This window comes from Glycine soja, chromosome 7, assembly GCF_004193775.1.
Source record: "Glycine soja cultivar W05 chromosome 7, ASM419377v2, whole genome shotgun sequence".
NCBI lineage: Eukaryota > Viridiplantae > Streptophyta > Magnoliopsida > Fabales > Fabaceae > Glycine > Glycine soja.
Window position 1 is genome coordinate 6,436,799 of NC_041008.1, and position 286,354 is coordinate 6,723,152.

General features: G+C 32.2%; 28 protein-coding genes and 1 long non-coding RNA gene across 51 annotated transcripts in view; 14 read left to right on the forward strand and 15 right to left on the reverse strand.

Annotated features, from left to right (window-relative positions):
• Window positions 1–3,778: 3,778 nt before the first annotated feature.
• On the forward strand, window positions 3,779–6,680 carry LOC114418427 (cytochrome P450 86A8-like). Its single transcript, XM_028383755.1, has one exon. It carries the CDS (start codon window positions 4,672–4,674, stop codon window positions 6,268–6,270), a length of 1,599 nt encoding a protein of 532 aa, XP_028239556.1. The 5' UTR covers window positions 3,779–4,671; the 3' UTR covers window positions 6,271–6,680.
• A 153-nt stretch (window positions 6,681–6,833) lies between these two features.
• Window positions 6,834–13,100, reverse strand: LOC114418426 (ascorbate transporter, chloroplastic-like). The gene is made up of 11 exons (XM_028383753.1): window positions 12,873–13,100; window positions 11,789–12,333; window positions 11,072–11,179; window positions 10,669–10,824; window positions 10,009–10,224; window positions 9,406–9,615; window positions 8,615–8,752; window positions 8,244–8,345; window positions 8,075–8,140; window positions 7,456–7,540; window positions 6,834–7,372 (listed from the first exon to the last, which is right to left on the reverse strand). The coding sequence occupies exons 1-11, from the start codon at window positions 12,925–12,927 to the stop codon at window positions 7,275–7,277; spliced, it is 1,779 nt and encodes a 592-aa protein (XP_028239554.1). The 5' UTR covers window positions 12,928–13,100; the 3' UTR covers window positions 6,834–7,274.
• Window positions 13,101–16,291: 3,191 nt separating this feature from the next.
• On the reverse strand, window positions 16,292–20,888 carry LOC114418428 (probable glycerol-3-phosphate acyltransferase 8). The gene is made up of 4 exons (XM_028383756.1): window positions 20,498–20,888; window positions 20,125–20,437; window positions 17,197–17,550; window positions 16,292–17,066 (listed from the first exon to the last, which is right to left on the reverse strand). Exons 1-4 carry the CDS (start codon window positions 20,803–20,805, stop codon window positions 16,542–16,544), a joined length of 1,500 nt encoding a protein of 499 aa, XP_028239557.1. The 5' UTR covers window positions 20,806–20,888; the 3' UTR covers window positions 16,292–16,541.
• A 7,764-nt stretch (window positions 20,889–28,652) lies between these two features.
• On the forward strand, window positions 28,653–35,929 carry LOC114418429 (SKP1-like protein 21). Of its 5 annotated transcripts, XM_028383758.1 has the most exons (12): window positions 28,658–28,794; window positions 29,002–29,161; window positions 29,244–29,359; window positions 30,059–30,395; window positions 31,261–31,485; window positions 31,604–31,795; window positions 31,882–31,992; window positions 32,616–32,694; window positions 33,512–33,660; window positions 33,769–33,935; window positions 34,355–34,482; window positions 35,539–35,929. In XM_028383758.1, coding segments are annotated over exons 4-12 (1,089 nt in total). In that variant the 5' UTR covers window positions 28,658–28,794; window positions 29,002–29,161; window positions 29,244–29,359; window positions 30,059–30,359; the 3' UTR covers window positions 35,541–35,929. The 5 variants fall into 5 exon arrangements, 4 of the variants coding, with proteins under 4 accessions (XP_028239561.1, XP_028239558.1, XP_028239560.1 ...); XR_003668036.1 differs by lacking the exons at window positions 29,002–29,161; window positions 29,244–29,359; window positions 35,539–35,929 and adding an exon at window positions 34,045–34,234 and having other exon boundaries at window positions 28,653–28,794; window positions 34,355–34,483; XM_028383757.1 differs by lacking the exons at window positions 29,002–29,161; window positions 29,244–29,359 and having other exon boundaries at window positions 28,657–28,794.
• A 729-nt stretch (window positions 35,930–36,658) lies between these two features.
• Window positions 36,659–45,420, reverse strand: LOC114418430 (signal peptide peptidase-like 4). The gene is made up of 14 exons (XM_028383761.1): window positions 45,102–45,420; window positions 43,931–44,089; window positions 43,675–43,786; window positions 43,289–43,408; window positions 42,966–43,117; window positions 42,529–42,711; window positions 41,836–41,870; window positions 40,322–40,484; window positions 39,117–39,170; window positions 38,778–38,870; window positions 38,527–38,669; window positions 38,274–38,344; window positions 37,723–37,806; window positions 36,659–37,321 (listed from the first exon to the last, which is right to left on the reverse strand). Exons 1-14 carry the CDS (start codon window positions 45,234–45,236, stop codon window positions 37,200–37,202), a joined length of 1,626 nt encoding a protein of 541 aa, XP_028239562.1. The 5' UTR covers window positions 45,237–45,420; the 3' UTR covers window positions 36,659–37,199.
• A 3,407-nt stretch (window positions 45,421–48,827) lies between these two features.
• Window positions 48,828–49,349, reverse strand: LOC114419461 (putative septum site-determining protein minD homolog, chloroplastic). The gene has a single exon (XM_028385133.1). The coding sequence runs from the start codon at window positions 49,347–49,349 to the stop codon at window positions 48,828–48,830; it is 522 nt and encodes a 173-aa protein (XP_028240934.1).
• Window positions 49,350–62,027: 12,678 nt separating this feature from the next.
• Window positions 62,028–64,046, forward strand: LOC114418433 (cell division control protein 2 homolog D-like). Its single transcript, XM_028383765.1, has 8 exons — window positions 62,028–62,342; window positions 62,432–62,573; window positions 62,646–62,707; window positions 62,789–62,900; window positions 62,973–63,066; window positions 63,153–63,222; window positions 63,421–63,559; window positions 63,647–64,046. Exons 1-8 carry the CDS (start codon window positions 62,107–62,109, stop codon window positions 63,737–63,739), a joined length of 948 nt encoding a protein of 315 aa, XP_028239566.1. The 5' UTR covers window positions 62,028–62,106; the 3' UTR covers window positions 63,740–64,046.
• Window positions 64,047–64,481: 435 nt separating this feature from the next.
• Window positions 64,482–72,633, reverse strand: LOC114418432 (U-box domain-containing protein 33-like). Of its 3 annotated transcripts, none has more exons than XM_028383762.1 (9): window positions 71,532–72,633; window positions 70,870–70,991; window positions 70,680–70,801; window positions 67,866–67,970; window positions 67,274–67,676; window positions 67,038–67,184; window positions 66,276–66,806; window positions 65,297–66,064; window positions 64,482–64,927 (listed from the first exon to the last, which is right to left on the reverse strand). In XM_028383762.1, the coding sequence occupies exons 1-9, from the start codon at window positions 71,797–71,799 to the stop codon at window positions 64,745–64,747; spliced, it is 2,649 nt and encodes an 882-aa protein (XP_028239563.1). In that variant the 5' UTR covers window positions 71,800–72,633; the 3' UTR covers window positions 64,482–64,744. The 3 variants fall into 3 exon arrangements, with proteins under 3 accessions (XP_028239563.1, XP_028239564.1, XP_028239565.1); XM_028383763.1 differs by having other exon boundaries at window positions 67,038–67,181; window positions 71,532–72,628; XM_028383764.1 differs by lacking the exons at window positions 70,870–70,991; window positions 71,532–72,633 and having other exon boundaries at window positions 67,866–68,025; window positions 70,680–70,791.
• A 7,457-nt stretch (window positions 72,634–80,090) lies between these two features.
• On the forward strand, window positions 80,091–85,558 carry LOC114419349 (protein PAIR1). 3 transcript variants are annotated; one of them, XM_028385005.1, is made up of 12 exons: window positions 80,092–80,355; window positions 80,772–80,931; window positions 81,586–81,730; window positions 81,904–82,041; window positions 82,414–82,466; window positions 82,565–82,756; window positions 82,940–83,005; window positions 83,101–83,150; window positions 84,123–84,264; window positions 84,471–84,561; window positions 84,957–85,109; window positions 85,325–85,558. In XM_028385005.1, the coding sequence occupies exons 1-11, from the start codon at window positions 80,288–80,290 to the stop codon at window positions 85,052–85,054; spliced, it is 1,203 nt and encodes a 400-aa protein (XP_028240806.1). In that variant the 5' UTR covers window positions 80,092–80,287; the 3' UTR covers window positions 85,055–85,109; window positions 85,325–85,558. The 3 variants fall into 3 exon arrangements, with proteins under 3 accessions (XP_028240808.1, XP_028240806.1, XP_028240807.1); XM_028385006.1 differs by having other exon boundaries at window positions 81,907–82,041; XM_028385007.1 differs by lacking the exon at window positions 85,325–85,558 and having other exon boundaries at window positions 80,091–80,355; window positions 84,952–85,094.
• A 14,372-nt stretch (window positions 85,559–99,930) lies between these two features.
• Window positions 99,931–106,101, forward strand: LOC114418434. Of its 2 annotated transcripts, none has more exons than XM_028383768.1 (7): window positions 99,931–101,252; window positions 101,685–101,956; window positions 102,297–102,364; window positions 102,518–104,162; window positions 104,277–104,407; window positions 104,583–104,763; window positions 105,154–106,101. In XM_028383768.1, the coding sequence occupies exons 2-7, from the start codon at window positions 101,806–101,808 to the stop codon at window positions 105,792–105,794; spliced, it is 2,817 nt and encodes a 938-aa protein (XP_028239569.1). In that variant the 5' UTR covers window positions 99,931–101,252; window positions 101,685–101,805; the 3' UTR covers window positions 105,795–106,101. The 2 variants fall into 2 exon arrangements, with proteins under 2 accessions (XP_028239569.1, XP_028239568.1); XM_028383767.1 differs by having other exon boundaries at window positions 99,933–101,252; window positions 104,268–104,407.
• A 1,221-nt stretch (window positions 106,102–107,322) lies between these two features.
• On the reverse strand, window positions 107,323–111,019 carry LOC114418435 (post-GPI attachment to proteins factor 3-like). 2 transcript variants are annotated; one of them, XM_028383769.1, is made up of 6 exons: window positions 110,871–111,019; window positions 110,337–110,431; window positions 109,480–109,744; window positions 109,178–109,374; window positions 108,427–108,614; window positions 107,323–107,976 (listed from the first exon to the last, which is right to left on the reverse strand). In XM_028383769.1, exons 2-6 carry the CDS (start codon window positions 110,429–110,431, stop codon window positions 107,690–107,692), a joined length of 1,032 nt encoding a protein of 343 aa, XP_028239570.1. In that variant the 5' UTR covers window positions 110,871–111,019; the 3' UTR covers window positions 107,323–107,689. The 2 variants fall into 2 exon arrangements, with proteins under 2 accessions (XP_028239570.1, XP_028239571.1); XM_028383770.1 differs by lacking the exon at window positions 110,871–111,019 and adding an exon at window positions 110,532–110,550.
• A 3,899-nt stretch (window positions 111,020–114,918) lies between these two features.
• LOC114418436 (mediator of RNA polymerase II transcription subunit 12-like) lies at window positions 114,919–137,740 on the forward strand. Of its 2 annotated transcripts, none has more exons than XM_028383772.1 (13): window positions 114,919–115,389; window positions 116,367–116,555; window positions 125,125–125,184; window positions 125,548–125,653; window positions 126,203–126,271; window positions 126,429–126,482; window positions 126,644–126,751; window positions 128,994–129,143; window positions 129,234–129,581; window positions 129,711–132,025; window positions 132,630–135,188; window positions 135,622–135,952; window positions 136,751–137,740. In XM_028383772.1, exons 2-13 carry the CDS (start codon window positions 116,428–116,430, stop codon window positions 137,189–137,191), a joined length of 6,669 nt encoding a protein of 2,222 aa, XP_028239573.1. In that variant the 5' UTR covers window positions 114,919–115,389; window positions 116,367–116,427; the 3' UTR covers window positions 137,192–137,740. The 2 variants fall into 2 exon arrangements, with proteins under 2 accessions (XP_028239573.1, XP_028239572.1); XM_028383771.1 differs by having other exon boundaries at window positions 114,919–115,326.
• Window positions 137,741–139,460: 1,720 nt separating this feature from the next.
• Window positions 139,461–140,997, reverse strand: LOC114418437 (protein KTI12 homolog). 2 transcript variants are annotated; one of them, XM_028383773.1, is made up of 2 exons: window positions 140,696–140,997; window positions 139,461–140,542 (listed from the first exon to the last, which is right to left on the reverse strand). In XM_028383773.1, the coding sequence occupies exon 2, from the start codon at window positions 140,526–140,528 to the stop codon at window positions 139,620–139,622; it is 909 nt and encodes a 302-aa protein (XP_028239574.1). In that variant the 5' UTR covers window positions 140,529–140,542; window positions 140,696–140,997; the 3' UTR covers window positions 139,461–139,619. The 2 variants fall into 2 exon arrangements, with proteins under 2 accessions (XP_028239574.1, XP_028239575.1); XM_028383774.1 differs by having other exon boundaries at window positions 140,701–140,995.
• Window positions 140,998–142,589: 1,592 nt separating this feature from the next.
• Window positions 142,590–148,481, reverse strand: LOC114418439 (BUD13 homolog). The gene is made up of 9 exons (XM_028383775.1): window positions 148,292–148,481; window positions 147,657–147,881; window positions 146,611–147,550; window positions 145,107–145,174; window positions 144,944–145,005; window positions 144,136–144,239; window positions 143,457–143,529; window positions 143,180–143,360; window positions 142,590–143,079 (listed from the first exon to the last, which is right to left on the reverse strand). Exons 2-9 carry the CDS (start codon window positions 147,847–147,849, stop codon window positions 142,994–142,996), a joined length of 1,707 nt encoding a protein of 568 aa, XP_028239576.1. The 5' UTR covers window positions 147,850–147,881; window positions 148,292–148,481; the 3' UTR covers window positions 142,590–142,993.
• Window positions 148,482–167,294: 18,813 nt separating this feature from the next.
• On the forward strand, window positions 167,295–172,941 carry LOC114418440 (transcription factor EGL1-like). Its single transcript, XM_028383776.1, has 8 exons — window positions 167,295–167,614; window positions 168,080–168,340; window positions 168,478–168,574; window positions 170,015–170,029; window positions 170,575–170,631; window positions 170,759–171,637; window positions 171,725–172,168; window positions 172,624–172,941. Exons 1-8 carry the CDS (start codon window positions 167,487–167,489, stop codon window positions 172,693–172,695), a joined length of 1,953 nt encoding a protein of 650 aa, XP_028239577.1. The 5' UTR covers window positions 167,295–167,486; the 3' UTR covers window positions 172,696–172,941.
• A 4,848-nt stretch (window positions 172,942–177,789) lies between these two features.
• Window positions 177,790–182,983, reverse strand: LOC114418441. Of its 2 annotated transcripts, none has more exons than XM_028383777.1 (5): window positions 181,650–182,982; window positions 180,782–180,840; window positions 179,868–179,996; window positions 178,599–178,734; window positions 177,790–178,165 (listed from the first exon to the last, which is right to left on the reverse strand). In XM_028383777.1, the coding sequence occupies exons 1-5, from the start codon at window positions 182,349–182,351 to the stop codon at window positions 177,842–177,844; spliced, it is 1,350 nt and encodes a 449-aa protein (XP_028239578.1). In that variant the 5' UTR covers window positions 182,352–182,982; the 3' UTR covers window positions 177,790–177,841. The 2 variants fall into 2 exon arrangements, with proteins under 2 accessions (XP_028239578.1, XP_028239579.1); XM_028383778.1 differs by having other exon boundaries at window positions 177,978–178,165; window positions 178,422–178,734; window positions 181,650–182,983.
• Window positions 182,984–193,704: 10,721 nt separating this feature from the next.
• On the forward strand, window positions 193,705–201,346 carry LOC114418442 (acyl-CoA thioesterase 2-like). Of its 4 annotated transcripts, none has more exons than XM_028383781.1 (17): window positions 193,707–194,091; window positions 194,262–194,354; window positions 194,762–194,829; window positions 195,326–195,407; window positions 195,562–195,657; window positions 195,745–195,870; window positions 196,308–196,385; window positions 196,483–196,570; window positions 197,893–198,005; window positions 198,393–198,455; window positions 198,540–198,595; window positions 199,543–199,647; window positions 199,839–199,895; window positions 200,167–200,268; window positions 200,412–200,460; window positions 200,970–201,038; window positions 201,127–201,346. In XM_028383781.1, exons 4-17 carry the CDS (start codon window positions 195,390–195,392, stop codon window positions 201,202–201,204), a joined length of 1,098 nt encoding a protein of 365 aa, XP_028239582.1. In that variant the 5' UTR covers window positions 193,707–194,091; window positions 194,262–194,354; window positions 194,762–194,829; window positions 195,326–195,389; the 3' UTR covers window positions 201,205–201,346. The 4 variants fall into 4 exon arrangements, 3 of the variants coding, with proteins under 3 accessions (XP_028239582.1, XP_028239581.1, XP_028239583.1); XM_028383780.1 differs by having other exon boundaries at window positions 195,562–195,608; XR_003668037.1 differs by lacking the exon at window positions 201,127–201,346 and having other exon boundaries at window positions 193,705–194,091; window positions 195,562–195,608; window positions 200,167–200,289; window positions 200,970–200,988.
• A 1,794-nt stretch (window positions 201,347–203,140) lies between these two features.
• LOC114418443 (F-box/kelch-repeat protein SKIP4-like) lies at window positions 203,141–206,626 on the reverse strand. Its single transcript, XM_028383783.1, has 3 exons — window positions 206,558–206,626; window positions 204,836–205,343; window positions 203,141–203,900 (listed from the first exon to the last, which is right to left on the reverse strand). Exons 2-3 carry the CDS (start codon window positions 205,324–205,326, stop codon window positions 203,303–203,305), a joined length of 1,089 nt encoding a protein of 362 aa, XP_028239584.1. The 5' UTR covers window positions 205,327–205,343; window positions 206,558–206,626; the 3' UTR covers window positions 203,141–203,302.
• A 3,869-nt stretch (window positions 206,627–210,495) lies between these two features.
• On the reverse strand, window positions 210,496–213,898 carry LOC114418444 (F-box/kelch-repeat protein SKIP4-like). Its single transcript, XM_028383784.1, has 3 exons — window positions 213,746–213,898; window positions 211,992–212,501; window positions 210,496–211,264 (listed from the first exon to the last, which is right to left on the reverse strand). The coding sequence occupies exons 2-3, from the start codon at window positions 212,480–212,482 to the stop codon at window positions 210,670–210,672; spliced, it is 1,086 nt and encodes a 361-aa protein (XP_028239585.1). The 5' UTR covers window positions 212,483–212,501; window positions 213,746–213,898; the 3' UTR covers window positions 210,496–210,669.
• A 998-nt stretch (window positions 213,899–214,896) lies between these two features.
• On the reverse strand, window positions 214,897–218,402 carry LOC114420041 (F-box/kelch-repeat protein SKIP4-like). Its single transcript, XM_028385884.1, has 3 exons — window positions 218,192–218,402; window positions 216,322–216,831; window positions 214,897–215,827 (listed from the first exon to the last, which is right to left on the reverse strand). Exons 2-3 carry the CDS (start codon window positions 216,810–216,812, stop codon window positions 215,230–215,232), a joined length of 1,089 nt encoding a protein of 362 aa, XP_028241685.1. The 5' UTR covers window positions 216,813–216,831; window positions 218,192–218,402; the 3' UTR covers window positions 214,897–215,229.
• Window positions 218,403–223,516: 5,114 nt separating this feature from the next.
• On the forward strand, window positions 223,517–223,900 carry LOC114418734 (putative ripening-related protein 1). Its single transcript, XM_028384217.1, has one exon. It carries the CDS (start codon window positions 223,527–223,529, stop codon window positions 223,893–223,895), a length of 369 nt encoding a protein of 122 aa, XP_028240018.1. The 5' UTR covers window positions 223,517–223,526; the 3' UTR covers window positions 223,896–223,900.
• A 1,904-nt stretch (window positions 223,901–225,804) lies between these two features.
• LOC114418446 (riboflavin biosynthesis protein PYRD, chloroplastic-like) lies at window positions 225,805–229,280 on the forward strand. 2 transcript variants are annotated; one of them, XR_003668038.1, is made up of 4 exons: window positions 225,805–226,259; window positions 226,830–227,128; window positions 227,293–228,560; window positions 228,894–229,280. XR_003668038.1 is itself a non-coding variant. In XM_028383786.1 (3 exons), exons 1-3 carry the CDS (start codon window positions 225,900–225,902, stop codon window positions 227,906–227,908), a joined length of 1,275 nt encoding a protein of 424 aa, XP_028239587.1. In that variant the 5' UTR covers window positions 225,805–225,899; the 3' UTR covers window positions 227,909–229,280. The 2 variants fall into 2 exon arrangements, 1 of the variants encoding a protein (XP_028239587.1); XM_028383786.1 differs by having other exon boundaries at window positions 227,293–229,280.
• A 1,434-nt stretch (window positions 229,281–230,714) lies between these two features.
• On the reverse strand, window positions 230,715–233,851 carry LOC114418448 (UPF0187 protein At3g61320, chloroplastic-like). Its single transcript, XM_028383787.1, has 4 exons — window positions 233,026–233,851; window positions 232,087–232,254; window positions 231,646–231,852; window positions 230,715–231,293 (listed from the first exon to the last, which is right to left on the reverse strand). Exons 1-4 carry the CDS (start codon window positions 233,713–233,715, stop codon window positions 231,117–231,119), a joined length of 1,242 nt encoding a protein of 413 aa, XP_028239588.1. The 5' UTR covers window positions 233,716–233,851; the 3' UTR covers window positions 230,715–231,116.
• Window positions 233,852–235,029: 1,178 nt separating this feature from the next.
• On the forward strand, window positions 235,030–237,736 carry LOC114418450. Its single transcript, XR_003668039.1, has 2 exons — window positions 235,030–237,096; window positions 237,183–237,736. It is a non-coding gene; the product is annotated as an uncharacterized LOC114418450 (long non-coding RNA).
• A 723-nt stretch (window positions 237,737–238,459) lies between these two features.
• LOC114418449 (serine/threonine-protein kinase BSK3-like) lies at window positions 238,460–245,850 on the reverse strand. Of its 4 annotated transcripts, XM_028383789.1 has the most exons (12): window positions 245,724–245,848; window positions 245,385–245,444; window positions 244,444–244,712; window positions 244,136–244,356; window positions 243,538–243,673; window positions 242,374–242,507; window positions 242,193–242,298; window positions 241,944–242,029; window positions 241,156–241,344; window positions 240,030–240,182; window positions 239,733–239,846; window positions 238,460–239,195 (listed from the first exon to the last, which is right to left on the reverse strand). In XM_028383789.1, exons 3-12 carry the CDS (start codon window positions 244,523–244,525, stop codon window positions 238,941–238,943), a joined length of 1,476 nt encoding a protein of 491 aa, XP_028239590.1. In that variant the 5' UTR covers window positions 244,526–244,712; window positions 245,385–245,444; window positions 245,724–245,848; the 3' UTR covers window positions 238,460–238,940. The 4 variants fall into 4 exon arrangements, with proteins under 4 accessions (XP_028239590.1, XP_028239593.1, XP_028239592.1 ...); XM_028383792.1 differs by lacking the exon at window positions 245,385–245,444 and having other exon boundaries at window positions 245,724–245,850; XM_028383791.1 differs by having other exon boundaries at window positions 245,439–245,846.
• A 4,491-nt stretch (window positions 245,851–250,341) lies between these two features.
• On the forward strand, window positions 250,342–252,281 carry LOC114418451. The gene is made up of 4 exons (XM_028383793.1): window positions 250,342–250,496; window positions 250,593–250,654; window positions 251,268–251,394; window positions 251,665–252,281. Exons 1-3 carry the CDS (start codon window positions 250,439–250,441, stop codon window positions 251,391–251,393), a joined length of 246 nt encoding a protein of 81 aa, XP_028239594.1. The 5' UTR covers window positions 250,342–250,438; the 3' UTR covers window position 251,394; window positions 251,665–252,281.
• An 11,294-nt stretch (window positions 252,282–263,575) lies between these two features.
• On the forward strand, window positions 263,576–270,128 carry LOC114418452 (AT-hook motif nuclear-localized protein 9-like). The gene is made up of 6 exons (XM_028383794.1): window positions 263,576–263,960; window positions 264,778–265,261; window positions 267,272–267,339; window positions 268,463–268,594; window positions 269,342–269,503; window positions 269,605–270,128. The coding sequence occupies exons 2-6, from the start codon at window positions 264,841–264,843 to the stop codon at window positions 269,842–269,844; spliced, it is 1,023 nt and encodes a 340-aa protein (XP_028239595.1). The 5' UTR covers window positions 263,576–263,960; window positions 264,778–264,840; the 3' UTR covers window positions 269,845–270,128.
• A 6,960-nt stretch (window positions 270,129–277,088) lies between these two features.
• Window positions 277,089–278,439, forward strand: LOC114417670 (putative F-box/LRR-repeat protein At5g41630). Its single transcript, XM_028382771.1, has one exon. It carries the CDS (start codon window positions 277,126–277,128, stop codon window positions 278,257–278,259), a length of 1,134 nt encoding a protein of 377 aa, XP_028238572.1. The 5' UTR covers window positions 277,089–277,125; the 3' UTR covers window positions 278,260–278,439.
• A 2,555-nt stretch (window positions 278,440–280,994) lies between these two features.
• Window positions 280,995–286,354, reverse strand: part of LOC114418453 (FT-interacting protein 7-like) — a 5,444-nt gene continuing 84 nt past the window's right edge. The window contains exons 1-3 of one of the 3 annotated variants that reach the window (XM_028383797.1): window positions 286,078–286,354; window positions 285,651–285,714; window positions 280,995–284,346 (exon numbers count right to left, since the gene is read on the reverse strand). The exon at window positions 286,078–286,354 is cut by the window's right edge and continues 84 nt beyond it. In XM_028383797.1, the coding sequence (XP_028239598.1) occupies window positions 281,310–284,318 (3,009 nt within the window). In that variant the 5' untranslated portion in view covers window positions 284,319–284,346; window positions 285,651–285,714; window positions 286,078–286,354 and the 3' untranslated portion in view covers window positions 280,995–281,309. Of the gene's footprint in view, window positions 284,347–284,897; window positions 284,957–285,650; window positions 285,715–286,077 lie in introns of all 3 variants that reach the window. The other 2 variants (XM_028383796.1, XM_028383795.1) reach the window with 2 other exon arrangements.

Here is a 286,354-nt window from a genome sequence, read left to right on the forward strand (position 1 = left end):
AACATTGATAAGAAAATCAAATGGTGATATTTTAATATATATATGCATAATTTGTTATGCATGTACATGTAACATTTATCATCAATTTTTCTTGTTAATATATTTACCTTATAGGTAAATAAGGTAAATGTAAGATAAGTTGAAAAATTAAAGAAGAAAAAAATAAGTAGAAGATGGTAGGTTTAATTCCTCTTGTTAACAAAATTAACATTCTAATATTTATTGATAACAAAATATTATTTACCTTATATACTCTAAAGTAAATTGTTCACTTCAACCCTCTTAATAAAATAAAAAAGTTCAGAGGAGCTAGATCCTACTCACAACACATAGTTTTAAACGATACAATTTAATTTAAATATATTAATAGTGTTATAGCTTTTTTTTCCACTTGTTATAAAAATGCTAACTTTTATAATAACTATTTTAAAAATTATATTCAAAATTGTTTTTAATTGCTCGACTCATGTGATTTTTTTTACATTGATATTACATGAAAATTAAACTCTAACCAGTAACTATATTTTTGCTCTTTATTGTGACTCATACGAAGTGGAATGAGTTATTCCACATATATTTTTCAACCAAATTACAATGAAAAAAAATAAAATTTTTTTTTAGAGGAACTGAAATGGATGAAAATGTTTTTTATCTCCAAAAGTTTTAAGTCCAATTTCAGTACTTCCTCTAAAAAAAATTGTTTATTTTTTGTCATTCTAATTTTAAAAACATCACTTTTGGTCATGGAAGGCTATCTAAATCGCTTTTCATTTCTTTATTAAGTGTTATCTAAATCAGTTTGAGAAAAAAAATAATTCATCATCTTTCTATTCTCCCCCTCCCTCCTTTTTATTTTCCAAGTGACAAATAGATGATAGGGCAATTAGATGTTTCTTATTTTAGGTTTTGTCTATGCATTAAAATGATATCTCTTATAAATGTTCAAATAGGCTAACCTGTCCAATCTAACGCACCCTTAATCTACCAAAAAAAAAAACACTTAAGGTTCGGTTAAATCTATTTTGAGATTCAGTTAAAAATCCCAACCCAACCCTAGAGGGTTGAGTCATGCAAACATAAACATAGTGTCACAGTCAAATATTAAATTGTCTTAACACAAATACTTAATAAAAATGATCGTCATAAGGTTAAATGTAGTGCAAAACAACAATACATGAAATCCATTGTAGCTCATAAAACATCATCTCTAACAAAATAATATTTAACCATATTAACAATACACAAAAAAACAGTAAGCAATTTTTTTTTTATAAAAAATAGTGGATCAATTAAACCCAACTCATCCTTTGACCCATTTGTTGATTGGAAGGATACTAGTTAGATCATGTGAGTTGAAAAGTTAAATTATTAGAGATTTTGAATAAATTGTAAGAATCAGTTTTCTAAGTCATTGTGATACCAAGAAAAAAGTAGTAATAACTATTTATTACTTTACTTTCATCATAAAAAATATTTAATTATATTTCACACAAAACTAATCAAAAACATTATATACAATAAATTACATAGATATATTCTGAAGTTTATTCTTATTATATCTAATATTTCTCTATTTTTTAATCCTATAAAAATTTCTTAATTTTTAGGCTTTCGTTACACCAACTTCCTCTTCGGCATAAAAATGCTACACCAAGCTCGCTTAGGGGACTCAGAGTTGGGGAAAAAATGAAAAAATACATATAATAATAACAAACTTCAGAAGATGTATATATAATCTAATTCAATCTATTTTCATTCGTGAGCTACGATATATTTATTAGACACCTCTAATTATCAAATACTCTTTTTTTTTTATATTTTTTCCTATCATATTATATTATTTATCATATCTATATTTCTCAGTTTTCTCTTTGTATCTTTCTGTTATATAACATTAGTATTCATTTATCTTTTTTCTTTATCCTTTACTGGTCAAGTTGAACTCATTGTGACATCATTCTCAGTCAAATCTCTTTAGGAGGTATAGGACATCACCGATGTAAATATAATTTTTCTAACAAAGCATTTTACATAAAGGCAAATATTAACCACTCTCACGGACATTCGTTTTCGTTAAGAAATTAAAAGTAATTTTTTTATTAAAAATTATTGTTAATGCACTCGACGATGAAGCTCTGGTTGCAAGACAAATGTAATCGATTCCCTAATTTCTTGACTTGACTAGTTGACTTGTGAAGCATGTTCACCGTCAATGCTTTAAATGTATTAATTTCGTGGCAGAGATGTCTCTATCATTTTTCCCATTACTCTATTGACTTTTTTCATTCGTGAGCTAAGGTTATCTCTTCAAAGTTCAAAACTTACACTTTTACTCAGTCCATCAATTTTTCTTTGAAGTGATAGGAGGTATTCAGAAATTCTATATAATATTGAACTAATTTATTTTCATCGAATCAGTCTATTTGGAGATGATATTTCAAATTGTGACTCCTCAGTTCCTCTAACAAAGATTACTAATTGACATAACCAAACATTGCTAATAAAAAAAAATTGTTACTCATTTTCAAATCAAGAATTGAACCCCTATCTTGAACCTTGATCTTTGGTTAAGAAACATGAATGGGGATGCACTTATGTAAACTGCCTTTTATTCAATTCAATCCATCAATTTCTGTACCGTTCTTTCCGTGTTTGGCAAATTGCCATTTATTTGGTTAAACTGAAACATCAGGACAACAATACCCATGTAATAGCAAAATATGGAGATACTCTACAACATGGACTCAACATTTGCATTCCTGAAGCCAAAGTTTAGACAATAAGTGCTGTGGTTTTAGCGTTGTTTTAATTAGAATTAGAAGAGTTTCATTTCGGTGAGCTATATTGATTTTTAATGAAAACTTTTATTATGCTGGATAATTGTGCTGAAACTTTAATTCTGATTGGAAACCTGTACTAAAAGTACTTATAAAATTGCATTTAAATTTTTTCCTTAATTATATGAGAGTTTCAACTCTCCATAACTTGATCGCTCAAGTTGTTACTTATGGAGTGAAGTTTGTGATTAATTCTGCAGTTCGTACCCAAAACGCCTTTTGCTCGCTAAATCTACAGTTCGTACCCCAAGCACCTTTTCCATTTGGTTCTATCAATTTTTTTTTCAATTATTCTAAAGTTTATACTCAGATTAAGAAAGTTATAATAATTTACCTGACGTGAGTACACAATCAATAATATTTTGCATATATGCTCCAATAAGATTTCTCAAATTAATTAATAATAATAAATGAGACTAATAATTATAAACAAACATAGCTTACAAATCTTACTCTACACAAAACTAAAAATTATCTAAGTTGGGCTACCCACTTTTCTTTCTCGTGCCTTTTTCGATCACCTATCTTTCTTTACGTACTAGCAGACCTAAATTTGTTTAGGTTTGTTCCATTTCAGAGTTCGAAAATTAAATAAACCAAAAAGAAAACACCACTTTACAGTTTACACTTGATGAAGAACACGTTGGAGTGAGTTTCAAGTTTCAGCTAGCAGTACTGCTCAAAGCGGTTTTTGGGTTATTCAATATTCTGCCGAAGGTAGCTTAGCTTTGACTATTTTGCTTCAAAACCAGTACAGTCACATTAATATTATTATTCAAATTCCACCATAAATGAGGAGGGGTAGGTCAACTCTGCGACTGTGATGAATCCTAGAATTGTCGATGATGTTGTAGTTGTTGTTGTTGTTTTGCATGCTTTGCTAGCTTTCCATTCATTCACATTTTTTTTTTACTGAACTATATTTTGTAGGAATGGATGGATAGGCAGAGATAAGAAGACAGTTCACCCAACATAAATGTTTATAAATTGTTGGTAGGTTACTCACCAAAACCATAACCATTTGGCAACACTCATTTTTCCTCCTTAGTGTATATATAATTTTCTGATACTACTATATAGTAGATGAGCTAGCACCTTGTTTTGTAAAAAAAAAAAGAAGCCCTATTTACTGAAAAAGGTAGCGCGTTTGTGTGAGTTGTGACCCAAAAACACTTTTGCTCCAGTGTATGGTGTTTTTTTTTCTCTGGCTAGCTCTCTTCCCTTTTCCTCTCCAAGTTCCTCAACTACCCTCATTTATTTCCCTTCATTGATTGCCTGCCTCACTTGAACACCCTGTTGCAATCCCTCTAAGAGAGAGAAAGAGTATGTGTGAGAACATGGAGAAGAAGCTCTAGTGTTGTGTGTGTGTGGTTTCTTCTTCAAGAGTGAGAGAGAGAGGGACAGGTGGGTGTCTTCACCTTTAAAGGCCTCAACTAACTTCTCAGAGAGCATTTATATTGGTGCATCTGATGAGAGAGAAAAGGGTGGTGCATTGTCAAGAAACCAGTCTGGCCACAATAAATCTTCACTAAACAACTTCACCTATAAATCTCTCTTCACCATTACACACTTACCCTCATTGTACTACTACTACACTCACTCATTCACCTTTACATAAACAAACACAACCTTCTTCACTTTCCTTCACTTCTCCATTTTCCTCTCTTTCAATCACCCCATATTCAAAAATGCTCCTCATTGTTCACACCCATTCTTGAAAGGTACCTGTTTTTCCAACCACCCCATTTCTTAAAAAAACTATTTTTCCTTCAAGTTTCTTCATCATTTCTTGTAGTTTTGAGTCTTTGGTTATTGGGGTGGTTGCACTTGCACTATGGAAACTTGCACGGCTCTGTTGTTTTTAACGGCCATCACAGCATACTTGATATGGTTCACGTTCATCTCACGGTCGCTGAAGGGTCCACGTGTCTGGGCCTTATTGGGCAGTCTCCCGGGCCTCATTGACAACTGTGACCGCATGCATGACTGGATCTGCGACAACCTACGCGCGTGTGGCGGCACGTACCAGACATGCATCTGTGCAATCCCCTTCCTCGCCAAGAAGCAGGGTCTCGTGACTGTCACGTGCGACCCGAGGAACTTAGAGCACATACTCAAGACACGCTTCGACAATTACCCTAAAGGCCCCACGTGGCATGCTGTCTTTCATGATCTGTTGGGTGATGGGATCTTTAACACCGACGGTGACACGTGGCTGTTCCAGCGCAAGACAGCTGCGCTGGAATTCACTACCCGAACGCTGCGCCAAGCCATGGCTCGGTGGGTGAGCCGAGCTATCAACCGGCTCTGCTTGATTCTTAAGAAAGCTAAAGATCAAGCAGAGCCGGTTGATCTTCAAGATTTGATGCTTCGGCTCACTTTTGATAACATTTGTGGTCTCGCTTTTGGGCGAGACCCACAAACTTGTGTGTTGGGTCTGTCAGATAACCGATTTGCCACGGCTTTTGACCGAGCCACCGAAGCCACGTTACAACGGTTCATTTTGCCTGAGGTGTTGTGGAAGGTTAAGAAATGGCTTCGGCTTGGACTGGAAGTGAGCTTGAGCCGAAGCCTTGTCCATGTGGAGGACCATTTGTCAAATGTTATTGAGAAACGCAAGGTGGAGTTGTTGAGTCAACAAAAAGATGGTACTCTTCATGATGACTTGTTGACTAGGTTTATGAAGAAAAAGGAATCCTACACGGACAAGTTTCTCCAACATGTGGCGTTGAATTTTATCCTAGCTGGACGTGACACTTCATCGGTGGCATTGAGTTGGTTTTTTTGGTTGGTGATTCAGAATCCTAAGGTGGAAGAGAAAATTCTACGTGAAATTTGTACAATCCTAATGGAGACACGTGGTGATGATATGGCAAAGTGGTTGGATGAACCATTGGACTTTGAGGAAGTTGACCGTTTGGTTTATCTCAAGGCTGCATTGTCGGAGACACTAAGGTTGTACCCTTCAGTGCCGGAGGATTCAAAGCATGTGGTGGCCGACGACGTGCTGCCGGACGGAACATTCGTGCCGGCGGGTTCATCGGTGACATATTCGATATATTCGGCGGGGAGGTTGAAGTCCACGTGGGGTGAGGATTGCATGGAGTTTCGCCCTGAGAGGTGGTTGTCATTGGATGGAACAAAGTTCATCATGCATGATTCTTTCAAGTTTGTGGCATTCAATGCTGGTCCAAGGATATGTTTGGGGAAGGATTTGGCTTACCTGCAGATGAAGTCAATTGCTGCGGCGGTGCTGCTCCGGCACCGCCTTGTGCTGGTGCCCGGCCACCAGGTAGAGCAAAAGATGTCACTCACTCTGTTCATGAAAAATGGGCTCAAGGTCAATGTGCATGAGAGGGATTTGAGAGGGGTTATCACAAGTATTAAAAAGGAAAGGGAGGAAGATGTTGATTTGAGAAGTAACGAAAGTTAGTGTGGTGTTCAATAGATGAAGCAGAGGGTGTTGGAGGTTTTTGAATGTGGAGACAGGTTCAAATGAGAAAAATTCAGACCCTGGGGCTTTAGCTTATAGAACAAGAGAACATAATTTCCTTTTAAGAAAAGGGTATATTCAGAGTATTTATAATTCTTATGATAAATTGTGGATGGATTCTTTTTCCAGGGTCATGGGATGGATGATTGCTTTCTCAATCCATCGTTCCTTGTAGAATCCTTGCAAATATTCATTGTATTCTTTATTTCTTGTCGGTTTTGATGTTTCTATTTAATTTTACTGGTGGTGAGAGCTAAACTCACATTTCACAATGTTGAATGTTGATGTTCATAAAAGAATGCCTTACGTTTTATGAAAGTATAATGATCGGATTTGACTCTTTTGTCATATATAATGGATGATGCTTAAGTGGTAGTGGTATACTCAAAAACTGCAAAATTTAGCTTTACAGTTCATCTGCATTTTTTGGTGAATATTCATCTGTGATTTTAGATTCTGTTTCCAGGATCCTTGCCTATGACAATGAAATTGAAATGCACAAATTGAACCAGTAGTAAAAGTAAATATACTGATGTCTTTTGTTAGGGGACATTGAATCAGAAAACTGTGCGACCAATTTTCTCAGCCATGTATGATGAAGAAGCAGAGTTGGCCATATAACATGTATTTTAACTTTAAGCATAAGTATGCTTGAGTTATATAAGTGGACATTATCCACCATCTATACAGAAACCATTTAGATCATGGGACAAGACATTTGCAAAAGGTGCCTAGTTAATCCAAGATTTCTAGATAAAATGTAAAGGCTTTCAGCTATTTGATCAAAAACTTTGATGGTTGCTCTCTTCGATTTCTGCAGGCTGCTTTTACGCTTCCAAGCGCTTGACAAATTTGGTCATTGATTTTGTTCCATCTTTCTTTTTTTTCCTTTTAAACTTGTATGGCTTATATAGCATACACCTTCATTGACAGCATTACATTCTTCAGTCAAGAATTTTCTCTCCGGTTGAAAAGATATTCCAGACCAATGTGCCTATTATGTACAGTGCAACAGCAACCTTAAAAACATCATCCCAAGAACCTGCACAGTAAGTACATCGCTTATAAGTGAATTACCATTAAGAAAAAGGTATAGACATCTGAATGCAAGTGCAGCATTCTTACCTCGTTGGAGTATGTATCCAGTTGCAGCTGTACCAAAGACACCAGCAAGCACTCCTGCAGTATTTGATAGTCCCAGCAATACTCCCTGAAATTTAAAATAGTTAACATTCTTGTAGAAACATGTTAAATGAAAAAAAACAAAACGACCAGAAACTTGTAATGGAAAATATGTCTCAGGATTTCAATGCATGTAGAGACATCTTGAATGAATAAATAATTAAATCGTCATGGTACTTGCATAACATATTGACAATCAACAAGTTAACGGTACTTGTGAATGACTTCATTAATCATGAAACAAATTAGAAGTGCCATAGATTGTTGAAGTGGTTGACTCAATGACACTTTTTTCCGGGAAATTTTAAAGTAGAACAATTTTAGCTTCAATTCTGCTAATTAGGATCCAAAAACTTGAGGTTCACTTTGCAATAGGTGTCACCAAATACAACTCGAGCAAAGAAGACTGTTAACAGTCCTTGGTATTTACAATTATCAACCAGTTCATTGCTAGTTAAAAAAAATGTTATGAATTATGAAAAGAGAAAACACTCTTAAACTATATTTGACAGTTAATATCTTGGATTCTTGGTTCGTGAAAATTAAAATAGCAGTAACTCACAGCATAGCGTGGTCCAATGTCTTGGTGATTGGAATATAGACCAGATTGTGAGAATGCATCAGATCCCTGTAAAGGAAATAACAGATTATGGTTTATATTAGGTAACTTTATATACATTTAAAACTTGCCAAATCATGTTTTCGAAGATATATATTAATCTAGCTCTAACCTGACTGCAAGCCATACAAAGTACTGCCATGGCAGGTGTTTTCACATGGCTTAGCTGTGTAAGAAAAAATGCAGGACCCAGAAACCCGATCGATTGCATAATCTGTCAAAATAGGAAATTTTTAAAGCAAAATCATTTTAATGGGTGAAAAGGGAAAATGAATCAGTCCAGATCTCAATAGCCTTTACTTGATGGTTTAACCAGAATATTATTTATCTTGGACAATTACTTGAAAAAATTCACAACAAAATTGTTTCTACTAAGGACTGAAATAAATGTCCCTGTACTATTATTTGATTTAAAAAATTCATTAACAGCAATTTATTTTATTAATCAAGATTATCTTCATTAAGGGCCAGTAACTATCTTACCTTTCGAACAGAGGTTATGGAAAGGCCTTTGCTCACAAGTGTATCAGCAATCCAGCCTCCTATATTTGCAAAAATAGCCATGGTTAACCATGGCAGGACACAAAATAGCCCAGATTCAGTGAGATTGAACTTCAGAACCTGAGAAAATGACCTGTTAGTTAATTCATTAAATGGACAAAATATTTCATGCAAACTTTTCTCTGTCAGTTTCTCTATGATCACCTGATCATTCAAGCTATAGATCAAGACAATCACATTTTAGATGTAATATGATAATATCAGCAGTTAGAGTGAAGCAAAATTTAATTCACGTGTCTTTAGAGTAATTACCAAGAAATATAAATAGGTGTCTTCACAGGACTTGAGTTTAACTGAGTTGAAAGTAAGCAGTAAGACATACTTTAACATCAAGAAGTTCCAAATAACAAACATTTTTATCTTTAGACACAATTAAGCAGTCAATTAAAGAACAACTTGATATAAAACAATGGGGGCAATGTATCGTACAAATCCTACAAGTTTCACGCAAACCAGACCAGCATTATGTGGACAGTTTGATGGGTATCCCCCACCAACCTCCATAGGTGAAAAAATTATATGATGTAATTGATCTACAGATAAAAATAAACTACAATTTATAAATTATGGATATCAGCATTGTGGTTCCACTCTTGCTCACAAAGATTTGACATATTATAGATACATTGTCAAGGACATGTATATTCTAAAAGGTTAGAAATCATTTATGAATTCTGCAAAAAAAAAAAAGAAGACTTATAAACAGCAAGCACCTGATTGTAGTAGGTAGGCATCCAGGTTAATAGAATAAATGTCCCCCAATTATGGCAGAAGTGAGAGATTATTAAAGCCCAAACAGGTGCTTTTGATAAAATTAATTTCCAAGGAATAACTGATACAGGTTCTTTTGATACATTGCCTCCAAGTATGAGCTTCTTCTCTTCTGCCCCAAGATCCGGGTCTTCTTTTGGTGAGCTGTATGCCTGGAAGGACCCAACAGAAGGGAATATATATGAGAATCAAGTTGCTCAGAAGGAACTAGAAAGTTCCCTTCACATTTATAATTTATAAATATGGTGGTCAAAGCTAAGGTGTTGCTACAAAATAAAATTCCCAAGATATTGTGCACGAAAACTGATTTACTCATATATCCAGTCAATGCAACATTAATTCATTATTACTTACAGAAACATAACAATGAATTCATATGTTATGCAACACTTCATGAAGCAGTCCCTTAAAAAATCAGCACAAAACATGAAAATATACTCCATTGGTTGGAAAATAGAAAGGCCTAGTACCTCTCAAAACATTCTTACAACCAGAAACAGATATATAAAGTAGATTTCAACGAAATTATGCAAAAGATGACTTACTTTACTCAACCATAAAACAAACCAGATACTTCCAAGGGATCCAAATGAATAAAACACCGATGGCCACCCAAATTTCTGGATTAGGATAGGCGAGAATGCCAAGCCAGTGACAGAACCAAGGTACATGCCACTATACACTAGCGCTAGTGATCTGCTTCTCTCTGACACTGGAATCCATTTGGAAAGTATATTATTCATTGCAGGCATCGCAACACCCTGAAAACAAAGAATCAGCATAATTTGTTGGCAAATTGTAGAAGGAAAAATCATTTCTATTCTAGGCATAGACTTGACCACTCCAATAAGAAAATATATTTCATCTGATCAAAGCAAACATAATGAGGGGGAAATTATATGTTATATTGTTTATCTATGTTATCTCAACTATGTATCTTTCTATATCACTTTCGGAGTATGCTTGGGGTGGCGGGTGGGAGTCAGGAGTCATGGAACTATGCCCTCAGATTAGTTTTCCAAGTTTTTCTTCTTGCTTAATGGCTAGGAGAATAGAAGCATTTTTTAATACTTGATTACTTGAAATTCCTAGTAAAAACTGGCAATTTATTTTGTGCAACAAAAAAAAAATTATGTACAAGTGAGCATATGATAAAGACTCCAAATAGATGAAGAAATAATAGTATACTTATAGAATGGACCAACCTCCCCAATTCCCATGAAGGCACGCATAATAAGAAGACATGGCAACCCAAGTTTTGCAGCAATAGGTGTTAAAACTGTTGCAATTGACCACCAGACAACTCCAAAACCTAGTACTAGCTTCCCACCAAGTTTGTCTGCCCATATGCCACCAATGATCTAAACCAAAAAAAAAAAAGCATGCAGTCAATATGAAAGTAATGTCATTAGAACCTTTTATGCAAGCTGGAGAAATGAAGAGACAGTTTGAAGATCAGAACATGCTGAGATTGCTAGCATATACTATTTAAGAACATTATATGTTATGGCATGTTCAACCAGCAGTGGTTCTTAAATGCTTACTTGAAGACTAATAATGAAACCAATTTCTTGTTAAGCTAACATGTTTTGCATATATCAGAAACACCTGAGTAAGTAGATAACCCCAGAAAAAAGATGATTGAATTAGGCCAACTGTTGCACTGTTCCAGTTGAATTCTTGTGACATTGGAAGTATTGCTATGCTCATATTTACCTGAAAAATATAATGGAAACGTAAAGTATATCAGTCAGGAACATCAGTAACATTAGGACATTAGGTTAATATGGAAATTTAGAAACAATCAAATTTACAGTAAGCCTTTGATATCATTGGAGGATGAAGCTTAATAATAACTTCCACAAAATACTTTATCAAATTAAATAAATATATAACTCCTGCAAAACAAAGGTGGAGTTTTGAAAACAGAAACTCTATCTACAAACATTTGATCTTTTCTATTTTTAGTTTGTTGATAGTATAAAGAAACAAACTAAGGTACTAGGACTAGTGATGAATGGGAACACTTTATTTTCTATTTCAAGTGTTAGAGCACTAACCCTTACTTATATTAGTTATAATCCTAACTGATAAAGGAAACAAATCATGATAAGATAAGGAAATATGGTAACCAATCCTAAGAAATAAGGAGAAAATAGGAAAACTAATCCTAGAGGATAATTTAAGGTATTTTTATTTATTCTAACAAAACCCTGCAATGACAAATTGACAATCAATTGAATATAACGGAAGGAATATGAGACATGGAAAACATGAACATGTAAATCATAATTGATAGCATAAATACCACAAAAAGTGACTCACACGATCCATGTTACACAGAAGAAATGCTGTAAAACACAGCAGTACAATAACCCAGCGCTTAGGAAACTGCTGCCACCAAGGTGATGCTCTTCCTTCCAAAAGAATGGCTTCTCCAGTCCCTTCAGTTGATTGCAGTGGATCCATCTTTGTTTCTGAAATGTCATACTCCTCAGACTTGTAACAAACACGGAACTTATTTGTTTTACCAACTTCAGTTTGTGCATGCTTTCTTTTGCTCAAACCAAGTCGATATACTTCCCCATGTCCAACATTGTTGGTGCCATAAGGAGCTGAGCAAAGGAAGGAACAACGACTTCTTCCACTAGCCTTTAGTTTAAAGTTGCACTGACTGGACTGCTGGGATACAAGAGAACGATGCTCCCCTTTGTTGTTGGATGTTTGCATTTGTTTTGAAACTCTCTCTTCCAATGGCAAATACATCTTATGCTGCCATCTTGGAAAGGGATCCTTAGCAACAGATACACCAGAAATAGAAATTCCCCCTCTTTGAACGGATATATCCTTTCCCGATCTATATACATTTCCTGCAAATAACAAACAATTGGCTAAAATTTCTTCATGTTTTTTTGGTGAGGCCTCATACTTTGCAACAGTCATCATCAACATAATCCAAGCTCAGAGGCTTTCAAGAAAACCAAACAAACATCCAACTTAACTAAATAAAGAGTTTAATTGTCATACACGGTCAACCAACTAAAAATCATCCTACTCTGATATTACAATGATACGTGATTAAATGACAGTATAAAACCATTTCCAGTATCCGTGCATTTAAATTAAATTCATAAAAACATAAGTATATATTACCAAAATTTACATTTATTATTGTTCATAAGTAAATATATATACCAAAACTAGTATCTCAATCCATGAAAAATGAAAATTATTACCTAAGCCTCTGAGCTAAATCCCTTTATACTAAATGCATGTAATTTCCACCAAAATACATTCCTTCAGACTGAATTACGAACTAGCAACAAATCCAACCGTATCCGGAAACAAGCAATTCAGAAAATCCATGCAGCTAGCGAAAATGAAAAAGAAGGAATAAGTGAGCGTGAACCTGAGGCAAAGAAGGAAGCGAAGTTGCGGTTTGAAATTAAACCAGTCATAGTCATTGGTGAAGCTGTAGGTAGAGAGAAAGATAAGATAAGAAGGTGTTAGAACTTCAAAGTTCAAAGTGCAGAACGACGACGTTTCTTGTTCTCTTCTGCTCTCAGCTCAGAGGATAAGCAACGGCGCAGAACCTCTCTCCGTTCCTATTTGCAACTGTCACCTATTTTTTCAAGCTTTTTTTATTCCAATAATAATAAAATCCCAGTGATGACGTTGTGACCAAGACAAAGGTGGTTGAGAGAGTGACACGTGGCACGTCATCCGGTGTCCAGAAAATACTATTTAGTGGAAATTGCTTCCTTAGGACGTGGATATGTTGTACTGTTGGAGAAAGTGTTTTCACTTTCTTTTTTTTCTTTTTTTGTCTTCGTAACGAAGAAGTGCAGATATTCAAATACTAATGATTATTATCTTGAGAAAATAATGGTATTTTTCATAGTCATGCCTGGAATATTCTGGCTCCTGACACATGAGCTCTTGAACAATGTCAAAAGTCATTTGTCATTTCCCTTTTGGAGAGAAAGGGAGAGATTTTGTCTAACATTTTTGTTATTTTAATTTTAACTTTGTTATATCAATTTTGATTTTGGAGTTTTATATATTTGACAATAATTTAATTAAAATATATTATAGCGAGAAAATTTTATAAACTTTTATTTAATTAAAATTGTTAATTTTGTAATGTTGTTTAACATACATTTAGGATGATTTATATTTAATTGGTAGTGGAAAAATCTTTTTAGTGACAGTGTATTAGAATAGGTTGTCATTTACCACCAAAAAAAATACACCAAACTTTAAGATTTTATCATACATTTTTTTCATCTACAGGTTATTTCCTTTCATTTTATAGTTTGGAAGATTAACAAACAATTCATAAAATTATTAAGGATTATAATTAGTTTTACAAGTATGATGGTTTTAATATGTTATAATTATTTCAATTAACAACAATTCATATAATTGTTAAAGATTATAAATTAGTTTTTCAATCATTAAGTAAGTTTGATTCCTTAAAAATTATAATATTTAACGAAATAAGTATTTTTTTTTAAAAAACATTAAGGAACAATAATCAAACATACGAGGATAGAAGAAATTTCTAACTTTTTGTTACTCACAAAATTATATGGAACAATTTTTTGTCTCAAGTATAAAGTATTAAAAACACACATATTTATGTTTATATTTATTTAATAATAAAAATAATAATAATTAAACAACATAATTATTTTGAAAAGGAAACACGACAAATTCATTAAATTTAATATCAAAGATAATTAATATTAAGTATTTTAATAAATTTTATATTATTTTATTTGTGTTATTCATTACTCATCAAACAATGTATAAGATGAAAAATTATTTTATAACTTGTGTTTTTGTCTTATTTTATTCTTTTTTTCTATCAAATATCATAATTTTTAACAAATCAAACCAATTTTAAAGATGGTATTTCCTTTGTTCTAAAATAATTATCATACTCTTAGATTATTTTACATAAAACAAAAAATAATAATAAATAAAGAAAAAAGAATGATAATTTTATAAAATTAATCTTAATTACATCGTCATTAATTTATTTTTAGATTTTATAGTTAATCATTAATATATAAGGGATATAAATGAAAAAAGTAATTAATATTGCATTAAAAACTTAAAATAATAATTATTTTAGAATAATTTTTTTTAATTACATGAAAAATATAATAAGAAAGAGGAAGTAATTAATTTTACAAGTACGATACATTAATTATTTTCTTTCACTTTTTTTAACCCACCATTCTTTTCTTTTTTTTTTTCCAGAGGGAAAAAAATATTTCATATCATTCAACATAGCATAATGAATACAACTTAAAATATGATAAAAGACATGAATGCTAGCAAAGAACAATGATGCTTTAGCAAACTTGTGAACAACAATGTTATCTTACAAAACTCACCAATGAGTTTCTGATAGGTTGTAAAATAGCTATGCTCTTATTAATTAGAAAGGATAAACTGCAGGCCAGCTCGATAGTTCATCTACTATTGGCCTGCAATCTGTTTTCAATCGATCACCATATTATGATAGTGAAGCTGTTGGATCCAAAGTAGCCTTGAAGTAGACCCCATGAGATCAGGTACACCACCTGGTTGCCAAAGAGTCTTTGCCTTTATGAAACTCCCATGTTCATTTCTGATACATAGGCCTATGTATCCAAAACAGTGTTCATTGCCAAATACTGCTGCGTCAATGTTCAATTTCAGCGATCCTGCATTTGGTGGAATCTATACTAGAGCAGATTAATTGATTGAGAGGTGGGGGAAGGATGATTATGAAAATTCTCATTTCTGTTAAAATTCTCATTATGAAAACTCACCATTCTTTTAATACCAATAATATTTGAACATGTCAATCAATAATTTAAAATATTTTTTCAAATAAATGAACATTTAATATTTAATTGAGTTTAATGATTATTTATTATAAAATAATTTTACATATAATTATAAAAATTAACAAATTTATTATATATGATAATTGATAAATTGGATGACAATAGGTAAAATTATTTTATACTAATATATTATCGGTGCATAATTTTTTTCAATTTAATTTATATATTATTTCATTATAATTATTTCCATTTTAAATTGAGTTATGTAAAAAATGTTTTCCATATTAATTATTTTCTTAAATATATGAATTGTTGATTTATTTCAGCAAATGAATGACATTTTAAATTGTTTTCATAAACAATCATCAATTTTTAATTAACTATCCATTTTAAATGTTGGTTCAGCAAAATACTATTAAATTACTCAACCTATAACATCTAGGCATCAGGGAATTTCTTTGAAGAGTTTTGCCGACTAATTCACCAAACAACAGAAGTGATGTTTGAAAGATTCAAATTAACACTTAAATAAATTAACACCCATAAAAAAGTGAAAGTTTCTTAATTACTAACTCCAACCCACGTTAATTTAGTCATTGTTGCATATAAGGCACAATAGCTCATACAAGAGGTGATTGCTTAACCTAAACTTGAGTGATGATGTGTAGGCCTGTTTGGTGGGCTGCCTTGATAGAGAGAATATTTGCTAAGTTGCATACGGTTAAAAAATATGTCATGATAGGACGTATATAAAAATTTCAAACAGTGAATAACTTTTGCAATTTCAATTAATTGTTAGATTTAAAATTTTGTACTCGAGTTTATTCTAAATTTAATTTTATAACATAAACATTTAAATATAAATTATATCACTTTAAAATTAATTTAACCAAAAATAAAATAATCAAAGTTGTTTTAATTTAGAATTAATTTTAAATTTAAAATCAATTTCAATTTTTTTTTCAACTTGAAATTAAAAATAAATTATAGATCAAGAATTAATTTTTCTAATGTGAAACCAGCACTTAGTTATAGTCCATAACAAAACCCCATCTCAAAAAGGGTGCACAAAAAATAATACCAATTGCTATTTGCTTACTAGCTAACCTTTTGATTTATCTTAACCCATCAACCATACTTGAAAAAATGAAATTAGTTTTTACTTTTTTCTTCTTCTTATATCAATCAACTCCCAAAACATGCAATCAAACCAAAGCAACCCCTGATTCACCATCTCACTTCTTGGCACCATAAAGAGATTCCACCTTCCCATCATTCCCACCCAACAACATATACTTATCCTTCCTAGTCAACCCGGTGCACTCAAACCCTAACACATCCCCCAGCACCTTCTGCACGTGGTTGGCCACCTCAATGGACGACTTCCCCCCAGCCTTAACCGACATCTCCTCCGGCAAAGGATCAAGGAAGGTAACCTCGTACACAGGCCTAGGGTTCATGAAGAAGAAGTAAGGGTCCCAGAACTTGACGCCACGAACGGTGGTTCCAAAGAACATGTTCTGCTTGCAGTTCACAGCAACAGGCACGATCCTATCACTTAGCTCAGCGAAGAGTGCACTGAAGCGAAGTAAAAAGGGTTCACGGCACGTTGTGCCCTCCGGGCAGACGACGAGGTCGCCCCTCTGGAGGAGCTCCTTGATTCGGGCGGCGTCGGCGGCGCGGTCGCGGCTGAGGGCGACGGCAGGGATGGGGGAAAGGAAGCGGGAGAGCTTGCTGACGCTGTAGGTGACGCAGGAGACCTTTTTTTATAGACAAAAGAAATTTATCATTAAACACCAAACAGATAAAAGAGAACATAAAAATATATGTGTGTGTGAAAGAGCATCTTTCAAAACACATACATACTATTCTACAAGTACTAATTATAACCTTGCGGCCGAGGGCAATGGCGATGACGATGGGGTCGAGAGCGGTGCGGTGGTTGCAGACGTAGAGGTTGCCGGGGGTGCCGGGGGAAGGCGGAGGAGGGCGGTGGCCGCGGATGACGAGGTTGATGCCGAGCATCTCGTAGGTGTAGCGGACAATGCGTTCTGGGAGAGGGAGGTTGAAGTAGACCCTTATGATGGAGAGGATGAAGCCGAAGGGGAGCCACGTGAAGGTGATGAGAGCGTTCAGTGGGTCTGGCCTCTGCACGAAACGGCCGTCGTGGAAGATCAGTCTGCTCTTCAGACGCTCCTGTGGGACTGGCTTTGCTGATTTGCTCGGAGGCACCATGTAACCCTCCTGTGTTATTCATCATCATATCGTTTGATTCAAGTGTATATGGGTATGTTCTTTTAAGAGAAATTGCATCTATACTAGTAATAATGATGGTGTCTATACTTACTAATTTACACGTGATTAAAAAGTAAAATAACTACCCACTGTATATGAAACTAATTCCCCACATATTCTTTAACGGCGTGGCTATAACCTATGATCCCTATTCTCTTACATCTTTCTCATTTCTCAAATACAAGCATTTGTGTAATTTTTTTATATAAAGAGAGAAATAGAGAAATAAGAGAAAAAAAAAGAGAGATATGGGATAAGGAAATTTTTTTCTAACCACCATGAGAAGTAGTTATTAATCTTCACACATAATTTAAATATTTCTCTCTCTAACACAATTTATTTCCTAAAGGTAAATCAAGAATTAATACAAATCAATATCCCTTGTATCCATAATTGTTGGTATATTAATTATTATTAATATAACATAATAAGTAATGTCATAAAAGCAATATATGAATAATTACACAAGCTGTTCTAATACAGAATGTGATTAAGACGAGCACTCTAGTTTTATAATTAATTTGATTAGCACCTACACTAGTTGTGTTGAATATGAACCAAAAGTTACGATGCTATGATGCTGAAAGTCATGTGATGAACTGTACGAGTGTGGCTCAAGATTTGTATCAATAGCTAATAGGCGAATCAAGGTTTGATTGACAAAAGTGTAATAGTGGGTTGACTTTCACCTTATTCGGTTACTCAACCTCATCTACCATTACTTAATTTGTGGGAGAAATGGTAACTTTCTTGTTGGTAGGAAGGGAGAATTTTAACCTTCTAGGGTCAGTTTCATCATTCATGTACATGTACGGTAAGGAAGCATTTGCTCGTGGGCCGGTGGGCGGTGAGTGAGTGCATTAATTGAGAACAAAATTTAGGTAGCAGCTACGGTATACTTAAGAAGCGTGAATGGAGTGGGAACAGTAGTATGAATAGATCATGACTGCTTTAAACCATGCTTTGTAGTGTGAATGGAGTCAATGGAATGGACCACAAAAAGCATATGCTGGAAGTTGGTTGAGGATGGTTAATACGGTGGGTCCTTCTCAGGAAATAAATTAAAAATATATATAAAAAGTAAAAAAAAATATGTCATTCATGCATTTACACTCAACCACCGTAGAAATTTAATGCATGCCTTCACGCCCCATGAACACGCCATTGATTACCGGATTATGTCTTTGTCACCTCACATCACAAAGGACGGTGAAACCGCCTATACGGTTCACCAGCTCCATAGTTTATCTAGTATAATATTCCATAGATTATGCACATAAGTTCATAAAGGGATAAAGATGAAGGACTCTGATTAATCTTCTTAAACAATCTAATGGGCAAAAATTGGAAGAAAATGTCACAAGTAAATGCATGCATGATCACATGTCGTAATTAACTTGTGCAACTATGCCATCCATTACACAACAGTCACGTAATTAATGCACAATTCGCGTAACATATAAAATAAAACAAATAATTGCTTTCCAAGTAATGACCCTACAACACATCATTCTTCATTCATTGATCGATCAATCAATCTCCATCTACTTACTATTACTATTATCTTAAAAAGTTCTTTAATACTACAAATTTACTGGTTTTTTCTTCTATTCTTTTCTACCCATTCAACATATAAAGAGAAAAAAGAAACTCATTAAAGAACAAATTTGTTCTATTTTTAGTTTTTTTCCATTTCCTTTATCTCCTATTTTTAGTTCTTATATATTACTTAATTAACCAAGCAACAAATTTGTTCACTTTATCTTTCCTCTATTTTAATCTTCCCTATTTCTTTCTTCCATATATATTTCATCTCTTATCCAATCAGAGATTAATCTTTTATTCAATAAAAGTAAAAAAACAGTATATATAATGGACATTGCAGCTGTTCCGTAAAGCTACTCAATTCAACAAGGCTGGCCGCCTAAACATTAACAATTTTCATTAAAAAAAGTTTTAAAAGTAGAAGAATATCATATTTTCATATAATATCATACTCTTAGTTTTTAAAAATATTTTATAAAGAAATAATTATATATACTTAATATATATGTTAAAAGTATACAAAATATATTTTTTAATAAAATAATGTACCGCTGCAGATACTAAAATGAATGTTTTTATGCTTTATTATACTATTTTATTAATCTTTAAAATATTAAATAATTTGTATATTTTTAATAATTAAATACGTGATTCTATTTAACACTCTATAAAATATAAACAGAATTAATAAAAAAAATACTCAATATTATCAATTTGCATGACACTTCGACTTTTCTTTAATATTTTTCACGATTAATCATTGGTGTAACGTACGGTACAATTTAATTCTATAACTTCATCCAAACTATCCAAACCTTTTCCTACTAACACATATTTTTACCAGAAACAAATTCTTCACCTATTAATCATAATATCAGCACAGTAATTAACACACGATTAACAAGGAATCAAAATTTTTAAGGCGAAGAGAAATCTAATACTAGTAATGATAGTAATCATAATTAGTAGAAGGCAAACCTTGCAAATAGACATGAAGTCATGGTCTGTTTTGCGATCTCCGAGTCCAACATCCGGCGATTCATCGCCGAACTCTTTCAAAACCGCGAGACGCTTCCACTTTCCGACGAGCACGCCAGGCTTCTTCACGAAACCGGTGGCCTTCTTCGTCTTCGGATTCACCTCGATCTCCGTGCCTAGAACCTTGTCTCCGCCGAGAAAGTCCTTCACGAACGGCTCCACCATCAGCGTCGGATTCGCCGTCACCACGACCTTCCTCTTGCACCGGTCGAACACCTCGAAGCTCTCCTTCCTCACATCAGCAGCATAAAACCTGCACTCACGCGCGATCAGAACACAGAAACGAAGTAGAGAAAGAAAGCGAGTGAGTTACCTAGGGAGGACTGCGCGTGAGACGAGTTCGATGTCGCGGATCTTGAGGCCGGAGAAGGAGATGAAGATGAGGATCTGGATGCCGAGAGATTCGGAGATGAAGAGGTAGGCGATGATGACGAACGGAAGGGAGAGGAGGAGGATGAGGCCGCGGAGGAGGCTGCCGGCTTCGACGGCGACGAGCATGAAGTACGGGAACGAGCTACGGGAGATGAGGAGCGTACCGTCGAGGTCGGCGGCCACAGACTCGCACGGTGTCGTTCCGTTGCATTCGGTGATAGGCGGGAAACTGCGTCTCGCCGTTGCCATTTTCCGTTCACGGCGTGACAGCTGTGAATGAATGAATGTTGTTGTAGTTGCAGTTGCAGAGAGCGCGAGAAGAGAGAGTGGGGAAACGTTGGGTTTTAAATGTTGCTTCTGTACTGTAGAATTACGGATTTGACCTTGGGGTTTATGGTTATGGCGTTTAATTGCAGTTTTGACTTTTGTCATGCGTTGATTGTGACTTACATTGTGTAGATCAATAATCAAGGAAAACCGAAAAGACAGATGAAATTTATAACAAAAATTTATCTAATAAAAAAAACAATGTTAACCAATGTCAAAGATATTAAGGAAATACAATAAAAAGATTTTATTGGGATGTATAATTATTTTCTATGTTCTCATATAATTTTTATATTAAATATTTTTTTAAAAATTTCTTAATCAATATATTAAGAATACTGTAAATAAGATTCATAAAAAAAATACATATAAAATGTGTTGTCTAAACAGTAACCATCTTTATCCATGATTACATTATTGTTATGTGATTTATTTAACAAAAACATTACTATTAAATTTGAGAACGGGGAGTTGAATTGGGATATTTTGCTTATTGGTAAAAAAGAAAGAGTGCGGGGAACAAAATACGTTACATTATTGTTATGTGATTACATAGTTTTTTTTTTTTTTACCAAACTTTAAATACTTAGTTACGTATTGGGAATAATGAAAAGCCACAATAATCTGTCACTCTTTTTCATTTGTCTTGAGCTTTTTATTCCAAGTTCTGAATATTTACTGTTGTCTACTATCTACTACTCCATGTTTACATAATTACATGTACCCCATGCCTGGTTTGAATGGCTTAAAATCTATAACTATATGGAAAGAAAATAAGATGCTTTTGGTATACATATTTATATTAATTTTATATTTATAATTATATATATTCATAAATCATTAGGTGAATTTGTTTAAATTTTTTAAAAAAATTTAAAATAAATGTTTTTTATATAATTTTTTTAAGGAACTTATAGAATTTACAGCAGAAAAATATTTTTTAAAATAGAAATAATTTAGACAAACACACTAAAAAAACAAAAAAATATTTGTTTTATTAAAATAAGTATTTATTTCAATAAATAAATTTAAACAAATTAACCTAATATTTTATCCTTATAATTACTTTCATAAACCAACCACTAACTTCTACTATATTTCTTTTTATTTAAAAAAAAATGAAAAACAGTTAGAGACGGAATGCATGTTTTTCTCTAGTTTTAAATAAACCGATATAAATTAAAGCTTATAATCTATTTTTTTGTTTATGGCAAACTTACTGAATTTAAACCTTTTCAAATAAATAATTATTTCATTAAAATAAATATTTATAAATTGCTTTCTAAAAAAATAACAGTTTAAATTGTAATGATATATTAACACTAAATTATGAATATAACTTACTCCAAGAAGTCGTTTTCATTTTTCTTTAAAAGAATTGGACGTACACATGTGTGAAGCATAATTTAATCGACTAATTTAGTTGTTTTTTCAATTGTCTAAACTTTTTAAAAGTATTTATTTTTTAAAACAAACATTTCCAAACATATGCTAACACACATGTTTGCTTAACAATTTTTTTTTTACCAAAATTAATAATTTTATTTTAAAAATATTATTAAAATTATAAAAAGTGAAAGAAAAAAAAGTTGTAAAATGAGCTAAACCAATACTTATTAGGCCAGTTTATTTAAACTTAAAAAAATAATTTTATAAAAATGTTTTTTATATAAGTATTTTTTAGAGAAGTAGATAAAATTTGTTTTCTAAAAAATAAAATAAAATAAAAAATTTACTTTAAATAAAAATAGTTTAGACAAACACATAAAAAAATCATAAAATTACTTATTTTATTAAAAAAAATACTTAATTTTAAAAAATAAACTTAAACAAACTAATTTATTGTATCAACATAACATGTTAATTTGTAAAATGTGGTTGAGGTAGGCTGCTTTGTTTTGATGACTAGAGGAGCAAGGCCCGCAAGCATAATCAAGTATAAATTGGTTCATGTTCGATGACCAGCAAAATCTTTATTGCGTACCATTTTTAGTTGGTCGGTTTCAGCTGCAAATGGGGCTGGTCCTACCATTTTTGCTTCGGTAAAGTTTTAGTTTTAGTTGCTTTGATCGTTCCTAAGATGAAGGTTACCAAATTATGATACAAATATTTATTCTTAACTTCTTTTTTATGCATATTAACCCATTAGGTAAGTACGTAAGCAATACTGTGATGGCTAATGACTGATGATGAGTTGTGCCAACCGAAAAACAGGAGATCTTTGAAGCAAGATTTCACATTTCTAAAAGGAACTTTTGCCCCTAACTAGTGGCAAACCTTACTCTTAATTAACTTCATAACGCACACTAACCCTTTTAAAAATTTATAGAAAAAACAATTACTTGTTTTTAATATATATAATTATTTTTTAGAAATTAATCTGTTTCTAAACAAGTACATGGAGTGGGGACGACAATGGAGGAAAAATATAAAACAGCTCGACAAGTATAAGATATAAAGGTTATCTATATAATCAGGAGCAAGCCTCACATAGCTAGATAGACATTGATATTAAATATTAGACGGGTCATTAAAAATTGACTATGACTTGGTGGTTTTGGAGTGAATCGGAAGATGGATAACGTTGGCGGTCCATAGAATCGAATCAATTTGTTAGTTGGAGTAGTTGAAACCTTGAAGAACTTGTCAAGGTAATGTTTTAGGTGACCATACAACTTTCATACATTAATCAAATTAAATTTCACACCTTTCCTTAATTTATTTTTCATGCTGTCTCGATGAGGAGACAAAAGAAAAAATGTGTAGAAATGTTATAAAAATTGTATTTTATAAGTAATTTTAAGATTTTAGTGAATGTTTAGGAAAAGTATATAAAAGAAGTAGTATAAATTCAAAATACAAATTTAAAATACTTTATCCTAATCCAATTAATGTTCTAAACAGTTTTTGATAGTGTATGTGGATTCAAGAGAGATGATTTATGAATCAAATGTTTGTGCTAATTAACTTGTTACATGGCAAGAACATACAATGAAATGTCTGGAGTACATATGTAATTTTGCGTGTGTGCGTGTGCGTTGTTGTCAAACATTTATTAGTGTATGAAGATTCTAGTTAAGAATTCTTGAAATGACTAGAGCTGTCAAAATACGTTTTAGTTGAAGAATAATTAAGTTGAAAGAGTTGAGACTCAAACACAATTTAATTTGACTCGAGGTTTAATTTTGAGCAATTTCAAAAACCGCTCAACTATTTAGTTTAGAGAAAATTCTCATGTTCTTTGATGATGATGAGAACCAGGACGAGATGGTTATGTGGCTCATTAAAAAAAAATATCCATACAAAAATTATTCATACACAACAAATAATGTTTGGAGTCTCAATCCCTGTGTAACATATTGATAAAAGTTTTAAAATTTGAAGTCTCCAAAGTACTTTGTTTCCTCTTCCATTATTTCTTTCAGTGATCTACTATTTTGGACTGTGTTCACCATAAGTTTCAATAAATTATCTACTACTAAAGACTTAAACAATTACACCAAGTTGGGACAGTTAGATATGTTGTCAAATGAGGGCAATCGTTAACATATAATTTGTGGAGCTTTTTACAACTTATGTTTAGCCAAGATGAGTGGTACCCTAACTTAATGTTTCGGAGAGGTATTTCCCAAAGTTTTAATACTTTTACCTATCTAAACATGTCCTCAACAATTTAGAGGATTTCGGCAAGGAATATTCCAACATTCTTGCAATATCAATGAAGCTCCATATTTAATTATATGCTGGGATATAAGTTGGGAAATAAGAGAGGCAGAAAGGTAATGGTGAGGGGGAGGGGAAAGGGGAGAGGTAGAAGCTTAGACTCATTTTGCTCTAATGTTGAGAAAATAGTGTAACTGTGTAAGTATTATAAAAGAGGAAAAAAGTGAGGTGAGGCTTAACAAGAAGGTGATTCCGACTCCAAATGTTGACATTCACCATAAAGTAGTGAATGGAAGAAAAAAACTCTTTGCTGCTCCGAATGAACTACTATGAGAGCTCATGGAAACCAATGATGACCAAGTGTTGATTTTGTACTCATCCTAGCTTGTTCTCATGAGTTGCTCATGTCAAAAGATTATTCAAACAAAATATCTAGCCAAATTTTGTACAAGTAGTTATTTGTCATTGTTTCTCAATAATTAAGGGGTTCCACAAATTGTTCATACTCAACCTTGAGTTTAAAATCAAAATGTTTTTCTACTTGAGTTTCACTCTTTCAACTTGGAAATTACCTAATTGTATGAAACGATTGTGAAAAAGGAATGTACGAAAGCATATGTAACACAAGAGTCTATGTTCCATCATTTTGAGAAGATGTGTTTTTATGACATGTCACACTCACTTCTCCCCTCAAGCGTTCACTCTTGAGTTCCCTCCTTAAAAGTATAATTAGAAACTTAATTCAAAACACATTTGGATTTTAAACTCAAGGTTTAATAAATAATTTAACATTTTTAATTTTTTAAAATAAAGACTAAATGCGAATAATTACTTTAGATTGTCATCACTAAATGTATGTTAATTACACATACACATACACACATAAAGAGAAAGAAGAAATGTATTTAGTGAAAGATTTATTTTTATATGAGAATGTGATAAATAAATATTGACTATTGTCTCATTATAAATGGTAAAAACACCTTCTCATAAATAGTCAAAATTAAAATGAACAAATTATGTGAAACTTTTAAGAAGACACATAACTTTATTAATGGTAATGGTTTACAAAGTAGGTGGCTTACTAGTTTGGGTAATCCATCAATTGACCCCTTATTAAGTAAACTAGACTTGTATAAACTCTTACCACATAATAATAATGACTATCCCAAAAAAATAAAAAGATAATACCTTGAAGTATAAAGTCCACCAAATGAATAGAAGATGAAACATCTTACTTGCTTGAAGGACCGTGTATTGTAAAGTGACCTTAAGCTTGCTATACTGTTATTATAGAATAACTTTCATTCTCCCAAAACTTTGCTGCGGGGGGGAGGGGGGGTTGATGATGACCTAACCATGGGAGTTTATTCAACCATGTCCATCTCTTTCTTGGTTGCAGGATCTTCCATGGTAGATTAACCAATTATTGATGCAATCCATATGTCCTTACACAAATGTGTCACTGTTATGGGTCCCAAATTAGACTATTTTATATGAAAAATTAAATGAAAATGCACATTTTTAATAAAAAGCTTGCACACCGTGTGGTGTTGCCTTGGTTACTATATTTTGTTAACTAAGAATCCATTTTTTTTCCTTTGCCAAATCTTACTCGATTTACTTAGCCTCTTCATACTACTAGGATTAAATGCCCGATTTGTTATATTATTTATTAAATCCTTCCTCTTATTTTGGCCATTTAATGCTTGAAGTATATTTTCATTAACTTTTGATTGTCTTCCTACCTCCATTTGCTCCAAAGTTCATGCCTTTTGTCTTACTTTGGGTAGATTTTCCTTACATCTTTTTTTTGTCATTACGGAAAAAGTCATCAAAATGGGTCTAAACCCATAAGCTAACTCCATCCACCATGGGTTCTAAGTAAGGTTAGGCCTAGAAAAAGAAAAAAAATTGCATTTGCCTTTCAAAACTTGTCCCGAGTCGCATGAGCTGAACCTACGATCCATCTAACCTACCTAAAAATAATCTATTAGTATTTTATAATATTTTTTTAAGACTTTAAAATATTTTGTTCATTTTGATTGGAATAAAATGAAACTCACCTAAAATACACTTTTAATATTTTGTAATATTGTCCATCATTATTTTATTTAGTGTTTTGTTGAATACTATTTTAAAGATTTTTGGTATTATAGTTTTAGACTGTTAATATGTGATAATATATCTTATTTTATTGTGGTGTGTGACCAGTGAAAGATTTAATTTAACTAATATTTTTTAAATTTATTCAATTTTTTTCTAAAAAAATTGACTTTTTATTGAATTATATATATTTAAATATATATTAATTTTAGGTGCATTGGTGGACAAACTATCGAATTGGATCACTTTTTTCTAAAATCAACTTTAAGTGAGCTGATCCGTTTAAGAGATAAGTCAAGATAAATCGAACTTAACCGATTAGTCCATCTGGTTTTAACAACTTTAATCACTAATCTATTCTTGTAAGAGTCATTATTCTCTCAATTCACGTGATTGATTTGTATACATGCAAGGATTGCATACTAATTTTCTCCCATCGCATTTAGTGTTCCTTTGCCATCGTTAATGAAGTTTTCCAGTAGTGTTGCTTATTCGTTTTCCTTTTTTGGGAAATTTTTTATAATATGTCCATTGAATCCTCAACACTTGCAAATTAGATAAAGGCCTCCATACTCAACATTGAATCTATGATTGTGAAACCAAACCTGTCCCACCACCATTCGGCTAAAGTCAATTTTTATACACACCTTGACTAACTTTTTTTATGATGCATCCATGGTTGAAATATCAATTCTCACGGGTCGTTGTTCTGCTGAAGCTAAAGCTACAAGAACACTTTCATCATAATACTCTAACTCTAAAAACGAGATCTTTATCCAAACTAAGGTATTGTTAACCTTCATATTCAATGGTTTGAAATCCAACGACCGTAGTCTAACTATATGATAATGATCAACTATCATTTAAGGCTTTCCTTCAAATACTTTCTCTCTATTTCTTACCAAATAAAAAATTACTATAAAGGAGTCATTGCTAACATCAACCACATTTATTCCCTCTATATAGGTTTTCACATAGTATTCAATCGGTCTTTCATGGTAAGTAAACTAGTTTTTCTTTTACCAACAACCTGACCATATGTTTCCACGGTAACCACAACATTTAAAGTTTGACTTGACACTTTTCTCCACTTCAATTTTGAAAAGATTTTTTCCTATAATAATTTAAGAAGTATGTGCTCCCATCAACTTATCCCAAAAGGATATATTGAGTTGGCTAAAACTACCACTCATGTAAAATTTATAAACTACATTTCTAGATAAAAAGTAGTATTTAAATTTAAAAAATTAAAATATTAACAAATTCTCATGTATTATGCTAAAGAAAAATAATCCCCCCTTCCCTTCCCTCTCCTTTTTTTTTTCTTTTTTAATATTACCTCTACGTTTATATTATTATTATTAGATTAAATCACACTTACTTTTTCTAAAATTAAAGAAATTACACATGTTTTTTTTTTATAAAACCTACATATGTCTTTCATGATATTTAAGAAAATTATATATGTTTCCTATTTATTTTTAAACTTACATAAATTTTTTAAATGTTGTTTAAATATTTGACAATAACAAGTCATGTGTATTGATAATTTTAATTAAAAAAACTAAAATATATATTTTTTTTTGTTCCCATAAATATCATTCATATTTTTTAGAATGAAAAACATATTTTAATCTTTTTTAATTAAAATTGTCAATATACATGATTTGTTATTATCAAATTCTTAGAAGACATTTAAAAAGTTTGTGTAGGTTTTAAAAATAGAAAAAAATGTTTATAATTTTCTTAAATTTCAGAAAGATATATATAATTTCATTAAAGCTCAAACTCAAAGGAAACCGTTTTTCTAAAGGAAAAGAGACCTAAACAATTTTCTTAATTAAAAGACATGTGTAATTTAAGAGCCCCCCATCGAGCCCGAAGGCCCAAGGCTCCTTACTTATCATTAGGTATGGGCCTTAACCTAACAAACCTAATCGGGTTCAGTCGTGAACGGCGTCGTTTACTTCCCCATCGTGCTTATTCATCACATATTATTCACTTTGTCATTGACATCGACAACGATTCCAACTACAAACCACTAAAGTGAAAAATTTGTCAGTCACAAAAAATTTCTAAGTTCCATTTTTCTCCTTCTCTTTGTTTCCCTTCGTTTTGTAACTCTGCAAATCCATTTCTCAGGTATGTATGGATTCATTCTTACATTTGATTTGAACGGTTCATTCGTTTTTCATTCCCCTAAGTTCGTGTTGGAGAATTGTGGGTCATCTTCAAAATGTGATTTTCTCAATAAAAATCATGCTTGCACACTCTTATGTTGTTTTGTTGTTATTCCTTTAATTTATTTTGCTTACTTGTGAAATCTGTGTGATATTTTCGAGGTTGCAGAAGTGATAAAGTTAAACTCTTTTTCACTTCATAAATGAGCATGGGAATGCGTATGACAGATTGGTACTATGGTGTGATAGGATGTCCTTCAACCAGAAAAAAAAAGTATTTGTTTCCCGATTTCCGTGGAAAAATAATGATAAAAAAACTCAATTTTTAGGTTAGTAAATTATTTTAAAAAAAATTGTAATAAAAAAGACAGTTGATTTGTCTGCTGATTTTTGACTTTTTCTTTCTTTCAGTTTTGGGTGTGAATTTAAAATAATATTAGTTGGATAATGCCAGCCAAGTAAGAATTAGAGCTAGTTTGGTACTTGTGAGTATCATCAGTGAAGTGGGGTTATTGTGAACTGTGAAGGTAAAGAAAAGCTTGTAATTTGAAATCTTACATTTGTTGAATTCTTAACGCAAGTAATAGCCATTTAGTTTTAAGTAGTTTGCTAGAGCTGTTCTGAGAAGTTAAAGCCTTACTTGAGAGGCTGCTTCTTGGCTATTGGTGCAAGATGCTGCATTGAACCTCGCTAATGTGTGGTAACTGTATATTAGATAATGCTGTTTGGTGTCGAAGTTCAATGTATGAATGCTTTTAGCATAATACTATGAATTTTCCTGCAATAATTCAGTTACAGATAGGTGTAAATAGCTTTTAATTTAATTTAATATTTGTTTGGTTGTTTGAAACCACACCAATAAAAAGAGGGTTTTCATAGACCAGTTTTTGGCTGTAGGAGGTTGCTGCTGATGGTTCACTAATTAATGTCCGATTGTCCATAGAAATTAATACAGTAGGTTGATTTAAAGTAAAAAACAGACAACTTAGAAAATACTTCTTAGGAAGAATTACACAATTCTAGACTATTACAATTTACAAGTTTATGAATAAGGTATAGTGAACAAATATATTTTTGTATGCATTTGGTGTTGGCAAACTTTGATAAAATATGCTAATGCTTGTGTTTTGGTCATGCTTAATATTGGGGTAGTATATATTTGTCTGCTCTTCATTTCTATATTGTCATCTACTGCAGTTATTGACTTCTTATCCTTAACTTTGCAGCTTTCTTTTTGAATTTGAGAGGTTCCAGATCATTCTTCATTCTGCTATTTGGCAAGGTCTCGCCTGTTTTACTTACTGGTTGAAATATTGTGATAGAGGTTTGTGTAACACTGCAAATTCTCCCGTGGACCTTGTGCATTTGAGTAATGTTGCTCGAGTAACATCATCCTGAAGGCAGAAGTCCTTTGACAGGTGGACATATTAAGTGGTTGTTTGGATTTGAAGTTTAATTTTTTAAATCAGGAATTCCTTGCACCATAAAGAAACTTCCAGTATCCCTGTATTTTCGAATTGTTGTCAGATGTCAGAAACTGACTTGGCAGTTATTAAACCTGAGGTATGCTACCTTTTTGTATAAGAGAATATATACTTTTTTCTTCAAACCATCTAGGCTGTGGCCCAATATTTCATTTGAGTTGTACTGCTTCCTTTTTTGCTTTTGGTAGTAACTGTTAACTTATTCCTTTGACCTTTATTTATTAATTATGTATTCTCTTGTATACGGTTTGTTAATCTATTTCCAGTAATATTTAGTACATTATTGAAATTACTCTTTATTCAATAATTTCAATAGGTCTAGTGCCATTTTTTTCTCTACACAGTTGAATCCCAATACCCTCTCAAATATTGCATATGAAACTATGTGTTTATTTGGTGTGAATTGTGATTATGTGAATACAAACTGTTTTCGAGTGTTTGGTTTTAAATGAGTTGTTTTAGCATTGTAATGACTCTCTGGTTTAGTTTTCTCTTCAATCTCTTTGATGATGGAGATTGGAGGGATTGTGGATTCAAAATTGACAGCGTGCACATGCGTGACCCATCAATTTAATAACAGGGAGTTTCAGGGGTGAATCTCTCTTTCTAGATATTCTTTTAAAACATTCGATATTCTTTTAAAGCCTTAGACTTGCATGTGGCTCATACAACTCTGTGCATTATCTTCTCCTTGAATCAGTGAATTAACTTAGTGTAGATGGGTAGTCTCTTTAATAGCTTTTGTATTCCAATTTTTCTATGATTGTTTTATGTTGTGTACTTGTCTTGTCTGGAATATCATAATTGTTATTCATTAATTTAATGCAATGAAATTCACCAAAAAAAAAATTAATGCTAGGAAACTTCCCTACCAGAGAATCAAGACCTTGCATTGGTTACTTTCTTACGTTGAAACTGAAACTATTCTTTGTTTGTATTTTCAGATGATGAAGCCGTATGTATGGCTTCAGACTTCAGATGATTCAATCCAACAAGTGGAACAAGAAATTGCAATGTTTTCCCCACTGATATGTCAAGAAATAATACAAAAAGGCATGGGATCTTCCAAGAATTGTGCAATATGTCTTCCTCAACAAGTCAGTCCTGCCATGTTGAGCTTAATTCTCGACTATTGTCGTTTTCATCAAGTACCAGGCCGCTCAAACAAGGTTTGACTGCTTTTTTCCAATGCTCTTGTATTGTTATTATTTTCATACTTGACAAGATGATCCAAGCCTGAACAATAAATGTGAAAGGTATTTGACTTGTGGACTATTCGTTTTATAGGAACGTAAATCTTATGATGAGAAATTTGTTAGGATAGACACGGAGAGGCTTTGTGAGTTGACATCTGCTGCAGACAGCCTTCAGTTAAAACCTTTGGTTGATCTTACCAGTCGTGCACTTGCTCGAATAATTGAAGGGAAAACACCAGAGGAGATACGTGATATATTTCATTTGCCTGATGATCTTACAGAGGTGTCTGGTGCTTGTGAGAACTCTGTATGCCAATTATATCTTTTTGGATTTTCTATTTTCATTTCTCACGCATTCTTTTGATCCAGGAAGAAAAGTTGGAGCCCTTGAGAAATATAACTGCCGACCCAAGGATCAGACTTTTGAACCGTTTGTATGCCAAAAAGAGAAAAGAACTAAAAGAGCGCGGAAGGTTAAAGGTACCACCAAATTGTTTCTTACTTTCATCTTCAGCACATTTTATATGTCACACTGTCAGTGTCAATTGTAGTCCATATTCCTTAATTAGGTATTTCTGATTGAACTTTTATTGATAAAAACTGTACAGATCAGTGTTGTCAGTGGTCTATTGCATATTTGCATTAACTTCCATAGTTTTATGGAAGATTGCATAGTGTCACCATTTTGGAAGCAGCGTAACAATGTTGGAGAAAATGTAAATTTATTTTGGCAGAAGAGATTCATAAATATGAGGAGAAAATTTATGGTTTAAACTTTAAATAGATTTTTGGTTCTTATACTTCACCTTGATTTTGGTTTTGATCCCTATATTTTTAATAGTTTGGTTTTTGATCCTTAATTTTACAAGTTTAGGTTTTGATCCTTGTAGTTATATATCGTTTTGGGTTTGGCCGCACAAATTTTTTGCCTCTTCTACCAAAGCTGTCAAACACGAGTAACTTCTAATCTGTTGCTTCTGTTTCAAAGATGCACCACCTACCATTGACAACACTGGTGCTGATGTGTTCTTGCTTCATTTTATATTTCTAAGTTGTAGATAAATTTTGACTTAAATAAGAATCAATCTGTTTGCATGTTTCAGAATGTTGAAGTTGAAGAAGAGCATGTGGATGAACGTTCTGTTGATGACCTTTTGTCTTTTATTAATGGAAATGATGGAGGTAAATTGAAAATATTAATCTTCCCTTTCTATGTATTCACTTCATGTTTTTCTGTCTATAGATTGATCAAATGTGTACTTTTCTCATTCCTAATTGGTGAGGACTTTCTATTTAATGTTACTCGTTGGCCATAAGAAATCCCTTCTGAACCATTAGATGAGCTGATGAATTGGCTTGGGCCATTATCCAATTGGGCAATAAGTTCCTTCATATTCACAATGTAATTCTGAATGCTAGGATGCACAGATAACTGTCCACTATGCATGGTATGTAGGTAAAGATGATGACTTTCTAAATTTGAGAGATTAAGGGCAGCATTTTTAGATGATAAATTGTTGCTAGTCTCCAACAAAGTTTATAACAGCCAAGCTGAAGTAGTATAGGCAAGAAGAGTGCTAAAGTTTGTCTCCTTTTTTATACGACAAACATTTTGCCCCTCTTTAACAAAATTTCATGTAAATTGATATAAGAAATATTTAAACATGCCTGTAAAATTTGACTTCATAAGTTTATGAAACTGTTGTGAAATATTGTGAATTGTAATGTTTTGAAATAATTTTAATTAGAAAAACAAATAAATAAAGATATTTACGAGCAGAATTGACTTAACTCTTTATATGTATAATTTTTTATTTTCTCGGTGCCAAATTTCATTAATGTTGTGACAGTGCACTTATTTTGTCACATCATTTAGAACAAGAGTTTTGATATGACTTTTGGGATGTGTAGCATTACTAAATGCTTTTTGAAATATTTTTTTTGATGCTTTTAGAGAGGAATTGTCTGAGAGCTATAGTCCTTTTATATTTTTCTTCAGTTCCGCTTTTGAATTTCTTACTGGAGGCGAAGAATTTTGTCGCAGATCCAAAGGGAGTTAAAACATCAAAGAATAAAAAGAAGAACCGGAGGAAAAAAGAGCAACAGAAGAACTCTTCTCTGAAGGAGGCATCTGAAATGAACAAAAAGGTGGTTTTAAAAGTTAAATCATTTGGCACTGTTCATTTTGAATGAACATGGCTATGGTCTTATCACCAAAATGTTGAAGTGTTTATTGACTTTTTCTTCTTATAATAGGAGGTAAATGGCCATGATATCAGACATCAAAGTTCTGAAGCTGAGAGAATTAGCGAGACCTCATATTTACCCTATGCAGAAGATGACACATTTTCTCCTAAGGTTGAGTTTGATGATGGTGATATAGATGATGAGATTGATCCTGCTTTAAAGGAAAAAATTGACAGGTGGAATTATTTTCTAACTCAATGCTTACTGTATTGTAATGTTTTTCAAATCTATTTTGTATAGCATAGTTGCTCTTGAAAGTCACTAGCTTTTTTTCTGATTATTAAGCCACATTGCTGAAGAGATCTTATATGGACTATTGCATATACAGAGGACAAGGCCCTGGAATGATTTGAACTCTTATATCTTTTTGGTTTTCAAGGAGTGGAACCTATGATTTCTGCACACTTGAGTTAAGCCTAGTGGCAATGTTCATGACTCTATTTACCTTCCATGTTTTTTTACCTTTTCATTTTAGGTAATCAAAGTTATCTCTTTGATATAAAGAGATGGTTGCATGGTAGTTACACTAGAGTGCTTTTAAGATGATGGTATGATGCACCCTAATATTTTATTTGGGTGGTACCTTTTGATGCAGGGAAGTGGAAGATTTTGCCCGCAGATTAAATTCTGACTGGCCAGAAAGAATGCAAGAACTTTTATCTTCAGGGCAAGAACGGAAGACAATGCTTTTTACTACAGATGGTTTTCTAAGGCGACAAGCTTGTATGTTTTCGCCTTGTGTCACAGTATTTTTCCTTATCCATCATATGCTTTCTAACTGAACTTAAAAAATAATTTGTATTTTGTGATAAAAAATTTCTTTTCTTTTTCCTTTCTCCACTCTAGTTTCTTTTGGCATCTTCTGCATTTTTTTTGTTAGTGTTGGTGACATGAATTCAGTTTTATAGTTTCATTATTTTTTTCTTATTATATATATACTTGGTGATGAGGGTCAGCCCTGGTGCAGCGGTAAAGTTGTGCCTTGGGGACTTGTTGGTCATGGGTTCGAATCCGGAAACAGCCTCTTTGCATATGCAAGGGTAAGGCTGCGTACAACATCCCTCCCCCATACCTTCGCATAGCGAAGAGCCTCCGGGTAATTGGGTACGAAGTTTTTATATATATACTTGGTGATGCCTGTTAGTCTGTTAGCTAATCCTGCTGTGAAACGATGATGTGCTATTATTGCCCGAGATTTTTCTGCTCACCTTATTTTTGTGAGTGCCATAATTTCTGACTGTTTTGTATTTATATGAATTGTGCTTGAATTCATTCAGTGTTGGTGCATAGGGTCTTGCTTAGGGCTGGAAATGAGTCGAGTTGAGTCGAGCTCAGTTTAGCTCGACTTAGCTCGTTAATATTTAACAAGTTCATTTTTTAGCTCAAGCTTAGCTCATTTGTTTCATGAATCAAATTCCGCAAGCTGATTATCGAATGAGTTTCAAATTATTTTTGAGTTGATTCAATTCATTGCCATCCCTAGTCTTGCTAATGAGTATCTGATGTACACTGATTAAGAAATCAATAAATAAAAAGCTTTTACTACAAATGATGTTAAGGATGCATTGATTAGTGATGACATTAAATGTTGCCATTTCTTATGAAAACTTTTCACTTTTGATTCTTTAATTAGTGTTGTTAAGTGTCCTTAGGGAACTACTTATCATTCTCCTTAGTAATAAAGCACTTTTAAAGATAGAAAATATGCTCCAAAATCGTTCCCATTTCAACTCTTGTAGTGTTATTCACAACTCACTAAATCTCTTTTTCCATCTTCAGGACTGGACTTAGAATGGAATTATGGAAATGAATCCTTACCAGAGGCTTCAACAATTTTGAGAGATGCTGGCAAGAGCAAGAAAAGTTTTGCATGTCAGTTGTTTTTCTTTTTTTGCACTTCCGATGTTTTACTCTATTCTTTGCAGTTCATTTTTGGTGCGCAATTTTATTCTGGGGACTCTTGTACTCTTAGGTAAAAAAAAAAAAGCTCCTAGTTTGTATGCAATAGTATACCTTTATTTTTGTGCCTTTGTAATTTTGCATATTTATTTGTATTACATTGATTTTTTTTATAGGACATTTGGTGTGGGGTAAGGATAGGATTAATCTTCACTGCTTCGCTAGTAAAATTCACTTAACATAACGCATGAAATTCGGTTTATTGAGTTTACTATGTGATTTTCTTTTCTTTCTTTTTTTTTTCTTTTCAAAATGGTCATTGCAAGTGATGTCATATTCTCTTACCATTTCGTTTTTGATCTTTCTAATATTTATAAAGAAAGAATTAAATGAACAAACATGTTTAATGTCTTGAAAATATAAAAAAAAATCAATACTTTTTATCCAATTAATAAGATATTTAAAGAAGATTCACAATTATTGTTGTACCATGCAAATAATGGAATGTATAGGGACAAATATGAGTCCCTTCGAATTCCCTTTGGCCGAACATGCCCTTGGATATGTTTTTCTTGATTTAGTCAGAACTTCCCTGTACATGGCCCTCACTTTGAACTAGAAAAGTTAGTGGTGTTCATGATCCATTCCGTTTCACCTAATTTAATTTAGGTTGAAGTTGATTTTGACGGATTTGAATTTCAAAATTGGTTGATATAATTTTAGGGCAAATTAGAATTTTTTGTTTTCGGATAAAATTAGTATTATATATTTTTCTAAAACTTTTTAAAACTATTATCTCTTAACAATAATTTTAGGAATCTTAAATTTTTAAACTACATATTCATTGAATCTAGAAATGTTAGGAATCTTAAAATAAATTACTTAATGTAATACTTAAGCCTAATGGATTAGTTTTTTGAGTCAGACTTTCCTCATATGCCATACGACATTGACAAATCCATGTCTTTCCTCTCAATCTCGAAATATTTAAGGAAACTGATAACATGAAAAATCTTGTAGAAATTAAAATTTAGCTAACTTCATGTTCAAATTTCATACAAGTATACTACAATAATAACAGTAGTTAATAATAATAATACAAACACAAGTTATGGCTATATATAGTAAACAGCAGCTTCTCAGTGTTAGCAGCCTTTCAACAGTCCTTCCTTGTATGATTGGAGTTTCCTAAGCATGCCACTTTGCTTCTTGGCATTTACTTGGTAAAGACATGGTTTTTGATCAAACTCTCCTTGATGCAAAGCCATCATCAACCAGGAAATTGATTCTTCATCTTCTATCTCACAAAAAATAAGGTTACAATACACAGATTGGTGAATCCCGTGGAATATCAGAACAATTGGGTGATATATCTCTCATGTCTTAGCTGCTGATTTAACTTTTAAGTCTATGCTGTCATACCATTTGGCTGAAATTCTGTTACAACAAAGTTACAAATGTTACATAATGTCCTAAGAGACCCTATCACTCTTCTATAAACTAATACTTGGGAGGGTACAAATCTGCTGCTGAAGTGCCCATCAATGGTGGCTGTCAATTGATTGGTTATCCTCTTGGATATGAGGACAATGCCTTTCTGGTTCCCCTCTTGTCCATAAAATCTTGAGCTCCCCTCTCTTTTTTCCCAATGACAAAAAGGTGCCTGCATTTATGATTCCAGAATAAGGTTTGCAGCAAAAGGACCAGATTTTGTCATGCTGTACCTAAATGTCTACTATGTCAGTCCTTGGGCTGGTAGCCCAACATCAAAGTTTTACCCAAGCAATGTCAGCTGTACATGGACCGATCAATATTATTACAGTCTGTCAAAATGATTTTAAGCAAAATGATTTTAATGCTTTGCCCCACATATATGAAATTTTGTACTACATACAAAAAGTTTATATTTGCTGTAAACTGTCTAACATGTTTAAGCAGAGGCCCCAATAGGTGTATTTTTGTGAACGGAGGGAAGTATGAACTGTGAAGATTACATACCAGGCACCAGCATGCCATCTTGTGTTTGTAAATTAGATTTAACTGAGTCTGATAAATTATACTTACCTAGTGTAAATGGGACTATATAAAGCAAAGCTGGCTGACCATGCCCATCCATCAAGTTCAAAGCCACATATGTGATGAGGAGACCTACAGATCAAAATTCAAGGAATGATGTAAAGGACAAAGCCCAGTCACTTCGACATTTGAAGATAGGAATATAGGAAAGAAGCAAGCTAACAGATTTGCAGTGGGGTTCTTATTTCTTAATGAGTTAATGTTGTTAAAGTGATGTACCATTGGTTCCTTATTAATGCGAAACAGTAAATTGAAAACATATTAGATTGCAGTACTGCATACATTAAAATAGAGATAAACACCTTCTTTAAACCCTTGCTACCATCCAAAGACACCACTAACATGTTAAGTTGACACACTTAAAAGTTAAAGTGTGCAGCAATATTAAGCCACTTTCCTAGAGTTGCCCTACTTAAATTATTAGAATATTATTGGAGTAGCCAAGCATATAATATTTGTGGAATCTCACATAACAGTTAACAGGTCCAAAGATTTAAACATTTCATCATGAAAATTATCCTAGAACAAACATTTCATACCTAAACCATAGGCAGACATTGCCCACAAGAAGTATCCAGCCCGAAGGTTCTTCTTTGCCAACCAATCATACCTGTAAAGTTAGTTATGAATAGAGTAAGTTCATTAACTGTTAACATGATAAAAGAGCATTACTTATCCATCTATTTAAAACATTTTACAAGGAAATAATGTGGTCAAGTATTCTATCACCAAAAAAATCAGTAATGCAAGGAAGATGAGTAGGAGAGGATGTATTATGACTTCCAATTCTACCTTAGTGAAAATGCCACTATAAGTCCTGGTAAGATTATGTCCCCAAATCCGATGATACTGTAACCACCCCAAGGATCAAACAGACGTGGTATCTTGAGAAGCATGGGGATACCATCTTCTCCACTCTTATCACCTCGAGCTACCTGTATGGAGAATAATAATTTTAACAGGAAAACAGCATCATGTATGAGGCCAAAATCAAGCTTTGTGAAGAATGGTAGAGACGGGGGATTGTTCTTTAAAACACTCACCACTATCATCACACTCTCATGGAACCACCGTTTAGAGACAAACACCCAGAAGATGTCATATAGGAAGGCACAACTGAGAAGAACAGTTCCAACCTGATTCAGAGAAAATGTTATATGTCAGTCAGTAGGTGTTTTTGTTCATAATAAAAGTTCAGTAGTATCCAGCAAAGCTATCTCTTCAACGATCTGTCAGTTTAACTATTATATAAATGCCCCATGTGTGACTCCTATTCTTAAATTCAAGAGTATCACAAACAAGTAAATGAGGGCATAGTGCCTTTGACGAGTTTTTTCAAAAACCAAAGACTGAGAAAAAAACAACTATAAATCATTAATTACCTTGAGATTTGGTATGCGAACAATCTGAAGAACTGTAATTATCAATGTGATACCCTAAATGACAGGAGGCAGAAAAAGAAAAGTAAGCATGTTAAATAAATAGTAATCTGGCTCTTGATTTCTTGGAAGTTTTATACTATAAACGCTTACAATCTTAAATAAGGAGTATTAATAATAATAACTAGTAAGAAATCCTTAAAGGCAGAAGTTTAATTTATATTCAAAACTACATTAAAAGGGAACAAGTATTATTAAGAGAAATAGATTTTTTAAGTGACAAGAGAGGAAAAACATTGACATGAAGCAGAAAAATAATAATCATGGGAAAGGAAACTAATAGCAGGTATATTAACGGGCCGAGAACAATCTATGACCATGTTTCATTTTGATGATTAGTTACAGCCAAATTTCTTATATAAAGCAGATATTAGGAATTTGATTTTGTTCTTCAAAACGTTTCCATTGATCAATAGCAAAAGAATGCCCTCTTTGATACTTACTTCATGATTCTACACTAGCAGATAGTGTTAATGCAATAAATAATTGGTTATTGGATCTGTATGATATGTAAACCAAACCAAAACATTTGAAAACACAAATGTGGTATCTTACAGTCATTGTTTTAAGGGAAAAAAGTTTTTTTAGTCCCCATATTTTCAGCCAAACTTGGTTTTGATCCCTCTACTTTCAAATTGGTGAATTTAATCCTCCAACTTTTGAAAATATGTGAATTTAGTCCCTCCTTGTGTTTAAACTTAACATTTAGTGGCAGTTGTTGACCGCTACAAAGTTGAAAGAGGGACTAAATTCACATATTTTCTTAAGTTGAAGGACTAAATTCATCAATTTTAAAGTAAAGGGAACAAAACCAAGTTTGACTGAAAGTACAGGGACCAAAACTCATTTTTCCCTTATTTTAATTACAACCAGAGGAAGAGTATCAGATTCCACGCTAGTTTAAGAACATTTTCAGTTTTAAATCAGTTATGTTTGAATGTTGGAAAGCAAAATCTAAGTCATGCAACAAGTGGATTTTTTATGATTGTATCACAATTTTCTGTATTTTAATCAGAAATGCCAGCCAGTCCATTCCAAAGGGATAGAAAATAATAAAACATTAGAAAATGTAAAGAAATTTTTTTACAAGATATATAGTAAAATTAATAGATTTATTTTACAAGCAAAAGTAATAAAACTATTCTTACAAGGATATCTTGACCAATCCAAGCAAACGATGCACGGCGATAAACTGCCCAAACCACGGCAAACACTATGCAGAATGGAGTAACAGCAACTGTCAGATATGAGACAGCTCCAAAGAAGGGTATCTTCACAAATGTTTGAGCGGGTTGTTGAAACCATCTGAAACTATAAGTATTTTGCTGTCAATTTCAATATCATAACTAAAGAAACCAATAGAATGAACAATGAACCATGAACCCTACAGCAACAAACTACAAGCTGAACTAATTTATTTTTCAGATAATATTGATTTATTGCAATGTTGAGACTAAAGAAAGCAGGAAAAACACTTGTTGATGCAAGAATTAAATAAAACACATCTTCGAGCAATGTTCACAAAGAGCTATATGTGTGTCTTGCTACATTTTATTAGAGTATTATGTTAGACCCTTCTGAACAGCACTCGATAGCTGTTAAGAGAATTCTCAGGTACTTGAATGGCACTCTTAACCTTGGTCTCAAACTTCAGCCTTCCAGCTCCTCAAATTTCTCTGTCCAAGCATACTGTGATGCTTACTGGGCTTTGGATCCGGATGATAGGAGATCAACTTCAGGGGCAGCTATTTTTCTAGGACCTAATCTTGTCTCCTGGTGGTCTAAGAAGAAGAAAGTTGTGGCTCAATCTAGCACAGAAGCAGAGTATAGAAGCTTGGCTCTTGCTACTGCTGAAGTTACCTGGATTCAGACTTAGCTTTCTGAATTACAGGTCAGACACACTACACCAGTTGTCTTTTGTTTTTTGTCAGAGAAAAAGTTCTGGAGAAGAAAATTTAAGTGATTCATGTCCCTGCTTTTGACCAATATGCAGACATCCTCACCAAATCTCTTACCCCCTCTAATTTTACTCTGTTTAGGGACAAGCTCAGAGTGGTAAACAAAGATTTTGTCAACCCCTCATGAGCTTGCCGGGATACTAGAGTAGTAGAGTAGAATTACTCCTTTCTTTGACTTCAGTCTAGCATAGTTAGTTATTATAGTTAACTCAACTAACCTTGGGTTAGTTGACAGTTGTAATGACAGCTGTGTACACCTGTCCTAGCTCTAGTATAAATACTAGAGTTGTAACTGTTTTTCAGTTGGGTTGAAAATATCAACTTCTTCAATTTCAGTTGTGTTTCCTCTCTTTCGTTTATAGAAAGTTTTTACATTTGGTTATGAAGGTATACATAAAAAAATGATGGCTATGTCAATTAATTCACACCCTAATTTGCCACCACTTATATGAACAATAAACAAACCAATTAATCATAATTTAACAACATAAATAAAGTATGCTCCACAACATGATCTTTGGATCATAACAAATGTAGTTATATCCTCTTTCAGTTACAATGAAAATGTTGATTATCAAAAGAACAAGATATATGACTCAACAGGTAAGCTACAAATTCATAAGCCGTAACAAAAGAAAAGTTGGCAGATTAGTTATTGTATCCTTTGCTCATTCAACCACCTTCCTTGTGTGTAAAAAACTTACCATGATAACAGAGCCACCAAACAAGTTTGCAGACCCTGAAAGCACATGAAGAATATATAGATTTAGCTGTTGTATGACAACAAAATCATGCTATTTCTGCACTCATAGACTTTAACTCCAAGTAATAACTAATGCAAAGATTACTAAACAATCATGAGTGAAAAAAATATTTAAGTTCTGATCTATATATATAATACTGTACATCAATCAAAGGGAATTCATAATTAGATGTACATCATATTGTGCAATTGTAAATGCTGTATGACTTAATTAGGATTTAATATAACCATAACAAGGGACCCTTTTTGTCTCTGAAGATTTATGATTTGACTAAATCATAGTACCCTCAGGATTTCAAAGGCGGGCCATTATAAAATAAATAAATTCACAAGTATTTTCATCCCCCTTCCATCCTCCTCTTATTCTTCTTCTCTCTTCATTCTTTTTCAAGTCTCCATCCATTTGCATCCAATGAAGATAAGTTTAAAAGCTTGAATTCAAGCACACAAGATTAGCCTGAGCTAGAAGTGAATGTTGGGAAGTTAAATTCCTAAAGGACATTACCCCACAATTGGAAAATGATGATAAGTAAAGCATGGTAATCTGGTTGATCAGTAAATTGATTATAATCTAGATTAGATGAAGGAATACTCAAAATAAACAATAACTAAACATTGACCAAGAACAACTCACCTCTATCCCACCTATGCAAAAGAGAACCACCAGAACTTCAACAAACCAGAATGACATTAATTTATACAGCATAACCAAGAAGCAAGAAGCAATCACAACAAATAAAATTGCTGCTACAGTACTGATTTCCACATAACCACTGGAACCAACATTTTCTGTATTAGCATAGTCATCTGAAGCATCCTACAAGTATAAAAGTTAATTCATATATTAGTAACTAGATTAATGAGTTTTCTTTAAAGGGGGGGAAAACTTGCTGATAAAAAGAGAATAAAATCCTTTTTATAGCCTCCCTGACTGGTAGAAAACAAAGCAAAAGCTTTATTGTTTTAATGTGTTTGTCTTTTCAGCATTTTTGGTTTGGCTCCTCATTTTTATATTATTATTTTCACTATATTGAGAGAGAGTAAAGTTGGGAAAAAAAGGAACTAGGTAACCTTTAAAAGCTTCTCTTGTTCAATTGCTGCTTCTCTAGCACTCCAGGCAGACCAATAAGAAGCAATTAAAATGGTACCAACAGCCATAAGCCACAGAAACACTTCCGCAACATCAACCAATGGACGCAATGGAGAGTATAACTGGATGGACACTAAAGAGCAGGAATTGTACATGCAAAAGTGCAACCAATATCAAGTAAGACACATGTCCACATCAGGTATAAAATATAAGCCTTTATTTTAAAAATTAAACTGTCCTGTGCCAAAAGAAAAGCCGTAACTAATTACATAACAAGAGACAACTCGGAGAAAGTCAATCATACCATTGGAGTTATTTTTTATATGCCTTTCCAAGTTCAATCCAGCATCTTGTGGAAGCATGACAGCAGGTATTCCAATATCAACATCAGTTTCATTTTCTTCACAAACCATCTTGAAAAGTTCTGTATAGCAACGAAATACATTACTTTCTCAAAACAAATACAGTGTAATATTTTTATATTATATAAATATAAAAGAAATATTTACTTCAACTGCTTGTCGCAATTTTCTTTGTATACCCTAATAACTAATAATGAACAAATATATTTAGCATTATATGCAACTGACATCCCCAAAATCAACTCTAACTGTGAAATCACTAATGGACAAGTGATGAATGAAATAGACTACAAGATCTCAAGAAGCATTAAAAAGAAAATGCAAACACCTGTACGGTAGTTTATAATGAGGATGGCTGAAGCACCAGCTTCATCAGCTATATTTGCCTTGGTTGTGAAACTACATTTTCCTCGGTGCACCAAAATGATCTCGTTGGTGAGCTAACAAGAGTACAAAGTAATACAAAATACAAATTACTTTTTTTTTTAAAAAAAAAAATGAGCTTTCAATCTAGGCAATTATGCTTCACATGCAAGTAAAGTTGCATTTGGTAAGTTTTCTAGCTTAATAATTAATTTAAATACCTTATTCTTAGGCTTTGTACAGCAATCAGGCGGATCAGCCATGACAACTCTAGAAAGATTGGCCCGTTTTTCTTTTGATTCCAATGTAGGGCCAAATCTTGCACCAACACCAACGTACTCACTGTTTTCCACACCATCAATCCAAGTGGGGACTTTTACCTAACAGAAGAAAAGAAATTGATCAAAGCTGTTAAAGAAAAATGCATACATATGTGTATATATGACAATACACAATTTAAGAAAATAGAAATAGGCTGCATAACAGTTTGCTGGAAACTATGAAGAGATAAGCTAAAAGATTTTTCATAACCAGTTCATAAAATACAGTTCCCAATCAGCTGGCTACACTCAAATTTTGAGTACATTCACAAAATAAATTTTAAAAAATCCCTATTTTCACCACTTAGCTAACCACCAAAGTTTAATCATCAACAAAAAAAAGGGGCAAAGAACTGCAGAAATTTTACAGGGACAGGTTAAGGGTAAAAGCATTGGGAGAAGAATATAAACAAATTCAGGTCTTTCGGTGGTATCTAGAAAACAACTCCACCTGGATCAACCTCAAGTGCCAAAGATGCAAGTTTGCATGACAAAAATCAAATGCAAAAGAAATTTGAAGTGATAAAAAAAAATCAGATATCAAATAAAAGATATTAGTGTATTACACAAAATTAGTATACTCTTAAGCTTCTAACCACATATCAAACGTAGATCTCTCTGCTGCAAAAGCTATAAACACACCACCTATGAGATGATTATGAGGCAAAAAAATAATTAGCATAGTACACAAATAAGCACTGTGGCATGGAATCTAAAAAAAGACAGCTCAAAGCAATTTAACACGCAATCTGTAAAACTTAAGCAAGCATTGAACAAACACCACTGCATCAGTGAAGGTGTAGATCATATTTCCACAATACAAACTCAAATCAAAAACAAAACATACATATACTTTCATATTTCAAAATTAATCCCACCCAACTCTCCAATTTTCATTTCCTTAAAAACACAGTATTTTTTTCCCCATGTTTTCCAAATCCCTTCATTATTGCAGAACTTCCCCCACTAAGCAAGCTTCAAGGCCAAGATCAAAAGTTAAAAACCTCCAAGAATGACATTTTTAAATTGCAATTCGTGTGAAGAACACAGATAAAAAAGAGAAAATTGGTACCAAAACAAAGTTGTTCTCACAACCAGGTCTTCTGGGGGCAACATCATCATGGTGAACTATATCCCCACCCAAGACCAAAGTAGCAGCAAGCATGAACACATAGGCCACACTATATATAGCTCCAAGTGAAACCATGCTGAGAAGTGAGAACTGAGTTTCTTGATGCAAAATTCAAGGAGAGAAACAAAAGGGTTATCAGAGAAAGCAGAAAAAAATGTTTTTTTTTCGTTTATTTTAGTGAGAAAATGAAGAATGGACAGAGGAATTGGGTAGGAGGAAGTGGCGGTGGGCAGAAAGAAGAGAGAGAAGAAAAGGGTAGCAGATTTTATTTATTATCATTATTAGTAGTATATTATTATATTGTTTTATTAGTTTTTTGTTTTGTCGTTTGTAGGACTAAGAAAAAAATACTAAAAAAGTGCGTGTGGTAACTATTGAACTAGAACTAGAAGTCTAGAACTTGCGGTCCTATGTTGATGGTTTCACAGTTGAGTGTGACCGCCATGTGTTCTTTTCTGAACTCTGGATTTATTTCGATCTTTGCATTTACACATGTTGAAGTTATTTATTTATTACTACTATGGCACTTTGTCATGTACGGTATAATGGAGTTAATAATAATTTTTATTTTTATTTTTTAATAAGGAGATATTTGAGATATCTACATTTCTGTTTGATATTTAATTAATCTTTCTATACCCAATTAATATATTTTGAAATAGTATATTTAGTTGTGGTTCTACTCTGAAATAGGAAATTAAACCTCAAACTTTAATTAAAAAATTTAAACATCAAATTACTTGTGTTAATAATTTTTAATATTTTTATCTATAATATACAATAACAACAATAATTAACCTAAATAATAGTAATTTGTATTTTTTTAACGAAGTAATCTAAAGTTTCATTCATAATTAATCCTTAAATATTATGTTGGGAGGAAAACATCCACTAATAAAAAAAATTATTTCAGTAGTGTACGACAAAAATGACATTAAATTAAAGTTAAACACCATTAAATGAGTGTATTTTGATAAAAAAAAATTAGTTGATAAAAAATGAGTGTATCATTTGAAGTTATTATTAGTTAAATTAACAATTTTAAATTCAATTTTTAAATATATAATTATATTAAATATTTTTTTTAAAAATATATCTATAATAATTTCATCTTAATCTACTCAAACTAAACCATATCTTATATAGTATATTATAAGATATCTGTGTCATAAAATAAGAGAGATTTAATTTATTGTATAATTGTCTTATATTTTGTTTTTTAGGTGCATATATCAGCTTGTGTTTTTTCCCTTTTTTGGACAACAACATATTCAACATAAAAAGGTCTAATAATTTTTTTAAAATTACTCATTATGAATTATTAACTCATCATCTCATTTCATACTAATTTATAAGAATCCAAACTCTGTTGTATTGATCTAATTTCGTCGAAAAGCAATCACAGAGTAGTGTAGTTATTTTCCTGTAAAATATAGAGTGATTATTTTAGTCTAAATTATTTATACTTCGATTTGATTAGATTTGATTAGAAAAAGATGAATAGTGAACATATTCTTTTACTTCTAGCTTATTGCCAGTCTAAAAGTAGTTACAATGAATAGGAAGTTTCCACTAACCACTGTCACATCATACATTGGGAAAAAATAGTAAAGATTATAATATATAGAATAAGCTGAGATTAGATTAGAATATAATAATGTAGGTTCGACAGGAAAGAACAAGTGCATAAAGCTTAATTATTATGCTTTCGTACGGTGGTCCTTCCACTTGCCACATGCCACGTATTTCTGAAGGAAAGCGCGTAGGGCACTTTTTATCACAACACTCGGGTCACCGGCTACTGACTCAATCAGTCTTCACTGCCGTATGTACCGTACACTTTAGACTTCAGACTAATGATTAAATATTCTAATACGAGGTTGAAATTTTAATCAGTTCAATTAGTTATATTTATATTGAATTGGTTGAGTAGTTAAAAAATAACTGGTTTATAGATTAATTTTTGTATTTGTTGTGGTGAATGATTAATTTTTGCATATTACAGCTTCAATATCTGAAATTTGACTTCAATTATTCAAAATCTAATTTAAGTAAACTCCCAATTGAATAGAGTACGTCTTTTGTAGAGGATTTGTCTCTTAGTTATTATTCTACTTTTTCAATAAATTAGTCTGGTGAGTTTGTTATAAAAAAAAAAATTCTAGATCTAACTTTGGATTTTTTTTTTTGAGAGAGTATAGATATAACTTTGGATTAAAAAAAATTAGAAGAGTAATTTTAAAATACTGACAACAATTTTTTTATTAGCGACAACTTATTAAAATACTAGTATTTTGCGTAAAATCTCAATATTTATAAATATAAGTGATGTATAAATAAAAATAAAATTATTTATCATATTATAACTATAAAACTATTAACGTTTATTCTTTAAACTGATTAAATTTTTCATAATGCTTGTTATCAACATTCTAAAAATATAAATCAAGTGATTAATGTATTAAAATTAAGATTAAATTATTTAAATAATATTAATCATTAATAAAAATAATTTTTTTATCCGATTTCTCATTATAAACCAGAAGATTAAGGGAAAAAAACATCATAAAACATATTTAGAATATATTTGAATACTGGTTTGAAGACTTGAGACATATTTTGGAATCTCAAACTCAATTTAATATCATGTTTAAATTTTCTTTAAATTAATAATGTAATCTACGTTTGGTGCAAACTTGATTGTGGATTAGAAACAACATAAAAATTGCTTTTAAAGTAAATCTAGCATAATATTCGGACATTCGCATAGGTTATGTTGAACTTTATTCGTATTTTAAAATTATTTGTGTATATATAACTAAAATAATCTATTATTATACTATCATACGTATTTTAAAATAAAATGTTTTTAAGCTTAAAATAATTAGTCTAAATATAATTCGAAAACTAAATACTATTAATGTAAAACATTAGGTCATAATAATGTAAAAAGATTGAATTAAAAATAATAATATTAATGTAATATTAAGTAATACATCTTAAGTAATTTATTTGTGATTTGTGAAAAACAAAGTAATTTATGTGATGCGCTAACTTGTAACGATACTTAGTCTCAAATTCACGCTAATATAATTGGTTTGGTTTAGATTTAGGGTAAATATATTAATCAAATCCAAAACGATCATATTTAATTTATTTGATTTAGTTCGGATTTTGAATTTTTTATGTTCTATCCAAATCGATCCAATTCGATTAATATTGAGTTACCTTAGTTTAGATCATCGATCAGATTATAATAAAAAATATTATGTTTTTTGTAATTTTTATCTATAATTATTGCTTTTATTAAAAAAAATCTATTGCATATTTTATAACCAAGAGTGTACAGTAATTCTTTTGGTTAGAACTTTATGTTAGATGTGGAGACATGCTTTATTTGTGTTATTTTGATTAATGAGAATGATTGATGTAAACAACTGATATTAGTTGATATATATTCTTATAATTATGATATTGATGTTTGTAATTGCGGTCGTAATTTGTGAGTATTGTGGTTTTCATTAAGAGTGTGTTTGGATGAGGCTGAAAATTTCAAATGTTTTAATTTAAATTTCTTTATTTTTAAAATTTTGTATTTGGATACAACCTTTCTCTTCAACAATCACAAATTATCACCAAATGACAATCCTATATTTCAAACCAAAATCAACAAATGTTGTCTTGCTCCACGAGCCTCCACGCGACTTGTTCGAACAGTGAAATTACGTCACATTCGAGGAGGTCGGTGACGCGGTCGACGTCGCAGAGGCTAGTGATGTCGGGGGTGGTGATGAGGACAGCCTCGTTGGCTGGCGTGATGGCGGTGATGAAGCCGGTGTTAATGTCGGCGGGGCAGTCGATAAGGATGAAGTCGAGACAACCCTGTGAACGTGCTTTTAGTGCATCCACGAGCCAGGTAACGGCCTTGCCACCGAATTTGAGGGGGAGTTTGGAGCGGGGTTTGGAGATGCAGAGGAGTTCAAAGTTGGACCAACGCTTGTCGCAGACGAGGGCTTGGTCGAGGTGGCAGTCGCCATTCAGGACCTCGATCACGGTGTAGTTGATGTGGTTCTCGAGGCTGGGGAGGAGGTCGAGGTTGCAGAGGCCGACGTCGACGTCGATGGCGACCACGGAGAAGCCGAGATGGGCGAGGGAGAGGCCGATGTTGGCAGTGGTGGTCTTGCCCATGCCACCCTTGCCGGAGGTGATGAGGCGATGCGGGGGGTGGAGCCGGAGAGCTCAGGCTTGCAATTTCACTAGAGAACTCGTGGAGTCGTGGCTTCCGCAAGAGAGAAGAGAAACCAAAAGATAGAATTTGAAATTCACTCTCTTGAAGATAGAATTTGAAATTCTATTCTTTTAACTAACTAAAATCTTTTTTAAAATTCTAAAATTTTGAATTCATTTTACTAAAATATCCAAACAATTACTTTTAATAAAAAAAAATTAATTTCCTAGGCAAAATACATTACCTAGTTAAATTATCCTATCCAAACGCACTCTAATGGAATTGTGAAAATATATAAAAAAATCTATACAACTAAATTAGTGACTGCAATATCGGTCACAAAATAATCATTTAAATTAATATTCATATAACATTAGCAGTTATTAGCGATCGACATGTGAGTTCCTAAAAATAGTGATCGGATGATTTCGGTGGCAGACACAGCCTAAATAACCACAAAATTAGGTTACTAAAATTGCCTAAGAATTAGCCATTAATTATATTTATAATTTAGTGACGGAATGAATCGATCACTAATTCATGGCTAATCATTAAAATAGTGATTGAATGATTTATTTTTTCATATAAATAATCATTATTAAAAATAATTTTGCGATCGCCATTTGAGTTTGGTCGCTAAATAAAATAATTTAGCGACCAGCTCATAAATTCAGTAACAAACAGCTTTGTGACTGGGGTTTCTGCTACTGATATCGTGCGGTGGCTAAATCAATGGAAAAATTAATTAGCGACCGATACAGTCATTTTGGTGCCAGTTTCTTCGATCGTGAAATCAAGGTTTTTTTGTAGCGACGGTTGATTCTCCATTGGGAGGGCATTTTGGTATTGATGTGATAGCTGTACAAATCAAATCATTATTCTTTTGGAAAGATATGACTAAAGACATTCAGCAGAATGTAAAAAATTGTGACATTTGCCAAAGGTGTAAACCAGATTTGGCTGCTTCTTCGGGGTTATTACAACCTCTACCCATTCCTAATAAGGTGCAGGATGAAATTAGTATGGACTTCATTGAAGGACTCCCTTCCTTTCATGGCCAACAAGTTATTTTTGTGGTGGTGGATCGTCTTAGTACTACGCTCACTTTCTACCCTTATCCCACCCTTACATGCACCACCCTTGATCTTGCTTATTTGTTTCTGGATCATGTTATAAATTCCATGGGATGCCTATTTCCATCACTAGTGATAAAGATCCTATTTTCCTTAGCAAGGTTTGGAGTGAGTTGTTTCAACTTCAAGGGGTATCTTTGAATAAGTCCATATCGCATACCACCCTTCAAGGTGTATCTTTGAATAAGGTTTGGAGTGAGTTTCTAACTCTTAATGTAATCGGTCGAAATTAGTGATAATTATGAATTTTGGTGAATCGTACATTCAAATCAGAAAAAAATATTATTATATAATAAATAGGTTCTATTAAATGATTTTCAATAAATTTTAACCAATTACAAGAAATGTAAAAAAAAAAAATACTAGAAAAAGCACGATTAACATTTCGCGTATTGAGAAAATATACCATTTTTATTCTTCGATTTACCTTATAATTAATTTTCATCCTTAAACTCCAAATGAGTCCTAATTAATTTTCAATCAAAAGGATATTCCAATTCAAATACATAAAATACAAAAAATATCACATTCAAAATCTAATAAACATGGTTAGTAATCCTATTATTCTTAAGTCTCATATAACAAATAATTTTTCGAGTGGTACTAAACTCACTTCCCAAGAAACTAAGAACAAAAATTAATAAATGGCAAAGTGAAAAGATACTCATACCAATAACATAATAAAAAAACAATAATAACACATAATTGCATTATAATTATATAATTCTCAACGATCAACTAAGATACTTCAAATTTACTTCACGTCGCATCAACCATTATCAAGAGCTTTATCTGGATAGTTAGCGGAGATTTCAATTTCTTATCTATATAATTCTTAACAATCAACTAAGATACTTAAATTTCACTTTTAGTTTATATTTTTTACAAATGATAAAATATATAATTTAAACTAAATATACAAAATGATATTTCATTTAAGTAGCTACTTTTCTTAAAATTGCAAAAAAAAAAATTATATAAGATTTTAAAATTATAATTAACACTTAAAATATATTTGAATAATAATTATTTAATTATTTTACTTTAATTAATAATATAATTTAAAATTAGTCAAAACCATTATAAATATAAATATATAAGATAATATGATAAATAAAAAAGTACATAAATTAATATTGTATTACTATATATTAATTATGTTTATTATATATAAATCTTATACTATTTTTTGCATAATAATAATAATACTATTTAATATATTATACATTACATAATAATGACAATACTTTTTAATATATTAATATTATTGATGCAACAAATTATAGATTAAAATAGTTTTCTTATCATATTCTACAACCAAATGATAGTTATAAATATCACTGTGAACCTATGAAGCACGGACATTCTAGTCTCTGGTTGTGTCTGTCTGATATTCGTGTAAGTGTCCGACACTGACATGACACTCGTATTACGTTCTATATTTTAGACATTATAGATGTCTACGTATCCGTGTCGTGTTCGATATCTGTGTCGGTATCGATGTTTCATACCTATGAACAGACAACGCATTGTGACCACTTGAAAAAACACAAATGCTAGAACATGGCAGAATATTGTTACTGAAAATGACTATTATAAATTTATAATTATTATTAATCCACCAAGCATACAAGAGATTATGACAATTCAAGAAAATCATGTTCACAACACATTTAAATGACAATTGAAACCACGTGAAAATTATCGACAAAAAGAGAATTCTACCACATGTTAGTCACGTACGTATTCCAACAAACAAACAAAAAACTATACACGTTTAATGCTCTTCCACTTTCAGATTTTCAACTCGAGAAACCATGCTTTGATGTGCCTGGATTTCCTGCGGCTGCTGCAAAAACTTACCCCTTGACTCATAATTTGCATGAGAAAACCCTAAATCCGATGCACAAGCTGACTATAGTTTATTTTCTCACTCCCAGTGGTTATCAATCGTTTTGGTGCAGAACTCAGATGATATCATCGTGAGCTTTTCATAACAAGACATTTGATTTAACGAGGTTTTATGCATGTGGGGAAAGAAAAATTATAGACGCTCTCATTTACACACAAAGGACAAAAATAAAGGGAGAAAAAGCAATTACTTCTTTGAGAAGCCGATTCTGTGGAAGCATTTTACCGACTTCAAGAGGCAGAACCACATGCCTGAAGAACAAATTAACGTAAAAAATCAATAAAACTGAGCTAATCACAGAGAAAATTAATGAAGGGAATAGAATCGTGCTTATACTTGTATTCATACTTCTCGGAGTATAAAATCTTACCAGTCATCCTCGAAAATTAGGGTTTGTGACTTAGCTTGATTCAATCTGCGGGCTAATGGCTAACACAAATAAAAAAAAAAAAAAAAAACAAACTCAAGTAAGACAATCGAATTATCGGAAATTATTACCGTGAGAAAAGGAGCCCGGTGGAGTGGGATGCGGAGAAGGAAGGAACATAATATATAATATATTGGATATTGGATCGTGAAAATTTAAGTCCAAACTCAAATTATTATAGGTTCAAATCGGACCGGCTTGAAAAATATATAATTATGTATATTTTGATTAAATAATTTTTTCATAAAATATATAAAGAATATTATGATTAAATTTTTTTATTAGATTATTAAATTTTATGATTTTTGATTTCGTATAATATAATACTTAATTAATTTATTAAATACAATAATCATTTCTATCATGAGATCGAAATAATGAATGAAATAACTTATTTAATTGATTATGATATACTTAGATGTTAATTATAAGATTGAAACATTAAAAATGAGAAATTAATCGTGTCTATGTTTATTCTTTTCTTTTCATTTTTATATTCTTGATATCACTTGTTCACTAATACATATGTATTAGAATATATTTATTATTAATAAATATATTCTTTATTAATTAAACTACTTTATTAATTTATTAGTATAAAGAATATATTTTGTCGCATAAACAAATGTTACATGAGAATGCGACAATGTTTCTGTTGAAATGTCATTGATTTATTTATTTATTTTTTAGTTTATAAAAATGCATCATTATAATAACTATAGTAAATAAGGTAGTGGGTATATCTAATTAAATCCAACAATAAAATCATTAATTTATATGAATTTTGATTTCATATAATATGATATGATAATGATAATCAACTTGAAATGGATGATTTTTAAAATTGCGATGATTAGTTACCAATTATCATGCTATCAAAATAATCAAATAATCAATATAATATTTAAAAATTAAATACCTCTTAAGTTTATTGAAAGTAGGCGAGAAGTATATGAAGGGATACCTGCACACATATAACCAAAAATGGTGTAAGTATAAGAACAATATTTAATGTTTCTAATCCACAGATTTCAATCATCTGTCCCCATTTTCCCTTGCCACCACCAAAAACATGCCAACTAGACAATAAGAGTATCAATTAATAGTAACACAATCAAATTAAACCAAACTTTAATGTTTGAACTGGTGCAACAGGTAATGTGGAAATGGCATATGAAATGGAGACACTAGACAACAGTATACCAACCACAACATCTCATTCTATCTGCTAAAACATTATTCTAGTTTTGGTTACATACAAGATATTTAATTAATTAATTTATTTTATAAAATAAATTATAGTTCAACTACAGAAAATTGCACCTACTGTGTCTCACCAGTACGATAAAGAACATCCATGTTAAGATCCTGATTCTTGAAGACTGAATCAACAGTACTTTCTTTCAGTTATAGACAATCAACTTCAACTAAGGAATGAAAAAAAGAAAGAAAGTTTAGCTCAATTCGAAATAAATAAACTAGAGTAAAAGTGCAATTTTCCAGTGAAAAATTATTCTCACTTCCACATATGGTAGCTTAGTAAAAGACAAATCAATATTCACACGTTGATATTATCTCATTTCAACTTATCTGAAAGTTACAAACAATGAATTATGTGTAGCCAGCATTTCTAACTATTTGTTGATCTTAAAGAAGCCAGATAAATAGAAAGATGCATACTGGTTTGGAAGTGCTAGGAACACCCCATAAATAACCGTCACAAGTTTACATAAGGGGAGTGTTAGGAACACAGTATACTCTTTTTTAACAATTACCATTTCCATAATAGCCTCACAAGAAGAAGCTGAAGGTAAAGCAAAATCTAATTGGGCATCACATATCTCACACTCAAACTTAGGGACATCAACATTCTCCCAACCTCTCTTGACCATTCCATGCAATGGTTGTAATATCTAAAAAGTATATTTAAAAAAACCCATAGAAATTAGAATACTTCCAACCACATCATATCCAAAAAGAACTAAATCAGTAAATTGTCACCACAATAATCCTATCATATCTTTAAAGTAAATACATAAGTTCTCAAACAAAAAAAAAATTGCAAAAGTTTGATAAAATATAATAGTAATCGTCCGTGGCTATTGTTCTTTCTTTTTTTCTTGGGGCCTGGTCCTGTTATTGTTTCCTTGCTTACCAAAAAAATGAGTTTATTCTTTGCAAAGAAACACATAGTCCAATCTCTTTTAATAGCAACATTAACCCGTCAAGAAAGATACAACATGCAGTTTCATGGTATCAAGCTTTCAAGTTAAGTAAAAAAATAACAACAGCCATAAATCAACATGCACAACTTCAAATACCTGCAAGGATGGTGCACAAAGGAGAAAGACGCGGAGGAGCCTTTGCAGGACCACCTCCAGTGCAGGCACACCGACAGGCGGCAATGACGGTGCCGGCGCCGAGTGAAGCAGAATCTCATCTTAATCAAGCTGTCATTTCCCGCCAAATTCATTTTGAACTTTAACAGATTTGTAACAAACTTTGTAACTGCTTTTGTATTAGTTTCTGGATCTATTCTCAATCTGTATATAAGTTCCTTTTGCTCAATGAATAAGACAGAAGCTTGTTTTGATCATCTTGCTCAATTTCTTTGCTTTCTTGTTCATAAGCTTTTCCTCTTTTCTTCTCAAGCAATAGCCTCTGCTTTTTCTTTATCTCGATAGCTACTGCACCTAATGTGCAGATCTGTGCGTGGTGATTTTCTAGTTCAAGCTTGATTTGTGACATGGTATCAGAGATCATCAAAGAGCTCTGCTGCACAATCAAGAGAAGTTTCCGAAGCAATTTATCCTTTCTTCACCTCTGTTTTGAGTTTCATCTGGCTTTGATCTTCCATTGTGACAATGAGTGAAAGAGATACACACATCCCAACCATAGACAGCTTCCTTTACTTTCATCCAAGCGAGAATTCTGCGGTTTCGCTTGTATCTCCAGTTCTTGATTCCACAAATTATCACTCATGGAGCAAATCAATGATGACTGCTTTGAGTGCCAAAAATAAACTTGAGTTTGTTGATGGAGGAGCAGCTGAGCCATTGAAAACTGACCGGACCTATGGAGCTTGGAAGAGGAGCAACAACATGGTAGTCTCATGAATTGTACATTCTGTGTCTATGACAATTAGACAAAGCATTCTATGGATGGATAAGGCTGAAGAGATCTGGAAAGATCTAAAATCCAGATATGCACAAAGCAATTTACTCAGGATTTCAGACCTTCAACAGGAAGTAGCTTCGATTAGACAAGGTAACCTCTCAGTTACAGAATATTTTACAAAACTGCGCATAATATGGGATGAGTTAGAGAATTTTAGGCCTGATCCTACATGTGCATGTAGTTCACGATGCACTTGTATAGCACTTAAAACTGTAGCACAGAGAAAACGAGAGGATCGGGCAATTCAGTTTCATAGAGGTTTGAATGAGCAATTTGGAAATGTAAGATCACATGTACTTCTCATGGATCCACTTCCAGAGATTTCTAGAATTTTTTCCTATGTTGCATAGCAGGAGAGGCAGCTTGGAAATAGTTTGATAAATGTTAACAGCATAGAAATGAAACCCAGCCTGGTTAATGCAGCAAAACTGGTTTGCAATTATTGTGGAAGGACTGGAAATACAGAAAGTGTAGGTTATAAAAAACATGGCATGCCTTCAGGTAGTAATGAGAGGAACAAGATGAATAGCTTTAGAAATAATAAGATCTGCACTTACTGTGGGAAAACAGGCCATACAATTGAGGTTTGCTATAAGAAACATGGATTTCCACCAGGTTTTAAGTTTTCTAATTCAAGGAGCAGTGCAAATAGCTTGGTGACAGGAGATGAAGCAATCACCAATGATCAAACACAGCAAATTGAGCCCAAATAAATTCGATTTTCACCTGAGCAATACAAAGCTCTACTTGCCTTAATCCAGCAACCTAGTGAAGGGAATTCAGACAGTATGTCTAGCAGTTCAAAACAGATTGCCTCTTGTTCAGTTGATACAACACCAGTCCATGGTAAGCACCCATTCTTTGTGAATAACACATGCACACACTGCACTTGGGTCTTAGATTCAGGTGCAACAGACCATGTGTCGGCATCTCTTAGTTCTTTTAAATCATATACAAAATTGAATCCTCCAATCCTATTTAAGCTTCCCAATGGTCACCATGTGTCAGCTACACATTCGGGTGATGTATGCATTTCTGACTCAATAGTTTTGTTTTCAGTTCTATATGTTCAAGCTTTTTCTTTTAACTTGATCTCAATATCTAAGTTGGTTTCTACAAACCATTGCAAGCTCATTTTCTCCTCTGATTCATGTTTAATGCAGGATGCACTCACTCAAGCCAAGATTGGTATAGTTGAAATGAGAAATAGATTATACTATCTCACTCCAACCAGACCAGCCACTTGTAGTATTGAAACAAAAATTGTTCATCCAAATTGTACCATCATACCAATAGATCTATGTCATTCTAGATTAGGACACCTGTCTTTTGAAAGATTACAGAAAATGCAAGGCACTTATCCCTTTCTGAAATTCAATAAAGATTTAGTTTGCAATGCATGTCATTATGCTAAGCATAAAAGGCTTCCTTTTTTAAATAGCAGTACATATGCATCATGTAGTTTTGAAGTTTTACACATAGATATTTGGGGAACATGTGCAAAAACATCAATGCTAGGACATAGGTATTTTCTAACAGTGGTTGATGATCACACACGATTCACTTGGACATTTTTTATGCATACCAAAGCTGAGGCTAGAAAACATATTCAGGATTTCATTATTTTAGTTCATAATCAATTTGATAGTAAAGTTAAAGTTATAAGAACTGATAATGGGGTAGAATTTCTTATGAATGATTTTTATAGCTCAAAAGGTATTGTGCATCAAACCACATGTGTTGAAACACCTAATCAAAATGGAATTGTAGAAAGAAAGCACCAGCATTTATTGAATGTAACAAGGGCCCTTCTATTTCAAGTAGATTTGCATCATAGTTTCTGGTCATTTGCTTTGACTTATGCAACTCATTTAATTAATTGCATACCTACTCCCTTTTTGAAAGATGCATCTCCATATGAAATACTTTTTGGAAAACCATGTGATATATCAAATCTTAAAGTTTTTGGATGCCTATGTTACATTTCCACACTGACAGCTAATAGGAAGAAGCTGGACCCAAAAGGCCATCCATGTGTGTTTCTAGGCTTTCAACCAAATACAAAAGGATATTTAGTTTACAATCTCCACACAAATGATTTAACAACATCCAGAAATGTGGTTTTCTATGAAAATCATTTTCCTTTGCATCATACAATCCAAGAAATTGAAACACAGTCAATACCACCCATAGTTTCTCCTACACCATTCCAGTTTGAACAATATTCATTTGATACACCTGCTTTTAACCCCTTAAATACCTCTATGCCAGCTGAACCAGTCCTACGGAGGTCAACAAGAGATAGGAAAACCCCCACATTCCTTACTGATTACCACACATTTCTCAATTCAACAAATACACTCAATCCAATATCAGCTTCAGTGATGCATCCAGGCAAGAGTTCTGTAACTCATCCTCTTGATTCAGTTTTGTCCTATTCTAGATTGTCTCCATCCCACAAACATTTTGCCTTATCCATCTCCACAACTATTGAACCAAAGACATACACTAAAGCATCTCAGCATGATTGCTGGCTTAAGGCAATGAAAGCTGAGTTAGAAGCTCTCCAATCGAATAATACATGGACTCTGACAAAATTACCACATAACAAGAAAGCAATAGGCTGCGGGTGGGTTTACAAGGTTAAATATCATGCAGATGGATCCATTGAGAGGTACAAGACCCGATTAGTAGCTAAAGGATATACACAAATGGAGGGGCTAGATTTCTTGAACACATTTTCTCCAGTTGCCAAACTTACTACTGTCAAGTTGGTTTTGGCCTTAGCTGCCATAAATGGCTGGCATCTTAGGCAATTAGATGTAAATAATGCCTTTCTTCATGGGGAATTGAATGAGGAGGTTTATATGCAATTGCCACCAGGAATGGTAGTCCCTCATTCCAATCAAGTATGTCGATTAAACAGATCATTCTATGGCCTTAAGCAAGCTAGTAGACAGTGGTTTCATAGATTGTCTACCCTTCTTCTGAATAATGGGTTTACTCAAGCATCATCAGACCATTCCTTGTTCTTTTCCTTCAATAATGAGAGTTTTACAGAAATCCTAGTCTATGTAGATGACATAGTTCTAACTGGGAATGACATTAAAAGAATCAATCAGATCACTTCATTACTAGATGTTGTTTTCAAGATTAAAGATCTAGGTAATTTGAAGTTCTTCCTTGGAATTGAAGTGGCTCGATCTCCTCAAGGCATCCACTTATGCCAGAGAAAGTATACTCTAGATATTCTCTCTGATTCTGGTATGTTAGCTTGTCGTCCAGCTGCTACACCAATGGATTGTACTACTCATCTTCAAAGCCAAGGTGACCCCCTGCCAGCTACAGCTGCTTCTTCCTATCGAATATTAATTGACTGACTTATATACTTAACTAATACCAGGCCAGACATTTCCTATGTTGTCCAGCAACTTAGTCAATTCATGAATGTCCCAACCATAGATCACCAGAAGGTTGCCTCGCGGGTTTTGCGATATCTGAAAGGATCACCAGGACAGAGGACAGGGCCTATTCTACCCAGCTTCAGGATCCATTCATATTCAAGCCTTTAGCGACTCTGATTAGGCTGGATGTCGTGATACCAGGCGCTCCATTACTGGTTACTCAATTTTTCTTGGAAATTCTCTCATTTCATGGAAATCTAAGAAACAATCAACTGTTTCCCGTAGCTCATCTGAGGCAGAGTATAGAGCACTATCAGCAACTACTTGTGAGATCCAATGGCTCACTTATCTCCTCCTGGAGTTTTGCATTTCATTTAATCAACCAGCAAACCTCTTCTGTGATAATAATTTAGCAATCCAAATTGCTTCCAACCAAGTATTCCATGAGAGAACTAAGCACATTGAATTGGATTGTCACATTGTTAGGGAGAAATGTTTGAGTGGTCTTCTGAAATTGTTACCAGTCCGGTCCTCTATGCAGCTAGCTGATGCATTTACCAAAGCCTTGCAGCCAACTTCATTCAAATTCATGATTTCCAAGCTGGGAATGATGAACATCTATTCCCAGCTTGCGGGGGACTCTTAATCAAGCTGTCATTTCCCGCCAAATTCATTTTGAACTCTAACAGATATGTAACAAACATTGTAACTGCTTTTGTGTTAGTTTTTGGATCTATTCTCAATCTGTATATAAGTTCTTTTTGCTCAATGAATAAGACAGAAGCTTGTTTTGATCATCTTGCTCAATTTCTTTGCTATATTGTTCATAAACTTTTCCTCTTTTCTTCTTGAGCAATAGCCTCTGTTTTTTCTTTATCTCGATAGCTACTGCACCTAATGTGCAGATCTGTGCGTGGTGATTTTCTAGTTCAAGCTTGATTTGTGACATCTCAAGCTCTATGAGATTCACTACCTCCAAGGTCGCCATCGCCAATACAAGGAGAAGGTTTCTGAGTTGTTGAAGCTTCAGCGCAAGCCGAAATCAAACAACAACAAAGAAGAGGAACCAGAGCCTAACGACAACATCAAAGTTTATCGCCAACTCTTATTCCTTTATCATGTGCAGTCAACCCAGATGGTGATCAACCTTTTAAGATGGTAGAAAAAACATCTTTTTCATGTAGTTGGATTTCATGCACAAAGAGGGAATGAATAACATTTTAAGCATTAAGAAACAGTTTCGAAGTTATTCTCATTACTAATTTTTTTTTTAAAAAAACAATCCTTTAATTATACATGTATATAAATATGTTTTTTAAAAAATTGAAAATTATAATTTCTTTTTACAAATATCAATTATTTTCTCTTTGATCTCTTATAATTTTTACTTTTATTTTTTAAAAATAATTGTCTTGTAAGAACAACACCTATTTGTCACATTGTTTTAACTACAAATATTTAAATAAAAAAATTACTTGTTATCTGTACTGTTGCTTGTATTTCATGCACAAAGAGGGGATGAGTAACATTATAAGTATTATATATGAAACAGTTGGAAATTATTCTCATAAAGTTAGTCATCCCATCTTCTTCCATGAAATCCAACTGCATGGAAAGACGATTTAGTTGCCATCTTGAAAGGTTGATTTTCTGTCATTTGGGTTGTTGGACATGACAAAAGGAGTAAGATCGAGTTGAATCATCAATTAGAATAGGCAACAATGACGTATGCACTCACAGTAGTATGCGAACAATTGTTTCCACAATTTATTTTTTTACTTTAAGAATTTTTAATTAAAAAATTTGTAAGTAAATTCCTAGAATATATAATTATTTCATCTAAATATCTAAATTCAATCATTAATTATCATCTATTAAGCATAGATTTGGATTTGTAATTGGACACAAGACAAAGGAAGCACAAACACATCTAATGAATGTGTGCCCAAATTTTTTTTTTGACTTTACACGTCGTGAACACAACATTAACTCAAACAGCTGAACACACAACATTCACTTTTTTATTTTTATTTTTCAATTTTTTTTATTCACTATCCATTATAAAGTCAGATTTTAGTGTAGATTTTTTTAAGACTCCCTAGAGAAGAAAAAAAAAGTTTCTTGCTATCACTTATTAAGGAGTGCAAATGAAAGAGTGAGAATAATGGGTACATAAAGAAAAACAGGAAAAAAAAAAAGCACTCTTGATATATTTTATTATATTACTATATTTGCATTTATATTTTAATTTACAAGGTTCTATTTTTTAAAATCACTAAAAACTAAGTTATTTGTTATATATTAAATTAGAATATATTCTTATAGAGTTGCTTAATTTTTTAAAATATTAAATATTTATAAATAATATCTTTTTTAACTTCATAAGATTATACCTGAATTTATTACATATTTATACAACATTTTATGATTTCAATTATATTTAGTAAATATATTATTTTTTTAATTTTATTCTTATCTTCTTAACAATGTTAATTAAATTTAATCATTTGTACTTTCTAGTTATCCATAATCGGAGTGTATAAATATATTCCTAATTTACCGTTAGCGAGGGATAGTAGTAAGGGTGCGGGATTTGAAAATTGAAATTCAAAAAAAAAAAAAAAAACCTGTTACAGAGAGATACAGAGAGAGACGGAGACGGAGATGGAGAAAACGGGCGCAGGAGTAGTAGTGTTATCGGCGAAGGAGGCATTCGAGAAGCTTGAGAAGGTCGGAGAAGGGACATACGGGAAGGTGTACAGGGCACGAGAGAAGGCCACTGGGAAAATCGTTGCTCTCAAGAAGACTCGTCTTCACGAGGACCAAGACGGTGTTCCTCCCACCACACTTCGCGAGGTTTCCATCTTGCGAATGCTCTCTCGCGATCCCCATGTCGTTAGGTATTCGCCAAATGTTAGTTTCTTGGTTTTATTGTAATGTAACCTTTTCTTTCTTTGAAATCATCTTTAATGGTTTTTTCATTCCACAGGTTAATGGATGTGAAGCAAGGCCAGAACAAGGAAGGGAAGACAGTGTTGTACTTGGTGTTTGAGTACATGGACACTGATCTCAAGAAATTCATCCGCTCCTTCGATCAACCGGGACAAAACATTCCACCCGAAACTATCAAAGTAATATATTATATCTCTCTCAATTTTGTGAATTTGTTCAATGTTCATTCAATTTTGTGAATTTGGTTACAGAGCTTGATGTACCAGCTTTGCAAGGGGATTGCTTTCTGCCACGGTCATGGGATCTTGCACAGGTACTAGTACTTAACCCTTAACCCTTGTTCCCTTTCATTTCCCTCACACGTGTATAATTGAATTTTTACTTATTTATTAAGGGACTTGAAGCCTCACAATCTGTTGATGGACCGAAAAACAATGATGCTTAAAATTGCTGATCTTGGACTCGCTCGGGCATTTACTGTGCCAATTAAGAAATATACACATGAGGTAGATAAAAAGAAAAGTGAGATAGCACCTTTTGTTTTCCTCTTCCTTCGTTAATAATCTTTGTATTTTCAGATACTAACCCTGTGGTATAGAGCTCCTGAAGTCCTCTTGGGTGCTACCCATTACTCAATGGCAGTGGACATATGGTCCGTTGGCTGCATATTTGGTAAGGATAAACATCTTGGTTAACCGACTGCTATTTCGTGTTTGTTATGTGTTTGCTAATGAATGTTATTTGCATCTCAATTGCAGCCGAACTTGTCACCAGACGAGCTCTCTTTCCTGGTGATTCCGAGCTTCAACAACTCCTGCATATATTCAGGTATCTGTGTGTATGTTTATGTATATGTATTGCTTGTGTGAGTGTGTGTCACTTGCTTATGTATATGTATTGTGTGTGTATGTTTATGTATATGTTTATTGTTTGTGTATTATATATGTCTGTGTATATGTATATGTGTGTCACTGGTTTAGTTTGCTTTTGTTTACAATAATTGTACTACCCTGTTTGTTTGTGCAGGCTATTGGGTACTCCTAATGAAGAGGTGTGGCCAGGGGTGAGTAAACTAAAGGACTGGCATGAATACCCCCAATGGAACTCTCAAAGTCTGTCAACGGCTGTTCCAGGTTTGGAGGAGCTTGGACTCGATTTGCTATCTGTAAGTTGCTGCTCTTTAACTAACTCTTTCTAGTACTGGTTCCTGTTGATTTTTATTTCATTATATTTTTCCCTCTTTTCTTTTCAGCAAATGTTGGAGTATGAACCTTCCAAGAGGATTTCTGCAAAGAAAGCAATGGAACATGCTTACTTCGATGACCTGGACAAGAGGAATCTTTAGAAAGACACAGATTGATTCAAGATTTGGTTGTAGAAATTTATGACTACCAATTTATTTTTATGCTTCTCTCGAGCGTGTATCGTTTTAGGATGATGGACTTTTGCTGTTTAACTTTTCATATTTGAGGACTGATGGAGTGATTGATTGCGCTTGGGATTTATTTGCAGAAACTACATTTGAAATTAGGATTAGTAAAAAAAATGTTCTGTTTAGTTTTCAATATAAAGCAATAGAGATAGTTGCATCTACAGCTACATGTGGATCTTGCATGACTTCCTATAAATGAAGGGATAACTTTCATACATAACTTTTTTTTAATTGAGAATACCTATGATTCACATGTCCCCATGGGTTTGGAGAATCTTTGTATCTAATGGATTGAATCTCATAACGGTTTGGTGCTTTAAAAGATGCCATTTCCCCCCAGCTCCTTATATTGTATTGTACTTTTCTTTCTTTTTTAGGATCTATCTGATGATTTACAACACAGTTTGATTCAATTTTGGACATTCTTACAAGAAACTAGTATTGTTAAAGAGATGTTAAACAAACTCACCATCTAAATTTGTATCTACTGAGATTTTAATTATGATAGAATCACAATGTCTTATTAATGTTAAAAATATATGCTTAAACATTTGTAATTTGAATTTGAATGATTTTAGTTTAGTTTACGTCGATATAAACTTTGAATGGTTCTTACCTTGCATGCTGTTGGGATGGTTCATCTCCAAATGATTCATTTTAAGATTGACGATAGCATTGCCCACTGCCAAAGATAACTACGTAAAATAATGTTTAGCCATATATACATCATATGCTACCTTTTTACAATAACTGAAGGTAGAGAGATAAAGCACAAATGGAACCTAAACAACATGACGGCTATACAAAATGATTTGTAAAAGAAACCAAAAATGATATGATAACAATTTCTCCTATAAACTTAATATGAAGTAGAGATACAATTCAATAGGGAAGATAAAAAAAAAATGAAAAACTTGATCAGCGACTTTGAAGCCAGTTCTGAATTGCGCGGCGAAGAGCATGGTTGGGAACAAGATGGCGATGAGCAAGCTTGGAATTTGTCCTTGGTGAAGTGTCATGACCACTTTCTAGCCATTCACGTATAGCCTCAGCTTCATAAGTAAAACCATCAGCGGCTACATGTGGATCTTGCATGACTTCCTGCAAAGTAGGAAAACAATGAGGGGGAACTTTCTTAGGCTACTACTCTTTTTTCTAAAGGAAAGCTCTATCGTTCACAGATGCATGGATTTGGAAAACCTTTGTATAAATGAAGCTTTAAAATGTTAAGAAACAAAAATCACATTGGGAATTAGGCAAGTATGAACTAACACAAAAAGGGTATATATGTAGAGTAAACATTATTATGACATAACCAACAAAAATTATCTCACAAAACTTTGATTAATTTTCAATGCATATTATTTGAACGTTGAAGAGTTGACTGTTCCAAAAAAGATCCTAAAGCATCAGAGGATACATATTTTGATTGAGCTGAAACTAAAAATGAAGATAGAAAGAATGATTTACCAGAAAGATTGGACAAATAAAATATGGAGGAGGTTGGCATAGCCCTTGAGAACCCAGTTGAAAGGTGTTTGTGACTCCAGAAGAAGCCCTCATTGGTTCCAGTATCCTCCAAACATCTGGATAAAGGTCTGGCCGGCTCTTCCGATTCATCTCACAACACCTCAAAGCCAAGCGAACCAACTCTTCAGCCAGCATAAATGGCCAGTCTCCAGCAAAAGGATCCAAGATTGATTTCAACTTTCCAGCATCTAATGCATATTGCACTTCTTTTATTATTCCCAGGGCTGGTTTCCCAGTCATCAATCTCAACAGAATGATTCCAAATGAATAAACATCTGACTTTGGTGTAAGTTCACCAGAAGCAAGGAATTCAGGATCCAAATACACAAAAGTTCCCTTTGGATCAGTCCTCCAAAACTGTGTAGTACTGTTACTGGAACTGTCTTGACAGGATAATAATATACGGCAGATTCCAAAGTCACTGAGCTTGCTAACAAGGTTTGCATCAAGGAGAATATTGGCGGGTTTTAGGTCACCATGCGCTATGCTGTGAGGTTTATTGGAGTGAAGAAAAATGAGAGCAGAACAAAGTTCCGTAGCAATGCGAATTCGAGTTTGCCATGATAATGGAGGTGAGTTATCCTTGCAGTTGAGACGATCTTCAAGGCTTCCATTGGGTAAATACTCATAGACAAGAGTCCAAGATTCTGGGCAGGCTCCTATAAGTGTGATAATATTGGGATGCCTTAACTTGCTCAATACTTCAACCTGATACAAAACCAAAACTGGGGTAAAAAATATATTTGTTTCACTACAAAACTGGACTAGATAAGATCCATTCAAATGACTCGCACATTACAAGTTTACAGCAAACTTAAAGATATTTTATATTAGAACATCAAACAGCCAAAAATTATTATTGCTGACCAAAATAATAGGATGATGTCCAAAATATCAAGCAAAACTCAAACCATCCTACCTCCTGTTGAAACTCCTCAGGTCCTTGCGTGCTGTCACGATTCAACATTTTTATAGCCACCTCAGCGTGACGCAAGATACCTTTAAATATACTTCCATATCCGCCTTCTCCGATCTTCTGGGATGGATTGAAGTTACTTGTTGCTTCTTTAATCTCTTGAAAGGAAAATTCTGAGAAGCATTGAAGCTTGTGTGCGCTTGATGAGGCTTCCCATTGTTTTCTCCTAAACTCCTCAGCCTCTCCCACTGCAATATCACGCTGTATTTGCAAATCATCTAGTTCATCCTTGTAGTTTAGTAACAGGTTCTCGGCAGATATAATCTTTTGCTCCAACTCCTTTATCATAAGTTCAGTTGATGCAATTTGATTCTCTAGTGATGAGTTCTGAAATAAGGCAAGTCGGAGTTCCTCATTAACTTTGTCTGTCTGGCTCTTCATATTATTAAGTTTTTCATTTGCTTTCTCTACCGCTTCTTCTTGTTCTTTCCTTAGTTTCAGCTCTTCTTTATACAAGTTTTCAGTGGTTTTAGCCTGCCAATTGGATGGTTCAAAAAGATTCTAATTAGAGGTTATATCAATTTGCAATTTCAGCACATGATAAGACAATCTAAAGTAATGCTTATCCATACAAATGATCTTAGCATCAGTTAACATTCTAATTAGGTCTTGCAAATGCTTTACCACTTAGAATCATATTCACATTATAAACATGATCATCTACACATTGCAGAAGTAATAAGAACTCAACAAAAGAAAAGGTACCCTGCGAATAGCATCAATGGCATTTTTTTCAGCATTCCCACGCCTAACAGTTTCTTGATATGCATCCCGCTTAGAATTCACAGCCTCAGCCATTGCCTGTTCAAGTTGATCATAGAGAGCATCATCCATTCCTCCATCCATTTCCTGCTAGTGTTCCATCACAATTTTAAAATATTATCATAAAGCTCGGTTGTAAGACACCATACATATTCTGAAAGAGGAAAATGTATGCATACCAGTACACTAGGAGATGCTGAATGATGAAGATTCTTGTTAATCAGAAAAGGGCCATTCAAAGTCAAGTCTAATTCATTCTCACTGCCATCACTTATCAAATTTGGGGTCAATCCTGGTTCAACTGAAATACTGTGAGAGCACATTGAGAAAACTGAAGGACTCCTCCCTGACTGCCCATATGACTCATCAGAAACAGATGCAAGGCTCCTCCTATGTCCATCATTGACAGACCTTACTCTACGAAATAACTCTTGAGCTGGATTAGTTAGTTTTATCCCATGATTTTGCCCTTGCACAATTGATTGGGATCTCAATTTAGGAGAACCTCCAACTTCAGAGTTTGCCATTTGCTGCGCCATAGGAAATGCAACCTCTACATTCCCTATATCCAAACTGCAATCCCTGAGTTGACATGACACTTATATCATTACCAAAGATAATATGATCAAATACTATTGAGAGAGTACAACAAATCAAAGTTCAAAGAAAAATCAAGACATGACTATAAAGCTTTCTCCAAAATTACATCTATCTCCATGTGACACTATCCCTTGTACTTCAGAAATTATCTCTATTCATAACACAACATACCTTGTGTGTATGAGGTAGCCGTTGCAGATAAACTGTATATGACAAGAGGCTGGAGCTTGTTCACATACATATATAGCTTTCTTAGACCTGGGGGCCGTCATCCTCCTGCAACATCATGAAGTGGGAGCTCGTTGGAAACATTATAGTAGCTTTACCATAACTGATATAGAGATAACAAAAATACTCAGGTTACAAATAGTTTATGATCAGAATTTATGAAATGAAACATAGTCCGGCAAAGTTACGAATGAATATAAATTTCAAAGGGTTGTAAATTTTGTTAAGGGGCCAAAATTGTAACATCTCATTTTTCTTAGACTTATTTAAAAAGGATTGTTATATGTAAATAAATAGAGTTTAAAAAAAATGATGGATTTTTATAATTAAATAAATAAGAAGAAATAACTTTATTAATTAAAATAATGGTTTCAGAGAAAATAAAAGAGTATTTTATTTATTCATTTGATAAAGAATAAAATAGAATTTCTTTTATAAAATAATAAAAAATAAACAAAGTAAATAATAGGATGTGAGTACCCTAGTTATAAATAGGGTTAGTTCAGTTTTCACATACTCATTCACCATCGTCGTGAAATTTAAGCACAAGGTTCGCAACTCAATTTCTAGCATTTTCACCATTGGAAATTACGAAAAGATGTCGGAGCTGAGAGAAAAATCCTTTTTATCGTAACTTTTTCTTTTCCCGTAGAAATCCAAAACTGTCCTAGAAAAATTATGATACCGAACTCGTTAACCGTTGGATCGTTATGAAATTTTGATATATGGTTCCCGATTCAATTCCAAACATCTTCACCATTTGGATTTGCAAAATAATGTTTGTGGAAGGAGAAAAATGCATCGCACGTAGGACCATGGAATGAAGGCTTCAATCTCTTCTCATTCTCTCTGACGTTTGGAAACCCTATCAGAGCAGTCGGAAGAAAAATTGGAAAAATCTCAGGAAACTACTAGAGATGCCGCTATTGCTGTCACTATGCACACGTGAGCCCGCTTAGAGGTAAGAGATGAGTTTATCGCAATTGGGATTAGAATGAACATGTGTAGGAATCCTTAGAGAATTAAATTGGGGTTTATTTTGGAATGTTTATTGAATTATAATTTTTCCTTTACAATTATAAATACAATATTGTTGTGTTTTACGTACCAATTGATGTTCTGATGATAATTGATTGATAAACTTGAGTGTTCTTGATGTTTTTGTGTTTTGACCCATGATTTTGATTAATTGTATAATTGTACGAAATTATTTGAAGGGTTTTACTCTCCATGTTGTGATAAACCTTTTATATAAATTGTTATGTTGAGATTATGAAATAGTGATTCAAATTGTGAGTATGTGATAAATTGAACATGTGATGAATGGTGAAATACATGTGTATTGAGATGAGATGTGTGTATCGAGTTGTGAGCTATGAACTGTGCAATCACACAATTATAAGACCCTTTAAGGGTGACGAGTAGTGTGATGGGATCTGCTGTGGGAATCTGACGAGTTAAAATGATTTTGAAAACAATTGAGTAGTTGTGTGTATTGCATAGTTCATAGGTAAAGTGTATATGATTCATGAAGTGTGATAACGTGTTAAATTGATATTATACCATTGTGATTGAGATCGAGTGTATGTGATAAATTGAGTATGCACGTGATTGAGATGTTGTGTGCATTGAGTTGTGAACTATGAATTGTACAATAGCACGACTATAAGACCCTTTAAGGACGACGAGTTAAAACTATTTTGAGAATGATTGAGGAGTCGTGTGTTTTGTACAGTTCATAGATAGAGTCTGTGTGCTAAAATATTTTCTGGGTTGGACCTGAATCAGGAGAGAGAGACCTTGACGGACTCTTCGGAGTGTAGGCCTTGGGGGTAAATACACTCAGTTTGAGTGCTCCTTTAAGCCTATGTTGATCTCATATGGTTGGAGCATTCTAGCAAAACAACGTGACCCTGACTGGTCTCCCTATGATTTTATCTAGTAAGAGTGACCTGACTTGCCAGTGTGTGGTTTGTCTTGTCATGTACTCCTAGGCGCCCAATGAGGTTTTTCACTGACATGGTACCATATTACATATAGGATTGAGTCTTAGTGTATCTGTTGTATAACGCTTGTGTATTGATCGATATGAATTGATTTAGTGAGATGGTGTTTTGATCATTGAGTACGTGAATGTTGTGAAAACGAATGAGACGTGTGGTGTTGTCTTGTTTCTCTCCATTAGTTAAGAATGTGATAACTCACTTCCCGTGTGTTGTGTGTTATTTGTGTTTGGATCATGTGATGATCTTGAACTTTGTGTTCGGGGGAGCAGATGACAAGGTGAATTACTTTAAGGAATCTTGTGCTGAAGGACGTCGGGACACAATACTCTGATAGGATGTGACGTTGGGAAATAAGTTTCTATATTAATTGGATGATGTTAGTCTATTTTATTTTACCTCACTGATTTAACAAAATATTTTGTAAATTTTGACGGCCTTGTTTTGAGCCAAATATATTTTTAATAAGTTTTATTTGGTAATAGTGAAGTGAATGTGATAGGTGAACCTTTTACCCATGTGAATTTGTTTAATATTTTTATATATTTTATTTATTTATATATATGTCGGGTAGAAGATGTTACAAAAATTCTCAAGAGGGGAGAGATCAAGGTTAAGCTCCATAGCTAAGAATGTTAATGTTGAGAAATAGTAATTCAAAACTGTGAAAGTAAAACATGGTTAACAGAAAGCTACAAAGTCACACACAGATAATATGGCTACAATATGTTAGCTTGCTTCTAAGTTCTCTTACCTTGAATGGTACTTATCTGATGCTGCTCCCATCACAAGCTTCTGTATGCCATACTGGGAGATGAGTTCAACAATTCCTTTTTCTATGCAATCCATTTCAATTTGTAGTTTCCCTGCACGCACCTATATCAGAAAATTATTAGTAAAAAGCAAAGTTTACTTTTGAAAATAAGGTTTACTAGAAAAATTACCCCCATCCCTTGACAGATAGAAAGATAGGCATCCAGAGTCTTGTACATTTTTAGCCTTTCTGTTTCGTGGTAATCTTGAACTTCCTCCTCTCTCAGCGCACTAGCAGGAAATTTGGCACCCACTAATAATATCCAAATGAACAAGTTAAAGATCATCATAAGAAAATGAAAATTGACACAGGACAACAAAGTATTTTTACAGCTAAATTCAGTCCTTGAAATTAACTGCTAGAAACAATAAACCATACATGAAATGTAGGATTTGACAAAAGCAGACCCAGAAAACATCATAAATTCAGGCCACTTTGAGTTTTAGTTCAAGTCACCTAGTAATTTCTAAAATAATGGTCATCAAGGCAATATATCCGCACCAAACGAGCAATTCTCATATGAGAAGAATAATGTTCATTGGCAAAATCAATTATAATTTAAAAGCCTAAGATTTGTTAAAAATTAATAAAATTTCTACTGTTACTATAAAATTATCTTTAACTTTTGATTGATTATGTCTACAAGGAATCAGCCACTGACTTTAATTTAAGCAGGTTTAGCTTGTGTAAAATTTCAAAAAAGAAAGAGAAAATAGAAACAGTTTAAGTTACCAAACTATAATCTCAATCCACAAACAAAATTGCATATGCACACACATTTTGGAAACTTACTCAAGGGGATCATAGGTGCTGGCACGTGAACATGAAGAATGCAAATTCTCCTTCCTCCAGAGTTCTGTATTGCCCATATGAGATTTGATTTGCTACTTTTCACATTCTTTCCCACAGCAACATAGATTGTGTCATTAACCATACTTGGACTAGGCTTATTTACAATTTTTCTCCTGCTGGTCATGATTCCAGGAACCCCAATATCACGAAGTGAGTTCACAGGATTGACCTGTGGTGGAGTTGCAGGCATAGAACTCACCATAGCCATGCTAATAGATGAAGAATGGTTGAAAAGTTAAAAGACTATTTCTTCCACTTCTGAAGAGAATCACATTAAACCGAAACTAAAAAATGATCAATTCAATTTTCTAGACAAAGTAATATAAAAGAATTCAACTTGTAGAGATTTTCTCTCTACTTGTAGAAATCTCTCAAACTAACCAAAAACTCTCTCTATAACTAAAAAGGAATCCACTTCTTTAATCTCTCCAAAGCTCTTTCCACCTGTTTCAATTAAGAGAATTCATAACCAAAATTTTCTCCTAGCTGAAACGAAATTCCCACTCAACCAAAAAAAAAAAATCAGCTTTGCTGTATCTATAAGTAGCACAAACTCAACCTAGGACACTCAAATTTGCACAAATATGCAACATGTCCATTGTCTATCCTCATAAAATAAAAAATAAAAAATTCATAGGGTGATGGAAACTGATGACACAAAGTGATGAAATGAAAAAGATATGGTCTTATTTTTTTTATCTGCTGGTGTTTATCTGTGTTGTTGTCTCATAGGAATGGAAAAGGGTGCCGCTGTCTTGAGCTCATAGCATGGTAGTGTACAAACAGAAGAAACACCGAAGTAATCATAAATAGCAACACAGAGAAACCTAGGAAATTACAAGAATAACCCCGTGTCCCTATCACTTTTGGTTCATGCACCCTCTTTTTCTTCTTCTCCCTCTCCATGTTCCCTATGCCTGCATCATGCGAAGTTTCGAAGAAAAAGTTTAGCCACACTACTTGGACTTCCAATTTTCAATCTTCTGGAATAATAAATGTAATCTCGGTGTGTATTTGGTTTAACATTAAATTTTACTTACACTTCTTCACCAAAAAAAAAATGAAGAGATACATTCTCATATATGTTTTATAAGACGTAGAAATTTGTAACTTTTGATTCAATAATCATTTGAAAACATCCTAATAATAAACCAAACACACATCAGGACAGGTGCAACTTGTAATGATATCCAATAATGATAATGCTGCACACCCTTATGTTAGTTTGACATCGAGAAAGAAAAGGAGAGAAAAATATAGGGAAAGATTGTAGTAAGAGTTTTTTTTTTGTGTTGATTAATTTTTTTAACCAGTAAGTAGAGAATGATTCTCGTTCATTTGAGATTGTGACATGTAGGGATCAAATTCTCCAGTTGCGGATAAAGTCACTTGCATCATGGATTCGGATAAATCCGATAATTTAAGATATCTAAATCGATTCAAATTAAAAATTTAGATTGATTCAAATTGAATTAAAAAATTATAAATATGATGACTTCAGACCAAATCACGAGTATTACTTTTAAAGATGTAATCCAATCTAATTATTTAATATGTTTTATTGTTAGAGTTTTGGCTTTGTAGCACAGTTCAATTATTTTTTATTTATTTTAATACTATAATCAATTATTACTATAATTATAATGTAAGACATGTGATTTAATTGTTTACTTGGAATGAAACATGTTTGATATTAGACTAATAGTTTAAAAATTGTTTTTGAGTTAAATATATTAAATTGCATAATATGAGAATCACTTTCTTATTTTGTTTTAGAAAAAAAAATATTTTTTTATTATAGTAATAAATCCAATCATCCTATCTAATCCGATTAGAATTAGATTGTTTGGATCCCATTGTAAACTTAAACTAGGAAAAAATCAATCTGATCTAAATTAATTAAAATTGATCGGATCAGGTAAAAAAAAAAATACCCTGAATCTTATCTCAACCGACCCATGTTGATTCCTAGTTTTGAGGTAAAAAAAAAGTGATAAAAAAGATAGATTAATAATATAATAAATAATATGATGAAAATGAAACAATTATAAAAAAAAATTGAATGAAAGAGAAACTAAATATAAGAAAATAATAACCCGATTTCTCGTCACACGCGGTTTCCGTAATTTGTAGTCAACTTTTTTTTTTTTTTTGTATTTACAGGTCTTTGTTGTTTTTGATAAAAACATCGAAGTTCTGAACTCGTCGCACACTCTGATTTGGCATTTGCCCTACTGGTTGATTTAGAAATCAAACTTTTTTGTCTTCTTAATTATGAATATGATCTCCAAATTTTATTAAAAAATTTAATTTGATCATCAAATTTTTAAAAGTTTCAATTTAATCTAAAATTATTTTAAAATTGATCGGTTTAGTTCTTTTTGTCAAATTAAGTGGATGTCATTAGGACTCCCAAATTCCTGCTATTTTTATTTACGAATAATGATGTTTTTAACCACCTAATGTACTTATTATTAGTTTTAAAAATAAAACGATTTTCATTTCTTCTTCTTTTTCATGTTTAGTTCCGCGTTATTTCATCCCATAAGGTTTTCACACAGTGCGATGATGGCACAATAATGACATGACGACACGATGTTGTTTGGGTAGGCTAGATAAAAACATGTTTTGTGTGCTCTTTGGGTGGATTAAGGTGGTGGTGATGAACTAAATTAAATCTTTTAAAAGTTTAGCATCAAATTGTGAATATTTAATATAATTGGGAAATTAAATTGATAATTAAGCTTTTTTTTGCTATTTAGAAATCAAACTTAACTTTCAGAAGTAACTATCAAAACTGCAGCGTGGGAACAGATTTTTTATTTTTATTTTTTTTCACTCAACGTAGCAAGAGATATTGTCGCATGTCACACTTCTTGCCGTACGGAAAGAGATATGCCAAAAAAGAAATATGGAAAATTTGTCTTTCTACACTGCACTAAAGAAAAAGAAGCATTTTGTCTCTCTATATTTCATGAATAATAAAAATGAGATAAAATAAACGATAATGGAGATTAAATAAAAATGAGAATGTAAAATTATTTTGAAATGAAATTATATATGCAATTAGTGAAGTGATTTTTACATGTCGTTAAGATGTAATAGTATTAGTTAATTAAAACATAAATTATTTCAAAAAAATATAGAGATAAAAGGCAAGAAGTTCCCAACCTGCAGTCCCAGGGATAATGAAATCACTCGCATAAAATAATTTTACTTAGTTTTTGAATTAGAAAATTATAACTTTAATTTTATTAAAATATTCTAAAACATATAAGTTATTGATATACTTCTAAAAAAAAGTTAGATGGAATGATGTATTAGCACAATGTGTGTTAATATAGTCCATCTTTTTTAAAAAAATATTTAAATTAATAAATTGTGATTTCAATTTATTAGAATACTATTAAAGATATAACTTATTAATATTTTTTAAAATGAGTTAGGATATATATTAGCAAACTTCACATGTTTTTGTATAACAAGGAAAATATTTTTATATAAATGAAAAAATATAAATAATGGTTTTTGAAGTAGTTATATAATTTTAAAATAAAATTTCTTCATCCAAAGACAAGTCTAGAGAAGGGCAAACGGGTCTATTCTTTTTAAATTTTTATATGGACTCTTTTTTTCATAAAAATTAATATAATGTTATAATCTATCAATACAATTGAGTATATAAAAAATTAATATAATGTTATAACTTTCTAGTCCAAATTTGAGTGTATAAACAAGGCACCACAAGTATAAATGCTAACTCTTTATACACTTTTCTCCCTCTGATACTAACTTAAGCATCAGAATGTTTGCAGATACACCACCTGACGCCGTGCTTCGTCGTCTGAAGTCATCTCAGCCATGACAATTATGAATCTACAATTCTTCCACCGAATAACAATATATTACATTTAATTTGTTAAAGGTTTTGTTTAAGGAAGTAGTAGCTTAATTAAGTATTATTAAATAAGTGTTTGTCATATAAATATTTATTTGTAAGATATTTCTATAATTGAAGAAAATAGGTTAAATTGTTTAAATATAATTTGAAAACTATATATTTTGATTATCTATCTTAAAGAGCCTATTGAAATAATGAAGTTGAATTATGAATAGATACTAAAGTTATATATTTTCATAAGTTCTTCCAAATACCTATACAGATGTTTTATTTCATAAGATAAATATTAATAAATTGTATATAAACTCTTCCAATGCATTAAAAAAATAGCTTTAATTAAATTATTTTCTTAACTTGTTCTAATATATATATAACACAAATTGTTTGTTGAAAGACGATCAATATTACAGTTAAGTAAAACATTAATAATTATTATCTATAATGCTAAAAAAGAGTCATTTCATACACTTATATATAATATATAAACATATATTGGGGTAAGACTAGTTATGAGAGATTTAGGTCATTTGCAGGAGATCTTATATTCAAATTTCATTTATGTCATTGTACACCAGTAACGTGAGAAAAAAATGGAGGCAAGTTAAAATTATAATATATAAATTAAATATAACAATTTTGATAATATTATTTTTATACAAAATTTCAAACATTTAATGATAACATTTAAATATTACTTACTTTTTTAATTAATTGCATTTTATAATATCATAGTATTTTTCTACTTTATTAAAAAAATCCGTCTTATTTTTTTACGACTTTTATATTGAATAAAAAATTTAAAATTATCTATAAATTTGTGAAAAAAATTGTAAGAAGCATCAAACTTATCCATGTTCTTCCACGTGGAGCAAATCTCTTCCTCACTTGGTTAAGTTAAGAACTCGAGAAGAAACTTAAAACTGGATGGAACAAATATGTAAGAAAGAAATGACCCTTAATTAATTAGTGGAACCCACATACTTTCTTTTCTCCGGGCAAATTTAATTCAATTACCTAACAATCATAGTTTTTCCTAAATTTAATATTAAACAGTCTATGTGTCACATAAGAAAATAGAATTAATACATCATGGTGCAACGTTTGACAGGAGAAGTTGTTTTCCCGCAGCATGTATTGGGCCACTCTGATTGAATTTAATTTCGTGTTATATGCATGCTTTACCACAAGATGTTCATAAAAGTCTACGCAGAATGACAGAAAGGCAAAGGAAAAGGAAATGTACGTGAGAGACTAACAACTCGTGGAAGATTATTTTTTTTAAAAAAAAGACCATTATAGTACTTAAAAGCGTATAATAGTGGTGTAACGTTAGTTTTTAAAATTAAGAAAATTAAATATTAAATAAGTCTATGAAACTAGAATTCATCAATCATGTTATTCTGAATTTTAAAAAAAAAAATATGTATGACTTTAAGAAAACAAAATAACATTAAATGGTTAAGTTTGAAGATGCAGATGAAATAATTAAAAAAATTTAAAGATCTATTTAGAATTTCTTTAATATTGGGGACTTATCTAAAATTTGTTTGATTTTGAGAATTAATATTTGTTTGATTTTAACCTTTTCGTTCATCAGGAAAAAATAATTCTGACTCATTTAAAATTGGATTGGAAACTAAATAAAATATTATTAATAATCATTTTCGTGAAGCATCAAACTCGTGGAGTATCTAAATAATTTAATCTTAATTTTAAGATATTAAACTAAATGACAGTCCATTAAAATTTTTGAATGAGAGACTCGCAAAGGAAAAGAAATTAATCTAGAATCATTTATTGCAAACATGATCAGTACTAAACTAGTGGTTAGTGGTAGCTTGGAGGCTAAACGTAGCTTTCATGCCAGCCATAAACTGTGTTAATATGAAATCTTATCTTCCTCGTAAAGATCCACGAAAGTGCAGAGATGTCTCCTTAGATAAGTTCCCTATGAGAGAAAGAAAAACAAAACAAAAAAACTTAGATATTCGTTTTATAATTGGCATTAATTTAAATTTCCTGTGTTAATTTTTTAAGTTTATTAACACACCAAAATTTAGAGAATAAGAAAGGAAATAAGGGGTGTAAAAAAAAGAGAGAGAAAGGAAATATATATAGGTCATGCCATTCATAAGAAACGTAGGCTTAACTTGTATATCAGGTCAATTAATTCAGTAAATCATGTTCTAGGAAGAGGCCGAATTTATTCCATAGATTTTGTTCCTTTGGGGAGGAATGTGTGATGTGTCAATATAAAAAAAATAAATACTATTCGTAGTATTTTTTAATAGCTTTTCCACTGTCTCCCACTGGCAAACTCGAGAATGGAATCGAGATAATTAGAAAATGGATCACTGTGTTCGTTAAAATTTTATCAAAAAATAAATTTACATGTAGGTCTAAGATCGGAATTAAGTATTAACAACTGCAATATATATATATATGTATGTCAGACTCAGACCTTACACAAACTCATCGTACAATTAATCTATCTACATGAACTTAATTGTGGTCAACTATTTACAATCTATCTATAGATTTTATTTTATTTTGGAGCAATATATATAATATAACAAAGTAAATATTATATCTTATTGCATGAACTGTTGATTAAAGAAGTTGGCATCATAACGATTCCATATCTGCTGTAGCATTGGCGTCGCAATGAGTCCATGCATGATTCTTGGACATATGGTTGGTTAGCCCCTTAGTCTAACCGAACCTCGTTTATTTTATTAATTAACATTAACATCATACTATAAACTATGAGGATCGTTACGTGTTAATGAAGACAGAATAAAAAATAAATAGTTTTGTGTACATTAATGGTTTAATTAATAACTATATGCATGGAATTGCAATTGGACACCGGCAGAAGAATATGCCAGGGAATATGCATGATAACGAAGCAGGACTCGAGCATTTTCTTCTTCTTGGTCAACATATATATGGGGCCTAATTAACTTCTTAAATTAATTAGATTATGTCTACAAATTTATTTCAATTGTATATTTATATTAAAAAATCATTTTTCAATCAAGTTCAAATTAAAAAATATTTTCTAACTCTAAAAGCAAACTGGAACATAATTTGGGCACCTAACTAAGTAAACTGGGTTAGTGAGGTTTATCTCACCGATGTGGGTGTATTTTTTTGTAATAAGTTTCATTTTTGGCTTATTGTTCAATAATATAGAAAAAAATGTGATACGATAAATTATTTTTGGTAATATTTAACCCAACTTTTTTTGTTTTTGTTTTTTTTTTCCTTAAACACTCTTTATGTAAAAGTTCTTAATCAAATAACTTTTTTTAGAAAAATCATTAGAGTAAGGAATTTCGAGAAAATTGAATTAGAGGAGCTTAATTATGGGGACCTTGTGTGAACTTTTTATATTGGACCTCACTTTGAATTCTGTATACAAATATTGTATGTTATTTTTTCAATTACTTTACTATATACCTATATTTTTATTAATTTTTTAGGAAGCTTTCTTTTATATGACGTGGTCTGCTGGCCTTCATCTAATTGAATATTGTGCTTTCAAAGCTATTTTTAATCACTTATACTTTTTTTTATTAATGCTTGTTTGTAATGAAATTATTATTTTTAATTATTTAAAATACTATTAAATAAAAATATAGAATAAATTAAACACTTTATATTTTTAATCAATATTTAAATTTCTTTGATTAATATGATATATATATATATATATATATATATATATATATATATATATTTCAAAACATCACTAGAATAAAATATTTTTTAATTTTTAATTATATATATTTTTATTTTTATTAAAATAATTTTATGAAAATTAAATTAATTTTACTAATATATTTGATTTTTATAAATATATTTTTTTATTTGACAACATAACTACTATTTTAAAACAAAATCATAATATTTAAAAAATTACCAAATAAATTTTACTTTAAAAGGTACTTTTAAGCACACAAAAAATGTAAATTGATAAACAAGTTTTATTTTTTAAGCTCTTAGATTTAACTTAAAAGTAACTTTTAAGTAAAACAAAAGATATACTAAAAATAACCTAAACAATAACTTAAAATATAATCCAAAATTACATTAAAATACATCCACACTCCTAATTAAAAGCTCATACTTATCCGAATTAACAACACATCACAACGAGTTATTAATTGCAGTTTTAATAATGAATATTTTTATAAAAAAACATATATGTTTACAAGTTCAATAAAATGGTTTTAATGGAAAAGTCTTTTGAACATAAAATAATTTTTTCTAACACACCTTGACCTTTGCTTGTTTTAGAGGAGAGAGAGGAGAAAATTTAACTTTAAAAAACAAGTTTTTTTTTTATCTGTGAGAGTTTATATTTCTCTTTTTATATTTTTCCTTAACCAAATAAAAATTTATAATCATCTATAATTTTCTCTGTTTTCTTTTCTTTAATCCTAAATCAGGATAATTATTAAAGACATGGAAAATGAAATCTGAAATTCTTCCTAATTTGAACTTCGAGGGAAGAACTGTGTCTCTTGTGATCCAGCCCATTTTTGTTTAAGCTTTAAACCCACTACTATAAATACCAGCCCTAACCAAACCAACTCTCTCTCTCTCTCTCACACACCTTCAAATTCCCATTCCGTTCCCGCCTTTATTTGCAATCCTCGAGTTTCCATTTTCCTTCTCTTCTTCTCTCACACTGAGCCATTCCTTCCTCTCAAACTCGAAACGCATGCCGTTTCCGCAGATTCCGACGACGATGACCTAGACGCCGTTTCATCTCCGAGCGGAAGCAAAAATGAAGATCAACAAAGCCTGCGATCTTAACTCCATCTCTGTCTTTCCTCCTCCTCTCGTTTATCCTAGGTCACTCTCTCTCTCATCGTTTCACTTCATTCAATCCATTGATTCTTATAGAATAAGCTCATTTGATTAGTTTGTTCCGAGCGAAGAAGCTGTAGTTGTAGATTTTCATTTCACTTCGATTAGTTTGTTTCGAGGATGATTTTTTTGCTTCATTCATTTCACTTCGTGTTTTCGAATATCATGATTTTCTTCAGAGCACGTTTTGTTTGGATCCTGCGAAATAACGAGATCTGGAACTAAGTTAAAATGATTTGTAATTTGTGTTATCTAGTGCGAACTCCGATAAACCGTAGTTCAGGCGTATTATTATGACGCGTTTCGAATTCGTGCTTCTTTTTTTAGCTATCTGTATGCAACAAATAGTGATGTAGTGCTGATGTTGACACTTTTTTCTTTATCGTTTTTGCTGTTTGAAGGAAAGCGAACAATATATCGAGTGGATTGCAAGCGTCTCACTCTCAGCATCGCTCGCAGCCATCTCAGCAGTCGCTTTCTCAGGGACTTTCGTCTCAGCACGGAGTGCTGTCGCATTTCTCCCAAAACTCTCTCGACGAGGCCGTCACGACTAACGATCAGGTTAATTCTTGCTTCATGATGATGCACCGGTTTTCCTTGTAGCATTATTGTTCGAGTTGAAAATTAGCTTGATTATGCTTCTTTTTACTTCGGAAAAACCTAATGTCAAACAAGTAGAAATAAAGCATGATCTGCGAGAGAAATCGCTAATGATGCTGTTAATTAGTCTCTGCTGCTTAGGCTACAAGGACAGAGAGTGTAGCAATGACTTAAAACTACAGATTTAGGACAAAACTTAGATGTCATTCCTTAGGTAATATTGGTTTTGTTTTCCGATTACAATTGGAGTTTTAGCTCGGTAATTCATATAACGAAAAGGTTTGCATTCAAGATCAGCATAGGTTATCAAGCTGAAATTTCAATCTAGGTTAACAACACTAAAAAGCACTGCATGTAAGTTTGGTTGACAAATTTCATTGGAAAAACCTCCTATACCCTGCTTCCGATTATTCAAATGCATAATACTAGCAGGTTATTACCAGTAAGCTTTCCTGGTAAATAGAAAACATCTTCTTAGATGCTTCACTCAATTATGAAATGTTTTAAGTAATCCTAACACTTGTTTGTTTTTGAACATTATTTGGTATATAAGCATAACTACGAGAGCATTCAGGATTCTATTTGAATGTTATTATATTTTTACAATCCTTGTAGAGAGTTGGTTCTCAAGAACATGAGAACTCTTTGAGGAGGATTTCTAGCTTGTCCCGACCTACATATTCACGGGAAGAGAGTCAAGCACCTAACTCAAGATCTTCATCCAATCTAATGCTCAAATGGAATTCTGCAGATCATAAAAGTAAGAGTATTTAATGAAAATATGTTTTTATTTTTCTAGCTTATATTTTTGGCATCCCCATTAGACATATCTAAGAGTGACCATGAGACAAAGGCAGGAAGTCAACTGAGTTAGAGTCCTTTTACGTTTGCATGTTACTTTACTGATGATAATAAGTCTATTATTTGCTCCAGCAGGTCAGTTAAGTGAAGGACTTGAACACCGAATTGGCATAATGGAAACTTCATTGAGCAGGTTCACAATGATCTTGGATTCTGTTCAAAGTGACGTAATGCAAGTAAACAAAGGAACAAAGGAAATTATTTTGGAGGGTAAGGAACTCACATTATAACTATTGACATTGACTATATTCTGAAAAAGATTCTTGGAAGTTGTATTTATACCAACCAAGACATTCTACCGAATTTTGTATGCCTTTCCTTTGATTCTCTGCTTATGTTGCATTTTCCAACAACTTTATATTCTTTGAAACACAATTCAACTGAAGGCAGGCTCATTTTTTATACTAAGAACTCTGATATCTGGCTCGATTTACTGTTTGATGCCAACTTGCTCAATCTAGACTTTTTTCAGATGGATGCATTGCACTCATCTTCAAATTTATAATAATCTGATAGTATTCTGTGGCTCGGACTATTACGTGAATTACTTTTATACAATTTTAACTCCACGCTTCCATTCAGTGGAATGCATAAGGCAGAAGTTGATTGCTCAGGATAACTCACTTCAGTTAATGGTAATAGCCTGATTACTGTCTTGACTTGCATGATTTCACTAACATCAATGGATACCCTTATCTGAACAAATGAGACTGATAGTCTGGTTTTAAATCAGACTAAAGGACAAGAAGAAATTAAAGCAATCATTGAAAGGAGCTTGAAATCTTTAGCTGAACAAATGAGCCATGTTTCAAAGAAAGAGAAGTTACAGGATGTATATTTGGCAGTTTCTGCGTTACCTCAGCTAATTGAAGCCTCTCTGCAAAATGTACAAAATGATCTCCGTAACATCACCAAGGAAATGCAGGCACGTACCATATGACAATTAATAATGCTTAAAACATGAACATGTAGTAAACTTTTAATTTTTAAGGTTAGGTACGTATAATTTTTACAATGTAAAGATTTCTTAAAACCCTCTTATTTTTTCACCACTATAGTCACCCAGATGACTGTCAACCAATGATGCTTTGCCAATGAGTACTTGCAGGAAATTTCTTGCAATCTAAAAAGTGTCAACCAAAAGGATCTGGTGCCGACCAGTTTGTCTTCGAAGGTGCTTTATCTCTACTACTGAACTATTAACATAATTTGCTGAGTTTTTTTCTAATGGTAAATGGAAGATTAGCTTGTTCCATTGTTGGCTTGCAGAGTACTAGCAAACAGATTACCACACCGAAAATGCGTCAGCCTCTTGCTAAGTATGCTTACCTTTTAACTTCACCTACTCTACTATTACTCTATTAGTGTCTAATTAAGGAGGGAAGTTACATCCATTTGTCTACATTATTCGTCAACTTCAGTAAATTTTATTTATGAAACAATTTTGAAGCGTTGACATAACATATATTTATCACATACTTTTCAATTTGTATATTAATAATTTTATCATATACTTTCACTACACGATGTGATGACAAATCTACTGTAGATTGGATTTAATTATATATGACATGACATAGTTTTGATCTGAAATAGTAGATTAGTGACAATTATTTATTTCCTAGCTTTCATATGGATTCATGTGGATTAGAAGAAAAAAAAATCAACATTATTGTTATGAAAAAGAGTGAAAGAACACCAATTGTTAGGACTTTCGGATTGAGATTTTCTCATGTGATTAAGTCCTATCAATTTGGTGCTTTCATTGATAGGTGAGAGAACTTCATGACTTAGATATTAAGTCAGGTAGTTTATTCTATTCAATGTGGGACACTCTAGCAATGCATGTATGTTTTCTTTCTGCCGGAGGAAACCTGGGTCTATCTATATTCATTAATCCATCAATATCACAAATGTTTTTTCATAAATTAAGGTTCACTTTTCCGTAATTAATGTATTTCAAAATTCTCACCTTCTGAACGGGTGAGTCATTTCTTTTGGAGGCTATTCATCATTTTTCTGGAGAATTCTGCCTTTACTTCACGACAAACACGTGATAGCAATTATTCGATTTTCTACATAGTTTTATTTATAATTTCGGCCTTTGCTATTGGCTGACAAAATCTGGCTATATTGGAGTGATGATTTATTTTATATATTTGTTTCTCCCCGTTATATCGAATTATTAATTATTAATTCTTCTATTTACGACTGGTTATACCTGACGCTTGCAAAAGCATTTGTTATGATTATAATCATGACCAAGGTCAAGGTATTTTTCTTGACTTCAGTGAGGCGAAGGTGAGTATACAAGCCACTGTAGCTCCAGAGGTGGAAAGCGGAGGCTGGAAGCCAGTAAAAAAAGAAAGAGTCACTTTTTCAGATAGAACTTCTGAGAAGGTGCAGAAGAAAAAAGAACCACACACTCAGAAGGTATTTTAAAAATTTGTCTCTTCCCATTCGAAACTTGCATGTCTTTTTATAAGTTGACTATATGATACGAAGAGGTTATATAACATGCATTTGACAGTGACAATTGCAACTTCATTTTCAAGTAAAATGATTTATTTTTATTACTTTTAGTATTTTACAAATCTTATATGTGCTTTATCAATTGCCAAGTACTGTTTCAATGACAGTATATAAGGGGAGGTAGAGACTGTGCTATTGTCATTGAATCTGATGAGGAGATTGATGGAGGTTTTTCCTGCTTGGTCCAAGAAAACGCAGGTAGTAGACAAAGCTACAATAGAACTTCCTGATTTTTTTTTCTTTTATGGTGTACTGTAGTATGAAAAGTATACAAAACTTAGACGCAGTTCTTTTGATACTATTCAGTGGAAAAATCATAAAAGAGGTGATGGCAATAATTTTTCATGAGAATACCGGGAATTGGATACTACATAAGGCAATGAATATTACTACTATATGACTATACTTAAAAATGTATTTTATGGCCAGTTAAAAATCTGATTTTAATTCGGCAACAATGATATATCAAAGCTCAATGTGTATTCATTGATTTGCAATATATAGATTTAATTTAACTCATTATAAATTCCTTATTATTGGTAATTTGAATACAAATGATAACTGCTCTAAATGTATGTTTCCACAAAGAACAGGAGTAAACCTTCTTGGCAACTTGACCAAGGAAGCACTGGAAGAAACTGAGCGAATTTTGCGGAAAGCAAGGAGGCGCAAGAGGAAAAGTATTTTTTAATACTATAATAACAATAGAGTGAAGGCCCTTTAAAAAAAACAACAATATAGTGAAGGTAACCTCTTCCAATTCTGACTTCCATGTGTCTGTCATATTACTGTCTGCCACAACTGTAGATTAATTGAATGGTTTCAACTTTCAACCATCTATTTATGCAATTTTGTAAGAAATGGGTAATATTGAATGGTCCACAAGCTATCTTTACTATTCAATAACAGCTAAGAACAGTAATATGGATGTCATTTTAATGCCTCTTTCTTGGTTGTGCAGGAGGAATTTGATACTTTCAGATGCAGAAGGAAAAACCCCGGGCTAAAATTTGGATAAAAGTTATGGAACTTTTGGTATTTTCCCTAATAAAGTGAAATCTCACCTTAGTATAAATCTTTGTTATACAGATACTACTCATTTTTAACTTTAATTAGAAATAGTATCAAAACCACGTATTAAACTGTATCCAAGTTTATCTTTTAAGAAATTATTCGTTTTTATTTGGTTTGTTAACTAGTACTATTAATTTTGTTCAGTGCATTTCCCATAGAAAGTTATTTGTTCTTTCTATTTTGAATTTGATTGCAAGATATTCAACTTCACTGAAAGCTTACTAGGTTTTATCATTTCTTCTAGTTTTATTATACAAATCTTTATAATACTTTTTACAAGTTTTTTTTTTCTCATTTTATCCTATCTTGTCTCAGATTTTTTTCTTATTTTTCTCACATTGTAAGAATTGTAAAAAAAGAAAGGCGTACTTTACTCAGCGCAAAGAAATTAATCATTAATTCATTATAGTAATTACAAAAAAAAAGAATTTTTTTTTACAGAAATAAAGACGAGAAATTATTCCGTGGACAATTGAACTTTTTTCTGAAGAAAAATGTGTTCTTCCCTTTCTATCGCTGTACCAAATTGTTGGGCTTGCTTGAGCCTTGTGTTGGTGGAAATTTGGAAATAGTAGATGGAGTGGATTTTCTTTGGGTCATTGGATGTACGGACGTTATGTATCTAAACCCAGAAGGCAGAAGCTCTAGCTAAATGATTGTTCTTGTTAGTATGTTAGCAAAAATCAGAAATTAATGTTAATAATAATAATAATAAATATATCACAGTTCCACAAAATCTCGTCACAACACAATGTGTAGTCAATTGGGCCAATATAAAGTAGTATCTTCATCCCTGAAATTGTGCAACTTTCTCTCAAATTATATATTGGATTACAGCTTTTTCTCTTTTCATGTAATATCGTTTTTTTTAAGGAAAAAAAATATATTTCACTCTCTACCACTTCATTTCCTTCCAACCGTACAACTTATTTAACGTACGGTTTCTAAACAGTAAAACTCACATAAAGATGCCGTAAAATTTGTAATTAGAAATAATAAGACACGTGTTATAATATAAATTCAAGGAATAAAAGCAAAATGAATGGAAAAGCAAGAGTTATAATCCATTGACAAAATTATTTTTATCTCAAACATAATTTTACAATAGATTCTTGAGCTAATTTTTCACTAATTTGTTGCTAATCATAATTCTAACTTGTTAGTTGAACGCCCCTATCCAAGTAGGGCATTAGCTTCGTCCGGAGAGAAAATCTCTCTTCTAAGAGAGTACGTGAGTGGAGTCTATAATAGTGGGTGCCAATAGAGAGGAAACATGAGACGTGACTCAAACCAACTTTAGTGAAAGATGAACATCCCACACTCCCAGTGTATGTTGGTACACCAAAAGTACTTAACTTTGTAATGGCTTATTATATGAAATTTTTTGCAACACTTCCCTTTTATGTGTGGATTTTTTTTCCATCTAGCCAATATTAGAAGTATTGCTTGAAGCTCAAATGTAATCACGTAGAAAAACCTAGTTTTTTTTTTCAAATAAAAAAACTAATAAATTATCATTAAGACAAGATAAGATGTATCGGAGTTGAAGTACTAGAATCAGCAAATGCCACCCAAAGCACTTTGTTCCTTTCCTTTTGGATTGATCATTGTTATCCTAAACAAGTCGAGTGTATCTACACTAGAAGCCAATGTAATCTCTTTTTTGTTTTTGTAATAAAAATCAATCTTGGAGGTCAACATTACTGTAATGTTTTATTCAGAGTTTTCAATGGTTGTCTACCAAACCAACTCCAATCGGATAAACTAACCAACAAAGATTCTTCACATAATCTATTCTTTTTTAAATGATTAGCTGCTAGAACGTTGTTTAGTATACATTGGGGCATTATTTATTCCCCTATGATGACAGCTATTTTGTCTCACTATCGAACTATAATATCTACGTCATTGAATGCTTTTGTCAGAAGACAAATATTTGATAGTCCGAGGCATACAATTCTTCAGCTATATATGTAGGATTTCGATATATATATAAAAAGTTACAATATTTTTTCTTATTTAAAATTTGAATATTAGAATCAAATTTTTATTAAATATTACAAGAGGAATTATTTAATCGTGAATTCTACTCCAATTCCCCCCTTTCACGAAAAAGATCTTACTACTTCCTAAGTTGGCTGTCTAACCATTATTCTATGTAAAATGTGTATAACAGATCATCTTTCCTCAAGGTACAACTTTGCTTTTTCTTTATTTTTCTAGGTAGCATATGGCCTGGAAGTACTTTCTGAGACATAAGGTAGAAAAGTGGGGTTAGCCAATGCATAAAAGCCAGTAGTTGGAGTTAGCCAACCCACTATTATTAGTCAAAAAAAAAAATAAAGCAGAATAATAAGGTGGACAAAGGAGGATATATGAAGTTAACTCTATCACAAGTTTCACATAATAATAATGTTTTCCTAATTGATAAATCTAGTTTTATACATGGGCATAACTTGATCAATCTATTTGTTTAAACTTAAAATAAAAAAGTAATTAATAAGTAATAAATTATTTTTAAGATTTTCACAGAAAATTATTATTTTTAGCATTTTTTTTTATACATGGGCATAATTTTTTTAGATGCTCTTTTCAGAAAAAAATTATTTAAATTTTTAAATATATCTTTTAATTAAAAATTTTAATTATTATATACTGTTAGTGTAGAAAAAACCACATGTTCAACTAATAAAAAATTGTGATTTTGACTATTAATATAGTTATTATAAAAGACTTGAAACATATCATATATGTTTATTTGTGATTAAAATACATAAACTATTTTTTCCTAATTAAAAACATTATTTTCATAAAACAACCTTAATCGAACCGGTCCAAACTATACTATCTGAAGCTAAAACTTATCTTCGATTATTAGTCCAAATACGGATAAGAAAAAAGTACAATTATGGACCACCAAAGACATCACATAACAAGTTAGCAACTACCGGCTTAATATCCTTTGAACCGACACAACACGAACCCAAGTACATCTATAATTGACACTTGTTCAAGTTATGCTTTTTTCATGTAAAAATTTCAATTTCAATTTTACGGAATGGAACATCAAAGTGTGTATATATATATATATATATATATATATATATATATATATATATATATATATATATATATATATATATAAACAAAACAAAAGAGGAAGAAAAGGAGGGAGATTAAGTATCACTAGAAACATACAAATATCAATATCAAAAAGAAGAAAAGAATGACACAAATATTTGATATCCCTTGTCCTATGATCAACCTTGGTCATTTTCAACGAGCAAAGATCCTCTATATTTTTTGTATTATTGTGGTATTTAGGGAAATAAATGAAATGGAGATGCATGGTATACATATAATGGAAAGTGTCGATCGTCATTTATTTTCTCAAAACTATAATAATAAAAAGAAATTGAGAGAGGAAGAAATAGAGAGAAAAAATCATTTTCAATTCGGAGACAGTTAAGTTTTTGCTTCATATGCAAATACAAAATGAGGTGAAAGGCAAAATTAACGGCTCCACATCTTTATTACTATTAGCATGTTTGTGGGAAAGCTGGTATGAATGATTACATTAAGAGTAAGTGCTTCCTTTGTTCTTCGTGGTCCTTAATTTGTCATGCATCCACCCTACAACCCCCACTCCCCTTTAACTACATAGAATGCCTTGAGAGCAAAGGCAAATAAAATAGCTGTATCTTACCCACGCACACACATATATATACAGGGGGATGGGGAGGGAGGGAATTAAGTGTGAGAGGATAATAATAATAATAATAATAATAATAATAATAATAATAATAATAATAATAATAATAATAATAATAATAATAATAATAATAATAATAATAATAATAATAATAATAATAATAATAATATTATTATTATTATTATTATTATTATTATTATTATTATTATTATTATTATTATTATTATTTAGTAGGTAGTCGTTTTTTGTCTTCAAGCTTTTTCATTAATTTTAAATTAGGCATATGTTAAAGTTTTCCTTTGTAAGTCCTTAATTTGATAGTTTGAAAATGTAAGAAGTTTTTTTAATAAAAAACGTAAAGTGTTTTGAAAAATTAGCTCGCTAAAAGTTAATAAACTAGTTCAAAGATTGAAAGTTATGGCATAAAAATTAATAAACTAACGTATTTAATTAAAAGTATCTGATAAAATTAGTTATTAAACTGGCTGAAAATATAAAATAAATGGCATATTTATAATGTTATAAAAAGAAGATGATCACCATAGACACCATAAAATTATATTAGATGTTGGTGCAAAGTGAAAGACCCATAGAAGAAAAGAAATAGCACTTTACAATAATAGAAAATCAAATGTTTGAGAATTCTTCTAGTTTTCAAAGAGAACCACTTAACAATACTAATTTGAGACTATGGAGTAGTTTAAAGCCTGATGGAGTTTACCGTGCGAAACTGAATAGTATAAAAGTGAAAATTTAGACTGTTAGATCAATTTATTTTAAAATTAAGGGTTCATGTTTTTCTTTATATTTTATTTTATTCTTTATTTGTTTTTCTCTCTTTACCAATTTTGTCCCTCTTCTCCTTCATCTACCTCAAACCCCTTACCTTCTCCGTTATCCCACCATTTTGCTCAATCGGAAACACTAAAGAGAAAAAGAGAAAGACTTAACACTCGAAGATCAAGGACTAGTTCATCGTCATGGTTCCCGAGTCCTTCTCCTTCCTTGACACCGCCACCATCCCCATGTATTTCGTTGCCATCAGATTCACACTCTTCACAGGAGAGTGAGCGTGTCACTATGTGAGGGACCACAGTCAGGACTTGTCGGGGAGCAACCTTGGAGGTGGTGTTACGGCCACCAGGTATGAAGTGTTCATCGCCAACGATGGTGGAGATGGCAGAGCTTTGACGTGATGGGAGTAGAGAACGAAGGGAAGAAGAAGAGAGAGAAATTCAAGGCTATGCCATCGTAAATCGTTCTTCTTCCCTCTCTTGCTCTTCGTCTTGTATTCCCATTAACGACAAAGATAGAACGTGAATAATCGAACTGCAACATGAAACCATGAACCATCGCAACATAAGTGTAGCATCAACAACAAAGCTTCGCAGCTTTTTGGACGGTAATTGCACAATCTGAACAACATTCCAGATCCATGTGAAAGTGAACAACATTCTAGCACCATCGCCTTGTGGCGCGGGTTTGACAAAGGAAAGATAGCTTCAGAGAGGGAGAGGGTTAATTTTGGAAAGAAGATACAAAAATAAAAAAACAAAAATTAAAAAATATCTAAACCGTTGATTTTGAAAATAAAATAATCTAATGGTCTATTTCACATATCATATGAAGTTTTTCACTTTTGCACGGTAGACTTCCTCTGAAAACTTTTAAAATATGGAAAGAAAGGCATGTCTCTAAAACAATATTAATCAAAAGTAGAGAAATGACTAGACAGGTGAAAATGTGTGTTATAAATATAGAAGACTCTAACCTTGTGTTTGGATTAGAAATTTTAAAATTTTAGAAAATTTGAAATACCTAGAATTTGAATTGCTTTGATTTTAATTTCCTTCATTTTTCAAATGCTTTTTTTGGATAAATCAATTCAAATTTTTTCAATTTTAAATTCTTTGTTTGGATAGGACAATTCAATTTCCTCCATATGCAAAATTTCAATTTTATATTTTAAATAGATAAAATTTTAATACTAAACTTTATAGAAAACAAACACAATCTAATTTTGAAATATTAATTAAAAAATATTTTTTAATTTTTAATAATTTAAAAATACAAAATATTGATAATTTTAACTAAGGTTGTTTTGCCTGACTACAACCAATGATGTTTTTAAACTGACATCAACTAAGGCTATTTTTCAGTCGACATCAAATAGGGTTTTTTTTTGTCAAAGTATGCCGAGAATATTTGTCAGCTGACGTCAGCTAAGGCTATTTTTCGGCTAACGTTGGTTGAGTCTATTTTTCAACCGATGTTGGCTAGGTTTTTTTTACCAACGTCGGCTAGGGTTTGTTTAGCCGACACCGACTAGGATCTTTTTGAATGACATTGACCAAGGCTATTTTTAGCCAATGTCGGCCTAAAAAATCCTAACAGGCATTGACAAAAAAATATACCCAATATCGGCTAAAAAATAGATTGGTCAATGCCGACCAATAGAACCTATCCAATGTCGGCCGAAAAATATCATTGGTCAATGTTGACCGAAAAATCCCTAGTCGAAGTTAGCTAAAAAATAGCCTTGACTAATGTCGGACAAAAAACCCTACCCAACATCGACTATAAAATAGCCTTGGCTGATGTTGACTAAAAAATAGCTCTGATCGATGTCAACCGAAAAAACTCTAGTGGATGTCGACTGTAAGAACCTAGTCGATGTCGAGTAAAAATAGTCATACCCGATGTCGGTCAAAAATACGTAGCTGGTGTTAGCAGAAAAAACCCTAGCCAATATTAACCAAAAAAACCTAACTAATGTGGTTAAGAAATAGATCTGACTGATGTCAGTCAGAAAACCCTAGTCGATGTCAGCAAAAAAAAATCCTAACTGATGTTAGCTAAGAAAATCTAGTTGACATTAGCCAAATCACCCTAGCTAACATCAGCTAAAAAATAACCCTAGTCGATATTAGCTAAAAAATAGTTTTGGCTGATGTTGGCTGGAAAAACCTAGTTGACGTAGACTAAAAAATCCTAGCAGGTGTCTACTCAAAAGTTAGCCATAATCGATGTCAGTAAAAAAAATCTAGTCAACGTCGGCTAAAAAAATCATTGGTCAACATCAACTGAAAATAGCCGGATGACAACGACCAAAAAAATTCTTGGTCGACGTCAGTAAAAAATTCCCATGATTGACGTCAATGAGAAAATAACCCTAACCAACATCATCTATAAAAAAAATTTAGCCGATATAGGCAAAAAATAGCTTTGGTTGACATCATACAAAAATATTCTGACCAAAAAAATCTTGGCCAACGTTGGTGAAAAATAACTCGTGTTGATGTCGCCCATAAAAACTTTGGTTACCCGTAGTTGCAAGTGTTGAGCGAGAAAGAGTCATGAACAAGAATGTGAGTTAGAGTAAGCATCTTTGAAAAAAAGAATTTGAAATTCTATATTTTTTTAGAGAATTTGAAATCTCACTATTTTAGTCAATCAAAATTATTCATAAAAATACCAAAAATTAAATTTCCTTTCAAATATTTTATCCAAACCAACTATTTTATCATGAATCATTTTAAATTTCTTGAAAAAATAAATTCCTCTACTAAATTGTTCCATCCAAACACATTATTAGTAGACATTGACGACAAGCACAAGGCTCTAGGCACAAGAAGACAACACAGAAACTTTTGTATTGGGGGTGATTTTTTTAAAACCGTAAGAAAAAAAGAAGTGAAATTGTACTAAAATATTAAACATAAATATGATAAAATGTAATCATAAGTTATAAGCTATTTGAAAAAACTTAAAAAAAAAAAGATATAAACTACTGAAATAAACTCATTTAATTACCGAACATTTTGAAGTTAGTCATGTAAACTATAAATTAAGTTAAATATTATATCAAACACACTCACACATTGTCTTGATATTTAGTGATATAGTTTTTTTTATGTTACTCACATTTTTTTACCTCTTTACACTATGTGCAACAATAATATCTTCAAGAGGAAGATGATATCTCATCTTTCCATCTCTGTCATTGTTTATAAGTTGCAGCAATTATATATGTCTAATTAATAATTCAGAATTAGATTCCATGTTTGTGGTCCCAGAGGATGACACTGAAACCTTTTATTCTCTTCACACAAAATCAATATCATATCGATGGATCCAACAGATTTCCCAACTTTGATACAAGGGCCATGGCTAGGAAGAAGATATATGGCATTGAATTGATTGCCTCTATAGGTATTATATTATTCCATCCATTGTTTTCTACCAACGACCATGAATGTATGTATGACATAAACTATGATTACAAAGGGGGAAAAAAACCCTTATAATTTAATGGTATTTTTATTATGAAAACTATGGCTCTTTCCTAAATACACATTAGTTGAAGTGCCACTGCATGTGTGTGACATGGGGAATGAAGTGAGGGTACACACGTTTTGCCTCATACGGTCCCTGACAATGTGGGTGGGCCCAACTGCTTTCATTCAGTGGGGGCCCAACTCAACTGTTTTTAGGCCCAATTGCTCCTCACATGCTTCATTGAAAAAGCGTTGGTGTCCCAAATGTCCAAAATCAATTTGCGTGCCTAGCAGAAATAAGAAGATTAAAAAAATCAGTGTCCTACCAACTTTGTAGTTTTGCATCAATAATAGATCATGCTTCTGCAACTGAAGCAAGCAGTATTTTACTCCGAGGAAAGAAAGATTAAAGTGAAATGTTGTATAGTAGAAATAGGAACAGATGGTGTTAAATAGGGCTGGTAATGGATTGAATAAATTCGAAATTGTTTTGAAATTTAATTTGGTAATTAATTTGTTAAATTTTATTTGTGCACTATACCGGTTGAATTTGAATTGAAAATTTAGCTCATTAAATAAATTAATTAAATTTAAAATACGTATAATTTAACTTATTTAATTCATGAGCTATCTAATTCTCTATTTATATAGGTTTTACTAACATATATGACACATCCCTTTGTTTAGAGTTAGAATATGTTAACAGGCTACATTTTAGATATATTTTAAGAAAATTATAATTATAACTTGTTAACACATTCTTTTTTTTAAAAAGAAATGAACATACATTAACAAACTTTTGTTAATATATATGCACTTGTGTGTGAATGTGTGTGTTTTTAAATCTAGTTGATACAATCATATATGAATCAAAAATTAACTAATAGTCACATGACTACTTGAAAAAAATCATATTTTTTTTCTTTTAATCGCTATACAATTCCTTCGAAAAACAATTAGTTCTATTAAAAAAAAGCATATATATATATATATATATATATATATATATATATATATATATATATATATTATATTTCTTATTTATTTTATAATTGCTTTAGAAGATAGGAGACTATTTCTATATGTTTCCTTCTCTTAAGCCTCATTAGAGGAAAATTATAGCTAAAATAGGCTCTCAGCTTTAATTACAGGATTGCATATGAGAAACTTTCAAACGCAACTTAACAACTTCTCCCGAGAACTCACAATAACAGAGGAAAACCTCTACTTTAAATGGAGTTAATTAGATTGGCTTGTAGTTCATCTCAAAGTAGTTAGTTTGGAAATGTATGGTTTTGTAAAATATTAGTTAAGATTGTTATTATAAATATTATGTTTAGCTTAAATCAAACATATTTCATTATAGATTCTACTAAACTTTAGTTGATTTGGACATAATCATTTGAAAAATAAGAAAAGTACACCAATTAGGTTTGTTTTCGACCAAAAATGTATTATTCTGATTTGTTATTATGTTTAGTCAAACATAGGAAGGTAGACAAGAAACAGCCAAAATCAAATATATATTTGACGAGTTGAACTAAGTAGTGCTTATTTTAGACGAATTTCTTAATGCAACTAGTTGTTAAATAGACAAGTTTAAAATTATACTCAAACTTAATTTATTTATTAAACAGACTATTCAAAAGCTTGAATTGTAATGCTCACTTTATATCAACACATATTAATCATGATTCCATATATGCATGGAAGATAAAGGGAAGAAATGTGATTATGTGAAACAATCCAGTCTCACTTTTTTTTATATATTTTTATTTCGTTTCAAAATCACACAAATGCTTAGAAGATGCAACAAGGAAAAACTGAAGCCATTGTAGCTCATAAGTGAGGCCTGCAGGAACCGGTACACAGCATAATTATCATGAGGATTGAGAAATAGTGCATGTTTTTTTTAGTTCAACCAAAGAAACACATAAAATTCATATCGGTTGAAATGTTGGAGAACAAATTGCATATCGAATTTATAAGTGGTTAGATATAAAACCAGCCAACTAACCTTCTAGAAAAGGAAACATCAAAGTTATCCCCTCCATGGATCCATTGGAGTAGGTGGTAATTCAATTCATGTTTGATCAATGTTTTGAAGCTTAATTTTATAAAATTAATTTTAGTTAAAAGTGAGTTTAAAGAGAAGTGATTTATGTTTAAGTACTTTTATTAAAAATAGTTTTCGTAAAATAATAGTATTTTGATAACTGTGAGAGAATTTTTATTTCGCTTATGGAAACTTTAAACAAAAAGCACACTTAATAGTATGTGAACCGCGTGGAAGGAGTTTCAAAGAGTATTTACATTATTTAATAAGAATTCTAGCTTTATTTTGAGATTTTTCAAAGCCTAGAAAAAAACTACATATAATGAAGATCGACAATTTTAAAGGAGTCATTAAGAAAATTTGCCAAAATCTCGTACATAGAAGGATAAAATACTAAATTGGTTCATACGTTAATTTAATTAGTTTAATTTGATTTTTTTATTTTTAAAAAGTTTAATTTTAACCCTTAATTTTTAAAATTGATGCAATGTTTTTCGTTCTTAAAATATGGTTTCTTATTATTTTTTTCTTAATGCAAATTACTTTTTATTTTTTGTTATATAATATAATTTTATTTCTAAATATTTAAAATCCAAATAAAAAAAAAGAGACACCACCTCTCGTTTCATGGCTCATGCAGAGGGAGTTATTTTTCTAATATGGCCCGCAAACTGAATTTCCATTCCACATAATTTTCACTCATCCAAATCATAGAAATTTATTTTATCTTCTTTATTTCTTTCTTTCGTATTTTCTTCCTATATACCTAAATACATTCATTAAACCAAATAAGGGTTAATATCAATTGCCATGAGTCCAAAATTACGATGGCAATTTAGCTTGAACATGACGACGATTAAATATTATGAAGCCGAACAAAAGAAATCTTTTATTATTATGGTTTGCTTTTAAACTTATGATACACAAAATTCGAATTTCAAAACTCTGTAATCATATGATCATCGCAAATAACAGTGAACGAGCAGATAATTGCGGTAAAGAAAAAATAGTAAAGTGATACCATTAATTAAGCTTCGCTTACGTACTTTGATTTATTTTAATTTGCATTAATAAATTAATATCTTCTTTGATTCACAGAAGTAGATTTCTTTTCACCAAAAAAGCTTCACGAGAGAGACAGAGAGGTTGGTCTAATGCACTTTAGGATAATATAAACGAATTTTTTTTATATATAAAGATGTAATGTTTTTTTTTACTGGATATAATAATGTAATACATATTAAATTGTTAAATTACGTGTACGTACGGTGTTTTGTGAAAAGGCAAAACAATTAAACTAAATAATACTTGAAAATTAATTTCATTGAGGAAGAATTATTTTAAACAAAAATAAAAATAAACTAAATATAAATTATGTTTAAAAACTTTAATTTTGAAAATGCAAAAAAATTATATAATTATATTTTATTGATATTTTTTTATATATCATGTAATATTTAACTATTGATTAAAGAAAATAAGATAATAAATCATTTAATTGAATAATTAATTATCAAGAAAAAATTAATATCATTCGATTTGATTTAATATAAGAATTAAGAATATCTCATGAGTAGGAATTTTAACATTTAAATAGATCTAGCTAAAACTATTTTCTGAAAATTGATTTCAAAAACTAATCAATACAGATTTACTTCTAGATATCGTATTACTGTTATCTAAAATAACTAGGCCTTGAACTTAATCTCTTAATTAAATTATTAAGTAGTTAATTTTTTTAAAAAAAAATATGTGTAAATGTGTCGTATTATGTTTTGTAAGTTACTACTAAACAATTAATCAGATATAAGTCAGTTTAATAAATTTTACAACATTTCATAATATATTGTCTCTATATAAAAAATTATTTTATTTAATTGTTTTTAACAAAAGCAAAACTAAATTACTAAATTCATACATATATATATATATATATATATATATAAATCCAAGAATCCAAAACAAGATAGTTTATCAAGATTTAGATGTCACATATCATCATGCTTTGAAGTAAATTCGTTTGGTTACAAATCAAATTCAAATTCAAATTAGTACTTAATGAATTATTAATATAAATGAGATAAATTAATTATATAATTTATTCATAAATAATATAAATTGATTTCAAGATTAAAATATTTATTGGTCATTAAAATATTTATTTCATTAAACCATTTTTTATAATTTAAACTGTATTTAAAAATATGTTTATCAATTAATTTTTTTTATAAAACATTTATTAGTCATTAAAAATATGTTTATAAATACAAAAATAAAAAGTTTTAGTATATTTTTAGAGATTAAATTTGTCGTAATTAAATTTACAAAAATAAAAAATTTAATATATTTTTCATGTATAAATTAAAAATAATTATTTTTATAATAAAGATGTTTGTGTTCCGTTAATATGAAAATTACTGTGGAAATTTTTTAATTCAGAAAAAAATTAAAATATGTTGTTTTGTTATAATCCAGTAAAATTGAAAATTCATTAATTAGAAATATGCATTTTAATTAATTAGTGCAAAAATGAGTAGTTAAGTGATATTTGCATTGTGTTATAGGTCAATTATAAGTAATCCAAATCAGTATTTAATTTTAATTATTTTTAATCAATTCTAATTTTATTGAAGATAATCGTGTGAATATTCAAATTACACAATATCAAATCATATTTATAAAAATCATTAATATTTTTATATAAAAATTATATATAAGAATTATGATTTGAACTAACGATTTATATATACACATATACTAAAAATACAAATATCACTATAACAGTAATATAAAAATAAATATCATTATACTTAATTTCACTAATACTATTAAAATTTATAATCCTTTTTTATAATAAATGTTAAAGCAAATAATTTATAAATTTACATATTAATAAATTATACTTCATATTTACCTTAAACAATATAAAATTATATATCTTAAAATAAAAATAAAATATTAATTTCTTGTGCATTGCACAATTCTACATGCATACTAGTTTGTTATAATTTCAATATTTTTATCAATTGTAAATGACCATTAATATGTTGGTAAAGTGTAAGTCTTTCATTATTTTTTTTAAGATTGATTTACATACTCAACCACAAACAAGTAATTCCAATCTGGCACTACTATCATTAAACAATGAACCAAAATCTATAAAAGTTTAGCCTATTTATCAAGAAATTTTATAATTAGGGAGATTTGTTTTATTCCTGTTATTCTGCTGTCACAAAAGGGAAAATACAATTCCACCAACAGAAAGAGACAACTATAAAATATTAAAATAACATTTTTTGAGAGGCAAAATATAAATGGAACATTACTCAATTTGGTTTCCTTTTCTAAAAAAACTGAAAAATAAATTAATTCCTTTTCATAGTGTCCATTCCAAAAAGAGTGAATTGATCTATATATGCAGTGGATTACAATTGACAATTGAGAGTCAAAAGCAAAACAGTGGATGCCTATTTTACTACAGGATAATTTAGGTAACCATTACATGTAGTAGGACACTAGGACGTATATGAAAATTTAATTTTTGTATATAATAATAAATTAATAAAAAAATCATTATTTTTTTTACCGAAAAAGTTCGATTTTGATCAGAAGAATCCATGATGCACTTCACTTTCTACCTCACATTTATAATTTGTTATTTTTTATGAGGGGCTAAAATTAAAGAATAATTAAGAGTATTGTAATTACACAATAAAAATTGTATATATATGTGCCTTGATCGATCTGTCTACAACATTATTCTTTTAGTTATTGGTATATGTGTTTTTATAACATATTAATTATAAGGTTTTTTTAGAAATTATAAATAAATTTCATAAATACTTATATGTTATTCTAAAAAATAAAAATATTATATTTTATTAAACTAATAAAAAAATAATTGGTCAATCCAATTCTTACACTACTCAGTATATTTCTAATAGCTAAATCACATTATTAATATAAATTTGACCAAAATTTCAAACAAATTAGTTAATAAAAGTATAAGAATGGTCAATCTTTATTAAAAAAGAATGGTCAATCTATTTTTTAAATTATTTACCAAAAAAACGGACAATGTACCCGAAAAAATATATTTTTAATTAGTCGGTTTTATTATTCAAAGAGTGAATATTGAAAGAATTGACTGCAAAGGATTAGAAAGAGAGAAATGTAAATGTGTATTATTTTCTTTCTATTTATTTCCAACTAAATAAAAAAAATGCATATTATTTTCCATATGTTCTTTTCTCTCGTTGAAACATACCATTAGAGAAATGTACATGTTTGGCCGTTTCATTCTTATTTTATTTTCATACTATATGCAAATATACAAATAAAGTTATATCAACACATGATATGATATGATTACATGCATCCGTTATTAATCACTTCCCTTGTCACTTGCATAGCACAATTTCGTGACGCCTAAAAAGCTCACGTTCCTGTTCAAAGTGGCGTACACGTTAATCCTCTTACTTTCTCTTTGTGTGATTCTCTCTCTCTCTCTTCCATTTGCATTTGCATTCTGGTGGTGACTTCGATGATGGTGTTTCAACTTTGAAGCACTAGAACTACAGAAGAAAAAATAGACACACAACACAAACATAAAAAAATTTTCTTCCTTAACAACAAAAACTTGTGTGGACCCCTCTATCTAGCTATCCTCATCTGTCATGTACTATGACTATTCTTCGTGTCGCCCAACAACATTGTAAAAGTGTTACCCTCTCAATCAACTTTCACTTTTCTTCCCACAATCCTAACCTTCACCACCAATTCTCTCTCCTCCTTGCTTTCTTTCTTTCTTCCACTTTTTCCATGTATTCAATACCTCCCCATATCAGAATTATGCCTCAACAAATCTTGGGTCGGTGTTAGATTAGCATTTTCTTCTCTTTGACATCAAAAAAGAGATGCCCTTGAGCAAAAGTTGTGACTTTTTTGTGGGAAAATTTGCTGCTAAGTAGTGGCATTCCTCTGAAAGAGTGTGTGTGGTGTTTGATGGACAATTTTGTAATCTGGTTCTTTTGAGGGAATAATGACTTGGTGGTGAAATTGAGATTGAGAGAGTCATAAGTTTTGATTCTTTTTTTTGGTTCTGATGGTGTGACTTTGTGGAGAGAATTATGTGTAGATGTTTTATGTTACAGGTGGGTAAGGATTTAATGGAACTTGGATGCACCACATACTGTTATTTTCAGTAGCTGAATTGTTGGAGGGGATAAATGGCTATTTTATTGCAGGCATGGATTCAGTTGCGTAGAAGTAATGAATCTTGTTGCTTGAATTGGTGATTTTGAGAGTGCTAAGGATAAGCTTTTTTTGTATGTGCCTGAAGGTTTTGGTGTGGTGTGGTGTGATTAATTATCAAACTTTTTCATCACGTTTGATCATTGAGTATGTTTTTTTAATTGGAAGAAGGGAGAATCAATGAGCTGTTATTCTTTGACTCGTTGTTGTCAATTGTAAAAGCTGAGGCCTTATAGAGTTGTCTCAATTGTCCTTTTCTTTGTGAGGAAGAGCGATAACTGGGATTTTAATCTTTCTCTCTGGAACTTCAGAACACAGACAGACAGTTAAGGCCAGTGGGAAAAAGCATTGATACCTTCCTCTCCAAAGGAGGTTAAAACTTCGTGAGCTTCACTCAATTGGGAACCTTGGAGGACTGAAACAGGAATTCCTAAATGCTTCCTGAGTGGACTCATCAGGTTGCATCTTTGTCTTTTGGTCCTTCGCCATATTGAGTCAAAAAGGCTCAGAATATGAGGTACTTGTTTGAACCAATCTCATTTTTCATGTGATTATTCAGTTATTGCTACATGACATAGATTGATAATTTAGTTGCATAACCTATCAAATTGTTCGACTCTTATATTTCGTAATTATTTTCCTATGAATGTTCAGTTTTGTCTTTTATGCCCCCGTGGAATTGATAATTTTGATGATCACTTTGTGGTTAAGTTTAATTCCTCAAAGTATGTAACTAGGTTCTCTACATGAGTTGATTTAACAAAATGTGTTGGCATAAAGAGACTAGTAACTTTGATGTGCATATATCTAATGCATCATTTATCCCATTGTTAGTGTGTTGTATGCATGAACTAAGTGGTTTTGGGGGCATTAGAGTGAGTAAGTAATGATATATTTTAGGTGTTTTGTTGACTTTTAACTGCATCTATTTACTTTGTTCATCTGTCAGGTTTGGCAATCTTACCTATGAAATCATTTGAATGATTGTGGCATAGTAAGGCAAGACTATCTTAGTACCCTTTAAGGGAAAAGAAAAGAGGAAACAAGGAGGTCAATTGTGCCCAATCATCATGACAAAGAAGTCCCAAAGACGTCCGGTGCGGTATGAGAAAGATAAATCAGGCTGCATTTGGGGTTTTATTAGTATGTTTGATTTTCGCCACGGTCACTCCACTAGGAAGATGATTGCAGATAAGAGGCGAAGCAGCAAGCATGCTGTTGGTAAGAACTCTACTTAATATCCAGATTGGTACAGAATTGACAATCATGCTCATGTGTATAAATCTATAAGGTATATCCACCAAACACCAAAGACTTTCTATATGCTAAATAAATAACAAAATCAGTATATACTGAGTCATTGTGCAGGGGCTAATGTTTGCATGTCAAGCAATTTTCTGAAGTGGTTTGGATTTTAAATATTTCATAATCATAAAAAAAAATGTTTCTCCTGTCTAATGTATATATAATGATTGTAGAATAACTTGTGTTGTGGTACAACTGCACTGGTTTCATGGAAAAATTAATAAAAATTATTGAATCTCATTTTCTTTTCTCACAGGTGTTGTGCATTCTAAGAATAAGTTTGAGATGTTGGGCAATTTGGGTGAAGTTTGTCAAAGCAGTTCTGTAAGTCCATGCATCCATATGCTTATGCCACATTGCCAGTCTTGAATGTGAAACTTAAACGTTTACAAAATTCTAGGTCATTAGTAAAATTCGGTTATCTGCTAAGAGGATGCCTGTGCATTTATTGATATTACTGTATCATGAATGTTTCAGGACAACAGAGAGAATAGAAGACCAACAGTTGCAACTGCTGCTAATAAGCCTAGTGTGAAGAAACTCATAGAAGAAGAGATGTTCATTGACCAGAATGCAATGAAGGATACAGATGGTGCTCAAATAGAATCAAAGGAATCCAGATTAAGGCGTGAAGTCCTTTTGAAGTTAGATTCCAAAAGGAAAAAGAAATCTTACAAGAAAAACCGTGATACGGAGGACACCGATGATTCAAATTTGGATACTACCTTGAAATCTGAATTCACACATAATCAGCACTCAAGGAAGCAATCGAAAGATAATCTTGATCTGGATAAGATGATTGAAGACTTTTGTCATCTAAAAGATGCTTGTTCCATGATGCATGGCAATGATGGAGAAGTAGAACTTGATGCACAATCAAACCAGAAGCAAGCTATCTCTGAAAAAGCAACAGATGCAATTTGTGAATTTGTGAATCAGATGATATTAAACGGCAAAGATCCAGCTGAAGCGAGAAAATTCCTTTGCTCCCATCAACTTATGGAAGTTCTCCAGCTTATAAGTTCGGATAAGGAATTGTTTCTTTCACTTATACAAAACCCGAATTCACTTTTGTTGAAATGTGTTCAAGAGTTTAGGAATTCTCAGGAAACAAATGAAAAAGAATATGGTTGTGTCACTGATTCCAACTTCTCAGAACAAGATCATGGCAACATGGAACAGAATAGGGAGATAGTAAACCACAAAAAGCATAACTTTTTCAGAAAAAAGACAAAGTCTCAATCAAAAACTTCAACAAATGAAAATGAGAATACTAATTTGTCAAGTAGAATTGTTATTATGAAGCCTGGGCAGATAGGCTTTCAAAATTTTGAAACTGGAAACAACCTTGCCTCATCCCAAGATACTCATGATTCTGTCAAATACAATGGTTCTCCAGGGAGAGGTAGTTCACATTTTTCTCTTACAGAGATAAAAAAGAAATTAAAGCATGCTATGGGAAAGGAGAGACATCGAAACCCTGAAGGGATCTCAAAAAGACACCCTGCTGCTGAATGTCAAAATAAGTGGCCTACCAGCAAAGCCATTGGTAAAGACAATGTTGGAATGAGATCTCCTAATAAAGACCACTTCTTCATTGAAAAAATTGCAAGACCTACCACTGGTGCTATGCAAGGAGACAAGACTGGTACAGCTAAAGATTCTGAATTGATTGTGGAACATGAAAATGGTACTTATTCAAAACAAAGGGTTTCCAACTTATATATTGAGGCCAACAAACATCTGTGTGAGATTGTAGGTAATGGAGACGAGAAAATAGACTTGTCAAGTAGGAAGATTTCCAGAACCCTTGGAAAAATACTATCTCTTCCTGAGTACAACTTTTCTCCCCTTGGCAGTCCTGGAAGGGATTGGGAGCATCATTTTGTGACTGCAACGACAAGGTTTTCTACTTCAGATAAAGTGCCTTCCAAACAAGGAAATTCGGTTGGTCATTTGGATCAGGAAATGGACAATTCAGAGAAGCAGTCAAGCATTTGTCATGAAAGCTCTAAAGATACAGTGCAGGAAATTAAGTCAGACTCAAATTTCGCAGACAACCTTAGTCATGTTCATAGAGTAGAAAATTTTAGTCGTGTTAGAGATGAGATAATTACTGAAGGTATCATGTCTAAAATATATGATTTAAGTAATGGATTCTATGATAGACTTTGGTGTATGTTTATTTACATATTCTGTTGCTTATCCTTTCTTGATTTCTGTGCAGGTGATATAGAATCTGCAAAAGAGGTGAATGTTTTGGAATCTTCCTCAGAACCAGTTGACCTCAGTGCAGGAAAGGAGGACCAAAACTATGGTATCTCAGAAACTTCTGATTGTGCAAGATGTTCTCAATGTTCAAAGCAGGTAGTATTTCTGTGCATTATAATTTCATGTAAATCAATGATTTTGGATAAATTTGATTATTATACCAGACATATGTTAAGGACTAGTTATGATTTGTTTAGCAGTGTAGTTCTATGGCTTCTTTGGTGAAGTGACCCCTTATTTAATTCTAAACTATCATTTATTCTCTCTGTAGGATGTAACAGAAGTAAACAAACCAACATCTCCACTGTCATCCCCCTCGCACTCTTCCCCCACTAAGAAAATTGAAGAGCTAAGTGTTACAGAGGTATCTGGTCGGCCAAGTCCTGTATCTGTTCTTGATACCCCATTCTTAGAGGATGATATCAACCCTGGCTACTCCAGATTTCAACCGGGTAAGAATTCCTGCACTAAAGTCATGAAGGCTATCTAACAGTGTTCCTAAACAGTTAAACTCTCTTTCTAAAGAGCTAGATCTTTAAAAACTTGTTTCCAATGGTTCTACTGCCTCTAACTGTTCATTAAACACAGACATAAAAATATGGAGTGCTGCTTGCTGGTTACTGGGGAGCTCTAAATCATACTTATCCTGAAATTCCTCTAGAAATTAATAGTTTCAACTTATTTGTTCAGTTGCATTTTATTGTCCTTTGTTGTCCTTGGAGATAATACAATGTTATGAATTATATTAAGGGGCCAATCAGCCTAAAATGTAAAAATGTAAAATACCTTTTTGTTTGCCATATTAATTTTAATTTGATATCGCGTTCATTCATGTTTTTCAGTTGAAGTACCAGCACGGCTGCTGCAATTTGAAGAACAAAATTGTTCTCTTTTGAATCAAATCAATAGAGACAAATATTGTCTTAAAGAAAATGAATGGATATATGATTGCATCAAAGCAGTCCTGCAAGCCTCTGGATTGACTGTAGATCAATTGCTGACGAAATGTCTTTCCTCAGACAAGATACTAGATCCTTCCTTGTTTGATCTGGTAGAGTTCTTACCAAACCAGTTTTGCAATGATCAGAAGCTCATCAATGACTGCATCAATGACGTTCTCATGGAGGTTTGTCGGAATTACTTCGGGGTCTCACCTTGTGTGTCATTTGTAAGTCCTGGCATTAGGCCTATTCCAAATATGAAGAAGATGATTCTCAAAGTCTGCGAAGGAGTGTGCTGGCATTTCCTTCCCTTGCCCCCACCGCGTACCTTGGACAAAATTATTAAAAAAGACATGGATAAAAATGGGGCATGGTTGGACCATAATCTTGATGCTGAAACAATTGGTTTTGAAATGGGAGAAGCCATCCTTGCAGAACTGATGGAAGATACAATACTTAGCTGTGTAAGCAAAAGTCCAGAAAGTGAATGTTCTCAGCTTCAATTTGAATATAAGGACAATGAAAACAGCAAAACTATGTAAAAAAACAAAAACACTACTTTTTGTTCATTATCACCTCTTAGATTGCTTTGAGAGGTGGAAGGGAAGTAAAGAATACTGGGGACTTGTAGGCTTTTTTTTAAAGCATATTTGGTAGCATAACATTTCTCTTTGATCATGCCTGACTTCTCCAGTGTTAAATACTTTCATGGTGAGTGAGGATACTCAAATAAGGGACCACAAGTCACAATAAGTAAATAAGAAGCCAGTTGCAACTGCTTCTTGCTAAAGTACAAATGATGCTTGTCTTGTTTACAATGACAAAAGTTTAACAGTTTTATTCTGTGTGTGCTTCACTTCACCCACTAAGGGCCAACGTTATTTAGTTGTAGATTTTTTAGAGTTTGATATGCTGATCATATATATATTAGCAGGTGTGTTTGATATCAATCATATCATTATCATCCTTACTTTGCATATTAGCTTCTTTTTTTTTTGTTAATCTATATATTGTATGTAATAGAAAATAATGAAGTGTGAACTCAGCATATTCAAGTTTCCAAGGGAAGAAAGAAGAGACATGAAACCATGACCGTAGTGCCATTAGGAAACTGCAAAGTGCTTTGTTTGAAGCTAAAGAACATGTGAACAAATTTTCATTGCTTGATACATTTAATTTTTCGTATCATTTTATAAAATTGTTATACATTCTTTAAAATAAATATTTTGCTAAAAACATAATATAACTACATTGAATAAAGAAACTACCATGTCCAAATTCTTCCAACCAGGATCTCGACAAAATAATGTTTAAAAATTGTAAATCTTTAAAATATAATGTTCATGAAATAAATATATGATTCATAAGTATGTATATATGTGTTTGGTTTACTTTTCACTATTCAATAATACATTATAATTTTTTTGGCCTAGCAACCCATTTAGTCCTAATAATTATAAAATTTAAATTTTAGTCCCAATACTTAAAATCATTCCTTTTATTCAAAATTAACCTATTTTTCCTATGTACACTTTCATCCGTAAACCTCTCCTTTTGAAGTTGCTATTTCCACAATCTATGGTTGTGGATCCAAAATTCCAACCATTGTAGCTTCTTGCTTCCGGTGAGACTCCTCCAAGAGAACACGGTGGATGATAACCTCGCACAACACCACCACGCCTCCAATGTCTGAGTTGTAGTAGATGGAATACCCCAAGATAGATGCTAGCAGGAAGTACCTGCAATGGCAATCGTCACCATGTGCATGTCATGGTCGTTGGAGTCTCGTGGTGAACAGTATTATGTAATTTTGTTTATCTTCTAATTCGTAGACTTGTCTCACCAAAAAAATGCAACATCCCGATGAATTTCTGGTTACACGAGGTTGTCGAAAATCAATTTCATAGAGTCGATGAATTTTACCCAACGGTAATTGAAATGCCTTAAAAAATTACATTCCCATCTTCAAATGCTTTATCCAAACACAGGGTCGATGAATTTATTTTTTCTGAGAAAAAACATATTAGAATATGGGATTTAAATAAAGGGCAGATTTTGATGCTACTAAAATGCTTGGAATCAAAGAGAACTGAATATAATTGTTCCATTCCATTCTGTTCATAGTCCAAATGCATACGCGACCCAAGAATCCTTCAAGATTGAATCACTCCACCAATTGAAGTAAGATTTTGTACACATTTTAAGTAAGCTAAAGAGAAATGGGAAAACCCCAATATGATCTTTCGGCCTTGAAGAGAGCGTCAAGAATGTCAACTTCATCTTTCACCCAAATGTAAAGGCAAAACTCCAACTAAATTTATACCAATGATAGAAAGTGAAATGAACACTCAAAAGTGCACCATCGATGATAATATATTCAGGCTTAGCTGTGGGTATAAGCATGATCATTAAAGCGTTGAGTGAGCTTAAAAGGAAGCTACTTGGCCTTCTTAAGAAGATTAGAGGTTCGAAACTCTGCATCGTCTCTAATGAAACTCCACCAAATGTAAGTCAGAGGAATAGTGGTGGCATGCCAAAGAGCATGTGCATCAAAAAGTCCTTGATGTGGAGGGAAATCATAGATTTCTAGGAGCATCGCAAGGCCACCAGCAATAACAACGAGCCAGAGCTTCCAACGCGAAGGATGGTTACTAACACCAGCCCAAACTGCCCACATGGAAAGTTGTGCCACAGCCATCACTACGCAAACTATCATATTCCATCCTACACAGTTAGATTGAGTGTTATCAAAATCCGCAACCACGAGAGGAGAAAAAGGAATGAATAAGAGAAATGACGAACATAATGAAGAAAATTACAAGTTAAAACTTATGTTTCTCTCAAGTGTACATAAAATCTCTCGCATTAGAATACTTGCAGTAAAACCATAACTTCAATTTTGATAAAGATGGTAGCCATTCCAAATCCAATCTTTCCTAAGAGTCACTGCCACTGCTTAAGCCGAAAGAGTGACTTGGAAGAAAAATGATAAGTTAAGAATCTTGTCAATAATCTTGTGATTGAAGAAGAAACCGCATAGATGAATAACATACATAATTAACAGACAGCGCAAGGTAAGTTTTTCATCAAGGAGAGAAATAAATAACACATTGTTCCTACAATCAACTCTCAGTCTTGGCAATAATAATATAAAGATTACATGACAGGACTTACCATAATCTAGTAAATAGAAGTTGATGTACATTACGTGGGTGGTCACAAAAGCAATCAATGGAGCAGCAACCATAACTCTGGTAGCCTCATCCCTAATACTGAATGTCCGTAAGATGGCTAAAATGAGGGAGTACCCAAGGAGAACGACTGCAGATGAGTAGTCTAGTTTCTCTGTTAGATCAACATCTCTGCAGCACAAAACAATGAAAATTAAGCTTTAGAAGAAAAGGACAAAGAACTTGAGAGAAAAAGAAAATTTTAAGATTCATAAATTGCAATATTTGACAAGTAATTGAGACATGTTTCGTTTCTTTCTAACAGTTTGAGTGGGATTTTAAAACAAGAGTGAGGTAATTTCTTGAAAACAATTGGAGCATCAACATAATTCAGAACAATATCAGAATTAGCTTTAATTAAAACCAATTATATTATGGACTACACAAAATGAAGTTTATAAAGGCTTCCATTTTAAAGGAAAAAAAGTCTTCACAGAGGTTAATGTGTCTTAGAAGGGGGAAGTATTAGGAATAATCATATACTAAAAATTAACATAAGAAATAGTTTATGCATTAGCATGTTGTATGCATATATTGTTATTCAATTTGTGTCACATAGTTTGCCAGGTGATTAAAACTTCAATATAAGAACTAAGTAGTATCACTGCACTAAGAAATACCAATAGACAGCATAACAATCAATCATTCTTTAGAATCAGTGCAAAATACTGAAAATATCCACATAAGTAACTTACCGACTGTGGAAAACAGCACTCCAGAACCAGGAGTTAAGTGATAAAAGTCCATACATATGCCACAAACCAGCATACTCATAATATGCCTTCTTTCCATCTTTTAGAGGCAATTTATAGTGTATAAGAATGAAAAAGGAAACCCAACCATGAAAATGCATTGCGAGATTGAGAGCTGAGAAAGCCACAGAAGCAGGCTCCTGATTAAAAGGATACATGGCAGTTCATTAAACAAAGGGATTTGAGATCATTGGATGCCAACTCAAAATGAAAAACATTAGGATATGGCTTCTTTGCTATCATACCTGCATCCCATATATACGCCTGAATGGCCATTTGCCATGATATTTGACAGGTCCAAGGTTATGTGACTCCCTTTCTTTCTCTCTGTCAAGCATGCAGTAGTACCGGCAGTCACCTTGACAATCCCATTTTTTCCATTGTAAATAGAGTGGTTCTTGTTGCATGTACCATGGGCGATCAATAAATTCTCCATCAGAAGAAAATTTACAGTTTGGAAAGCATCTTTGCCCAATGCATCCAGTTTCTTGACATTGTGTTATACAACCCCTGATTTCCAAATCAAACAAGAAATAAAAATAGATTGGAGAAATCAAAAAACATAACTTAAATCATAGAGCAAATAGTAACTCAAATTTGGATGCAATGAAGATTTCCTATGTACTAAAATTAGCAAAACTGAAAAAAGGAACCAGAGGTAATAGATGATGGGCCAGTAGGAAAGGCATCACTTTTAGTGGTAGTATAGTATCTAAAGTTTAGTTCTTGATAGAAACCAGTGATCTCAATTAATCCAAGAGGCAAATCCTACCTAGTGATGGGGCTTGGTTGTTATTGTTGATGATGTTATATCGGAAACTACTTTGTATGGGGATGTTTGGTGTGAGAAAATGCCTTTTGTTTTTATTTTCTGTTTTTTTCTTTCAATTACAAAAATGTCACATTGTTTTCATTTTGTTTCCAATTTTCACAGGGTTGTATAAGATTTTGTTTTCACTATTTTCAGTACAAACTAGGAAAACCGGAAACAATGAAAAAGTGGCATTTTTGTAATTAAAAACAGAAAACAATTTCTCAATCCAAACAACTCCTAACATCCCAAGTTACTTCACAGTAAAGATTGGAGCTAAGTAGCAAGTACCTATAGCGCGGATCAGCATCACCAGCACTTGCGTCAATTACCTCCACAGACCAAGAAAGCACCAAAAGGAAAGCACACACCCAACCATCTAACATCTGGTTACATCACATTTAAATTAAAAAGAAAAGAGAGAACAAATATTTACACAAAATCTAAGATATAGAGAGAGAATAAGATCTTCAAATCAAGACCCACATCTCAAATCTCGTGGAAATGGAACCTTCAACGTTGTGATAGATCGGAAGTTCAAAAAATAAAGAGTGGAAATAGCTCAAGCAGACAAAATCGCATCTACGCAAAATTTGCAGATACATTTAATAACAGAATAATACATGGTAGCAGATTGAGCTCTAGTGGGAGGTGAAACAGGGCAAAAAAGAATAAAACTTTGAATAGTTTTCGGCGAAGAGAGTGGTGTGTTAAATATAATGAATTAAAATTGGAAAAAACACAGATGAGCTTCTAATTCTAACCCCTTTCTCCCTCCCTAGCTTTTCGAGCATGCAGAAGAAGAAGGGAGAGGGAGATGCTTACAATGGCCGACTAAGGGTGGCGGCGCAGTGGCGAGGTGGCACGGCGGCGCGGTGGCGTGGTGAAGAGAGACCGATGGCAAATGTGTGGACACTGAAGAGAGGAGGAAGAAAATCGAGTGTTTCACTGGGTCGTGAGAGAAGGCCGAAGAGAGACCTTGGGTCAGTAGTGTTGGGTCCTTGTCTCCGTGAGGGAAATTACTTAAAGTACCCTATAGTTTGCTTAGTGCACCCCCAAAAAACCTCAAACAGCCAAAAATACCCCTGAACCCCAGCACCTCATATTACCTGCCAAACGCCAAAGCTCCTCCGCCGCTCGCTGCCGCTGCGCGCTTTGCCTCAAGCACAAGGAGTACGACGACTATGTCCAAAACTAGCCAATAAACAAATATAAAAAACACATTTCTGTATTTCTGTTATACAATTATACAATGGAATTATGTTTTCATTATTTACTAAAGGGGTGAAAAAAATTAAACAACAAAAATATGAGACTTTGGTATACATTATACAATGAAATTGTATTTGTTATTTACGTGGAAAAAATCAAACAATGAAAATTGTGTATAGGGTTGATTTGGGCTAATCATTTTTGTGCTTTGAATTTCAATTATAGTGAAAAAAGTTTGGAAACATTGACCAATATTTATAAAGTTTAAGAACCAAAACCATAAATATAAAAAAGTTTGGGAACCGAAAACATAGTCTACCCTTTTTTTTAAGATGGAATCCAATTTTTTTATTTTGTAACATTTGATGGGATCTATGTTTTTTCTTTATTATATTGAGCCAGTTTTTTTTTATGTTGGACTTCATCAATTTGTGACTTATGAATGTATTATCTATTAAATCGTTATATTTCATGTATTGATTTAAAAGTATGACAATATTATAATTAGTCATTGGAATGATATAATATGCTAAGGCAAATTATTATTTCATATAAACATTACATATATAATTAAAAATTAACATTATGCCATTTATGTTGTTAAGTAATAAACACTAATACAAAAATGCATTTTAACATTGTTGGTCCCATGTCGGTTTTTGCATAAATAATGTTAAAAAATGTAGTGACATTTTTTAAATTAAGCCGAACTTTTTTTACATTGGTTATTAAATAACAGATGTTAAAGTAGGTTTTCAATATCAATTAGTTAATAAATTGATGTTGCAAGAAGAATAACAACAACATTTTACGCAAAATTGATGTTAACTTTAGAGGGATAATAAAATTACCACTCTCTCTCGGAGTCCCTCTCGCACCTTCACTTCATCATAACGATATTTCACTTTTAGAATTTTGTCACCACTGTTCTTCCATTGAGACGATGCTTCACTCTATCTCACTTCATCATCATTCTTGTTTGTGTCAAACTCTCAGAGTTCGATGACAGTGTTGTGGTGCATTTTCCCTTACTTTATATTCTTTCTATCTTTGTTTATAACGAGTGTTAATGACTATTTTTCTCCATTATTCATGATGCCTCGTTGACCTTGACACCGATGAACCATCATTGTTGTGCTTTGTAACCCTTTTATCATATTCATGTTTGAATCTCCCTTGTATCCTTTTCCTCATGCTGGTTGTTGAAATTAGAACATGGCTCATTTTGCTACAAGGGTTTTCTAGGTTTGGGATTGAAAACTAGGATTAATGTTTTTGTTTTCTCATAAGGAGGGAAAGAAAAAAGGGGTTGGAATTGGGTATGGATGTGATAATAATTAAGACTGAAAGAGGAGATTTCTTGATGGTAGTGTCTAAAGTAGATGAAAATTTGTTAGCACCAATAATAGGATCTTATGACAAGTCTTTACCTGTAATTTATTTTGAGGATCTTACGACTTTAGTACAAAAGTATGAGGAATAGATGACAAAATAACTTTACTCATTTAATAAATCTAAAATTATTGTGTGGTGGTGCGACTTTTATGATTTTATCAATATTAAAAGAAATATCATAATCACATCCTCAATTTATCATATCATTAGGTCATTTATGTTTCTCAAAAAAGTTTAGTCGATACAAAATTAATGCAAGACTTATAAATGAATCAAAAGCTTGACACTATGCATGTCTTGTGTGTGACGATGACGATGATGTCATAAATTGAATCATTAATATCACTACCATACTAACTAGCAAACTATCTAGTAAGCCAACCTAAACTAATGACCTTTATACTGAGTTTTGAAATACAATCCAATGCATATATGGAAGAAAAAAACAAGATACAAAACAAGCCACACTCTAAGGCATACTTGAGCTTGGGCAAGGATGTATGTTGGTGTTTAACGATGTATACAACTCTTTTATTCATATAGTACACAAGTAATGATTTTTTATTCAAACATTTCTTCAATGATTTTGTTTGAGTTGTTGCTTTATTTCTAGAGTATTGCATATTTAAATAAGTATTAAATATGTCTTTATTCCTTTAACTTTTAATGGATTTCATTTTTAGTTCTTAAATAAAATTTTGATCAATATTAATCCGTATATTTTATTCATTAATGTTTATAGTCTCTACGTTAAACTAGTAATTCATATTTTTTTGGAAAATCCAAGAAGTTACATGGAAGAGAGATTGGAAAATAAAAAGAATGTGAAAAAAAAAACAAGAAAGAAACACAACCTAAGAACCATTTCCAAACCCCAATCTTTGAACCCTTATAATCCCCACTCCTACTTTCCAAACAAATGCTAAATCCTCCAATTTCAATCTCACTTCACAAAATCCTTCTATTAATTTGCTCCATAAGCAACATTGTGTACAAAGGGTGAACATTGGGTGGTGATGGTGATAAAAGAGAGAAACAACGATGATGAGTTCTCTAGTGTTGAGGTTCTCTTATTTTAGTGTTTGATATTTTGGTTCATGAGTTAAGTGGTTTATATTTTTTCTTATAGTTGATTGTTGATTGTGTATTGTTTGGGGTTGTTGATCTTGCTTACCACATCTTTTTTTCTTATTTCTTTCAAATTTTCAAACCTTTTTTTTGTGGTTTTATATCACTAGAAAAATTATAGCACATATAATCAGTAGAAAATATTTTTAAACAATAATATTTTATCATGTGACTCTCACATAAGACTAGTAATTCATATGATAAATCATATGATTGTCACACTATTACTTAATAATAATATTTGATGGGAGAGACTATAAACAATGTTGAATAATAATCAAACAGGATAGGTAAATTTTTTTATTAAAAGACTAAAAGTAAATTTTATGAAAATGTAAGAAATTAAAAAACATAATATATTATTTTTTTATATGATTGCCACATTAAATTGGTAATTTTTGTGACAAGTCACATGATTAATAATATAATTGTCACATCATCAGTTAATAATATCACTTAACATATGAATTAAAAATGTTAATAAAGAAAATATATAGATCAATATTAATAAAAATGAAGAGATCAAAACGTATTTAACCCATTATAAAACTCTAAAATTAATCTCAATGATTGATGATAAAAAAAGAAAGGTTAATCATATTAAAGTTTAAACTTGAAAACTAAATTTAGAGAAATGCTAAAAGTACATTTTCATTCCACTTTTTGGACACAAAATTCTCTTATGTTAAAATTGATTAAAAAAAGAAAATTTTATGGATCTTGAATCTTATTATGTGTTTGAAGGAATGTAAAACTTTTCGTAAATCTAATAAAAAAATTAATTATATTTTGGATTCAATTTTATTAAAAAATCTCCTAATTAATTAAAAAATCCACTAATAAAAATAAGATATCACAACAATTTTGGTATATCAAAACAATCCCAACCATAAACACAAAATCTACGTTATTGAACCCTTAATTGGTACCTCCTATAAATTTTACGACCATTTTACCCTCGTAGGTTTAATACATCCAATACCATGCACAGAAGATAAAAAACAGAAGGACACGAAAGGAATACAAAGCACATACACAAAATCATAATATTAAATATTATTATTAATTAAGGACAAATAATTAATATTATTATTAATTAAGAACAAATAATTTAATAATAATTAGTAGATCCCTTCCTCTTCACCCTTTATTCCTGAAGCAACCAACAGAAGCATCGTCGTCGTCATCACCACCCAAAAACTCAGTCAAAGCTTCACACCCTTTTTCTTCTTCATCTTCGCAATCTCTCTCTCTCTCTCCGACCCTTTTCATCAAAGTTCCAAGATTTCTCTTCCCAGGCACGCCCCCAGTTTTCCCTTTTAACAATCTTCAACCCCGTTTCACGTTATTTAATAAAATCCTTTTCCTTCTTAATCCCAAATCTGAAACCCTAGCTCCCGTGACCCAATTTCCGCCTCCTCAGTTGGCTTCTGAAGTAGGGGGAAAAGCAAAAAAAAAAAAGTTAAAAATTGGGGATTTCGCGCCACAAACCCTAGTTTTGGATCCTGCTTCGGAGTTCAAATTTTGGCGCTTTGTCTAGCATTAGGTTCGGATTTTGGGTTTTTGCAATTTCGCGTTCAACCCCACGTTTTTTTAGACGATTAAGCAGGTTGTTTGTCTTAAAGGTTGTGTTTTGCAATTTGAACTCGAAGAAGTTTCATTTGGGGCCCTAGTTAGTTCATTAGGTGTTTTGAGTTGGGAGGAAAATAAGTTACAAGTGAAAGGGTATTTATTTGTTTATTGCCTATGAGTTTTGAACTATACTTATGGATGGGGAATGATGTGATTAAGTTTGCTACTTTCTGTGTTCTCTTGTAATTTATTGCTTCAGATATGAGCTGGGGCTACAATTATGGCTACCATAATGATTGATCACAACAATTATGGCTACTTTCTATATGTATTTTCATTGGAATTTGTCTCTAGGAAGCCTTTAATGGTGATTCCATTTTAAATGTTGTGCTCTACATTGATATCGCTTATTTATGACTTTGGTTTTAGCAGTAGTATAGAAGAGAAGATGCTGTTGAGGTTGTATGTTTAAATTTTTCTAACTGCTTGGTTATGTTCTTATGTTTGCATTTTAGAAGGAGCTGTTGTTTTATACGGGGGTATATGTTAACTTCAGTTTCAGAATAGAATGGTCAAGTTGCTCAAAATCTTTAGCATCTGGGTTGGGTTTTATCTTGTGAAAACCGGAGCCAGTGTGGACTAGACTTTAGTGTTTTGTATTTTGTCGTTTTCCAGAATATGTTTTATGTTTAGCATTTTAAAAGCAGTCTGCAGAATGGAGTTTGAAATTATGATTTATTTGGGGCACTGTGTTTTTTTCCAGTTATTATCCATTTTGTATTTTGTATTTGTATACTTACAAATCAGAAAAATAATACTCGGTCTGATGGTGAATAAAATTGGGATATATAATAGTGCATTAGGGATTTCAGTAGATATCCTTTAGAAGCTGAAGGAAGTCCAATAATGCTTAGCCATATGCATCCCATTTATTTGTTCTTTTTTTAATGTACCTTTTGTTTGCTTAATTGGCAATGGTTCGAAATGACTTGGGTGGCTTTGTTGATCATGCAGTTTAGCTAATACTACTTGTGGTATGATGCCGAGGGCAGTATGCTGGTTATAGTTGGGGGAAATGCAAAGGTATCATGCTGGCAGCTGCACTAGTGCAGTTAACAACAGTACAATAGGTGGACCATCTACTAGGGATGCAGGAAGATCTGATTCATCTTCTTTGCCAGCTAACTTCTCCGTAAGTTCAAGGTAAAGTAGCTTCCTGTCACTTTCCACTTATTGCCACTTTCTTCTTATCAATGATTGTGACTATAGCATATGTGATAAAGGAACTACAAATTCCAAATATTTTGGTTGAGATACACAGTGGTTTGCTTTAATATATTTTCTTTTTCTGTTATCTAATAATTTGTGTTAAATGATTTTTTCTTTTTTTACTTGATTAACATCCTTTTGAAATTTGTGACACTATGCCGGAGTGGGGTTTCATTTATTTCTTGAGTGATCTGGATTTTCAGTTCTTATGCATTTAATTGCTTAGAGTGTCCTCTGATTACAACCAATCAAATATTCTTTTCCTTTTATTTTCTTTACTATTAATCTGTCTACTTTTGATAATCTGCTTCGATGGCAAAATAGGCAATCAATATTAGGCTAGATATCCATGCTCATAACCATAGTGGTGTGAAATGGCTGACTCCAAAACTATTGTAGTAGGATAGTGGGTAGTGGGATGCCCGCTTATATGATGCTTTCAGATGCACATTAGTTAACTTATAATACACATGTATAAATTCTGAAAAATAAAAATGTCCCAAAATTAAAGACATACTCATACTCATAGTAAACAATCAAAAGCCAGAATTTGAAGCTAAACACTCCACAAATAAAGATGAAACACCTGTTTGACAGTGGAGTCTGTTATCAAACCAAAAGAAAGGAAGGAACAAAGCAGCGGTACTGTCACAACCTGGCCAGAAAAAGCAGGAGATACTGCCGGAGAAGGGAGGTGGTCGTGGTTCATCCAGATTCAGGAAGACTGTCCCATCATAATGCTAAACCAACAACAACCTTGCATGCTAAAAGCCTAAAACTAGGATTTTTTATTTATTAACAGATTAACCACTGAAAAAGTTGAAATTGAAGATTACCCTCCGCAAAATCCCCCTGAACATCTCTGTTACAGGGGTTAAAATGAGTTTTTGAGTTAAAACTACGAATCATATTTTGGAGAACTCAACTTGTCTCACACGGCTGACTGAGACTATTGTATATATATTGAAGAAGAAACAAGTACATGACAAGATAGGGTGCAGACTGCAGCCCCTTGTACAGCAGAGAAAGAGTGCAAAATAAGAAAGATAATAAGACATACAAAAAACACATATGAATGAACACTGCCACCAGGAAAACATCAGCCTTATATGTTCTTGAATCCTGTTTGAGTTGGGCTGCTGTTGTGCACTAATGCCATGACTTCTGCTGCAATTGTAACTGTGATCCTGAAACTGCGATGTGAGCCTGCTTCTGTAGCTTCCCAGGGCTGCACTGCAATGCTCCACTTCTATAGCACACCCAATGTTGTGAAAATTGAGATTTTACACGGGACTGGGAGGGGGATGAAAGATTGTAAATTGAAGGATCATAGCATGGATTGTAAGATCCTGATCCTCCCAATAGATGCAAAATTATATATAGTAAATATACATTTGATAAAATGAGATAAGGAAAGTATCGTGTAAATGATAACATTGAGCTAAACCTAAACTGAAAATTTAGTATTTATAGATTTATAAGTCATAACTAATAGGTCTGAAAAAACTCATAATCAGTCACATAAATACTAAACATAAGAAATTCATAATCAGTTAGCCTAAATCAAAGTAAAAAATTCTGACTCAACCGCAAAAATTGTCCAATAAAAAAAGAAGAATTTCTTACATAGAACAAGAGGCACCACATTGCACCAACAAAACAGAGCAAGAACAACAGAACAGAACCTGAGAGACACATGTTATGAACAGTATGCAACAACCCAGTGGATGCAAGGCAGAGACAGAGCAGAAATGTGGTTGCAGTGAAATTGAGAGTAGAGGGAGGAGAAGTGAGGATCAAAGTCATCGTTTTTCAAAATGGGTGAAACCTAGAATTTTAGGGCACTCGCAAACGATTCAGCTGGGATAGCAAAGGGGTTTTGTATCAAAACTTGACCTGCAGGAAGATTGGCATGGGTGGATCGTGCGGTCTTGGATGAGGAAGATCGCAATCCTCCGCAATCTTCATGAAACATGATACTTGGGTTGATCTTGGGTGGAGTTGGGGGAAATTGTTAAAGCATGTAATGTTGTGATCTTACACAAGATTTTCACAAGCTTGAGCACGCCATTAATTGCTCTGTCATAAATAGCAAGGACCAAAAATGTTAGTTGTAAGAAAATTAGTAAATACAGGTTGAAAAGTTTTCACTAATTTAATTATTTAATTATGTTTGCAATTTTGCGTCCTATTTTGATTTTTTATTCTTCTAATAGTATCTTCTCATTTTCATGATGTTGTTAAATAAAACTTATGGGAGCGCTTTAAATAACTATTTGCCGGGATGTGTTGACTTAATAAATGTAGAAAATGTTAAAAGTGTTTATTCAACTTTTTTTTTGTCCTTTTTAATTTGAATTATGTTTATATTCTGCAAAGTTAGCAAGTATTTATTTTTGGCTTGGTTATATAAAATTAGGAATAAATTAAGTTAGACAAAATAATAACAAAGTGAAAGGAGATAAAGAATTCTCCTTAAGGACAAAAAATACAGAAAACAATAAAGAAAAAAGAGAAAATTGATTTAACAAATCTTCCTTGATCAATAATTAACATATCTGTTAGCAAAGCCCCTTTAAAAAGGCCATGTGCTGTATGCCAAATAAATGCCTAACATTTTAATATGATTAACCAAATAAACCTCCTTAAAAATTTGAGAGTTCCTCTCCTGCCAAATGAACCAAATGATAGCAGAAATTTCACATTGGCACAAAATTTAGCCTGTTTCTTTCTATACCAAAACCATGAAAGTTAATCATCAAGAATTGTTCCATGGATGTAGCACATACCCAACATTCACAAAAAGTGCCAAATAAGAAGTGCCTCACCAAGACTGCAGCTTAACATTGGAAGAACGAGTGAGGAGCAGATTCCGAGATGGCATCACATGTTACATTTGGGGGAAGAGGCTTATGTGGGGCAGCATGTCATTAGTATTAATTCTATTAATTAAGTACCACAATCCAAATGCAAAACCTGACCTTAGATAGAGCTTTGGATTTACATAGGGGTTTATCGAGAAGTTATACCTATTCAAAGGGTTATCTTATATTCTATTAGAGATAGAAAACCTTTCCTGGGTCCACTAAAACTACGTAAAGTAGTGTTAGAACTTCCAAGTATGGAGTGATCATATATAATTTTCATTTAAAATTAGAGAACGGCAGCACTAGCTCTGCAGAAATTGTTATACTTGAAATGTTTGAGTATGAAAATATGCACACAAAAAGGATTCTCAGCCTTAGTTTGCTAATATATAGTTCATGATGAAGGCTACAGCCTAGCCTATGGTGACAGATTACAGGATACCTTCTACAAGCTTTTATAACAAGCTAGAAATATAAAACATTATTAAACAATAACTTTAAGACTCCCCCTCAAGATGGAGCATATAAATCGTGTGCTCCAAGCTTGGAACATATAAAGTGGATCCAAGGACCTCTCAAAGACTTGGTCACGATGTCTGCAAGCTGGTTGTTGGAGTTAATAAAATTCAGTACTGATTTCTTTGGACTGCAGTTTTTCCCAAACAAAATGGCAATCGATCTCTATATGTTTAGTTCTCTCATGAAATACAAGATTAGAAGCGATGTGAAGAGCTGTCTGATTATCACAATACAACTCCATGTCTGCTGAGCATCACAAAATTTTAATTCTTGAAGAAGTTTTTTAATCCACACCAATTCACAACAAGAGCCATAGCTCTATATTTTGCTTTTGCACTTGATCGGGCAACAACACTTTGTTTCTTGCTTTTCCAAGAGACAATATTTCCTCCAAAGGATACATCGTATCCAGTGGTGCATTGCCTGTGTATGGGACAACCTGCCCAATCGACATCATAGTACCCACAAATTTGGGTATTTCCATTATCTTTATACAACAATCCCTGTCCTGGAGTCTTTTTGATGTATCTAAGAATGCAAATCACAACATTCCAGTGGTCAATGTGAGGTTCCTGCATAAATTGACTGACAACTTTGACCACAAATGACAGATCAGATCTTGTAATTGTGAGATAAATAAGTTTCCCAACTAGCCTTCTATACCTCTCTGGATCTGGAAAAGATTCACCTTGATCTGACATTAACTTTTGATTTGGATCCATAGGACTATCAATAGGCCTATAATTAGTCATACTTGTCTCTTCCAAAATGTCCAAAGCAAATTTTCTCTGTGAAATGACAACACCTTCCTTTGATTGAGCCACTTCAATACCAAGGAAGTACTTTAGGCAGTTGAGGTCTTTGGTTTGAAAATTACTGAATAAGTGTTGCTTTTGTTGGGAAATTTTGGCAACATCATTCCCTGTAATAACAATGTCATCAACATAGACAATTAGATAAACACACTTCCCAGGAGAAGATGACAATAAAAAACAGAGTGATCTGCTTCACTTCACTTCATTCCAAAATTCTGAACAATATGGCTAAATTTCCCAAACCAAGCATGTGGTGACTAGTTGAGCCCATAGAGAGATCGACACAATTTACACACCAACTAGACTCCCCTTGAGCAACAAAACTAGGAGGTTGCTCCATTTAGATTTCCTTCTCTAAATAACCATGAAGAAATGCATTTTTTTATGTCTAATTGATAAAAAGGCCAATGATGAATAGCTTCCATAGCTAGGAAGAGGTGAACAGTTGTGACCTTGGCCATAGGATAGAAGGTGTCACAGTAATCAAGGCCATAAATCTGAGTGTAGCCTTTGGCAACCAACCGAGCCTTAAGTTGATCAACCTCACCATTAGGCTTGACTTTAATAGCATAAACCCATTTGCAACCAACTATCTTCTTCCTAGGAGGAAGATGAACTAATTCCCATGTGCCACTGTTCTCAAGAGCCTACATTTCAACAATCATGGATTGTTGCCAACCAGGATGATCAAGTGCCTTGAACATTTTTAGGAATAGTAATAGAAGACAAGGAAGAGACAAAGGAGAAATATGAAGGTGATATGCGATGATAACTCAAAAAATTGTAGATAGGGTGAGAATTTTGAGTAGATTGAATACCTTTCCTAATAGCAATGGCTAATCGGAACTTGGTTCACTAGGATGTGATGTGGAGGAAGGATCCGTTGTATGGGAAGCTGATGGCGAAGGACATGAATCAGGAGAACCTGCAGGCATTGAACAACTAGCTCCCTGTGTCCTGTGTGGAGAAGGAGAGGCACTATCAGCTGAACTAGGAATAGGAGACTGAGGCTGATGTCCTTCTTGGTCAGAAGGGTCTTGGGTAGGAAGTATCATAGGACCAAAAGATGGAATGGGTAGAACTTGCTGTATGGAACTAGTATCCTGCATGGAGGATGAGAAAATAGGAGTTTCTTCAAAGAAAGTAACATTAGCAGACATGTAATACTTTTTAGTTTGTGGAGAGTAACATTTGTAACCTTTCTATAGACGAGAATATCCTAAAAAGACACACTTAATAGCCTTTGTAGAAAGTTTGTCTAATCCGGGTGAGACATTATGAACAAAACATGTACAACTGAAAACTTTAGGGGTGACATGATACAATGGTTCATGTGGAAAACATTGGAATAAAGAATTTTGTTGTTAAGAGAAGAAGACATCCTATTTATTAAAAAACAGGCAGTCAAAACTGCATCTCCCCAATGATGTACTAGAACTTTGTTATTAAGCATCAGGGAGCGTGCAGTCTCAACTAAATGTTGATTCTCTCTTTTTGCTATTCCATTTTGTTGTGGTGTGTGTGGACATGTGGATTGATGCAGAATACCTTGTGAGGATAAAAACAAAAGCAAGAAAATATTCTTTGGCATTGTCACTTCTAAAAATTTTAATTGTTTTGCCAAATTAGTTCTTAATCTCATTAAAGAAGGACTTGAAGATGGACACAAGTTTAGATCTCTCTTTCATTAGGTAAACCCAATTACATCAAGAGTATTCATCGATAAAGGTTACAAAATATCTGAAACCAAAGATGTTACTCAGCTTGGTCCCCAAATATCTGAATGAATGGTAGAGAAAATCGAGTTACATCTTTTTTCAGTTTGTCTAGGGTAAGAGATCTAACATGTTTGCCTAATTGGCTCGACTCTCATTCTAACTTCTGAAGTTGCTCGAGACTAGGAACCATGATCTTCAATTTTGCCAAACTAGGGTGACCTAAATGGTCATGCAAAAGTTTTGGAGAAGAGGTTGCAAAACAGGACACAAATGAGTTGGCTTCGAGATAGCAAAGGCCTTGTGATTCAGGCCCAACGCCAATCAGATGGCCCGTACCACGTTCCTGTGTGACAAAGGAATCAACATCAAATGTTATTGAACAATTTAAGGAGCAAGTCAATTGGCTCTGAGAAATTAAGTTATAAGGACAATTTGGAATGTACAAAACATAATTTAATTTTAAGGAAGAAGAAAGGGGAACTTGACCAATACCTAGAGAGGCAACTTTGGACCCATTTGCTAAAGTAACAAGATGAGGAAATTTAGGTGGAAAGATAGATGAGAACAAAGAGTTATTACCAAAAATATGATCAGAGACACCTGAGTCAATTATCCATGGATTTTGACCTTCCACAAATTGAGAAATACAAGTTGTTGAGAGACTTAGCACTGAAGAAGACTGGACTTGACTGATGGATTTCAGCCTCAGATAGTCTTGATACTCCTCAGTCCTCATCAGAAAATTTGGATTTTGATTTTTCAGATTTGGTGACATGTGCTACGTTGTCAGGATAACCGTGCAAGGCATAACACTTCTCTTGAGTATGACCAGGCTTTTTGCAATGTGTACATTGAGGACATCCACCTCTACTACCGCATCCTCCTCTATTTCCACGACCTCCTCTTCCACGAGATGCTACCATGGCTGATGTTTCAGTAGGTGCTGCTGAAGTTTCAACGGCTACAACTGAGTTTTCACCTTTCACCGAGGTAGGAACACGAAGAAGCCTAGTTACTAGGCTGTACATTGAAGGAACTTGCTCACCCGCTAGAAATTGGTCACACACATGATCAAAATCTGAGTGTAGAGTCCACAAAATCACCACCATGAACAGCTTATCGAGTCTTCTTTTCATTTCTTCCAGAGTCATGTATTAGGAACTTCTTTAATTCTTCAACAACAGTTTTGGCTTTCGCTATGTGTGAGGTCAGATCGTGGTTAGTATGTTTCAGAGAAAATGCACGGTTTTCAGAATCAAATAAACTCTGGATGTCATTAACAAAAATATCTTGAGCATTTTTCCAGAAGGAGCAACAAATCTTGAAGGATCTGAGTATTTCCAACACATCAGGTTCTACTGATTGCCATAAAACAGCGCACAGTTGGAAGTCAAGTGTCTTTCACTGATTTCTGCTCTCTGCTGGAATTTCACTAGCTTCTTTCTCCAAATGATCATAGTGCCCTTGAACAAGAAACCATAACTCAACCGAGGCAAACCAAGATAGATAACTTTTCCAGTTGAGTTTTTGAGTAGTAATATTAGGAGTTCCAGAGAGAGGATAAGGAGTAGAAGTGAGAGTGAAATTCGTAGATGTCATTTTGAGAAATTAAGGGCAAGTATCTAGTAATAGACGCGTAGCACAAAATCTAAGGAAACAAATATAGGTCAATGGGCAGAGGTGTTTAGACTCACTGTCCTAACAACACCAAAATGACGATCGGAGGGCTGAAACAGATCTGGGTATCATTGGAGATAGTGCGGCAGCGGACGGCGGTGCTGGTGGACAACAATAGATAGAGACGGAAGCGCAAAGCGGGATCGTCCCACTTTGATACCAACTTGAAATGTTTGAGTATGAAAATATGCACACAAAAAGGATCCTCAACCTTAGTTTGCTGAGATGTGTGTGTGTGTGTGTGTTTGTGTATGAGAATTGACAGATAGTACAAAAAATAGTTCATGATGAAGGCCACAACCTAGCCTATGGTGTTAGATTACAGGACAGCTTCTATAACAAGCTAGAAATATAAAACATTATTAAACAACTTTGACAGGTATAATCTTTCACTGCTTCCCCTTTCTTTTTTATTTTTTATTATCAAGATAAGATTTCTCTTTTTCTTATCATTTTAAAATTGTTTTTTTTAGTGGGAGTGATTCTACCATACCATAGCTAGTTTCAAAATATTCTTAATCATATGAGTGTGAAGAGTACCATGTGGCAGATTGTATTTTATTTTTATTTTTCTTAAAAGATGGATTCAGTGGATTTATATTAAAATTCAGTCTAAATCTTGCTACTCTAACTACGGTTGTGTAGTTTTTAAATAAAGAACTATATTGGAAAGCATGGGTTGGGAGTTATGTTTTGTTCCATTCATTTGGTTAATAATGATATTTTAAATTCATATTTTCTTGCCTTTGGAATATTGTTTATATTTCTTTGACCTAGTATTGTTAAAGTTTCGTTTTTTATAGAGTTCATATTTTTTATATTCAGTAATAAAGTGGCATCTTATTTTCTTACTATGCTAAATTTGATGCTGTCAATCACGTGGAACACAATGGTTTTGTGTTTGCAGGCGACAACCACCGTTAAACCCATACAAGTTGAAGTGTGATAAAGAACCCTTGAACTCTAGGTAGTTCCTGTTCATAATTTCATTTTTTAAAAATTATTGCCTACTTTTACTTCATGGTTAACCATTAGTACCAGGCTCTATTGGGGGAATATTTTCATATTGCACTGTTAAAGTACAAAGAAAATGTGTGTATGACGTTCTCCCCTTCCTCACCTTGTTATCGGCTTATGTTTTTGTTTGGAGGAAGAATTCTCTAATTTTTTCCGAGATTCTATAAACCTTCATAGATTTGTTCTCTTTCTCTCCAGATTTCTCAGCACTCTTTCTTGTGGTTGTGGGTTTGTAATTCTACTCTAAGGTGTTAAGCCTCAAGGTTTTATTATCTTGTATATTAACATGTAAAATGCAATTATTATTTCTCAGGCTTGGGGCACCAGACTTTCATCCCCAAACACCAAATTGTCCTGAGGAGACTCTGACCAGAGAATATTTGCAATCTGGATACAGGGATACAGTTGAGGGACTTGAGGTATGCCGTAAAGTACTTGTTTGGGAAGCTCAAATTTTGAGAAGCAAATGTTTTTTTAAATCTCTCAGGAAGCTGATAAAAAAACAATTATTTCTTCAAAAGCTAAGAAAAGATGCACTAAATTTTACTTTTGTATTTATACCAAATCAGATATTTTAGAGTAGCAACTTTGCTTATGAGTGATTGGATTATACTTCTCCAGTTATCCATTTATTGTGTTTTCAAGATTTGAATATTTTATGCTGAACTCTCATATTTCTTTTGTAAATATTTTTGATAGAATATGTCCAGAGTAACTGAAAGTTTGGAACTGTAATCTGGCATTTTCTTGAACTTGGTATTTTTTTATGATCAAATTCTTTGAAAACGGAAATAGTGATACGGGCATGAATATATTTTTCAGAATCATAGATCTCCTTGATGAGTCACTGAAATATAGAAATCAAGTTGTGCTCTTGTTAGAATAGATTATTTTTAACTGTTCAAAACTGCCTTTTGTCCGGTATCTCTGCTATTTTTTGACCTTGTCTTGCTTTCTGTGTCTGTTAGGAAGCTAGAGAAATTTCACTAACTCAGGTTCCGCATTTTAACAAGAAAGTTGTTCTTAGTTGCAAAGAGGTGACTCTCTTGTCTGTTGTCTATTTGGAGATATTTATGTCCACTTTATTTTAGTTTGTATGTCTGAGCTCTGAATTTACATCACATCTTTTTTTTGGGTATTCATTGAAAGCCTATGTGGATATAGGTAACTTGTAGTTTTTCATCTAATTTTCAGGCTATTAGAAAACGTCTGAGGGCCATCAATGAATCTCGTGCTCAGAAGAGGAAGGTGATGATCTTTAATCTGTCTTGTGATCTATTTATCCTTGCTGAACATTCTACTTCTATAGTGTATCCATATTTGTGTGCTTTCTTCTAGCTTATTTTGGATTTAGTGCAGTCTACCTATCTCAGAAGGTGTTTGATCTACATGATTGTTTGATTTGACAGGCTGGTCAAGTATATGGTGTGGCTCTTTCAGGATCACAACTAGGCAGGTCTGGCATTTTCCCTGAACTAAGACCCTATGGTGAGGACTTCCAGAAGAAATGGATTGAGGTATACCTGGTGATAGTCTTGCTCCTACTGTTTTTTTCTTTGTGCAACTTCCTGTATACCAGCTTTTACCCCTCACTTTTGTTTCTTATACATTTTTAGTAAATTTATATGTAGAAAGCACAAGGTTTTAAATGGTTAGTAACTTAGTAGTAGATGGTTGTAGTCTTGATGCGACCGGCTGCAGGATGTGAATATGGAAGGATCTGGAATGTTTATATGCTGAATTATCCTGGACTGGCTTAGCTATTCATGGATTTCTCAATTATGGAAAACTAATATATATTTACATAAGTTACTGTGGCCAATTCCTTAGGCCTGTTCGGGGTGCTTTCCTGTTTTTGGTTTCATTTTTTTTTTTAAGACTACAACCAGTTTAGGGTTTGAGTTTCTAGTTTCAGTTTATTTTGGTTTTTCGTTTTTATAAAATTGTTTCAAATTGAAATATGCTATTAAGTCAAATATTTTAGTAGAGACAAAATTCCATGACTGCCACGGTTTCTTGAATCTCCTATCATCAAACCATGTTGAGCTCGGGTCCTTACACTTCATAAGAGATCAAGTTATCTATGATTCTCCTTACACTTATTGTTTTTTTTTTTTGGAATGGCCAAAAGAAAATATAATCAAAACACAGTTTCTGTACAAGGTGTACAAATAAAATGCATGTAGCTACTAAGACCAGTCAAGGAATTCCTAGTCCTAGATCATGACAAGGCTACAGACTTTGAATTCCACATATAACCTTAACTTGAAGACATACAAACATTGTAAAATGCCCACATTTGCTCCATGTAAATTGCACCCCCAAATCCAACCACGTAAAACCATTCTCCTGCACCTTGGACTGCATAATCTAGCTTTCTTCCAAACACCAACTGAGTTGACTCAAATTACCTCTCCTATGCACATGACCTGTTGCTTTTACCATTTTTGCAGCTGCAGGCATGCTGTAGTATCCAACCACCACACAACACATCTGATAACATCTACAAAGAAATTCCACCAATCAAGAATTCACAACCAAGCTTAGAAATGTAACTAACATCTGCTTCCATCATACCCGCTGCATAAGAATGTCCTTGCCTATGAATATTGTCCCTTTTCATTAGCTGTTATAAGATTCTTGGCAATAAGCTTGCCTACTCATATCATCTTAAAATCATGAGACAACTCCACTTCCGCTTCATACACTTCTTAGTGCTTTTGATTAAAGAAACCTGTTCCAGTCAATGTGTGGGCTGTAGCATAAGCAACTCCTAAAAATAAATTAGACACAAAATGTTATTATATTTTATCAAAAAGGAGAAACAAAATTCAAAATGAGCCGTGATGGATATCCCAAAAGAAACATTATGGAATTCAACAATAAGACAAGGCATTCTTTACCTTTCTTGACCTTTCTCATTAACAAAATTCAATGAAAAATTGTAGATCCAGCTTATAACATGCAAGCCAGTAATAACAAACACATAAAACATTGCTTTAAACAGAGAGTTTCTTGCCCACAAGAAAACCCAACAATGGACAACAAATCATAAACAAAAATAGCAAGATAGTGAAAGAAAATCCCCCAATTTGGTACAAAACCAAAACCTCCAATTTACTTCCCCATTATGCACACCACACACGGTGTGAGAAAGAGAGACAGATCAGTGTACAAGAGGGTTAAGAGTACTCACGGATTGAGAGAGGGAGGCATTGACAGGTGATTGGCGATTGGCGGCGAGCGACGAGTGAAGTAGATCAAACGACACAGAGAGAGAGAGAGAGAGTCTGAAGTACGAGAGGGTGGGAGACCAGTGTGAACAGAGCAGTGTCGAGCAGGAAAGAGAGAGCAGTGGCGAGCACAGTACCATTGGGAGACAGAAAGCGGCGGGGAGGGAGGCTGGCGCAGATCGTCAAGGTAGGGACGGGAGAGCAGCCTAGATCGTTGAGGTAGGGATAGAAGTAAAACTAAAATAATAAAACATAAAACCTATTTTTATTGTTTATAAAATGGGGTGACAACTGTTTTAAAAACAGATAAAAATCCAACTCGCAACCATTTTAGCCGAACACCTTCCATTTTGAAATAGCATCTTAAAACGGAAAACAGAAAACTCAGCCACCCCGAATGGGCCTTAGGTTTTTTGTTGTTGATGCTGACAGGTTGTTGTGGCTGTAAAATCCTTAAATACTACTTTTTGAACATTACTTGGTGTTTCAATGTATCTTTAGTAACTCAGTTAAAATTTTATTACAGGGTTTATCTCAGCAGCACAAGCGATTACGCTCTTTGGCTGATCATGTTCCTCATGGTTATAAAAGGACATCACTTTTAGAGGTTCTTATCAGGAATAATGTTCCATTGCTTAGGGCCACCTGGTTTATCAAGGTTACTTACCTCAATCAGGTAGGGATGCTTCAGTGTTGGTATATTTACCTATTATGATGAATTGCTTTATATTTTTTAATATTTGTAGATTATGATTGGCTTTTTCAGGTTCGACCTGGTTCTGTTGGTATTTCTTCTGGGGCTGCTGACAAGATTCAGCTGTCTCGCTCTGATGTTTGGACCAAAGATGTTATCAATTACTTACAAACACTTGTGGATGAATTTTTGTCAAAGAATGCTTTGCATTCTGCTTCTCATGGTCGAGAGCGATCACCACAAATGTCTTATACTGGCTCACTGCAGAATAAAAACGATCCATTATTATCTGTTTCTGATGGTGAAGGGCCATCCTTACATTTTAGATGGTGGTATATTGTGCGGCTTCTGCAATGGAATCATGCTGAAGGGCTGCTTCATCCTTCTCTTGTTATTGATTGGGTGTTTAATCAACTACAGGTATTTACCTTCTACATCAATTTGCATTTAATAAGTACAACGTGCTCATGAAACTCAAAGTGTGATGTATATATCTTTCACTGATTTCAACCTTCATGTTTTGATTTCTCACATTTCTGTAATTTTCAGGAAAAAGATCTGCTTGAGGTTTGGCAGCTGTTATTGCCTATAATATATGGTTTTTTAGAAACTATTGTCCTATCTCAAACTTATGTACGCACTCTTGCTGGATTAGCTCTTCATGTCATTCGTGATCCTGCTCCAGGTGGTTCTGATTTAGTAGATAATTCCAGGAGGGCATATACAGCTTATGCTGTGATTGAGATGCTCCGGTATTTAATACTTGTGGTGCCAGATACTTTTGTTGCTTTGGATTGCTTTCCTTTACCATCCTCTGTAATTTCACATACAATGAATGATGGGAATTTTGTACTAAAATCAACTGAAGCTGCAGGGAAGATAAAAAATAGTTCAGATGATTTTGGTCACATTATTTCATGTATTCAGAAACATACAGAAGATCTTGTGAAGGCTGCAAGCCCAGGCTATCCAGGTCATTGTCTAGCTAAAGTTGCCAAAGCTTTGGATAAAGCTCTTGTGCTGGGTGATTTGCGTGTAGCATATAAATTTCTTTTTGAAGATCTTTGTGGTGGAACTGTATCTGAAGGTTGGATTTCCAAAGTCAGCCCTTGCTTAAGGTTATCTCTGAAATGGTTTGGGACTGTAAATACACCCCTTATATATTCTGTGTTTTTCCTTTGTGAGTGGGCAACTTGTGATTTTAGGGATTTTTGCAGTACTCCTCCTCGTGACATAAAGTTTACAGGTAGGAAAGATCTTTCCCAAGTGCATATAGCAGTTAGACTTTTAAAGATGAAGATTAGGGATGTGAAGATTTCGCAAAAACAAACAAATGAAAATCACAGAGCCAGTCATCTTGCGAAGCATTCAAGTCAGCGGCATAATTGGAATTATGTGGGTAATGTATCCAGATTGAGATCTAGTTCAAAGAGTACTGGTTCTTCAGTATTTGAAAGCCCAGGTCCTCTGCATGATATTGTAGTTTGTTGGATTGATCAGCATGTGGTGCAAAAAGGGGAAGGTCCCAAGCGCCTAAATCTATTTATGGTCGAACTCATACGTGCGGGCATCTTTTACCCCTTGGCATATGTACGCCAGCTAATAGTGAGCGGGATCATGGATGTGAATGTAAATGTGGTTGACCTGGAGCGACAGAGGAGACACTATCGCATCTTAAAGCAGCTACCTGGATGCTTTATCCATGATGTTCTGGAAGAATCTGGGATTGTTGAAGGGTCGCAGCTCAAAGAAGCCTTGCAAATTTACTTGAATGAACGCCGCCTCATACTTCGGGGTCATCTGAGCGTGTCCTGTGGTTCCAATTTATCTGCTCTGAAGAAGAAAAAATATCCAGCTTCTACAAAGGATGAAGTTTTTGCAGTGCCAATTGATCAGAGAAATGTTATTTCTACCACAATATCTTCTAAAAATGCGAAGGATACTAACATCGAAGAACTAAGAACAGCAATCTCAGTACTGTTACAGCTACCTAATTGTTCATCTAATTTGAGCACTACAGGTGATGAATCTGAGGGCAGTGATAGAAGAGCCATTGGGTCTCCGTACGGCAAGATTGATCCAGTGGAGGGTACACCTGGGTGTGAAGAATGTAGCAGAGCAAAGAGACAAAGGTTAAGTGAGGAAAGAAGCACATTTGTGCAAGGGCATTCTCCAGTTCAATCTGATGATGACGATACATGGTGGGTGAAAAAGGGAATGAAATCCCCAGAGCCTCTCAAAGTTGATCAACCACAAAAGTCAACCAAGCAGGTCACCAAGAGTCGGCTGAAGAATGTGCGTAAAACTCAGAGTCTAGCTCAACTGGCAGCTTCTAGAATTGAGGGTAGCCAAGGGGCATCAACTAGTCATGTGTGTGGTAACAGGGTAAGCTGTCCTCACCATAAAACAGCTATGGATGGAGATGGGCAGAGGTCTGTCGATAGCATCCGAACAAGTCATTTTGGGGATATAGTTTCCATTGGAAAAGCACTAAAGCAGCTACGTTTTGTTGAGAAAAGGGCAATAGCAGCTTGGCTGTTGACTGTTGTTAGGCAGGTAATTGAAGACGTGGAGAAAAATATTGGTAAAGTTGGTCAGTTCAGCAAGCCTTTTCCTGTTGTGGATGATAGAGGCTCAATACAGTGGAAACTTGGTGAGGATGAACTTTCTGTGATTCTTTATTTGATGGATATCTCTGATGATTTGGTATCAGTTGTCAAATTCCTCCTTTGGTTGCTGCCAAAGGTTCTTAATAGCCCCAATTCTACAATTCATTCTGGGAGGAATGTGGTGATGCTACCAAGGAATGTGGAAAACCAAGTTTGTGATGTGGGAGAGGCTTTTCTGCTATCATCACTCAGAAGGTTTGCTGCTCTGCAATCAATTACATATATATAGTTTTTCTTTGATGTCTCTTGGAAAATATTTTTATTCTGCTTTTCCCCCTTCCAGCATTTCCTTCTAATTATTGTGATGTTTGCTTCCTTTTTATTAGAGTTGTCTACTCTTAATACTTTTCAATGGCTTAGCACCTTTTACATGTGATATAATACTATGCTTTATAGAGTACCTGGTAGTAAGCTGTTATATCTGTTTCTTCTTATGCTCCCTTTTTCTCGTCATCTTTAATCAGGTCAGTATTGATTAAATCTGCATTGCTCTCATCTACTCAGGAGTCTGGATTGCCTAAATAAAATCCTATATTTACAAATTAACAACATAAATACTTGTTCTTGTTATAAGGGGCCAGTTTTTAACATAATTATAGTACAAGTTTGCTGAACATTCAGTGAGGTTTCTACAACTATTATGGGCCATCCTCCCCCTGAAATATTTATCATTTTTGTTATTCAACCAGTGCTTTATGAGTGGTGTTTTCCTTTTGTTCTTTATGCTTGTGTTGGACAGTTTCTTTATGGATGTTATGAGATTTCATCAAACTTGACTTCTGCAATGTATTTGATGTAGGTATGAGAACATTCTTGTTGCAGCAGACCTTATTCCTGAAGCTTTGTCATCTGCAATGCATCGTGTTGCCACTGTTATTGCATCTAATGGAAGAGTTTCAGGGTCAGGGGCCCTAGCTTTTGCTCGGTATTTGTTGAGAAAGTACAGCAATGTGGCTAGTGTCATTGAGTGGGAGAAAACTTTTAAGACTACATCTGATGCTAGACTTTCCTCTGAACTTGAGTCTGGTAGATCAGTGGATGGAGAGTTAGGTTTACCCCTAGGAGTTCCAGCTGGAGTAGAGGACCATGATGATTTTTTCCGTCAGAAGATAAGTGGTGGTCGGTTACCATCCAGAGTAGGTGCAGGCATGAGGGACATAGTGCAGCGTAATGTTGAAGAAGCGTTCCACTATCTTTTTGGAAAAGATAGAAAACTTTTTGCTGCTGGTACACCAAAAGGTCCTACTTTAGAAAAATGGGATAATGGATATCAAATTGCTCAACAAATAGTTATGGGCTTGATTGATTGCATAAGGCAGACTGGTGGTGCTGCTCAAGAAGGAGATCCCTCTTTGGTCTCTTCTGCTGTTTCTGCGATTGTTGGCAGTGTTGGTCCAACTTTAGCAAAAATGCCTGATTTTTCATCTGGCAATAGTCATTCAAATACAATGCCCGCTACAAATGCATTGAACTATGCCAGATGCATTCTGCAAATGCATATAGCCTGTCTATGCCTGCTTAAGGAAGCCCTGGGAGAACGCCAAAGCCGTGTATTTGATATTGCTCTAGCTACTGAAGCTTCTAATGCTCTTGCAGGTGTTTTTAGTCCAAGTAAAGCATCTCGTTCTCAGTTTCCAATGTCTCCTGAAGCCCATGATTCTAGTAACACCATTTCAAATGATATGGGAAGTAACTCTAGTAAGGTTGTGGCAAAAACAACAAAAATTGCTGCTGCTGTTTCTGCACTTCTTGTTGGTGCAATTATATATGGTGTTACCAGCCTTGAAAGAATGGTGACAGTTCTCAGATTAAAAGAGGGGCTGGATGTGGTACAATTTGTAAGAAGCACTAGATCCAATTCAAATGGAAATGCTCGTTCACTTATGGCTTTTAAGGTGGATAATTCAATTGAAGTTCATGTCCATTGGTTTAGATTGCTTGTTGGAAACTGCAGGACAATCTGTGAAGGGTTAGTGGTGGAACTCTTGGGTGAACCATCTATTATGGCTCTTTCAAGGATGCAACATATGCTTCCTCTAAATTTGGTCTTTCCGCCTGCCTATTCAATATTTGCCTTTGTTAGGTGGCGACCTTTCATTCTGAATGCTACAGTTCGTGAAGACATGAATCAAATTTATCAGTCTCTTACAATGGCCATAACTGATGCAATAAAACATTTGCCATTTCGAGATGTATGTTTTAGAGACTGTCAGGGTCTTTATGATTTTATGGCTGCAGATGCAAGTGATTCTGAATTTGCAACCTTGCTAGAGTTTAATGGGTCTGATATGCATTTAAGATCCACAGCATTTGTTCCCCTACGCTCTAGGCTTTTTCTGAATGCCATGATTGATTGTAAGATGCCACAATCTATTTATACGAAGGATGATGGGAGCCGAATGTCTGGACCTGGTGAGTCTAAAATTAAATTCACAGATAGTGAGTCTAAGCTTCAGGATATGCTTGTGCATGTTTTGGATACCTTGCAACCTGCCAAATTTCACTGGCAGTGGGTTGTACTGAGGTTGCTTTTAAATGAACAAGCCCTCATTGAAAAACTGGAGAATCGTGATGTGTCCTTGGCTGATGCTATAAAGTTGTCCTCACCTAGTACAGAGAAGGCTGCTGCTGCTTCTGAGAATGAGAAAAATTTTATTCAAATACTTCTCACAAGGTTACTGGTTAGACCTGATGCTGCACCCCTTTTTTCAGAGTTGATTCATCTCTTTGGTAGGTCACTAGAGGATTCAATGTTGTCGCAAGCTAAATGGTTCCTTGCAGGCCAGGATGTCCTCTTTGGTCGGAAGACCATTAGACAAAGGCTACATAACATTGCTGTGAAAAAAAATCTTTCTGTCAAGACCCAATTTTGGGAGCCATGGGGTTGGTGTAGTCTGTCTACTGATCCATTAACTGTCAAAGGGGATAACAAGAAGTTTGATAGCACATCCCTTGAAGAAGGAGAAGTTGTTGAAGAGGGAATGGATTTGAAAAGGTGCCAGCTGCAAGTGACTGAGAGGGCTCTTATCGAGATGCTTCTTCCTTGCATAGATCAAAGTTCTGACGAATCCCGCAATTCCTTTGCAAGTGATATGGTGAAACAGTTAAGTTATATTGAGCAACAAATAACTGCTGTTACAGGTGGAAGTAAATCAGTAGGAAGTGCTCCTCCTGGAGTTGAAGGTCAGCCGAATAAAGTAAATAACCGCAAAAATATGAGAGGTGGAAGCCCTGCATTAACTAGACGACAAACAGTTGCAACAGATTCTTCTCCACCGTCTCCTGCAGCCCTACGAGCTTCTATGTCATTACGTTTGCAGTTGCTCCTGAGATTTCTTCCTATTCTTTGCACTGACAGGTAATAAGACTGGATATTGCAATGTGTAATTAGCTTTCTCGTTATAGGATTCTTGATGCACTTGTCAAGTGAAAAAAAAATCCACGATCCTTCTCTGTTTTCTTGAAATGGAGAAAAGATTGGAGCTAATTGCAATATGATTATTTTCAGTTTCAGAAATACAATTCTCTATCATGTATTAATTGTCGTGGGTCCCAGCTGCTGCTACTGAAAGTGGTAGTTTTTCCTTGTAACAAAATAGATTTGAGCTTTAAATTTTGAGAGTTGGCAATCAATTAAATGAGTCATGACCTCTCTTTAGAAGTGAAAATACGGATATTTTTGCCATGAAGGCATTGACCTTGTTTTATTTTTTATGCGTGCTTGTGATGGAACTATTAAATCCTAGGATGTTAGAAGCTATTCTTGAGTTCTATTTATTTCAATTTTGCAGGGAGCCATCTGTGCGGAGCATGAGACAATTTCTTGCCACTGTAATTTTTCGTCTCCTTGGTAGCCGGGTTGTGCATGAGGATGTGGACATTTCGGTGAATGCTGTGCCATCTCTGTCGATAAGGGAGGCGGAGTCATCTTCTGAAGTTGCTTCTGCTGCTTTTGTGGATTCTTCTTCTGGGAGTCTGTTTGATCGTTTGTTGTTGGTTTTGCATGGATTATTAAGTAGTTATCCTCCAAGTTGGCTTAGGGCAAAGCCTGTTTCAAAGACAATCAGTGAACCTACGAGGGAAATTTCTGGAATTGACCGAGAATTGTTGGAGACTTTGCAGGTTTGTTCTTTTAAGCCTGTATGTGTATAATTTTTTGGTTCTAGTCACTTAGCCCTTAGGTGGCTTTTCAGTGTATTACTACTGTAATTCTTTGAAGTTTTAATTCAATTAGTTTTTCTTTTTAAGGATTTATAGATGCTGTATGCAAGTTTTTTTTGTTAATTGGATAAGGTGGCATCATGGTAAATACCAGAGATGTTTCTTCTAGGCATCTTGTATTATAAGATCTTCTGTTTTGCTACTCACCAGGAAGGACTGATACTTTAAATTTTTTATACCTTCCTGGTGTTAGATATAAACCACCATATGGTATGCTATTTCAACATCATTGAAAATTGTTTTCTAGTGTAATATATTTTTTTTCTTTTTCCATTGAGGTTTTTTGTCAACAAATGTGGGATATAATCAGAATTTGATAAATTCTAGACTTCAATTGTCTCCAATGAATAATATTGGAACTAAAAACTATTTTTGTTCACTTTCATCCCTCAATCGTAGAATGGCTTGACCATTATTTTGTTATGATGGCTTTTATGTTTCCCAATGGTTTTTTATAAGAAATCTATAATATGTATGTATATGTTATGGTGCATCATGCCATGCCCATGTCTTTATTTTTCAAGAAATTATGTATTCCATGTTGTACTGGTGTCATATCAGATATTGCTAGCCATATCCGTGCTCCATAAATCTCTACTAAAGCTCTACAATTTGGCAATGTTTATGTACATATTTGGCAATCTAGAAATATTAATTCAATCTTGTCGCGCTTGTCTAATGATCTGTTGTCTGGTGCAGAATGACTTGGATCGTATGCAACTGCCAGACACTATTCGGTGGCATATCCAGGCTGCAATGCCCATACTCATCCCCTCTATGCGGTGCTCTTTATCCTGCCAGCCACCATCTATTTCCAATTCCGCTCTTGTTTGCCTTCAACCCAGCATTACAAATCCTGGGTCTAACTCCAGTAGTTCAACTATTCCTCAGAGGAACCCAGTTCTATCAAGGGTTGCTTCTAATGCATCAGGGAAATCAAAACAACAGGACAATGATTTGGAAATAGATCCTTGGACACTCTTAGAAGATGGTACTGGATCTTACTCTTCGGCAGGTAATACTGCTAGCATAGGAAGTGGTGACCATGCTAATATTCGAGCCACCAGCTGGCTTAAAGGGGCTGTAAGGGTGAGACGGACGGACCTCACATATGTTGGTGCTGTGGATGACGATGGTTGATTAACAAAATTTTGTTGGTTTGGCCTTTGGAGTATACAAAGCCTTCAGCTGACAGCCAGTGCAATTGCGGTTTTGTTATTTATATTTGATGCATGAATGGCATGAAGATACCATTTTGTGCTTGTCCTTCTTGTGTTGAAGTTTAAAGGAAGCTGGAGGGGCATTGTTTTGAAAAAAAAATGGGTGAAGGGATGGGTTCAAAACAGCTCATGCAATGGTTCTGGCCTGGTTGACTACTAACCTGCTTGATCTCCCCCATCTGGATTGTGCACTTGCTCAGTTTAGAGGTTTGTTGTATATATAGGGATGATTGTTTTACTTTACCAATTGGTCTGAGTAATATAGTCTCAAGTCATATTTGTAGCTGTTTCATGCTCATTTTTCTGTCTAGTGAACGCTTGTGTGAGCACTGTCTATAGCTTTTAGGGGCACAAGCCCACACAGGCGCAATCAACCATTGTTTCTTTTCTCATATTCATATTATCAAAAGTTATGTGGTTGATCTGGAGCATCACCATGAGCTGCAGCATTCAATTATTTTGTTGGCAATTCTGGATATAGTTTCATTTCTACCGAAATATTTTATCATGAAAGTAAAACTATGTATGAATGAGTAGCAAGGGAAAGAATTAGCTTTGTGATAAATACAAATACACACTTGTGTAATATATATATATATATATATATATATATATATATATATATATATATATATATATATATATATATATATATATATATATGCTGTAATGTATTAGCAGGTTTTTATCGTTATTATTGGGTAAATGTTTTTTAAGCAAAACCAGAATGCCCTTAAATGAAGTTGAATGCTTATTTCGTAACTATGCTTATTAGGTGTACATTGCAAGTTCCGAAGTGTTTTAGGAAGTACCTTTTTTAGGACCTGTAAGAAGATGATTCATCAACATGAGTTGTTATCGGATGTGATAATTAGTACTGTAAATTTAACCAGAGAAAATGTGGTTATCTCGTTCTGTTCACACGATTCTTGTTACATTTCTTGACTGTCTTTACTGTAGGGGTCCTTAACTATGTTAAAATTCATGTGAAAAAAAGTAAAATAATTGTCCATTTGCCTAACCCCGGCAAAATGTGCACACAAGACTTTTAAGCCCTATGAGGTTGGGTACAAAGACCATATAACCTAGAAGCCTTCGGCGTCCACTGTTTAAGAAATGAGAAAAAGGATTGATTATATACTAATAATATCATCCAATACATAAGATAAATTTGTTAACTTTTAAAATAATTATCAAACAGTAATTTGTGATTGAATAAAATTGTTTTATATTATCGGTGCATAGACATTAAACTCTTAAGAAATTAGTACATTCATGTTTTTTTTTCTTGAGTTCTTGCAATAAAATAAAGGTCACCAATGGAAGGTAATACTGGCATTCATGAGCAAGGATAAGCAAGAAAGGCACGAAATGTCACTAACTGTCCCTGAGGCTAGGTGAGTTGCACTGGTTTGAGTTTAGGTTATGAGATTCAAAGCATGTTTGAGATCTAATTCTCCTCGTTAATTGAAAGTAAACAGTTATAACTTGCATGTTTTTCTATTTATTTCTTTTAAAAAAAACCATGGTTTTAAGCAAAATTGACGGTTCTTTTTTGTCCATTTCTTCTTTTGGTAACGGCTTTCCGTCAGTGATATTTGAATTGGTTAAGTGCGTTGGGTACCAAATAGGAAGTAAACCATGCTCGGTGATGAATGAGTTTCAAATCAAATTGTAGAACATGAATATAACCATGGAAAACATTGCATGAAATGAACATGCGAAACAATGTTCTAGATTCTCTTGACCATCATCCTTTGGGTAATCTTTTCAAGACTAAGCAATTATTTCAACCTCGAATGTATTGAATTTAAAAGATTTGTTGAAAATCAATACTTGCGGTAAATACCCCTTATTATGTGGACAGTACAGAGATGCAACTCTGCAACTTACTGCACAATACACAAAGTTGGGATAAATGTGATGAGCAAAGAAAAAAGGGTCAATTTAGATTGAGAAAACATTTTGTTTTCACAACCAATTAAAAATATAATATTTTTATTTTATTCTTATCTTTAAATGTTTGAACAGAATATGATACAAAAGCTAAAAAGCTAATGAAATGTCTAAAATAGAAAATAAAAAATAAAACGACATTATTATAAATTATTTGAAAAATAATGCAAAAAAATGTTTTCCTAAACCAAAGAGTTACCATCTTTACTTCATTACTTGGACTTGGGCAGGGAAGAGAAAATTAAATGATAGTAGAATAAAGAGGGAATTCAAAAAAGCAGTGTATTCAATAATAATGCTCTAGGTAAATATAAAACAGCTCAGGATCTAAACACACAAACATGGCATCTTTTAGCACACATATAAGATGAATTGCAAGACTATCATATCTTTCAGGATGTTCCCAGTTCCCTGTTCAAGTAGTCAATGAACATTCTTTTTGCACTATCTGCATCAGAAGGAGGTGGTGGCCCACTTAAACTTGTTTGCCCTGTCAATTTTATGAAGGTACGGCGCATCCTACGAAGCTCTGGAAGCCCAACTGACCTTGAAATGTTAATTACAGGCAAGTCTTTCCCTATGGAAACTCCATTAAGTGGTCCTCCAAGAGCTTGAGATTGTGCTTCTACTATAGCATTTGTGACCTCTTGTGTTGCTTTGTCCAACTCATAGAGAGAATTTGCATCAGAAAAACGCGAGGTTTGAGTTGCAATAGTTGGTTGTAGTATCTTAACATCCCTGGTTTTGGAGTCCACTTTCTTGGTTAAGTAGGAGACAGCATCTACAACAGCAGGGGAAGATTTCTCTGTTGCTTCTCTGTGTGGCCATAATTCAAACAATGGAGAATCCCACCGGTTTCTTCTATCTGGTTTCTCAAACCTTCTTGCCAAATCTTCAAATATCGAATCATCATAATTGGCTTCTCCTTTCTCCCTGCGTTCTTCATTCCATTTCCTGCAAATGGTTTCTTCAACATCACAGAAAACCACACAATATCTGATCCCTGCTGCTCGAGCCAAGCACCATAGCTCGTATCGGTAACCCTTGATGTTATTCAAAGAATCTACTATGATGATGCTATCTTTAGACAGGGACCTATCTACTTCTGACCTAAGCACCCCTCTTAAATTCTTCTCCGAAGGCATATTCGCGAAGCTTTGGTTACGATTAAGATGAAAACAAGCTTCGTCTATGATTCTCACTTGAAGTTTTGATTCTGATTCTTTGAGAGCTTCGGCGAGACAGACTGCAGCTTTGGACTTTCCACTGCATGGTTGCCCACACATTACAACCAGTGCCATTTTTAGGACACAACCTGCAATTTATTAATGTAAAACAAGTTAGCAGCAGAAAAAGAAAAAAAAACTCCATCATGAACACCAGACAGAAGAAACATCAACTTCCAATCACATCAAAACCAAATCTCTTCCATGAACAAAAAAGAGCTTATAATCATGGTAGTTAGTACCGTACGATTCACGATATGTATCGCCCGATTCGATATGATTCGAACTGCTACCGATACGAATCGGAGGTTGTCTCGTTTTTCTTCCTGAATCGTGGTTGAGTCTCAGTATCGGGGATGAATCGTGGCTGAATCGCGATTTCCAGACAAATCGCGCGATTCTTCGCCTGCGCAGACTCGTCGGAGATCGGAATCGCTGGATATGCCGCGGTGGATTCCAGGATCGTGAAGATGCGCGTGTTTCCGCGTCGCAATTTTCTCAGCAGTGGCAGAGCGGAGTCAAGGTATTTTCAGATTTAGGGTTCTTGTCAAGAAGATGCTGATGTTTTGGGCTTGTGGGTCTAGGACAAATTGGGCCCACATCATTTTTAAACATAGGGTGTTGCTAGGTGCACCCAGATTTTTTTAAAATACCAAAATTATCCCTACGTTTTTTTTCGCATTTATGATAGGTGTGCGTGAGGATGATCCGTAAATCGTACGGATTAAGTTAATTTATATGTTGATATTAAACATACGGATCAACTTGATCAATAAAAGACTTACGGATCAAGTTGATATGTAAGCCTTTTATGGATCAACTTAAAAGGCTTACGGATCAAAGATATTTTTATCATTTCATCTTAAGTATTGGGTGCACCAACAATAATGCTGGATGCACCTAGCAACACCCTTAAACTTAGTAACCCTCCCTTAGGTGCCTTTTTATAACCTAATAAGGATTTAGATATGTTTTTTATTTTAAGCAAATTATACTCGTCTTTCCTATGAATTTAGGACTTGTTATATGCACATCTTTTTCTTATTTTCACCCTACACTAATTCTCCTTAATTTTTCATCATATATTACACTGAGACCTTCTAACCCCTCAAAATAGTTAGAGTTAACTAAAGCTAACATGTGCTTAGCACATGCTTTTAAATTAACTTTTTAATCTAAAATACCATTATCTCGGAACTTCATCACCGTACCTAACAACTCAAATCGTTGATAACTCATCTAACTCTATGATACAGGAAAAACTATTTTCTTCAAGTTCATCACAATATCAACAATTTTTTTAAAAAGGTAAAACAAAATTAATTAATTTATTTATGAAAGGAGGCTCTCTTGAACACTCGCACTTACAATTTCACCCGTGCAGCACCCCACTATAACACGAATCAGGAATTACGCTCTTGCATGTTCTAATATTGAAATTAAACAAAATTAGAAATTTATTGCCTCTTGAATTTACTTGGAATTTACATAACATATTCAAGAGGAAGAAATAATTTGTAGGAATTTTCAACACAAATTACATACACTAATATACATGTGATAAAAGAAAAAAAAAATTATTTTAAAATTTACCTTTATCACTTTAAATACAATACAATTGACCAATTTATATCAATTGTTAGCCTATTTAATGAAGTATGTTATAGCATGTTTCGTACCTTTTCATATTCCTTGAAAAACTCCATTTTGTTACCTCGAGAACATATATCCTAAATTGTATTTTTGCATTAGTATGAACAGAAATATCGTTGGAGTGGAAAAGTGTGTTTTGAACAAAAAATACTACTTGATTTTGGGTAAAAAAAAAATGATACTTCATTTCAATAGTATTGATTTTATGCATAAAAGTAAACTTGTGAAAATAAATAATTTAAAAGTATAGCCCTCGAAATTTTCAAAAGTATACCTATATTCTCACTTTAAAAGTAATTTTAGTTTACCATTCAAACAAAGTTCTATATCATTTTCGAAATATATCATTGTTCATGTATACAAATCAATTTGTTAACTTTTATTCTCAACATTAAATCTTCAAAATCTAAAAAGGACACCCTTTTTTTTCCATAAAAAAATGCTCTTAACTGAATCCATTAACTTTTATGATTAGGAACAGAATGAAACACAAAAAGACAGTCACTTTTTGAGCTACAGGAATAAATAAATTGGTCTAAATTATTTGGAACAAACTCTAATATACTCTGAAAAACTAGCCAGTATCACAAGCAAGTCATGGGTGACCAAAACAATTGGAGATTTTCCCATGTGTTGTCTTCAACATGAAACTGTGTAGGCTAACAACTTATCCTCATTTATTTGCAGGATCTGAATATTTAAGACTAGCGACACAGAGGATATAACCAGGGCAGGTAAATTTTCCCAATAAATACCCCTAGAGTGATGGATCCAAGAATATTTCCAATGGACATATCAACATTACAATCCCTCAAAATCCATATCATTACAGACATGCCTCCCAATGAGAGTCTGAATACTCCTTTGCATCGTTATACTGCCACTTTTCACATATCAGACACAGACCAAAGATAAGCTTCTCTATCTCTAGCTTGCTTCTCATTTGTTCTCTTGAACATATCCTTTTCGAACCCTACAAACAGCAGAAGATAAGTCAATCATTTAAGACTATTTCCATGAGAAAAGTCAAGGTAAAATCAAAGCACAAAAAAGTATGGCGAATATGAACCCACCATTACTACGATCAACACCATCCCAGTGTCGTCCAGGCCTTATTCCATATCGATTTGGAGCAGCGTCTAAACCTCGTTTTAACCAGCTGTGATTCGGAATATCCTGAGGGATTACAAAACCCGATTCCTTCATCTTTTCATTTTCCCCCAAGTTCGGAAGAACAGGCTCTGGATATTTTTTCTGCAAATGACAATTGACACAAAATATATGTCAGAACTGATCAAACTCCTCCATCTATGTGTCAACTGACGAACAATATGAGTTGCTTAGCATTACCTTTACCAGATGTGCCATAGGATCACCCCACCTTAATCTCTCCTTCAGCATTTTGTCTAGTTCAGGATCATCTCTGAAAGAAAACAGAAGTAAATGCAGCATAAGAGATAGGAAGAAGAGTTGACACAAGCCGGGAAGAGTTGATACAAACCATGAAGAGTTGCTTGTTACGTTGCATTCATTCCAATAGCTGAATCAAGAATAATTTGTACCAAATATGAAAATTTTACTTGATATGTATCAAATCATTCCACTACCCATAATCCCATATCCGCCAAAGGATCTGAGACTTGTCAGATTTTAACAGCTTTTTTTTTTTTTAGAAAAAAGGATCTTCAACAATTCACAAATATGTTTTCATGGAGAATCCAAGCATATAAATATCAAATATGTATCCAACATTGATATGGGGGATGCATGTTTTAGTGCTTTATGGTTTGGAATTTTGGATTTGCAATTAAATATTTTTGTTTTATGAATTTTTTATGCATATTTAATATGTATTGTACACATACCATATCATATTTTTTTAAGAATAATTGTCACTGACTCACTGTGTCACATACATATTGCATATCTGATACCCCATATCGTGTTTGTGGGTCATAGGTTGCAACAATGCTATGATAACAAATTTAGAACAATCTAGAAGTTGTGTTTCTAAGTACTTTATGTATACCTGGTCCGTGCAAAAGGCTTCTCCTTCTCAAGTTCTAGTTCCTTTAGCCTAGCCTCAGCTTCACGCTTTTGAGCTAAGCCCTTGCCCCATTCTATTTCTATCTCCTGAAAATCACAAAGATAGCTAAGAATTCAGCTTGCCTGCTTTCATGGGAAAACATGAATAACATCAATGTTCTAACATTCAACTTCAATTACAGCATAGGGACAAAATGACAACAAATATGAGACAGTTTCTTGTCCTCTTAATGTAATATTAGTAGCAATAATATCATCAAAAAGCACCAAAGATATATTTTAGTTAATAGATATTTGCATAGGAAAAATAACTTATTGCTCTATTTTATTAGGAAAAATTTAGATAATTCACTCTATAATAATCAATCTACTGTCTTGAATACAATTTGACCCTTATCATTTCTCTTGTTCTAGCAAGCCAACAAACCTCCTAATCTGTACTTTTCATGGTCATTGTATGTAATCCTTTACAAAACCAATTAACCAACTACACAATTATGCTTGACAAAATTAACATGCAATACTGCTCATTACCAGGTCAACCTTCAGATCATTTTTCAATTTGCAGACAGTCCTCCAAAAATATCCACAATTGAACAAAAACAAACTAAGCAAGTATCTTTTGATCACTCATTACGTACAAACAAAAATTGGATCCTCAGAAAGAATCATACTTTCTATTTTCTAGTTTCTACACATATATGCAGCCAATTACACATTGGAAGTATACAGAAAGCTACATCTAGAAACAATACAGCACTGCTACAAAATTGATGTGGTGCACAAAATACCTTGGGTTTTTCTTCTACTTTCTGTTTTGATTTCAAGTATTCCTCCTTCGAAATGCGTACTCCTGCAAAATTCAGCATGATTCAATAATTCATCTTATCACAAAGACATCAAATTAAATACGTTGAACAGAAACATCAACTAAAAATTGACTAGAATTCTGACCTTTTACTTTATCACGATATACAGGTTCAGCACCACGCCCACTTATGGAAGGGTCCATCTGTTTGAATCTGCACAAATCACAGTTATCAATGAATCAATCCCATATAGCAATGTGGGGCAGCTGGCACAAATGCCGCCATAGCAAGATAGTGGGATGGCCATGATTGTGAAATTCTAGATGAAAGTATATCTGTCATAATATTCATATATGAATGCTCAAAAATAAATAAAACAATAAATTACCAAAAATAAAATTCATTATTAATCAAAGGTCACAAGGACAGAGAACAGAATGAAAGGGAGGACAGCAAAACATTTATGGACAGAGAACAGAGAACAAAACAGAAATGACAGAACAGAGTTTGGCAGGAAAGACCCCTTGGATGATGCAACAAAGGGAAACAAATGGGATATTTTTAACCCCTTTTATCAGTCACATCTGCAACTTCTGCGATTTCAAATGTTTTTTGAATTTTTGGTATGATAGCAGCCATGACTGCCACAAAGGAAGAACAGGACAAAATCAAGAAAGAATAGTGGACAATACAATGCAACGCTCAGCCACAGTAGATAAAGATAACTATGACATAACATAATACATTTTTAGTCAGAAAAGGCTTTCCCCAGCATGTGACATAATACTATTCCTGGGTCTCTACCTAATGGCTTAAGATTATAGAATAATTGGTCTCAGACTCTCAGACATGCAATATTTTATTAGTTCTACATATCCTGATAACTGAATTTTAATATTGATAGTTAAAAAAGCAAAAAAAATACAATAACACAAACTAAAATATACTAGTAATAAACAGCCAACAAGAAAAGGAAACAGGCATTACACTTAAAATTTTGGAAATGTGATTGCTTCAGTGAAGCATGTGGTTTATTTTCCTACCAATAGCAGCCCTTTTCTGAAAATAAAAGAGTCGATCCCAATGTAGCTGTTGGTATTCCTAGTAAATACTCAACACCTTTAGTAAATATAATAAGAAAAAGATCATATGCTTGCTGCATTTAGTTTAAGTGTTTGACCAATCCCTAAAACTAATGGACTAGAAATTTGATTGTGTATGCTGTAGGTATAAATTCATGAGACTTAAGAGAGGATTTCTCCCAAGTCAATCACACTAGAAAAACTCCTATTCAAGTGTAGCCACAGTCAATAAATAGTTAAAACCGACTAGAAATTTGATTGTGTATGCTGTAGTTATAAATTCATGAGACTTATAGAGGATTTCTCCCAAGTTATTCAAATCAGAAAAACTCCTATTCAAGTGTAGTCATAGTCAATAAGCAGTAAACAGCCTTTGTTTCTGATCATGGAAGCAAGACTTTTGTCCAGGCCAGATAAAAATATCTCAGTAATCCATAGTACCATAACCACGTAAAAAACATACTTAGAACTACAAAATCATTATATTAAGCAAGGATAATAACAAATATCCATTTAGTATGTAAGAACATGTGCTTGGAAAACATTATAAAATAACTGAACAATTACCTCAACATATCATCCCTCTTCTTTCTGTCAATCTCGTCCCTGATATCCTTACCAGAAATTAAACCTGTTTTACCAGCAGGATTGGACAACTCCTTGGGATTTTTCCTTGGTGGAGAAAGGTCACGATCCAAAGATGGATGTGAAACAACTTTAACTGAAGGACTAGGTGAACGATGGCGAGAAAGATCAGACGAACCCAGTCTTGCAACATTCTTCTGAATTTTCCTTGGGGGTGAAAGGTCTGATACTGATGATCCATGTAAAGCATCTCGAGAAGGAGAATCATGACGACCTCGTCGTGGCGGAGAGAGATCTTGAGGTGAATGGCGGTGAGAAAGATCAGATAAACCTAATCTTTCAACCTTTTTCTGGTTTTTCCTGGGGGGTGAAAGGTCTGATGCCACAGATCTATGTGAAACATCTTCAGAGGGAGAATCATGACGACCTCGTCTAGGTGGAGAGATATCTTGCAAATCAGAAGTCTCATAATCATGACGACCTCGTCGAGGTGGAGAGAGATGTTGAGGTGAACGAGAGTGAGAAATATTAGACAAACCCGGTCTTGGAGCATTCTTCTGGATTTTCCTTGGGGGTGAAAGGTCTGATGCCACAGATCCATGTAAAGCATCTTGAGAGGGAGAATCATGACGGCCTCGTCGTCGAGGTGGAGATATGTCTTGCAAATCAGAAGTCCCATAATCTGGTGATGGGGTGTCATTGCGTTTCAGCTGTTGATGAGGTGATAAATCAGCACCCTTTCTTTTACGAGGTGGAGACATATCATTGATTGAGTTAATAGGATTTTCTGAGTTAGAAGAAAGTGAAACCCAACCACTTCCATCCTCAGATATAGCATGATAAGGACGTCTGGCCCTCACCTGCTCAAGCCTTTTCATACGCTTCACTTCAATGTCTTCATCAATTAGTGGCTTCTCCTCATCTACATAAACCAATAAAATATGACTATATGAAATAGTAGTATAATACAGAAATCAACAATCGTAAATTGTCTAACAAGAACTAATATCTATATTTGTATTATATACCTGATGAGTTATCATTGTTTTCTTCTCCAAGATCTATGGGTTTCTGCCATGTGGGATCTTCATCCACAACTAATAAGCCAGTGGCTTGTGGTTGACTTTTCTTCTTCTGCTTCTTCTTCTTATTTTTCTTCTTTTCTTCTTCAGTGTTACTTTCGTACCTTTTCAGATAATCCTTCAACGAATTGGACCCCATTGTTTAAGTCAACAATGTCGAAACTTCAGCCTCTGTACCATAATGTTAAGTTTTATTAGGTGACGCTTCAAAGACTTTTCAGAAAGTTCATAGCAGTAAAACTGAGACTGTAATCTATGCAACATCCAATCCAACCATGACAGAAGAGCTAGGACTCAACAGGCTAAGGTTACAGTTTACGTAGGGCAGTTAAAAGGTAGAAATTGGTGAATTAAGGGGTGAATGTGAAACGTAGAATAGCTATTAGAATCTTACGATTCACATAATTCGAATCCTATGATTCAATCTATTCATATCATAAGATGACTTTGAATCTTACGATACATAAATGAATCGGGGCTATTAAGGGAGTTAACAGCTCAACAATTTAATTTTGAAAAAAACAAAAACAAGATAATGTATGAAAACAAAGGAAAATAGAGAACAGAGATAGAGAAAGGACCTGAGTAGTGGTTGTTGGTTACGTTCCTCTCTCCCTCCCTTCTCTGTCTCTCACACTCTCATCTCCGATATCCCTGCTCCTTCGCGCACAGTTGCACTGTCACGGTGGTGGCACTGCTACCGTCACAGCCTCTCCTTCTCTCTCAAACGCAATTGAGAAAGGGGACTAGGGATTTGAAAGTTCTTGTCAAATTAAGGTTATAAAATCCTACATTATTTATAATTTATATTTTATATTTTATATTTTATATTTTATATTTTAAATTTCACAACTTTGTTTCATATATATATAACATATTTTTTAAATATAAACAAATATCAACTATAAAATTAGATTTTTATAATTGTTCAATACTTCAATTTAACCAAATTTTGTGCATAAGATCACCCCAATGTTGAAAATATCCAATATATATTAGGTTTAAATATATTTTAGGTTTTATAAATATGATTAAATTATTTTTTTTTCTTAAAAGTTTTGTTAATTTTCGCTCTTATAAATTTATTTATTTTTAAACGGTCTCTGTGACCATTTAATAGTGACACAACATACATCTAATTATCAATATATTATATTAAATTATATCATATCGATATTATTATTCTTAATAAAAAAAATATCAGTATTATATAAATTTATAAAAATTAAAATCAATAAAAAAAATAGATAACAAAAGAAAAATTTAATCACATTTACAAATTTTTACCATATGTTTTAACTCGGACATGTAATTGTAACAAAATCATAAAATATGAACATTATAAGAGTAAGTCTATAAGTCTGTCTTTCACTCTGATTCAGAAAAACAGAAGGGGGAAAAAAAAGAATGCTCATGGTTTAGATTTTTTTAATTAATTATCCATCAAAATAATTATCTTCGAATTCTTCTTCTATATGTCTTTGGAACTTTTCTTGTGATACGAACAATAAGATGTTTCACCATAAATTGAATTGTCTGTTCTTTCTTCTCATGGGCAATGAATTGTTCTTGTTTTTGTATCATGTACTTTTCTTTATGCTACAAACACTAATTGTGATTAGTATTTATTAGATAATTAATTTCCACACGCAATAACATATCATCAGCCTTACATTTGCAATGAATTTAAATTCAATCTTCATTTCTCCATTGTAAGTGTCATCTTCAAGGACCACATTATATGCAGTTGGTCTTATTTCTATATTTTTCTTATCATTTCCTTTAAAGATGATTTCTGCTTTATGAGAAAATAAATCATGCAAAACATATAAATCTTTTTTTTCTGAAGGAAAAGCGTGTCTTGAGAAAATTGTTTCTTTATAGTCCCAATCAACTAATTTAAATGTTATATTATGGATAATATTAAAAAAACTATAAAAAATTATGAATAATATTAATGATATGTTGAATAAGTATATCAATTAAAAAAATAAAAATTTGATTTATATACAATGTAAAAGTCTTGTATATTGTTGTCAAAACATAAATTACCATATACGATAAAAAAAATTACTTTTATAATAATTAATATAAACATTATACTTGTATACTTTTAAATTAATTAATAATTAAAAAATTATATTGAAAAAATATAAAAATTAAACTCTTAAAATTATAAAACTTTTTAAAGGGTATCGTGGCCTTCTAAATCTAGGTCCCTTTCTATAGACATCAAAATAACGGGGGAGAAAATTTGTGTAGAAAGGAATTACTTGGCTTCACCAACAAATCCACCATTTGTGAAGAGTTCTGTGTCCATGATTTTACACTTAAAATGGGTTGAATTCTTGCAATCAAACGGTGAAAAATCAAATATATAAACTTGGTCACTGTATTAGTAGAATTAATGTGGATATATATAGAGAGAGAGAAGGGGGGAGGGAGGGAGGGAATGTGTTAGTTCAAGCCTCATATATAAAGAAATTATCTTATGATTTTATCAATTTCACATGATATATAATTAAGTTTATTAACTTTTTATCGTAAACTAAAAAAATTCGATTATATGTTATGTAAAAAATGATTAGAACACTACGCCATAATCTTGGATCGTGTAATAATTTCTCTCGTATACGAACATGTACTATAACTTGGTGAAACTTTGCTTCTTTGAGTCTGAGTTTCGCACTCAATTACCACATAGTTGGAAGGTGTTTCTGTAATTATTGGTTCAAAGAAATTAACGAAAAATGAATAGTTTTCTGAAAAATAAAAAATAACGTTTTAGATTCATGGAAACAATATATTGAAATTAGCACACTAAAGTGAAAATAAAGGAAAGATATCAACAAGGTTTGTGTGTGCAATTCCTATAGCATTAACAAGATCAGTACTTCCAGAATTTCTGTTTTCCTTTCAATATTTTTGTATTTTTTTTAGTACCATAAATCTTTGTGTTTGATTATGGATCTTAAAGATGAAATTTTTAAAAAATATTTTAGTCATTAAGAGAAAGGTGGCAGTTTGACAAGTTCACTTAACTTACGGATAAGTTGAGGTTACCAATTACCATAAAGTTAGTAAGTATATATGTGATAGCTGGTTTTTACACGAAGTATGTTATTAATAGTATCCTTTTTCAGTTTCAATGACTAATAATTTATTCAGTCGGAGTTAGACTTTATGTTAGATTGATTATTCATTTAATTTGCATAACACGTCTTGTTGTTTTTTGGCTTTTCCTTGTTTTAAACTTGTTCTTTTTATATAAAATGATGAGAATGAAAATGTGACCTTAATCTTATGCTAAAGAAGTACAAAGAAAAAAAGAAGTTATTATGCATTTTTATATAAATTTAATTATAATGTCCTAACAATATAAATATTTTTTACATTATTATCCAATCATGATTTATCACATATTAAAAAATTATTAATTTTCATAATAATTAATTAAATGTTGTCATTAATTTTTTTGATTAGATAATAATATATTTTTGTATGGAATTAGCTAATGATATAAATGACTATATAATAATAAATTAATAATAATAATATGTGATTAAATAATTATATATAATAATTAAAAGTGGTAAATTTACTTACACTAATATTTATGCAAATAATATATTTGTGGAATCATCTTTCCGAAAGCATAAAAACATAATTGTAAAATAACCTTTGTAAAATTATGCAAACATACTTTCGGAAAGGTGTTTATGGGAAGGGTAAAATAATTAATGTCTTTAAGAAAGACATTTTTAGAAGTAGAAGAAAAAAACAATGACTTATGACAAACTTTTATAGAATAGGGTAGTATTCTATACCTTTCTTTCATCTTCGACTTTGTCTGCACCTTCTTCCCTGCATTGGAGTTGTCAACAATGGTGTTGGGTGGTAGACTAGAGGAGTAGTTTTGTCTGTTTGGGTGTTTTGGAGGTGCATCAAGCAAAAAAGAGAGGTGCAGAAAGTAAAAGCCTATATTGAGCCGTGTCTTTGGACTTTCAACATCCATGCTCCATTCCAGACCGAATGTTGCGTATATATTTTCAACACAAAAGAAAGAAAATGCAGCGTTTGAAACGTCATTAATATTTTTTCATTTTCTCATACTTTCATTGGCATTGGAAACATTACTCCCCTATAAATATAGGAGAATGCTCCTTCTGTAAAATATCTCAATTGAGTATAGAAGATAGAATTTGTATTCAGCAAAAAACAGAAGATAGAATTTGTGTAAAATAAGACATGGGTTTTCTTTTCCTATTTGTTTTACAAATTCAAATGCACAAAGAAATGATGAAATTGCATCACCCATTATCATCATCATCATTAAATATTTCTCCCTTTTGATCTTTAAGTTTGTCTTCATAAAATAATATTTAAATTAAGTAAAAGCAAAAATACTTGTATTTTTCCCATTTCACATGTTTTTTTACAATCTTTATTATTTTTTTATTCAAACATCATGAGTTGGATTTTATAATTTTAATCTAAATAAATAATTTCCACATCTTGAATTGGTCAAAAAGGATTTAAAATCACCTTCCAAAATAAAAAAAATATTGTTTTATAAAAATCATTTTAACTCACTTTGAAAATAAACTAAATTAAACCTTTAAAACATAAAATACCAAATTGAATATATTCTAAAACATAAAGGATTAAAAGTGTATTTTAGCCTAATATATATGCAAAATTTTAATATATAATTAATATTTCTTATGATACAAAAATATAACACTATTGAATATGAAAAACAATGTGTTAAAGAAATAATATATTAGATGAATAAATAATTGTATACACAGACACACACACACACACATATATATATATATATATATATTAAGATAACAAAAGAGAATGACAATATAATTTCGTATAAATTGAAATGACCACTGCATGCCAGCTAGGTATGCCCCTTCCTACGCCCCTGGGTATGGTGTCTTTAGTTCGTTTATGTCTTAAAGAGTGTGAAATTTTTTTGGAAGCATTACGTTCAAAACAAACACACTTAGAAGAATGAAAACGAAGTTACACATTATCACGTGTTTATGCAGTATGTGTATTCACTAAGCCCCACTCTTTTAACTTGTATAGACATTTTGGCTTTACTGTATATATAAACACTGTCTTCTGGTAAATAAATAACTTTTAATGCTTATTAACATTTTCTATTTTGAAATAAAATTAACTTTTCTCTTCAAAAAATAATTTAGCTGTATTTTTTTTTAAAAAAAAAAAGAACAATAGATGAGTCAATTAAAATTTTATAAGTTGAAAAGTTTAGGCTTTGTTTGTTTTGTCGTTACGTGAATTCTAATACATTTCACTGCATAAGTAATATTAATACACGAGTTGTTTCTCCAAACGCTGATGAAAGATAACACACTAATAAAACAAACATGTACTTAGTAGTTGTATACTTGTATCGAATAAAAAGGAGAGTAGAAGAACAACATATGATATTGCAATGGAAACATTAGATTCTGTTCTAAAGAGTACAGGCATGTTTTTGGTGTGGTCAGAAGCAATTTCTTGTAATATAACTTGTCCTTTTTGTTGCTTGGGCACTACATGTGCTTTAATTAGCAATCTTCATTAGTAATATTTGTTCACTTAGCTTTTTTTTTTAAAATATATATAAAAACAAATGTTTAGCTATTCTGTATATCAATTCGTAACTTGATAATAAAGTTGAATATGGCATTTGGGTAATTGCCAAAAAACAATGGGTGAACAAACGTGCGAGACAAACAATAACTTGATTTTTTCAATAGAAATATTGCAAATGATTCGGAGGGATGGCTGTGAGATGTTTTTGATAGAGCATGTGAAATGTTTAGGGATAAAGGGATCGATGTTGTGATAGTGGTGAAGAAGATAGAATTGGACTCGAGGATAGATACAAATATTTTTTTTAAAAAAAAATTGTTATACTTTACTGTTTATTTAAGTGATTTTTGATATTTTTAAGAATTAAATAAAATTATAATCATTCTAGTAAAAAAAAACGAATTATTTTAATTAACTTCATTCTCATTTTTCAGTCTTTTTAATGTTTTCCCTTTATTGCTAAATTTATATCTAATGTTTTGTGAAAGAAATACATTTTTTTCTGGATTTAATTTTTGTAATATAGTTATTTAACATCATGTTTATTTATTTGATACATATATAAAATTAGTAATTAAATTTATAAATACAGTTATAGATATTTTTATAAATAAAACCATTTTTATTATATTTTCCAATATTATACAGGATATAAGAATAAAATAAAATAATTTTATTTACATAAAATTTTTTATCACATGATAAGAAAATAAAAAAGATATTTTATTTGAAATAAAAGTATTTATTACAATGAAAAAAAAATCTTTTCAGCATGCTTTTTTAATTAACTTAAAGCATTAAATGAAGTATATTTAATATTTTTTACACTGCAGTGTGCTGTAACAGATAGTAGACATTTAAATGGTAAAAAAAAAGAGGTAGTAGACAATTCTTAGTGTCAATAACTTCATCCTACTTTTTTTTTTTTTTTTGCTGAATATAACTTCATCCTACTAATAAACTCAAAAGAATATTGTAATACATTCCTCTAATTATATTTTCTTATTAAAGAGTTCGCCTTCTATATATTAGTGTAAAAATTTTATATTTTTTTTTTATCAATTAGAAATGATGATAATATATGACTTTACATGTAATTATTGTAAAAATTAATAAATTTGTAATACATAAAAATTTCTAATCAGCAGTACACTAGATTTTTTTTCCTTATTAATACTCTTAAATCTTAATACATCTTTTTTTTCTTGTTAAAATTTAAATTGATTGAAATTGTAAAAAGTTTCACACTGATGATTGTGTATCAAAATTAATTTTCAAAAATATTTAATTGAAATAAACTATAGGTATATTTTCATTTTCTTGCTGGTGATTGATTTTGGTACCTTGTCACTATAAAAAATTACATTATCATTTAATATGAAATCACACTAAATTTTTTTAAAATAATTATTTCAATGGTCAATAATCTTACTATACACAGATTTTTAGTTGAATGACAGTAGAAGTTTTTTTACACTGTTAATATATTTTGATGATGATAATCTTATTATTTTATAATTTACATTGTTAGTAAAAATATTTAATATTTTTAATTTAGCTATTAATAATATGTCATAAAAATATTTAGGGTTAATGATACTTTGTATAAAATTGAGGCTAAAATATACTTTTAGATTTTTATGTTTTTTATTATATTCAGTTTGACTTTTTATCTTTAAAAAATTAAATTTAGTTTTTTTTAAATAAATAAAAAATGATCATTTTGCAACAATGATTATTTTTTTATTTTTAAACATAATTTAAAACTTTTTTTTATTAATTCAAGAAGTAAAAATTGTTCTTTTATATTCACATACATGAAAATTATAAAACCAAAATTGTGTTTTAATTATAAAGGACCATAATATGTAAAAAATGAATTTCATGGAAATTGAAAAAATCTAATATAAAAATTATCCAAAATTGTATAAACTTATAATTAATTTTGGATTAAAAATAAGTTAATATTTTCTGGTGTAAAATAAAATATGTAAAAACCTATCTAAAATAAAAACCTATCTAAAATCAATTTTGAACTTAGAATTATTCCTTCAAACACACACGTTACATGCAAATAGACTTTGTCTCCCTGTTCTACTAGCCGGTGTCACCAAAGAGAGCAAAAATGAATTTGACGAGTTGAGGAATCATCATTAATATATATAAAGTAGTTAAGTCTACTAAGTTTTTCTAGCCTGAAAACAACTCTCCACCTAAAGTTTTAAGGGTAAAGACATTTTTGTCTTTTTTTCTTTCATGTTACTTCAACTTCTTGAATTTTTTAATTTCATTAAATATCTATTTCGGTCCTTCAAAGTATGTGATGCTGATAGGTTAATCTTTAAAAGATAAAAATAAATAAATTTAATTCATAATATATAAAATTACAATAAATCGATTATGTTATTTATATATCTCCATTAACATTAATCTATGTGACAACCATATAAATAACACATGACAATTATTAATTATCATAACACAATCATATATGTCAAGTAGGTACATATGTTAAGATTCACATATATGAGTTAATGATATAGTTAACTTATTATTCTTTGTACATATTTTTGGAGACTAAATTTGAAACTTATCCTTTTAGAAATTAATCTATCCGTGTCACATAATTTTAGGAACCAAAATAATTATTTATTTTTTTATTTTCTTTTTTTTCCTTTATTCTATATTTGTTTTGTTTGTCATTTCTCTTTTCTAAAAAAAATTGGACTGGGCCTATCCAATTAGAATTTATTTTTAGACTAAAGTTTGTTGTAAACTACATATTACTTAAAGAAATAAATTGTAACGGCACAAAAAGAGAAATAAATTGTTAAAAACTAATAATATTGATTTAAGAAAAACTGATCCTATTATTTCTTATATGTTACAAAATAATATTTTTTTATAATCTACTAAAACTGTATTGTCTTATTGTTGTTAAAAGAAAATAAAAACCATATTTTATATAGTGATAAAAAGAATTCAATTAAGAAATTGTAATTTTTAACTAAAAACAAAAATTGCTCTATTAAAAGAAGTAAAATTAAAAAATTAAATGTTTACAGAAATATAAATAATTAAAGATTTTTTATCTTTTACCAGATGTATTCAATTACAAAAATCATTTTAAGATATTTACCAAAAATATAAATTAAATATAGACAGATTATAATTTAAATAACTTTTATAATCCCTACTCAACGTGGAAAGTTCTTTCAGGGGACAGGTAAAGAAACTAGTGGACATTTTAAAACAATTTAAGGTTAATGATATCATGATATGAATGACTATAAAAAGAAACAAGCTGTACCCACGTTCTGAAAAGCATACAATTTGTTCCTCTTAAATAAAGTATCATCTTATAGACTTATGAATGAAAATTATAAAAAATTTCAGAAGCATATTTTGGGTCCCTTAAATAAGATATTGGATTCTAGATTTATGAATAAAAACTATAAGAGGTCATTAAATTTTTTAAGAAAAAATAATTATCAACAAAATTATTAAATGTTTAAAATCAATAAGATAGTAAAAAATTGTATGCATGTACACTTTTATCCTCTTAAATAAAATATCAAATAAAATATCATGTTCTAGACTTATGAATAAAAACTAAAAAAATTTTCAAAAGCCTGTATTTTGATCCCTTAAATAAGATATGAGATTCTAGATTTATGAATAAAAACTATTAGACATTTGGATAAAAAAAAAATTATTAAATACTCGATGTCAATAATATAATAAAAAAAGACAAATTTATGTACCTAACCAGAATCTCAAACTGAATTGAAACTAATAAGAAATCCTGTCAGTGATGATTCTCACCACCTATTAGTGTGATAGCATATAGGGTGTTCATTGTTTTTCTTGTTGCAGTTGCAGCCTTGCAGCCTTACTTCAACACCCATCCAACAGGTACATTTCCTTAGTATCAATAATTTATTATTTTAAAATATTCAATAAACTCTTTTTTTTTTTCCATCTTATACGTCCCCCAAAGTAGTGTGTAAATTAACTATAGTTCATTTTTTAAATCAAATGTATTTAAAAAAAATTAGAATTTTTTATATTTTCAAGAATAAGTAGTTATACAATTTTAAAAAATATATATTAATAATATAAAATAATTTTATATTATCATTTAATCTTAAATTATTATGTATGATAAATAATTATTTTAAAATTTATTTTTATATTATATCAATAAACAATAGTAATTTTTAGTTGATTGACATGTAAGCCTGTGAACGAACTGTTTTCTTATAAAATTTATATCAACAAGTTCTTTTGGTGAAACTTGTTAAATTGTTTTTACTTATTGCAATAAAACTTAAAATCAAATTTTTAACATAAACTTTTATATGGCAAGAGATGGTTTTGCAAATACTATTAGTGTCTTATAGGATGATCACTTAGCTTTCTATTAAACACATAACTAGTTAAGTAGTTAATAAGTGTCCTATAAAAAAAATAAGAAACAATGATTTCATATTTTTTAAGGATAAAAATAAAATTTATTTTTATAAATATCGAATAAAAATTCAGTCATTTTATCTTATTCTTAGCCTAATTTAAATTTAAAGTTACAAAAAGTCTCACGGTCAATAATTTTTGGATTTACTATCTTTTATTACTTAAACTTTTTTTATATTCATGCTTTAGGTCTCTGATCTAAATTTTGATCGTTCAAAGTTTTTAATTTTTTTTATTACTTTTAGTTTATGATGTTAGGTAATAACATTAATTGATAATAATAATAATTTGACAATCAAGTAACATGTCATGTCTGAAAAAATTTGATAGGACAATCACATATTATTTTTTTATAAATTATATTTTTAATTTTTTATCTCTTCATAATAATTGAAGATGTTTGACTAGTTAATGAAAGATTAAAAATACAATTTAAAAATTACACATGACTATCGTGTTAGACTCCTTAAATAGATCACATGTCATACTAAGTCTATCTTAATCAGGTCACATATCATACTAAATTCAAAAGTGTTGGACACAAGAACTTGTATTGAAAAAAACTTAAGTTAAATTCAGTTAGAGATAATATCAATATATATATTATATAAGTGGAGGACAATTCTTATTTTATAAATAGATTTTATAAGATTAAATTCGACTAGAACTCACATTTTAAGATGGTATGAATACTTATCCAAGATTCATTAATGAATGACTTACCATATTATTAAGCACAAAATCCCAAAATATTGGATGTTAGAAAATGCATTGAAAAAATCCAAGTCTAACATCTAATAGGAATAACATTAAGTTAAAACATATTATAAATCAATTTTATATTATTGAGTTATAAGTTATTGGGCTGCTAACATAGTTATTAATTTATGTCATCCATTATTCATGTTGTTATTTAATGGTAGGAATTAAAAGTGATAAAAAAAACTTCAAAGCTTTAACTAGTCAAAATTTAAATTAGGAATCAAAAGTATTTTTTTATATGAAAGTTTAGGTAAAAAAATTTAATAAACTCATGATTTTTTAATCTGTATACATATTTTTTTTTATATTATGTTATAAGTGTGAAATCCTTATCCATTTTATGGATAACTATTTTTGTAAAAGAAAAAACCTCAAATGATGATCTTTAATTTTTTTAATTATATATATTTTTTATTCACAACATTTAAAACTCAAATTTTACTCAAAGAAATTGAACTTATTAATTACATGTATAATTATTTGTTATGCAATTTAATGTTTTTAATGATTAAAGATTGACTAAATCTGTCAAACGACAAACAATCTAAATCCATGAGCAGAATACAGATGCGTGACAAAAATCATATCACATTTGATACATGTTGTTCAATATAGTACAAGAAGGAAAGTGAAATATTCGTCTTGCCATCTTAATATTTTATAGTTATTATTATTCTTTTTTTGACTGCATTTATATTTATTATTTTAAATCTCTGACATTTTAATTATTGCACTAAGTGTGATAGTTACCCAGATTCCAAGACTACCCATATTCCTGGAAAGATGTGTGAATAATATCAGATAACACGCGATGAATATTTTTCAACGAATAATTCCATTATTTTTTATATATTTTTGCCACCTTTTTCTTGTTTTCTATCACGTAATGATTATTTTTATAAATAATCATTTTAATTTTAAATTTGTTATGCGTTGAAAATTAAGTCTTAAAAAATAAAAAATTATAATTTTATTTTTATATTATAAAAATGTGATAAATTAGTTAATTTTTTTCATTAATTAACTTAAATAATCATGTACGTGACACTTTCAATTATGACATAATAGGTAATCGTTATCTTATGTTATTTGTGTGGTTATCACATGTAAAAAATTTAAATTTTAATTTAGTTTTTTAATGTGATAATTTACTGTTATTTTTAGTTTTTAAACTTAATTACTTATTTATATTTTGATTATTGAATTTAACATGTATTATCACTTTTGTATCTAAAATCATTTTAAATTTTTAATTAAGTTTTATGTTGCATGAAATTATTAATATATACATAGATTGAGTATAAGAGGACACAAACAATACAAATATTGAAATCATTTTTTAACATAACCTTTTGTAATTTCCACATAGTTATTCAACCATTAAGTATTAGAAGACATTATCCATTACAAGTTAAAAATATACTATCTACAAAATTGAACATAAAATATAGTTCATTCATTATATTCTTAATGAAGAATGCAATTGTCGCTTGTCATGTTGAAATATACAATATATACAACCTACAAAATTAAGTATAAAACATACTTCATCCATTATATCAGTCTTGTTACATTATGCAGAATAAAAGATGAAAATATCTAACATCATCTTAAATTTTAGTAGAATAAAATGATCTATTTTATATCTCTATATATTTACATAATATGCATTTCTAATTTGATTCTTGTGAAAAACTATTTTAGTTTTATATGTTTATTTATATTTAGTTTAGTTATATTGTTGTTTGTCATTGTTATAATATTATTTGTTAGTGTTTTAACTTAATAAAATGTAATAAATAAATTAATAATAATTTTAAATATAAAATATAATATTTCTGATTTTTATGCTTCATAATTATTTTTTATTCAATTTTCATTACCATAAATAATTATAATCACTATAAACAAAATGTTCTTTATTATCATTATGCTAATAATTTATATATAGAGTTACACTTAATTAAAAATTTAAAAATGTATTCAAGAGACCAAAATAATAATACATAGTTAAGCTTAAGGACAAAAATATTAATAAGTAATTAAGAGACAAAAATGATAATAGATTATATAATTCATATGTCAAATAAAAAAATTAATTTTTTGAAATTAGACAACCACATATATAATACATGACAACTCTGACAATCACAAGAGTTGTCATCTTATCATTGAAAGAGTCACACATTTAAATTTGAAGATAAAATTTTAATTTTTAATTTTTCAAAAACTTAATTATCAACGCTTAATAAATTTAAAGACAACAACAACAACAACAACAACGCCTTATCCCACTAGGTGGGGTCGGCTACATGGATCAACTTCCGCCATAATGTTCTATCAAGTACCATACTTCTATCCAAACCATTAATTTCGAGATCCTTTTTTATAACCTCTCTTATAGTCTTTTTGGGTCTTCCTCTGTCTCGAATTGTTTGTCTTCTCTCCATCTGGTCTACTCTCCTCACTACAGAGTCTACCGGTCTTCTCTCTACATGCCCAAACCACCTAAGTCTATTTTCCACCATCTTCTCTACAATAGGCGCTACTCCAACCCTCTCTCTAATAGCTTCGTTTCTAATTTTATCCTGTCGAGTCTTACCACACATCCACCGCAACATCCTCATCTCCGCTACACCGACTTTATTCTCATGTTGGCTCTTGACCGCCCAACATTCTGTTCCGTACAAAATCGCCGGTCTTACCGCAGTCCGATAAAACTTTCCCTTTAGCTTGATCGGTACCTTTGCATCACATAACACCCCCGATGCTTTTCTCCATTTCATCCATCCTGCTTGAATGCGATGATTCACATCCCCTTCAATTTCCCCATCATCCTGTATTACAGACCCAAGATATTTAAACCGTGTGACTTGAGGGATAATATGGTCTCCTATTTTCACCTCTGAGTTAGAAACCCTCCTTCTTTTGTTGAACTTACATTCCATATACTCCGATTTGCTTCTGCTTAGGCGAAAGCCATGTGTTTCTAGAGCTCGTCTCCAAGTTTCCAACCTCTCATTCAATTCCTCCCTCGACTCTCCAAGGAGGACTATGTCATCTGCAAAAAGCATGCATCTCGGCGCTATCTCTTGGATTTGTTCCGTGAGGACATCCAAAATTAAGGTAAAAAGGTAGGGGCTAAGGGTTGACCCTTGATGTAAACCAATTGTGATGGGAAAATCGTCTGACTCTCCACCCTGTGTCCTAACACTAGTCGATACCCTATCATACATATCTTGGATAGCTCGAATATATGCAACCCTAACCCCTTTCTTCTCTAGAGCTTTCCACAAAATCTCTCTAGGCACTCTATCATACGCTTTCTCCAAGTCAATAAAAATCAAGTGCAAGTCTTGTTGGGCCATGCGATATTGCTCCATCACCCGCCGTAATAAATAAATCGCTTCTATGGTCGACCTTCCCGGCATGAAACCAAATTGATTCTCAGTAACTTGAGTCTCCTTTCTTAATCTCCGTTCGATCACTCTTTCCCATAATTTCATGGTATGACTCATGAGCTTGATTCCCCTATAATTTGCACAATTTTGTATATCCCCCTTGTTCTTATAGATTGGCACTAACGTGCTTCTCCTCCATTCCTCCGGCATGCGTTTTGACCTCATAATTTCGTTAAAGAGTTCGGTGAGCCACTCAAGACCTCTATCTCCAAGAGTTTTCCACACTTCAATAGGTATGTTGTCTGGCCCCACCGCCTTACCATTACTCATTCTTTTCAACGCTTCCTTTACTTCCTGTTTCTGAATCCGACGATAGTACTTATAGTTCCGGTCCTCTTCTCTTGTGTCTAGACTGCTAGAGTCATATCCATATCCATCATTAAATAAGTTGTGGAAATACGCCTTCCACCTTTCCTTGATATCTTTTTCATGCACTAAGACTTTGCCTTCTTCATCCTTAACACACTTTACTTGATCCAAATCTCTAGTCTTCCTCTCTCTACCCTTAGCAAGCCTATATATAGATCTTTCTCCGTCCCTGGTTCCTAGAGCTTGGTATAGTCCGTCAAAAGCTTGGGCTCTTGCCTCACTCACCGCCTTCTTGGTTTCATTTCTAGCTATCTTATACTTATCCCAAGTTTCAGAATTTCTACACCTAGACCACTCCTTGAAACACTCCTTTTTTACTCTAACTTTGCTCTGAACATTTTCATTCCACCACCACGATTCTTTACCCCTAGGTCCAAAACCTCTAGATTCACCCAACGTCTCTTTAGCCACTTTAATAATCTCTTGGGACATCTTGTTCCACATATCATTTGCACTTCCTTGTGATTGTCCACACCAACCCTCCCATATCTTTTGTTGGAAGATTCCTTGTTTCTCACCCTTCAAGTGCCACCATTTGATCCTTGGTGCTACCAGAGGACTTCTTCTCTTTGCCCTATCTCTAATTCTTACATCCATAACCAAAACTCTATGTTGGGTAGTCAAGCTCTCTCCCGGGATAACTTTACAGTTCAAGCAATACTTCCTATCAGACTTCCTGATAAGGAAGAAATCTATCTGAGAACATGTCCCTCCACTTTTGTAAGTGATAAGATGTTCCTCTCTTTTCTTAAACCATGTATTGGCTATAGAAAGATCCAAAGCCTCCGAAAACTCCAAGATGGATTTACCCTCCCCATTCATCTCCCCTAGGCCAAAACCCCCATGCACCCCCTCAAAACCTCTAGCCACGCTACCTACATGTCCATTGAGATCCCCTCCTAGGAAAACTTTCTCTCCTTGGGGTATATCCTGAAGTACCCCTTCTAGATCCTCCCAAAATTTTACCTTAAAGTGTTCTGCTAACCCAACCTGAGGTGCGTACCCACTAATAACATTAAAGGTGTCCTGTCCCACTACCAATTTTAAGACTATGATACGATCTCCTACTCTTCTTACATCCACGACATCCTTCTTCCACTCCTTGTCCACAATAATCCCTACCCCATTTCTTGATCTGATTTTTCCCGTATACCACAGCTTAAATCCCGAGTTGTCTAATTCTTTCGCTTTTTCACCTGTCCACTTAGTTTCTTGTAGGCACATAAAATTGATCTTCCTCCTCACCATAACATCCACTATTTCCATAGATTTTCCAGTAAGTGTGCCTATATTCCATGTACCAAAGCGAATCCTCCTGTCATGAACTAGCTTCTTTACCCACACCCGTTCACGAAAATGTGGGAACCCTTGCTTACTTTTCACTACATCCGGGCGGCGATGCAGCGGCTCTTGCTCTTTTGACACTGTACTCGAGCCATACAGCGCGTTGCTTCCGGGCAACGACCTAGCATTCACATTATTACGTAATTGATCCATGTCAGAGAGATTCGACAAAGTTTAACGTTGGATGTCGAAAGCCTAACACAACCCTCTCCTTTTATCCGGGCTTGGGACCGGCTAAGAATAGCAAAGCTACCCTAGGCAGGATTTAATAAATTTAAAGACAAAAATAAATATTTATTTTTATTTTTTATATTTTTTTATCATTTCTATCGCATCAATTATATACACTCAAATAAGAGGTAGGGTTATAACAATATTTTTTTCAACGTCATACCGTACAAGAATTATAGTAAAATGTTCGTCCTTGCTTGGAAAATCCTTAAAGCCAATGTTATATTTATTCATTTTAAAAACCTGACATTTCTTTTTGATGAGCAAAACCTGACATTTTAACTATTGTGCAGATATAGTAGTATGGTAACATCTTCTCATTTCTTTACTTTATTGAAAGGGATGAAAGCAAATTGAAGGCAATGATGACGAATATTACATGCTGATGTTGCTGTGTACTTGTCCCCAAGTGGTGCAGTTCTAACTTAAATTCTCCATTGTTATTTGAGGAGATAATTCTCCAGTTATTATAGTCAGAAAATGGATAAACGAAAATATTAATGTTATTAATGAGATTGGGTCTATGGGAAGAAAGTTTGTTTTTTCATGAGACGGTGAATGAACTTCTAAGGAGAGTATTCACACATATTATTTGATCATATTTTGAATATAATTATCTTTTAAGGAGGATAGATGTGAAAAAAAATAATATGATTGCTGTTTTTACATCATTTCTCTCGTTATTTTATAACGTAAAAGGTGATTCAAATTTCTCAATCTTTTTATTTATCAAAAAATGATATTAAGTATTTTATAAAGTATTGAATGATATTCATTTTTAACAAAATAAAGAGATATTCTAAGAAAAATAATATAATATTATTGTGATACAGAAACACACGATAAAAAGTTAAAAACGAAAAAGAGATATTATAAGAAAAATAATATAGTATTATAGTGATACAGAAACACACGATAAAAAGCTAAAAAAAATGTTTATTAAGATTCAATTCAAACTTAGTATATGAGAAGAAGTAATAGTACATATTCTTATTAGTATTCTAATTAATATCTCGTAAAGTATATTAAATAAAAAATTAATATTTTAAAAATATAAAAATATTGAATAATATTATGTAATAAATAAAAATATTTATACGGAAACATCATAAGAAAATATGAAAAATGTTATGTTGAAAGATAGTGCACCGACTTTGATAATTTATTTGTCTAGTAAGAAATCAATGGCCAGCTAGCAATTGTGCATAATCTTAGTGTACAAGGAAAAAAAATGTAAAAAAAAAAAACTAGGATATGAAATATACTTCCAAATCACGCGAAACCCCTTTTTACTTCAAATAACTAAATACGTACTTTAATATAATTTTATGACGAAGACTAGCGTGTCCAATTTTACAAGTGATTTGTTGTGGACCACGTTTATAGACCATAGGATTCATCTCACCCACACAAGACCATAGGATACACCCTCTGCACTAGATTATTTCTTCTTCTTTCTCTATCTGACCCTCTTCATTTCTTCTTTCTCTCTCCAACCACCCTCCCCCGTCTTCTCCGCCGCCACAAAATAATTCGCCGCCGGTCATTGTTGTCGGAGGTAACTTCCGGCGATAGAGCGAAAACACCTTCCCTCCTTCTTATTTTTTTTCTCCTTCTCAAACAACAAAGCGCGATCATAGAATTCAAAATCGAAAGAATCAAATTATTGAAATTAAAACAACCGTTATCACAATCAACATCGGCGATAAGAATGAATCAAAATTTGAAAGCAAAAAGAAATTGAAAAGCTAAAATAAATAACAACAACGATGAGATTGAGGAAAAGAGGATCATCGGGGGAGAATTTGAGAGGTGCGATGCTCTATGACGAATCGTCCGCTGCAAGGACCTTCGTCGGCGTCACCGTCAACCACCATGGGTTTGAACGGTGTTCTTCTTGGAAACAGACCTGCGTTGGCGGCTCGCGTGGCTAGTGGAGCAGATCTGGTGGTGCGGTGTGTTCAGACAGATCTTGTGGTGGGTTCTGGTAGATCTCGATGGCGGATCTTGATGGTGGTGCGGTGGTTTCGACTGATCTTTGTGGTGGATTGGAGAGCTCGCGGCGGCTACTTCGTCGGCGTCGAAGAGATCAACGGTGACGGCAACGCATGTCGGAGAGTGGTCGTGGAAGACACCGGGAGGGAGAGTACGGAGAAGAAGGAAGGAAGACCAAGTTTTGATGTGAGAAGGTGCACAATAAAATTATACACCAAAATTAATCTGAAGGCTGATAATAGTGGTCCACCAAAGATCACTTATATTCATGATCCACCGTAACGTCGTCGAATTTTATATCTATTAGTTGGTTTTTAACTTTTAACTAACATATAAGTTATTTTACGAAACATACCATGTAACTTTTCAAAGAAAGAAGTTAGTGCTTAGAGTAGTCCTTTTTTTCTTCTTCGATAGAATAGTCATAGTATTCTTACTCACCTTAAACATTATTATTTTCAGTAATCTCTATAAAGAAAACTAAGACAGAGAATTAAAAATTGTGTAAAACAAAACTTAAGATGTATTTCATAAAATATATTTTAACTCCATATAATTGTTTCCTGTATACAAAAATTCTTTGTTTTGCATCCTTTAAATTTTGAAATAATTGTTTTTTGTCTTTATAAATTATGATTTTATATGTTGTTCTCTGTAAAAAAAAATATGTTTGGTTTTCATCCTTCTAAAATCTGAAATCACTATTTTTGTCCTAAACTTCATTTGTAAGGTAGATAAATAATATTAATTTTAAGAACCTAGAACAAATTGTAGAAGTGTTACACGCTAACATACAGATAACTAGTAGTGAATGTCTACTTGAGATGATCATTTGACTAATCTTCTAGTTAACACATGCAATTAACAAGTGACACACTTGATAAAAGGGAAAAAAACAATGATTTCATATATTTTGGGATGGAATTCAACAAGTTTTTTTTATAAGAATCAAAATCAAAACTCTTAAAGAGGAAAAACATATTTAAACTTAATATAAATATGAATTTAATTTTCATATATTATCAATGTAATAACTTTTAAATTGTCAATTAACTAGAAATCACTTTAGATATAATTTTTATAATAATTATTACAAAATTCAATAATCTTATTATTCATAATAATTTATTATTAAATAAGCATATAAGTATTCTAATGAAATTTTATAAACATAAAATCTTGTTATGTAAAGAGATATCCATTAAAATAAAAAAGTTTTATTATTAATACAGGACAATGAAAGTAACTTTGACCACTTTAAATATATACTTTAAAACCAATCAAATCTAATTTTTAAAATTTAATTTATTTTTTGATTTATGGGGAGCATGGTGATGAACACCCATCTCTCTCCGAATCTAACCAAAGTATATTAGATTTTGTTGTGTGAAGAGCCGTTCACTGTGTGTGGATGTTTGAAATCAAATAACAAACAGGAAGTGACTACTTTTCTTTTGTGACCAAAATGAAAGTGATGTGAGTGACAGTCCTTCACTTTTGATGACATTTCAAAGCTACTAGAATGGCCAACAACGGGAGTCCAAAGCATAAGAAGATGCAAAAGAACCTATGCACACAACTAGCTGTTGCAGTGAGAAGCACTCAATGGAGCTATGGTATTTTCTGGGCACCTTCAACCACTGAAGAAAGGTACACACACAACCACACCCATCTTGGTGTTTTTGTTTTGTTTTTCTAGATATTGCTACCAACTTATCTCTTTTCTCTAAGCTTCACTTCTTCTTGGTTAACTCTTGAATGCCAATTTTGGATAGTTGAAAAACTAATATGGACTAATAAACACAAGAGAAAGATATGAAGGTTTCATGTCGCTATGTGGATGAGGAACATGTCACTTTCCCACTATGAGCGCATGCATCAACTGAATTTAAATTATTCCAACTTAGTCGGTCATTTCAAATACTGAGTCATATATTCACAACTGTATAAGTATTTGAAGAAAAAACTATCATCTATAATAATCATATATAACTCAAACATATCTTATTTGACTCAAATAAAATTGTTTACACAAGATACTTTAGCCTCAAACCAAAACATAGGTCACTTGACATTGCTACTTAACATACCATATGTTATTTTGATGTGTGACAGGGTATTGGAATGGAGGGAAGGGTACTATAATGGAGACATTAAGACAAGAAAGACAGTCCAAGCCATGGAATTGGAAATGAAGGCTGATAAAATAGGACTGCAGAGGAGTGAGCAACTGAAGGAACTGTACAAGTTTCTTCTTGCAGGTGAAGCTGATCCACAAACTAAAAGGCCTTCTGCTGCATTAGCTCCAGAGGACCTCTCAGATTTGGAGTGGTATTACTTGGTTTGCATGTCCTTTGTTTTCAATCACAACCAAAGGTACCATATACCATATTCTCACCTGGTTAATTAAATACAAATTCTTCTAAGAGAGTTCTTTGTTAAAGTTAATGCCTTTTTTTTACCCTTTTAGATTTTGTTTTGTTTGTTTCACCATGGAAGATTTTTCTATGTAGTTTGCCTGGAAGAGCACTAGAAATTGGTGACACTGTCTGGTTATGCAATGCTCAACATGCTGATAGTAAAATTTTCTCTCGTTCTTTGCTAGCAAAGGTTGGATTTTACCCACGAAAAATTGTTTTACGTTTTTTCTTTCTTTCTTTAAATGGTTATATAATATATATAATAACATATATGATGCACGATGCTTATTACCAAAAAATTGTATATATTGCTATCCAAAAAAATATTTTATATATGATGCACGATATATGCTTAAAAAGTAGTAATGTGTCCCACCTGCATCTGAAAATGGTACTCACAACAGCTGTATTTTTGGTGTATCTGTATAATTATTTTAGGGAAAATTTCACTTATATTCGCTTAGGTCTTTCTAGATGACACTTATGCTCCTCTAGATTTTAAAAAAATAATACTCACCTCCTCTATATCATATCAAAAAATGTCAAAGCACTTTATTGAATAAATGAGAGAAAAGAGTATTTTTCTCTCAAAAAAAAAATAAGAGAGAGAGAAGAGAGTATTTGGTTTAAAAATTAGGGGTGCCAGATTTTCATCAATTAGTTCCCTCAAAATATACTATTTTTGGATAAACATGTAAATTCATGAATATTATAAATTAATTTAGTTGAAATTGAATTTAAAGTAAAATGTTTACATTTAATTTTGTTAACTCGAAATAAATTTAGATAAAGCTTAGTATTAAAATTTTAACTCCATTTAAATGTTATAATTTTTTTCACTATTAGGGAAATTTTAATTGAGCTTAAAAAAGAAGTGATTTTAGTATAAAATTATTTAGTGATTATTTTTAGAGATTCTAAAAACAGCACGAGTTAGTTCATGTTTGTTTACGATTAGAAAAATAACTTTTTAAAAAAGAAATAATTAATTTTGACAAAATACTTAAAATAAATTCTTATTATAGTTAAATTTCTAATTCTTCATGGCTCTGATTATTTTGAAAAACTATAACAAACACAGAAAAACCAAAATAAAGTAATTATTTTTTAAAAAAGAATTGATTCTTTGATGAAAAAAAAAGAAGCTTAAAACAAATGGGCCATTAGCCAAACGTACATTTAGAAACAAAATTAATTTTAATTTGTTGAAATAAAAAATGGTTTCTTTTCTTTCTTTTGTAAAATCGCATTTATGACTTTCAGACGTGGATTTAATCTCACTCTTACCATAACGGGCATGCAAGAGAGAGGGAAGGGAAACACATGCGAAACGAACCGCTGAAAAAAATGGACGAATTTAATTTTATTATATGATATTGATATAAATGTTTTATTTAATTCATATTACTACATCCGTGCTATTTTTATTTTAAATGTATGTATTTTTTCTATGCTTGGTATTATAATAATAATCAACCTATATCGTTTATCCTTGCATCATATATATATATAACATGATGTAGCTAGCTACATGATTTTGTTAAGAGCTTCGTACAGAAAACTAATTTTTATTTTTTTTATATCTTTAACAACTTTTCTTCCGGACATGGACGTCAATTGCTGTACCTAGAGTGCGTCAGTTCAGGTATGATATTCAGATTCTCCGTAGAGATTAAAAATTTGTTGTACAACCCTTTTATATGTTAAGGCTATACTTTAATATTAATCCCTAGATATAATATGCAAACCTTGATTTTTTTTAAATAAATGATTCCTTACATTATTATTTTCTAAAATGAAAATAAGGTAAAATAGTAAACTAATGAAATACACAAGTTTTTACATAATCAACTGATTAAAAATCATCTTTAGTATGTCTTGTAAGGGATTTGTTATAAAATTTCATCAATTCAACATACATGATTGTTTATGATCGAATGAAAATGTAAAAATCAGTTATATTATTTATGATTGAATGACAATGTAAATATAAAAATCAGTTATATACTAATATTATTTAGTCTAAATTAATTATTTGTGAAGTTTTTTTTCTTCCCAAAACTAAATTCTCTTGAATGCAAGGACTATGTAATGTCGAACCAAATTAATTATAATGTTACTTTGTTAGAATCTCATGTGACTGCAACATAGATATTAACATTGATATTGTGTGTTAAACCTGTTTTCCAGACCGTGGTGTGTTTTCCCTATCAGAAAGGCGTTATTGAGATAGGCACAACTGAACTGGTAACATTTGTGTTCTTCTTCCAAAAGCTATAGTTTCATTATCATTTCAATGTTTAATCTATATGAAGATATGCAACACTTTGTGATATTAGTAAACACTAGTACTCTCTGTCTTTGTTATTCATAGGTTACTGAGGATCCTAGTCTCATACAACATGTCAAGGCTTGCTTCTTAGAAATCTCAAAGCCTACATGCTCTGATAAATCTTCCTCTGTCCTTGATAAGCCACATGATGACAAATATCCAACATGCACCAAGGGTGACCAAAGGGTGTTAGAAACAATGGCTCTGGAGAACCCATGTTCCCTTGAAGAAAATATCAAATTTGATCATGACCCCATCAATGAATTGCAAGATGGCAACAACGAAGATTCTAACATGGATTCTCCTGATGGTTGTCAGCATCATTTCCCTATGGATGGATCCATGATTGAGGGTATCAATGGTGTGCCATCTCAAGTTCATTTTGTGAATGAAGCCTTAGTCATTGGTGCTCCAGATTCTTTGAGTTCTTGTGATTGTATGTCTGAGGCTTCTGAGAACCAAGGCAATGATTCCAAGAATGTAGACCAAACTCAACTTATGGAACTTCAATATTGCCATAAACCAAAGAGAAGCTCCATGGATGTTGGAGCTGATGAGGACTTGTGCTACATAAGAACACTTTGTGCTATTTTGGGGAACTCATCAACTTTTAAACCAAACCCTTATGCTGGTAACTCAAATTGCAAATCTAGTTTTGCGAAATGGAAGAAAGGGAGAGTTTCTGAAAGGAAGAGGCCAAAGTTGCACCAAAGCATGTTAAAGAAGACTTTGTTTAATGTCCCTTTTATGCATAGAAGTTACTCTTCTCTCAAGTCACAAAAAGAGAATGGCAGAATGAAATGGACTAGTAAATTGGAAAATGCTAATGATGGTTTCATGGAGAAAACATTCTCTGATAAGAAAAGAGAAAATAAAAACTTTCATGTTGTCAAACCAATGGTTCCATCTTCTATAAGTGAGGTATTTACTTGACATGCTAAAACTAATGTTATCATTAGATACTGAATATTATTTCAACGAGGTCACTTTATAAATATTGTCATGCAGGTAGAAAAAATTTCAATTCTTGGAGACACAATTAAGTACTTGAAAAAGCTTGAGACAAGAGTGGAAGAGCTAGAATCTTACATGGAAGTTACAGACCCTGAAGCAAGAATCAGGAGAAAATGCCCTGATGTTCCAGAGCAGATGTCAGATAACTATGGCACCAGAAAGATTTGCATGGGAATGAAACCTTGGGTGAACAAGAGGAAGGCTTGTGGTATTGATGAGATAGACACAGAGCTAGAAAGAATTGTTTCTGAAGAATCAAAGGTTTTGGATGTGAAAGTCAATGTGAAGGAGCAGGAGGTTCTGATTGAGATGAAATGTCCTTACAGGGAATACATACTGTATGACATCATGGATACCATTAACAACCTACATTTAGATGCTCAAACAGTTGAATCATCAACAAGTGATGGTGTTCTCACATTGACACTTAAATCTAAGGTTTGCCATTCTAATTTTTTAACAGTGTAATAATGTTTATGCATTATGACCTTCCAAATTATCATAGACAAACCAGTTTTGATGGGGGCATTGAAATTTTTGGTTACATAAGCCTAGCTTGAAAGGAAGAGATGAGAAGAGAAAGTTAACTTTAGGCTAGGATATTATTAAAATATGATTTTTTTTTTTTTTTGCATCTACACTATAAAGGATTTTTACTTTCTCAATCAATCAAGAATTATGTAGGGGTAATTTTGGACTTATTGAAAATATAAAAATCTTTTACATCATCAATGTATTATTTATTTTTAAAATATTCTAGCCTATAGCAGTGATCTATTTGGAGTAATTATAGAAAGTCTTACTTGGAAGTCACTTTTTTCAGTACTTATCCATTCCTTTTAATCATTAGACAAGTTTGAACTCTTTAGAACTTTTCTTTTTCTTTTTCTCAGTTTCGAGGAGCAGCAACAGCACCAACGAGGATGATCAAAGAAGCACTCTGGAAAGTATCTGGAAATACTTGACATGCCTATTTGGATTTCACATGATAGTATTAGTAGTAGTAATAGTAAATATTTATGATTAAACAACTTTAGCTCTAGAACAGTGATTTGTTTCCTAACAAAATATGTATGCCTTGTTGTATGAACCATGATTTTGGCTATTGTGCTTAAGTGCTGACTTGTTAGAGTTACCAGAGCTCCACTCTGTAATTTTTAAACCACTTCAGCCAATCTGTTAGCATGCATTTGCAAGATTTTGTTTGCTTTTACTGCCAGCAGTATAGAACTGTTTCCTTGCATTTAGAAAGTGAAGTGTGAATGTAAGGTTTCAATGTGATCAAGAAGGTGCTTTAAAATCTTTCTATAGATTTTAAATTTTTAATTACATTCTTGTGATGTTTTAGGAACAAAAATAAAATTTGGATTTCCAATTTGGAACACTTTCCTAGTTTGCCCGTGGAATGTGTCTACCACATAAATATTTGTTCACAATAATAATAAAAAAGACTATACAACCATTGTGAATTCTAGAGAGATGCACATATAAAAAATATAAACAAAATTATCATTTATTTGATCCATTTGGCGTGGATTTGCTTTCTCATTGTGAATTATTACTTTGTAATTCTTAATAGTGGCATCAATTTGTTTGTTTATAAGATCTTGCTCTATTCCTGGGATACAATCTTTAATTGCAATCTATAATATTATATAACCTGTAAATTATGATTATATAACTTTTTTGAAATTTCCTAATCATTGAAGATAAAAGCCTTACTCAACCAATTTGCATGACATCTCTACCCTAATGCTATAGTTTTTTTTTTTTGTTCTTTTTATTTTAAATGTTCGTATCTGAATCAATGGTTATATACTTATACTTTGGTCTCATCCTATAGATACTTTCTTGATCCTTTTATAACTATATGATCTTTTTCTATTTTTTCAACCACAAAAGATGTAGGTAACGGCGGCATATCTCAACGAGGGCCAACCTTTTGGGAAGTGGATTGATTAATCATAAACTCACAACTAAGATCTCTATGTATGATGAAATTATTAATTATTAATGATGTATATTTTATTTGCACAGTTGACTATAGCATAAATAAACAAGTATTTTTTTCCCAAAAAAAATCTGAACTATATATTTAGAATAGCGTAATGTGCCCAACTGCCAAAATAATGAATTAAAAGAAGCAAACTAAGATTCCATCATAATATTTGTGATGCTCAAGGAAGAGATGAAGATAATTATAACAAATGTATGATTAATCAGGGTGGTCAAGCATGTGATATGACTAGCTAGCATGGAATAACCATACAAATCAAAATTAATGCAATCCTAGTCTTGTAAGCATCCCATCAAGAGAAAAAATTTATAGGAAAAGGAAAAGTTATATAATTACCATTAGTTTTTTTCCCCCGGAAAGATGAGAGAAATTTTTTACATCTTTTATGTAGGTCTCACACTTTATTATTATGCTACTTCAATTTAAATATGTATTCGTAATTCTTAATTTTTTTTATTCTATTCCACACAACCAACTTTATATTTAAAGATGTTTTGTTGGACAATAAACATGATAATGATTATAAAGAGGTTTATTTTTATGATAAAAAAAAAGAGATTCATTTTTATATTATTGAGGTGTCATTTGGAAATTGAGAAGAAAGAAAATATAACAAGGGAAAAATACATGTTTTAGTTGTTTTGTTTATAATGGAAAGAAAATTTAAAAAACTGAAAAATTTATGGGACCACATAAAATTTCCCCCTAACTCGAGAAGAAAGCGAAAAGAATTAATGGAAAACAAAAATACCAAAAAAGAATCAGTTTAATTTAATTCTATTTTATTTCATTAAAAAATTTAAATATAATTTAATATATATATTTTTTACTTTTTCCTCTTCATTTTTTATGCAAACTTTTTTTCTCTTTATGGAAATATTATTTTTCTCTCTCTTTTTTTCCTTCATTCCCAAACGCTTGTGTTTAGAAGAGTGAAAAACTTGAGAAATGAGATAAAGCTATAAATATTTTCTTTCGTTTTTTTAAGCCAAAGGTGGGGGGAGTAGGAGAGGATAAGGCCATAAGGAAACGACACCTTGTTTTCGTTCGAAAACTTATCATTTTAAAGCGAGAGATAAATTATCATTTTTTGATCAGTAATTTTTTTTATCAGTCGAGAAATAAATTACCTGTCCCTCTCTTATATATTTTAATAAAAATTTTATATCCTTAAACAGTATAATGTCAATTTAGTCTTTAAAATAAGTACTGCCAGTTAATTTTTTTAATATCATAAAAAATATTATTAATTTTTAGAATTGGTATAATCAATTAATGTAATACCTGGCAAGTGTTGTATATTTTGTTGATATTTTAAAAGGCTAATATTTCTATTTAATTAAACTTAGAAAATATTTTTTTCTTTTTAAATTAGTTTACTGTTTATTAAAAACAAATATTTGGTTTGATTTGGTCATTTAGACAGTATCTCATCTTATCATTTAACTTAGTTTGAGAATATCTACAATGCATAACTTCTTAAATTGGTTGCTAATCTTAATTTTATGGGTTTTATAATCTCATATAAATTTAAGTATTTTACGTAAAAAAATTCACTTTAATATTAAAAGCTAATAAAGTAAGAGTTTAACTTAATTTTATGTCCTGCACACTCATCCCTTTCAACATGATATTAAAACTCAAATGAAGTAGCAATCCATATTGGAAAAAAAAACATAAAAAATTGTTCCTTTGAAGACGGAATCATTTGGGTCATTTATCATTCTTAAAATTCATTTTATTCATTTATCTTTTAAATTTGAGTTAATTTGATATTTTTGAAACAATGATCGTTGTTTTTATTTTGAGACATGATTTTGATTTTCTTTTTTACTTATTTAATTTGTGAAACTTGACCAATTAAATTTACCTATATAAAAACTATGAAATTCACTAATGTTTAAACTAAAAATTATTATAAGCACAGTAAAAATCACATAAAAAATGAGTCTCAAGAACACTTGAAAGAAAATTATATATTGAATTTTTAAATTTTTTGATTGCTCATTAAACTCATCTTTCACATAATTTTTACTATATTTTTGGTTCAAACATTTGTTGAGTTTTATTATTTTCACACAAGTGAATCTAATGAGATGAATTTTATGTCTTGAATTAGTAAAAAAAATAAATTCCAAATCATGTTTCTAAATATTAAAAAATCACAATTTTAGAAGGATCAAATTGATTCAAATTTAAAAGATATGGACCAAAAAAGAATCTTTTTTGAAAGATAAAGATAATATTTTTTTGAAAGAAATGACAAAGATCATCTTAAAAATAAGATAAAAAAAACCAAAAGTATAATTAATCTAAACTAAATAGATAAAGTGAAGGTTAATAGGGATTATGCGACTTCATTAAAATCCATTAAGATCTAATAGTGAGAATTTGGATTGTTTTCATTGTATATTTAAGGCTATTGTGAAATGACAAAAATGGACATATTAAAATTCATATTGAGTCATAAATGTTTTCAATATAGAATGAGTGTGGATTAAACTAATTATGTATAAAAAAAAAAGAATTGTATCGTCCGAAAAAATCAAATGAATCAGATGGAATCCTTTTATGTTTACATACACTTTTCGTTTGTTTTTATTTGTCCAATACGAGACTTTATAATTATTTGATAAAATTCAATTGTAAGATATGAGATTTGAATTTCAAATTGGAAGTGTGGGATTCTAAGGGGGGGGGGGGGGTTATAAGGCTTTGAACTCCCTACATTATAATGAGGTATGGGGTTTCTATATGTGGTTTATAAACCAATTTTTTTTTCATTATCATGTTAATTTTTTTTTTTGCCCAAACTCAATATGAAATGAGTATGGACTAAACTAAATCTATATAAAAAATTAGAAGTGTATTATCTAAAAAAATCAAATGAATAGGATTTAATCCATCTATATTTATATATACTTTGATTTGTCTTTATTTGTTTAACACGAGACTTTACAATTATTTGATAGTATTTAATTGTAAGTTATGAAACTTGAGTTCCATTAGAAGTATGAAATTTTAATGTGAGATTTATAAAATCTTCAACTCTCCCACTACAATAATTAGTTTTTTGGTGTGATTCTCCCAATTTTCTTGAAGCTTCATTGGACATGGACAAAACTCAAGAAAATTTATCTATGCATACAAAGGAAAGGTATTTTGTTCATTTCATGCGTCTGAAAACTAACTAGACAGGTAAATAGGGTCCCTTATTTTTACTTAGTACCAGTTTTCTATAAAATTGAGGCAATTTTAAAATCTTACCAACCATACAATGTTGTCTTAGATCTATGCATGCTTTTATGATGAAGTATGGAGTTTCTATATGTGGTTTATAAAATAATATTTTTTTCACTATCATGTTAAAATTTTTCCAGACTCAATATGAAATGAGTATGGACTAAATTAAATTTGTATAAAAAGTTAGAAGTGTATTATTTAAAAAAACAAATGAATAGGACTTAATTTCTCTATATTTATATACACTTTAATTTGTCTTTATTTGTTTAACATGATAAGATTCAATTGTAAGGTACGGAACTTGAATTTTACATTAGAAGTATGAAATTTAAATATGAGATTTATAAAATCTTGAACTCTTCGACTACATTAGTTATTTTTTGTGGTGTGATTCTCCCAATATTCTTGGAGCTTCATGGGACATTGGCAAAACTTGGGAAAATTTATCTATGCATACAAAGTAAAGGTATTTTGTCCATTTCATGCTTCTGAAAACTAACAACATATTTACTATTAGAATATCGTGCTAATGACGTGAAAGACATATTCGATTCTTGTATTGATCATTAATTTTAAATTAACTCATGAAATATTTTAGAATTTTTTTTAAAAAAAAAACATTTGGGCCACTTATGGATTGAACAATCTGTAATTTACGGATCGCCCAATCCATATCAGTTTACGGCACGGCAAAATGGGAATTGTGCAAATTATGCTGGGTGTACCAGCAATTTGCATGGTGTGTGTAACAACGCCTTGAAAGAAGAGAGCAAGAAAAAAACAATTAATAAGGACCAAAGAAGAAGAACAAGCAAATATTGCTTTATTAAGCATTGCTAGAAAGAAATATCTTATGGAGATGTCTTTTTGAACACCATATGACCAGAATCATCCACATCAAACAGGCGTCCAACAAATTCATTCCAATTTTGTGCTCGTTTTTTGTGAGACAAGGAGGAACCTAGGACACTTGATCTTCCAGAATCCTCCCCAACATCAATTTGATTAAATGTTCCATATAATGAAGGTGAATATGCTTGTGGAATATCCAAAGCAACTGCCCTCTTAAGGGCTGCATGGTACTCTTCACTGTGTTCTCGGGCTATAGATTCATGCCTCTCCATCTTCTGCTCTTCTGGGATCTCCATATGCTGCTCATCTTTATCTCGCATTAACTGATGCAACAAATATAATGAATGGTTTAAATGATGGACGTTACCGTGTAAACGTAGATACATGAGTATGCACAGGAATACACAGAAAATACCATACATCAAATAACAACAACAAAAGGTTTGGTTGGGATTAATTCTAGGAATATCATCACTTATTCTTCAAAAATGCTCTTACAGAACTTACAAAAATAAACGATTATTTCTCAAGAATAAGATGAACTAAACATGCACATAGTGTATAAAGAATTCAACTTACAAAAACAAGTAGGATTGGGATCACTTTTTAAACAAAAGTCCCACAGCTATCATGAATCATTGAATACAAGCCAGGGTTTGGAATAGCATTAAAGCACAAGTTGCAGAGAACTGTATACTTTATATATACTGTTATAGTAGACAGCCCTGCTATTACTGAATTTTTTTTATTGCTTACATCGAGAGCCCGTCGGGATTCTCTCTCTATCCAAATGATGGCATGGTCAGAAGTTGCATTGCAAGAAAGAACTAAATGCTCAAACCTCCCATCAACAGGTACTGCTGTCCTAACGACAGGTGGAAGTCTTCCTATCCTGCAACCAGAAGAGACTATAATCCAAATTATTGCTACATACAGATAATATTCTGCTCATCTAATTTGATAACTTCATAATTTAAGCATACATTAATCTGGATGAACGGAACTCTTTTTCAACATAAATGCATGCATAAAACCATAAGTTATATTAGGAAGACTTAAAAGTAATCTAAATAATTGATATTCCAGAAACGTGTGACTGTGTGAGATACTAGTGTCAAGGGGTACACATTTGCACATAGAATAACTGTATTGACTATTGACAGGGCATTTACAACATTCTGTTGAAAAATTCTCAACCCAAATTCTAACTAGGTAACTGTTGTTGTCTTCTATATATGTGTATGCGTGTGTGTAACCTTCATACACAGAAGTTGCAAGATTTTGTAATTATGAGTAGCAGAAAAACTTGCAAGCATTTACTGAAAAACAACAAAAGAAGTTAATTTTGTTGAATGTTGTAAATACCTTGTAAATATACACTTATATTATGTCTAATTCTCTAGGAATGAGAAAAAATCCCAGGGAAAGTATGGCCAAAGATGGTTTAATCCATAAAGGCCTGCTCCCCAATCAGAGGGAAAACATGGGCATGTGTTACTATCCATCCAATGCACTGCTTCTTCACATATGAGCTGGCATTGGGATGTCCTTACAAACTACTTGGGCTTGGCACTTATTGGTAGTAGAAATCATAATATTTTAATACCAACTTGCACAAAAATCACAGAGTTATAGGTGACCAAAATAAAAATAAGGTAAATTTGCCTGCAGCTGTGTAAAACTTCCAGGGAGAACCACATGCATGTGGAATGTCTACTGAATGCCTCTTGACCACATTCATTATCGTCCTCCACAATTAGCTAACTCAATGGAACTATAAATCAGCTCCCATTGACCACATTCATTATCGTCCTCCACTATTAGCTAACTCACTACTATGTTGGACCATTTCAAAATATGTGATATATTTTTGTTAAAATGCATGATTTTGCTTTACATAGTTACTACAATAAGGACAGTGAAAAGTCTTCCTTTAATTAGAGGAAGTTCAATAAGATGTCATAGCTAAGACCTATGAGATCAACAAATGTTCAGACAAATTTTATTGAGAGTATCATACTTTACCTAAATGGCTTTCGCTCCACAATGTGATAGAGTCGGCCAGGTGCATACAGACGCCTTGGATCTCTAAGCTTCTTCTCCTCCAGTGTGCAAGTATCCTTTAAGCACATTATACACAATAAGCAGGGCCAACTGCCAAGAAAGGATAGCATCCACTGTAGATCATTATAATGCCAAAAGCAGAATTGCACTAATTCAATGCATTTGCATGAGATTGAAAAATTATATTGCTGTGGTCAGTGTTATGAATTTATTATATCATGCTTCACTCAACAGGTCCCAAAAGCTCTGAAGAAATACATTACAGGAGCAGAGAATTCACCGAGAAAATAAATATCATAACTGGTTGGTATCAGACAAAAACGCAGGTAGTTAATACTTACTAGTAGAGGTTGAGACATGTTAAGGACTAACTTCCAAAGAGCTTAAAGCATCTAGATCTAAGCCCCAGAATGGCTTCTATCTCTAACATGCTCCCTTATACACACAAGCCTTTCAGCTTGAAGCACAGACAGAGCATAGGCCAATTATATCTTCTGCAGAAATTCCATTTAATTATGCATTATTGGCTTTGATACCACCTCAACTTTTCCCAAGAGTTTAAGCTTTTAGGTGTAGGTCTAGGAAAGGTTTCATATCTCTTACAAAAGGCATTGCTCTAACTTATACTATAGAAAGATTTTTCCTCTATCAAACTTTTAAATAATGGAAACCCAAAGGTGTAGTAGAGATCAATTGTTCAATTTTCTGATTTGAATTAATAGTTTTAACTTTTAATTATTCCACAACAATGCAAGCACATTTGAATTCTTCACTTTGTTAGCCCTACTGGATTCATAAAATTATGTCTTAAACATCAGGACAATCTAAATACCCCGAGTGGAAGAGAGAGGAGGAAAATAGGCAGATTTTGTTACCATAAAAGTGATTTGAAGACATCTTCTAGAGCAGCGGTTGTCCGTGGTAAGAAATCATCCTGGTTTGTCAGAGTAAAGTATAGAAAATTAGTGCACAAAAATAATAAATTGATAAATAATAATAATAATAGTAATAGAATAAATATCCCAGGTGTAAGAATAATTCTTATATTAATTCCCAAGAGCACACATTCATCTTATTGTTGAAATTTCTCAAAGTATTCCCTTCATAAAAAATTCATCACATTCTAATATTTTCTCAATGCATGTCAATTTTCTTTTCTTTTGTCACAAACAAATTCTGCATAACACATTGTAGCAGTCTTGATTCTCAAACTTTTCAGTAGTGTAAGTTATTAGTGCTTTGATCATTCAGAATCAGCATATCAAATTGACAGTGTATATTCATCCTAACAATTAATACAAGTTCATCAAGTGTCCAGGATCTAGTTACATAAATATATCTTCCAAATGTGAAACAAATTCTAAACACCAATTCAAGACAAGACATTTGCTAGACACACAAATGTAGATGTAATATAAAATCCATTAACACTTAAAACCAGCAATTCAAGCAGACCATGATGTTCTTACATCAACAAGAGAAGCATTTATGCTTCAACTACTATTAGAGTTGTCAAATCACCTTTTTTTTTTCCTAGTGGATCCACCCTTTTATATTATGTACAAATAAGAATCCATATGTTTCAGAACCTAAATGAAGACATAGATCCATAACAAATAAGATTTTGTGCATATCTTGATTAACTTTGACAAACAATCTTGTCCTTTTAAACATGACTATGATAACTAAATAAGTCAAGTTGAAGTATAATACTAAGTTCATAGCAAAAGGAGATTATCCAACCTGTAGTACAACAGAATTGATCACATCTGCATATCTTACAGCCAAGTTGAGAGATGTGCACCGAGGAGAGGCTATTGCAAAGCACCTTATCTTGTTTCTAGATATCCCCAATTTGTCTCGATTATGAACTGCTAGCATTGTCAACAATGCCACCACCCCAGCCCCTAGAGAATGCCCAGTAAATATTAGCATATAAGATGGATTTTCAGCGACTAGTTCCCTGAGAATCTCATATTCAGCATCAAAAACCCACCCTGCTGCCTTCAACAACCCGTTATGAACATAACCACCATGAAATTCCGCCTGTCCCAGCTTGTTATCGAGCAAAACTATATAATCACTTTCCTTCCCCAAATTGAGTCCACTAACAGCCAGTATGATTTCAGCATGATCATGATCAAGGTATATCATGTACGGAGTAACACGACCTTGGTTATTGTCATAGTCCTTACGCAAGATAACCCAATCCGGATTAATGCCATAACCTCCTTGAGGAGCCCATTGAGGGTTACGAATATCGTCTTCATAGACAGCTAAGATCAGCCGACAGATCCGAGGCACAGGCTCAAATTCTTGTGCCGTAGCCAGGCCCCAATTTTCACTCTCATAGCCTGCAGTGTACAAACACTTCTTCCAAACCCAACGAGCGCAAGCCAGACAATAAACACACTCAAGGATAGGAAGCCCACAGATAGCTGACATCAATGCCTATGTTTTATTCATGCTCACAAATCTTACATAGCAAAATAATAATAGTTCACATAAATGACATCAATGCATATGTTTTAAGCATATTCACAAATCTTATATAGCAAAATATCAGTTCATATAAATAAATAACGTTTAAAACAAACAAAAAACTATAACCTGTGTCACTAGGGTTTGGTCAGGCAATAATCAATAGAAACAACTCTAAGTATCATTCTTAAATTGATAATCAAAGCTTAAGAGATACTATTACTATGCTTCCATAAATGAACAAAGATGGAACTTGGAACATATATAAAAATCTAAGCTGAATTGGAGACACATATAATAAATAAGCTAAAAATGAAAACTTTAAGTTGAATTAGGGGCCCTGAACTATTTTCAAGTGTACCCAGTTAGTGAGAGCTTGGAAAATCCAACTGATTCAGTTTACACAACAAAGGGTAAAGCGAAACTTTGTTTCCAAAAGGGAAATAGAGCATTCGATGAATTTGGTTGTGGTGGGAATTGTAGGAGAATAGAGAAAGGGAAGAAAGAAAAAAAGAGCGAATGGAAAAGAGAATGGATTTAGGTGAGAGTGAGACAAAGCATACTTGCTAGTCAGTCAAAACGTGGATGGGGTGTTAGGCTTTGAGAATCTACTCACTGGAATCATTTTATTCCTCGAATAAATAAATAATCAAAATTTCCTCCTAAAAATATTACTCTAAATTCGAAGTAAATTAATGAATTGGAGCTTAAAGGCTATGAATTTTTTTTAAATTTTTTTACACGATCAACTAATAAAAAATATGATTAATATGATTGTGATTGAATTAAATAATAATGTAAAACAATTTTATACTTTGAGTGTTATTTAGCTTATTTTTTCCTAAATTATATAAATAATCTCTTAATAGAAATCAAATTGAATAATTAGAAATTATATTAATTAATGAGTTTAATAGTTATACATTGTTAATTAATTAAAAATAACTTTTAATATAATTTTTAAAATAATTATTATAATAATAAACAAATTTACTATATATACGATGAATTCAACATTGTGATTGAGTCACAATGAAAAAATTTAGGAAAAAATTGATGTCAATACATAGATTTTTTGTTTTTAAAATAATTCTTAAATATTAATAAAATATAGTAACATTAAGAACTAAATAAAAATTATTTAATATGCAAGATGTAACTTTGAGTATCTGCTAGCACCCATTTTTGTGCCTTTTTCACTCTATTCTAATTTCTAGTGCTTTGTACTTTTTTGGTGCTAAATTTTTGTCCTCTACAACTAAAAATCTTTTTTTTTTATTACTCGAATATTGTCTCATTCTCATGCTCATTTTTTATACACAGAAAACCCAAACAATTAAAGTAATTAAAAATCAATATATATCCAGATATTTAAAATATTTAAAATTCTATTTACTATTCGTATTTATTGACGGAAAAAGAATAAACTATTCCAGACATTATTCTCTCTTTTAAGTAAGCTTTACAATTCCTTTTGTACTGCATAAAAATAGTTTTTAAAATAATAAAGTTATATAAGTAATGAGTTAATTCATATGACTCATACGGATCACATAATACATAAGTGTTTTTTTTTTTCAAAAATATGTATTTTAATTTATAAATATATTAAATTTGTTAATAATAAATATTTGTTATTTATAAAAAATATATGGATGTATGAGTTATATCAAAATTAATTGACACAAAATTTATTATTTAAATTTACACGCGCATTAATTATACATTAGAAATTTTAACGTTATGTATAACAACATTATTTAGTTTAAAACATAATTGGTCTATTGACTCAGTTGGTTAGAGTGTTGTGCTACTAACCTGAAAGTTACAGGTTCAGTTGTCGAAAGAACAATGTCTGACTAACTGTGATTTGTGAATTCCATAAGAGGAATCCTCATAGGTGCAACTTGCTTGATTAAATCCTTGAGTTTGTCTATGCTACATTCTGAAGGAATGTCAAATCTTATTGGATGTGTTCCAGTGAAGGAGTAACCCAAAAAAACCCAGTGTTCTATTGATGGTACATAATAATTCTATAGGGTCAACACACGAGTATTGCTCATTGCACATTTACATTTACATTGTGTAGGCATCATCATCATTTTTCAATTGTAGAGATTGAAAAAAAATATTGTTGACCTGAATCTATGAATGACTATCGATAGTAGATTTCATCCACTAATTGATAGTTGGATAGTTGGTTAGCTGAAGGGTGTTGTGTATTCTACTCTTGAGTGTCTCAAAAGAACAATCATTAGGAACTCACATTGGTGTTGGAGTGAGACTTTGAAAATAAACTTCAATTTGGTTGTGACTGATTGATCCATTTGGAAAAAATGAAGGCTAATCTCGAGTTAGCAATGTTCTGACTTCTTGTTTCTCCCAAGAATGACATAGTATTAAGATTGAATTTTGTTTTGTAAAGGTATGTTGTGTGAAATTGTGCGGTTGTATCGAGAGTGTTTGGTGTTATTTATAGTTGTATGAGCATTTTGCCCCATTGATGTGTATTGGAATCTTATAAGGTTAGAATTGTGTTCCTGCTAAAGGCTTCTCTGGAATCCAATGTCGATTTTTCCCTGGTAACTGATGAAGCAGACATCCATTATAATTTTCAGAGTGAAAAAAAAAGATTATGAGTTATCCATTTCATGTCAGTTTTGCTGGTGAGACATTTAATTTTTTAGAGACGTGTGCAGATTGCAGAGTGTTGTCAATTTGGACTGTGATTTTTCCCTAGTAACTGATGCAGCAGCCGTCCATTATGATCTTTAGAGTGAAAAAAAGAGATTATGAGTTATTCATTTTGTGTCATTTTTGCTGGTGAAACATTTAATTTTTTAAACAATTTATTGTAAATTACAAAGTGTTGTGAATTTCGGCAGTTATGTTACCATGCCACATACTGCAGTAGAAGTGGATAAACTGGAAATTGTTAACTTAAATTTAAACAAAAAAAATATTTCATTACGTAAAATGATCACTGAACATGAATATAAGATACTACATGAAAACCTCAAAGCAGAAACAACTAAGACATGAATCATCCCTAGATTAATCCCGTTTGAATATTATTTTATGGGATGGAGACATGTTACTTCCTTCAGGCCTGAAAGAGGAGTCAATATCACTACCCTGGTTTTTAACCCAACAACTCTCGTATTCATCTGATAAGTTCTCAAGATTGGAGGTTGAGTCATGTTGATTGCTTTGTGGGTTATTATTGTCATAGATTATGACAAATAACTCCACAAATGGTAGTGATGAATTGTTATAAAAAATGTTGAACATTTGTCAAACATCAACATCATCTCGCAGAATAAAAGATGTGTACATATAACATTGTCCTGACTCAAATATGGGACACCGAAAGTGGAAATGTTGGATATGTTTTTGTGGTTCAATGTTTAGTTTTTGGTGAACAAGTTCAAACAATTGTGTAAAGGTTATGACCTTGTTGATCATGAAAGTTTTTGTGTTGTTACTAACAAAGGTGGTGCCCTCATTAGTGTTGTAGATTTGACCGTTGTAGTAAACACAAATATATGCAGTTGGGTGACACATTGTGGTAGGGATTGAGATATATTTGAAAGTGCTATGAATGTCTTTAGTTGTAGTGGTATTTATAGAATTTTCTTATAGTTTGGTGAGTCACTAGTTAACTGTGCATTTAGATGAATGGGTAAATGAACACTTAAGCATTATTGCAAGGGTCCAAATCATATATATATATATATATATATATATATATATATATATATATATATATATATATATATATTTTTTTTTTTTTTTATTTTGTGCTCCTATTTTGAGGTGTTTGTCCATGAAATTGGTGCACGATATATATATTTTTTTGGATTCTTTGACATTCAAAATATGGAAAAAATATTTGACAAATATCACTAATGTGTTGGACATAATTTTAAAAAAATGTAGAACATGGACACTTAAGCATTGTTGCAAGAGTCCAAATCATAGTTTTTTCGATTTTGTGATCCTATTTTGAGGTGGTAGTCCATGGAACTGGTGCACGATATATATTTTTTGGATTCTTTGATGTTCAAAATATGGAAAAAATGTGTCACGGATATCATTAATGTGTTGGACATAATTTTAAAAAAATACAGAACATAGACACTTAAGCATAGTTGCAAGGGTTCAAATAATTATTTTTCGATTTTGTGCTCCTATTTTGAGGTGGTTGTCCATGGAAATGATGCACATTATATTTTTTTGGATTCTTTGATGTTCAAAATATGGAAAAAAAATGTGTCATAGATATTATTAATGTGTTGGACATAATTTAAAAGACATGCAAAACATAGACACTTAAGCATAGTTGCAAGGGTCCAAATCATAGTTTGTGCTCCTATTTTGAGGTAGTTGTCCATGGAACCGGTGCACGATATATATATTTTTTTGGATTCTTTGTCGTTCAAACTATGGAAAAAATGTGTCACGGATATCATTAATGTGTTGGATATAATTTTTAAAAAAATGCAGAACATGGACACTTAAGCATAGTTGCAAGGGTCCAAATCATTGTTTTTTCGATTTTGTGCTCCTATTTTGAGGTGGTTTTCCATGGAAATGACGCACGTTATTATTTTTTTTTATTCTTTGACGTTCAAAATATGGAAAAAATGTATCACGAATATCATTAATGTGTTGGACATAATTTAAAAGAAATGTAGAACATGGACACTTAAGCATAGTTGTAAAGGTCCAAATCATAATTTTTTCGATTTTGTAATCTTATTTTGAGGTGGTTGTCCATGGAACTGGTGCACGATATTTTTTTTTATTCTTTGACATTCAAACTATGGAAAAAATATGTCACGGATATCATTAATGTGTTGGACATAATTTAACAAAATGCATAACTTGGGCACTTAAGCATAGTTGTAAGGATCCAAATCATAGTTTTTTCGATTTTGTGCTCCTATTTTGAGGTGGTTGTTCATGGAAATGGTGCACGTTATATTTTTTTTGGATTATTTAACATTAAAAAATTATATAAGATGACCACTTAAACATTGTTTTAAGGGTGAGAAACATACTTTTTTTTTACTTTTAATTTGAGGTCATTCTTGATGAAATCGTTATAGGGGAACTTAAACATAGTTGATCCCATTATCAAAATATTTTATACTTCAATGACCAAGACACTGCCAAACATAATCACCACAATATAGTCATCAATTACAGATAATGATATTACGCCTATAATTACTGCACTTTGGTATCGTTGTATGTATATGAATTCAATGGTCAAGTTCAATATAGGGCAATTCAAATTATTAACAAAGAAGGTGTTTAGTGCATGTTTCATACATTTGTGAATATGAAAAGTGTAATATGTATGAAACTTAAAGTTGATGTTCATAATTTATTATCACCTGCTCAAGTTAATGACCTAAGTTGGACCGAGATAAAGCAGAAGTTGGACAATTCACTGAAATTAGAATGAATAATTTAACATATTTTGTTGTTGTATTGCGTTTAAGTTTTTCTCAATCTTTATTATATAGTTGTAGTTGTTGCATGCTTTGAAGTTGTTATTTTCAATTTACTTTAATAATAATAGCCTACACATGCATGATTTCAGAGATGTAAAACAATGTCGTATCCAACCCTCACATGCACCGACAACCCCATTAATGTATGGTGTTGCACACTATTCACTTACATGTGTACGTTTATCCCATTAACGTGATTCTCAACAATCCACGTGGGCTCGACGCGCGATGCGGAACACTGCGGTCAACACTCATGATGCAACGGACAGCCTGTCATGTACATTAATGTGTGGTGTTGTACATTGTTCACTCACATGTGTATGTTTACCCCATTAACGTGGTGCTCAACAATTTGCATGGGCTCAGCGCACGATGCGGAATACTGCGGTCAACACTCATGATGCAACGGACAGTTTGTCATGTACAGTAATGTGTGATGTTGCACACTATTCACTCACATGTGTATGTTTACTCCATTAACGTGGTGCTCAACAATCCGCGTGGGCTCGACGCGCGATGCGTAACACTATGGTCAACACTCATGATGCAACATACAGTCTATTATGTACATTAATGCATGGTGTTGCACACTGTTCACTCACATGCGTACACTTGCCCATTAACATGGTGCTCAACCATCCGCGTGGACTCGACGTACGATGCAGAACACTGCGGTCAACACTCAAGATACAAAAAACAGACTGTCATGTTTGGAAATTTCTGCAACTGCACAATATTCACTCACTTGCACTGAATATCCTACCTAACTTTGCCACCTAACCTTCTTAACTAACTTTTCCACCTAACCTTCCCATCAAACTCTCCTACCTAACTTTGTCACCTAACTCTCGTACTAAACTTTCTCATCCTATATATAATCTCACCATTGGACAACATATCACACACCATAACATTCTCACAAAACAAACCTCTATTTGTAACTCTCATAGTCTTTCCACTCATATCCCAGAAGCACCACCCATGGCTCCACCTAAAGAAATTGCGACTGTCATTTACCACAATGGTCACATTACAGACGACTCAGTTCAGGGATCAGTGTACACATGTGCGAACCCAATATTTATTTACGTGAGTCGTTCTATTATGTTAACACAATTGATTCAGAAAATTAACAACTATCTCCTTACTTGAGCAATTGAAAAAGTTGTTCAATTGTTATATTATGTCCCTATTTCATTTCATCAAGGTCAAACACATTCTATTTCAGCACAATTACTCGATAATGACGATATTAGAGGCGCGGTGGAAACAATTCTCCATAATCCACAATTGATTTCTACTGAATTCTATGTTGTTATTGACCTTATTCTTCAACCATAGCCATCGTCTCCACAATCGTCATGTCCACAATTACAACTACCCCCTCCACAACAATTACCGTACAACAACCTGGACCTCAATGATCCAGTGTCTTCATACAACAACCTTGAAATAAAAGATGCATTAGACATTTATACTTCATACACACAACTATTATCCAAAAATGATTTTTTTATGCCCAACAAACCTCCTTTGACCAACAAAACCATCATTCATCCCAATTTATGTCACCCTCGCAGCAACCACAAACACAAACATCAAATCGAAATGAACATCTCATCGCTAACGAAGATCCCATTATACTATTTCATGAGGAAAACAATGATTTTAATGAGGATCAACAGTGTAACAAAAGACGGGGAGACTCAATAGTTTTTCCAAATAGAGATGTCGCTATATTGAAGAGACATTTAGCTCAGTTGGAAACATATCTTGGCAGCATTAAATATATGACAAGGTTACCTGATATTGTAATAATCGTCGATCAACAAGAAGAATATAAGGCTCTTCGAGAATGTATAACTTTTGAAATTCCAACAATTTTTTTAATCGATACAAATTGTGACCCGGACCTCGCCGATATTTCAATTCCAACTAATGATGATGCTATAGCCTCAATTCGATTAATTCTTAACAAATTAGTATTTGCAATTTGTGAGAGTCATTCTAGCTATATACGAAATTCTTGATTAATAATAAAATAAAAAAATTATTGGGTTTAGTTGGAGGGGTTCATTCTTTATCACATCAATGACCAAAGCGATGACCAAAGCGATGACGAGGGCGTTGGTGGACCAACCATCACCTCCGTTGCAATATCACCAACCTAGGTGTCAAGTGGACATGAACCTTGACCACCTGTCACACTACATTAATTGTCACCATTTCATTCATCAACAAGATAATCTACAACCACCAACCGTGCACACGAGGTTGTCATGACCTTCGATGAAAAAACACAATGTATTCGAGTAGTCAAAGAATACAACATCAAAATTCATTTTGATTGAAGAATAATATATTCCGACTAGAGAAGGCTAAACTTTATGTGTGAATAAATTTGATAGACACAACCACACATTTATTGTAACATAGACTCAATCCCCACTTCAAATACCCAAACCACTTGGAATGTTTAGGGTTATGTTACAATCCTAAAAGTGTGATTGTGGTGAATATGTTAATGTCCCATGAACTATGTGTCGTAGCTATTCACTTTAGAACATATTTTACACGTCTACAACAACTCATTTGGTCTACTGTCACACGGATTAATGTGCAAGAATATGAAGGAGATCAGTGGGGTCCTAATCCAAGGAGAAGGAGGACTGCAAAAGGTCGTTCGGTTTCAACTCGCATTCCTACTGAGATGGACGAAGAAAAAAATGAACGAGAAAGTAGAAAAAACATAGAATTTTCCGGCAACAGGACCATAACAGAAACAATTGTCCCAACATGTCTTCATCTTGAGTTTTTTCCTTAGACAAATTTAATTGTTTAAGTATTTTATTTATAATGTAATATAATGTTCTTCTATAAATAAATTGTTATACAAAAATTATTATCATTTTTAAAAAAAATCTAATCACACAAACAAACAAATTATATTTAGTAAAATAATAATATTAATAGTTTTAATTTTTTTTATCAAAGCAAAAATATTATTAGACAAAATTCAGATTTTTTTATAAAAAATATAAAATGTTAACTTAAAAAAAGTCTTGTATAAATTATATAATATAAGAAAAATAATTATATTTAATAATATCATTTTCTTATTAAAAAAATATTTATATAATATAATATTTATATTATTTTAATAATTTAAATTAAAATAAAAATTAATTAAAAAAAGCACCGTACAGAAGTTGGGGTGACTAGTCCCGACTACTCAAAGGGGTGTAATTTGGGTATTATTACGCAAATAGGTGTAGTTTGAACAAAAATTGAAAAGAGAGTGTGTATTAGGAGTAAAAAAAATTGAAACCATGTGATTTTGTCCTAAGTACAAAACCCCATAAGACAAAAAAATATACTCATTTTTTCACCTATATTTTGTCTTTCTTGTTTCTCTCCCCACCATCGTCGCTACTACTGCAGTAGTATTTATCACACCCATTACTATTGTTGTTGCTATCACTATCATTAATGTTTTTTGCCATCCACCACTATCATCACCATTATTGTCATCCATCACCATTGACATTACATCGTTGTCGCCTCTATCATTATTGTCGTTGTCGCTTCTACTATCATCCCATCACCATTTTCTGTTGCCATGCTAGTCACCACATACTAGCTAGCATCATCACCATCATCGTTGTATTAAGATAATTAGTATGAATTAAGATAATACCAAAAAGGGTATTACAATAAATTATTTTGCTTGTGTTTTCTATTGTTTGTCAAACAATGTATAGAATACAAAGTTATTTTGTAACTTAAGTATTTGTCCTATGTTATTTTTATTTATCCATACTTTGTGTTTATCAAACACACCCTTAAATATTCATGGCTACTTCTCTATCTTTTTATTTTCTTTGTTTTGTGCTTACTAACTCCATGAATTTTAATGCTCTTTTGGGTAGGTTACTTCTCAACATTTCACTCGATCACACCTACCTCAAGCCATGGTGGCAATCACTTATCAGATCACTTCTTAAAGGTGGATTCCTAATTCTCGCATCATGTGATTAATTTTATGCAAAACATTTAGCACGCTATTCTATTTGAGGGATTAAACCAGATTTCACTGGCAATGGAAACGATCTTTCAATTTCTCCTTTTTGATTCACAAAATTTTATTCACTTTATAGATAAGAATCAAAGAAAGTGTTTCTCTTATTGACTTTAACACGAATAGTTACATTAGGTGCCGAGGCATTGCCTCACAAACCTATTTATAATAATCAGAGTTAGTGACGATTACAATTAACTTACAACTAGACAAAACTAACATATTACATTATACACTCTTATAAGTTATAAATGAGGTTATGTAAATAGTATTAAAAAAATAAGTCATGTGAAATCTCAACAAATCACGATAAAAGTTAATATAATTTACTCTTATTCTAAATACTCTATGTAAAACCTAAAAAATAACTTTCATCCACTCGAAAAAGAAAAACTTGAAGTAAGGACCAAACATCTAAGGTGTGCCTACTCAAAGAATTATCCCTCAGTTTCAAATTAATTATTGTCCTAAGTTATTTTACATTAATAAAAAAATAATTAAATAAAAAAGAATAATTATTTTACAGAATTAATTTTATAACATCATTAATTTATTTATAATTTTTGTTATGCATCATTAATATTATAAGAAATATAAATGAAAAAATAATTAAAGTTATATTGAAAAGATAAAGTAACAATTATTTTAAAACATTTTTTTCTCAATAAGAGAATTATAATGAAACAGAAATAATAATATAATTTTTTTTCCAATGCTGATTAAATACTAATATCCAATTATAATCTTTTTTATTGTTACTTTTTTGACTAACTATATATAGCCCATGCTAATGAAATGGCCCATATTAGTAAAGATGGAAAATGTGATTGAAAAAATGGTCATGCTAATCAAATGGTCTCCCAACATATGATTAAAAAAAATAATCATGGTGACATGAGAGATGCGAAAAGATAACGATCTCACGCACAAAAGCAGATTATACGCCGAGTTTCTGCACTTATGATATTTATTTAGAATGTGATAAATATTAGTCCATTATTATACTAAAGCGGATTATGATTGTTTTCATATAAAAAAATAAAAAATAATTTCTTATATAAATATTAGTCCATTATACTTTATTTAAATAACTAAAATTAAAAATAAATGTATAGATATTTTAAGTGATAATTAACATTTAATCTTGACCTTTATGTATATTCATATGATTCAAATTAAGTAAAAGAGAAATACACTATATACGAATATGATAATGATAAAGAGGACTAGCATTTATAATAGCAGCATTAATTAAATAGTCTTTAAAGTAATAAACCTGTACAAGTAGTTCTTAAAGCATTTAATATACGTCAATTTATCCTAATGGTATTTTGCGGAATGTTTTAATACTTGAACGACTATTTGACATGATTTCTAATACTTAAAAAAAATACTTATAATATTTTAGAAACATAATTGATGGTTTATTCAATTCAATATATGAGTATTATTTCTCACAATAATCATGAATTATCACTTGAAATGCCCAATTGAAACAAATTCATGACAATCTAAGGGATTAGTAAGACAAAATCTAGTATACAACACAACCTCCCACTAGAGGTGTGACGTTGTAATAGTATTTTGTGAGTTGAGTTGGGACATTAAACTCTTCCTAAATTTTGGTAATAATCAGAAAAAAGAAATATCATAATAAAAAGGAAATTTTTGTGCAGCACGTGGATAAATCAATTGTTGGCTAGAATTTGGATATTGTTGGAAAAGAAAAAAGGACAAAAAACCTACGCTTGCTGCTTGGTTGAGGGCAGATCTGGTGTGGGCCACCACAATGTTAAGTCATGCAACTACCGACCACCTTTATCCCCGTCGACGCCGAATCTTCAACACCCGGTTCGCACACTACACAATCGGTGCATCGCTATTGGTCGAAGCCGCACGCGTCCACGCTTAACCCCACACCGCCGCACACTGGATCCCACACCGTCCTTCGCAGTATATATACCGTACGCAATGTACATCTATTGAGCGTGTCGAGCGCTAAAACCGAAGAAGAAACAGAATTGAATTGAATTGCGTTTGCGCCATTGAAAATCGGAAGTAATGGAATTGCATTGCTCCGTGAAAAAATTGGAAAACGAGAAAGGTGAGTTGAGTTCCAATGAGCGCAAAAAGAGAAATCATGAAATGACAGTGTTTGGTATCTTCTCGTTTTTTTAGAAAGCAATGAAGACATGATGATGGAGATTATTTAAGCTGAGATTTTTTTTTTGGTTGGTTTTTGGTTTGATGTTTTTGGATTTTTGTAATTTGCAGCGTTTGAGTTTCTCGGAGGCGTTCCTCTTCTGCAGAGGCTTCCGAGCTCGTCTCTGAGGAAGATAGCTCAACTTGTGGATGTCAAACACTGTGGTAATGATTTCATTCTTTTTTCGGATTCAAATGTAAATTGCTGTTGCAGTTGTGGTCACATTGTGATAATTAATAGGCATTGCGCTCCATTACTTGAAATTGAAAATGCAGTAACGTGGCTAGGCAATTGGTAGTGTTAGTGGTTGCGGAAATCCACGAAACTGCAATGCAATGTACTGATTGCAAATGTGGACAGTGATTTAAAACTGAAATTGGAATTTGTGCCATGAATTATATGTTCGGAGAGTCGTTCTTAATTTTTTCATTAAGATGTTATTCCATTCATCCTATGCTAGTGCAACTAGTTAGTGGAATTTTTACATAATGTTTAGGAATGCAATAATTAATTGGAAGTTGCACATGGATTAATATTTTTCAATTTTTGATTTTGATGGATTCTTGTGTAGAGCCAGGAGAGTATGTTGTTCGCGAGGGTGAACCTGGAGATGGCGTGTACTTCATATTGGATGGAGAGGTATGCTTATATATTCATGCCATAGACCTTAGAGAAACAAAACCAGACAGCCAGGTTTCATTGGATTGCTTGTGGATTTGTGTAGAGCAGTTTTGGTGAGACCTGCAGCCCTGCTTGTAATGAGTTTAATTTGTTACCCCCCCCAGTTTTGTCCGTTGCACTCTTAAATATGTTGTTTTCAATTTTCAATATTTCCTATGCAAATCTTCAAAAACAGATGACAAAATGAAAACAAGGTGGCAATTTTGTAATTACTAGTGAAAACAGTAAACTTAAACAGTTTTGTCATGTAAAAAATGCCCTTAACTTTTTATTAAAATAGGAAACAAAGATCAAACTCTTGATCACTTGGGTCATAGAGGCTTAGATACCATGTCACAAACTAACTATCCCAATAGCTTAAACTTATGGGTGAAACCGCATGAATGGTTTTGTATTTACCTGTAGCATTTCATTTGACAAATTTACGCTGAAAATCTAGTTTCATTGCTTGTAGGCTGAGGTTCTTGGATCTGCTAGGGCCAATGATGAAAATCGACCAGAGTTCCAATTGAAACAATATGATTACTTTGGTTATGGTAGTAAACTTCATTCTTATTTCTCAAATTGCGCTTTTGTTTTAAGTGTTTTCCTTTCATGCCATAGGCTACATACTTGTCCGGTAGTTTATGTCATCATGAGTTATTTTCTGTTATCGGAGACATGAGAATGGTGTGAACTTGCAAATTGCAGGTTTGTCAAACACAGTTCACCAGGCAGATGTTGTTGCTTTGTCTAAGGTGCCCTTTTAGTTTCTTGTTCCACTGCTTTCAAATGTCAAAACCTCAGGTTGAGTGTACAAGCAATCACCTGAGATGCACTTAAATGAAATGAATTATTCACTCTTGTAGTGACATTTATTGTTTGATGTGGCAGCTCACATGCTTAGTGCTTCCCCATGTGCACTCAACACTGCTGCAGCCAAAGTCTATCTGGAGAGCAGAAAATTCTCTCGAGACATGCTCACCTGTGGAGAATATATTGCATTTGGAGCCCCTTGAGGTTCTCTCAATATATATCATTAATTTGATTATTGATTTAAGACATTTATGGAGTGATTAACTGTGCAAGAAAATAATTGTATGTTTAACTGCCTGCATACATCGCTATACTAATTCTGTCCTTCACAAATCTTTTCACAACTTGTTTGTGCATGACTCTCGGAAAAGACATGCTAACATGCATATGGTGAAGATAAGAAATTAAAAGAAAATTGGAAAAGGAAAGATGATATAGCAATTTAAATATTTTTTAAGATAGATGTATGATTGCTATATCAGAAAAGGGTTAGTAGAACTAGATTGATGTGGTTGTCCTGGTTCTCTTTGATAGTAAAATTTTGGTATTTCCATTGACACATATGGTGTATCTTTGATGGTATGTAGTAATACCCTGGAATTCAGCCTTAAATTAAAGCATTTTTTTATTCTCTTTGGAAGGTAGATATCTTCCAAGGAGTTACCCTTCCAGATGCTCCAAGATTTGGAAAGGTGTTTGGGGGGCAGATGATTGGACAGGTATGATCATACTGCTTTATCTTCCATATTAAAGCACACTACCCATGTCAGTGGCACCTTTTATACATATATTGATTACTGAAAATTTAATGTGCAGGCACTGGCTGCAGCTTCAAAATCTGTTGACTGTCTTAAGGTTGTTCATAGTTTGCATGCCTATTTTATTCTTGCGGGGGATTTAAACAGTAAGCATGCTTAATCACTTGACTTTGCTGACAATGCTCTGAATGTGACTTCCCTTTCTACTTCTTTTTACTCTTTTTCCTGAGATGTGTGTCCTATAATACCTTTATAAACTATGACACTTGAAAGGTTCATTTTCTTTTTCTGGTATGTGGAACATTCTGCTACCATATTTGGTGACCGTTGTCATCATACCTGGCCAGCACAGATTTGCTTCCAGTCTTCTATATGTGCAGTAAGCCCCTGAATGCACACTAAAAGGTGTGGCATGGAATTTCTGACACAAAACTGGAATCCAGTTAGAAGTGGATGATATCACAAATAGACCTTGTAAAATAACTTACCCTGTTCCAGAGCATAACTAGGAAGAAATTCTTTTTTGGAGAAATGAATCTGCAATCTCTTCTTGTTGATTTTTTTCTGCATCCAATCAAATTGGTCTAATAAGAATCATCAATTCCCCTTTCTCCTTCCATAATAAAGCATCATCCCCATTATTATCCTTTCCCACCTTATGCACTTGTCAAAATCATATCTCAATATCTTAACTAACCAGTCCTGCTGATTGAGTTGTGATTCATTGTTCCAACAGATGGCGAAGACTTTTTGGTCGTAAGCACTGAATTTTGCCCAAAAGATAAGGCACCAATATTATATGGACATCACTAAAGCCAGGAGCTCCTTCATGTAATTTGATTTCAGCAAAGAATTATCTAAAAGAGCCTTGTTATAATAAGCTATGGGTCTGAACTCCTGCATTGCAATAGCTCCTATGCCCAACCCCAAAGCATCACATTCAACAATGAATGGTTTTGAGAAATTAGGTGTCACTAAACAGGTCCCATGATCTATCTTTATGGCAATGTCTCAAAGGCTCGCTGTGCATCTATGATCTAACATCCAGTGAAATTCCCCCCTTTTTTCTTAAAAAAAAATACTGACTATCTTCAAGCTCTTTATGGGTCATTACCTAAACTCCATGATTTGATGTGAGCTAGATCTTGTTATCATGAATTACATATCCCGGGGCTCTGTTGGAGAATAAGCTAGTTTTTGTGTTGTCTTTCTGTAGGTTTCTTCCAGAGACTAGATCCTATAGTTGGTCTTTTAAGATAATTAACTTTTGAGTAAAAATTGTTGTGCAAAAAAAAAAAACTTGATTAAATCATGCCATATATTCTGTATGATTGATTTTATAAAATCTGATGTGTGAATTCCATTATTATCATACTTATACCATGTTTTTTTTACTACAAATTTATTTGTGTGCTTTAGCTTATAATTAATAAACAAATTATACATAGTATGAATATTTCTTTTCCAGTGCCAATTACATATCAAATTCACCGTCTCCGTGATGGAAAGAGCTTCGCTTCAAGGAAAGTGGATGGAATTCAAAAGGGAAATGTCATATTCACTCTGATGGCTTCATTTCAAGTAATCTATATTCTTCTTGACTTAGAAAATTTTAAATTTTTAGTAATTACTTTATTTTCTGTGGTTGTGAACCTAGCCTTGTTGTGCCCCCCACCCCCCTCTATATATATTTTCTTATTTGTTCTATTTAATGGAATGTAGTCTATAACACCAAATTTTAGTACTACACTAGTATTTTAACCTGTGCAATGCATATGATAAGTTTCTTTTTGTCTATTTTTAATTTTTTTCATGACTGCAAAACATAATATGGTTAATATATCTTCATTTAGGCTGCTGTCAGCATGACTGTGACATGTTCTTTTAACATATATGCTCTTGCTCCAGTCAAGGAATTTCGTTCCGAATTTGAAATAAATTTATCATTGTTATTTTCTTAATCTACAGAAAGAAGAATCAGGGATGGTCCACCAAGAAGTAGCTATACCATCTGTCCCTGCTCCAGATAAGGCAAGATACAAGCTTATGCCTGTTATGATTTTTTGGTTTCGGTGGTTTTCTAATTATTAATATTTTTCAATTTGTTACTTATAGCTTCTGCCGATGGAAGAGCTACGGGAGAGACGTCTTACTGACCCTCGTTTACCAATGTAAGTTTTATTGCAAAGAAAAACTTGGTTGAGGCAATATTGTTCTATATGACTATATAAAGGCCACACATGAAAGTAAATTATGTTTTTTGATCTATTGGGATTTGGGTCATACAACAGGGAAACCCATATCCTTCCCATTAATCCATCCTTGCTTCAGATTTGAACCTGGAATCTCCAAGTTGGGGTGCCTGATCCTTAATCATTGAAGTGTCTGATTGGTTTTGGATATTTTGGGTTGTGGAAAAATTCTTCAAGAACAAATCTGCCTTTTGGATATTATCAAAATGACGTTTCTTTATGAATTTTTATATTATGAAAAATAAAATTGATGGAAACTTAGGGTTTGTTTGGTTTGAGAAAAAAACCATTTTTTTTATTTCTTGTTTTCAATCATAATTACAAAAATGTCATTTTATATAGGAAACACTAAAAACAACAAAATGTTTTAATTTCTTATACAAATCTTTGAACACAAGAAGCAAAGTGACAATTTTCTAATTATTTGTGAAAACAGGAAGTAAATACATAAAATGTTTTCCCAGACCAAACAAGCCCTTAAACATTTTCCCATGAAATTTGTTTTTGACTTATTTGATTAAAAAATGCAAGAAAACTGGCATATGACTTTCAGGTTTTGGTGTCAGTATTAAAAAACTAAAGAATTCTGGTTGAGTGAGCCACTGTTACATAGTTATCCACAGAATGCTCTGAGGATACTGTCATAGACGTAAATTTTTTCACAGAATATTACTATAAGCTTTTGAATACTTGTGCACTGTCAACACTAAATTTTTTACTGTGTTTTTATTTGGGGCCCTTTCATATTACATAAAAGTAAAATCTGAAGACTTCTTTTTTGGCCAAAGGGTGGTATGATCATGAACTATGCTGATAAGTCTGCATGATAATTTTCTGTAATGTAATGACAAAATTCTTTTCCTCAGAACCTATCGGAACAAAGTAGCTACATCTCAATTCATCCCATGGCCCATAGAGATACGATTATGTGAATATGAAACTGCAACAAATATGACAAAATCTCCTCCCAGGTTAGCCTGATGCTGTGTCTGTAATTTTTCACTTACTTTTTTAATCAGCATTTATGCAATGTACTGATCAGAAAGATTTGGAAGGGAGCATCGCCCTCCTTTCTCACCAAATCCTTTTTCCAAATGTAACCTTAATTCCTGCTTTCTTAAATGCTACATATTATTTGAACTTGTGTAAATACTGTTTGCAGTTTGAGATACTGGTTTAGAGCCAAGGGAAAACTTTCAGATGATCAAGCCTTGCATAGGTACATATCTTCTATTTACTTTCTCTGTGTCTGGTTCTCCAAGTGTTTTAGCAGAATAGGTAACTCAATTAGAACTTTAACTGATGTGCAAAGCCAATGCTTGCATCCATTTGAGCCCTGTGAGACTGCCTGAATCTGGTTGTCTTTGAGTAGCAATGCAATACTCTCTTTAGCATTCTTAAAAAATATGCTAGTAAAGTTTTCCAAGATTGAATAATTCAAGAAGTGGTGTTTGATTTCTTGTATTTCGTAACTTTTTCATACTTTGCAGGTGTGTGGTGGCATATGCTTCAGATCTAATATTTCTTCAAGTAAGTTTGAATCCCCACCGTGAGAAGGGTTTCAGGACACGTTCTGTTAGTCTGGACCACTCGTAAGTACCTGAATCCTACAGGTTTCTTGATAAGTTGTTTATTTGTTAACATTAGAAAATGTGGGGCATGTGCAACAAGTTTTTCAAGGTATGAATTTGCTTTCTTGCTTTTTGTTAAATACTTTTTTTTTTTTTTATTTCAGTATGTGGTTTCACCGATCCGTAAAAGCTGATGAATGGGTGCTATTTGCGGTGAGTTTCTAGTTTTGTTATTGTTTCTCATGTTTAATTTTGAGGAAATTACAGCAAAAGACATGTTCATAAAAATATTTTCAGTTTATGATCAATGAGCCAAGTCAATATTCAATAATTGTTACTCATTCATCAGTTGGGGTCCTATTTGGTTTACTACAAAAATCAATTTCATACGTGGTGACACATGTTTCAGTAAAAAAATTATGGTTGAGGTCTAGGCAAACATATTAACCATGTTTATCTGTTTAAAATTAATTTTACCAAAATCAATTCTACTAAATATAAATGAAAGAGGAACCCAATGGTTTACTGTCATTCTGTGAACTATTTGAATTTAATGGCTATGTATTAGCAGGGTAAAATTTTAGGCTTTCAACTAATCAGAAATCATTGTTGATATGACTTTTTAAAGTAATTATTGTAAAAGTCAACAAATTTAACTTATATAATGATTTATTCCATTAATTTTTTTGTTATTTTGATTGTTAATTCATTTTGCTGTACAGATCTTTACTCCTAGTGCCCATAGTGCACGTGTCTTTGTCACCGGCCAAATGTTCAATCAGAAGGGAGAGGTAAAGCATGAGCAGATTATATCAATTCATTTTGGCTCTTTCCCTATACAGCTTTGTCTTACAATGTGTCACTCTGTTAATCATGCAGCTTCTTGTATCATTGGTTCAAGAAGGACTAGCCAGGAAAATTAATCCCGGAAATTCAGCCATTAAATCTATGTTATGAACTGCTGAAAAATGCACAGATTAGCATGTATCCATTTTATAGTTTTATTTTTAAAAAATTCCATGTATCCATCACCATAACATCTTAGTATCTAAATTATATATGTAAATTTTTGTATTGCTCTAAAAATGCTTCTTTCATATATACTATACAATGAATTTGATAATGCTTTAAACAGATTATAAAAATGAATAACGTAACTCATCAAAAGGTTACTCTTAAACAAAGTCCAAATTATAATATTCATAAAATGTATAGTATAATTAATAATACACTCAATAATTTCATTGGTAAATAATGATTTAAACAATATTTTAAATTATCAGTTAATATTAACCCGCGTAATTTAATTAAATTCAACAACTTTGTGATAGAGAATAAAATGGAAGTAAACGCTTAATCTTTAAATGGAATAGAAGGAAAATAACCTTGGTGGTCATTCTTTTGTTTGAATATTTTAGGTTAAGAAAAGCATGTAGGATCATGATTTTGTGTATGTGTGTATAAGGTACTATCCAGTAAGAGAGTGGCATATTCTTGTACGAAGCAAAGACACGAAGATGAAGGAGGCATGAGAGAACTTGGGAAGAGGACTATTACTCCAATGGAAAGATTTCACATTATCACTTTGTTTGGGTAATTTTTTTTTCAAAAACACTTATAATCGAATAAAATAAGAGTATAAAAATTGAGTTTTTCTTATAAATTAAAGTAAACTTATGCACATAATTTTTACAAGAACTCTTTTATCTAATAGCTTAGGAGCATAAGTTATACATAATTCATTTTATCTTTTTATTTTTCTCTCCTACAAATACATAAAGAGAAATTTATCAAAATAACACCTTATTTCATAATCTATATAATTTAACTTGTGTTTTGATTTCATGGATAAATTAGAAGTATCTCAACCGAATGTAAAGATTAGTCCCTATTGAAATCTTTAATTAGATATTGATCTTTCTGAACAAATTATTACTTTATACGCATAAACTTAAATATATAATTTCTAACCAAATTAATGAACAGAGTAATCTTCCAACAATACTTATGCAAAGGTTTTTTAGTTCTTATTTAATGTACACTTAGCACACTTTGCATACAACTATCACTACTTACTCCGCCGTAACTATCCTTTTAACTGCTTAGCTCATTTGTTGGTTTTACCATGCGCCTTCTCAACCGGTTTAATGGCTCTATCAACAGCTTGGGTGTGCATCACAGGTGCAGATATTAATGAAACTTGATTCGCCAATCAAGTTAGCATATTCAGAATTTGGAAGGGCACATCAGGCACGTGATTTATTTAGAGTGTCATAAAAGAAGCCTTCGGGATTAACAAAGCAACTTCTTTAAAATTGCTCATAAAGAACCTATACAAAAAATGTTCATAATTTTGACCGTAGTAGTACAAGTCAAGGAGAAAAGCAAAGAATGTTTACTTCTGTTTTTGTTTTCTGATTTCATTTTTAATTAGAAAAAATGCCACATTTTTTTGTATCTGTTTTCAATTTTCATAAATCTGTTTCCTTTAAACAAAGAAACTTGTTTTCATTGTTTCCTATACAAATCTTTAAAAGCAGGAAACAAATTGAAAACAAAATGACAATTTGGTAGTTACAAATGAAAAAAGTAAATAAAAACAAAATGTTTTCTCAAGGTAAACAAACCCTTAACAACATATTCTTTTAAACACATTCTACAATTAATTGAAACTTGTTGAGAACAAAATTATGTAAATCTCACTCCTTAATGAACCTCATTCATAATTTTCTAATTTTTAAGAAATTTTAAACAATAGATGTATTAGAAGAAAAATATTAGAAATTATTACTCGTGCACTCTTCTATAAAAATAACTTGTTCAGATTCATATTTTGCGTAACTATGTAACAAGAAATATACAGGACTCCAACAGTGCATTCCACACATGCAAGTAAAACACTCCAAATCATGCCACACCACTAGGATTGTCAATTTATGGAAGATTCATGTAATTTACATAAAGTCATAAGTTCAATCCTTGGTACTATCATTGTACCAAGAAAAAAGAATTATGTAACATTGATACATGTCATAACATAATAATACACAATGCTTCAGATTGACAAGCATTTACAACTTATTACATTGAAATCCGATAATAATCCAGGTATAGAAGAACCCATCATCACCTGACCCTCATTCCCCAAATCACCAACATCGACAACCACAGTGCTAAGCGTTTTCCCAACAATAAAAATGCTTTTACCAACTGCAACAAGCTGACAAGGTGGTCTAGTAAGCAAAGGCGAAAGCTTTCCAACAGGTATCCACTCGCGTCTCTCTTTATGCCACATCATTAACCTAGTTCCCAAACTCTGATCCAACACATAAAGGGTACCATAAACAACAACTGCAGGACCTGTCCATCCTGAAACCATGTCAGCATCTGCATACTGCCACGTGCCACTTGATGGTTCATATACAACAGCAAAAGCATGAGGAGCTACATCCGTATGTCTGGCACATCGGGTGTATATCTTCCCATCAAGAACCACTGAATCTTCAATATCAGAAGCAATATTAGGATCTATATGGAATGTCCAACACTTTGTCAAAGGGTCAAAAGTATCCCAAGAATTATCACTTGAATTTGAAACTAATCCCCCAATAGCATATAGTTTTTCATCCAAAACTTCACAAGCAAAGTAGCACCTGAAAGTTTTGTAGAAGAAAACAGTGATCTCTACATTGCCCTAGGGGCTAAAATAAGACATGAAGAAAACATGCAATTTCATTTTTTAATAGTGAAATATAGACAGCTAAATTTGACAAACAAAATATATAGTACATCATTCTTTGACCATATTATGAGAGCATGATGCCAAATTAGTTCTTGATGAAATACTTAAAACTCAGGCTTGAAAAAAGCTCTGAAAGGGAAAAAGTGAATTTACAACACAAAGATAATTGTGTTTTAGAAATGAAGAGAAATTTTGTTTCTTAACAAGGTTAAACAAGTAAGGCATAAATCCCTAAGATTCAATTTGGATGACAGAATGGGAATTATAATTCAAAATTTTAACTTATCTTTGGGTGTTGCAAAGAATTAGGACATATAGTCAGAATTCTGTAAATTCATTTCCAGCTCTAGTTAAAATTCTAAATTCATTTTTCTTAAAATATGGACAAGCTTAATAAACAGGTCTTGTGAGAAGGAAGAGAGAGGCCAAGAGGACATTGGAAGAAGTTATCAAGAGAGATCTCATGGTAAATAACATTGCTGAAATTTGCTTTAACCAAGTCGAATGGTGTTATGTGATCTATGAAACTGACCTCAATTGGTGGGGTAAGACTTTGTTGTTGTTGTTGTAAGATAGATAGAAGTCACTAGTCATGACAAGGAATTATTTGGATGTCATATACATATAAAACTTTCTCTCCAAATATAATTATAAGTTTGTGGCTTAGTTACAAGTTTTCTGGTATCCACAAGCCTCAAAAAATTAAAGTAAAAGCAAGATTGCAAGAAATCTACCTAAAATCTATGATGAAAACCCTAGCAGATTGATATTACCAATTCTATTTCACTAATCTCCTCCAACACTTACTGACTTGGCTTTCCAAAGAATAGACATAAGGATATTTACCTAGCATTTGACAAGGAAGCAGCTTCAACCCAACAATTTGAGGATGCATCATATGAATAAGCCTCATCCGTAGAATCTAGAAACCCACTACAACCACCCAATAAGAATAGCTTATTTCCCAAAGCTTCAAAACCCATGCCTTTTCTATTTGAGATGTGAGGTGGAAGACCATCAAGGAGCTTCCAATATCTTCTTGAGGTGGTTGGATCCAAAACATAACAGAAAATCTCATTCGATTTGTCCCTGCACAAAGCATAGATCCAGGTCTCATCAAGTTTGTGCTTTCGGCGATAATGATACCACTCTTCACTGCAAATTAAGTCCCTCCATCTCTTTGAGACACACTTCAGAACAGAATGATATTTTCTAGGAACTCTTGCTAGGCACATAAGAGAAAGATCATCTGGAAGGCCACAGATAAGTAGGGAATTAGTGGCTTCTATTTCATTGACACTATTTGATGATTCTTTTCCATCATCTAAATGCTCCATTGTATAGTACAGAGGACCTGAAAAAGAAAGGATAAATGTTGGTCAAACTCTTATCAGATTAAAATTTCACTTGTGGTTGTACATTGTACAACAAACATGTAGCCATTATGATCACAAGCCAAAATAAACAACTTGGCAGATCCTAACTTCAAAGGGTGTGTGTCAAGTGTAGAAACAAACAAGGTCAAGTTTTGTGTGACCAGCACTGTACAATTTTTAAGGCTTAACATTCACATTAAGACAGTGAACAAATAATGTGATTAGACCTTTTTTTAAATTCACTGCAATCAGCTTACAAATCACACTAAACAGACAGACTGCAGACTGAAATAACGTGCAAGCTGACCAGCGTTTAATTAAAAGTATCGAATAATGAAATATCAGCTTCCAACATTGCTTAAAGAATCTAGCTAGAAAAAAATCCTGCTCCTTGGGCATACATATGTCCATAATTTCTTCATTATACCCCCCTACAGAACATGAACACGTGTGGCTTAATCATGATGTGAAATCTGGCCACTTTCTTTATAAAACACAATTTACAAAAATACGTCCTTTCCATTCTGCAGACATTAGTTTTCAAAACACACAACCAGAAAACAAACTCCTTTTTTTTATTATCAAATTATATCAAACATGTTACACTTTTAACTTCAAGCATAATATTTTCATCCTACTTAAGGGCCAAAAAAGATCAATTACCAAGTTACATCTAAATCACATAGCAAAACATAAGCAGGGTTCCCAACTGCCCACAAATCCATAACAAGGATGAAGAAACCATCAAATTGCAATCACATGCTTAATAATCATTCTCAGTATCAGAGTAAAAAAATCAAAATGTACTCCTAAAATAAAACCCAGTACATTTCAGTTTCTCAACCTAACCTTCAACCCCCTCTCTGAATTTTCTTTTACAAAAATAGAGCTAAACCAAATGCAAAACAAGAAACAACCCATTCAAGAAGAAGTAAGAGAAAAATAACGCCAGTACACAAACCTTCCCCCAATTTCCCATAAATGAAAAACACAACGTAACCGAAAGCAACGAATGCAAATTCCAGATCTAAAAGCAAAAGGGACACAATTTTTTTTTCTTTCTCGATTGCAAAAGGTTCAAACTTGCAAGTAAATGCTGAACAATCCGGGAGACATAACCGAAGATCGAATTAGTGAAAGGAAAAAATCGATTATTTTTGTGTTAGGGGAGAAATGAAAAAGAGAAAGTCACCTTGTGATGGAAGTCGGGATTCGTCCGATAAGTGCGCGAAACCAAAACAACTCTAACCCAGTCCAAGATATACTTATATACTATCTTCGCCGTTTTAATATTTTATTTTATTTATTTTATTGGTTAAATAGTTATTTTCATTCATGCAGAGCAAATAAATTCGTCAAAATTACATTTTAGTTTTTGAGAGTGAAAAAAATTCCACAAATTCAGTGGCGTTAACAAAAGAGCCTACCCAACACGTTTATAGATGAATTTGTCAGCATTCTACACATTTAAAAAAATAATCATTTTTCTTCCTAGATGTGTAAAGTGTTCGACAAATTCATCCGTGAATATGTCATGTAGTTTCTTTCATTAATGGTAACAGACAAAATTATTAGATGAATAGATTTGTTGCACTGTTTTCACTTTTAACGATTAAAATTTAAATTTTGATCTTTTTAAAATGAATTTGTTAACGTTTTATATATTCAAAAACAAAAATAATTATTTACCCTATTTTTTATAAAAGAAAAGACATTTAGATTTTGTTGTTTGAAAGTGTAAGGTGTTTTCACTCTAGACTATCTAGTCTAAAAGTAATAAAATATAAAAGTCTTTAAAAATATAATTTCTACTTGCTGTGGACCAAAATTAATAAGTCCGGTGATTTAAGAGATAATGTTAACATATTCAACAAACTAAAGTGATAATAGATAGTTATGTATATGAACTTTTTTTAAAAATTTTATCACACTCAAGAGCTAATATAACAACGTTTTACGCTCCGGGACTAAAATGGTGAATTATTCTTTTTTTTCTTTGTTTTTTATGATAAAAGTGTAGAGAAGAGGATAGCCCCACAGTATAAGGTAGGAAAAGTGTTGGACTTAAAAAACACTTATAAAAATATCTATGAAACAAGTTGAACTTGCAAGATATGATATATGAAACTTGTCTCATCGAGCATTTGTTTTGGTGGAGAATCCTTTTATTACATGTGATGTGATATAGTGTGTTTGATTTAGTGGAAATCTTTTATAGCGTGTTTGGTTTTGTGGAAAACTCTCTCATTGCATGTTTGGTTCGATAGAGAACCCTCTCATTGCATGTCTTATAGCGTGTTTGGTTTGGTGAGAAACCCTTAATTAAAACATATACTCACTTTACTATATTGATCTTGTGAGGTTTTTTTTGGAGTAAATTACACATGTCTTTCTTCATGAGATTTAAAAAAATTACACATATTTTTTTTTTCTGTTTTTAAAACCTACACAAATCCTCTAAATGTTATCTAAATATTGATAGTAAAAAATTATGTGCGTTGATAATTTTGATTAAAAAATATATATATATTTTTCGTCCTCATAAATATGAAAATGTTCAAAATCCATCATTGCAAAAAAATTATTCATTTTTTATACTTGCAAAATTTAAATTTGTTACTTTTTGTCCCAAGCTAGGTTCGGATACATTCGAACTTACATGTATGTTGTTGTACGAAGTGTTAGGTTTTTCAACTTTTTTACATCATTTTTTTAAACTTTTTTTAATCAAAGTTGTCAACTGATGTGACTTATTAGTATCAAATGCTCAGATGATATTTAGGGGATTTGTGTAGATTTTAAAAACAAAATAAAGACATGTGTAATTTTCTTAAATATCAAGAAAGACATATATAATTTCCTTAAATCTCGAGGGAGACATGTATATGTTTTTCAAAAGGAGGAAAAACATATGTAATTTTCTTAAACTTTTCTTTTATTGTCCTTTATTACTAAGATTCCATAGGTGTTAGGTATATTTATATCTAATACTAAGTTGAGAAATAAAAAAAATGATAATCAATTTTGAAATTAGGTAAGAAGGATTAGGGGTGTAAATGAGTGTGGTTCACCTGCGAACTGAATTGGCCCAATCCCATCCAAACAGTTTGGGTTGGATAATTTTTGTATTTAAGTCGGACCCGAACCAAACCAATCAAACTCGTTGAGTTTTGTGTTGGGTCACGAGTTTTAATATCTTAACCCGTTGACCCGTTAATTTGCATTAAATTATTATTATTATTATTAATATATAATATAGTTTTTAAATTTTTAAAAATCAAATACTATTGACTATTGATTACATAGACTTATCGACTTGAATTGAGTAAGCATCAATACATCCTTAATGAGGATCAAACTGACAAAGGTTTTATTGATTAAAGTCACTTTAGATAGACTTCTAAAAATATTTTGAATCTATTAACAAAGAGTAGGTCTCATTGGTTTGGGTAAAAAAAAGTATTTAGAATTCATCCTCACTATGGTTATTGAAATTCTTTGTCTCGAATATGATATGCTTAATTTCTTATTCTCATGGATAGATAGATAAGAGTTAGTGGAGAAGGGTGTGTTAGCATCACCAAATTTTCTTTTTGATAATTTTTTTTATCAAGAAACAATTGTATCTAATTCATTTAATAACAATTTTAGCTTATAAAAACATTACATTTTAAAGAAGAACATACAAATTTAATGTTTTAACCTATTGACCCAATCCAACCCAAACCGTTTACAAACGGGTTGGCTTGTGTTGGGTTTCATTTTTTTTCTTGAAAAATTGACTGAAATCAATTCGTTCAAGTTTAATTGGATTGGATCATGGATTTGATCAAATTGAACCTAAACCGACCCGCTTACACCCCTAAGAAGGATAGGTATATGTAATTTTTATTTTTTTTGTTACTACTTCAAGAGATAATATTTTGCAAAACAAATTCCACAAATCTATTACCCACCTAAGAAAATAAGGAATGTCCTTGATATCTATCAACACCTGGTTAATTTTGCTTTTTGCTTAATTCTTGTTCTCGTGTTTTTACGTTTCTGATCTATGGTATAGTAGACTTTACTCCTTGCTTTCTTGATTTGTTTTGGTATACCACGTCAAGGGTTTGACCGTTCTTTCTTAGTTGTTCTTTCTTGTATTTCAACATGACCATTCTTCTCACTGTTGGCAGATTTACAAGTGGTGTTCTTCTTTTGAATCAAAAGACTTCTTGCATTTCAAGTCATGTATGTGTCCTCTTTATCTTAGTTAAGGTAGGTTTCAAGATTAATATTTTTTTAGCATTTCTGTCTAGGCTTGTTACCAGCAATTGTAATGCTTTTCCATTTCAATGAGAGAGCCTAATTGTTCTTTGTTAGTTTTCTATTTTATATACGAAAATATGGTCTTTCTTGTATACCTATTAACACCCTGCTAAATTTGTTTCCTGCTTAATTGTGGTTCTCTAGTGTTTTGAGAATAAGACTGGACTAGTCAATCAGACCAGACAATCAATCATGGAACCGCTTTGGAGAAAAATTGGTCAAAGAATCGAAAAACTAATAAAAACCAGTTGAAAACTACTAAAAAATTCACAGCGGATCAATAACAACATTTTGATTTTTTTCTTAAAAAATAAAAAATTCAACTTAAAGTATTTACAATTTACTTTTTTATTCTAAGTGTAAACTTATTATAGTTATTTAGAGCATCACAAAAGATTCCTTCAACATTGCAAAGCCAAGTGAACAATTACGAAGAACATAGATTTTGGGAGCAATAGAGCAGAACAACGAGATAGTACAACAAACTATTGTCACACAATTTACTAGAAAATGTTATTAACAGTCATATTTTGGATAATAAAAAGTCATTGACACAAGTGGATTACTAATCAAAAGTCATTGACACAAGTGGATTACTAATCAAAAGTCTACATGTGTCCCTTAATCAATAACCAAAGTTTTATCTCTGATTTTATTCTCAAAGTGGACCTACCCAGAGAAAAGGAAATTGAGTGTCAAATAGAAGTAACACGTACCCCTTGATTATACTTTAAATAATATTTAGAATAACTATGTAACAAGAAATAGGAGTCAAACAGAGCAACCCACACAAATAAGTACAAATACACACAGCCCAAATTATGTAAAATACTACTAGGATTGACAATGCAAACTGTGCCGGATTTGAGTAATTTACATATAAGCCAATGGTTCAAACTTCAGTACTATGATTGTACCAAGAAAAGAAAAAAGTTTCATGTAACATTGATGCATGTTTCATAGCATAACACTACCCACAAACTAATTAATGCTTCAGTTTGACAAGCATTTAACACTTGTTACATTGACATCAAATAATAATCCAGGTATAGCAGAACCCACAATCACCTGATCCTCATTCCCCAAATTATCAACATCAACAACCACAGTGCTAAGCACTCTCCCAACAACGAAAATGCTTTTACCAACTGCAACAAGCTGGCAGGGTTGTCTAATAGGCAATGGTGATAGCTTTCCAACGAGTATCCACTCGCGTCTCTCTTTATGCCACATCATTAACTTAGTTCCTGCACTCTGATCCAAGACATAAAGGGTACCATCAACAGCAACTGCAGGACCAGTCCATCCTGAAACCATGTCATCATCTGCATACTCCCATGTGCCACTTGATGGTTCATATACAACAGCAAATACATGAGGAGTTACAGGATATCTGCTACATCGGACGTATATCTTCCCGTCAAGAACCACTGAATCTTTAATTTCATTAACAATTTTAGGATCTGTCTGAGATGTCCAACAATTTGTCAAAGGGTCAAAAGTCTCCCAAGAATGATAACTTGACTTTGAACCTCCTCCCCCGATAGCATATAGTTTTTTATCCAAAACTTCACAACCAAAGTTGTACCTGAAAATTTTAGTAGAAGAAAACAGTGATCTCTGAATTGCAGTAGGGGTTAAAATTAGGACTGACGAGGACAACATGGTATTTGAACTTTTAATAGCAAAATATAGACAGCTATAATTGACAACCAAAATATGTAGTAGATCTTTCTTTGACCATATTATGAAAGCATGATCCCAAATTAGTTCTTGATACAGCCATCAGTTTCCTTCCTCCTTATTCCTACTTCCCATTCTTATTCATTAAAAAAGGAGAGTCAAATAAGTTTTTAGTCTCTGTACTTCTAGTAAAAATTGGTAATAATCCTTGTTCTTTAACTTTGATCAATTTGATTCTTGAACTTTAGAAAAACAGTGGTTTTCGTCCCTCCTCACAGATGGTTTTCACTGTGAAGATGGACGATAACCATTCCTTTTGTAAAGTTCATGATTAAATTGATCAAAAAGTTGATGTTTGGGGACTAAACGATATTTCACAAAAAAAAAAAGACAAATAGAAGTCACTAGTCATGACAAGGAATTATTTGGATGTCATATACATATAAAACATTTTCTTTCCAAGTATAATACTAAGTTTGTGGCTTTGTTTGTTAATTCTCAAAAGTTCAAGTAATTGTAACAACTCTACCAATGAAAATCCTAGCAGATTGATATTACCAATTCAGTTTCTCTAATTTCATCCCACACTTAATGACTTGGCTTCCCAAAAGAATAGAAATAAGGATACTTACCTAGCAGTTGACAAGGAAGTAGCTTGAGCCCAACAGTTTGAGGAAGCATCATATGAATAAACCTCATCAGTAGAATCTAGAAACTCGCTACAACCACCCAATAAGAATAGCTTATTTCCCAAAGCTTCAAAACCTATGCCTTTTCTTTTCGAGATTTGAGGTGGAAGGTTATCAATGAGCTTCCAGTATCTTCTTGACAAGGTTGGATCCAATACATAACAGAAAATCTCATTTGATTTGTCCCTGCACAAAGCATAAATCCAGGTTTCATCAAGTTTGTGCTTTCGGCGATAACAGAACCATTCTTCACTGCAAATCAAGTTCCTCCAGCTCTTTGAGACGCACTTCAGGACAGAATGATATTTTCTTGGAATTCTTGCCAGGCACATAAGAGAAATATCATCTGGAAGGCCACAAATAATTGGAGAATTAGTGACTTCTACTTCATTTACACTATTTGATGATTCTTTTCCTTTATCTGCATGTTCCATTGTAAATGGTACAGAGGACCTGAAAAAGAAAGTGAAAATGTTTGTAAAACTCATATCGGATCAAAATTTCACTTGCTCTTTCAACTCATTTGTGTGCACATTGTATGACTAACATCTAGCCATTATGATCCCAAGCTGAAAGAAATTCCGTGGCAGACCCAAACCTTACCAGTTGTGTTTCAAGACAAATAAGATCAAGTTTTGTGTGACCAGCTCTGTACATTAATAGTGTACAAATCATGTGAATTGACCTTTTTTGAATTCATTTCAATCAGTTTACAAGCCTCACTAAACAGCCTGCAGACTGAAATCATGTGCAAGATCACCAACGTTTATTAACATGCTGAAGAAGGAAATATCAGCCTCCAAAAATGTTTAAAGTTTCTAGCTATTAAAAAAATCTCTCCTTCTCCTTTAACCTACATATGTCCTTAATTTTTTCAGTATACCCCCCTACAGAACATGAAAAAGTGTGACTTCAGCATTCCATTTTGCGGGCATTGATTTTCAAAACATACAACACAACCAGAGAGTGCAAATATGCACCAATATATGATATGTATCCTATACGACGGTACAATTATTCTAAAAATATATATGATTCAATATATAACAAAAAAAATTAAAACTAAAAATTAGAAAGTATGAAACGTTACATCATAAATTACTTTCTATTATTTATAAATAGGAATAGTATCATCAATCTTATTCCTTTCTTGAAATCATCCACAAAGAGGACAATTTTTAATTTTGGCAATTTTCCATATTTCTATTTTTGGATATTCATAAATTTTATTATAGGTTTGGATAGTATTGGTAAAGTATCCAAGAGTATTGATATTGGATAAGGATCTGTGAAGCAAATTGAAGTGCTTCATGAGGAGAAACAAGCTTCTTTTATCAAGTTATATCAAACATCTCTTTTAATTTCAAGCAAAATATTTTCATCCTACTTAAGGGGAAAAGGAGATCAAAGCACAAGTTGCATCAAATCACATAAGTATAGCATAAGCAAGGTTCCCAACTTCTTTACACACACCTCCCACAATTTCACATAAATAGAAAGCACATCGTAACTGAAAGCAATCACTGCAATTCCAGATCTAAAAGCAAAGGGAAACACAATTTTCTCATTGATTGCAAAAGTTTTCATCTTGCACTGTATAATCTGGGAGACCTAAATTGAAGATCAAATGAGTGAAAGGGAAGATTCAATTTATTTATTTATTTTTGTGTTAGGGGTAATAGAAAAGAGAAAGTCACCTTGTAAGGAAACTAGGGATTCATCTGAGAAGTGCGCAAAACAAGAAAAAATTATACTCCAACTCAGTTCCAGGGAAAGTTTTAGTATCTTTCCCAATTTCCTAATGTTTTTTTTCCTTTTTTAATAATAAAAATTGTAGGAGGAGAGGATAGTGCCGCAGTATAAGGCAGAAAAACTGTAGTACTTTAATAACATTTACAAGGATGCTATAAAAGTTAGAAACTTTTGACATGTAACATAGAAAACCATCTAATAGTTAGTGTGTTTGGTTTGGTTGAGAAATCCTTTCACCATATGTCTTATATAGTGTTTGGTTTAGTAGAGAATCTTGTCTATGCCTGTCTAATAGCATATTTGGTTTAGTGAAAAAAAGTGTAGAACTTTAAGAATATTTATAAATATATTTACAAAATAAGTTAAATCTTTGACATGTAACACAAAACCGTAAGACTTTAAGAATATTTATAAAAATATTTATAAAACAAGTTGAACCTTTGACACGTAACATACAAAAACAATAAGACTTTAAGAATATTTATAAAAATATTTACAAAACTAGTTAAACCTTTGATTCGTAACATACAAAAACAACAAGATTTTGACACTTAACAAAATGAACCTTTGACACATAACATAATAAAATCAACTGTCTAATTGCATGTTTGGTTTAGTGAGAAATCCTTTCACCACGTGTCTTATCATGCATTTGGTTCAGTAGAGAAATGCTCTCACCAGGTGTCTCATAGCATGTTTGATTTAGTGGAGAATCCTCTCCCAACTTGTCTCATGGCATGTTTCATTTTGTGGAGAAACCTCACTTTGCATGTCTTATAGCATGTTTTGTTCGATAGAGAAGTCTCTGATTATGCGTCTTATCATGTTTGTTTCAGTGAGAAACACTCTCATCACGATTATTTTATGTGAAAATGCTTAATACTATATGATTGATTTTTTTTTTATAAATGAAAAATCAACTTAAAGTATTTGTCATTTACTTTTTTATTCTAAACGGAAAGTTGTTATTGTTACTTAGAGCATTGTAAAAGATTCTTTCAAGATTGCAAAGCCAAGTGAGCAATTACGAAGAACATAAATTTTGGGAGTAATAGAGCAGGGCAAGGAGATACTGCAGGAAACTGTTGTAACACAATTTATGAGATTATTAAGATTCATATTTTTGGCAATCCAAAGTTGTTGGCAATGGAGATCGATCCTTGACTTGGGAATGAAGTTGTGACTAAAAATATCACTTTATCCCAAAGTGGACTGACCCAAGAAATACAAAGTAGTCAAACAGAGTAACCCACGCAAATAAGTACAAACACAGTCCCAATTATGCAACATACCACTAGGATTGACAATGCAAATGCCGGATTAGAGTAATTTACATATAAGTCACACGTTCAAACTTCAGTACTATCATTGTAATATGAAAAGAAAAAAGTATCATGCAACATTGATACATGTCTCTTAACATAATGCTTCAGATTGACAAGCATTTAACACTTAATACATTGACATCAAATAATAATCCGGGTACAGCAGAACCCACAATCACCTGATCCTCATTCCCCAAATCACCAACATCAACAACCACAGTGCTAAGCACTCTCCCAACAACAAAAATGCTTTTACCAACTGCAACAAGTTGAAAGGGTGGTCTAGTATGCAAAGGTAATAGCCTTCCAACGGGTATCCACTCGCGTCCTTCTTTAAGTGATATCATTAACCTAGTTCTTCCCAAACTATGATCCAAGACATAAAGGGTACCATCAACAACAACTACAGGACCTGTCCATCCTGAAACCATGTCATCATCTGCATACTGCCATGTGCCACTAGATGGTTTATAGACAACAGAAAATACACGAGGATTTGCACAAAATCTGGCACATCGAACGTATATATTCCCATCAAGAACCACTGAATGTTTAATTTCAGAAACAATTTTAGGATCTGTCTGAGATGTCCAACAATTTGTCAAAGGGTCAAAAGTCTCCCAAGAATGATCACTTGAATTTGAACCACTTCCCCCGATAACATATAGTTTTTCATCCAAAACTTCACAAGCAAAGTTGTACCTGAAATTTTTTGTAGAAGAAAATAGTGATCTCTACAGTGCAGTAAGGGCTAAAATTAAGACCGAATAGGACAACATGCAGTTTTTATTTTTAATAGAAAAATATAGACAGCTAAAATTAGCAGATTTTTCTTTGACCATATTATGAAAGCATGATGCCGAATTAGTTCTTGATACATGCATCAGTTTCCTTCCTCCTTTATCCCGGTTCCCATTTTCATTCATAAAAGAACACAAGACAGATAGAAGTCACTAGTCATGACAAGGAATTATTTGGATGTCATTACATATAAAACTTTTTATTTCCTAGAATAATACTAAGTTTGTTGCTTTGTTTCTAGTTTGCTGGTATCGTAGATTCTCAAGGGTTCATGTAACTGCAATAACACTACCTAAATCTATGATGAAAATCCCAGCAGATTTATTCTATCTCTCTAATCTCCTCCTACACTTACTGACTTGGCTTCCCAAAAAAATAGAAATAAGGATACTTACCTAGCTGTTGACAAGGAAGTAGCTTGAGCCCAACAGTTTGAGGAGGCATCATATGAATAAACCTCGTTTGTAGAACCTAGAAACTCTCTACAACCACCCAATAAGAATAGCTTATTTCCCAACACTTCAAAACCCATGCCTTCTCTTTTTGAGATGTGAGGTGGAAGACCACCAACGAGCTTCCAATATCTTATGGGGTCAGTTGGATCCAAAACATAACAGAAAATCTCCTTTGATTTGTCCTTGCACAAAGCATAAATCCAGGTTTCATCGAGTTTGTGCTTTCGGCGATAACAGATCCACTCTTCACTGCAAATTAAGTCCCTCCATCTCTTTGAGACACACTTCAGGACAGAATGATATTTTCTAGGAATTCTTGCCAGGCACATAAGAGAAATATCATCTGGAAGGCCACAAATAATTGGAGAATTTGTGGCTTCTACTTCATTGTCACTATTTGATGATTCTTTTCCTTTATCTACATGCTCCATTGTATACAGTACAAAGGACCTGAAAAAGAAAAGGAAAATGTTGGTAAAACTCTTATCAGATCAAAATTTCAATGCTATTTCAACTCGTTTGTGTATACATTGTACAAAATAATCTAGCCATTATGATCCCAAACTGAAAGTAATGTCATGGTAGTCCCAAATCTCAAAGGCTGTATGTCAAGACACAAACAAGATCAAGTTTTGTGTGATCAGCTCTGTAAAAATTTTAAGGCTTAGCATTCACATTAAGACAGTGCACAAATCATGTGATTTGAACTTTTATATTCACTTCAATTGGCTTAAAAGCCTCACTAAACAGACTGCAGACTGAAATCATGTGCAAGCTGACAAGCGTTTAGAACATGTTGAAGAATGAAATATCTGCCTACAAAAATGTATAAAGTTTCTAGCTATTGAAAAACAATCTCCTTCCCTTTCAACCTGCATATATGTCCTTATTTTTTTCAGTATAACCCCCCTACAGAACATGAACAGGTGTGACTTAAGCATGATGTGAAATGTGGTCACTTTCTTTACAAAGCACAATTTACAAAAATATGCCCATTCCATTTTGCAGGCATTAATTGCAAAACATACAACACAACTAGAGTGTGCAAATGTGCACAAATATATGATATGTGTCCGATATACGACGATCCAATTATTCTAAAAATATATAGGATTCGACATGTAAAAAAAATTAAGAACTTTCTTGGACATTATTAAAAATAAATAAAAAAATCTGAATCATTATTATCATAGATTACTTTTTATTATTTACAAATAGTACTATCAATCTTATTCCTTTCTTGAAATCACCCATAAAGAGGACACTTTCTATTTTTGGTTTATCAATGGACAATGTTTCCATGTTCCTATATTTGGATTTTCATAAATTTTATTATGGGTTTGGATATTATTGGTAAAGTATCCAAGGGTGTGGGTATCGGATACGGATCCCTGAAGCAAATTGAAGAGCTTCATGAGGAGAAACAAAAGTTATACCAAAGACAATAATACTCTTTTAACTTCAAGCATAATATTTTCATCCTATTTAAGGGGTAAGACAGATATATTCACAAGTTGCATCAAATCACATAAGTATAACATAAGCAAGGTTCCCAAATTCTTTACACATACTCCCCAGGCTCCCACAATTTCACATAAATAGAAAACACATTGTAACCGTAGCAATCACTGCAATTCCAGATCTAAAAGCAAAGGGGAACACAATTTTCATATTGTTTGCCAAAGTTTTGATCTTGCAAATAAATGCTGAATAATCTGGGAGACCTAAATCCAAGATCAAATGAGTGAAAGGGAAAATTCAATTTATTTATTTATTTTTGTGTTAGGGGTCATGGAAAAGAGAAAGTCACCTTGTAACAAAACTAGGGATTCATCTGAGAAGTGCACAAAACAAGAAAAACAACCCCAACTCCAACTCAGTCCTGGAGATATTTTTAGTATCTTCCCCAATTTCCTAATGTTTTTGTTTAATAATAAAAATGCAGGAGGAAAGGATAGTGCTGCAGTATAAGGCAGAAAAAAGTGCAGGATTTTAAGAATATTTATAAAAATATTCAGAAAACAAGTTGAACCTTTGATTCACACACAAAATCTCAAGGACTTTAAGAGCCTTCATAAAGATATTCACAAAATTAATTGAACATTTGACACGTAACACACGAAACCGCGAGATTTTAAGAACATTCATAAAAACATTTACAAAACTAGTTGAATCTTTGACACGTAACATACGAAACCGTAGGACTTTAAGAACATTAATAAAAATATTTACAAAAATAATTGAACCTTTGGACGTAACATCAGGACTTTAAGAACATTCACAAAAATATTTACAAAACTAGTTGAATCTTTGACACGTAACACACGAAACCGCATGACTTTAAGAATATTCACAAAAATATTTACAAAACTAGTTGAACTTTTAACACGAAACCGCAGGACTTTAAGAACATTCATAAAAATATTTATAAAATTAGTTAAACCTTTGACACGTAACACATAAAACTGCACAACTTTAAGAACATTCATTAAAAATATTTACAAAACTAATTGAACATTTGACACGTAACACACGAAACCGCAAGACTTTAAGAGCATTCATAAAAATATTTACAAAACTAGTTGAACATTTGACACATAACACATGAAACTGTAGGATTTTAAGAACATTTATAAAGATATTTAAAAAACAAGTTGATTCTTTGACAAGTAACCTACAAGACTGTCTACTAATGTGTTTGGTTCGCTGAGAAATCCACTCACGTGTGTCTTATAATGTGTTTGGTTAAGTGGAGAATCCTCTCGCTGCATGTCTCATAGCCTGTATGTTTGGTTCAGGGGAGAATCCTCTCACCATGTGTCTCATAGCACAGCCCACTTTTTTTTTGTTTGCGTCCAAACCCCTCATGTCTACAAGGAGCACTTTGAATCCATCCCCTTCTTTTTTCTTTTTGTTTTTACTCATATTTGCTATTTTCTTTTCAGCAGAACTAGATTAAATTGCACTTGAAGTTCAGTCATAAATGTATGTGGATAGCAGATACATACATAGGAATGCATTTATGAATAATACTATTTGTCCCTTAAGCTTAAGATTTCCACAGCTTTAGCTTAGGCATCTAACATTTTAAAAGAGCTATCCACATGTTCTGGAGCATAAAACAAGCTTAAAGCAACCAGAACAGAGTCTTAACAAATTAAAGATTGGTAAATTAACGATACCCCACAGTGACTTTCCAAAATTCTATTAATTGAAAATTCCTCATAATACGCTCATCAATGTTCTCCAGTTTGAGAAGAGTAAAGAAAAGAGATGTTAACACTCAGATAAATGTCTCCTGGTGCTCACCCATGCTCAATGTACCTGTTACTATGTTGTATGAACACGGATTGCTGTTACTTGAAGTAACAAGGAGTTTATTCCAGAGAATAGGGACTAAATGCTTTTCTGAGCAGATTTTGTAGATAAATTCTAATTACATGTGAAATCCAATCCAAATCAAATATAAAAAACACAATGGAATTTGTGGAGTAAAAGCTGAAAACCCACTACCTACCTACACTTGAGCCTAACAATAGAACTATGGAAATCAGAAGTAAACTGAGTGGAAACAAAAGCAATAAGAACTAAAAATTCCAAGAATACGTGATAATTGTAACAAGGAAAGAATAAGCAGAAAAATAATATGAAAACAATATATTGAAAGGCAAAAAATAGATGGACAATGTTTTAACAATTAACTTGCCAATTTCATTAGATTATTGTTCTTTGTAGATCTGACACAAAACAGAAAATAAAACCAAAACTCCTAAAATTAGTGCTCTTAAACAGAAAACATAAATAATATCCCTTAATTAACAACCTGGTCTCTTGACCAATTCTTCACCAACATCCTAGCTGGAGTACTAAGGCATTTCCCAAATTCCAACTTGGTTTGCTTTAGGTGTAAAAGGAACAATTGATAGGTCGTGCTTCCTTACTCCACCACTAATACGATATCAACATCTCTGATTAACACCACCATTCTGATCATCCAAGATATTAATTTCAAGAACTTCAAGCTTAGGACACTTTGCAAGAAGAAGTTCCATAAATAAGGAATCAGCGTGTTCAAGAAAAAGCTGTAGCTCAACTAAATTATCAAATACTGGAAGATTAAGAATAGAAGGGTCCATCTCTTCCCTAAAATCACCCAATGACAGAAATTCAACACCACACAGTCCATGGAGAATGTCTGAAACAAAATGGTTAACTTAAAAATCGTATTATACACTGTCATATAAACCTTCGCTTTCACAATATTTGGCCAATGATTCTCCATGAAGTCTGAGATAAAATCATAATCACAACCACTCTGTATAACAAGGCCATAGGGCCATTTGCATAGGAAGACTTAACAAGAGAGTTACGCACAATCTTCAACTCACGATCACTTCATTTCTGCTTCAGGTGAAGCAGTTCAAGGGCCAGAGATCGATACGTTCCTACCATAGGAGAAGCAGGAATGCATCTCCACACAGTTGCACGTGAAAACTCTTGAGATTAAGGAGACGAACATCACAATCACAGGGAATAAGGAGATCCGAGAGGCCCTTGAGCTTCAAGGTGACAATTGTGGTGCAGGTGAACAAGTTGACGCAGAAAAGCATGCTTGTACGGTTCACATGTTCAACTTTTCTGGCTACGACTGAGACCCATTTATCCACATCCACCTAGCATGAGCAACAAAGATCGTTGTTGCATTTGAAACTGAATCTTGTGATCTTTTCTTCTGCATGGATCCAATAATATATTGATGCCCTCGAAGAATTTCATGGTTGGATTCAAGAACTCAATGTCGAGCAATGGAACCATGGTCCACATTGCTTACTTGATATATTAAGGAACAAAAGGATGTGACACAGAACATCGTTCGGTAATTTGCTTATTCTATCCTTTGCTTTTCTCTCAATCGTCAAACACGCTCCCATGATCAAGTGCAGGGTTCTTGGGACTCACGAACATGGGTGGCTTCAGCAAAGTATATACCTCCGAAATGGGTGGTTTGAAAAGGTATTTACATGGCTGTAGTAGGCACTTTCTACATCGGTTATGATAAAAGAGTTGATTATTGGCAATCAAATGCTAATACCTGATGATGAATCAGTGCTGAAGATAAAAGAGTAGAAAGTCGATTAGGTCTAAAGATTTGTAAGTGATATATAATTTAAATTAATTTCACTTTTTGGCCAACCAATGATCGTAAATTAAAAATGTTATTCATTGATATGCGTACAAATTTTAAATTATAATTCCTTATTTTATGTAAGTTTAAATTTGATTTTGAAAAAAGGAATTGCTTTCAATTTAAATTATAAAAAATGATTTCAAAACAACTGATATAAGTAATTACTTTTAATTTAACTTATAATTGTTTTTCAATTGGATCCTTCTATTTATTTAACTACGGTTATGAAAAAATTGTCCACATATTCAAGCCTACTTTGAGTATTCTGATGCAATATTATAAAAACGTTTTACGAGTTATTTTTTAATAAGAGAAATTTAGGAATTTTTCTTTAACAAGAGTTTTTTAGGAGATTTTTTTTTTGCAACCTCTGAATTGTTTAAACATATCTATTATAAATTTAATTTTAATAAATGTTTAAAAGCAATTATCATTAGTTAAAAATAATCTTATATTACAATATAAATCATTTAATAGGAATCTAAAATATAAGTTATACGTTCAAAATATTTTTTTATTATGAATTTTAATTATAATATAATGTATATATACAAAATAAATATTTAGGAATTATTTGATAGAAAATAATTTGTATTTTTGTCTTCTATTTTCACTTTTCTTTTATAGAAAATGTAAGATTGAAAGGTGGAAATCCAATTCATACAACGGGTCGGAGATTGGGTCTGATCTCAAGGTTCCACGATAGAGCACATGCACGGTGTTGGTGTCGTTTTCCTGCAATCTAATTAACTACATTCCTGAAAATCCAATAAGATTGCCTGGAAAAAAAATTAATAGTTTTAATTATGAATATACTTTATATACCTATGAATAATACTGTTCAAGCCTTTATCAATAACATTCTTAATTAATCAAGCTTGATAACCTTTCCCCAGAAAATAAAATTATACATCTTTATAGTATTTTCTGAACTTGGTCTTTGATAAGTATTATATGCTGGATTTTTTGTTTTATTTTTTTTAAAAAATAAAACTAAATAGGGATTTAAAGAGTGAGAATTTATAATTCGAATAAAAGGTTAAATTAATAATATATAGTTAGTATAAATTAACAATTTAGTAGTCATTTATGAACTTAGAAAATCAAGGAAAAGCATACTCGTCTAATAAGTACAATATTTCTGTAAAAAAAAAAAAATACGTACAGTATTATTAATATTATTGCAGAATTAATTTAGTACTAATGATTCACCTTAAATTCTTAATTAAACCAGCAGCCCACCAACTCGATCACCTAAGGTTCACTAGCACATAATCAATTTTAATATTAAATAATCATATAGATGCCATATCATATATGGTTCAACGACTATGGAAAGCCAAGTGACAACAAAATAGAGGCCTTTAGCTTCAGCTTTGAAATATCACAACTTGCTGGAAGCTTAGAACTCGATAAGTGGGATTTTCATGTCAAACATGGATCAAATAAATTGTTCAAAGAAAGCAAGGATATTTACTTTAGACGGCACATACAATCACCAATAATGCAAATAAATATACTTTTAATATGTATTTTTGTTACCAAAATCCAATATAGTATTGAGGCATGCATGGAAGCTTGTACTATAGTGGTCCTTTTCTAGCAGAATCATTCAGTAACGAAACTCCTCTTTCTAAAATAAATATAGTAAAAACAATTAAAAAATAAGATAGGGAGAGAACATTACACCTATAAATCTCCATCTAAATGCCACCCTTTTCTCCAAGCACACAGCAAAACAACATAGAAAAGAGAAAACATATACAAAATGAAGGTTTCTGCATCAATAGCATCCTTTGTTCTGTTGCTCATTCTAATTTGAACAAATTGTTTGTGTTCTGAAGCCCAATAGTGTCGTCCTAGTGGTAGAATCAGGACAGAAGCCTCCTCCTGGAGAATGCAACAAAGAGAATGATTCAGATTGTTGTGTACAAGGAAAGATGTACACAACATACAAATGTTCTCCAACAGTTTCAAGCCACACCAACTCACTCTGAATAGTTTTGAAAAGGGTGGAGATGGAGGTGGCCCTTCAGAATGTGACAACCAGTACCATTCTGATGACACACCGGTAATCGCACTTTCCACTGGATGGTTCAAAAATAGGAGTAGATGCCTTCACAACATCACCATCAGTGCAAATGGAAAAAGGGTGGTGGCCATGGTGGTTGATGAGTGTGACTCTACCATAGGATGTGATGAAGATCATGATTATCAACCCCCTTGTTCCAACAACATTGTTGATGCCTCCAAGGCTGTGTGGGGAGCCTTAGGTGTGCCTCACAATCAGTGGGGTGGATTAGAAATTACATGGTCTGATGCATAATGTAATGCTATTATACTAGTACATGCATACCTTCTATCTTTCTGTGCTATGTGTTATGTTGGTTTATTTGTCTACAGTGTCATGTAAAAATTGTTATTGTATTGTAATGTACTGATATATATCTTTGCATGGTATTGTTTTACATTTTTTAACTATATTAGATATCAAATTTGGAAGTGTTGGGTTGCCAATTAATCAAAAAGGAACTCGGAGGATAACTGTTCAAGTTGATTAGGGTAGAAAAAAATTAAACAAACATTTTAGTCCGGAAATATATTGGTGAAACCAAATTTTTTGTATTCTAAGAAAATTGGGATCAATTTAGTTTCTTAATTGCAAAACATGGGAAAGAAAAAATAAACAATCAATTCAGTCCCAAAATATAGGTGAAACCAAATTTTTAGTATTCTAAAAAAATATTGGGATCAATTAAGTTGCTTAATTACAAAATGTGATATATTAATTACTTCAAAGAAAGTTAAATTTAACTTTGTAAGTTCATAGTTCTAGGAACAATCAATAGTTGTCTTCGGTTTAGCCTGTCATTTTTCTTTGGATTTTTCTTGTCATTTATGTGGATATATCTGGTGAAGAAACTTATCTTCATGCTATCAGGGACTGCATCAAAGCTAGAAGGATTTGGTTTCTGTTGCTAGAATATACTCATCAGAATTTTTTCTCTCTCAAGATTTAATACTGTGGCTTATTTGTAACCTTACTGATGTGCATTCTCAAAGATTTGCAACCATTTGCTGGTTCATATATGGAACTCCAGAAATGCTTATATATTTAGTGATCAAGTTTATGGTACTTATTGATTATGTTATTATTATGTTTTTAAAAAAAGATTAAAAAAACTATACCTCATTTTGGAGATATATGTTATTTAATGTGTATTATTTTCCTCTTTTTCGTTATTATAATTCATCACTTAACAAAAAATATTTCATTCATCTGCACCTGCACGGGAAGGATCGAGAAAATGTGAAAGGCGCTTAGTGTAGTGGGAAGATTATGCAACCCGTTGTTATAATACATTATTGAAATCATTCAAAGACAAATTTTTATAATGTTTTGAAATTTTAGGCAAAATAGGGGTATCAAACACGAATTATAATTCGAAACTTCTTGAAGTGTTGACGTTCTAGAAGTTTATTGATTATTTATTGTGCATTTCATTTCAGACACTGATTTATAAATTTTATATATTAAACATAAATAATATGAAATTTTAACTTTTAATTTATATTTAGAATTTTCAATTATTTAAGTTCAAATATCAAAGCAATTTTTATCGTAGGAAATGCAACTTATTATCATGAGCAATTTACTATGATAAAAAAGATGGAAAGATTCAATCAATTTACCATAACACAATTTTAATATCATGATTTTCCTCTAAATATAGACTTATATCAAGATTTATACCAGGATTTTAATATCTCCAAAACAAACTTAGATTTTAACACCCGTACAATGTTTTTTTAGATTAACTTAATAGTATTATATTTTTGTTTGAGTTTCATTTGTGTAAGGTATTATTATATTAGAAATTATGTTTATTAATTAATATTATATTTTTATTATGTTTGTTTTTATTTATGTTTATTTTTTAAAATAATTATTGTAATGTGATACATGCAATAAATAAATAAAAATAAAGATTAAATTATATATTAGCACAATCTTCTTTGAGAAATTTTCATTCATTTGCATTGTATTTTATATATATATATATATATATATATATATATATATATATATATATGTCACTTTTTTTTTACTTTAAAAAATTAAAATTAAAATTTTATTTTTGAGAAACAAATTTATTAGAGTTATACAATTTCAAAACGAAAATTGTTGTCTATCTATCCATTTTTAAATGTTTCCTCCATCAATTTGAAAGCTCCATGTCGTTTATTCACGGAGACTTAACAGAGTAGCTCATTCCACAAGAAGATTTCACGTGCAACAAAACGCAGACCTGCCGTGAGCGACAACACTATGCAAGCACAGTGTCCGTCACTCCCAGATTGCACTCTTCAAGTGCCCAGATTCTCAATCAGTGCCACTCCTCCAAATTTTGCATCTTTTCTGAGCCCCTCCAAGGTTGCAATCAAATTGAGTTGTGGGATTCACAAACCAATTTGTAGGAGTAGGTGTGATGGTTTAAGGGTGCAGTGTGCTGGTTCCAATGGAGAAAATGATGACGATGATGGGTTTTACATCAGAAGATGTGTTGAGCTTGCAAGAAAGGCTGTTGGGTTCACCAGCCCCAATCCATTGGTGGGCTGTGTTATTGTAAAGGATGGCAAAGTTGTTGGTCAAGGCTTCCACCCTAAAGCAGGCCAACCTCATGCCGAGGTACCTATCTTTTCTCTCTCTCTCTCTCTCTCTCTCTCTCTCTCTCTCTCTCTCTCTCTCTCTCTCTCTCTATATATATATATATATATATATATATATATATATATTATTCTATTGTTATGTAAAAAAAAAGTAAAATAAAAAATTGTTGTATGTTCATTGTATACACATTATAATGTATTCTTTTGTGGTCTTTTTTCCTGTTGGTTTCATTGAATTGGATTTTGAAACACTGGTGATAAGCCTAATTTGAATTCAAATGGTGATTTTTCTGAGATAAGAAATTGGAGATGTTTTGGGCAAGGTTTTAAAAGACTGTCCCCAATTGCGATTTAGGCCGCAACATCAAGGTTTTTGGTGTGTTTGTGACCGCAATTGTAGCCGCATTGGTCACATCTATCCACAATTTCCTGCAATATCAAGGAATGTGATGAAACTGTGACCGCGACTGTAATTTAAAAACTTCCGAGGAACATGTTTTTGATTGTGAGATGTTACTCTTTCTTAGAATTTAGGTAGAGAATCTGTTTTTGTTGCTGAATATGTCCAGTTGGGAGATGGGATTGTCAGGTGTTTGCTCTGAGAGATGCTGGTGACTTGGCGCAAAGTGCGACGGCTTATGTCAGCTTGGAGCCTTGTAATCATTTTGGCAGGACTCCACCTTGCACTGAAGCTCTAATTAAAGCCAAAGTGAAAAAAGTTGTTGTTGGGATGGTGGATCCAAATCCCATAGTTGCCTTCAAAGGGGTGGAAAGATTGAGAGATGCTGGAATTGAAGTTGTTGTGGGTGTAGAGGAAGAGCTCTGCAAGAGCCTCAATGAGCCCTATATTCATCGCATGTTGACCGGAAAGCCTTTCCTTACTTTGCGGTAATTCAACTCTCCTTTTGTCCTTCAACACTCCCACTTGCTTTTCATTAACGGTTCGTGTATGGGTGTTCTTTGGGTGTATTTTTGGAGTTTCGTAGATTAGCATATGTTTAAATTCTTAGATAAACATGCATTTCACAGCTCAGCTTGTTCCTGTATTGTAGATATTCTCTTTCTGTCAATGGAAACTTTATGGACTTACTTGGGGATGGAGTTACAGACTGTGGTGGATACTACTCAAGGTTATTACAAGAATATGATGCAGTGGTAATCTCTTCTTCCTTATTCAGTGAAAATTTGTCAGTGCCTGCATCTCAAGAACCTGGAGCCAACCAACCAATTCGGATTATATTACATAAAGATCCTAGTTCTTCAAATCAAATTCCACTAGCCATCAATGGCGTTACTCACAAAGTGATAATTTTTACAGACAATAAAACAGTAACAGCTCCTGAAGTGGCTCAACAAGGAATTGAAACTGTAGCTCTGGATCAAATAAATCTGGATGTGATCTTGGATTATTGTAATCGTCAAGGATTATGCAGTGTTCTGTTAGATATTAGGGGGAGTTTTGGTGAGTTTGAAGATCTTGTCAAGGAGGGTATCAAGAAGAATTATATTAACAAATTTGTCACAGAAATTTTGCCAGTTTGGAACGGACATACTGAGCCAGATCCTCTACACACATTGAAGAGCTTAGAGCAAGGAGCAGAAGTGGTAAATTTGAAGTCCAAGGCCTCAGATAAGAGTGTTGTGATTGAGGGATATTTTAAACTTTAGTAAACGGGATTATGATTGCCCACAAACTCCCTTTTATCATTGTTTCAGTGTCATGATTTTTGCCAATGGATTATTTCCTGTAGGCTAAATTAGAAAGCAGTTCTTGTATTTTGCTGGTGGAAACTTGAGGTTATTGTCAATAACGATTTTTATTCCCATTTTTTCTGGGCTCACATTTTTCTTAGCTTTAAGGTTTTGCTTATATGCAAATACCTTGTCTTGAAGTTTAGCAGAGATTTGCCAGTCAGATGTTACCTTGAAATTAGGCTGCATGTTTCATGTGGAATGTAAACTGTGTATGTTAGCAGTTTCATTGAATGTGTGGATAGTTCATGTGGTAGTTTAACAAAAGAAAAAAGAATACTTGATTTGAGCTTGCTTGTGCACTGTTTCTCTATTTCAGAGTAAAACAACACATTATGCAATTCAAATAAACCTTGATGAATTATTATAATGAGGGTATAGAAAATGGTCATTTTTATTTTTTGGGGTGAATGGAGTAACATTTGTATGTTGCAGCACTGAAAAATTATAAATTCTGCAACAATGCTTGGCCTGATGCTCGGCTCGGCAGTTTTTGGTAAATTCACCTGCCTTAATTGGTTTCTTCTTCAACCTTGCTCTTAACTGGCCTGATGCTCGGCAGTTTTTGGTAAATTCACCTGCCCCAATTGGTTTATTCTTTAACCTTGCTCTTAACTCTCAATTCTCCTGTTCATGACCTTGCATTTCACAAATTATTTATGTACCTTGCATTACTCAAGCACATGGTATAGATGTAGACTAGTGACAGTGAACCATCTATGTAAATAAATCATAGTAAGTTTTATATGCCATTCATTGATGCTGGAAAAATGGTTTCCCCAACAGTCTATGTTATCTTATTAGTGACATGCCTCAGGAAGTGCTGAACGATGCGATGCAGGCACAAGTCGTTCCCCGGTATGGCACATAGCATCTTATCTTCTATCTGTTGCCCTCACAGGACTTGGGATGGAGAATGAAGCCCAAGCAGCACTTAAAGACAGCACAACACTGGAATCCAAGCGGAATGCAACTCCCAAGCAAAAATGAAAACATTGTACAGAGACAAATTCTTGCTGATTCTGTTCTGCCTGATGACTTTCCCCCAAAACATTGATCATAACAATTCATCCTGGATACCAATAGATCCACCCCTCTCAAAAAGTTGCATGTGTTTGAAGATTTCTTCAAGAAACAAGATTGAATGAGTATCTGTAACACCCCTTCCCCCTTTTTGTTGGGTCGGCTAGGATGTTCATTTAGTTCTATGATTTGATTGATTGAGCATGAATCCAAACTTAGCATTTTTTTTTAATTTATAAAAGGTTAAAATTGTGAATAGTTAAAACTTGTTGTTCACAGCTGTGTACTTAGTGTTGACTAGTGCCAAGCAATATTTCCTTTTTGTTGGGTGCAAATCATTGGATTTAGGACCCCAAAATAGTGTTCAATTCCTACTGCTCATGATGCTTTCTCTTTCTTGGCAATCTCTTTCTTATTAAGGTATATATTCCTTCTGTGTCTAATTATAAAATTATTTTAAAAAATGTTTATTTTTTAATAAAATCATTTTCTAATTTCTAGATGTATTAATTATTTTTTTACCTACGTATGTTTACTTAATTATTCTCTTTCTCTAAATGAGAAATAATTAAGTGGATAAAAGATAAAAAGATAATTTTGTAATGATAATATAAATAATTGATAAATTTAATGTGATGAACTAAATTATTTTTTGAAGGGATGTAAATTAGTTGAAATGTTCTTATAATTAGGAAGGAAAGTTATACATCCTAAAATGTGAAAAAAAAATCTTTTTTGCAATTACAAGAATACATACCTCTGTTTCAATTAAAAAGCAGAGTTATGGGATATAACTTGTCCAATTAAGTCCTCATAGTTTAACTAATACAATGGATACCTTTTCAAAATTGGCATTTGGCACCTTTGAAATGGATGGAATTAATGATGTCTATTTGTGGATTAGAATCCTCAAGAGTTCAAAAATAGAAATTGAACGTCTGTTTGTTCTTTGTAGAGAGGCTAATAGATTAGAACTGTGGGAGATTTAGTAAGTTTATGACTCTAGAAGATTGACAACTGTCTATATTTTGCTCTAATTTTGCTTTTCAATTTTATCATTAGGATACTTTTTAAACAATTTATAATTATTTTCGGTACAGCTTGCTTCGTTTTTTGCTGCTGATTAATAATAAAAATCTTGCCGAGATTTGTAGTATGACATGAATTTGGAATGGGATGTCTTACATTTTTAATTACCAGAAACACTTGTGTTCTATTTTTATGCTACAGTTGCATAATTATAAATTATGAATCTGTGGCTTGAGAAATGTAGCTTTGGCATCTCAAAATAATGTCATTGTTTATTTGCAAGTTGAATTAAAAATCCTTGATTAAGCTCAGGTGAGAACCAGATTGATTGTGGCATGCTTCCCCTGCATTGATGGAGACATTGGACCTATTTTTTTTTTTTAGTTGAGATCACATGGCTTTTTACATCATATACGTCTTATTTTTTGGGTACAGTGGACACATCATATTCGCCTTATAATTTCTATTTGTTTGAACCTAGAAAACTTAAAAATGAAAACAACTTATCAATGAGCTATGTTAAAACATTTTCTCCTTATGTTTCCAAGTTCCAACACATGAATCTGTATCTCTTTTAGAGATGTGTCGCACAGCTGATTTACTAACCAAACAATAATAGGAAGAAAACGAGCAACAAAAGAACACAGCACTTCAAAGTCTACAAATCAAATAGAACCGGACTTTAGGAGAAAAGATCCTCTCCTGATTCATTCAACAATTTCTTATGTACATGCCGTAGAGAAAGCAAATGCCAATTAGAACCTCTGGTTCTTCTGAAAGTAAAAGGATGGCCTATAAAATTAAAGGTTTGAATTGATGACCTTATACGTACATAATTATGAATTATGAAGTTATGATATATACAGACCCAGTTCGTGACTAACATACATTCCAAAAGCACCAGAAAATTTGAGGTATAGACTTTGTCAAGCTGGTGCAAGTGTAGCACAATTATCATTAGTGACTACATGATATAATTCCTAACTACAATTAACTAGGCTAAACAAGTACCAAGTACAGAGCCCCCTCAAGGGCAAAAATTGAAGACATTCATAGTAAAGTTCCCTTTCATCTAGGAGTTAGGCCAGCCATTCGGTGAATGCTCTTCAGAGTGGCTATTTTGCTTTGCAACAAGGCGTGCATGAATTAAATTTCCGGTAGCAATTGCTTCTCGGATATCTTTCTGTGCCTTTTGGCAGAGATCATCAAGTGCAAGTGTTGCAAACGGCTCCTCTATGAGAACTCCAACCTACAATAATCATTTTCACATTTTTGGATTAGCTTTCTTCTAACCAGAAAATCTCTGGAGTTGCATTTCAAAGAAGAGTACTAATAAACATACATTACTTTCTCTTCCATCTCATTTCCACTTCTTTTTTCTTCCTATTATCTCACTCTTCTTTTCTCATCACATCATCTATCACATCTATCAACTCTCTCTACTTTTCTTTTTCTCTTCCTATTTCTCTCTTCCTTCCACCCCAAAATGGGGTGAATGTTTATACTTTTCCTTCAAAGAATCCATCCATCAATAAATTACAGAACAACTTATTTTGATACATTAAATAGTCCAGGAGTTAAGGTAAAGGAGAGGATCATACTTCTTCAATGCAAAACAAAGAGGCGGCGCTAATAAAGGTAGCAGGAACCACAATCCAATGGCAATCATCCCAAAGTATGATAGGGAGTGTCAAATGCCACAAGACAAGAAACCTAGAGGTCAACCGAGTATATGCCAATGGAATGGGAATACCCATAAGTTGGTCACATATGCCAATACCTTCATGGAAACAAGTCATCTTTGATTCCTGTACAACAATGAGGGAAGTGTTATACAAACAAGGAATTACCAGAGTGAGCTGATATGTTAACAAATCCACATCTATAATACAACTTCACCAAATTACTGAGGAGTCGCACAAATTTACATTCTTGACAATTTCACATGCAACCATGCTGCCTAGTTCAACATGTACTAAAATGCTAACAATCAAAGATTTCAACACAAACCTTGCAAACAATTCCAATTAGTATGTACATACCAGGGCATTTCTTCTAGACTCCTCCAATTTCAGTAAACGGATGCTCTGCGATATAAACTCAATAATGCAGCGAGGCCGGTGCTTCGAATTCATGACCACCGCCAGATCATCCACTTCTAGCAAATGCTGAAGATCACTCCTAACATCCGAACCATACAGCACGTGGCACTGCAATCAAAAAACAAGTTTCACTATCAACTGCAACTAACTACCAACCTAAAAATCCAATCACAAACACCATTCACATTACATAAAAAAAGAAGGCCCAAATTGATAGAAACCCAACAAGTTAGATTTAGGTTTTAGAAAACAGTCACTGTGACTGCAATCAGCCACATTAGCTGCATTTGTCTACAATTTACTAAAGGAAAAAACTTAGATACATATTCTTAGGCATTTTTGGTTTGTTTTCCAATCAAGAAATAGAGTTGCATCTTAATAATCTTCATGCAAACATTTATTATGCGTGTTACCAAAATGAAACCCCAACTCTGATTAAGAAACAACACCAAAAACACTTATGGAACTGCTCGCAGGTTTTGTCCTTTACTAAGGGTCTGTTCAGATAAACTTAACTATAAACACTTATAGAATCAAATAAACTTCTCCATAAGCTAATGAGTAAATGCATAGGCTAAATAGAAAAACTTATTTCATTTTTTCCTTCTCATAAAAGTGCTTATGGAGAACTTTATCCAAATAGACCCTAAGAAAAAACAAAATAAGTTTCTCCATAATCTAAAAATTGTTGTTCTTTTTTTTTTTTTTTTTGCATAAGCTACTATGAAAGAACTTCTACAAACTTATGCATAAGCTAATTTTAACTTATGAAGAAGCCTTTCATTTTTCCCTTCTTATTTTCCTCTACAAATGCTTATGGATTTGTTTGTAAGTTTAACTAAACCATAGATACTGCAATTTAAAAGCTTGGTTAGAAACCTTAAGCGCAATGGGGAAGGCAATGATGTAGTGTAAGAGCGCGTGCTTGATGGCGAAGTTGCCGCCGTCGTCGTCGACGACGACGGCGGCAACTTGTCTGGCGAAATCGTGGGTTCCGGCGATGACGATGGTCCAGGCCTTTTTCCCCTCGACGAAGCGGGAGTAGGAGGCCTCGGTGCGGAAGACGAGGAGGAGGGCGAGGGCCGGGGCGGTGAGCTGGTAGGGGAGGGAGGAGGCGCGGAGGAGGGGGAGGAAGTCCGGGAGGAGGTGGAGGAGGAGGGCCTCGTTGTAGGCGGCGATGGTGGCGGCGAAGGCGGTGAAGAAGAGAACGGGAGGGACGAGGGAGAGGATGACGCGGGAGGAGAGGCTGGAGAAGACGTGGCGGAGGTGGCGGAGGGAGCTGCGGTGGTCGCGCCAGTTCTGGTGGGTGTAGAGGGCGCGCTTCTTCTGCATGCCGCGCTCCTGCACGGCGTCGGCCCAGTCCGGGATGGAGCGGAGGAGCGAGATTAGGGTTTGGGCCGGGCCGGAGGTGGGCCCGGGAGGGAAGGAGGCCAAGATGGTGAGGGGCTTGTAGGTTTTGTTGGGCTTCCAGGATGGGAGGAGAAGGAGTTTCTGATTGAGAAGGCATTTTGGGGTGAAGAGAGAAGAGAGAGATGTGGGTTTGAGTTGAGTTCTGGGTTTTTGGTACATTGAGATTCCTCTGAAGAAGAAGAAGAAGAAAGCATACACATGTTACGGGCTGTTTCCTAGTGGGGAAATGGGTGGCTCTGTTTTTCGAACTAAAACACTGCTTCTTACTGTTATGACATGCTTCAGTGGTGAAGCTTGTTTTAACACGTTTTATCCCTACTCACAAATTCTAAAATACAGAATCTTTTTATCATGAAAGTAAGATATTTTCATCCAAAATCATCAAATTAACTTTTAAGATTATAAATTTTATTTTTTTCTTCACATGCATCATTAGAAAATTAAATCCTATTAACATCCTTGCAGAACTCAATCTTCATCTACCAATAGTGTTAGATATGTCGGTCTAAAATACACAATTACTACATACAAGAAGCAAGTAAATTTCACAAAAAAAATGGTAATGATTTTAATGAATTTGTGTCAATGATAAAAAAATTGTATTTTGAAAAAAGGATGTTACAAATTGTATTACTAATATTTCTCTTAAACAATATGAAAAGACTTAACACTTTATATTTTGGTAAAATGATTTTTTGTTAACAATTTATGTAGATTTATTAAATTTCATTAATTTGACAGGTAAATATTTTAATGTTAACTAAAATATTATGTATATTAAATTTGTACAAATTAGATGTTTAAAATTTATAAATTTTTTAGGTAATTTTTATTTATATTTAATTCGGACTTGTTGCTTAAGAGAAAATTGGTTGGTTGGTAGAGATGAGTGGCTTTTAAAGTTTCAATCTACCTTTTAATGCCATGGTTGGTAGGTTTTTTTGTTTCCCCAAGGTTGATAGTAAAGCACGTTTTTACACTTGTTAGACAATCCTAACTCACCTACTTAAAATCAAAATTAATACAACTCTAACTTATCTGGTATCTTATTGAAGGCTCCATCTAATCAAGGAGGTCTTCTGTCTTTCACTTGAGTTGTATAGTCCAAGGCAAATCTCACAAAACAGTGAAAAAAAACTCTGTTTGTTTATTCACATTTTTTGTTTTTGGAATAAGGCATTAGATAAAAGAAAGAGGAGATTGAATAAAAATATATAGTTACTTCTACAACAGTTGAAGGATAAAATGACTAAAACAAATGTGTAAATCAAAATGAAATATCTTTTTTTATTATAAATTAGTATTACATATAAGAAGGATGAAATGGATTTGTCCTCCTCTACAGTTTGTCACAAAATTACGGTAACATCGTGAAAAATAAACAATAATTTGTTGTTTTATCTTTATTATAAAAAAATTAATTATTATATTTTCGTAATATTTTTTTTCTTTTTTCTCAAAATAAAAAAGTCACACCAGTTTAATGAATCCAAGAACAGTGTATCAACCCTCAAGTCGACAACGCTTGAGTTTTGAGAAAAGTGCATAACGTAATCCCAGTCAAGTGTTTTGAGAAGGCTAACCTTTGTCACCACTGCTGCTGCTTCCTATTTTCTCTTAACCGCTGACTATGGCTCTCAACCCAATGCTCTCGACCCTGTAAGTTCCATTTTTTTTTTACCTCAAAGAAACATTTTTTCTATGATTTCTTCGCTACCCAACACAGATTCACTATTATATTTTTAAATTCCCAAGTGGGTTTTCTGTTTCTCGTTACTAACACCTTTTTTAAGTTGATTTTGTTTGTTATTATTATTTGTTGCAATTTTGAAGTATCGTCTTTCATTGGTTTGAAGTTGGCTCTGCCTATTGGGTTTCATTCTATTTGCAAGTTTGATTTTCGAGGGGAATTCTGTGGTGTTGGAACCCCTTTGGTGATTGTTAAATGGAGTAGAACTAAACTTAGATTCTAGTAGTGAATGGTGTAGGTAACATTATAAAAGGGTTTGTGAATATGTCAACCAATCACCATGTAACTTGGTTATTGAGGATGGTTCCTATCTTCAAAACTATTTACATCATCAATAATTTCATCTTGGCAACTACATACTTGTATGTAGGGACCATGTTTTAATTATATAGCTCGAATAGAAAGAGAATGGAGTCAACAGAAAGAGAGTAGGGATCTCATGGTAAATAATTCATCTCTAAAGATTTGGTCTTACCAAGCCGAATGGCATCAGGTGATTCATGTAGTTGACCAAACTCTGTGGGATGAGAATTTTGTTGTTGTTGATATGATTGGCTAAATTGCAGGCATAGCAGCTTGGGTTGGATTGACCTTGGGAAGTGGGAACAAACATTCCTGAGAGACTTGGTAGCCACTTTAGTTATAGCTCTTGGGCAATTTTGGATCCATTGGTAGCATTTGGTAGATTTGTTAAAACAAGATGGAACATAGTGTATGAGTCGGCTTCTATCGTGCATTTCAAAAATAGAATAGAACTGCTTGAGGAGTTGAAAGTAGGCATATTTTGGTTTCCCTAAAAAGGGTGGAACCAAGGAGTAGAGAACATCCTTGTTCTATTCTGTTCAATTCCATGCTACCTTAATTTGACGAGAACAGTAAAAGGAAAACACAGACCTGATGCCTGGCATTATGCTGTCCTCTAGAAATTGCATTAGGAAGTAAGATTATAAGAATATGGCATAGTACTTGATCTGGAATTGCATTAACTTTACTGTAACAACACCAAAGATACAAAATTGAAAGCTTTGGAAAAGCTAAAGGACCATTTAGTTTGAGAAAGTGTTTTCGATTTTTCACTTTTAATTATAAAAATGCCACATTGTTTTCATTTTGTTTTCAATTTTCAAATATTTTCATCTTGTTTGAGAAAAAAAGTTTTTTTCACCATTTCCTATACAAAGTTTTGAAAATAGGAAATAGATTGAAAATAGTGTGACATTTTTATAATTTAAAGTAAAACCAGAGAATGAAAAGAAAAAATATTTTCTCATACCAAACAGCCCTTAAAAATCTTTTAGAAAAAATACTGACTTAAAGTGCGGATAGGATGCTCTTAGAAGTATGCAAATTGTGTTTACTTAGATGATGGAAGCTAGAGGTATTTAATTGGAATATTCATTTCTTCTGTCTCAGATCAAGCTGATAGGTATTATGTGGATATATGGCAATGGTTAGAGAACAATATCCTAATTTATGTTTATTTCCCTTTATATTGTTCTGTTCGTGAGGGTTTCTTGACTTGGCATTAACTCTTCTGTTTTTCATGTACAATGTTTATGAAACAAAAAGATTTTTCTCATTTACAATATGACTGCATTTACATTAGTTTGTCTCTTGTAAATTTGAAAATTAGATCTTGAGAAATGGCACAAAGCAGGTTTCGTGGGCTTGCATTCCTGTATGGCAGAATTGTGAGCCGTGATATATGCCCCAAGTAGTAGTTTCCTTGGTGGATTAAAACCTGTAGCCATACAATTGCCAATGAATAGGTGCCCTTCACAATTAGAAAGGTTCTACCTTCTCTTCGCCATTAGTGATCAGGATGTTAATACCTACATTGTATAAACTATAACCTTGGAGGTTGCAAACTTTGCAGCTCATGCTTCACTTGCAAGACTGTCTGAATGATTGGCCTGATGTATCCAAGCAAAGACAAGTTTAGCTTTGTTTCAGGCACCATTGCAGATTAAGAAGCAAAAACTTTCTGCACAGAGTACTGTGAAAGAGTATATTTGGGGATCAAAGAAAGAGTCTCAAGAAAATCATGTGGGGAAATTGGACAGCAACTAAGAAAATCCATAAATTTATGGTAGTCTTTAAAGGAACATCATGCTGAGTCAAGGTTTTCTTTTAGCAGTTTGAACTGTAGTGTAATGGAATGGTGCAATGAATAGAGGCGGAGAACGAAGAACCGGTAGATTTATTTGTCAGCATTATCATTGTCATTAATAAGACCATTACATCATAATCATGTTTCAGCTGCTGCTCTCTACCCCCACAACCCTTTATCTTATGCATCTGCATCTGTATTGTTTTTCTTTCCTTTGTTTTTCTTTTATCTGGATTTGAGATACAAATGTAATTGAGAAGGGTGTTTTGCACATCAAATAAGCACTTGCATTAGTCAAATCCGAGGTTCTATTGTTAAAAGCTGTGTTAATATTTATTAACTTTTGTCTAATGATGATTCCTGATTCATCGACTAACTAAAGGGTATGCAAACTTTAGCAGGGAATAACTAAAGCTAAAATAAGTTATGCAACCGTAGCATAAAAATAGAACACAAGTGCCGTTGGTAATTAAAAATGTAAGACGTCTTCCCATTCCAAATTCATTACATGCTACAAATCTCAGTAAGATTTTATTACTGATCAACAGTAAAAACCAAAGCAAGCTCTACCAAAAATAATTATAAATAGTTTAAAAAGTATCCTAATTCCTAAGGATAAAATCGAAAAGCAAAATGAGAGCTCAATTTAGACAGATTTCGATCTTCTATAGTCATAGACTATCTAAATTTACCACACTTCTAATCTATTAACCTCTCTACAAAGTACAAAACAGACTTTTGAACTCTAGCGGATTCTAAACCACAGATAGACATTAAAACACTAATAATTTCATCCATTTTAAAGGAGTCAATTTTGAAAAGGTATCCATTTGTATTAGTTAAACTATGGGGACTAAATTGAACAAGTTATATCACGTAACTCTGCTTTTTAATTGAAGCAGAGGTATGTATTCCTATAATTGCAAAAAAGGATTATTTTTTTCTCACATTTTAGGAAGTATCTTAACAAGAAAGAGATAGCTAAGGAAGAAAGGGAAGCGATACACAGAGAAACAGAAAAGGGTATAAAGTGGATAGTAAGATTGAGACATGAAAATTTTCATATTGATACTATTATCATAGTCCACAACATTTTAGGGTTATAAGCATGGACGGTAGGAAATGAACACTATTTTGGTGTCCTAAACCCAATGATTTGCACCCGACAAAAAAGGAAATATTGCTCGGCACTCCAACATTAAGTACACAGCCGTGAACAACAGCTTTTAACTCTTCTCAATATTAACCTTTTATAAATTAAAACAAAAAAAATGCTTAAGTTTGGATTCATGCTCAATCAATCAAATCGAACTCAATGAACACCCTAGCCAACCCAACAAAAAGGGGGAAGGGGTGTTACAAACACTCATCCAATCTTGTTTCTTGAAGAAATCTTCAAACACATGCAATTTTTTGAGAGAGTGGATCTATTGGTATCCAAAAGATGAATTTTTATAATCAATGTTTTGGGGGTAGTCATCAGCCAGAACAGAATCAGCAAGAATATGTCTCTGTACAATGTTTTCATTTTTGCTTGGGAGTTGCATTCCGCTTGGATTCCATTGTTGTGCCCTCTTTTAGTGCTGCCTGAGCTTCATTCTCCATCCCAAGTCCTGTGAGGGCAACAGATTGAAGATAAGATGCTATGTGCCATACCGGGGAAACGATTTGTGCCTGTATTGCATCGTTCAGAGATTCCTGAGGCATGTCACTTATGAGATAACACAAACTGCGCCGTGCATAGACTGTTGGAGAAACCATTGTTCCAGCATCTATGAACTGTATATAGAACAATGAACTCTTAATGACTACACTAGCATTAGAAGCCAAGTAAAACATCAAACAGAACAGCTTAATATGAGAGATCCAGGGGTGTTGCTACAAAATTGATTCATCCATAGACTTGAATAAGATTAAAATCATAATGTATCAGTATTGATGTGCAACTCTAGTAAGAAAACTAAAGCATTATTCATTATTATGAAAATCTCACATCTAGAACCGAAGGATGTAGTACCTATCAGATTTAGTTTTATTTTAAATATCAACTAGAGATTTATTTTGTAACATGCAAATTCATTTTAACTAATCAGCAGGTTTTCAATATTGTAAAGTTGCCCTTTGTGACTGGGTAGGTCACAGGTTCAAATCTGCAAACTCTGCAAACTGCATTTAATAACCCTCCCCCATACCTCCACGAGGCAAGGAGCCTTCTAGCACTGGGGTACTAAGTTTTAATCAGCATTCAGCAGGTTTTGAATAAAAAATGGCAAGCCAAATTTAGACTGGTCCTACTTATCAACATCACTAATCTACCTGCGAGTAGCACTCAATTGCCAGTCTAAAATCTTTCTGCCGGAAAGCAACATCTCCCTTTTTCTTGCAATTTAATGTGTCCTGCATTTGATCAGTCCACATGTGAAATGATAACTGCAATACCAGAAAAGAGTAGAGAGAATACACAAGTTAGCCTCTTTTAAAGAATATATATATATGTTATTATTTCATCGTTTGTACTGGAAGAAATATAATAAATTAATAAATAATCAAGATTTTACAGAAAAGATTAAAAGGTATACGGCAATTCAGTAAAATATAAATTAGATAGCGAACCTCATTTGCCACTCCTTCGTCATCTTTATAGCCAATACTTTCCAGAACTTCTTGTATGGCAGTCAAGTCTTTTCTTGAGCATGCTTCACCAAGTGGAGATAATGAAGCAAAAGTAGTACTATGCTGGATGCCCATCAAGACATGTGAAGGAACCTAGAAATAAATGAGAATCAACAAATTTTGGTAAGAAAAAACAATCACAACTTGAACTTCCAAAATTGATGAACAACACTGTTCTCATCAAGTACGACATGCATGTGTGCATGAAGATATGATAGTCTGAATATAGATAATACATTAGTATGCCTAATAGAAGACACGCCTTAATCCTAAAATAGAGCCTATAAAAATATTTGTTTAATTGTTTGATATGTTGTGCACCTGTTATGAGAACAAATGTGAGAATAAAATTTAGTTTTTGCCCACACATCTGTTTGAGGTCACTTGAAATGAATAAACAAATTGGGTAGTGTACACTTCAGTTTTGATAAAAATCATCTAATCTGATCATAAAAATAAATTGTGTTTCGATTTAGGTTGGTTTGGATATGATATCAAATCCAAACCACTTAAAAATTGGTATTGGATTGAATTATATCTTTGTGTCTAAACATGCAGTTAATATAAAATAAATAAAAAATCATTAAATATTAATTTAAAATATCAACTATCACATCTAAATCATAAATATTACTCAAAATAGTCTCAAGTAAAAAAAAATTAAAATTAATATAAATCTTTTTAAGAAGCAATTGAGACAATGAAATTAATCAAATTATAAAGAAAATAAATTAGTATCATAATTTAATATATTTCCACTTATACAAGTATGAGTTGCATGGTTACTTATAAATAAAATTATATAAGTGTACAAGTTTGATTTGGATTGGATCGGTTTTTGAAACTAGATCTAAAATCTAGTCCAATCCAATTAAATATTTTTTTCCATTTTTGGTTTATTTGATTTTCAGTTTGTTCGGTTCAATTTTGACAGTTTGCATTGAATTGGACCGATCAATAAACATCCATACAAACAAACTGGCACTAAGCAGAGATTTCAAACAAGATACTCAATGGCAACTAATAGTAAGTATGCCTTACTATCACATGATAATTCTAAACCAACCTCTGTTTCCTTCTGAAGAGGAGCCAAAGCAACTACCAATGATTTTGGATTAGGCCGTTCTCTAGGTTCATACTGTAAACATCTAGATGCCAAGCGTACTAACTCAGTTCCATCGTCATCTGAAAATTGTCCTTCCAAACAAGAATCTGTCAGCATCTGAAGATTTCTTCCACGAATCACATCAAGGGCCTGCACCAAATTTTCTAATCATTACACCATGCAAGTTTACATATGGTAATACATAATTAGCTATTAAGTACCTCAAAAAAATGGCTATTAAGGATATGTTGTACATGGAGGGCATGGGAGAAGAAATGAGGAAAAGGAAAGGTTTTGAGTAGACTTCATTCTTATTAGGGAAATTTCAAACGAGGGAAGGAAAATTGGGGATGATCTTGCAACCACCAGAATCCTCCTTCATTTATTTTTATAAACAATTTGAAGTTCCCCAATTTGTACAAATTTCAAGGATTTTAGCATCAAAACAGAAAAAGAAACTTGTTAAATTCCCATGCTGTTTATTTCATTTGCTTTTGGTTCCTATCCTTCCTTCCCTCAACCTAACAACTTAAACTTTTGGAATTAGGCATTGAGACAGTTGTTTTGTTAGGAAAAGAAGAAAAGGTCAATTTATGGACAGATTCAAAAATCAAGTCTACGAATCAAACCAATTAGATTTGCTTGGAACTTTTAGGACCCAAACTAAACTCAAACCATCCAAATCAACCTGTCAGGTTGACCAAGTTAACTAGCACTCATATTCTTTACCTATGATAAGAATGACTTACATGACTTGGGGGGATATGCTTCCCACTGAGAAGGTCAAGCAAAAGGGTTCCAAAGCTATATATTACACTTTCTGGTGTCACTCTCCCTACAAAAAAACAAAGAGAAATAAGAAACCATGTATCACTCCACTCTACTAAAACATAAATGATTGTAAAAAATTTAAATGCAATACAGATTTTCAATTGAATATTAGTGTTGAACATAAGAAAGAAGGACAAAACTAACAAAAAATCTGTTATATGGCATACCAGTTCTAAGATACTCTGGAGGGGTAAATGCCAAATTTGTGCTATAACTTTTCCCATCCCTGCTATTTTTCATAAGACCAAAACTTGAAAGCCTAGGATTACCATCCTGCAAAATTCTAACACATTTTTTATTAATCTAATTATTGGGACATGTATAAAAAGGGGATACACAAAAACTTACCTCATCAAAAAGAACTCTATATGCATTGAGGTCATGATAGAGAGCACGCCCTTTGCTTGTGCAGTATTCTAGAGCTTGTGCAAGATGTAGAACAACTCTTAGTCGCATTGCCCATTTCATGGGTTGTGTTTCCCCTGATTTAGACACATGACTACATTATTTCACACCATAAAAACTCAAGGGTCTGGCATATAAAGTATCACTCCAACAGCACAATCATAACAATATAGCAAAGAAAACAGGAGATTAGAAGAGACAGGGAGCAAACTTCGTGAAATCTAGATATATGCACATAAACTTAGTAAAAGATCTATCTTATAATGTTTTGTTCAGACTTTGAAAAAGACATTGTAAAGTTTGAACAATGTTTTATATAACAATATTCTAATCTCCTTATAGAGATTGATAATTATATAACAACATTGTTTTATATAGAGATTGATAATTATTTTATATAAACAAGGTGCACTTATTCCAATACAGCATATTCCAATACAGCATATTTGCATAGAAGTCCTTATAGAGATTGATAATTATTTTACAGGTGCACTCTAGAATCTAAACAATGTTTTATATAACAATATTTTACAGGTGCACTCTAGAATCTAAACAATGTTTTATAGAAGTCCTCAAAACAATGTTTTATATAACAATATTCCAACAAGTTATAGTCAACCAAATCTTATAAAAGCAATTGCCCTCTAGAATCTAAATCAAAATTCAAACAGAATAGACTAAAATCTGTTTACACTTTATTACTTCTCTTAGAGGGAAAAGAATACTAGCAATCTAATTAAAAGCATATTTATCTATAAAAGCAATTTCTAAAGAAAAAGGGAAAAAATAAATTATTAAATAAAAGTTAGTCATGTGATAATAATCATAATATGCTGTACTAGCATCCTCTCTAATGTCTTAAGATTATCCAAGCCCAGATAATAATCAACATATAAAAAAAATGGAAAACGTCATGAAAATTCCAGAAGGAAAACATTAGAAATTTGGCAGCTTATGTACTAATCAAGTAAGTTGAACCAACAAAGCACAGTATTGACCCCACAGCAAAGCAAAAATCAACAAAACCGTAAACCATAAATTTAAGACATAGTGATCAGATGTTCAGCACTTAAAGGAATAAAAAAAATGCATAAAAGGAGCTCTTACAATGAAAAAGGTGCTTTGCAAGTGTTTCATTGGGCATATATTCTGCCACAAGCAACCTCTCCTCTCCTTCACAGCAACAACCAAGCAAATTTGCCAACCTTTGGTTACGAAGCTGACCAACTGATCTTGCTTCCTCCTGCAGTTAAGAAAGAAATTGTTTTGAATAATTGAAAGTGAAAAGAAAAGGCAGAAGGTGTATCAGCACAACCCAATGCACACCATTAGCTTCACAGAAACAATGAAACCTAAAAATCTTAGATTATTAGCAGCCCATTGAAAGAAAGTATGTACAGACACAATTTTAAGCTTTAGGCATACTTGCATGTTACCAATACTGCAAATTGACCAGACAACATGGGAAGAATATATAGGATAGCCTATTACCATTTCAAAAATTGGTGACAGCAGAAAATGACTCAGAAAACTTACTGTGGTTTATTTACCACAGATGGTTCATTGGCACTAGTCTACAACTATACCATGTGTTTGAGTAATACAAAATACAATAATGCATTTGAGCAATGCAAGCTCATGAACACGAGAATTGAGAGTTAAGAGCAAGGTTAAAGAAGTAACCAATAGGGGCAGGTGAATTTACCAAAAACTGCCGAGCATCTGGCCAAGCATTCCTATTAAACCGCTTAACAGCAATCCTCATTTGATTCTCCAGCTTTCCTTTATAAACAACATTTGGAGCCTTCTCTCCATGTTCAGATACAATGTTCTCAACAGCAAAACCAGATGTAGCATTCTTGAGTTGCTCAAGTGTATATTCACGAAATGTAGGCCAGTTACTGACCTCACTACTATCCTCAATTTCTGGAACAAAAGGTAACATAAACATATATCATATTTCCTTATAATTACCTGGAACTATACAAGACACTAGAGTATGACTTTACCCACCAGCATCTGGAGTTTCAATAACAGAGGCCTTAACTTGTGAATCCACACAGCACGGGATGAGTCTGGAGCACTGAATACCCATTTTGGTAGGCTGAAATCAAACTTGAAGTAATGAAGACCTCTTACACTTTCAATGGTGTGCCTTCACTCAAAATATTTGAAAATGACAACCAGTCCAATCAGATCCACCTGAACTTTATCAACCCTATGCACTGTCACAAGACACCTTCATATTTGGCTTTGATGACTGGCTACCAAAGCTAATGTATCTGCAATGGAGCCAGAATTGTATGGGAATCACTTCAAAAGCTTTGCTTAAGTGAAGGTAAAAGAGTAAAGCAACAAAAGTCATTTTGATCTTAGCACAAATTATGTGTCAACATGGTCTTCAATTATTACAAACAACCAACCAATCGAAACAGAATAAATCTGTAGATACTGTACTTGATTTCCAGATTTTACCAGCATCAGGAATCCTTTGGAAGGAATAAGTAGCTGAGAAAAACTAACAATCAATAAAAACAAAACAAACCTAAAAGTACTACTACTTCCTCATTTAAGCATAAGGTGGAATATAAGTACTTTTTTTTGTTGGCCAGTTCATGTTCTCACAACCACAACTAATGAGAGCAACAACCCCAATTAAGATGCTCTTTATATATGACAGTCTAACTACTACCATCTTAGCATTAAAAGCTAAAGAACATCAGACATGAAGATTCACTGGATTCCTCCAAATGGGTAAGTAAAAAGTAAAACACAAACACTCATGCTGAAGATTCAACTTCATATGATAGTCTACCTACTAATATCTTAACATCTATAATTTTTCTTGTTTTTTATTTCAGAGTCAACTCAGCTACACTCAAGTCTTCAAAACCAAAATGCTGAGTAAAAAGCACCAACTTTTTTGCAACCTACTCAAAAGTCTACAACTTCACCTTTTAAAACCTTCTTCTAACCTTCTCCAATGGCAGAGGAAAAAGTTGAATCACCTGAAGCTGCAAAAAATGTTTCTCTTTTATTTTCTTTCTCGATCAAATCAACACCTTTTGCAAGATCCACATTTTCTCCCCCAAAGACCCTCGTTTTGCAATCTGCAAAGTTCGAGCCTTTCCCTCGATCCAACCAAATCCCACTAATATTTTCTCCTCAGATAATCAGGATTTTACAAAATCACCCCCTCTAAGTTCCAGCAGATCAAGTAAAATATTTAAACCCCAGATAATAAAAAAAATCAGATTTTTATGAACAGAATTAATGGAGGAGGAGAAAAATACAGGTGTTGGGTGAGAAACTCAAAGCTGAGCTGAAGATCTGTGTGAGAAGCAGAAGAATAAGAAGATGGCGATGAATGATAGAGCTAAAAGGCTTCGGTTTTCTGACATTTTCTTTTTTAGCCTTTTTCGGTTTTAATAGAATAAATAAATAAACATAAACAAATCAATTATTACCGACATGTCATGGGTGTATGTGATGAGTATATATTCAAAGATCAGGAATCTGCATGTTATTTAAACAATTTTTTAATCAAGAATTTGTTGGCACAACACACTTGCTTCTGGGTTTTATTTTATTTTATCATATTCAATGTTTCAGTTTTTATTTTTTAATGTTAGAATTTCTTTTATGATTATGGCTAGTTGCAGTCAAATCTAACTGTGATCCTAAATAAATTTTACGTGCAACATTAATTAATAACCGGGATTATAATACTTTAATGAAATTTTATGGAGATATAGTCATAGTATATGATTTTTTTTAGAGAAGTTATAGTATATAATCTAAGAATTGATAAAAGTAAATAGAAATGGGTTGCAAGGAGCCGTGAAATTAGAACTAATTAGTTTCTTTTTATAAACTCTAGATTATTCAAATCTTAAAATTTGAGTCACTAATCTAACAAACTTAATCATTACCCCCCCCCCCCCCCCAAAATTACAAGAAATAAATACCTAGTTAAAAACTGATTTATATATATAATATTAAAAAGAATCTTATAAGTAAAAAATCTCAAAATATTCTTCATCATAAGACATATAATTATCACTATAAATAAAAATTAGAATGTTAACCGTAATAATTAATATTGGCATAATAGAAGTGTATATATTATATATTTCCACCGCCAATTGTTTTGGAGGATTATCTGGTATATGGCTAAGGCTTATCAAGTCAAATACTTCTTGCTGGCATGGCAACCAACCAATGTGTGCATTTTACAAAAATTAAAGAACATTTATATGCGTAGGAAAAGGCCAAGGAAAATGCTAGAAGTCAATAATGTACCAAATAGTTGAAGTAAATCGAGTTTAATGGGGACAAATTTATTTGTAGTAAATTTAATTGGGGGGGGGGGGGGGGGGGACTACTAGTATTTTACAGGAAAATGGTCAATAGCCTCTGTACCAAAACACATGGTCAATTGCCTTATTGTAACTTAATTATTTTTTACTCATTGTAATTTAAAAATATATAAACCATTAGTTATTTAATGAGTTCCTATAATTCTTATATCTTACTTATGTTAAAAGGAATAATTTTCCAAATAAGTCAAAAATATTATTGGTTGTTTGTGGATATTATTTTTTTATTAAAATATTAATGTTCTTTCATCGTGTATTCTTTCCATGTTGATTGAGAAATAACAATTGAAACCGTTGTAAATTTTTGTCACATATGATACAATGATACATTGAGATATGTAATTAAAAGTATATCCTTTTGCACACAATGACGTTTAATTAAGTGTAGAAAATTTGCTTGTATCTGTCTTGCTTTAGGGAAAACACAAAATGATTGTGTGTTTAACAATTCCAACAGGATTTCTCATGCCCAATTGATTATAATAGTGAGCTGCTTATTGAAATTTTAACAATTTCCAACTATGCCATTACAGTTGTCATGCTTGTTGTGTACGGGGATGCCTTTATTTTTTTCATTTTCCATGGTATAAGACTTTAGCTATAAACATCTGATATTTGAAAGAGTAATGTTGATTAAATTTATGAACCTTGTCACACCTGATTTTATAGTTGAGAAAGTATGGTATCATCGACACACACAAAGTGGCAAGCACCAAACAGAAACGAACTAATGGCTTAATAGATGCATATATAAGTAAAATACCAACATAGCCCTCAAGTAGACATGGCAAGAAAATCCATACCTGTGGATACTCACCCGAATTCGTCCCGACTTTGACGGGTAATACCCGAGTTGATCGGGTATGAGTTCGGGTTCGGATTTTTCCCAATAACCAAAAGTCGAGTACGGGTACGGGTATGAGATTATTAGACCCGTCCCGACCACGAACCCGCCCCGCCACTTAAAATCTTTAGAATTTTTGCATAATTTAATCAAAAGACATATAATTTTTATTACTAGTTAATTTTATTTTAGAATTTTTACATAATTTAATATTATTTGCTTAACTATTTATGCAGACACACACGTTATAATAAATTTATTGATATATAAGTAGTTAAAAATAAATGTTTAACAATCAATTTATTTTTTTCTAAAATCAAATTTTTAATATTTTTTTTACAAAAAAAAATATATTTTTCTAAATGGTGTGTGGAACGGGGTTGGGGATACCCGACGGGTACGAGAATGGGACAATAAACTCAAACCCATCGGGTATCGGGTACAGGTATGGAGATATGTTGAGGAGTCGGGGTAAGGGATTGGGAAGACAATACCCGTATTCGACCCGCCCCATTACCATTTCTACTCTCAAACTAGCTACTAGCAAAAACTAGAACCGAGAAACATTAAGTGCATATTGAAGTTAATCCAAAGAGATGCAGGAACAAGATGATATTTCAACCCTTCAAATTTGGTAAAAATTATAGTGTTAAAGTCTCCTTTAGTTTTTTTTTTTATTTACAATTTCTTCTATTGAAAAATATAAATTATTTGATACACCATCAAATACTAAATGTAAAACATTTCTTACTATAAATTCAAACTATAACTAATTGCTTTATAAGAAATCAATTCATTTTAATAGGTCCAACCTTTATTAGTACCTTAGAGTCTCTTAATAATATATATATATATATATATATATATATATATATACTTTTAAAATATTATTTGAAATTTATCTTCTTAGACTTTTTTTATATAAAATTAGTTTTAAATTTGTATAATTATGTTTTGAAAAACTCTTTTTCATTAAAGTTACATTCATAGGAACTTTAAATTATCTAATATAAGCTAGCTAATAATTTGAAGAAAAAAATATTAATAAATTCTTTTTATGTAGAGTTTTAATTTTTATATTTATCATAACTTAAACTATTTTAATTATAATATGTTATAAATATTTTTATTTTCAGTATATATATATATATATATATATATATATATATATATATATATATATATATATATATATATATATATACCATAGGTCAGTGTGTTTATTCATTTAAATATACATATTATACTTATATATTGAATATCTTAATAAGTTAATAATTTCTCATAATAAATAAACTAATTTAAAATATATAAAAATTATTATTAAAATAAATTTGAACATTGTAGGTCATAATTTTTTAAGTTCGTGGCTCATTAGTCAGAAACGAGAGGGTGATAATGTCTCATATGAAAATTAAATAAAAAAACAATTAAATATACAAGGAGCTTCCATGTTAAATTTTTATTATAGCAGGTTAAGTTTTTGGGATAAATATACTATTTTTTTAATCTTAACATTAACTTAATTATAAGATAAAAAATAACATTTATGCATAGATTATTATATCCAATTGAAAGACGTAACCGTGTTGATTATATGCAAGTATGCTCCTGACAGTCATTTTCTTGTTTGCTTTGTTTTGTGAGACATTAACAGTTTTTGAAAAACTGATATTTCCTCCTAACAAAAAAATTTGATTCACGCGAATATATAAATCTGAATCAAAAAATAATTTTTTTTCCAACTTACCCTTCGTTGAAACTTATTATTAAAAATAAAAAATAATCATTGGAACTAAAACATCAATTAAATTAAAAATATTTTAAGGAAAAAATATTAAATACAATAAAATTAATTAAATTTTCTTATATTTAAGACAAAAAATATGTTTATATATATATATATATAAGATGAAAGAGAATATGTTTTTTTAGTTCCACTTTGGAAAATATATGAAATCTAGATTTGAATATAAGTTTATATACTCTGCTCCTTATACTCTGTGACTTATGTTTGGCATATTTTAACATAGGTATGTTGACGTTTGGAACTTGTGGGCCTATTTACATGCCTTAATATAAAAATGGGCCTCTAAATACGTTAGTAGGCAGTTCGGATTTATAAAAAGATTAGAACAAACTTAAAAAAAGTTTATGAAAAAATAGATTAGACCTATTTAGGCAAAGTCTAAGATAATCTATTCTATTATCTCCTATCTCCTACGATCCAGGTATGATCATAGAGAATTAAAAAATGTAAGTGAGGTAAGGAAGAAAGATGAGGAAACAAAGAGTGAGGTAAAGGAAGATAACGAGTGGTGAAGAAATAGAAGAAGTATTTCATTTGATAAGAAAATAACTATGATTTATTGATGTTTCTTAAATATGTTACTATCACTTTCGTATTTTATGTACTTATGTTGGTGTAGCAAGTTAAAATCCTTTTAAGTGTATTTTGAGGATGCTTGGGAAGTCCAATAGTGATGGTGGTGAGTGATATTGAAATTTTTGGTTGTTAAAATGACACTTGATTTTATTTTGAAACTGAAAAAAATACTATTCTAATAAAAAAATTTAAATTCCATTATTTTTTTGGTTAAAAAATTTCTTTAGACATATTTTTTTATATTTTTAAAACAAAATACTTTTAAAAAAAGAAGAAGAAAGAAGCACACTCTAAATATTAAATAACCGAAAATTTTCTAGGGTTAGGGCTTAAATTATCATAACCCTAACAATATTCTTTCGGTCAGTGTCTGATAGTAGATTGAGCAACAGAGGAACGATGTCGAAGAAGAACAACCTCGCCAAGAGAAAGAAGCAGTACGAATTCGATCTCCAAAGTACTCTCTCTCACCTTCGATTTTTACCCAACTCAAACTCAAGTTTCAATATTCATGGTCTGATTTCGTGTTTGTTTGTGGCGATTTTTCTTTCAGGAGAGAAACAAGAGAAGATAAAGAAAGAGCAGAAGCTCCATGCGAAGAAAAACAAGATGAAAGTCAGTGTTTGCCTCTTAATTTGCCAGTTTTCTTTTTTTTTTTTTTGCTGAGATTTTTATTTAGTCGTGTTAAAAAAATGGGAATATGTGATTCAAGGGTTTCTTGTGGTGGTTTTGGATTTAATTAATTTTGTTATGTAAAAAGATGTTAACTTTTTTATGTGAGAATTTTAGTCGCTGAATGCTGAGATAGTGGGTCAAATTTAAACTCTTTGTTATTCTTCTTAATTTGTTGAAAGCTGAAGTAACCAATGGTATTTGGGTCTAGTGGAAGGGGCTAGTCCCCAATAATGTGAAGAACTATGGTTCAAATCTCCGCTAGTGGAGGTTTGCACATTTAGTGTTCTACAAATGACTTGAACATGATTAACTCCAAAAGTTTTTTTGGTGAGTTATTACCTGCAAAAGTGAATACCTGCAGAGGGAAAAAAAGTTGAAAGCTGATGCAGGATAAACAGAGTGTATGCTATATGATCTGAATATTAGATTTAAACTTTGGAATGGAAGGAAAACCAAAAGTACAAAAGATTAAATTGTGCTTTTCTTTATGTGTGTGTTTGTGTTTTAAGGATTAATCATCTTTTGTATGGTTTTGTTTTTGTTTGGTATTTAGGTTGATGGTAGTGACAAGAAAAAGAAAGGTGGGAGTGGATTTCAGGTGGGGAAGAGAAAAGTGAAGACCAAGTTGACTGCCCTTGCTAAAGCTAAGGCTGCCCAGGCAATGGAGCTTGACAAATGAGGTTCGACTTGTGTAATTTTAGACAGTGTGTTGAAATTGATAGATGACAGTGTTGTTTTGAGGCTCGATATCCTTGTTCTGTTCTGTTCTGTTATATGACTATGAGGGTATAAGTTGTATATTAGGTGACTATTTTTATTAGAGTTGTCTCTCTTTTACAATTTTTTGTCTAATCAACTGCCGACTTTTAATTTTACATCTTGCAATATGTTGATAAAATTTTGTACCTGTATGTGTCTTCTTTATGCTGTGCTCACTCCTATGTATACAGCATGTCCGCCTTGCAAGTTATTTGCAGCGATGAAGAGTTTGGCATTTTGTTTTCATGATGAGGTATATGCTTTCTGTGGCCACTTGATGCAGTCCATTGTTAGAAGAACTAGTAAGGTGTAATTGATGTCCGAATCTGAGCATTGAGAGCAGGAAGATTTGCTTGCTTGCTTGTGATGGTTTTGAATCCCTAATGATGATGATGATTATGTGATTGTTCTAGTGAGAGTATATGGTCAGCATAAAACTGCTTAAATTCTTAGCTAGTAAGGGGAGTAGAGATCCTCTCCATTTTTTAGGTAATTGTTATGCACGGATGTATCTGAGCATTGTGAGCCCAACAATGCTTGCAGTTTAAGTTTCAAATTCTTAAGGGTTAAAAATCGTTTCAAGTAAAATCTGTATTACTGGAAGTGGGGAGATAGGGTTTTCCTCTTCAAAGAAACAACTTTTTGAGGACAATGAAACAAATACTTTCTAGGAATGTCTGATTTGTCAATGTATTTCATGTTTGCCAAACTAATAATAGGTTTAGACATTGATGTTTGATAGAATAGGTGTGTTATGAATGTAGATATCATCAGAAAGCTTTAATTACCACAGAACTCAGTTCAGCAATTCTATTATGGTTTTTGGAGGTAAAATGATATTCTTTTCTAACAATTTTATATTGAGACTAAGGGAATGTTTGGTAGGGAAGAAGTTTTCTTATATCCGGAAACCTATTTTTTGAGGATGAATAAAATTTGTTTATTTAGTCATTGGAAATCTTTATATTAACTTATTTGAAAATCAAAGAATTATGTATATTTTTATTAATTATTTATTACATTATACAATTTAATAGAGAATAACATGATGTTTTAATGTAGTAAAAGAAAAATTAAACTTGAGAAAGTAAAATTTTCATTTCCTTTCGTGAGAAAGTTTGAGAAATTGATTAAAAAAATGTTTTAGGAAAACTTCTTTTGTTGGAAATGTTATTATTTTAAAATGCATATAAAACATGAAAAAAATTAAGTTTCTCAATCTATGATTTTTGGAAGAAAAAAAATTTACTAAACATCTAAATAACGTGCTCAATTTTTTTAGATTTAGCTATGAAGATAATTCCTAATGGAGAAAAATAGAGGAACTTAAAAATACTTGCAATTTTTTTATTGGAATTAAAATGAAAAACACTTTTATAGAGGTAAAAAAATATATTAGACCCTAATATAAACAATTAAATAAATTATTCGTTCCATCTCATTTTACTCAAATCAGAGAGGAACAAAAGGCAGTTGTACTGAGATTGGATGGAACAAGTTTTATTGGGTTTCATTTCAATCCTTTTATTTTTACAATCCAAATAATGAAACATAATAACATTCTTTCCCCTTTCAAAAAAAAATTCCCATCAATCTAAACATTGTTAATGATAGATTTTGCTGTATACGTTAGAACAGAACATAACATATACGTATGTGGTGCATTATAAAAATAAACCATATGATTAAGAAGTAATACGTTTTGGTTTCACTGAAAAAAAAGTCGAATTTAAGAGAATGTAATAGAATATAACAGAATTTCGTTTTTTCATGTCTGCACTCCAATTGCTAACTAAATAGTTCCATCTTTTTAATATTTATTAGGCGACAAAAAGATACAAGATTAGTAAAATATAGCCTATCATGTACTGATGTACAAGATGTATTCCTCAATAAGATAAATTCATATAAAATCAGAACTTATGTTGCCTCTTATGTTATTTTGTCGGTATTCGAAGGTTTAATGAGCTTTAAATTGCATTTTTTTTACCAACTGCTTAATGAAGCTCTAGAATGCATTAATAGAAATAGAAGTCATTGTTTTGTACAATTTTATGGTATTTGTTTGCTGTAGTACCTTCATTATCGAACGAATACAACTATTTTAATGTAAGTTTCAATAGTTAAAAATGTAATTAGAGACCAAGCAGAAACCTTCATACTTATGTTTTTTAAGCAGAAGATAAGAACACTCACTTTTTTGTTTTAAAAACTATTTTCTAAAACAAATTCATACCACTCAGCAATCAATTATGATCTCAAATCCATTAAGTTTTAAAAATTGCTTTCAAAACAAGTACTACTTGCACGAATGAAACTGAGCTCAAAATTTCAGAAGTAGTGACCCAACAACAAATTATAATGAAAGAAAAAACACTCTTGCTATTTATGCCCTTATTTTCCTAAGTACACCCACATACCCCCTTTCTACCTTTCAATTATCCATTATACTCTTTTTCTTAAATAAGTACATCCTTTTTGCCTTTTGGAAATGTATTTCCAAAAATACATATACCTATTATAAAAATATATCTCTAAAACTATGATTCATAGTTCTGAAGATATACTTCTAGAATATGTATATATTTTCAATAAAATATCACTTAAAAATTAAGATGGTTGATAAGAAATAAGAAAAATGATAAACACTTATCTTATATTCATGTTTGTTAGTATTATTTTTATTTTATCATTAGTTTTCTTTAAATCATATTTAAAATTTTATTTTCATCTTATCTTTATTATTATTTAAATCTTAATTTTAAACTATCTTCACCATATATTCATTATATAATATTGTGTTTTCATCATTATTATACAATATTTTTCGTTTTCCTTCATGTGGCAATGCATTTCAAGATACTTCATCACTAACTTCATGTGGCATTGAATCCTTGGCATAGAATTGGATTTGAAAATAAATGAATGAACTTAAAGGAAAGAAACTATTGTCAAAAGTTTTGTTTTGTAATTGAGGTGTATAATATATGAAGTTAGTAATGAACGTATCTTGAAACATAGTGTCACATTAAGAAAAATACAAAATATTGTATAATAATGATGAAAATGAAGTATTATATAATGAATATATGATGAAAATAGTTTAAAATTAGGATTTAAAGAATAATAAAAATAAAATAAAAATAAGATTTTAGATAAGATTTATAGAACAGTAATAATAGGATGAAAATAAGACTAACAAACATGTGTATAAGATAAGTGTTTATCATCTTTTTTTATTTCTTGTCAACCATCTTAATTCTTAAGTGATATTTTATTGAAATATATATACATATTCTGGAAATACATCTCCAAAACTATGAATCATAGTTCTGAAGATACATTTTTGAAATATGTATATATAATTTTGGAAATACATTTTTGAAAAGTAAAAATGGTATACTTCTTTAAGAAAAGGATATAATGGGTAATTAAGATATAGAAAGGGAGTATGGGGATGTACTTAGTAAAAAAGAAGAGGTGTAAATAGCAAGAGATGGTCATCACCTGGTGAAGCCCCTAAAAAAAGGTGGCCAACCCACTGCTAGAGTAATGAGAAAAGATTATTAACCTTTGTGGTAAGTATGAACTTCTTCTTTTCTCTCTATATAAAAAAATGGAAATAATAATATCTTAAACTATATATTAAATAATAATAATCTTAAACTATATATTAAATAATAATAATAATAATAATAATAATAATAGACTAAACTAATGGAACAACAAGATTTTATTATTTTTTTTAATTTTCAAATTTTGAGCCTGAAGATTATTAACCCAGCTCATAGCTAACTAACCCGGATTAGACTAATAAAATTTTTAAGTGGACTGAATTGAGTCAAAATAGTTTAAAATCTAAATTAATTAAGCTAATCCATGTTTATATCAAGCTAACCCATTTAATGCATCAACTTTTGTAACAAATAGCAGTAATATATAATATCTAAAACATGAACCTTTTTTCCTTTAAAAAAAAAAAAGAACCTTTAATTACTTGGCAACACCATAAACGTTATTCTTTGTGAAATATTGCAGTCATTACCTGTAACTTTGTAATCGTAGGTTGGGTTGCGTTCTATTAGTGATTTGCTGCATCCGTATGGAATGTGATTCAAAATTCAAATCGAGAAAGAGTAACAAGTTGCATTAAAGAGATGCTGACCACACGTAGCAGACAACCTCATATGTCACACCACATGGACATGACCCATTGTTAACCTGTTATTCCCCCTTCATCACACGCGCTGCCTCACATTATAAAGTACACCCTATATATGGGGTCACTTGTACATTTTATCTAAACTCTCCTCTTGTTTATTTCTAATCATACTTTACTTCAAGATTTGGGCCTGTGTTGTACAAAGGTTCAGAGTATTTGATATTCATTAAGTTGCACGGACAAATATTTAAGATATATAAAATTTTATCTTATGATGCACATTGAATAATATAAATGAAATAATGTGAAATTTATTATAATATTTTTTAATGTTAATCATTTTAACAGTGTAATAATAATTATGATGGTGATAATAATAATAATAATAATTAAAGTACGATGATATTAGTAATAATAATAATAATGATAACAATATATCATAAAGTTAAATGTATACTAAATTCAAAAGTCATAAGAATTTCTTCACAATGGACCGTGTCAAATGAGATTTTATTAATTATTATTTATAATTGCTTTGTTCTAATCGATAGAGTTACAGACTATTTCAACCATGAGGTGCACTAGTAATAGTACTTTGCCAATGTTGTCATAGATGAGGGTTGCCATCTAGGAAGACTCTTAACATTTAAGTTAGTATTTGATAAAATAGCAATTATTTTAGATGAAAGATGTGCCTGGTGAAATGGGTGGTGGTATTTATTATAACATTAATGTTTTATTATAGCCCATATTTTAATATAAACATATTATATATTTTGATTTAAAGTTAATTGGGCCAATTTTTTATTTTTTAATTTGAAATAGACAGATCCTTAACATTATGAAAGAGGTTTCTTTTGTAGAACAAACAAAAAAGTCAGGAAACTGTCTCTTCCTGTTTTTTTTCCCCTCCAACCCAAGTAAATTGTTAGGAAACTTTTTCGGTCCATCTTTCCCCTTTTTCTGGTTGATTATGTAAAGTGCAAGTGTAATTATATCGTGTGATCATTTGTCTGTATAAATTTAGTGAATTTAAGAAGACAATTATCCTAAAACAAAATAAAACAGAAAACATTAGGTTTCTTCATTTAGTTGCTCCACAGCTCTGTTCTAATTATTAATGTAATGATAGCTTATATAAAGCTAACTAGGATTATGGTTGTATTGTCATAAATGGAGTGGTAGCTCGTCCTTTTAAAGTTAACTTGTTTTTTGTTCCTAGAAAAAAAAAATAAAGATGTGGATGGAGTTCCTAATAAATAACAACAAGTAGGATTTCATAGTCAAAGAAATACTCATATTTATTGAGAAAACTTTTTCTATACCAAAAGAGACCACTTATTGCCCTCAACAGATAGAGGTTGAGGGCTGCCTCATCAGCCAACATAATCTTTGCTCTTTCATTTCCTACCTCATCTTTTTCTTTCTCTCTCTCTCTCTATATTTTTTTTCTTTCTCTATATATTCTTTACTTATATATATATATATATATATATATATATATATATATATATGGGATGAATCAAATTATATTATTACAATTTTTTTATAATTATTATTTTATTTTTATAACTTAACATAAAATATAATTTTATTAATCAAATTATTGAATTATATTTATATATTATCAAGATTGTGTGTCTAATTTTGTTAAAATTAAATAATAATAATAAAATAATTAAATTATTCATATTTTAGTATATTTTAAAATATTTATATTACGTTAATTTTAATATATATGAATGAGATAATAAATAATTTTATATTAATATGAAATTTTGGATATGTAATTTATGTTAAAGAAATTTTCAATCTAACGGTAAATTTAAAAAAAAATATTATTCATTTAAAAATTATTTAAAGTTATATCAATATAATTTTATTATTGATATTATTAAATCAGTGTTTTACTTTACATTTAGGATTTCCTGATTTTGGTTAGGGTGAAAAGTGCAATCATTCCTTAATACCATCAACTTTTTTCAGAATTTGGTATACTGTAGCAATATTTCCTATAAATCAATTATAAAAGTAAATTAAAACAAAAATGCCACTTGTGTGATCTTAAAAATAGTCTACTCAACCTAGATAAGCTTTTGGCCTTATTTTGTGTTTTAAGCTTTTATTTTTTTAAAAAAAATTAGCGTCATCGTAAAATCGCGTAAATTGTGATTGTTCCAGATATAATTTTAATATCTATTAAATAAAATCTCACTACTCTCCAAAATAAAGTGCGACTAATTTTTTTATAATTTATTTCCTGTAAAAAAATTAAAAATAATCAACAAAGTCCACTAATTAATAATATTTATGTCTCGACAAATTAGTCTTCATGAACTGCTAGTTAAAAAATATCGTTGGTGTAAATTACTATGTTAATCCTAAAACATGTTAACATATATTATATAATGGATATATATGTGCCAACAACTCATGTAAGAAGATAATATAACATTATTCCTCATTGATATAATTATTAGAAGGGGATTCATAATTATTATTATTTTCTAAGATCATGCAGTCTTAAACTTAATCCAAGTCAGTATCTCTTTATGTAGTCTTAGCAAATTAATTGAATCCATTAATTTAACTATTAGAATCTTTTTTTATATGAATCTTATAGATATAATTTGTAATAGGTCAATGAAAAATATTTAATATTACACCATATTGATCTAATAAGTATAGTTTGATTGATAGTACAAAGTAAATCTGTAAGAAAGAATCTGAGTTCGATTTTTACAAGTAAATTTCAAATCAATAATTAATTTTATAATTAACCCAAATGACCAAAATTTGTAGAAATACTTCAAGATTTCACTAAAAAATAATGTTTAATTTAAAAAATGATTTCATCAAGCCTAAGAGTCATGGAAGCAATTTTCATGTGGAACCCACACAAATTATTTACTTCCCTTTCTATTTCAATGATAAACAAAGAAATTTAATACCTTCCATCCTTTTCTTTTCTTTCAAAAAAAAAATCTTCCATCCTTTTTTTTAATTCCTTTATCATATTTCCACTTATGGATTTGCATAGTAAGGAATCATGAGAGAGAGAAAAACACATGATTTTCAAAATTGTTTCCCTCCTTTGGTGTAGTAAATAAAGTTGGAGGATGGAAAAGAAAAGATGGATTTCGATCACATAAAAAATTAAACCACCCAAATCATAAGAAAAATAGAGGAAGAAAAAATTTAAGATTGTTGCATTGATTACCAATCACAAATAATTAAGGTTTGTATTCTTGCAGTATTAAATAATGTGAAATAAACAACATAGAGATTGAAAAAGAAAGAAAGAAAGGAATACATCCAAGAGAGGTGGAATTATATCATAAACAATGAAAGAAAGGAAACCTTGCCCCCAAAAGCCTTGTCCTAGTCAAAAAGAAAATAAGAACCATTCCCCCAAAGACCAATATTATTATTATGATACTTTTGAGGAACAACCATAAATATGGACAATGACTATATATTTGGTATTATAATTTGTCAAAAATCCTTAGTACTAAGGACAACATTGGATTAGCATGTGGACAGCTCAGGTCGTCAAACGCAATATAAAAACGTTAAAGTTGTCTTCCAATGTTAGGATATCATACTATAAACTCAGATCAAGTACTTCCATATCTGGAATAGATGAATCTAATTCATGATCCCATGTGGGCCAAATCAAGGATTTTTTTTTTAATTATATCTGCACCTTAGAACTTTAGAACAGAAACATATGGTGCAAAGTGCAAGCAATTCTCCATTATTTATTTTAATGGGTTTGGGGAAAGAAAAACATGCACTAGTAGACACGCTGAAAATAAACACATGTTTAATTTGGCAATGCTTACATTTGAAAAGATAAGTTGCTGTTTGGGGTATCTTTTTTTAGTTTCGAAATTTTTAAAAATATTAACCATTTTTTAGTTTTAGGTTAAAAAACATTTTAAATCAATTTATAATATGATTAGTTTTAAATAAACTCATTATTAAAATTTTATGTTGTATTAAAATTAGTTTAAGAGTACTTTTATGTTGTGACGATGTGAGTAGTGACGATAACAATAAAGATATCAAATAGAGATATCAATGGTGGTCGACAATTCACAATAACAATGACATTGATGGTGGCGGTGATGTCAATGGTATTGACAATGACAACGTGGTGGTGGTACCAATATTGATGGTCATAGTCAATGAGAATGATAATGATGAAAGTGGTGACTACAACCATATTGATTGTAAAAAAAAATTAAAAATAATTTCAGCTTCATTTTTTGCTAAATAGCTAAATACGTTTTATTTTAAAAATTGCATTTCAAAACCAAAAATAAAAAAATTTGCAACCACTCCAAACAATTCATAATTAATTATTTTTTAAGTCTTTTATAAAAAGAGTTATATTAAAAATAGGTAATTATTTTTTTTTTAAAATCAGTTAAACAAATACATTTGAACTCTAATTTATTATTGTATATGATTTAAGTTGAGATTATTATTATGGTTGTCAAAAATACATTTCAGTGTCATGTTTTATATAAATATAAATATTGCCAATGACCCATGACTTAAGCACTGTCGTAATTATTGACCTATGAATTATTGTTAAGTTAATTTAATAGATGTAGAAGAACTATCATTTGATCTAAAACTTTAGTAATTTAGTCTACCACCTGAACCTATATAATGAGTATTGTCCACTGCACGTCTGTCCAGTCAATTAATGGTTATTGTATATATATATTTGTAATGTGATGTATAAAGTCACATTTATGTGTAGAGTGTTATATGAAATAGAGAGTAAATATATATAATCTAAAGTAATCAATACAAAACTAGTATTTTTTCTCTCACTGTGAGTAGTTTTCTTCCCCCACATGAACAAAGGTAACAAGTCAACAATTTAAATAAAAAATGTCATTTTGATAGCACGTTTAGTACTTTAGTGGGGTAAAAAATAAAACATTTATATTTCTTTTTCTTTTTAAATCTTTTAAAGTGCTATCTGAAAACTACACGGAAGAATAACATCGTTATTCCGTTAATAAATCTCTCCCTCTCCCTCTCCCTCTCCCTTTCCCATCATGATTGTTTTTGTTGAGTAATGTCATTTTTTTCTATTTAAACTTTTTTTCAATTGTATAAAAATTGTATAACGCGAGAAGTCCAGAATATCAAATTTAAGAATTTTCCCCTATTCATATAATATTTTTTATTCCCATCAGATCAGACACGTTATTATATTCTATTTCCTTTATACATTCAGAAAAATATATATATTTCTTTTATAAACTATGGTAATGACATAAGCATTTGTGATTTGCCTAACAAACATTCTGTCTAGTGATTGCACCTTTCCTCGTGCGTGTACTTAAATTTTCTTTAAAGGAAATACATTCTCTTGTATATAATGATCGCAAGAAAATTAGACCACGATATGATGACATAACACAACGTAAAACGATTCGTGAATAATTAACCAAGCGAGACCATAGAATAACATTTTATCTGATTTCTACTTATACATGTATTTTATTTTATAGAAAATATACGCATATAAAAAATAAACTTTAAAGATATTTAGACCATTAGACTTGTATTTATAGAATGATATTAAATTTTAATATTTGCTTATATTACAAATATCATTGAACACAGATTAAATGTTGTGAGGATAATTTCAGCTTAACAAAGATATTAAATTCAACTATTAGACATACAATTACATTAAATATTTTAAATATTTGAAAGAAAAAATTTATTGTCTCACAATTTTATTAGGTTCAAACAGAATCACTTCATATATGTTATTTATATAAAAAAATTACGACTATTTTCATATTAAAAACAATTTTATTTTAAAAGGATGAAATTATTATAAACCATAAAATTTTTTTCTTCACATACCTAACATAACATATATGTATGTTAAGACTCAAGCTTAATTGATTCAACTGAAATAATTTTGTATTAATTAATCAAGAGGACCTACTTAGTAGTAAATTTATAATGTTTGAAATAATTAAATGTTACTGCTAGCATAAATGAACTGCTAGCATAAATGAACTGAGAAGAGATTCTTAGTTGAAAGGATTGTGTGAAGGAGGTGAAATGGTGGGAGAGATGCACCATTAATGCATAACTTTGGATAGATATTTTGTTGAGTGGAGTGAGATGGGCCATTGGCAATGGCAGTGGGTAGTGAATGCTATGCAGAGAGAGAGAGAGAAGAGAGAGAGAGAGAGAAGAGAGAGAGAGAGAGAGAGAGGGAGAGAGAGAAGTCACATGTAAACAAAGTCAGCCATCTTTCTGAGACTTAGTCAGTGAGAGAGTGCCAAACCCGTTTTGAGTCAGCTATGTCACAACTTGTTTGTCACCACCTTCTTCTCTTTCACACGCGCTTCTACATGTGCGTGTGCTCTCTCACTCTTTCACATAATAATTGTTAGATTTAATTTACATTTTCTAAAATATGTATATATATATATAATAAAAAACAAAAATTTATTCATTATTAGCCTAAATTAAGGTATTTTATAATATTAAATACTTATTTTAATATTTTTTGAAGAAAGTAATAAAACCACATTTAATATTTATCAACTATTTTAATATTTTATACAGAAAATAATAAATGAAAAAATATTTAAAAAAGAAAAACACATTTCATATTTATCATGAAAAATAATAATCAATAAGAAGATTTAGGATTATTCTTAAAAATGATGTTACAATATTCTTTGGTTACATAATTTAATTATTATTTATTTAAGTCTGCTTAGCAAGTAGTCCAATAATTGTTTTTGAGTTTCCCAGAATATTTTCAATGATTTAAAGGTAATGTAGCACCCAAATACTTGTTTTGGAATATTCGTCAAACAAACTGAGCGCGTGGACAACCTCGCTTCATAATCTACGTGGTCCACGACATTTAATTCAAATCTATTGATTCTTTGATTTTTATTATTTTTATCTGTTTGATTCTACTTTTTATTCTATTTTTTTTATATATGAAATACTATGTATATAAGTGATGAGGGATTAAGTGGAGAATTGTATTTGACCTTTGAATTAAGATGATAATTGGGTAAAACTTTTAAAAAACAAATTTCAAAATTGAAATTTGACCATAGAGGTAAAGTTGACTAAATGTTATAGTTTATTCGTATGAAAGGAAAATGATAAATGAAAGGAAACATTATAATTTGAATTGAACAATTTTGTTTTCATCTAGAATTTTTGAATTACTTCTGTTATTTCTCTCCAATTAAATAAATAAAATATATAATTATTTATGTTTCTTTTTTATTTTCTTTATTTTGAATCTTTACCCAAAAAATAATATTATTTTAAATTTGTGTTCAGTTATAGTTGGGTTATGATTGATTTAATTAATTCTTTAAATTTGATTAATTATTAAAATAAAATGTCAATCTCATAGTATTTATCTTTTAAAGTAACGTATTGATATTTTAAAGAATAGTATTCATTACACAAATTATTAAAATAACCTACTTCATTTAAAAATTTGTTATCATTGCAAACACCAGAGAGTAATTATAAACTTACCTAAATATTAAAATAAAATACTAAAAGTCAAAGACAATATTAAAGTAATTACTATTTTTAATTTTTCAAAATAGCAAATATTATAGAATAGATCAAAATACGAGAAAGTGTAATAAGAAAGAAATTAAAATACGTTAAAAAGTGTAATAAGAAACGGAAGAAGTGAAGAAGTAGTAAAGTAAAAAAAACAGCACAAAAAAAATTCATTATTCAGTGTTATCCAATCCAACTCGAAAGCGAAAAGTGCTTTTCTGTTCAAGTTTTGTTTGTTTGTGAAATGTAGTGAGTACGGGTACATAGCTAGGTAGCTCCATAGCATAATTCATCATCATTCATGATTCATCAACTAGGAGAGAGAAATCTGAGACTCTCACATCACTCACCCCTAGAAAAAAATATGCAATCCGATAAGGACTTGTGCAGCTGACACACACCGAGAGAGAGAGAGAGAGAGAAAGAGAGAAAACATCACTATTCATTACTCATGTTTTGTTTTTCCTTTTTTTCTCATTCTGAATTTAATGTTGCTGCTGTTGTTCTTGTTCACTCTTTCTTTGCACTCACTCACTTCTTCTCACTTTTTCACACTACTGCACTCTCTCTCTCCTCCTCTGTGCTCTTGCTCTTCTGTCACCCACCGCTCTTTTAATTCCACATGAAACCGTTGAGCGTTTTTCAACTCTCACTACCTTCATAAGGGAACACTCCAATTCTCCACCTCCACAACATACCCTTTTGAGTTTTGATTCTCTCTCCTCACATGTTAGTACTTTTCCTCTTATCTCTCCATGAATTTGAAGTATAATTCATCTTGCATTCATAGCATTATCACTTTCTTGTATTTGGGGTGTGAAATCTGTTCTAGTCTTCACAAAGGTTGTCACTTTCTACGTGGTGTTTACATGTTTGTGGCATTTTGTACTCCTTACTTGAATTTGAAACTGGGTTTAAAACAATTTATGATTTTGACTTGAAGTGGTTCAGTAAAATGGTTAAAAGAATCACTTTTTAAGTTTTATATTTTCTGGGTGTGTTGGCATCAAAGGGTGAGTGAGGTTAATATAAAACATGGTTATGGTTATGGGGTTGCCATGGAATTTGCTTGGTGTTTAAGGTTTTATCATGGGTTGGTGAGAGTGGACCTGTTACAGTTCACCTGGTCTTTATCTTCAATGTGAAGCCTTTTTGTTGTTTCTATATAGTAGTTTGGTAAGATGTATGTAAACTAGCTTCTCTTTTTGTCTTCTCTTTAATTGGTCTACTAGAATGTTTCCCTTGTTTGTGTGAACTACCTTCTAGCTAGGCTTTCCATTTTTTCCATTGATCTATCTTTCTACTTTTTGGTTGTCTTCAACATGTTTTGTACCTTAAATTGAGTCTAGGTCCCTATCTCTTGCTTCATATGTATATTTCAATAGGGTGTCATCGTTGAGAAATTTCATCTGTGGGAAGCCTATAACATGTTGCTAAAATAATTTAAGCACTTGTTGGCAAACTTGTAAATGATTTCATAGTTTTCTGATTTGTGCATTTTTCTTTTCCCACAAAATTTGTGATCATGGACTATATATGGGAACAGAGCTAGGTGGTATTGAATATTGGGAGGGTCAAAGTTTGTGAAGGAACTTGAAGAAGTAAATGCATGGATCGAGGGGACCAAATGACATTTCCTGGCTCTGCATCTTACTATATGCAGAGAGGAATACCTGGTGCTGGAAATCAACCTGAACTGCACAATTCACCTAATATTCGACCGTTGTCTAATTCGAATCTACCGTTTCAATCAAGCATTGGGGGTGGTGGTACCATTGGATCCACATTACCATTAGAGTCGTCGGGAATTTCAGCTCCATGTGTCAATGTGAGTGCTCCTTCTGGGGCTGTGCCTGGGGAAACTGTCAAAAGGAAGAGAGGAAGGCCTAGAAAATATGGGCCCGATGGAGCTGTGTCGTTGGCGTTGACTCCGACACCGGCTAGTCATCCTGGAGCCTTGGCACAAGGCCAGAAACGGGGCAGAGGGCGCCCGCCTGGGTCTGGGAAGAAACAGCAGTTGGCTTCTCTTGGTAAATCTCTATCTCAGCTATTATTTTGTTGTGTTTGATGATAGCAAAGTAATTAGAGTTTTAAGTTTAGTTGAGATGTTGCTGGTTTTGTATATCTTTATACAAGTGATATTTTTTTTTCATTTAAATGAACTGAATTATCAATGAGTTTGGTATTCCAATATAATTTGGGATAAATGGTTAATTTCTTTGTATAGGAAAATTTCTGATTATAAGATATGTAGATTGTGAGAGAATGGTTGAGCTCTTGAAAGTTTTGGTTTATTGAGATTACTCTGTATTATTGCAAATTATTTTGGATTTTGCTTTGAAACAGTTGAGCCCTCAAAAATTTTAGTTTATTGAGATTATTGTACTGCAACAAATTATTATGATTTTTTTCTGTGAAACTATTGAGTGTTTAAACGTTTGATTGTTTCAGTGTTCATAGAGCACTTATTTTATTTATAAATTTTAATAGTAAATCAACTTTTATAACTAAAACATTACATTTAGTTTGTGAAATGCTCAAGCATTTCCTAATATCCCGTTACTTATTATTGTGAGACAATAGTTGAATGAATGAATTTATGCCTTTACATTAATTTCAATAGGTCAATTTTTTTTACCATATCCAAATACTATAGAAATTATGTTTTTGACAATACCTGTACATTAATTCCTATAAATTATGTTTTTATTGGAATGTATTAAGAATAGGCAGTTTTGGTCCCCTTAGTACATTTCCGTTTTCTAAGTTTGTCTCCTGAGCACTTAAACGGAGCACTTGAAGAAAACAAAAGAAGAGGATGAGAAAATATCTCACGGTTGTTCCTGTTTTTTGGTTTTTGAAACACTTGTTTTGGAAGCAATTTTCAGAATTTACTAGTAGATTTTGGACAAGAAATTGATTGTTGAATAAAGTTGAAATGTTCGTTACTTTACAAAACTATGAAAGCAGCACTATTTTATTTATTTATTTCTATTTTGGTCTTTTGCTACCTATACTAAATTTAATGGAGAGAGAGAGAGAGAGAGCATTGATGGGGTGAAAGGAATTTTTAGTCAAAATGTAATTATATTTTCTTTAAATTAATTAGGGATGGGCTTGAGTCTAGGTTGTCCCTTGAGTCCACTCAATCCCAACCTTTTGCCTAACCCAATGATATGCATTGGGTCTTAGGTTGATAAATTTCAAACTCATTGCACCTTACCCTCCTTTTCCTTTGCCTCTCCCCCTCCCAATCTATCTATTTTTTTTTCTATGGATATTAAAAAAATTCATATATTTGTTACTTGATGACGTAGCCAAAATTGGTTTGGTTCAGTTTATGTTGAGAATAAAATTTTGCAATAAGTGACCTAGCCCTAATTGGTTGGTTTTGAGCAAAAATTTTCCCAAACCTGGCTGATGGCTTCCCCTAAAGTCAATGATATTTAATGACTTTCTTAATTTACCCAGAATGGTTGAGTAATGATTTTTGAACGAAACTTAGAAATCAGGAATCAACAATTGCCTGGTATATTAATTATTGGTCCTGGTAATACTATCAGGAAAGACATTTTCTAAGTATTGACTGTTTTCTAAGCAAAAAGTCAATATGTAGATGTAATTAGTAGAGAAAGTATCAATTGGGTATTACAATATTAATTATCATGCAACCAATACTGAATTGTGCACTGCAGTATGTAATAAGTCAGCATCAGAGACAACATTCATAGAAAATAAAGTTGTGGACGTGTAATTGGAAATAATTGGGAAGGTGCAAATATACATCTTAGATAGCAGTTTCATGGTAATTTTTTTAACAAAGATTACAACATAGCTGATCTGAAGTGAGTTCAAATTCAACTCTTATTTTTTTGACCTTTATATCTACATAATCTACTATACAGGGCAAAGAAATTAGCATAGTTTGACTAGCTAGGTTTATGTCTGCAAGGGCTGATTCATCCTAGGGGATTGATTATATTAATTTGGTTTAATTATATATTGTTTATTGTTTTGATGTTTTGAGTGGTTTTTGCCAGGTGAATTGATGTCTGGTTCAGCTGGGATGGGTTTCACTCCTCATATCATCACCATTGCAGTTGGAGAAGTATGTCTCATTTTTAAGAGTTTGTATCAATTTTTCTATTTTTTTTCCCGTATATGTTGAAAAGTCTAACTTCTGAACATTTAGGTTCGTTTTGTTTTTTGCTTTCATTTTCAGTAATAATTAAAAAAAATGCTACCATGTTTTTCATTTTGTTTCCTGTTTTCAAACTCTGAAGGAAATGGTTAAAACATTTATTTTTTGTTCACTTCCTTCACAAAAGTTTGTAAACAGGAAACAAAATTTTACTAGATATCATTTTTGTAATTGGTGAAAACATATCAACTAAAACTAAAAGAGAGAAACTCAGTATTTCTGTTCTCTTATTTTGAATGAAGGTCCTGATAAAACATCAATTGGTTTGTCCTGGCTGACAAAGTCTCATATCTTTGGGCTGAGAAAGAAAGTACTACATTGCTTTGGTATCTTGACTTAATCATAAAATTACTAATTTTAATGTCCCCATAAAGAAAGGAAACTGTTGTTATTAATTTCTATATATATATACACACACACATACTATTTTGTCTTTTAAAGTAAAAAAGGTTAACTTAGTAAAGCCCAAACCAAGTATTATGACAATATTGATGCCTATGATAGTAATGTTGGAATGCATGCAATTGTGAACTTCATCTTTTGTCTGCCATTTATTATTGGCTTAATTGCACCTTTCACCCTCAAAGTTTCACAATGTCAGGAATTTTTCTCTAATTTTTTTTTCTTTTCACAAATTTTGCCACCCAATTTACAAAACATCACAAATCTTTCTTTCATGTAGAAAATTGTCACAATTAATGATAAAACCGTCACAAAATTGTCTTAATATTGGTGGTTTAAAGGAAAAACAGCCACAAAATGTCTTAATTGTTGCAGTTTTTCTAAGTGTGGGCAAAATTTGTGACACTGAAAGTTTAGGGGCAGAAAATGCAATTAAGCCTTTATTATTTTATTTAAGTGTTTTTTTTAAATGGAACCATCAAAGCATGTGATATGATACTTGGCCTAAAATTGATTTCATTTTTGGCATAATATGCTCCAATGACTCTTTGATGTTTCTTTTACTAATTCTAAGACATTAAGTGGTGAACGAACCTCTTTCAAAAACTGTGCCCTTTCTTCTCTGTAGGACATTGCAACAAAAATCATGGCATTTTCTCAGCAGGGGCCTAGAGCTATATGTATTTTGTCAGCCAATGGTGCCGTTTCTACTGTGACACTTCGTCAGCCTTCAACATCAGGTGGCACTGTCACATATGAGGTTTGCAACTTTCATGTGTTATGTGTGTACAAACATTTATGTTCCGATAGACTTGTAGTTCATAATCGATTACACTTGTTTGATACCCTCATCTTTTCTTGCCCAACACATGTACTTGATCAAATGACAACATTTTATGGAGGTACTATGATTGACTAATTACCAAGATTCTTTTGTTATTTTGGGAAAATGGCTTAGCTTAAGAACTAACATTGTTATGGAAATTAGTGCATGTTTGTTTTTCAGTTGCAAACAGACGTTTGGAGCAAAATGAAGTTTGCAAAAGCATCCAGACCATTCCTTTGGCAAAACTGAGTTTGTGGACCATTAGATTTACTATGGAATTCGTGCACTGCATTTTGAACTGAAATCCAAACATGCACTAAGACTCTGTTCTGGTTGCTTTAAGTTTGTTTTATGTGTCCAGAGCATGTACATAGCTCTTTTTAATATGCCAGATGCCTAGACTATAGAAGCTTAAGTCAACAGCACAAATATTATTCATTAATGCATTCCTATGTATGTATCTGGTATCTACTTACGTTTATGAGTACACTGGCTATGTTACTTAAATGCAATTTATTTTAATATATTATTGTGCTGAAAAGGAAAAAACACTGATACTAGCACTACAGAATCAGTATGCTTTCTGTTGTTTCCTTTTCCTATCCTTCCTAGCACTTTTTATGTTTTCAAGGTTTTTATTTTTGTTTATGTATAAATATTGATGAACTTTGGCCTCAATAGGGGCGTTTTGAGATAGTGTGCCTGTCAGGCTCTTACTTGGTTGCTGATAGTGGTGGCACCCGCAATCGAACTGTTGCATTAAGTGTTTCACTTGCAAGTCCTGATGGTCGTGTCATCGGTGGAGGAGTTGGTGGAGTGCTTATTGCTGCAAGTCCAGTTCAGGTAAATGTATTTTTATTGCTGCCATGATATTATATGTTGAAGATCATATTTTTCATGTTAAAATCAGCAACTTATTAAATTTGGATTCTTTATTACTACAGGTGATACTTGGGAGCTTTTCATGGGGTGCATCAAAGACAAAGATAAAGAAAAAAGAAGGTTCAGAAGGTGCAGAAGTTGCTATGGAGACTGATCATCAGACGGTTCATAATCCAGTTGCAGTGAATAGTATTTCCCCAAATCAAAATCTTACTCCAACCTCATCTCTAAGTCCTTGGCCTGCATCGCGACCATTGGATATGCGCAATTCCCATATTGACATTGATTTAATGCGCGGGTGACAATTTATTTAGTATATGCCAGTACTGAGTATATAATTCAGATTCATGGTCACTCATCTAATTTTCCTGTAGTAGTAACTACAGCATGGTAAGCACCACCAGCAGAGTAGAAGCCAGCTGACTCTTGGAAATTTGATAAAATGCCACCTATCTACCCATGATTGACTTTAGGGTTGAACTCATATTTTTGTAGCTGCGAGGAATTTTAATTTGAAGATTTCGTGTTCTTGGTTAAATACAGACTGTGTATTTTATATCCTATTTGAAAGAGATTGACATTGAGTTAGATGTTGTGGTTTAGGGGGCACATATTATGATATGGTCTAGTATGATTTTTGTCATTGAATTGTTTACTCCTGAAATGCAATGACATAATAGGAAGTGTTGTGTCTGAGAATTGTGGGTGTTACACTTTGGTTGTTGATTCTCTTTTTGCTAAATGCTGTTGTAGCTTATTCTTGTTGCCCAATAGTGAGTCACCCTGCACTTTTCCAATTTACATTTTCTCTTCATGCCTCACATACCCTGTCCCCAACAATCCATTGTTTTTCTTTTCATCCTATTGATAATCAGCCCCTAGTGAACGGTCATTGGAATGGCTTGTAACAATTTAGGCCCAACCTCCTTTTAAAAAAAGGCAAGACATAGATGCAGATCTTTGTGTTTTGGGAGTTGTTCTCCAATTAAAGTTAGAGTTTCACTCTAATAATCTACGTGATAAAGGTTTGCATTAAGGATCTATGCAAATTATTGAGGTGGAACTCCAATGCTAATTGGAGGGAGAGCAACACCTATAGCATCTAGAACTGCATCTAAGTCTTATCCTTTGAAAAATTGCTTTTTATAAAGTCTTTGGACTCTATTGGCCTTACTTGGTCCTTGTAGGTAACTTAGCTGATTGTTATTGGTTTGGTCTCTAATGTTTCTTGAAATAGACAGTCAACTAGGCTGCTCTCTAGAAAAACTTGCTTCCATAGGAAGAAATAGCATGTAAAATTCATACATACTCACATGTCGCAAAAATTTCTGATATAAACATGTTACACATGGAGGACGAAACAGCAAATACTGCAGTCGCATTACAACGTAATATCCACATTCTAATAAGTAAAATTAAATGAAACACATTTATAGGACATAAAAAGCGTTTGACCATGTCATGTCTAACTCTAGTTGGTGTGAGGGATAAGTGGATAACCATGACCCTGCTTAACAACCTGTGCATCTAGCAACAATGTATTTTGGCATGAATGTTGATATAAGAATAAGTGTCATCGTGGTTTTAAATTGTGTTAGAATTCTAATTTGTGAAATTGTGGACAAATGCAATCACAATTACATTGTTGGAACTTCAAAAATACAACTCTCCCCGTTACAAAACTGTAGATATTTTAGCATTTTAATTTTGTTCCAAAATTATAGATGTTTTACAAATCTAAGACTAAATTCACAACTTTTTTCCAATTATACCTTTGTTTATAATTATTAGTGCATTGAATATTTTTTATTATTGAAGATAGATACCAATAACTAACTCCCTTATCAATGAGAGTGTTCACTTAACATTGTCTCTAGACTCTTCACTATTCAAATATTTATGATTAATGGTGATTCTAGGGGTATTTTAGTTTAAAATTTTATCAATTAATATTTCTTGATGAGTGCGCATTAACCTTAAACATTTATAGTTTTGGATTGGAGAAAGTATTAAAGTAGTTATTGTGATTGTCTAGAACCATGTGCATCATAACTAAAATGGTAGAGTTTATTCTTTTGTTTGTTCAATTATTTCCCCAAAAATCACCATGGCTTGGGAATCACTGCTCGAAAGTTCAAACCTTTATTACTCCCACCTTCACGTTATAAGGAATATAAGTAAAAAAAAAATCATTGTTACATTAAAAAAATTAAACTAATTATTAAATTGTGATAATTTTTTTATACAATAATTATAATGAGACAAAGGAGTATGTATTTTGTTGAAAACCAATTATCACATGTAAAAGGGAAGTGTTTTGACTTCGATAAAAAAAAAATCATTCTTTTCTACCTAATATTGTTGTACTGGATGCCGTTATACAATTGTTATTGTTCTTGTTTTAGGAATCCGTAGTTGTTTTGGTTTCAAGTGATGTGGCGTTTGCCTAAACTCTGAATTTAAGTGAGATTGCAGTTCATTTGGTTTTCTAGTCCAAGATGCATGTATCATGCAAGGCGTTTTGTGTGTTGAAGGACAATGCTAGAAAGTGACCGTTGCAGCATCCAACACCACTTTTTAAGTCTTCGTTTCAATGACTCACGCTCACAACAACTCGCAAGTGCTGTTAAAATTTAATTCTGATCTTGCAAAACTTGCAATTTTTTTTTTTTTGGGTTTAGTCAATGATCATTTTCCCCACCTAATCTTGCAATTTAATTTTGCCTAAGCATTTGTTTGGGTAAGCTTATCATAAAGACTTTTCGAAAAAGAAATAAAAAAATGAAATGATTTTTTCTATTAACTTATACACAAGCTAATTTTGTAGAAGAACTTTCATCTTCTATCAGAAAATAAAAAATAATAATAAATTTATTCAAAACAATTACGTACTTACAAAATTTCTTCTCAATTCATCATATTTAATCATATCTGGGCTATGTTTTCAAATAATGAATTGAACAACAAATGTTTAAAGAAAAAAAAATAAAATGATCTTCTCTATAATTATTTTTTAAAAGAAAAATATATATGTTGTACATATATGATAAAATTTTATTGCACTAAATTAATTATTTTATGAGCTTAAAATTTATAGATTTAGACAATTATATTTGATAAGACTTTTGAGAAATTTATAATTTTCTTTAATTATAAGCTCATTTGATCAAAATAAGTTTGTTTGGTATATAAACTTATTTTAATAGTTTATTTTTCATAATCCTCAAGTAGCTTATCAAAATAAGTCAGCTTATAAGTTATTAATTTTTTTTCTTCTATATTTTATTTTATTATTTTGTTTGAAATTTTATTTTATCCTTTTATTTGATTTAAAAACACTCTTATCTTTTTTTTTTGTTGTTTGAAAAAAAATCCTGGTATCTAATTTTTCTTAGTCATGTAAGTGAGAGACATATGCATCTAAGTTCTTGTTATACTAATAAAAAAATGAATGTTTAAGAAAAAATTATAAAGAAAAAATACTCTTATTTTTCTTCTTAAATATTATTAAAAAAGTATTTAAATGTTAAAAAAATGTTTTTAAACAATATAATTCTAATAAATTTTATTTAATTTAATTTATTTTTAAAAAATAATGAATAATTTAATTTTACCATTTTTATAATATAAAATTACAAAAATTATTATCTTACGTTTTAAAATGATAATTTACAGAAATAAAATTTAAATATTAAATATGTCATTTTAGATTATTTGACATTCATCAGTAAATCATTAGTTAGTTTTATCAAACGCTTTTAGTAGATCAGCTGAAAAATTGATAGGTCGGGCTCCCTTACTCTTCCATTAATACGGTTAATACCATGAGCCTTTCTCTTGAAATCCTGCTCTCAATTGGAATGGTTTGTGATGTAATATTATTTTTAATTATTGATATTTTATTTTAAAAATAATGAAATTCAAGTTACAACTAAATGATAGATTGAAAAAGACAAAAGGTTAAGAAAATCCCTAAGAACGCTTTCGTCAAAGAAAAATAAAAATTGCTCTTGCTGATTGAGAGCTTAAAAACACTCTAGTTCAAGATGATTATTCTATTTTAAATGCCTATTTAGTTTAATTATTTTTAAAATAATAAGCAATTCTTGCATCTCATATCACAAGGCTTAGAAGATATAGATTTTTTTTTGCTTGGTAAATGGTAATGTATGACTTCGTAAATTACCTTGTATAGCTTAAAACATATTTTTTTTTTCTTTTATTTATGTTTACCCACTTAATCACAAGTTATGAAATATAGGTCTTACATCTCCCACTGGATCACATGGGTCTCAAGAAGGAAGAGCAAACCAATGACATGCATACAAAGCTGGGTTTAATCATATGTGAAAATCCTCTACCATCTGCACCTATGCAATTCCAACAAATCATATTTCTTGGAGATGGGAAGAAGGTTAGGGCATTGACACCCTTGGGGAATCTATCTAGATGCTAGTAGCATGACTCATATCCTTCTCTATTGCCACAACAACTGAAGTAGGAGTAGGAGACTTTAACGATATGGTTTTTTAAGGATTGAGCGAAAGCTAAAAATTTCTTCACCGGGAGGAAAAATGAGCATCTACAATGAATTGGTTAAGTGATTTTTTTTTAGGTTGTACACACCACATGACACTTTTTTCCAAGGTGATGATCACATTGCTTAAGTGATTTTTAACATTGATTAAAAGGCATATTTAACATGGATTTTGAACTAATGTTGAAAGTGAACTACTTACAATGCCAATTTTCAAATCGATGTAAAAAGAAAATTCGACATCAATTAATGAAAAAATCAATATTAAAAATGCATTAATAGTCATACTTTTTGTCATATTTCAACATCAATTTTAGTTGCAACTGAAGTAAAAAATAGGTTTATAACATTAGTTTTGTAAAAATTGATATTGTTGCAGATTTCATCATCAATTTTGGTTAAAATGGGTGGGAAAGTAACAAAATTGTTTCTACATCGGTTTAATAAAGAATAGATGTAGAAAGTAATAATTTTCTTAAAAGTATGTGGCTGTGGCACTATCGTCTGTCATGCACTCAAGACAAGATTGTAAGCCCCTCCCATAAAAAAGAAATCTTAGACTCTTAGGAACCCAGAAATTATAATTAAAAAAAAAACAGCTTAACAACCATCATATAGTTGGACCCGCCAACAAAGAAGTCCCTGAGTCTTCAATTGCGGAACCATCTACACAATATCCTGATTAGGGATGGGGATGGGAATAGACCAGGTCAGGCCAGGCTTTGAAAGGTCTGAGTCTAGCCTACGATGAATTTTTGAGGCTTGAGTTTGGCCTTTAGCCTATCAAAGGTTTTTATTTTGGTTCGGCCTAACCTTTTTAAAAGTCTGGCGAGACCTAATAGCCTTTTTAAAAGTCTTCTTTACAATAAATATATGTAATATTTTATGGAGTACGAACCTAATAGGAAAGTTAAAGAAAAAAGAAAGTCAATCAAAATAAAGAGGAATATAAAAAAAATACATGACTCACACCTAAATTGTAATTAAAGTCCTTGATCATAGGAATAGAAGTTATGGAATAGTAATGTGTAATCAAAGTCTCGTAGTTTTAAAAAAAAATTAATTGTATCCAAAAAATAATATATATATATATATATATATATATATATATATATATATATATATATATATAGGCCGGTCTATCAGGCTTATAAGGCTTTTTAATAAGTCTAAGTCTGATCTATTTAATTTAATAGGCTTTTAAAAAAACATAAGCCCAACCTTTTAATTAAATAAGCCAATAGGCCAGTTTAGGCCAGGTTTTATGTAGGTCAGATCGTAGACCCCTGTAAGTCGACCTGACCTATTCCCACCCCTCAAGTCAGTCCAAATAAATTAAAAACTCTGACCCATTTACAAAAATGCCAATGATGCATCATAGGAAGAACAAATTGGCATTTCTACTAACACATTTTCTACATACCAGTGGGTTTATAGCTAATAAGTACAAAATGAAAACAAAATAAAAGTAATCATGGAGTAGGGCATGCCACTTGTAAGACACTGCCTTCTAAACAGTGAAGTAGTATTTTTACTAGTAATAACAAAGAAGGCATATACTTATTAGTAACAACAAAGAAACAGTATTTACTAGGAACAGATAATGTTTTTAAATAGAATTTTTACAAAAAAATGTCATCACTGGATGTTCAAACTTAAATGCAACTATTAAAATTGGCAACAAAAAGAATCAATATTACCTTTTGGCAAAATAATCATAAAACTACAAAAAGATTAACTCCTTAGATAATCTTTTAAGTGACTTATAAGTTAGGCAAAAGAAGCTTATAAACTCCTTAGATATTTTAGTAAATCTTAAACACCAACATGAAGCACATTGGAGGAGTAGAGGAAGAAGTTTTCGCAAGGTCTAATATTCACTCGTAATAATAATAATAATAATTAGATATTTAAAGAAAAGGAACTACTGAATTTTAAAATCAATTAGTATTTATGATAGTAACAATCATTATTTTTAACGACAATATTACTATTTACAGTAAGTTATTTAAAAATTATGATGATAAAAAAAAAGTTACTATAATTATAAAAAATATTTCATGATTGATTAGGATATATAGTTATATTTAATTTGGCTAATCTCCTGCAATCAGTTTTTTTGGATAATTTCCTAAACATATAACTGTATAACAATATCAATTCTAAATTTTACAATTAATATCAAAATTGTTTAATTTTTAAATTTTCATTTTCCCATTAAATATAATAATATGTTATTATGAATAAAAAACTAAAAACGAAATTAATTGTTTGCATCTTGGACCCAAAAGAATGAATACTATTGGAATCGTCACTTAATTGAATACAATATTTGTCATTATAAACCTAGTTGAATAATAGAATAATTTATTTATTTATTCATGATAGAAAAAAATCATTTAAGATTTAATGGATTAATTTATTAATGTAATCATAAATATATACTTATTATAAACATCTTAATTACTATAATTAAACATGGTAATTATATATATATATATATATATATATATATTATGAATAAAAATAAAAATGAAATTATTTACATTTGGAAGGAAAAAGAATGAATATAATTGTCATGTGACAAAATCTTATTTTATAATTGATATATATATATATATATATATATATATATATATATATATATATATATATATATATATAATTGATTGATTTATCTAACACAAACTTTTATCCCAAAATCAAGTTTGAACTTGCATAAATCATAATTTTAAACTTTTTGGATACGTCAATCTAAATAAATCAATTAGTTACTAGATTTAGAAAGAGTTCGTTTAAACTTTTAAAAAATATATATATTCAGTAAGATATATTTTTTAAAATAAAAAAAAATTACTTACTTTAAGTAAAAATAATTTAAACAAACATATCATAAAAATATTAAAATAAGCACATTTTTTAAAAAATAAACTTAAACAAACTCATCTCTTAAATTGAAAACTCATCTCTTTTGCTTATTTATCTTCAACAGTGATTTTTCACCCACGTACGAGGCATTGATTGAACAGAAACCCTAAACTTGATTATGGGAGGGATGTTGACGATTGAGAGTAAAGCAGGACAGGACAGAATTAGCGAATTACCGGACGATGTTGTGTATCACATCCTTTCGTTCCTTACAATCAAGGAAGCCATTGCTACATCCTTGTTATCTACGAGGTGGAGATTTCTATGGACCATGCTTCCTTCTCTTCACATCGACTGCTCCAAACCAATCATGAAACTCTACCATAGTGTCGATGTTTTCTTGGGTCTATTTAGAACACAAAAGATCTCAAGGTTTCATCTCAGATGTAATAATGATTGTTGTCTCAGTTACGCGGAAGAATGGGTCAACGCAGTTGTGTCCAGAAAAGTTGAACATGTGAATATCTCCTTATGCATGTGCCGTTCAATTATTTTCAGATTCCCCCACTTGTTCATCTGTACCACACTTGTTACCTTGAAGATCGAGGGCCTCTTTCCTTTCTCTATTCCTTATGATGTTCATCTCCCTAATCTCCAGATTTTTCACCTGCACGTAAATGCATTATTGAGCTTCCCCAGTATTAACAAGCTTATATCTGGATCTCCAGCTCTTGAACTGTTTGATCTGAAGCAGAACTGGTGGGAGAGTCAGTTGAAGATTTTGCTTAAGCATAACTCTCAAGTTATCCAAGTATTCCACCACAGCTCTTTTTATGGTCTTGTTATACAAGATGATCGTGATTATGATTTTATCTCAAACTGTATGTACACTCATCGTTGGCCTAACATTCTTAAAGCCAAGGTTTGTTTGACAGTGCATCACTGCGCTAAGAATCTTTATGCGAACCAAATTGTTTCTAACATTCTCCAAGGACTGTGTAATGTTGAATTTCTGTCATTGGGTGATTTTAGGGAAGAGATGGACCCTTCTATTCTTGATCTTCCAAATTTTGAGAATTTAGTTGAGCTAAGGCTTTTTCTTAAAAATGCTGACTCCTTATTTCTGGAACTTCCTGCCAAGTGTCCTAAGCTTGAAGTTCTTGAAGTTAATATCATGGATGACCGCTACGGTATAAATCAGAGATGTCGATATCATATTACTGGAGGAGTAAAGAAGCACGACCTATCAATTGTTCCTCTTTTACCTGAAACACTCATTCTTGGAAAATGCTTTAGTAATCCACTTACATGATGCAGAAAAGTTTATGTTTTCTGTTTAAGAACAACAATTTTAGGGAGTTTTTGTTTTATTTTCTGTTATGTTTCAGCTTTAAATTTTTAATTGATGATCTACTCTTCAAAAACATATGTTTCAGTTATGTTTCTTTGCCTTCCGTACAACATCGATATATTCTCAGAACTTGAGTCCTCACTGCTTTTGTTTCCGCTTAGCTTTTTTCTGATTTTCCTAGTTCTAGTGTTAGAGCTTTAACTTCATTAGTTCTATTGTGTCATTTTTTTATTTGGATTTAATTTTACATGAAATTATAATTTATCTAAAATATATATAAAATCTGCTAAAAAAAGGAATGTGGTACCTATATAATCAACAGTTGCTTGTGTAACTGTGATCATGTTCGTAGCAGCACAATAACTCTTCAATAAGAAGGTATTCAAATACACGGGTCCATGCAGCACGAGTGAGTACCAAGAGAGATGTATCTTAATGTTAATATCTCTTTATGTAACCCCTTCTCATACTCTAAAACATTGATGAGAGCCTTACAAGGAGTTGTCAATTCATCGGATTTAGGAAAGTCACTGTGGGGTATCACATATCTTAAATTTGTTAATTGCAGAAAATGTTCAAGAAAGCGCTCATAGTTTCACTAGGAGAAAGGGGAGAATATGATATGGCTTTGAGCTTTTACTCCATAAATTCCATTGTGTTATTTATATTAGATTTGGATCAGATTTTATCTGTGATTAAAAACTTTATAAAATCTGCTAAAAGAAGCATGTGGTCCATTCAATGTAATCAACTCCTTGGTGTTGCTTGTGTAACTGCAATTCGTGTTCATGGCAGCATAATATAACAACTCTTTAATCAGAAGATGTTCAAATGCTAGTTCCATGCAGCACGAGTGAGTACCTGAAGTGATTTATCTTATTAAGACTCTGTTCTCACATTGCAGAACATCGATGGAAGTCTTATGAGGAACTGCCAATTAATTGGAGTTTGGAAAGTCACTTTGGATTTCTACACAAATTAAGGATGCTATTGAGGTAGAAACCTCCATTTTGAATATGTTCTCCTTTTTCTATGTTGTTTTGCTGGGTGCTTGGTGAAAAGGGTGGCATTTAGATGGAAATTTATAGGTGTAATGTTCTTTCTCTATCTTCTTCAATTCTTTAATTGTTCTTATACATATATTTTAGAAATACGAGTTTCATTACTGCTGTACTAGCATCCAACGCATGCTTCCATGCCTTAGTACTGTATATATTTATTTGCATTATTGGCGTTCCCTGCATCACGTCTACTGAAGTAAATTTTCTTGCTTTCTTGCAACAAAATATTTGATCCAAGCTTGACATGAAAGTTTCACTTATCGAGTTCTTGGCTTCTAGCTATGACACGAAATTATTTCCCTGGTCCTTAATTTTAAGGATTAGCTCGCAAGTGGTGATATTTGAAAGTTGAAGCTAAAGGCATCTAGTTTGTCACTTGGCTTTCCTCAGTCGTTGAACCATATGATATGGCATCTATTTGATTATTCATTATATATTTACAGTTCATCTTCGTTGTGTTCTTAGTTTAAGATTTCACACATTAACTAAAGGTGATTATGTGTGCTTATGAAAAGTTGGAGGGCTGTGGATTTAATTAAGAATTCAAGGTGAAACATAAAAATTAAATTCTGCAGTTTTAATAATACATATTGTGTTGTACGAGTAAATCACTAATTTAATCCTCGAAATTGTATATCATTGTCACTTTAGGTTTCGAAACTAAGAAAATTTTAAGTCTTTGAATTTTTTTAAAGATTTTATTTAAATTCATAAATTTAATCATTTTTTTTTTCATTTGGTCCTTAAACATACTGTTCTAGAGATCACCCTTACCTCTTTAAGCTGGCATCACTTCCCTCAAGCAATGCCAACTTGTGAGCAACTTTTCTAGAGGCCACCTTGGCCTCCGGGTTTCAAAGTTGGTTAAACTTCTCATCTATCATCTCAAACACTCCAGTTGTGGCATTATCAACTGGATGGTTCAATAATAAAAAGAGGTGTCATCACAACATCACCATCTTTGGAAATGGAAGAAGGGTCCATGCCATGGTGGTTGATGAGTGTGATTCCACAAGAGGGTGTGATGCTGAACATGATTTCCAGCCTCCATGCCCTAACAATGTTGTTGATGCCTTTAAAGCTGTTTTGTAAGGCTTTGGGTGTGCCAAAACGTGACTGGGGTCAATTAGACATTCACTGGTCCGATGCATGATACACACAATTAAATGTAAAGTAAAGCTTAATAAGGATGTGATCATACTTCTCTGTCACGTAAGAGAAGACTACTTGTACAATAATAAGGGGAATTCAAACCCATAGACAAAAAAAAGTGTTGAATCTTGTGTAGATTCAAGCTTATGTGTGTTTCGAGTTTCCATTAATAAAATTGTCCTTGTTGTTCTACACTTCTCTGGTTAAGTTATGAAATGTATCAATTATTTACACTACAGTTCTCATTATAATTAAATATGTACGAGTTAAGTTTGTTGAAGAAATGGTAAATAAAGATTCAAAATCCACCTGCTAGTTTGTAAAATAATTGAAATCAGGGAGATATGTAAATGCAATGTGATTCTATGCTATATCATCCTCATGTTGACTAGCAAATACTCACAGATATCTAGAAAGAAATTTTCATATAATTACAATACTCATCTCTAAATATTATAGCCTCGTTTTTTAAGGTGTGACAAATTGAGCCCAAAGATCATTTCCGTACTCCTATTAGAAATACAATTTTCTTAGTCACTTAGGAACTAAGACAGATCATTTAGCAGAGTCACGAGCCATTCAAGTATAGAACACAAGCTCACAAACGCTGATTAATTAACATGAAAACTACATTGGAGTTTACCAAACTAAGTATACAGTTGCACCAACGGTCAACACTTAATAAACAACACAAAGTGAGATAGCGCCAATGATTCTACAACCACTACCAAAAATTAATTCAAACACTGGCAGCAGCAGATAAGTTTTCAAGATTCTAGAACACACAAGAGTGTCCATTTACAGCATGCTGTCTGTGAGAGAAGGCAACCTACGGAAGAAATTCACCGGAGCAGGCGGCACCTTGCTCCGAAGCATGGGGTGCCTCATCAAGTAAAATCCAGTCAGAAGAATAGGCAGTTGGAAGGGTGTGACATACAACACTATAGCAGCCACAAAGCAGAATACCATGAACATGGCGGAGGCACGAGGATCACGCCAATTCACAAGAGCTTGGATCCTCTCTCCTTGAGTAGCTAAATCTCCTACAACACTCTGAATCCTCCCAGCCACAGTTCTTAACCGGTCGTACCTCCAACGTAGAATGTCAGGGCTCTTTGAGCTGGGGAATGTGTCAAATTCCTCATCAAGCTCATCTGGGGTCACCCCTTCTGCATAGGAGAGTCTGGTGTTCATGTGAGGAGGGCACCTCGGCCGGAACCTCCAATTCCACGTGCTGATGACAAACATGTATAGAAATACAGTTGGCAGAATAAGTTCAGGGAAACATACAAGCATCAGAAAAAGAATGTGCACCAGCACTGTTGTTATAGGATGCTTCCATGTGGAAACTTCCCCTAACCATCGCACAACAGAGAGAATTCCAGAAAACACTGTCATCAGACGGTAGAAGTTTGCCTTGCTCCGCCTCATACTCCAAAGATGAGAATCTGTGTCACACATGTATTCAACTACCTCCTTTCTAAGTGGGGGTTCCGCCCTACTTAGTCGAGAAGCAACAACATTGACCGCTTGATGTCGCAGCTTTTCCTGTTCCATTAAGTTAAGTGGCCTTTTATAGTGCATTTTTGGCAAGTGAGGCTTGAAATACTGCTGCATCAAATCAACCATTGAGGAACAGGAGAATCTAATGGCCAAGTGCAGCTCACCCATCTTCTTGACACCTGAAGGATGTAGCACTGGTAATGGGTATGCATTTGTGTAAACACGGCCAGCTTCCAGGGTCGAGATCCGAATCCGAACTTTACCTATTTTTAGATCTTTGTTACCATCCGAATTATGAAGTTGTCCATTATCAAACACCCCCACAGTGAGAACTGTAGCTGGATCATAAACGTCCCAAGTGTACTGCTCATTGTATTTTGGACTAAGACTGTCACTAACGGTTCGAGTGCGAACCCACTTATGCCCATATTTTGCCACACAGTATGTATCTGTTGTCCCTCTTCCATCCCTGGTTTTCGTTGGATGAAGTCCATCAACACTTAGAATGCCAATTTCTAAAAGACCAATTGGCTTCTTCCAGAGCTGCTTTGATGTTGGTCTGAGATCACTACTATAATAAGTTGACCCATCAAAAACATGGTAACCACCATCAAGACAGACACTCAGGTGAATTCTACTAAAAAATTTATCTTTCTCCTTTTTTCCTTGTTCCCCATCCATCACAGATGATATGGATTCTTCAAGGTGATACCACCTAGTGTGGATAAGTCTATCATCAGCTCGCTTGTCAGTTTGGTCTACAGGAATAATAACAGCTCCAATAGTCTCGTCTTTGTTGGGACCAACTCGATTTTCCACTGAAACAATCAGAGGTTCCTCAAAGGGTTCAGCAGCAACAAACATCAGCTCTTGATCCCAACGCAGAATCATGGTCCTTGATTGAACAGGTCTTGTCTTCAAAATCTGGTTACCGATCTGTAGCTTAACATAGGCATCATGGATTTGGGAATTCTCTGACACATGTAAGTCCTGAGCCTCAATCACTTTAACCCGTACATACCATAATCTTGGTGAATGGTAAACTTTTGATCTCATATGAGCATATGCAGACGAGGATATATCACCAGAGGAGAGAGCATCAGAATGCCAAGCATCAGGAAAAGCTTCATCAGCTTGTGTGCCAAACCATACAGCAAGCATCAACTCCCCTTTTTTCTTGTCCTTACCCTTGTCAATCCTATACCATTCAGGAGCCAACGGACTATTAGGTGGAACACGTCTAGGAACATCATGGAGATCAAACTTCACAGTGCCAATAACTTCATCAAGTAACATATTCTTGTCTTTGACCACAACTTCAAGCAAAGTTGACTGCTGATTTTCCCTTGCAAAGGCAAACACTTGATTCCATTCAGGATCTTGTGTTTTCTCGTAGTGTTTGGTAATTCCTTTGAAATTTCCAACCTTTACCTCCACATATGGATCAATGCTCCCAGTCAAACGAGCTCTTACAACTCGTACGAATAGGTATTGCATTGGTTCAACAAGGTCATAGGAGCTGGACGGCCTGTACCCGCGAATAACTCGCCCACCAACTACTTGTCCCCCTCCAAGAAAAGGGCTTGTCTCTTTGAGTGCATAATCCATTGGAGAGAAAGAACCTGGATATGCATGAAAAACTTTGGGAGGAGGCAGTCCAGATTTAGACTCATGCATCCCAGAGTCTTTATTTGTCTTTGCAGCAGCTGAAGGAGAAGATTTATGCTGTTTTTCTTCATTTGAATTTGGAAGGGTATGAAATGTGTGCTTTGTCTCATTTTTCTTCCGAGAAAAGACGTTCAGGATTGAATTAGTGAATGAAACTGGTGATTGATCTGGGGTTGAGTGTTGGACGGTGTCCACAGAGGGTTCCACATCATGAATAGGGTTTGAGGATTTTACTGAAGGGTCATCAGTGACATATACCTTCAAACCAAGTTCTCCTTTTATGCGGGAAAAAACATTTTTCTTTTCCAGAGGGTAGTGCAAAACAACAGCATCAGCATATGGGACAAATGAGGGTTCAGTGAGGTGGACCTTACCCAGGAAAATTTTGGAATTACTTCTCTTGCTATAATGGTAGATACAGGCATCAAGAGTGAGATTCGGCAATTTGCTTGGATCAGTAACATTGAAGTAAAATTTCTCATTCCAAACAGGATTCAGATCTTTCTCTTTAGTTGTAGTCCGAAATTTCCAACCATCAAAGTGAAGTTCCACATAAGTACTACATGAGCCCTGTCCATCTTTGGGCATAAGGTCATGAGCACCCACAACTTCCACACCTAGCTTGAGGTTGCTCATTGCCAATAATTAATTAGCTTCCAGAAACCTGAAAAGAAAGGAAGAAACAAGGTTTAAGATTATAATAGAATCAGATATAGATTTCAATACACTTACATGATCTAAGTAACTTCCTGGCCATTTCCTCTATTAAATTATAAATGTAACTGTAATCAACTAGAGCATAAACACTTTTATATTATCTTTATCAATAGACAAAAAAAAAGGCAACATCATTGTAGTAATTAAAGATTATAAAATAGTAAAATACGTGGCACTATATGGTTTGCTTTGGATGTAAAACTCCTAAACTTGTCAATGCATGAAAATCAAATGCTTGAAAGTTTTGCTTTAAATTCATGGACAAAAGAAGCATATCCTTTTTTTTTTTTTTTGCTCAGCAAAAATAATATATATATTGCATAGAGTACCAGAGGTACTAATAGTACAAAAGGATATATATTGCATATCCTTAATCTAGCAATTTGCTGCTTTTGTTTCGTTATCAATATTCAGAGATAAATTCTAGCAATAGTACCAAATTCTCCCAAGTCCTAACAAAGAAAAAGCAATACACCAGGTGTAGAGTGTAGATCTTACTTTGACTAAAACATTACCACATTGATCAAGCTCAACTTTTCTTGAAAACCTTTGGGTTCCTATCATAAATCCAAAGTCAATCATTTGGAAGTTCACCAGCAAATACTTGAGTAAAAGTATTCTTATCAATTGATTTATTAATGAAAGGCATGATATATTCAAATTAATATTTATTTGCCATTTTTTTAATAGTAAAATTTGACAACCAAGGTCAAATACAAAATGAAATACGGCTAAGTCCATAAATTTTGGTGTGTGCGTGTGTAAAGGAAAGCAACAGGATTTATTTGTTCTTTTTATGCATGGGGTTATAAATTATTAATCAGTTAGTTCCCGTCATAAATAAGACAAGATGTTGCATGATTCACCCCTCTGAAGTAAAAACAAAGAAACGAAAAATAAAAGAGATGGATATCATTATCAAAAGCAAGTAGTAATTCTTAAAACACAAGCAAGAAAGAGAAAAGTTCCAAAAGTTTCAACTACCACTTCCACAATTGTGTTCTCCGTGATCAAGAAGCAAGTCAATAATGAAAACAAGCCTTAAATACTTTTTATTCTACTACGTATTAAAAAAAGTATTTCCAAGATTGCAAAAGAATATAATACAACATCATAGATTCATAGAACAGGGGAAAAGGACATGGATTCCTTGTACCACAGTACATAAGATCGTGTGATCTTCAGATACTCTGAAGAAAATGAAAATCTTAAATATTAAAAACAAAATCCAGTGATCTGTGAATCACGAACCCCCAAGTGCTTATGTATTCTCATTCAAGTTCCTTTTTTTGTTGAAAAATTTTCAGACTTTCAGCTGAAAAACAAACATAAGACCTAATTAATTATCCAATATTTTGCAAAATTAAGGATGAAAAAATTAGAGAAAAAAAAAAACTTTTGCCACAAAGAAGAGAAGTTGATTCTCTGAGGAACCTTACCCAAATTTTCAATTTTTTTTCCAGGAAAAAAGAAAACACAAGGACATCAATTTTCTGCTACAACAGTGTAATAAGAAGAAAAAAATCCCCCCCAAAAAATAAAACAAAATCCCTCTTCTACAAAATCCAACAGCAAATCATCAAAAACATTCCACAAATACCCAGAAAGAAAAAGGCACATAAAAATAAAAATAAAAACAAAACAAACCCAGAAGAAAGAAAAAGAGAAAGAAACACACCTGAAATTTTGATCTTTGGGACTTCACTTGAAAAGCTGAAGACCCAAAAGAGAAAACCACAAAAAAAAGTGAGATTGAGGTGAGGAAAAGAGGAGTTATGTGAGAAATAAAAAAAGAGGAAGAGGAAGGAGAAATGGGGTTTCAAAGAGAGAAATTGAAGTCAAGTAGCACACATAAATTGACATTGTAGAATGTCGGTTTCGTATTGTTCAGTAGTTGTAGCGGTGTTGGGTTGTGCCATCTCAGAACTCACACAACACGGTTTTATTGCAGTGTT

What these genes read in the sequence shown, in the direction of transcription:
- LOC114418427 (XM_028383755.1), top strand. Translation starts at nt 4,672, where the DNA reads ATGGAAACTTGCACGGCTCTGTTGTTTTTAACGGCCATCACAGCATAC.
- LOC114418426 (XM_028383753.1), bottom strand. Translation starts at nt 12,927, where the DNA reads ATGACTATGACTGGTTTAATTTCAAACCGCAACTTCGCTTCCTTCTTT. An exon ending in TTCTGTGTAACATGGATCGT is followed by an intron (nt 11,180 to 11,788) that starts GTGAGTCACTTT and finishes TATATTTTTCAG; the next exon opens with GTAAATATGAGCATAGCAAT. An exon ending in ACATTGGACCACGCTATGCT is followed by an intron (nt 7,541 to 8,074) that starts GTGAGTTACTGC and finishes TTTAAATTTCAG; the next exon opens with GGAGTATTGCTGGGACTATC.
- LOC114418428 (XM_028383756.1), bottom strand. Translation starts at nt 20,805, where the DNA reads ATGGCAACGGCGAGACGCAGTTTCCCGCCTATCACCGAATGCAACGGA. An exon ending in TCACGCGCAGTCCTCCCTAG is followed by an intron (nt 20,438 to 20,497) that starts GTAACTCACTCG and finishes GCGTGAGTGCAG; the next exon opens with GTTTTATGCTGCTGATGTGA. An exon ending in CCATTGCCCTCGGCCGCAAG is followed by an intron (nt 17,067 to 17,196) that starts GTTATAATTAGT and finishes CTATAAAAAAAG; the next exon opens with GTCTCCTGCGTCACCTACAG.
- LOC114418429 (XM_028383757.1), top strand. Translation starts at nt 30,360, where the DNA reads ATGTCAGAAACTGACTTGGCAGTTATTAAACCTGAG. An exon ending in TGCCTGATGATCTTACAGAG is followed by an intron (nt 31,796 to 31,881) that starts GTGTCTGGTGCT and finishes CTTTTGATCCAG; the next exon opens with GAAGAAAAGTTGGAGCCCTT. An exon ending in TTAAAGGAAAAAATTGACAG is followed by an intron (nt 33,936 to 34,354) that starts GTGGAATTATTT and finishes CTTTTGATGCAG; the next exon opens with GGAAGTGGAAGATTTTGCCC.
- LOC114418430 (XM_028383761.1), bottom strand. Translation starts at nt 45,236, where the DNA reads ATGGTTTCACTTGGAGCTATATATAGTGTGGCCTATGTGTTCATGCTT. An exon ending in CATTATAAACTACCGTACAG is followed by an intron (nt 43,409 to 43,674) that starts GTGTTTGCATTT and finishes GTTGCTATACAG; the next exon opens with AACTTTTCAAGATGGTTTGT. An exon ending in TTCGCATACCAAATCTCAAG is followed by an intron (nt 38,871 to 39,116) that starts GTAATTAATGAT and finishes TCTCTGAATCAG; the next exon opens with GTTGGAACTGTTCTTCTCAG.
- LOC114419461 (XM_028385133.1), bottom strand. Translation starts at nt 49,349, where the DNA reads ATGGGCAAGACCACCACTGCCAACATCGGCCTCTCCCTCGCCCATCTC.
- LOC114418433 (XM_028383765.1), top strand. Translation starts at nt 62,107, where the DNA reads ATGGAGAAAACGGGCGCAGGAGTAGTAGTGTTATCGGCGAAGGAGGCA. An exon ending in GGTCATGGGATCTTGCACAG is followed by an intron (nt 62,708 to 62,788) that starts GTACTAGTACTT and finishes TTATTTATTAAG; the next exon opens with GGACTTGAAGCCTCACAATC. An exon ending in TTGGACTCGATTTGCTATCT is followed by an intron (nt 63,560 to 63,646) that starts GTAAGTTGCTGC and finishes TTTTCTTTTCAG; the next exon opens with CAAATGTTGGAGTATGAACC.
- LOC114418432 (XM_028383762.1), bottom strand. Translation starts at nt 71,799, where the DNA reads ATGGCTATGGTGAGTTCTATGCCTGCAACTCCACCACAGGTCAATCCT. An exon ending in CAGCATCTCCTAGTGTACTG is followed by an intron (nt 67,185 to 67,273) that starts GTATGCATACAT and finishes ATGGAACACTAG; the next exon opens with CAGGAAATGGATGGAGGAAT. An exon ending in CCATTGATGCTATTCGCAGG is followed by an intron (nt 66,807 to 67,037) that starts GTACCTTTTCTT and finishes TCCAATTGGCAG; the next exon opens with GCTAAAACCACTGAAAACTT.
- LOC114419349 (XM_028385005.1), top strand. Translation starts at nt 80,288, where the DNA reads ATGAAGATCAACAAAGCCTGCGATCTTAACTCCATCTCTGTCTTTCCT. An exon ending in AAGAACCACACACTCAGAAG is followed by an intron (nt 84,265 to 84,470) that starts GTATTTTAAAAA and finishes TTTCAATGACAG; the next exon opens with TATATAAGGGGAGGTAGAGA. An exon ending in CTTGGTCCAAGAAAACGCAG is followed by an intron (nt 84,562 to 84,956) that starts GTAGTAGACAAA and finishes CACAAAGAACAG; the next exon opens with GAGTAAACCTTCTTGGCAAC.
- LOC114418434 (XM_028383767.1), top strand. Translation starts at nt 101,806, where the DNA reads ATGACAAAGAAGTCCCAAAGACGTCCGGTGCGGTATGAGAAAGATAAA. An exon ending in GTTCTCAATGTTCAAAGCAG is followed by an intron (nt 104,408 to 104,582) that starts GTAGTATTTCTG and finishes TTCTCTCTGTAG; the next exon opens with GATGTAACAGAAGTAAACAA. An exon ending in CTACTCCAGATTTCAACCGG is followed by an intron (nt 104,764 to 105,153) that starts GTAAGAATTCCT and finishes CATGTTTTTCAG; the next exon opens with TTGAAGTACCAGCACGGCTG.
- LOC114418435 (XM_028383769.1), bottom strand. Translation starts at nt 110,431, where the DNA reads ATGTTAGATGGTTGGGTGTGTGCTTTCCTTTTGGTGCTTTCTTGGTCT. An exon ending in GGCGTATATATGGGATGCAG is followed by an intron (nt 109,375 to 109,479) that starts GTATGATAGCAA and finishes CCTTTTAATCAG; the next exon opens with GAGCCTGCTTCTGTGGCTTT. An exon ending in AGTGCTGTTTTCCACAGTCG is followed by an intron (nt 108,615 to 109,177) that starts GTAAGTTACTTA and finishes TTTGTGCTGCAG; the next exon opens with AGATGTTGATCTAACAGAGA.
- LOC114418436 (XM_028383772.1), top strand. Translation starts at nt 116,428, where the DNA reads ATGCAAAGGTATCATGCTGGCAGCTGCACTAGTGCAGTTAACAACAGT. An exon ending in AAAGAACCCTTGAACTCTAG is followed by an intron (nt 125,185 to 125,547) that starts GTAGTTCCTGTT and finishes ATTATTTCTCAG; the next exon opens with GCTTGGGGCACCAGACTTTC. An exon ending in CTGCTATCATCACTCAGAAG is followed by an intron (nt 132,026 to 132,629) that starts GTTTGCTGCTCT and finishes TATTTGATGTAG; the next exon opens with GTATGAGAACATTCTTGTTG.
- LOC114418437 (XM_028383773.1), bottom strand. Translation starts at nt 140,528, where the DNA reads ATGGCACTGGTTGTAATGTGTGGGCAACCATGCAGTGGAAAGTCCAAA.
- LOC114418439 (XM_028383775.1), bottom strand. Translation starts at nt 147,849, where the DNA reads ATGGGGTCCAATTCGTTGAAGGATTATCTGAAAAGGTACGAAAGTAAC. An exon ending in AAGAGGGATGATATGTTGAG is followed by an intron (nt 145,175 to 146,610) that starts GTAATTGTTCAG and finishes TGATTTGTGCAG; the next exon opens with ATTCAAACAGATGGACCCTT. An exon ending in ATATCGTGATAAAGTAAAAG is followed by an intron (nt 145,006 to 145,106) that starts GTCAGAATTCTA and finishes TGAATTTTGCAG; the next exon opens with GAGTACGCATTTCGAAGGAG.
- LOC114418440 (XM_028383776.1), top strand. Translation starts at nt 167,487, where the DNA reads ATGGCCAACAACGGGAGTCCAAAGCATAAGAAGATGCAAAAGAACCTA. An exon ending in CCTTCAACCACTGAAGAAAG is followed by an intron (nt 167,615 to 168,079) that starts GTACACACACAA and finishes GATGTGTGACAG; the next exon opens with GGTATTGGAATGGAGGGAAG. An exon ending in TTCCATCTTCTATAAGTGAG is followed by an intron (nt 171,638 to 171,724) that starts GTATTTACTTGA and finishes ATTGTCATGCAG; the next exon opens with GTAGAAAAAATTTCAATTCT.
- LOC114418441 (XM_028383777.1), bottom strand. Translation starts at nt 182,351, where the DNA reads ATGTCAGCTATCTGTGGGCTTCCTATCCTTGAGTGTGTTTATTGTCTG. An exon ending in GTCTTCAAATCACTTTTATG is followed by an intron (nt 179,997 to 180,781) that starts GTAACAAAATCT and finishes CTTTCTTGGCAG; the next exon opens with TTGGCCCTGCTTATTGTGTA. An exon ending in AATCCCGACGGGCTCTCGAT is followed by an intron (nt 178,166 to 178,598) that starts GTAAGCAATAAA and finishes TTGTTGCATCAG; the next exon opens with TTAATGCGAGATAAAGATGA.
- LOC114418442 (XM_028383780.1), top strand. Translation starts at nt 194,049, where the DNA reads ATGGAATTGCATTGCTCCGTGAAAAAATTGGAAAACGAGAAAG. An exon ending in GATGATCAAGCCTTGCATAG is followed by an intron (nt 199,896 to 200,166) that starts GTACATATCTTC and finishes CATACTTTGCAG; the next exon opens with GTGTGTGGTGGCATATGCTT. An exon ending in TGTTCAATCAGAAGGGAGAG is followed by an intron (nt 201,039 to 201,126) that starts GTAAAGCATGAG and finishes TTAATCATGCAG; the next exon opens with CTTCTTGTATCATTGGTTCA.
- LOC114418443 (XM_028383783.1), bottom strand. Translation starts at nt 205,326, where the DNA reads ATGGAGCATTTAGATGATGGAAAAGAATCATCAAATAGTGTCAATGAA. An exon ending in GCTTCCTTGTCAAATGCTAG is followed by an intron (nt 203,901 to 204,835) that starts GTAAATATCCTT and finishes CAAAACTTTCAG; the next exon opens with GTGCTACTTTGCTTGTGAAG.
- LOC114418444 (XM_028383784.1), bottom strand. Translation starts at nt 212,482, where the DNA reads ATGGAACATGCAGATAAAGGAAAAGAATCATCAAATAGTGTAAATGAA. An exon ending in ACTTCCTTGTCAACTGCTAG is followed by an intron (nt 211,265 to 211,991) that starts GTAAGTATCCTT and finishes TAAAATTTTCAG; the next exon opens with GTACAACTTTGGTTGTGAAG.
- LOC114420041 (XM_028385884.1), bottom strand. Translation starts at nt 216,812, where the DNA reads ATGGAGCATGTAGATAAAGGAAAAGAATCATCAAATAGTGACAATGAA. An exon ending in ACTTCCTTGTCAACAGCTAG is followed by an intron (nt 215,828 to 216,321) that starts GTAAGTATCCTT and finishes AAAAAATTTCAG; the next exon opens with GTACAACTTTGCTTGTGAAG.
- LOC114418734 (XM_028384217.1), top strand. Translation starts at nt 223,527, where the DNA reads ATGTTCTCCAACAGTTTCAAGCCACACCAACTCACTCTGAATAGTTTT.
- LOC114418446 (XM_028383786.1), top strand. Translation starts at nt 225,900, where the DNA reads ATGCAAGCACAGTGTCCGTCACTCCCAGATTGCACTCTTCAAGTGCCC. An exon ending in CAGGCCAACCTCATGCCGAG is followed by an intron (nt 226,260 to 226,829) that starts GTACCTATCTTT and finishes TGGGATTGTCAG; the next exon opens with GTGTTTGCTCTGAGAGATGC. An exon ending in AAGCCTTTCCTTACTTTGCG is followed by an intron (nt 227,129 to 227,292) that starts GTAATTCAACTC and finishes CCTGTATTGTAG; the next exon opens with ATATTCTCTTTCTGTCAATG.
- LOC114418448 (XM_028383787.1), bottom strand. Translation starts at nt 233,715, where the DNA reads ATGTACCAAAAACCCAGAACTCAACTCAAACCCACATCTCTCTCTTCT. An exon ending in AGTCTAGAAGAAATGCCCTG is followed by an intron (nt 231,853 to 232,086) that starts GTATGTACATAC and finishes ATTGTTGTACAG; the next exon opens with GAATCAAAGATGACTTGTTT. An exon ending in CTTTGTTTTGCATTGAAGAA is followed by an intron (nt 231,294 to 231,645) that starts GTATGATCCTCT and finishes TGATTATTGTAG; the next exon opens with GTTGGAGTTCTCATAGAGGA.
- LOC114418449 (XM_028383792.1), bottom strand. Translation starts at nt 244,525, where the DNA reads ATGGGTATTCAGTGCTCCAGACTCATCCCGTGCTGTGTGGATTCACAA. An exon ending in TCCAGAGTATCTTAGAACTG is followed by an intron (nt 242,030 to 242,192) that starts GTATGCCATATA and finishes GTTTTTTTGTAG; the next exon opens with GGAGAGTGACACCAGAAAGT. An exon ending in CAATTGAGTGCTACTCGCAG is followed by an intron (nt 239,196 to 239,732) that starts GTAGATTAGTGA and finishes TTCTATATACAG; the next exon opens with TTCATAGATGCTGGAACAAT.
- LOC114418451 (XM_028383793.1), top strand. Translation starts at nt 250,439, where the DNA reads ATGTCGAAGAAGAACAACCTCGCCAAGAGAAAGAAGCAGTACGAATTC. An exon ending in GTACGAATTCGATCTCCAAA is followed by an intron (nt 250,497 to 250,592) that starts GTACTCTCTCTC and finishes TTTTTCTTTCAG; the next exon opens with GAGAGAAACAAGAGAAGATA. An exon ending in CGAAGAAAAACAAGATGAAA is followed by an intron (nt 250,655 to 251,267) that starts GTCAGTGTTTGC and finishes TTTGGTATTTAG; the next exon opens with GTTGATGGTAGTGACAAGAA.
- LOC114418452 (XM_028383794.1), top strand. Translation starts at nt 264,841, where the DNA reads ATGGATCGAGGGGACCAAATGACATTTCCTGGCTCTGCATCTTACTAT. An exon ending in TCACCATTGCAGTTGGAGAA is followed by an intron (nt 267,340 to 268,462) that starts GTATGTCTCATT and finishes TCTTCTCTGTAG; the next exon opens with GACATTGCAACAAAAATCAT. An exon ending in GTGGCACTGTCACATATGAG is followed by an intron (nt 268,595 to 269,341) that starts GTTTGCAACTTT and finishes TGGCCTCAATAG; the next exon opens with GGGCGTTTTGAGATAGTGTG.
- LOC114417670 (XM_028382771.1), top strand. Translation starts at nt 277,126, where the DNA reads ATGGGAGGGATGTTGACGATTGAGAGTAAAGCAGGACAGGACAGAATT.